Below are 288,358 nucleotides of genomic sequence, written 5' to 3'. Positions count from 1 at the left end.
TATGAAGAGTGAAAAAGAGGTATCAAGAAAACCTTTGCATTTCCAAAATGGGATCAAGATAAGGTTTTGAGGAGCAGTGGTTATTTGCACATCGCTGAATTCCGAGGTGCCCATACTAGCATGTGAATTGCAGGGCATTTCTCAAATAGACGTCTTTTTTACACACTCTCTTATATTTGGAAGGAAAAAATGTAGAGAAAGATAAGGGACAATAACACTTGTTTTGCTATTCTATGTTCCCCCAAGTCTCCCGATAAAAATGATACCTCACTTGTGTGGGTAGGCCTAGTGCCCGCGACAGGAAATGCCCCAAAACACAACATGGACACATCCTATTTTTTTTATAGAAAACACAGCTTTTTTTTTTCCAAAGTGCCTACCTGTAGATTTTGGCCTCTAGCTCAGCCGGCACATAGGGAAACCTACCAAACCTGTGCATTTCTGAAAACTAGAGACCTAGGGGAATCCAAGGATGGGTGACTTGCGGGGCTCGGACCAGGTTCTGTTACCCAGAATCCTTTGCAAACCTCAAAAAGTGGTTAAAAAAACAAGTTTTCCTCACATTTCGGTGACAGAAAGTTCTGGAATCTGAGAGGAGCCACAAATTTCCTTCCACCCGGCGTTCCCCCAAGTCTCCCAATAAAAATGATACCTCACTTGTGTGGGTAGGCCTAGCGCCCGCGACAGGAAATGCCCCAAAGCCTAACGTGGACACATCCAAATTTTTGGAAGAAAACAGAGGTGTTTTTTGCGAAGTGCCTACCTGTAGATTTTGGCCTCTAGCTCAGCCGGCACCTAGGGAAACCTACCAAACCTGTGCATTTCTGAAAACTAGAGACCTAGGGGAATCCAAGGAGGAGTGACTTGCGGGGCTCTGACCAGGTTCTGTTACCCAGAATCCTTTGCAAACCTCAAACTCTGTCTAAAAAAACACATGTTCCTCACATTTCTGTGGCAGAAAGTTCTGGAATCTGAGAGGAGCCACAAATTTCCTTCCACCCAGCGTTCCCCCAAGTCTCCCGATAAAAATGATACCTCACTTGTGTGGGTAGGCCTAGCGCCTGCGACAGGAAACGCCCCAAAGCGCAACGTGGACACATCCACATTTTTGGAAGAAAACAGAGGTTTTTTTGAGAAGTGCCTACCTGTAGATTTTGGCCTCTAGCTCAGCCGGCACCTAGGGAAACCTACCAAACCTGTGCATTTCTGAAAACTAGAGACCTAGGGGAATCCAAGGAGGGGTGATTTGCGGGGCTCGGACCAGGTTCTGTTACCCAGAATCCTTTGCAAACCTCAAAACTGGCTAAAAAAACAAGTTTTCCTCACATTTGGGTGACAGAAAGTTCTGGAATCTGAAAGGAGCCACAAATTTCCTTCCACCCGGCGTTCCCCAAAGTCTCCCGATAAAAATGATACCTCACTTGTGTGGGTAGGCCTAGCGCCCGCGACAGGAAACGCCCCAAAGCGCAACGTGGACACATCCAAATTTTTGGAAGAAAACAGAGGTGTTTTTTGCGAAGTGCCTACCTGTAGATTTTGGCCTCTAGCTCAGCCGGCACCTAGGGAAACCTACCAAACCTGTGCATTTCTGAAAACTAGAGACCTAGGGGAATCCAAGGAGGGGTGACTTGCGGGGCTCGGACCAGGTTCTGTTACCCAGAATCCTTTGCAAACCTCAAAAAGTGGCAAAAAAACAAGTTTTCCTCTCATTTCGGTGACAGAAAGTTCTGGAATCTGACAGGAGCCACAAATTTCCTTCCACCTGGCGTTCCCCCAAGTCTCCCGATAAAAATGATACCTCACTTGTGTGGGTAGGCCTAGCGCCCGCGACAGGAAATGCCCCAAAACACAACGTGGACACATCACATTTTTTCTTAGAAAACAGTGCCTACCTGTGGATTTTGGCCTCTAGCTCAGCCAGCACCTGGGGAAACCTAGCAAACCAGCACATTTTTGAAAACTAGAAACCCAGGGGAATCCAAGATGAGGTGACTTGTGGGGCTCGGACCAGGTTCTGTTACCCAGAATCCTTTGCAAAGCTCAAAATGTGGCTAAAATAACACGTTTTCCTCACATTTCGGTGACAGAAAGTTCTGGAATCTGAGAGGAGCCACAAATTTCCTTCCACCCAGCGTTCCCCCAAGTCTCCCGATAAATATGATACCTCACTTGTGTGGTTAGGCCTGGTGCCTGCGACAGGAATAGATCACACAACGGTCAATGTTGGTCCTTACGTGAGGCAGCTGTTGATCCTGGGGTGATCCATTCCTGACACAGGCACTAGGTGTAGGCACTCAAGTGGGGTAGTGTTTTTATCAGGACAGGTGAGGAGTCACTGGGTGGTAGGAATGTTGTGGATCCCAGCATATTCCTGTGGTTTGTGTGACAGAAATGCGAGAAAAATTTAGTTTTTTTTCAACATTTCAGCTTTGCAGGGTATTCTGGGTAAGAAAACTTTGGGGAATCCACACAAGTCACACCTCTGTGGACTCCCCCGAATGTCTAGTTTCCAGAAATGTTTGGGTTAGTGTGTTTCTCTATATGGCCGCCGAATCCAGGACCAAAAACACAGGTGCCTGCCTTACAAAACCAGTTTGTTTTGCCATAGACAATTTTGATGTCTCCACAATATGATTTGGGTGGTGGAATTTGGGGCTGAATGAAATTGGGGAGCTCCCAAGAGAGCACTCTCTCTCTGCTTGCCGCCGCATTCACCTGCTCTCTGGGTTGGCCTAACCCACTATTACCCAGTTGCACGAACAGCTTGCGAAGGGACAGCAGGACTGTCCTCATCACCTCCCTCATAATGTACTGGAAGAGGAGTTATCGAATGGGACTCCTCTGACTGAAAAATCACTCCCAGAGTCTGCGCCATTGTCCTATCCCTCAGATGCTGTCTAAGTATCTGATGTCTCAGTCTCTGATCCTATGTCAGAGCGGTCCTCTATAACCCGAGTGCAGGCAGCAGTCATCCATCAAGATGCCATCTCTGCTATTGGCTAAACTGTCGCTCTAAAACACTAGCCTACGTAGACAGTCACAAAATCGATGGTGTGTGTGAGATACGTGCAACAGTAGAGGCCACCTTACCTGCGCTTCTTCCCTCAATCAGCACGTACTTTCAAGACACTCAAAAAACACCTTGTCACATACCATTCGTCACAGTCTTTAGCACCTCCTGCGCCCAGTCCAACAATCATTATTGGTGCTCCCACTCCCTCCTCCTCGGATTCCCTCATTACCACCCAGCAAAAGTGCCCTTCATCTCTCCATAGACTTTACTAATGTACTCAGCTATTTACATAAAATACAGATTTGCTCTTTGCAGTAGGCATATAAACCTTCTGCGCTTCTTTATCGCACTAAAACTGCCACTAGACAAGTCGGACCATTTTCCCCCCAGGGAAACCACACACATATTGACAAAAGTGATATATATATGACAACCAACTACCTGAAACTCAACTCAAGCAAAACCGAAATAATCCTCTTTGGCCCACACAAAAACACCTGGGACCCCTCATGGTGGCCCACCACGCTAGGCCCTGCACCCACCCCCGCCAACCACGCACGCAACCTCAGCATCATCCTAGACTCCTCCCTCTCGATGACCCAACAAATCAACGCTCTTACCTCCTCATGCTTCAACACACTCCGTATACTGAAAAACATTCAAATGGATCCCCACAGAGACCAGAAAAACTGTCACTCACGCACTCATCAGCAGCAGGCTTGATTACGGAAACGTCCTCTACGCCGGCACCACTCTAAAACTCAAACGCAAACTACACGCATCCAGAATTCAGCAGCACGACTCATCCTCGACCTCCGCCGACACGAACACATCTCTCCACACCTCAAATCCCTCCACTGGCTCCCCATTGACAAAAGGATCACCTTCAAGATCCTCATCCTCGCACACAAATCACTCCACAATACAGGCCCTGCCTACCTCAATGAGAGTCACCTTCCACACCCCCACACGAAACGTCCGCTCAGCTGACCTCTCTCTCGCCTCTGTCCCCTGCATCAAACACACCACCACCGGGGGGCAGATCCTTCTCCTACCTTGCACCTAAAACCTGGAACGCCCTCACAACCCACCTTCGCAAGACCCAAAACCTACTTCTTTTCAGGAAGGGCCTCAAAACCTGGCTTTTCGAACAGTGAACCTCCCAGCCCCTTTCCCTCCCCCCGTCCCCCCCATCCCCCAGCGCCTTGAGACCCTCACAGGTGAGTAGCGCGCTTTATAAATCTCTTTGATATAGATCTACCTCTATATATATATATATATATCTATCTACATAGATATATCTATAGATATATCCATGTACCTAGATATATCTATCTACATAGATATATATAGATCTATATATATCTTTTTTTTTTAGTTGTTGTATGGTTTCCTTGGGGGGCAAAATGGCCCCCAGGGAAACCCTACAACATCTAAAAAAAAATATTGCCCCTGCCCACGGGCGACCCCCTGTCATTTCATTTTATTTATTTTTGGGGGCACCTACCTTTTTTTTTTTTTTTTAATTATGCCGGGGTGGGGGGGCGGCCCGTTTTCCGGGGGGGGCGCCCCCCCAAAGTGAAATCCCTGGTGTCTAGTGGTGTTTCCTGGCCCCCGATCGCAGCCAGGAAACTGTTTCAGAAGGCCTCGTAAGAAAGGGGAGTCTCCCCTTTCTTACGAAGCCTTCCTAAAAGTGTTTCCTGGCCCCCGATCACAGCTGTGCTGCGATCGGGGGCCAGGAAACACTTTCAGGAAGGCCTCGTAAGAAAGGGGAGACTCTCCCCTTTCTTACGAGGCCTTCCCGAACGTGGAAAAGGCCGTTTTCCCCATCAAAGCAGGAAGCGGCCGCAAGGCTGCTTCCTGCTTTAATGGGGAAAACACCTTTGAAACGTCTGCGCGCCTCGTGGCGCGCTGACGTCACAAAGGGGCGGGTGGGGGTCGGGGGGAGACACGGAAGCTTCCGTGTCTCCCGGGGGAAGTTTTAAAAAAAATAATAAATCCTCGGGTGCGACGCACCCGAGGATTTATTAATACCCTTCCTGGTGTCGACCACTGGTCGTGACCCGCACCAGGGAGGGTGTGTGGGCGTCGGACAGTGGCCGACACCCGCACCAAAGAGGTTAAATCCAATTTCACCAGTAAGCAGGATTTCTCACTACCATTCCAACCATATCAAACATGACAGTGTCACCCCTTTCAGGTCAGAAATTACCACTTAAAATTATATAAAGGACTTTCCAATACTGGCCTACAAGAGGAGCAAGCTTCACAGTAGTGAAAAACAACTTTAGGAGTTTTTCACTTCCAGGAAAGGTAACACTTAAGTACATGTCTTGCCTTTTACTTGCATAGAATTCTGCCCTACGGGGTACATAGGGGCTACATTAGGGGTTCCTTATATGTAATAAAAGGAGAGTTCAAAGCTTGATAATTAGTTAAGTCAAAGTGGCAGTGAACTGCACCCACAGGACTTGCAATGGCAGGCCTGAGACATGGTTAAGGGTCTACTTATGTGGGTGGAACAATCATTGCTGCAGACCCACTAGTAGCATTTAATTTACAGGCCCTAGGGCACATGTAGTGCACTTTACTACGGACTTGCAATTAAATTAAATATGCCAATTTGGTAGGAACCAATGTTACTGTGTTTATGGGGAGAGCACCAGCACTTAAGCACTGGTCAGCAGTGGTAAAGTGCGTAAAGACCTAAAACCAGAATAAATGACATCTGAAAAATGGGGGGAGAGAGCCAAAATGTTAGTGGAAAGACTGTCAAGTCTAACATTGTCCCTCTGTAGTCTTCTGTTGTGTGTAAGTATTGTCCAATGGACAGCCTTTCAGGAGTACTAAGTGACTGCCACATTTATCATTATGCGTATAGGCCTACAGGAACTATCTCCATTTCTGTGTGCTTGCGATTCCACAATCTTGGCTAAACTAGGAACTCAGAAAAAGTATTCAGGGACCCATTTTTGAAGATTTTAAAAATATATCTTATTTTTAAGTGTTTCTCAAGTGTACCAGTTTATTTCATACCCTTCTGCATTACTCTACAAGGGCGATTTTGAGCGTTTGTGTTCTGAGACTTTCAATCGCTTATGGGCCTCACACTATGGCGGTCATTCTGACCCTGGCGGTCAAAGACCGCCAGGGCGGAGGACCGCGGGAGCACCGCCGACAGGCCGGCGGTGCTCCAATGGGGATTCCGACCGCGGCGGTAAAGCCGCGGTCGGACCGGCAACACTGGCGGTCTCCCGCCAGTGTACCGCCGCCCCATTGAATCCTCCAAGGCGGCGCAGCTTGCTGCGCCGCCGAGGGGATTCCGACCCCCCCTACCGCAATCCAGATCCGGGGGGTCGCGGGGCCCCTGGGGGCCCCTGCAGTGCCCATGCCACTGGCATGGGCATTGCAGGGGCCCCCGTAAGAGGGCCCCTACAAGTATTTCACTGTCTGCTTGGCAGACAGTGAAATACGCGACGGGTGCCACTGCACCCGTCGCACAGCTTCCACTCCGCCGGCTCGATTCCGAGCCGGCTTCATCGTGGAAGCATCTTTCCCGCTGGGCTGGCGGGCGGCCTGAAGGCGGCCGACCGCCAGCCCAGCGGGAAAGTCAGAATTACCGCGGCGGTCTTTTGACCGCGCAGCGGTATTCTGGCGGCCCCCGACAGGCCGGCGGCGACCGCCGCCGGTCAAAGTCGGAATGAGGGCCTATGTGTGCTAGAAGATGAATATGATAGGATTAGTAAGGCAGGTTGTTCAAGGTTCATCCCGATAGCAAAGGGTTAGGTTGGGCCCAGTGTTTAAAATACCTTATTCAATAGTAAACCAGAGCAATTTCTCTTTGTGAGTTTTCATCATATAAGAGGAGGATCATACTTGTTAAAGTATCCCCAGCGCAACACGCCACCTTGCTGCACTGTGCTGCGTGATAGGGGAAGGGCAGGAATGCCCCTGCTCAAATACAATACTGAGAGGCCTCTCCGTACAAAGCCACAGAAATGCACCTGTTATAGTTAGAGCTATTTGAAGTGACTATAACTCGTGTCTTAAGGTAACTGCAACTTGCGCCTTCGCCATGGACTGCTAATTACCCCAGATATTACAGCGCTCATGACATCCTTTATAACAACATTGATAATATCACTGTAACATTTCTTGTAAAATTATTCTTGGGGCACGAGTTATAGTTACCTTAGGGCAGGAGTTATAGTTACTTGAAATAACTTTAACTATAACAGTTGAATTTGTATGGTTTTGTACATTTAAATGTGAGCCTAACTATAACATCCCTGTAAGCTTTGAACCTTTGTTTTTTTAGGTGAATTTCTGTGTTTTTTTTTTATTCTATCTGCTAACTATAACATCCCTGTGACCTTTGCTTTTTTCAGTGTATATATATATATCAAACCAAGGCCCTTTCAGGGTTAGAGTGACGCATAAATTATGCAAAAAAGAAAGGAGAACTCTGGGAAGTTCCCAATTTTAGTTGGAGAGCTGCTCTAGTAGGGAGCACCCTGCAACACCAGCAACACTCTAAATTTGCTCACCTCAAATGTCTGCTTATCTAGCAAAGTTTTTAAGCATAGGATTAGCACAGCTTTATTGTAGTGACAATATGTCAGAAAATATCTCAGAGGATATACTCCCTTAGGAGGTAAGTAAAATACACAAAATATACACACAAACCGAAATCAGGTAAGTAAACAGTTAGAAAAATAGTGCAAACACTGTAGAATACAATAGGATGTAATAGGCCTAGGGGCAACACAAACCATGTACTCTGAAAGTGGAATGCAAACCACAAAGGGACCCCAGGCCTATTGTAGTGTATAGAGGGTTGCTGGGAGTGTAAGAAAACACTAAAGGTGTCCAAGATACCCCACCCCAAGACCCTGAAAAGTAGGAGTATAGTGACCCTACTTCCCCAGAAACACACTAAAGTCGTGATAGGAGATTCTGCAAAGACAACAACTGACTGCAAGGAACTGAAGATGGATTCTGGAACCTGAGGACCTGTAAAGGAAGGGGACCAAGTCCAAGAGTCAAGAAAGGGTCCGGAGGGCAGGAGCCCACTAAATCCCGGATAAAGGCGCAAAAGGGCTGCCTCTGCGTGGAAGAAGCCAAAGAGTCACAAGATGTCCAATGGCGTGATGGGGGATGCAGAGTTGTTTACACGCAAAAAGACTGCAAACAAGCCTTGCTAGCTGCAAAGGTTGCGGTTGAACAAAAAGGGTGCTAGCCGGGCCCTGGAAGGACCAGGAGGTCGCCACTTGGATGAGGAGACAGAGGGGGCGCTCAGCAACACAGAGAGCCCACGCAGAAGCAGGCAGCACCCGCAGAAGCACTTGAACTGGGGTTCAAGAAATCTGAGCATGGCGGTCATCTCAGCACTACAAAGGAGGGTCTCACGAAGCTGGAGATCAACACAGCGAGTTGGGCAATGCAGGACGGAGTGCTGGGGACCTGGGCTGTGCTGTGCATGAAGGAATCCATGCAAGAGTGCACAGAAGCCCTAGCAGCTTCAGTTCATGCACTACACAGGATTACTGTCTGGCGTGGGGAGGCAAGGACTTACCTCCACCAAATTTGGACAGAAGGACCACTGGACTGTCAGGGTCACTTGGATCTAGCTCCTGTGTTCCAGGGACCACGCTCATCACGATGAGAGGGGGCCCAGAGGACCAGTGAAGCAGAAGTTTGGTGCCTGAGTTAGCAGGGGGAAGACTCGGTCAACCCACAGGAGATTTCTTCTTGGCTTCCTGTGCAGGGTGAAGGCAGACAGCACTCAGAGCATGCACTACCAGGGAACAGTTGAGAAAGCCGGCAGGATTAGACGCTACAATGTCGCTGGTAATCTTCTTGCTACTTTGTTGCAGTTTTGGAGGCGTCCTGGAACAGTCAGCAGTCGATCCTTGGCAGAAGTCGAAGAGGGAGATGCAGAGGAACTCTGGTGAATTCTTGCAGGTCGTTATCTGAAGAGAAGCCCACAGGAGAGACCCTAAATAGCCCTCAGAGGAGGATTGGCTACCTAGAGAGGTAGGCACCTATCAGGAGGGGTCTCTGACGTCACCTGCTGGCACTGGCCACTCAGAGGTCTCCATTGTGCCCTCACACCTCTGCATTCAAGATGCCAGAGGTCTGGGACACACTGGAGGAGCTCTGGGCACCACGCCTGGGGTGGGGATGGACAGGGGAGTGGGCACTCCCCTTTTCTTTGTCCAGTTTCGTGCCAGAGCAGGGGCTGGGTGAACCCTGAACTGGTGTAGACTGGCTTATGCAAGGAGGGCACCATCTGTGCCCTTCAAAGCATTTCCAGATGCTGGGGGAGGCTACTCCACCCCAGCCCTTCACACCTATTTCCAAAGGAAGAGGAAATTCTTTGTTCTGCCTTCCTGGGACTGGGCTGCCCAGACCCCAGGAGGGCAGAAGTCTGTCTGTGGGTTGGCAGCAGCGGTAGCTGCAGTGAAAACCCCAGATAGCTGGTTTGGCAGTACCCGGGGTCCATGCTGGAGCCTCGGGGATGCATGGGATTGGCACCCCAATACCAGATTTGGCATTGGGGGGGACAAATCTATGATCTTAGACATGTTACATGGCCATATTCAGAGTTACCACTGTGAAGCTACATATAGGTATTGACCTATATGTAGTGCACACGTGTAATGGTGTCCCTGCACTCACAAAGTCAGGGGAAATTGCCCTGAACTATGTGGGAGCACCTTGGCTAGTGCCAGGGTGCCCCCACACTTAGTAACTTTGCACCTAACCTTCACCAAGTGAAGGTTAGACATATATGTGACTTATAAGTTACTTAAGTGCAGTGTAAAATGACTGTGAAATAACGTGGATGTTATTTCACACAGGCTGCAGTGGCAGTCCTGTGTAAGAATTGTCTGAGCTCTCTATGGGTTGCAAAAGAAATGCTGCAGCCCATAGGGATCTCCTGGAGCCCCAATACCCTGGGTACCTAGGTACTATATACCAGGGAATTATAAGGGTGTACCAGTGTGCCAATTAGAATTGGTGAAAATGGTCACTAGCCTGTTAGTGACAATTTTAAAGGCAGAGAGAGCATAAGCACTGATGTTCTGGCTAGCAGAGCCTCAGTGATACAGTTAGGTACCACACACGGAACACACATTCAGGCCACAACTATGAGCAATGGGGTCCTGGCTAGCAGGATCCCAGTGAGACAGGCAAAAACAAACTGACACACAAGTAAAAATGGGGTAACATGCCAGGCAAGATGGTACTTTCCTACAGGACCACAGAATTATAACCAGACCAACAGTAAAGGATAGTGTTCTTGCTAATGTGGACTGGGCCAATTTTGCCCCCACATCTCTCTTGCTTGTCGGAGTCATTCATTCCACACGAAATGTATCTTAAAGAGATGCCACAAACACTAAACAGTTGGCATCATCCTCAACAGCTAACTGATCATGAAGTGACAGATAAACTCAGTAGCCTTCTCCTGCTTCCACTTCCTCTGCATGCTCTGCAGAATCTTCAGGTGGATCCCAGTCAAAACACCAGGAAGACCATCACCCAGGCTCTAGTCACCAGCCGCCTCGACTACTGCAATGCTCTCTCTGGCAGCATCTCCACTCAGCTCCTCAAAAGACTCCAAACCATACATAACGCTGCAGTCAGCCACATCCTGGATGTCCCCAAATGGACTCACATCACCACCCACTTCAGAAAGCTCCAGTGCCTCCCCATGCAGAAAAGATGCCAGTTCAAGATCCTCATGCATGCCTGCAAGGCCTTAGTATGATCAAGGAACAGCTTACAACAACCAACAACTGAACTTCCATCAACCCACCAGATATCTATGTTCCTCCTCACTAACCCTCGTATACACCCCCTGCAGCCATTGCAGCAGTGGTCCTTTGCTTCTAAGACCTGGAACAACCTTCCCTTCCACTTTCGAAGAGTACCCTTCCTTGCGGACTTCAGAAAGAAACTCAAGTCCTGGCTTTTCGACAGAGACACTGCACCCCTGTGCCCAGATATGCCCAGGATGACAGTGCTGAGCTCTACAAATACTGACTGATTGATAACACAACATAACATACAGGTTTTAGAAAAAATATATAACATTTACTATATTGTATTGCACTTCAAAAATTGTTCTTAAGACAACATTACATATTACTAACATCAAAAATGACACTCCTCAAGTTCATTATCACAAAAAATGAAAATGAAAAAAGCAATTTGATGATGATCAGTTTTAATTCCCTCAATGCGCTTTTTGTGACTGAAGGTGAATCTGCAAACAGTTGAAACTCAACAGACCATACTGCAGAGGAGACACTGAACTCCATATAAAATGGAGAAACTTGGGGCTGATTTAGATCTTGGCAGAAAAGTGATGGATTTCCCGTCTCCTGAAATATAAATCCCATTATATCCTATGGGATATATATTTGGGCGGATTGGATATCCGTCACCGTTGTGACGGTGTAACTCGTCCGCCACATTCTAAATCAGGCCATTGGTCTTCTTGAAGGTGGGAGGTGCCAAAACAAAAACCTGACTATATCCACATATTTATACAATATTCAGTTATTACACATGGGTGGTACTGATACTGGTGTCTCAGCTTGGGAAGACTTTGGTTGAAACTGAAAAGTGAGGGTGAACTTTTTGGAATATCATGGAAAAAACTCTTAGAGCTTTCTGACCTGTAAAACTGGGGCAAATCTAATAGCGACCTTCATTATAAAACTCCAAGATGTAATTATGAAAATGCCAATCCATGGTATGTCCCAGAGGACATGTGTCTCTCTTTATGAGTCTTTGTCACCTACATAAATGTTATATGTTGTTGGTTTACTTTAAAGTGACTGATAAAAAGCAAGTGCATCACCAGAATTTCCAACTTTTGGAGTCAATATGCTGACCTGTAATTTTAACTGCATATTAGTCTTTTGATTATTACGACCACATATAAAATGTAATAATTCCCTCTAAGGCAACTCCTTCGTGACACACATGGTTCATTTTCTGTATCAAGGAACGGTGCTTGCTTCATGTTGATGCTGTTATGTATGTGTTCTTGTTTATTATCCCTGTAATGAAGAATTACAATAAACTGTGGCTCCAGCCACAACAATATATGTGAAGGGATCCCCAACCCCACTCCTCCAACAGAGACCTTCCTGAGACAGAGCAGCAGGCATTGAGGGGCACAGCCATGCTGGCTGGGGTCCTCTCCTTACGGCAGTCAGTGATAGGTGGCGATAGCACACCCAGATGGAAAACACACCGCACCTACTGAAACAGCACTCACAGCCTTAGATGACGAATTGTACCAGCAAGAGCAAACAAGCACTGATAAAGCCAATAGGTCTTACTTTTTAAAGAGCACATGATTTTTAAAAACCTGTAACTGCCACTTTCTTAAGTATGCAATACCTTAGACTGTTTCTACAGGAAAGTCAGACACTTTTTTTTGCTGTTTCTGGCAGTAGTATCTTAAACTGTGGCTGGAGATCTCTTACAAGCAATATGTATTAGGCATTATCAGCACACTCTAAGAGCCGAATGTGCATAGGTTTGGATTTGCGATTTCCTAAATGTGTATTTTTACAATTTGCAGTTAGGAAATCAGAGCACCCATGTACTAATGTGTCTTTGACGCATTGCTAGACTCCCAGTGGATCGCAAATAGACATTCCTCATTAATAATCATGAGGTAGGTCTCGCGTTGCAACCCCTGGGGAATAGCAAAAATCACAGGAATGGTGCTGCTGTCTGTGACTGCTCTTTCAATAACACACGTTTTTTCTTTAAATGCAGCCCATTTTCCTTAAAGGGAAACTGCATGCATTTCGAAAATATAAATGAAAAGTTTTCTATTCATTAGGTTGAGCCTACTGCGCTTGCGCTGAGGTAATCTGTTGTATGTATTTTGTGGGTTAAGACTCCTCCTTTCTCTTTGGATTTGTCTATGCCGTTGTCTTGCAGAAATCCTGCCTTGCCAGTGGTTAATTGGGCTTCCTGGTCCTCCTCTTTTTGAAGTTGTTCACTCCCATGGAGTATTGCTGCAGGACCTGTAGTCTTCCACTTTCATTTCATTATACACTGTTAATGGACTTTTTTGGTACAGTTGAACAGTTTTGTACACATGGAACTATGTTTGTAGATGTACGATCATGTTTTGAATTGGTTTATGTGTGTGTGTTTGTTTTCATGGCTTCGCACTTGCTGTTATGTTTCAGTGGCTCCGCACGTGCCGTTATGTTTCAGTGGCTTCGCACGTGCCGTTATGTTTCAGTGGCTTCGCACGTGCCGTTATGTTTTCAGTGGCTTCGTACGTGCCGTTATGTTTCAGTGGCTTTGCACGTGCTGTTATGGTTACTTTGTTACAGTGTTTTCAAATGTGCGTCTTTTGAATTTTTGCTTTACTTACTGTGTATTTGATACACTGTTTACTGTTGTGTATGTTAGAACATTTGTTTTGTTTTTAATGTATTTGTTCTTGTGTTTTTATGTTTGTACTTGCTTTGAATGTGATCATGCTTTTAATTTCCTATTGGATATTCGGAACTCGGAAACCCTATAAGTTTACACGAAACCAATTTCTTTCCAGTTCCTTCCAGAAAAACTAACAAAATATCTTTGCTTTAAGGGCATTTCACATTTCAGAGCACAGGGTTTCTAGCGCTTGCATGTCCTTTTTAAAAAAAAAAAAGTTCAGGTGAGCTCAAGCATGTTGCCTCCGTCTTCTACACCTCCTCTCTGCCCAGGTAGGACGGCGTGACTCAATGTTGCCCGAAATAATTCTCCCGGGGTTTCTGATTGATGATAGATGCGTTTACTTTGGTGACAGAATCTTTATTGCTTGTTCTCCAATATGTGCGCAGCTGCCATTCAGGGGAAGGACTTGGGCATACCACTCAACATTGCAGCAGGCACAGGGGCTTCACGGCCCAGTGGCTTAAGGAACCCCCTGCCTAAAAACCGCTTGCGGGAGTCGCAGCCCTGCCACCCCAGCACCAGGCACAATAAGCATCACGGAGGAGAAGCCGTGCGGAGCCCCTGCCCTGAGTGCGCACCCTAGAAGATGTCCTCTGGCGCCCCCTCCGAGCAGAAGTGCGGAGGTCCATTCCTTTATAAAAAATAAAACACTGCCACGTCACTTTCCAAAGCCTCCATGTCTGCACTCTGCTCTGCCAATTAAACTTTGGCAAAGCCAATAAGTTTCACCTCTTTGCCAATGTTTTGTTCCCTCTTTTGACCTCCTCAATTCGTAGCAGAAGCTCGCAGGGTCGCCTACAAATTCCTTCAGTAAACCACTTGCAGGGATACAAATGTTGTCACAGTTGCTGCAAAAACCTGCTTCTAAAGGCATCACCATCTGCTCGTGCGAGAGGTGATTGCTGGCTGCACGATATGGAAGTGTGTGCTCCGGCTGAGGGCTGTGACATACATGTTTTTGTTCAGGTAGCAGCCCCCGCTGTCTCTTTTATTTCCCCTGTTTGTGAAATATACCAAACTCAACGTTCGGAAACTAAATGGCAGAGGTGACCGTCTCCACAGACCTGCCTTGTGCATGCACCTAAACACTTCACTAAGCAATCTGTCAACATGTCAGCAACACATGTTTTGTAAAAAGCTTCCAGTGAGAGTAATTACACGGGGAACTGTGGGGGCCTAGATCCACACCAAGAAGAGGAGAGAAACTTGGTGGGGAGATTTCCTTTCCCTTCATGCAAAAGTGAAGGAAGAATTTGATAAAAGACAAAATTGACTGTGTTTGAGCTTCGTTCATTTAATCCTTCTACCAGCACTCTGCAGTAAAGTATCTGTTACAGGGAGAGGGAAATGGCCTCTCAATTATTAAAAGATGCTTTGATATTCTCTTGGCCTTTACACACACATACAAATGTGACTGCTTATTATTGTTTGCATCTTCAAATAATAAAAAAAAACATTTTCTTCTTAAATGGTTTTATTCATTAAATAAATTACAATGCTCCTGCATGTTCAGCTGTCTTAATTTTAAGGAGGATTGACCATATCTTTCACCCCACATTCCAGTGTGTAGTTCGGCAACCGCTGCAGGTTTTCTTTCATCACCCTCAGTCTGTCAGGCTACAGAGAAGAATCCTTGTGTCCCAGAAGATACTGAATGCCTGACCATGTGCCTAGTTTTTTACGTAATGAGCAGGTGGTGCATACAAGAGAATGGTGAAGATACTATACGAGCTGACCTTTGTGGGATAAAGGTTCACATCCCAATGGGGCTGCCTTGGTCTTGTATCCTTCTAGTGTTGATTACAATTACAATAATATCCATAATTCAGGCTTGTTAATATATTTACTATGCTATTTCTGTTTGAACACTCTTGGTGTGTTTGAGTGACCCCTCTAGTTTGTTTCTGTTCTATAGGCGTCTAGTGTATTTCTTGAGAAAATTGTATATGCCATCCAGGAACTCAAATGGTGAAGTGGTGAAAGTGGTATTGTATTAGAATTAGCATGGCAGATTTAAATTAGAATGTTAAATACAAACATTTAACATTTTTCCTTCAGATAGAAAAAGAAGAAAAATAGAGAAACTTTAGTTATGTGTAAAGCCACTGGAATTATATAGCAGGAAAAGACAAAATTACAACGCAGGGTTAACCAATTTAAATAGCAAAAAAGCCCAGGTATAAATTTACAATGCCAATAGCTCTAACTCAAAAAAAAAATGTGAGACCCAGTGCATTGTAAATGCTTGTTAAGAGCAGGCATTGCTCCTAAAAAATGTTTTCACCAACATTCATAAAGGGGAAGAGATACCTTGCTATATACCACTGCGAGTCAGTATTAGGAAGGGATGCCCTAAACACACCCCTTCAGAATACTGAATTGCAAACCTAAATTGTCATTCAGTAATAGGTTAACAAATCGCAAATAGGGCTTGCTACAAACAGAAATGCTTTTTAGCGGTAGCAAACGGCCCGATCCTGCGAATTAGTTTGCAACCGCTCTAAAGTTTTGTACAAGTGGCCCTAAAGACCATAACAGACTGAAATCACTAACACCAGCATATTATAATATATTATTATATATATAAGACAACACGCACTGGATTGTATAATTAACATGAATCTTAATATCAATAGAATTTCAGCACTGCCCACTGCCTATTCAGTTGTGTACTACAGTGCTTAATTTGAGCCAGTGGTTGTTGGTGGGGCCGACTGCCACTTGTTTTTGGGGACTGGCACTTTTTTTTCAATATCAGACTTTGACATCGAGCAACAAAAAGAAAAACACAAGGGGAAAGAAGTAAGTGATAAAACAAGTAGAGAAAACAGTTTTAAAGGGAGAAAGAAGGGAAACTTAGAAAGGGATGAAAAGCACCCTGGAAGAGTGAGATGAAGGGACAGGGAGCGCCTGGCGGTTGATGAATGAGGCATGAGGTGTAATTGAGACAATGGTCTGCAAAGCCTTCTTAGGGATTCCGCATATCCGTGTAAAATTAAAAAATGTTAACCAATTAATAAAGTGTATATACAGAAAGAGGCAAAATGTATAATTGAAATTTTTAAAACGTTCTGTAAATATGAAGGAATTTGAAATTGAAGGTAAATTAGTGTTGTCAGATTGATTCATGGGAGCAGTGTAAGTGTATCAAACAGAACGTAATATGGATAAAGAGTAGCCATAATTGAATTTAGACACCCTCCAACCTTTCTAATAAAATTAACATTTGATATTTTTTAATTATTTGTTTGTGAATTAAATATAATATTTCATAATTTGGGTATTTGTTTGATGAATTCTCGTTTCTGTATTTTTGTGTGTATTGTTTTGCAGTTCAAATCATCGAAAATGGTTAGGCTGGGGTCCCCAGGATCCAGTAATGACTCATTAGGGGTCCCCGAATCCCAATACAGACGAATAGGGGGTCCCTGGGTTTCAATAATGTTTAAGTGAGGGTCCTTGGAAGTCAAAAGGTGAAGAACCACTGATCTAGACTATGCCTCCTTGGTATTCAGCACCATTGATATTTGATGGTGCTGGCCCAGTGCTTTGAACCAAAGCTCTGTTCCCCAGCACTTATTCTTTTGCAAATTAACCTCTGGAAGCACACCATTTAAAGGACTAATGGAAAGCCCTCAAAGGCGCTTATTCATACCCTTTCCCAGGAAAGTTGTCAAAGGCTCTTTGAGATTCAAACACATTCCCCTAGGATGAAGGTTTAATTGGGGCCACCAGTTCTCTGTCTTCCACAGACTTCTTCACAAGTATCTCCAGCTGTGAATTGAAAAGCTTGGAGCCTAAAAAGATAATGTGCATCAGAAAATTATTTTGCAAAGCATCCACCTTCCATGCTCACATCCACAGGTCTTGCCCCGCCTCCACCTTTGAAGCTGCTATTGCTACCGTTGATCTAAGTGGATCATAGGAAACATTTGAGAGATATTGAGTCTGCTGCTCTATCATGGAAGTAAACAAAAAGTGACGGTTGGAATGCTTGAATCCAGTTCACCCACTGGCATTTGCTTGGGCCACATCCCAAACCATCATTATTTTGCACACCACGGCACCTCAGTTTGGACTGCATGCCAAGCCGACACTACTACTAAATTGTGGGTTACAGTGCTAGGCTCAGACTGCTAATGATAAAATGCATGAGGCCGCTTGGTTAATCTCACTTAGTTTCAAAATGTCCATTGCTTATCATAAGGTTAGGCGCAGCCTTAATGACAATGTGCCACCTTCAGGGCTAAATATTAAGAGCTTTGCAAGCCCAACCCTTGCCCAAGCTCATTGCAGTGATCAATCAGTATACTTATACCAGAACAAAGGGGGTCATTTTGGGTTTGGAGGGCAGCCCAACATCCACCACTGGGGTAGAGGTCATAATATCTGTATGCCTTGACCTGACCACCACCTGCCATATTTATGCCTTTAGAGAAGTCACTTCCATGATGGCATCTCGGAAGGTGCTGAAAGTTTGTTTCGCAGTTGCCATATTTCACTTGGCTGCTAAGTAAATGTATTTGTTTTACAAATATGAGCTCCCAAAGTGTTTTATAAAACAAACAACCAATGGCCCTGGCACTCTGGAAGTTTTCTCTCAGGAAGTGGGAGGGGGCGTAGCTTTAATTTTCTGCTCAGGTCCTCCAGACATTCTCTGGAGGTGACAAACTGAGGTACTTACACTTACAGCCACAAGTCTGTCAGGGCATTGGTATAAAGGTTCTACTGGCGGACCCCAATGGCTTTACCAGCAGAAACACGACAAGACGCCCAACTCAACAGAGCAGGTGGACCATCAGTTTGATGGACAGACAGGGCACTCTGCCCCATTTGTCACAGAATACCTTGTCTGCCAAACTGTAGATGGGGTGCTACATCTTCCAATGAGAACCTTATTTTAGTAATAGGCTCTAAACCACAGGACTCTAATCACTCTGACGTTCCACAACAAATAATGTGCAAGAAAACTTAGGTATGGTGGAGATTCTGAAACACAGGCAACTAAGGGCCTTATTCAGAATTTGGCAGGACAGGCTGCTCTGTTGCAAACACAACAGAGTACCTTGTCCATGAAGCCTTCTGTCCGCTCTCCCTATTTAGAGACGGACTCACTGTAGGAGGCTGGCCTGGTTTGTAGTGGTACCTTGGGTACTTACACCTTACACCAGGTCCAGTTATCCCTTGTTAGTGAATGTAGTAGTGTTCTAGCAGCTTAGGCTGATAGAGGTAGCTATAGCAGAGCAGCTTAGGCTGAACTGGGAGACATGCAAAGCTCATGCAATACCACTCATAGTTACACAGTACATATACACAAGTAAAGACAATACTCAGTGTTACCAAAAATAAAGGTAGTTTATTTGGGTGACACAGTACCAAAAATATCTTAGAGGCAATATTCGTTCTGGAGGTAAGTATTATACACAATATATACACTAGACACCAACATAAGGCAAGTAATTAAACATAGGATAGTGCAAACAATAGGAAATGCAATAAAATGCAAGCAGAGAAAAAAGGTCTAGAAAGTGGAATGAGAATCACGAATTTCCCCCAGACAAGTGTAGTGTGTGCAGAATCAAAGGGAGAGTAAGAATACAGTAAAGGTAAGTAAATTACCCGACCCCAGAGCCCAGAAAAGCAGAAGTAAAGTACTGCAAGTTTCCTTAGGACACACAACACCACATGATTGGGATTATTGCAGTAAGCAACCAAGGCTGCAAACAACAACTGCTGGATTCCTGGACCTGAAGACCTGCAAAAAAAGGGGAACAAGTCCAGAAGTTGAAAGAAGTTCCAGGAAGGACAGGAGCCCCTGTCAACCCAGAAGAGAGTGCAAAAGAAAATTCCCCGGATGGACGAAGCCTGCAGAAATGCACCCTAGGAAGATGCCAGCGGGTTCCTGCATGATGTAATGGATGTCCCATGATGTGAAGATGGATGCAGACGTGATTTCGTGTTTGAGGTCTCAAACAAGCCTTGGTTATGACAAAGTTGCATTTTGCTTCAAAATGGAGCTGGCTGGACCCATGAGGGACCTGGGGGCCTCAACTCTGTGTGAGGAGGAAGAGGGGGCTCTCAGCACTTTAGAGAGCCCTCAGGGCGCCAGACAGCACCTACAGGAGTCCCAGGACATGGGGACAAAGGAGGTGCAGAACGCGGTTGATGCAGCACTGCAAAAAAGGGTCCCACGCCCCTGGAGGTCAACTCAGCAAGTTGAGCATCGCAGGATAGAGTGCTAGGGACCTGAGCCAGGCTGTGCACAAATGAATTTTGTAAATAGTGCACACAGGCCTCAGGAGGTGAAGAAGACGCAGTCCATAGGGGTACTGTCGCTCTAAGGGAAGGCAAAGTCTTACCTCCTCCAAATTGCGTCAGCAGGACCTCAGGACAGTCTGTGTCGATGGGGTCTACCCTCTGTGTTCCACGGAGCACGCTTGTCGCTGTGAGAGGAGTCCAAGAGAACCAGTCGTCGACTTCGAATGTGCCTGCATGAGCAGGGGAGTGACTCTGTCACTCCACAGGAGATTTCTTCAGTCCTTCTGGTGCAGGATGAAGACATGGAGTCCCCAGAGCATGCACACCCTGGAAACTGTTGCAGTTGCTGACTTGGAGCTAATCGAATCTGCATCAGGAACCCATGGGCCAAAGGACTGCTCTAAGATCCCACAAGGGATCCGAGAGACAATTCAAACCACAATCCCACAAGGTGATAAGATCCAAGATTCTTGGATCTTCTGCCAACAGCGCACCCCTGGGGTCTTGAAACAGACGCAGCTGAAGAGATGACCACCAGCACAAAACACCCCTGACTGTATGCCGAGCACAAGTAACAGAGACACGCTGTCTTCACCCAACACAGCGCTAGTCCACAGGTACACACTGCTGTTGGTGTTTTGAATCTTGCTCTGCAGAGGAATATTAACTCCTACCACGTATCAAGGAGTGAGACCCAAGAGTAAGTTTGAAGAGGTTTGTTGGAAATAGCCCTTTCTGAAGGGTTGTCCCCAAACATTTTGCCTTTCTCCTCCTATTTATCCGACCCTCATTTTGTTGGCTTTTGGACTCTGAGCACTTTACCAGTGCTAAAGTGCATGTGATCTCTCCCCTAAAACATGGTATTATTTGCTTTCACCTGTTTGGCATATTTAGTTTACCTGTAAGTCCCCATGTAAAGTGGCATACCATATCCCCAGGGCCTGTAAATTAAATTCTACTAGTGGCCTGCAGTGCAGATTGTGCCACCCACAGACGTAGCCTTCCAAAGCTGTCTCAGGCCTGTCACTGCAGTGCCTTCATGTTTAATTTACTGCCACTTTGACTTGGCAATTCACACTGCCTGCCAAGGCCTAAATTCCCTTTGAAGACACCTACATCACCCTAATGTAGGCCTTAGGTAGCACTATGGGCAGGGTGCTAGGTATGTAAAAGGTAGGACATGTACTTTTAGTAGTGACAAACAGCCTATTTCATTTTTCACTACTGTGAGGGCTGCTCCTCTCATGGGTTAGCATTGGGAAATCTCTTATAAAGGTCTAAGTGGTCATTCTGATCTGGATATTGTGTCGTATGTTTGAAATGGTAGTGAGAAATCCTTCTTATTGGTGTAGTTGGATTTTACACTACTATTTTAGAAATGTTACTTTTAGAAAGTGGACATTTCTCTGCGTTTATAACTCTAGTGTTTTTCATCCTGACTCCAATCCACATCAAGGGCAGAGTGACAGCTCCACTTTGTGCATGCTTTCCAGACAGCCACAACACAGGAGGGTTGGGTGTGACAAGAGAGGCATCTGCATACTGATAGTCTTCCTGGGATAGGAGAGTAGGAGGCGGGGAGCACTTACATGCCAATATGTTGTGTCCCTGCCTCACACAATGGGCTGATTTACCTTCTACTGATGTCTGGAGCCAGGCCTGGGTTAAACAGGGTTGTGTTACACTTGAAAAAGTCCCTTTGAAGTCACTGCCTGAACAAAAGTATTTTGGAGCATAAATACAGGGGCTCTGACCCATGATTCTCAGAGCACTTTTGGAATTGAGACTGATCCTTTGTCAGAAGGACTGCTGCCCTGCCCACAGGACTAATTTGGACTGCTCTTCTGCTGTTGCCCTGCTGCCTGCTGTCTGGCATAAAAGACTCAGTGAATTGCTTTTTGTTGCCCTGTTGCCAGCTGTTACTTGACTTTGTTCCCACCAGGCACTGCTGGACTGCTAGGACGAACCACCATTGGAGTTACTTGTCTTGTTGTGGTGCCCGGGTACTCACCAAGTGACTAGAAAGACTGCCACCTGCATTCACCTTATGTGTTGCTTTGCTGCCTGTCCTACTCTGTGTCCCAATGTTCTCCAAGGAGCCCTAGCACATGCTAGGTGCTGTTTTCTGCCTCTTGTCCATTCCCCATAGCGAGTGGTGGGCGCTTTATAGATTGTGGTGCATGGGAAGCACTGCTTTTGCTCTCTAGGGTACGAAGCTTGTGTAGAGCCTTCACTCAGCCCCAAAGCTGAAGGAGGGGCACTTGTGACGTGCACTACGAGCTTGCTAATACTCCAGCTTTTTCTGTCGTCTGTGATATTAGCCTCAGCTTAAAGCAGTGGATTTTACACCCAGTGAAGGTGACTGAAAAAAAGGCCTGCTCAGGCAGTCCCCGCCCTCCACAGGACACATTGCTTGGCAACCAAGGGGTGGTCCAGGCACGAGTGTCGTCAACAAGGCTTCGCCCGGGAGGCAGCGCCGTGAGGATTCCAACCAGTAAGGCCAAGATTGAAAAGAACAGGCCCATGGGATTACTGCAAGCATCCCTCGCAGGAGGTTGCCCGCAACCTGAATAGTTCTGGGCATCCCGCTTCCAAGGCCCGCAGAAGACAACCGCAAAAGTTCAGTCCGCAACCAACAAATACAAAGGGTGATTGGGGCTGGGAAGAAGCAATAGAGCCACCCCACAGCCCCCGCGGGTGACTTACAGAATCTTATGTAGGAGGGAGGGACCAAGGGAGGTCTCCCTCACACTTGCAGTGGGCTGTCACCAGTGGACCCAACACGAACTGAACTCTCCTGGACATCCCATAGCCGTCATTCTCTCACACTCGCACCATATTCCACATTGGGCTGTATCTTTTGAGCCTGTGTTCCCAGGGAAGTACCATAATGCCTTTGGTAATAGTGATGGTGCTCCAGCACCATACCTATTTTTTTAATGCAAGTGTGTTCCCTGAGCTTTAGGGAATGGCTGCATGACAACTAACAGTGCAGATCCACTACATCCGATGTTGTGGTGAGGGCATTTCAATTATTTTGACTTGTGGCGATTTCTCTGTTGTTACGGCTGCCCTTTTTGTTTGTCATATTACACGTAGGGCCTCATTTACAAGGAAATTTCAGAGCACTGAGCTCTGTCAAAATTGGCAGCGCATCCGTGTGTTCCCTAGCGCTGGAGCTAAAATTAGCTGCCTAGCACCAATGGAGTGGTGCAAGGATTCCTGCGTTGCAGGGATTGATTGTTTAAGTGCAGGAAGGTGTCCCTTCCTGCACTTAAACAATCAATAATGGTGATGTGTTACTTCTATATGTGCTGCACAATGCATTATATAATGATTGTTTATGTGCAGGAAGGGACACCTTACTGCACATAAACAAACATCAATGGTGTTTTGCTCTTTCTATGTGTGCTGCAGAATGCAGCACACATAGAAAAAGCAAAAACGAAGAGAAATAAAAGTAATTCTTCTTGCGTCACTCTAACGCCACCCCGGGGGTAGTGTAGGTTCTTGCCGCTACCTCAGGTTTACAATTTCTCATAAATTTGGGGCAGTGTCAAAGGCAATGGGTGTTGCTTGGAAACGCCCACAGCAACACCCATTGCACGCCCCTCTGCATCTAGGCCACATTTGGAAGGGAGCATTAAGCCATGCAAAGGAGATTAGTGCCACCTTGTAAACATGGAAAAGGGCACAGCACCACCGCAGCGTCGCTGAAAGTGATGCTCCGGTGGTGCTAGGGGCTTGTAAAGGAGCTCCTTAGGGTCTCATAGAGCCTAGATGAGTAAATAAGACCTCACTATTTACGCAGCATGCACAATTTGATGCCTTATGTATTTATGATAATGCTTAGTGGTACCAGTGTTTTACTATATCGTTTTATGTCCAAATGAATGTCACCTTCACCTTACCTTGACATGAATTATGCACAGTACTTGTGATTTGTGATATTGTAGTTTTTAGAATATAATGACAATATAAGAAACATATTGTTTGATACAAACCTGTGTGGAGTATCTTTTCTGGTGTGTTTATTATGTCACAAGTGTGAGTGTGTTGCACAAACGCTTTACACATTGCCTCTGGAAATAAGCCTGACTGCTCTGTGCCAAGCTAGCAGGCGGTGAGCACAGGTTATCTTTGGTGTGTAACTCACCCTGCCTAGAGGGTCCTCATTAATGAGGATAAGAACCAGGACATTGTTTTGTTTAGGAAGGTTGTTTGCGGCAAGGAAGGGGCAGATGATCAGGAGCATCAGGAGCAGGTAAAATCATCTTTTTTGTTTTCCTCCTGCGGTGCAAAATCAGCCTTTCTCTATAGGATACACTATGCCTGGCCATATGGTTCTGTCCTCCAGGCCCTACCTATTGTCACACCGTCCTTCAGTGCACCCAACCCACCACATCCCAGTTACCAGAGCCCAGGGCCCTCACCTACCTCACTCCATGCACCCACTGCCCCAATTAATCACTTCAATATTGGCCCCAGGGAAATAATCCATTTTCTAAGGGGTGTCTCTAAGGTAGGACTCATTGCGTCATGACTTCTCCGTTAATGTGATCTACAGTAGTATAACCAAATCTCAGTGGGCTCCTCTGCAAAGTGCTTCCAGCTTTGAAAGTAAAAGCAGATTTCTCTGAGGAATCCAGATCTTACTATTTGTCGGTTGGTGAGTGCAGAGAGGCTGTCCTCAGATAAAAGGAAAAAGAATACATGAACAGCAACTCCAAATAATTACAGAACTAAAGAAAATGACATTTTCAAACCAAATTAAATTAACACAAATTCATGACAGTAATAACACAATAATTCAGCAAATGTGTTGTGGACATCAGTAAACAGTGCCATCAAAATAGGATTTGTTTTCATTTAATGCCAGCTATGGTAGTGAAATACCTATCAGGGTCTTGGGGTGGGCTATTTTTCTAACCCTCACTGTTTTCTTACAGTCCCAGTGACCCTCTACAAGCTCACATGGGTTTGGGGTCCATTCGTGGTTCGCATTCCACTCTTGGAGTATATGGTTTGTGTTGCCCCTATACCTATGTGCTCCTATTGCAATCTACTGTAATTCTACATTGCTTGCATTACATCCTTTTGCTATTACTGCATATTTTTGGTATTGTGTACATATATCTTGTGTATATTTGGCATCCTCATACTGAGGGTACTCACTGAGATACTTCTGGCATATTGTCATAACTTTATTTTTAGTATATCTGTGTATTGTGTTTTCTTATGATATTGTGCATATGACACCAGTGGTATAGTGGGAGCTTTGCATGTCTCCTAGTTCAGCCTAAGCTGCTCTGCTATAGCTACCTTCTATCAGCCTAAGCTGCTAGAAACACCTCTTCTACATTAATAAGGGATAACTGGACCTGGTACCCACTACAAGCCAGGCCAGCCTCCTACACCCACTCACTCATTTGTTCCCATCTATCTACCCTCCCATTCATTCACTTAATTCACATTGCTCCACCCACTCATTGTTGTATTTTCAATTATTAAGATATGCTATTAAAAGCAGCAGGATGCATTTCTGTCAATTCATAGGGGGTCATTACGACCTTAGCGGTCTTGTAAAAATACCGCCGAGGCCGCGGGAGACAGAATACCGCCATTGCCGGCGGTATTCCTGGCTCCCTATTATTACATTTCCGCTGGGCCAGCGGACCATAACAGTGTTACCGTCTGCTGGCCCAGCGGAAATGTCACATCAACATTGCTGCCGGCTCGTAATAGAGCCGGCGGCAATGCTGGTGTGCAGCGGGTGCAGTAGCACCCGTCGCGCATTTCACTGCCCGAAATTCGGGCAGTGAAATGCGCGACGGGGCTATGCCTGGGGGCCCCTGCACTGCCCATGCCAAGTTCATGGGCAGTGCAGGGGCCCCCAGGGGCACCTCAAGTCCCCTTACCGCCAGCCTTTCAATGGCGGTGTGTACCGCCACGGACAGGCTGGCGGTCGGGGACTCATAATCCCCAGGGCAGCGGTGCTTGCACAGCTGCCCTGTGGATTATGACCGCCAGGCGGAATCCTGGCGGTATATTGGAGGGGCCGGCGGTATGGCCGTGGCAATTCCGCCACGGTCATAATTGCTGGCGGAACACCGCCAGCCTGTTGGCGGTGTTACCGCCATCTTACCGCCGGCCGCCAGGGTCGTAATGACCCCCATAGTGTTATAACAAGCTTTCATCTGCCCAGCTTATCCTTTCCACATTTGCTCACCCGCTTACTCAGTCACCTACTCACTTACGATCGTTCACCTCTCCACACACATTCAACAAATCATTCACTTCCACCCACCTTCCATCATTCATCTATCAATCAAATATTTTCTAAAATGCACTACTCACACGGTAGGGTCTCAAGGCGCTGGGAGGGGGGTGCCGGTTACTGCTCAAAAAGCCATGTTTTAAGGTGCTTTCTGAAGGTTAGGAGGTCCTGGGTCTTGCGTAGGTTGGTGGGGAGGGAGTTCCAGGTCTTGGTGGTGATGTGGGAGAAGGATCTGCCGCCGGAGGTGGTGCGTTGGATGCAGGGGACTGTAGCGAGGGCGAGGTCGGAGGAGTTGAGCTGTCGAGTTGGTATATGGAAGTTTACTTGTTCGTTGAGGTAGGCCGGTCCAGTGTCATGGAGCGCTTCGTGAGCGTGGACAAGGACTTTGAGGGTGATCCTTTTGTTGATAGGCAGACAGTGTAGGGACCTGAGGTGGGTGGATATGTGTTTGTGGCGACGGAGGTTGAGGATGAGACGTGCGGCTGCGTTCTGGATTCGCTGGAGTTTTCTTTGAAGCTTGGCTGTGGTCCCTGCGTAGAGGGCGTTGCCGTAGTCCAGTCTGCTGCTAAAGAGGGCATGGGTGACTGTTCTTCTTGTTTCTAAAGGAATCTATTTTAAAGTCTTGCGTAGCATGCAAAGGGTGTTGAAGCAGGAGGATGATATGGCGTTGATTTGCTAGGTTATGGAGAGAGATGAGTCCAGAACGATGCCAAGGTTGCGTGCGTGGGTGGTGGGTGTTGGGGGTGGTCCGAGGGTGGTGGGCCACCAGGAGTCGTTGCATGCTGTCTTGTTGGGGCCGAATATGATGATCTCTGTTTTGTTTGAGTTTAATTTGAAGTGGCTTGCAGTCATCCATTTGGCGATGTTGAGGAGTCCGGTGTGTAGGTTAATCTTGGCGGTGGCTGGGTTCCAAGTGAGGGAGATGATGAGCTGGGTGTCGTCAGCGTATGAAATGATGGTGATGCCGTGGGGGCGGAGGATGTTGGAGAGAGGAGCCATGTAGATGTTTAAGAGGGTGGGGCTGAGGGAGGATCCTTGGGGGACCCCACAGATGGTCTTGGTGGCTGTAGACCGGAAAGGAGGGAGGCAAACTCTTTGGGTTCTCTTGGAGAGGAAGGAGGTGAGCCAGTCCAGGGCCTTGTGGCGAATTGCGGTGTTAAAAAGGCGTGCACGGAGGTTTTAGTGGCATACAGTGCCGAAAGCTGCAGAGAGGTCTAGGAGGATGAGGGCGCGGATCTCGCCCTTGTCCACTCTTGTCCTGATGTCATCTGTGCAGGTGATGAGGGCGGTCTCAGTGCTGTGGTTCTTGCGGAATCCAGACTGGGAGGCGTTGGGTATGTTGTTTTCTTCTAAGAAGCAAGACAGTTGTGCATTTGCTATCTTCTCACGACCTTTGCAGGGAAGGGGAGAAGAGAAATGGGTCGGTAGTTTTCCGGGTCTGCTTTGGGTTTTTTGAGTAGAGCGTTGACTTTGGCGTGCTTCCAAACATCTGGGAAGGTTGTGGTGTTGAAGGAACTGTTGATGACGCACGGAGCTGGGGAGCGATGATTTGGGTCCTACCTACCCACCCATATTTATCCATCTGCATTAAACTTCCCGCTGTCATTTACCCAACTCATGTAACCAGTCATTGTATCAACTCACTGTTGGAAATAACCACCTTTTGCTTGGCATTTCCCAAAAATGTTGCCTTCACTACCCTAGTTTCCTGCTGAACCTGTATTTTGTAGGCGCTAGGGCTCTGCACAATTTCTTTCCTGCTAATGAGTGGTAAAATGCTTCTGCTCTCTCTTCTCAAACATGGTAAAATTGGCATAGACTTGATTTGTTTATTTGCATTGCTTATAAGTCCGTAGTATGCATTACTCTGTGTACCTGGGGCCTGTAAACAAAATGCTTCAGCACTCCTTGTGGCACTATAAACCATGTCTCAGTCCCACCACAGCGGGTTGCAGTGCAGTTTTAAAGTGCCATTTCATCCTGCCAAAATAAAAAATTTGCCAGGCCTAAACATTATTTTTTAATATTTATAAGTCACCCTTAAGGTAGGATCTATAGGCTCAGAGGGCAGGGTGGTTGGTATTTAAAATGTTGGATATGTAGAGCAAAGGTTTTACATGACCTGGAGGTGAAAACCCCCAATGTCGTTTCTCACTGTGGCAAGGCTAACCTCTCAGGAACTAACACCGGAGTACCGAATTACATTTAATAACTGACAATGACATTTTGAGGAGAGCTATAGAGGTGTTTCCTCCATTCATTTGAATAGTAATCTAATATCCTCCTTAGCCATGGAGTTGGAATTTAGGTTAGCATTCATAAAATGCCACTTTTAGAAAGTATGGCACTTTTCTTCCTAAACCAAATGTGCCTTTCTGGAAGTGTCATGGGTCTGTTAACAGCTCTCCCGTGGTGTGATGTGTATTTCTCCCAGTCAAAGTGTCAGGGAGACCAGATTCTTGGGGCCTGCGCACGTTCCCAACATGTCCACCACTAGACAGCTTCCAAAGCTCCGATAGAAATATCACAGAGCCTGGGAGAGTCCAAGTGGGGGAAAAGGGGATTAGGTAGGTGTGAGAAACTAGGGCTGATTGCAGAGACCCCATAACTTTTTGCCCCCATTTTCCACTTTATGCTGGTGTTTTCCTGACTCTGATGGTGCCCTGGGTACTGCTAACCGGTCCCAGGGCCTGTGCTCTGTGTAAAATGGATATGCAAATTAGGCTAATTATAATTGGCTAAGTTAACCTACCTATAAGTCCCTAGTATATGGTAGGGCATGTAGGTTTAGGGACCACAGCATAGGTGGTGCACACCTAGGTGCATTGCTGAGGTGCCCAGTGTCATTTTAAAAGCAAGCCTGCCTTGCTGGCTGCGTTTAAATTAAAGTTATATGCAAATTCGACTTTGGAATTAAAGGTACTTCCAAAGTCTTAAACTACCTTATTTTTACATATAAGTCACCCCTAAGGTGTGCCCTATGTGCCCCTAGGGCTGGGTGCCATGTAACTATAAGCAGGGACTTTATAAAAATAGATTTATAAGCCCTGGTGAGGTAAAAACAGCCAAATTCGTTTTTCCCTCATTGAAGTAAATGGCCTTCATAGGCTAGAATGGGCAGACTTTATTTTAAATTTTAAAGTCTCCTTAAATGTTACATACCAAGAATTTGGTATCAAATTGATTGTTATAATAAATCCCACAACTTCCAGTTGTTGGATTTAATATAACCAGTTCAGGTAAAAAGTTTAGACTTTACCTAAAAAGTTGCCAATTTCAGCTCTGCATTGTTTTTGCTGCTGTGCTCTGATTGGCCAGCCTGCAGCAGCTTCTGCCAGGCTACTTTAATGAGGTGTGAAGTGGCCTGACTTCACACAAAGGAATGTGCTTGGGGGAGAGAATCTCCCCTCAGCAGATGGTGAGGCAGGAAGGGGGAGGGCTGCCAAACTGGTCTTCAAAGGCAGAGAAGGACATTTGCAGCACCCAGCAACACCCCCACATCCTGCAACCCCAGACAGCTAGGTGCCCCCTTGATTAGATTAGGAGAGGGCAGGAGAGGGGTGTGTTTATGATTTTTAGCCACACCAGTGGGTGGGCTCAGCCAGATCTCTCCTCCAAAAATCAGATTCATCCATTTTGGATTTTTGGAGACTGTTGCCTTCTGGGATGGATTTTTGCCACACTTCCCAGGAAGTGGTCATCACAGGGGGACAACCCTGTCCCTGATTGGAGAACCAGGGCCCCCCTGCTTTTCACCCAGGAGCAAGGATAAAACTGGCAGACCTGCACCCACGCCTCAGATCCCCTCCAGAATTCAACAAGAAAGGAACTAAAGAAGAAGAAGGACTGCCCTGCTGGACCCCTGGCCTGCACCTGGACCCTGCACTCAGAAGGACTGCACCAGCTGCACACTTGGGCTTCACCACAAGAAGGACTTTGCCTGGCTTCAACTGGTTCAAGGAGGGACTCCCTGTTTGCTACAGGTGAAAAATTGCTAAACCAGAGTCCCCTGCACCAACTCCTGAAGAAAGCGACCAGCTGACCACTGTCCAGTGGCCAAAAAGGAGTTTGCGCCAGGTGCATTCTGGGAGTTGAAGTCCGTACTTCCCAAGGACCATCACAGAACTTCTGGCCCCTTGGGGTGAGCTGTGGACCCCAAAAGAACCTTGAAAGAACATCTGGGTGAAGCCCCAGAAGTTTGGAAAAGACTGGAGAATTTTTGAAAAAAAAGCTCCATAAAGTGACCGACCCGACGCGGAAATTCTAGCCGGCTTGCCTCAACCGCGACCCGGCCTGACTTCGTGGTTCGTCCCGGTAAAGAAAAACATCCAAAAAAGAGACTAAGTCCGAACGTAAAAAGTTGACCGGGACCTCCCAGCCATCGTATCCGAGAAGGGCTCCATGGACGTCGGATCAAGATCCAGGTTTACCCCGGTCGAAGGATTTTCATCTCGAAAAAACGACTAAGTCCGAAGGTAAAAATCACCACCGAGGAAACCGACTTCGCGTATCCGGACAAGGGCTCCAGGAGGTCGGATTCAACTGGCAGGTTCGTCCCGGTGAAGAAAAACGTCAAAATAAAGACTAAGTCAGAAGGTAACTGTTTAACCGAGGCCTCCCGCGACTTGTAGCCGAGCAGGGCTCCATCGCGGTCGGCCTGAAAGTTTGACTTTGCCCCGGTCCTGGTGCAACCAGATGACCCGATTGGCGCTTTTTGTTTCTAAGCGCTAGAAAATAATAATACTTTAAAAATTCATATCTCCGGTTCCCCTGAACCGATTTTAATCGTTTTTGTGTCATTTTAAAGATAAAAATATAAGCTATTTTTATAAATTGGTTTTGGATTTTTAAACTGTTTCCTGTGTTTTATTTAATTACTGTTTTGTGATATTTGAATGCTTTACACTTTGTCTCCGAAGTTAAGCCTTAACGCTCGATGCCAAGCTACCAAGGGTAGAGCTGGGATTAATTTACTGAGACCTAACTGTACTTATGTGGAGGTTTGTGGCTTGTTGCTAGGTGTAGGTACCTACCTGCCCTACCAATAACCCATTTTCCAACATAATTGGTGGCAGCGGTGGGATCCTGTACTTGTGTTCAATATCACGTTACAGTTTTAGGTAAAACAAATTAAAAATGCTTTAAATTGTCCTAGTGCAAAAATTGTTTTTAATTTTTAATTTGGATTAATTTCAATTATTGAATTTTTGTAATTTTTCTAAATTCTTGTTTCCAATTTTTGCAAAAAGTTTTTGTTGACACAAAACTAGGGAACCATGGAGCTTGATCTGGCTAGCCTACCCACACTGACAGTAGTCCAGCTTAGGGGGTTGTGTATTGAAAGAGGGTTGCCTGCAACCACTGATCTCAGGAAGCAAATCCTGATCACATCCCTGACAGCATGGGCTGAGGCCCAAGAGGTAGAGTCAGAAGAAGCTCCAGAGGAGGGAGAAAGAAGGGAGGATGCAAGCTCTAACCACTCAGGGGAGGGAAGGCATCTGAGCCCAAGTGAGGATGAGGAAGAGCGGTCCTCAGTAAATACAGTCACTAGGGGCAGATCCAAAGCTAGTGGTGGGAAGGGGGTCCTTTCAGGAGGAGAGAACCCATCCATCAGAGAAAGAGAGCTGGAGGCCCAGCTAGCATACATAGCTTTGGAAGCAGAGAAGCTGGCCCTAGAAAAGAAAAAGTGGGCATACCAAGAAAAAAGAGATGGAAGCAGCAATAAAGAAGCTGAGGTGTCCATGGGTGGGGGAGTTTGCCCCAGATTACCCAAAGGGGTGGTTCCTGCCTATGTAGAGGGGGATGACATAGATAAGTGGCTGGGGGCCTTTGAGAGGGCACTCCAAATGAGAAGGGTTAGGCCTCAATACTGGGGTTCCCTTTTGTGGGAGTTGGTCCCCAACTCAGGGAGGGATAGGCTTCTGACCTTAAGGGAGGAGGAGGCAGATTCATACCCTAGTATGAAAAGGTGCTTAGCCAAGAAGTTTGGTCTGACCCCAGAGCAATATAGAATGAAGTTCAGGGACACCCAGAAGGTCAGTACCCAGTCTTGGGTTGACTTTGTAGACACCTCACTAAAGGCACTAGAGGGCTGGATTATTGGCAACAAAGTAGATACTTATGAGGGGTTATACAATCTGATCATGAGAGCTCACATCTTGACCAATTGTATCCAAGAAAGGTTACGCCAGCATCTAGTGGACTCTAAGCAGACCAACCCTAGAGAGCTAGGGGAGGCAGCTGATGAGTGGTTGAGAACCAGGGTGGTTGTCAAGTCCCAGGGGGGAGACTCCAAGAAGGGGGGGTCAGGTCCCCAAAAACCTAAGGAGGGAGGTGGTAAGCCCACCACAGAGACTCCCTCTGTACCCCAGAACCCGAAGAAGGAGGAGAGTAAATCCCACTCCCACTCTGACAAGCAGAGACAGGGAGACCCAGGGTTAAAAAAACTCTTGGACAGTAGGGCTTGCTTTGACTGTCAGCAGACAGGTCACTTCAGAGGAGATGCAGCCTGTCCAAGGAAGGTGGTTAGCACTGGGCTGTCCAGTGTAGCCATAGAGGAGGATTCCTCAGATGATGAAGTCCTCCTAGCATTGTGCTGGGAGACAGGACCAGATGGTAAGCTGGTGATCCCTGAGGGTGGGAGTAGGCACTTCCACCACATTCAAGTGAATGGGATCCCTACCACTGGCCTGAGAGACACCTGTGCCAGTCACACTATAGTGAGTGACCGGTTAGTGACCCCAGACATGTATGTCCCAGGAAAGACAAAGAAAGTCAGGATAGCCACAGGGGAGGTCACCTCCAAACCTGTAGCCATAGTGCCCCTAGAAAGGGAGGGTATCCTTGACTGGATTAGGGTGGTAGTCAGTGCTGACCTCCCCCTAGATTGTATCCTGGGCAATGACCTCCCAGAGGTGAGTCTGGTCACAGATGGGGTGGTCGCCCAGGGCGCCCCCCCCAACCCAAAGTCCTGGGGAGTCAGTCCCTACAGTTAGGAGACAGGGGTCCCCAAGAAAAGGAAAGAAGAAAAGGAAGGGTAGGCCACTCTTAAAGAGAGTTCCAGGGAGCCAAGGGCCCTCTGCCCCAGTAAGGGGGGAGCCCAGAGTTGGCACTGGTGAGGCCTCACCTGACCCCAAGGAAGTCCTGAGTAGTCAGGCAGCTGTCCAGATGCAAGGTGTTGCCCCTGCACTGACAGAAGGGAGAGTGGAAGGAGGGTGTCTGCCACAGGAGGTGGTAGCCCCCCACTCTAGACAGCAAGAGGGGTGCCAGGACCCCAAAGATGCCCCTAAAGCAGCTCAGCCACCTGTCAGTGGAGAGCTTAGGGTGTGGTTCTGGGTACTGACAGCTGTCAGTAGCCTCTGCTGGGTGCTAGCCTTCCTGGCAGCACTGTACTTGGCCTGGGAGGCAGACCCCAAGGCCAATAGCAAAGTAGGCCCCCTGACCCTATTGGTCATGGTGGGGTTGCTCAAGTGTTGGGTGACTTCTTTGGGTAAGCTAGGTGTTGCCCTAGCAAAGTTAGGAGTAGGGGAGGTGGGCACCTCACTACCCAAGTTGGCAGAGAGAGAGGAGGAAGACCCCCCTAGAGGGAAGTTTCAGTTTGAGTTGGGTCCTTTTACTGTTGGGATGGCTTCACTACCCAGAGGGAGTGACCCTGACAGGAGGATATAAGGCAGAGTAGGCCCTGCAAAGGGACAGCCAGTTTTCTTCACTGTCTTCCTAGCCTAACAAGCCAGGAAGACTCTCCCAGGGTTGGGCTGAGTCTCCTGGGCGTGTGGGCTGGGGGGGGGTTGTGTGAGAAACTAGGGCTGATTGCAGAGACCCCATAACTTTTTGCCCCCATTTTCCACTTTATGCTGGTGTTTTCCTGACTCTGATGGTGCCCTGGGTACTGCTAACCGGTCCCAGGGCCTGTGCTCTGTGTAAAATGGATATGCAAATTAGGCTAATTATAATTGGCTAAGTTAACCTACCTATAAGTCCCTAGTATATGGTAGGGCATGTAGGTTTAGGGACCACAGCATAGGTGGTGCACACCTAGGTGCATTGCTGAGGTGCCCAGTGTCATTTTAAAAGCAAGCCTGCCTTGCTGGCTGCCTTTAAATTAAAGTTATATGCAAATTCGACTTTGGAATTAAAGGTACTTTGTGCCCCTAGGGCTGGGTGCCATGTAACTATAAGCAGGGACTTTATAAAAATAGATTTATAAGCCCTGGTGAGGTAAAAACAGCCAAATTCATTTTTCCCTCATTGAAGTAAATGGCCTTCATAGGCTAGAATGGGCAGACTTTATTTTAAATTTTAAAGTCTCCTTAAATGTTACATACCAAGAATTTGGTATCAAATTGATTGTTATAATAAATCCCACAACTTCCAGTTGTTGGATTTAATATAACCAGTTCAGGTAAAAAGTTTAGACTTTACCTAAAAAGTTGCCAATTTCAGCTCTGCATTGTTTTTGCTGCTGTGCTCTGATTGGCCAGCCTGCAGCAGCTTCTGCCAGGCTACTTTAATGAGGTGTGAAGTGGCCTGACTTCACACAAAGGAATGTGCTTGGGGGAGAGAATCTCCCCTCAGCAGATGGTGAGGCAGGAAGGGGGAGGGCTGCCAAACTGGTCTTCAAAGGCAGAGAAGGACATTTGCAGCACCCAGCAACACCCCCACATCCTGCAACCCCAGACAGCTAGGTGCCCCCTTGATTAGATTAGGAGAGGGCAGGAGAGGGGTGTGTTTATGATTTTTAGCCACACCAGTGGGTGGGCTCAGCCAGATCTCTCCTCCAAAAATCAGATTCATCCATTTTGGATTTTTGGAGACTGTTGCCTTCTGGGATGGATTTTTGCCACACTTCCCAGGAAGTGGTCATCACAGGGGGACGACCCTGTCCCTGATTGGAGAACCAGGGCCCCCCTGCTTTTCACCCAGGAGCAAGGATAAAACTGGCAGACCTGCACCCACGCCTCAGATCCCCTCCAGAATTCAACAAGAAAGGAACTAAAGAAGAAGAAGGACTGCCCTGCTGGACCCCTGGCCTGCACCTGGACCCTGCACTCAGAAGGACTGCACCAGCTGCACACTTGGGCTTCACCACAAGAAGGACTTTGCCTGGCTTCAACTGGTTCAAGGAGGGACTCCCTGTTTGCTACAGGTGAAAAATTGCTAAACCAGAGTCCCCTGCACCAACTCCTGAAGAAAGCGACCAGCTGACCACTGTCCAGTGGCCAAAAAGGAGTTTGCGCCAGGTGCATTCTGGGAGTTGAAGTCCGTACTTCCCAAGGACCATCACAGAACTTCTGGACCCTTGGGGTGAGCTGTGGACCCCAAAAGAACCTTGAAAGAACATCTGGGTGAAGCCCCAGAAGTTTGGAAAAGACTGGAGAATTTTTGAAAAAAAAGCTCCATAAAGTGACCGACCCGACGCTGAAATTCTAGCCGGCTTGCCTCAACCGCAACCCGGCCTGACTTCGTGGTTCGTCCCGGTAAAGAAAAACATCCAAAAAAGAGACTAAGTCCGAACGTAAAAAGTTGACCGGGACCTCCCAGCCATCGTATCCGAGAAGGGCTCCATGGACGTCGGATCAAGATCCAGGTTTACCCCGGTCGAAGGATTTTCATCTCGAAAAAACGACTAAGTCCGAAGGTAAAAATCACCACCGAGGAAACCGACTTCGCGTATCCGGACAAGGGCTCCAGGAGGTCGGATTCAACTGGCAGGTTCGTCCCGGTGAAGAAAAACTTCAAAAAAGAGACTAAGTCAGAAGGTAACTTTTTAACCGAGGCCTCCCGCGACTTGTAGCCGAGCAGGGCTCCATCGCGGTCGGCCTGAAAGTTTGACTTTGCCCCGGTCCTGGTGCAACCAGATGACCCGATTGGCGCTTTTTGTTTCTAAGCGCTAGAAAATAATAATACTTTAAAAATTCATATCTCCGGTTCCCCTGAACCGATTTTAATCGTTTTTGTGTCATTTTAAAGATAAAAATATAAGCTATTTTTATAAATTGGTTTTGGATTTTTAAACTGTTTCCTGTGTTTTATTTAATTACTGTTTTGTGATATTTGAATGCTTTACACTTTGTCTCCTAAGTTAAGCCTTAACGCTCGATGCCAAGCTACCAAGGGTAGAGCTGGGATTAATTTACTGAGACCTAACTGTACTTATGTGGAGGTTTGTGGCTTGTTGCTAGGTGTAGGTACCTACCTGCCCTACCAATAACCCATGGAGACCTGTAGGAAGCAAAAGGTTAAACAACACAATATCAAGATATAATCACATTGACTTTCAATAGACTTTGGTGGTCATTACAACCCTGGCGGTCGGTGTTAAAGCGGCGGTAAGACCGCCAACAGGCCGGCGGTAAAAAATTTGCAATTACGACCGTGGCGGAAACCGCCAACAAAGACAGCCACTTTAACACTACGACCGCCACGGCGATACAAACAAACAGCGCGGAGGTCACCGCCAACAGACAGGCAGTAGACAATGTACCGCCCACACTATTATGACAGGCCAATCCGCCACCTTTTCCAGGGCGGATTCACCGCGGATAAAAACACAGCGGAAACAGGAATCCTGAAGGGAAAACGCTCACCTCTACACACCCCACGAGAAACGAGGACGACATGGACCCGGAACTCCAAACCCTCCCAGCAATAGTCTTCCTACTCCTCTACCAGGAGCACGAACGCCGGCAGCGAAGACCAAAGTGAGTACTGCACCTACGACACAGGGGAGGCAAAAAACAGGGGGTCACACACGCAACACCCCCACCCCCACCCTCACCCACTACAACACACACACTAATGCATATCAATACATCACAGTTACACCCCCTAAACCCCCCGGAAGAATGCAAAGACAATAGAAAGTGTAACCATTGTAATATATTAAAAGCAAGTAGGCAGAAATATATATATATATATATACACCATGTACATAATATATACCAAGCATAGTAGTCCAGGTAGTGCACTAAGAAAGTCCGTGGAACACTGGGCCCACACGGTATGGGCGAGGCCCACACAAGATCCCCGACCATGACGGAGAGAACACTGCAGGGGCATCAGAGAGCAACTAACAGGTACCTCAGGGGGAGGGAAGGGGAGGCACCTCAGCTGCTTGAGTGCACAATGCCAAATCCACGAGGGGGCCAGATGCCCACTGTTCAATCCTGGGGAGTGCAAAGCCACAGTCTCTCAAGTCTCTACAGTGGCTGGGTTACCCACTGCCATATCCTGGGGAGTGCAAAGCCACAGTCTCTCAAGTCTCTACAGTGGGTGGGTTGCCCACTGCCATATCCTGGGGAGTGCAAAGCCACAGTCTCTCAAGTCTCCACAGTGGGTGGGTTGCCCACTGCTTTATCCTGGGGAGTGCAAAGCCACAGTCTCTCAAGTCTCTACAGTGGGTGGGTTGCCCACTGCCATATCCAGGGGAGTGCAAAGCCACAGTCTCTCAAGTCTCTACAGTGGGTGGGTTGCCTACTACTTTATCCTGGGGAGTGCAAAGCCACAGTCTCTCAAGTCTCTTCAGTGGGTGGGTTGCCCACTGCCATATCCTGGGGAGTGCAAAACCACAGTCTCTCAAGTCTCCACAGTGGGTGGGTTGCCCACTGCCATATCCTGAGGAGTGCAAAGCCACAGTCTCTCAAGTCTCTAAAGTGGGTGGGTTGCCCACTGCCATATCCTGGGGTGTGCAAAGCCACAGTCTCTCAAGTGGATGACAGTCTCCACTGGGTCTGGAGGGGGCATGGTTCCCAGAGTGCTTCATCCTGCCAAGGATTGGGCTAGTGGATGCTTTTCTCTACTGGTTCTGGAGGGGGCTTGTTGCCCATAGTGCTTCATCCTGCCAAGGATTGGGATAGTGGATGCTTTTCTCCACTGGTTCTGGAGGGGGCATGGTGCCCAGAGTGCTTCATCCTGCAAAGGATTGGGGTAGTGGATGCTTTTCTCCACTGGTTCTGGAGGGGGCTTGGTGACCAGAGTGCATCATTCACCCCGTGACGTCAGTGCCCTTGCCGCTCATGGGCCAGCGGTACTTGAAACGGCGGTGCCCTGTTCAGCGGTGCTTGAGACGGCAGTGCCCTGTGCAGCGGTGCTTGAGATGGCGGTGCCCTGTGCAGCGGTGCTTGAGATGGCGGTACCCTGTTCAGCGGTGCTTGAGATGGCGGTGCCCTGTTCAACGGTGCTTGCAATGACGGTGCCCTGTGCAGCGGTGCTTGAGATGGCGGTGCCCTGTGCAGCAGTGCCTGAGGTGGCGGTGCCCTGTTTAGCGGTGCTTGCGATGGCGGTGTTCTGTGCAGCGGTGCTTGAGATGGCGGTCTCCATTGCAGGGTCTCAGCTGCTGGCGGTCCTTCATGGCCCAGCGGGGCTTTTGCTGGCGGTCCTTCATGGCCCAGCAGGGCTTTTGCTGGTGGTCCTTCATGGCCCAGCAGGGCTTTTGCAGGCGGTCCTTCATGGCCCAGCTGGGCTTTTGCTGGTGGTCCTTCGAGGCCCAGCGGGCTTTTGCTGGTGATACTTCAAGGCCCAGCGGGGGCTACTGCTGGCGGTGGCCTCCTGGGCAGCTGGGCTGGTGCTGGCCTCCTGGGCAGCTGGGCTGGTGCTGACCTCCTGGGCAGCTGGGCTGGTGCTGGCAGGGGCCTCCTGGGCAGCTGGGCTGGTGCTGGCGGGGCTCCCTGGGCAGCTGGGATTGTGCTGGAGGTGGGCTCCTGGGCATCGGGGATGATGGCGGTCTTCTCCGCCATGCTGCTCTTCCCAGAATTGCCAGATTTCTTGTGGCCCTTCCCCGCCTTGGAAGGTGACACAGCTGACTCCACACTCCCACCGGGACCCCTAGGAGCGTTTTTGGTTGCTGGAGTCTTCCCCCTCTCCTGCCGGGAACTGGCCAACTTCTGATGCTTCACAGGTGGGGGACTGTCTGTGCTGTGGCTCCATGCCACACTGGCTGCCCTGGTGGCCGGTGCACTCCATATTCCGGTGACTACAGGCACCACTGGTCCAGGAGATGTTGTGGCTGAGGTGATAGTTTGGGACCTATGAGACGGACGGGGTGGGGGAGGTGTGGGAAAGAGGTCAAGGTTGGACAGGAAAAGATTTTGGACACTCTGGGACGGGTAGCTGGAGGGGGTTTGGGAGTTGAGGAAGAGGTGGTGGTTGTAGGAAGTGTACATTTGGTGACTTTGGGTGAAGGTGCATGAGCTGGAGGCTGTCGAGAGGTGGATGGCTGTTGGGTGGGTGTGTGCCTGCGTTTGTGTATTTTGGGATGGGGTGTCACAGACACACTGGGAGAGGACACAGGGAATGTGTGAATGGTAGTGGGGGTGGTGACTGCACGTGAGCGGGTTGGTGGTGGGTATGCTGGAGAGGGACATAATGGCTGTAGAGGTAGTGCATGCAGGTGTGAGTGTAGATGAGACTGGGAGGTAGGAGGGAGACGAGGAGGAGGGGGACACAGTGGAGGCAGTGGATGTTGGTGAGTCTGCATGTGTGTGATGTTTGCGTGAGTGCCTGTGGGACGTGTGGTGCTTCTGTTTGCCTGAGCTTCGCTTGTGTGTTGACGTGTGTGCATGTTGGTCTGTAGGTGTGCTTGGGATAGGCTGAGGTACAGGGGATTGGGTCAGGTGGAAGAAGTTGGAGGGGGGAGGCTAGAGACGGGGACAATGGCTGCCATCAGTGCTGAGGCCAGAGTGTGAAAAGCTCGCTGAAAGGCCGCCGGACCAGAATGAATGCGCTCCACGAATGCATTTGTTTGTTGCAACTGCCTTTCTACACCCTGGATGGCATTCAAAATGGTAGACTGCCCAACAGTGAGGGACCTGAGGAGGTCAATGGCCTCCTCACTGAGGGCTGCAGGGGTGACTGGGGCAGGGCCTGAGGTGCTTGGGGCGAAGGTGATGCCCACCCTCCTGGGTGAGTGGGCACGGGGCAAAGGCTGAGGGGCTGCTGGGAGGGCGGTGCTGGTAGGGGGGGTGGCGGCTGTACCTGTAGATGCGGGGGGCACAGATGTTGCTGCCACCACAAGGGAGATCCCATCAGAGGACGAGTTCGTGTCGCTGGTGTCAGCTCCTGTCCCCGCCGTGGAGCTCCCCTCGCCCTCCGTCCCACTGGTGAACTCTGAGTCCGTAGTCTCGCCCTCCAGGGCCATGTGGGATGCAGCTCCCTCGTGCTCTGACAAAAAGGGGGGGGGGCAGACAGAAGAAAGACATGTTGAGTGCATGCATTACCGCTACCGTTGGCGGACACAACAGACACAGAAGCCCCCTGCACTACGTCGCGCTCTTGGGCTCCACTGTTCAATTCCTGGGAAATGGCTTACAAGGCTATGGACGACATCTGCACACATAGATGACACAGGGGCATGACCAGGTGTACTTGGCACTCTACAGAGGTGGGCTGGGGTGCCACATGGCCTGCCTCACGGAGGGGCCTTGCCTACGGAACTCGCCCTGGCCTAGGGAAACCCACAGCCCACCTCCCCCACCCAGACACCTCCACTGTGCTCAAAGTCACCAGAATGAGAGTAAACTCACCCCCTTTAGGCTGCTGTGATGCCCTCAAGCGCCCATCCAACTCCGGGTAGGCCACCACCAGGATCCTGAACATCAGGGGGGTCATGGTGCGACGGGCACCCCTCCCACGTTGGGAGACCATCCCCAGCTGAGCCTCCGCCGTCTTCTTGCTCCAGCGGCGAATGTCCTCCCATCTTCTTTACGGCAGTGGGTGCTCCGTCTGTGGTAGACCCCCAGGGACCGGACGTCCTTGGCGATGGCACGCCAAATATCTTTTTTCTGGTGGGCGCTTACCTACATGAAATGTACAGGGGAAAAAGAGAAGTTATTACCAGCTGCACCGTCAAAGTGATTGGCCCCCATCCCTACCCTTGCCATGTGGCACATGCATTCACCGTCTTTCATGCATGCAGCACTCTCTCCCCTTCCTTCTTACATCCAGCCCTCTCCACACAGGCATAGACCAGACAACATGCTCCCTGTGTACTTACCTGTTTGTCTGGACGACCGTAGCGTTAGGTTGTCTTGGGGAGGACCCCATCCACGAGTTTCTCCAACTCCTCCGATGTGAAGGCAGGGGCCCTTTCCCCAGACACTCGAGCCATTGTCTCTTCCAAACCGAGGTCACAGCAGCACTTGCAGTGTAGGTCCTCTCCTGTTGAAGATCAGGTATCGAGTGATTGAACAGATAGAAAATGGCGGTCACGTCCGCGGCGGTGCGTACCGTCACCACCGGCGTACATCGTCATTGGCTCCTGGGACCCATAGGGTCCAATGCTAACCAATGCAGCATTGAGCTGCGGTCTTCGACCGCCTACCGCGACGGTGTAGAACGCCAGCGCAGTTACCTCACATTCCATTGTCCCACTTTACAGGTCAGGCAGCCGCCATTTCAGGGGCCCACATGGCTTCATTTCCAACTGCGTCACACATACCACCTTTTGTGTATGATTGGTGTTCTGGGTAAACTGTGGGTACGTACCTCTGAGCTGGTTGACTCTGTGCTCGCTGTTGTCCTTCATAGGCACCATCCGCTGGTACATGTGAGGAGATGGCGGCATCGTCCCGTGTACCGACCGTTGGTGGACCCGTCGACAATAGAGGAGCGACATGTGATTATAGCATACAGGCTTGACCGTGCCACAATCCAGGAACTGTGTACCCAGTTGGAGCCAGACCTGTTGTCAGCAATCCGCCATCCACAGGAATCCCCCCTCAAGTGCAGGTGCTGTCAGTGCTCCATTTCCTTGCAAGTGGGTCATTTCAAACAACAGTGGCCATAGCATCAGGGATGTCCCAGCCTATGTTTTCCAACATATTGTCCAGAGTGTTGTCTGCCTTTCTGAAACACATGCGGAGCTACATCGTTTTCCCTCAGGTGGAGGACTTGCCTACAGTGAAAGGTGATTTCTATGCCCTGGGACACATCCCCAAAATCATAGGTGCCATTGATGGAACCCATGTGGCTTTGTTCCTCCCCCCCCACAGGAGTGAACAGCTGTACAGAAACTGGAAGAGTTATCATTCTATGAATGTACAGATGGTGTGTTTGGCAGACCAGTACATCTCCCATGTGAATGCCAAGTTCCTTGGCTCAGTGCATGACGCCTACATCCTGCGTAATAGCAGCATCCCTTATGTGATAGGTCACCTCCAGAGGCACCGTGGGTGCCTATTTGGTGAGCACCTGGAGGCAAGTCAGAGGGAATGGTTGTCTGGGTCTGGGGATATCCCTCCAGGTTAGTGTGTGTCTAACAGTTGTCCCTCACCATTTGCAGGTGACTCTGGTTACCCCAACCTGTGTTGGGATGGGTGGTTTGTGATGTTGGGACATATGTGAGGAGTTTGGGGTGCTGGGGGTGAGGGTGAGGGTATGTGATAGCATGCAGGTAGGGTGGGAAATGTAATAATTAAGATTTGTCTTACCAGAGTCCATTCCTCCAGCTCTCCAATCTTTTCCAAACTTCTGGGGCTTCACCCAGATGTTCTTTTAAGGTTCTTTTGGGGTCCACAGCTCACCCCAAGGGTCCAGCAGTTCTGTGATGGTCCTTGGGAAGTGCGGACTTCAACTCCCAGAATACACCTGGCGCAAACTCCTTTTTGGCCACTGGACAGTGGTCAGCTGGTCACTTTTTCAGGAGTTGGTGCAGGGGACTCTGGATAGCAATTTTTCACCTGTAGCAAACAGGGAGTCCCTCCTTGAACCAGTGGAAGCCAGGCAAAGTCCTTCTTGTGGTGAAGCCCAAGTGTGCAGCTGGTGCAGTCTTTCTGAGTGCAGGGTCCAGGTGCAGGCCAGGGGTCCAGCAGGGCAGTCCTTCTTCTTCTTTAGTTCCTTTCTTGTTGAATTCTGGAGGGGATCTGAGGCATGGGTGCAGGTTTGCCAGTTTTATCCTTGCTCCTGGGTGAAAAGCAGGGGGGCCCTGGTTCTCCAATCAGGGACAGGGTCGTCCCCCTGTGATGACCACTTCCTGGGAAGTGTGGCAAAAATCCATCCCAGAAGGCAACAGTCTCTAAAAATCCAACATGGATGAATCTGATTTTTGGAGGTTACATCTGGCTGAGCCCACCCACTGGTGTGGCTAAAAATCATAAACACACCCCTCTCCTGCCCTCTCCTAATCTAATCAAGGGGGCACCTAATTGTCTGGGGTTGCAGGATGTGGGGGTGTTGCTGGGTGCTGCAAATGTCCTTCTCTGCCTTTGAAGACCAGTTTGGCAGCCCTCCCCCTTCCTGCCTCACCATCTGCTGAGGGGAGATTCTCTCCCCCAAGCACATTCCTATGTGTGAAGTCTGGCCACTTCACACCTCATCAAGGCAGCCTGGCAGAAGCTGCTGCAGGCTGGCCAATCAGAGCACAGCAGCAAAAACAATGCAGAGCTGAATTTGGCAACTTTTTAGGTAAAGTCTAAACTTTTTACCTGGACAAGTTATATTAAATCCAACAACTGGAAGTTGTGGGATTTATTACAACAATCAATTTGATACCAAATTCTTGGTATGTAACATTTAAGGAGACTTTAAAATTTAAAATAAAGTCTGCCCATTCTAGCCTATGAAGGCCATTTACTTCAATGAGGGAAAAACGAATTTGGCTGTTTTTACCTCACCAGGGCTTATAAATCTATTTTTATAAAGTCCCTGCTTATAGTTACATGGCACCCAGCCCTAGGGGCACATAGGGCACACCTTAGGGGTGACTTATATGTAAAAATAAGGTAGTTTAAGACTTTGGAAGTACCTTTAATTCCAAAGTCGAATTTGCATATAACTTTAATTTAAAAGCAGCCAGCAAGGCAGGCTTGCTTTTAAAATGACACTGGGCACCTCAGCAATGCACCTAGGTGTGCACCACCTATGCTGTGGTCCCTAAACCTACATGCCCTACCATATACTAGGGACTTAGAGGTAGGTTAACTTAGCCAATTATAATTAGCCTAATTTGCATATCCATTTTACACAGAGCACAGGCCCTGGGACTGATTAGCAGTACCCAGGGCACCATCAGAGTCAGGAAAACACCAGCATAAAGTGGAAAATGGGGGCAAAAAGTTATGGGGCCTCTGCAATCAGCCCTAGTTTCTCACACAACCCCCCCCCCCAGCCCACACGCCCAGGAGACTCAGCCCAACCCTGGGAGAGTCTTCCTGGCTTGTTAGGCGAGGAAGACAGTGATGAAAACTGTCTGTCCCTTTGCAGGGCCTACTCTGCCTTATATCCTCCTGTCAGGGTCACTCCCTCTGGGTAGTGAAGCCATCCCAACAGTAAAAGGACCCAACTCAAACTGAAACTTCCCTCTAGGGGGGTCTTCCTCCTCTCTCTCTGCCAACTTGGGTAGTGAGGTGCCCACCTCCCCTACTCCTAACTTTGCTAGGGCAACACCTAGCTTACCCAAAGAGGTCACCCAACACTTGAGCAACCCCACCATGACCAACAGGGTCAGGGGGCCTACTTTGCTATTGGCCTTGGGGTCTGCCTCCCAGGCCAAGTACAGTGCTGCCAGGAAGGCTAGCACCCAGCAGAGGCTACTGACAGCTGTCAGTACCCAGAACCACACCCTAAGCTCTCCACTGACAGGTGGCTGAGCTGCTTTAGGGGCTTCTTTGGGGTCCTGGCACCCCTCTTGCTGTCTAGAGTGGGGGGCTACCACCTCCTGTGGCAGACACCCTCCTTCCACTCTCCCTTCTGTCAGTGCAGGGGCAACACCTTGCATCTGGACAGCTGCTTGACTACTCAGGATTTCCTTGGGGTCAGGTGAGGCCTCACCAGTGCCAACTCTGGGCTCCCCACTTACTGGGGCAGAAGGCCCTTGGCTCCCTGGAACTCTCTTTAAGAGTGGCCTACCCTTTCTTTTCTTCTTTCCTTTTCTTGGGGACCCCTGTCTCCTAACTGTAGGGACTGACTCCCCAGGACTTTGGGTTGGGGGGGCGCCCTGGGCGACCACCCCATCTGTGACCAGACTCACCTCTGGGAGGTCATTGCCCAGGATACAATCTAGGGGAAGGTCAGCACTGACTACCACCCTAATCCAGTCAAGGATACCCTCCCTCTCTAGGGGCACTATGGCTACAGGTTTGGAGGTGACCTCCCCTGTGGCTATCCTGACTTTCTTTGTCTTTCCTGGGACATACATGTCTGGGGTCACTAACCGGTCACTCACTATAGTGTGACTGGCACAGGTGTCCCTCAGGCCAGTAGTAGGGATCCCATTCACTTGAATGTGGTTGAAGTGCCTACTCCCACCCTCAGGGATCACCAGCTTACCATCTGGTCCTGTCTCCCAGCACAATGCTAGGAGGACTTCATCATCTGAGGAATCCTCCACTATGGCTACACTGGACAGCCCAGTGCTAACCACCTTCCTTGGACAGGCTGCATCTCCTCTGAAGTGACCTGTCTGCTGACAGTCAAAGCAAGCCCTACTGTCCAAGAGTTTTTTTAACCCTGGGTCTCCCTGTCTCTGCTTGCCAGAGTGGGAGTGGGATTTACTCTCCTCCTTCTTAGGGTTCTGGGGTACAGAGGGAGTCTCTGTGGTGGGCTTACCACCTCCCTCCTTAGGTTTTTGGGGACCTGTCCCCCCCTTCTTGGAGTCTCCCCCCTGGGACTTGACAACCACCCTGGTTCTCAACCACTCATCAGCTGCCTCCCCTAGCTCTCTAGGGTTGGTCTGCTTAGAGTCCACTAGATGCTGGCGTAACCTTTCTTGGGTACAATTGGTCAAGATGTGCTCTCTCATGATCAGATTGTATAACCCCTCATAAGTATCTACTTTGTTACCAATAATCCAGCCCTCTAGTGCCTTTAGTGAAATGTCCACAAAGTCAACCCAAGACTGGGTACTGACCTTCTAGGTGTCCCTGAACTTCATTCTATATTGCTCTGGGGTAAGACCAAACTTCTTGGCTAAGCACCTCTTCATACTAGGGTATGAATCTGCCTCCTCCCCCCTTAAGGTCAGAAGCCTATCCCTCCCTGAGTTGGGGACCAACTCCCACAAAAGGGAACCCCAGTATTGAGGCCTAACCCTTCTCATTTGGAGTGCCCTCTCAAAGGCCCCCAGCCACTTAACTATGTCATCCCCCTCTACATAAGCAGGAACTACCCCCTTGGGTAATCTGGGGCAAACTCCCCCACCCATGGACACCTCAGCTTCTTTATCGCTGCTTCCATCTCTTTTCTCTTTGTATGCCCACTTTTTCTTTTCTAGGGCCAGCTTCTCTGCTTCCAAAGCTATGTATGCTAGCTGGGCCTCCAGCTCTCTTTCTCTGATGGATGGGTTCTCTCCTCCGGAAAGAACCCCCTTCCCACCACTAGCTTTGGGTCTGCCCCTAGTGACTGTATTTACTGAGGACCGTTCTTCCTCATCCTCACTTAGGCTCAGATGCCTTCCCTCCCCTGAGTGGTTAGAGCTTGCATCCTCCCTTCTTTCTCCCTCCTCTGGAGCTTCTTCTGACTCTACCTCTTGGGCCTCAGCCCATGCTGTCAGGGATGTGATCAGGATTTGCTTCCTGAGATCAGTGGTTGCAGGCAACCCTCTTTCAATACACAACCCCCTAAGCTGGACTACTGTCAGTGTGGGTAGGCTAGCCAGATCAAGCTCCATGGTTCCCTAGTTTTGTGTCAACAAAAACTTTTTGCAAAAATTGGAAACAAGAATTTAGAAAAATTACAAAAATTCAATAATTGAAATTAATCCAAATTAAAAATTAAAAACAATTTTTGCACTAGGACAATTTAAAGGATTTTTAATTTGTTTTACCCAAAACTGTAACGTGATATTGAACACAAGTACAGGATCCCGCCGCTGCCACCAATTATGTTGGAAAATGGGTTATTGGTAGGGCAGGTAGGTACCTACACCTAGCAACAAGCCACAAACCTCCACATAAGTACAGTTAGGTCTCAGTAAATTAATCCCAGCTCTACCCTTGGTAGCTTGGCATCGAGCGTCAAGGCTTAACTTAGGAGACAAAGTGTAAAGCATTCAAATATCACACAACAGTAATTAAATAAAACACAGGAAACAGTTTAAAAATCCAAAACCAATTTATAAAAATAGCTTATATTTTTATCTTTAAAATGACACAAAAACGATTAAAATCGGTTCAGGGGAACCGGAGATATGAATTTTTAAAGTATTATTATTTTCTAGCGCTTAGAAACAAAAAGCGACAATCGGGTCATCTGGTTGCACCAGGACCGGGGTAAAGTCAAACTTTCAGGCCGACCGCGATGGAGCCCTGCTCGGCTACAAGTCGCGGGAGGCCTCGGTTAAAAAGTTACCTTCTGACTTAGTCTCTTTTTTGATGTTTTTCTTCCCCGGGACGAACCTGCCAGTTGGATCCGACCTCCTGGAGCCCTTGTCCGGATACGCGAAGTCGGTTTCCTCGGTGGTGATTTTTACCTTCGGACTTAGTCGTTTTTTCGAGATGAAAATCCTTCGACCGGGGTAAACCTGGATCTTGATCCGACGTCCGTGGAGCCCTTCTCGGATACGATGGCTGGAAGGTCCCGGTCAACTTTTTACGTTCGGACTTAGTCTCTTTTTGGATGTTTTTCTTTACCAGGACGAACCACGAAGTCAGGCCGGGTCGCGGTTGAGGCAAGCCGGCTAGATTTTCCGCGTCGGGTCGGTCACTTTATGGAGCTTTTTTTCAAAAATTCTCCAATCTTTTCCAAACTTCTGGGGCTTCACCCAGATGTTCTTTTAAGGTTCTTTTGGGGTCCACAGCTCACCCCAAGGGTCCAGAAGTTCTGTGATGGTCCTTGGGAAGTGCGGACTTCAACTCCCAGAATACACCTGGCGCAAACTCCTTTTTGGCCACTGGACAGTGGTCAGCTGGTCACTTTTTCAGGAGTTGGCGCAGGGGACTCTGGATAGCAATTTTTCACCTGTAGCAAACAGGGAGTCCCTCCTTGAACCAGTGGAAGCCAGGCAAAGTCCTTCTTGTGGTGAAGCCCAAGTGTGCAGCTGGTGCAGTCTTTCTGAGTGCAGGGTCCAGGTGCAGGCCAGGGGTCCAGCAGGGCAGTCCTTCTTCTTCTTTAGTTCCTTTCTTGTTGAATTCTGGAGGGGATCTGAGGCGTGGGTGCAGGTTTGCCAGTTTTATCCTTGCTCCTGGGTGAAAAGCAGGGGGGCCCTGGTTCTCCAATCAGGGACAGGGTCGTCCCCCTGTGATGACCACTTCCTGGGAAGTGTGGCAAAAATCCATCCCAGAAGGCAACAGTCTCTAAAAATCCAACATGGATGAATCTGATTTTTGGAGGTTACATCTGGCTGAGCCCACCCACTGGTGTGGCTAAAAATCATAAACACACCCCTCTCCTAATCTAATCAAGGGGGCACCTAATTGTCTGGGGTTGCAGGATGTGGGGGTGTTGCTGGGTGCTGCAAATGTCCTTCTCTGCCTTTGAAGACCAGTTTGGCAGCCCTCCCCCTTCCTGCCTCACCATCTGCTGAGGGGAGATTCTCTCCCCCAAGCACATTCCTTTGTGTGAAGTCTGGCCACTTCACACCTCATCAAGGCAGCCTGGCAGAAGCTGCTGCAGGCTGGCCAATCAGAGCACAGCAGCAAAAACAATGCAGAGCTGAATTTGGCAACTTTTTAGGTAAAGTCTAAACTTTTTACCTGGACAAGTTATATTAAATCCAACAACTGGAAGTTGTGGGATTTATTACAACAATCAATTTGATACCAAATTCTTGGTATGTAACATTTAAGGAGACTTTAAAATTTAAAATAAAGTCTGCCCATTCTAGCCTATGAAGGCCATTTACTTCAATGAGGGAAAAACGAATTTGGCTGTTTTTACCTCACCAGGGCTTATAAATCTATTTTTATAAAGTCCCTGCTTATAGTTACATGGCACCCAGCCCTAGGGGCACATAGGGCACACCTTAGGGGTGACTTATATGTAAAAATAAGGTAGTTTAAGACTTTGGAAGTACCTTTAATTCCAAAGTCGAATTTGCATATAACTTTAATTTAAAAGCAGCCAGCAAGGCAGGCTTGCTTTTAAAATGACACTGGGCACCTCAGCAATGCACCTAGGTGTGCACCACCCATGCTGTGGTCCCTAAACCTACATGCCCTACCATATACTAGGGACTTAGAGGTAGGTTAACTTAGCCAATTATAATTAGCCTAATTTGCATATCCATTTTACACAGAGCACAGGCCCTGGGACTGGTTAGCAGTACCCAGGGCACCATCAGAGTCAGGAAAACACCAGCATAAAGTGGAAAATGGGGGCAAAAAGTTATGGGGCCTCTGCAATCAGCCCTAGTTTCTCACACAACCCCCCCCCCAGCCCACACGCCCAGGAGACTCAGCCCAACCCTGGGAGAGTCTTCCTGGCTTGTTAGGCGAGGAAGACAGTGATGAAAACTGGCTGTCCCTTTGCAGGGCCTACTCTGCCTTATATCCTCCTGTCAGGGTCACTCCCTCTGGGTAGTGAAGCCATCCCAACAGTAAAAGGACCCAACTCAAACTGAAACTTCCCTCTAGGGGGGTCTTCCTCCTCTCTCTCTGCCAACTTGGGTAGTGAGGTGCCCACCTCCCCTACTCCTAACTTTGCTAGGGCAACACCTAGCTTACCCAAAGAGGTCACCCAACACTTGAGCAACCCCACCATGACCAACAGGGTCAGGGGGCCTACTTTGCTATTGGCCTTGGGGTCTGCCTCCCAGGCCAAGTACAGTGCTGCCAGGAAGGCTAGCACCCAGCAGAGGCTACTGACAGCTGTCAGTACCCAGAACCACACCCTAAGCTCTCCACTGACAGGTGGCTGAGCTGCTTTAGGGGCTTCTTTGGGGTCCTGGCACCCCTCTTGCTGTCTAGAGTGGGGGGCTACCACCTCCTGTGGCAGACACCCTCCTTCCACTCTCCCTTCTGTCAGTGCAGGGGCAACACCTTGCATCTGGACAGCTGCTTGACTACTCAGGATTTCCTTGGGGTCAGGTGAGGCCTCACCAGTGCCAACTCTGGGCTCCCCACTTACTGGGGCAGAAGGCCCTTGGCTCCCTGGAACTCTCTTTAAGAGTGGCCTACCCTTTCTTTTCTTCTTTCCTTTTCTTGGGGACCCCTGTCTCCTAACTGTAGGGACTGACTCCCCAGGACTTTGGGTTGGGGGGGCGCCCTGGGCGACCACCCCATCTGTGACCAGACTCACCTCTGGGAGGTCATTGCCCAGGATACAATCTAGGGGAAGGTCAGCACTGACTACCACCCTAATCCAGTCAAGGATACCCTCCCTCTCTAGGGGCACTATGGCTACAGGTTTGGAGGTGACCTCCCCTGTGGCTATCCTGACTTTCTTTGTCTTTCCTGGGACATACATGTCTGGGGTCACTAACCGGTCACTCACTATAGTGTGACTGGCACAGGTGTCCCTCAGGCCAGTAGTAGGGATCCCATTCACTTGAATGTGGTTGAAGTGCCTACTCCCACCCTCAGGGATCACCAGCTTACCATCTGGTCCTGTCTCCCAGCACAATGCTAGGAGGACTTCATCATCTGAGGAATCCTCCTCTATGGCTACACTGGACAGCCCAGTGCTAACCACCTTCCTTGGACAGGCTGCATCTCCTCTGAAGTGACCTGTCTGCTGACAGTCAAAGCAAGCCCTACTGTCCAAGAGTTTTTTTAACCCTGGGTCTCCCTGTCTCTGCTTGTCAGAGTGGGAGTGGGATTTACTCTCCTCCTTCTTAGGGTTCTGGGGTACAGAGGGAGTCTCTGTGGTGGGCTTACCACCTCCCTCCTTAGGTTTTTGGGGACCTGTCCCCCCCTTCTTGGAGTCTCCCCCCTGGGACTTGACAACCACCCTGGTTCTCAACCACTCATCAGCTGCCTCCCCTAGCTCTCTAGGGTTGGTCTGCTTAGAGTCCACTAGATGCTGGCGTAACCTTTCTTGGGTACAATTGGTCAAGATGTGCTCTCTCATGATCAGATTGTATAACCCCTCATAAGTATCTACTTTGTTACCAATAATCCAGCCCTCTAGTGCCTTTAGTGAAATGTCCACAAAGTCAACCCAAGACTGGGTACTGACCTTCTGGGTGTCCCTGAACTTCATTCTATATTGCTCTGGGGTAAGACCAAACTTCTTGGCTAAGCACCTCTTCATACTAGGGTATGAATCTGCCTCCTCCCCCCTTAAGGTCAGAAGCCTATCCCTCCCTGAGTTGGGGACCAACTCCCACAAAAGGGAACCCCAGTATTGAGGCCTAACCCTTCTCATTTGGAGTGCCCTCTCAAAGGCCCCCAGCCACTTATCTATGTCATCCCCCTCTACATAAGCAGGAACTACCCCCTTGGGTAATCTGGGGCAAACTCCCCCACCCATGGACACCTCAGCTTCTTTATCGCTGCTTCCATCTCTTTTCTCTTTGTATGCCCACTTTTTCTTTTCTAGGGCCAGCTTCTCTGCTTCCAAAGCTATGTATGCTAGCTGGGCCTCCAGCTCTCTTTCTCTGATGGATGGGTTCTCTCCTCCGGAAAGAACCCCCTTCCCACCACTAGCTTTGGGTCTGCCCCTAGTGACTGTATTTACTGAGGACCGTTCTTCCTCATCCTCACTTAGGCTCAGATGCCTTCCCTCCCCTGAGTGGTTAGAGCTTGCATCCTCCCTTCTTTCTCCCTCCTCTGGAGCTTCTTCTGACTCTACCTCTTGGGCCTCAGCCCATGCTGTCAGGGATGTGATCAGGATTTGCTTCCTGAGATCAGTGGTTGCAGGCAACCCTCTTTCAATACACAACCCCCTAAGCTGGACTACTGTCAGTGTGGGTAGGCTAGCCAGATCAAGCTCCATGGTTCCCTAGTTTTGTGTCAACAAAAACTTTTTGCAAAAATTGGAAACAAGAATTTAGAAAAATTACAAAAATTCAATAATTGAAATTAATCCAAATGAAAAATTAAAAACAATTTTTGCACTAGGACAATTTAAAGGATTTTTAATTTGTTTTACCCAAAACTGTAACGTGATATTGAACACAAGTACAGGATCCCGCCGCTGCCACCAATTATGTTGGAAAATGGGTTATTGGTAGGGCAGGTAGGTACCTACACCTAGCAACAAGCCACAAACCTCCACATAAGTACAGTTAGGTCTCAGTAAATTAATCCCAGCTCTACCCTTGGTAGCTTGGCATCGAGCGTCAAGGCTTAACTTAGGAGACAAAGTGTAAAGCATTCAAATATCACACAACAGTAATTAAATAAAACACAGGAAACAGTTTAAAAATCCAAAACCAATTTATAAAAATAGCTTATATTTTTATCTTTAAAATGACACAAAAACGATTAAAATCGGTTCAGGGGAACCGGAGATATGAATTTTTAAAGTATTATTATTTTCTAGCGCTTAGAAACAAAAAGCGACAATCGGGTCATCTGGTTGCACCAGGACCGGGGTAAAGTCAAACTTTCAGGCCGACCGCGATGGAGCCCTGCTCGGCTACAAGTCGCGGGAGGCCTCGGTTAAACAGTTACCTTCTGACTTAGTCTCTTTTTTGATGTTTTTCTTCCCCGGGACGAACCTGCCAGTTGGATCCGACCTCCTGGAGCCCTTGTCCGGATACGCGAAGTCGGTTTCCTCGGTGGTGATTTTTACCTTCGGACTTAGTCGTTTTTTCGAGATGAAAATCCTTCGACCGGGGTAAACCTGGATCTTGATCCGACGTCCGTGGAGCCCTTCTCGGATACGATGGCTAGAAGGTCCCGGTCAACTTTTTACGTTCGGACTTAGTCTCTTTTTTGGATGTTTTTCTTTACCGGGACGAACCACGAAGTCAGGCCGGGTCGCGGTTGAGGCAAGCCGGATAGAATTTCCGCGTCGGGTCGGTCACTTTATGGAGCTTTTTTTTAAAAATTCTCCAATCTTTTCCAAACTTCTGGGGCTTCACCCAGATGTTCTTTTAAGGTTCTTTTGGGGTCCACAGCTCACCCCAAGGGTCCAGAAGTTCTGTGATGGTCCTTGGGAAGTGCGGACTTCAACTCCCAGAATACACCTGGCGCAAACTCCTTTTTGGCCACTGGACAGTGGTCAGCTGGTCACTTTTTCAGGAGTTGGTGCAGGGGACTCTGGATAGCAATTTTTCACCTGTAGCAAACAGGGAGTCCCTCCTTGAACCAGTGGAAGCCAGGCAAAGTCCTTCTTGTGGTGAAGCCCAAGTGTGCAGCTGGTGCAGTCTTTCTGAGTGCAGGGTCCAGGTGCAGGCCAGGGGTCCAGCAGGGCAGTCCTTCTTCTTCTTTAGTTCCTTTCTTGTTGAATTCTGGAGGGGATCTGAGGCGTGGGTGCAGGTTTGCCAGTTTTATCCTTGCTCCTGGGTGAAAAGCAGGGGGGCCCTGGTTCTCCAATCAGGGACAGGGTCGTCCCCCTGTGATGACCACTTCCTGGGAAGTGTGGCAAAAATCCATCCCAGAAGGCAACAGTCTCTAAAAATCCAACATGGATGAATCTGATTTTTGGAGGTTACATCTGGCTGAGCCCACCCACTGGTGTGGCTAAAAATCATAAACACACCCCTCTCCTGCCCTCTCCTAATCTAATCAAGGGGGCACCTAATTGTCTGGGGTTGCAGGATGTGGGGGTGTTGCTGGGTGCTGCAAATGTCCTTCTCTGCCTTTGAAGACCAGTTTGGCAGCCCTCCCCCTTCCTGCCTCACCATCTGCTGAGGGGAGATTCTCTCCCCCAAGCACATTCCTTTGTGTGAAGTCTGGCCACTTCACTCCTCATCAAGGCAGCCTGGCAGAAGCTGCTGCAGGCTGGCCAATCAGAGCACAGCAGCAAAAACAATGCAGAGACTGAATTTGGCAACTTTTTAGGTAAAGTCTAAACTTTTTACCTGGACAAGTTATATTAAATCCAACAACTGGAAGTTGTGGGATTTATTACAACAATCAATTTGATACCAAATTCTTGGTATGTAACATTTAAGGAGACTTTAAAATTTAAAATAAAGTCTGCCCATTCTAGCCTATGAAGGCCATTTACTTCAATGAGGGAAAAACGAATTTGGCTGTTTTTACCTCACCAGGGCTTATAAATCTATTTTTATAAAGTCCCTGCTTATAGTTACATGGCACCCAGCCCTAGGGGCACATAGGGCACACCTTAGGGGTGACTTATATGTAAAAATAAGGTAGTTTAAGACTTTGGAAGTACCTTTAATTCCAAAGTCGAATTTGCATATAACTTTAATTTAAAAGCAGCCAGCAAGGCAGGCTTGCTTTTAAAATGACACTGGGCACCTCAGCAATGCACCTAGGTGTGCACCACCTATGCTGTGGTCCCTAAACCTACATGCCCTACCATATACTAGGGACTTATAGGTAGGTTAACTTAGCCAATTATAATTAGCCTAATTTGCATATCCATTTTACACAGAGCACAGGCCCTGGGACTGGTTAGCAGTACCCAGGGCACCATCAGAGTCAGGAAAACACCAGCATAAAGTGGAAAATGGGGGCAAAAGGTTATGGGGCCTCTGCAATCAGCCCTAGTTTCTCACACCCTGCTTCTGTGGGTTTGAGTATTACTAGACCTGATAGCCCCAGGGTGGTCATACCCCTAACTTTTTGTGACTTCCCTCTGGGCAACAGGAACAGCACCAGTTTCATCACTGACATCAAGGACTTCTTCATCCCTCTCATCAACTATTCCAGCACTTTCATCCTCCCCGGAGACCTTAATTTCACCTGGAAGACCTGGCTACGAGCATTGTAATCTTTGCACTTATATATATATATATATATATATATAAATACATATATATATATATATATAGAGAGATTTTTTTTTTCCCAAGAGGTCCAATGGAGACGCGCTCTTTTCGTCGGTGCCGACGTCAGGGAAGGACCTATTCCTTAATCACCACAGAAACTTGACACACAGTCAACGACGCAGCACTCACAGGATTGTCAATTCTTCGTTTTAATGTGCAAAAATGATACCTCCAACAACCACCAACGCGTTTCAACCCACAAGGTCTTGATCCATATCTGCATATATACATTAAAACATATCAAGCAATAATTGCGTATGAGTTAGAAACCATTACATATCAAATTAAATATGCACATTCAAGTCAAAATCTCACCTCAATGAAATAGGTGACGCAGGACCGCCTGTCCAACAAGTGAATCAATTCTTTGTGTTGATTCCAAACAGTAATGCTGCGCGAAAGAATGTGTAGTCTTCCACGTTGCAGCTTGACATGTCTTGTCCAAGGCGATCCCTTGAAATAGAGCAACTGATGTGGAAAATGCTCTTGTGGAATGTGCCTTCGGACGGCTGGATAGTGGTTTTCCAGTCTTCGTATGGCAAAACTGAATGGTGGATGCAATCCAATGAGCTATTGTTGCTTTGGTAACTCCTGTATCCTGACAACCCTGGCCATAGGAGACTAATAGTTGGTCTGCCTTCCGGAGTTGTTTAGTACTCTGAAGGTAGAACTTCAAGCATCGTTTGATATCTAGTGTGTGGAGAGTCCTTTCCACCACAATTGATGGATTCGGAAAGAAGGTTCTTTATATCACTGGTTCATTCAGGTGAAAAGATGAAGGTACCTTAGGGATGTACCTTGGGTTTGTTCTAAGAAGAACAAAGTAGTCTGAGAAAATAAGGTAGGGTTCCTTAGTGGTAAAGGCCTGTATATCGCTGACTCCCCTCGTGGACATAAGAGCAAGGAGAGTTGCCACCTTCCATGTAAGATATTTCTAACCTGCTCTGTGAATAGGCTCGAACGGGGCTTTCATTATTTGTGAAAGGACAATGTTTAAATGCCATTGAGGGTAAGGTGGTTGCACAGGAAGGAAAGTGCGAAACAGACCCTTCATAAACTGTTTTATTAGCCTGGATGAACCAAGAGAGAGCGCATCCGCAGAGCGTCTGTAAGATGATATAGCAGCCAAATGGACCTTAATTGATGCATGTCCGAGCCCAGTTTTTGATAGAGCAAGAAGGTATGATATAATTTGCTCTGGCAAGACCTTTAATGGATGCAAATTGTTTTGATGGCACCAGATACAAAACCTCTTCCATTTGAGCCTGTAAGTCTTGTTTGTACTGGCAGCTCGTGCTCTGGGCAAAATTACTTTGCATTCTTCATCAATATTCATGCCCTGGAATTCATGGAATTCAGGAGCCAGGCATGCAATTGGAGAGATGCTGGATCTGGATGAAATATCTGACCTTGACTGTTCGTTAGAAGGTTGTGCTTGCTGGGAAGTTGTAAGGTATTTGCCACCGACAGGAGAAGGAGTTTTGTGTACCAATATTGTCTGGGCCACTTGGGTGCTATGAGTATGAGCTTGCAACCCTCTGATTTAATCTTCTTGAGAATCCTGGGGATTAATGGGAAGGGGGGAAAAGCGTATGCAAAGATCGCAGACCATTGCATCGAAAGAGCATTCCCCCACGACCCTGGATGTGGGTATCAACTGGCATAAAATTGGCATCCTTCTGATTGAAAGAAAGATGTTGTCCAGTTCCCTCTGATCAAGTTTCCATTCATGGCAGTTGTCATCCGTCCTGCTGAGAGAGTCCACTAGGGCATTGTTGATACCTGGAAGGTGTTCCACTCTCAGACAAATCTTGTGAAGAGTGAGCCATTCCCACAGAGATTGAGCTTCTCTTGAGAAGGAAAGAGATCTTGTTCCTCCATGCTTGTTGACGTAGAACATGCTTGTTCTGTTGTCTGTACAGACCAAAACTGAGGATCCTGAAATCTGCGGAAGGAAAGCTTAGAGTGTAAGAAATATCGCCTTTAACTCTAGCAGATTTATGTGCAGTCTCGTCTGCGAGCTTGGCCATTTTCCTTGAATGCACGTCTTGCAGATAACCTCCCCAGCCCTCCAATGAAGCGTCTGTTGTGATAATTAAATCTGTCATTGGGGTTAGAGAGGTCAATCCCTCAGAGAGATGGTCGGTCTGGGACCACCACTGCAGAGCCTCCACCATCCTTGGTGTAACATTGATTAAATCCTCGAAGGATCCTTGCGATTGGGTCCATTGCAGTTGCAGTTCCTCCTATAGTGGCCTAATTTTCAACCTTGTTAGGTGGACTAAGGTGATTGATGAGGAAATCATTCCTAGGATTGACTTGAACGTTCACACTGAAACTGACTTTGTTTTTGAGACCCTGATAGCCATGTTGGTCAGCTTCTGTTGCCGTGCCTTTGAAGGATAAGCCTTGCCTTTGACAATGTCGAGTTCGGCACCCAAAAAGACTATCTTGCGTGTCGGAAGAGTGAGCGATTTTTGGAAGTTTACTGTTAGAGCTAGGTTGTGAAATAGTGCTAGGCGGGCGTTGGTAGCTTTGGACGCAAACTGCGATGTAGGAGCCTTTATCAGCCAGTCATCCAGAGACTTGAAAACCCTTGGTTGTGAAAGAAAGCTGCTATGGGAGTGAGACATTTTGTGAAGATTCTTGGCGCTGACTTTAAACTGAATGGGAGAACTTTGAATTGATAATGGGCACCGGCCACAGTGAATCGGAGATATTTGTGATGCTTTGCGTGTATCGGAATGTGGAAATAGGCATCCTGGAGATCCAACGATGTCATGTAATCTCTAGTGCTGAGAAGGTGCAGGATATCCGACAGTGTGATCATACGAAAGGATTGTTTCCTTAGGAACTTGTTCAATTTTCTGAGGTCTAGGATTGGTCTCCATTCCCCAACTTCTTCCCTATTAGAAAGAACCGGGAATAGAATCTAAGTCCCCTCTGGTGCACAGGGACATCTTCTATCGGCCCCTTGGAGAACAGTAGGAAAACCTGTTGCTGAAGTAAGTGAAGATGAAGTGGGTGTGATTTTCCCAGTGGGTGGTGTGGTGGTTTTTGTACAAATTCCAGCATATGACCGTGAGCCACTATATCCAGCACCCATTTGTCCGATGTTATGTTTTTCCAATTCTGTAGATAGTTTGAGATGTTCGCTCCGACTTGATGGAATTGTGGAGAATATAGAAGCGTAGCCTGTGCCAGACAAGGATCATTGCTTGCGAGGTTGGTCCCGGGTTTGTGAGCTCTGTTTCCTTCTCCCACCTTGTCTGCTGTAGGAGGTCATGGATGTAGTCTCTAAGACTGTTGATAGGCCGGTCTTTGTTGTGGTTGTTGGTACTGCCTATGGTGGGAGCCACGAAACGTAGAGAAACCCCTACCACCGGCTCCCTGAAAGGGCTGCTTCTTGTACTGCAGGGTACCCAGAGAACGAGCAGTGTCTGTGTCAGTCTTGCTGGCCTGTAAGGCATCACCTATATGCTTGCTGAAGAGAGACTCTCCATCATAGGGCATGTCTAATGTCCTGGACTGGATCTCTGGCCTGAAAGAGGTTGCTTTCAACCATCCCTGACTGCGAAGTACAGCTGCTCCTGCAAGCTGCCGGAAGCCCGTGGAGGCTATATCTAATGAGCAGTCGATGGTCTCTTCTGAAGTACATTCTCCCTCCTGCAGTATTTTATGTGCCTCAGGTAGTTTGTTCTTAGGAATGAGCTCTATGAAGGCGTTCATGTCAGACCACATCTGGCGATCATAACGACCCAATATCGCCAGAGAGTTGGCTGCACAGACAGTTATAGCTGACATGGACGAGAATCTCTTGCCTTCGCTGTCCAGGCGTCTGACTTTCTTATCTGGTGGAGTAGATATGGGCATAGACGGATTCTTGGAAAGCCTTTGGGCAGCCTGGGAAATGACAGAATCTGGTTTTGGATGCCCTGTCAAACAAGCTGGAGAGTCCTGTGTAGCCTTGTACTTTTTATCCAGCTTCTGAGGAACTGGTGGAACTGTAGCTGGATTCTCCATAATTTTAATGCCTTCACTCCAAGTAAATTCTATGATTGGAATTGCCCTCTCTGACTTTCTTGCTTGTTCTTTAAAGTCATGGAGGAAGCATTCTGACCGTGAGACAGATGTTGACAAATGAAACCGTGTGGCCGCTCTGTCCATTAAATTATGAAAGCCTCTTATATTCTCCGATGGAGAATCTGATGGATGAGGAGGTAGTGGTGATGGTATAGGAGCTAAATATTCATCCCCTCCCTCATTAGGATGTTGGGGTGTTGAAATCTCTCCTTCTTCCCTTTCATCCTCTGAAGAGGAAACGTCCTCTCTGGGAGGGGCAGGCTATTTTAGATTGAGGTGTAAGCCTGGGAGTTGCTGGAGATGGAGGTATACTTCTTAGTGTAGCAGGAGAGGAAGGAAGAGGCGGCTGCATCTCAGCTGCGGTTGGAAAACTCCTCTTATAATAATGTAACATAGACTGTAAGTCTTGAATTAAAGAGGCAGGCATTTGCACAGTGTCTCTTGGCTCATAATAACGTCTTTGAGGAGTACAATAAGACTGATACCGTTGTTCGTACTCATCCTCATCATACTCCTCCTGCATGCCCACTAGTAGCATTTAATTTACAGTCCCCTGGTATATTGTATACCACTCTAAAAGTGACTTATAAGTAAATTAAATAGGCCAAACAGGTACAAGCCGATCTTACTATGTTTAAAGGTGAGAGCACAAACACCAGCACTGGTTTGCAGTGGTAAAGTGTGCAGAGTCCTAAGGCTAACAAACATGAATTTCAGCAAGAAGTGGAGGGTGAAGACAAACCATTTGGGGGTGACCTTGTAGAGAGGGCCAGGTCCAACAGTTACTTCTTCCATACTGAGTTGTTGTAAAAGATGACTGAATTTTGTCTCAATAATAATATCTTTAAATGGGGAAGAATCTTAAGGGAAAAAGAGCGCTCACAAAGTCTCCCTCCTTAGTAGTAAAATTTACCCATTAGAGGCACGGTGCTCCAGGTCCAGGAGGATCTGCCCTTTCCCCCAAAAGTGTGTCAACAAAGACACAGGCAAATCAATACAAAGACCAAGGCACACGTGAATCGCAAGTATCAACTCAGTACATATAAGTCAAATTACAAATCCCATGTATTAAAGTCATAACCGAATAAATCCCAAAGTATATACATCCAATTTGGAGAAGAAAACGAGAAACCAGGACAATAAACCGTGTGGGGAGAAAGACTGGATAAATATCAAAATGAAACCCAATCTAGGTGAAGGGAACCACGGACTGAACTAATGCAAGACCACCACAGAAAATTATCAAACACGACCCACAGAGCCCAATAATCATAATGTGCTAACTATAGAGATCTTAATACAGAAACAACATACCTCAAAGAATGTAGTGCATGACACCATGATATCGGAGGTCTCGTGCACAGAGGGACCATCTGATGTATTAAATAAAGACTGTGAAGAAATTATTATATATCAGTACCTAAAATGGAAAGGGAAAAACCGAAAATATACATAACACACCACGTGTGAACCACCACAATCAAGTCAAAGCACCTACCAGTGGATGGCTCTGAGTATATCACTCCATTCTAAGTAAAAGGTGTGTAGTGTACTACCTATAGTATAGTTGATAACAAAAGGTTGTTAAAAGATTAACTTATTGCCACCAAAGTACATAAAATAACCATATTTGCGCACTCAGCGCATCAGTATAAACCCCGCAGCTCACCTCTTTCCTTCAAAGTTATTGGAAACTTATTACGAAGCCTAATGACAGAAAGCTCCGATCGGCTTTTAATCAAACCGCCCACTTCCCCGCCGTCCTTAATAGACGGGAGAAAGAGCTAAAAAATTGCTGGATTACACACCCTGACGCGCATCCGGCCCTCCCGAGCGTCAACACACGTTCAGGGAAGTCGGGCGCCATCTTTGAATGTACAAAAATATAGGTCCGACATATCTCCGAGTACCAAAACCCTAATAAACAGAGAACCACCATCAAGAAAGAAGGAAGCCAAAATGGCAACGCTTCTAATCAAAATTATATTGTGCATCTATTACAATGTAATGTAATCGCCCCCTATTCGAGATCCCTTAGCCAAAGTAGTTAATAAACTCCACACCTCCCTTTGTCGTATAGAATCCGAATTTAAAGAAAAAAATATATAAAAAGAAAAAGAAAAAATAATTTTTTTTTTAAAATGTAAAAGATCAAAAAATTAAACCACCATGTAAATAAGCCCATATGCTATGTGAACCCCAATCCGCACCACAGCCGCCACAGTACCCCATAAAAATTAAAAAGTCTACCCCAGGTTAATGTCATGGTCCACAGCTTCAACTCCAAATTGCATGCTATATCCAAACAGCCAAAAAAAACGAAACAATATTGTGATACTATCACATATGATACAGGGTATAAAACACAAATAGAAAAAGTTAATTAAAGAAGGCTAGACTAGAATTTAGTCATCATAAACAGTACATATATTTGTTCCACAATAATGGTGGCATCTCTTTATCATCGAAAATTAATGAAATCCTCATGTAATACTATTACTGAAATATAGCTATAGTAATATTACAGAGAGAGAAAAAGAAAGAGAATTAGACCTTGGGTCCGAGGTCCCCAAGAGGGAGGATATTACCATTAGACATTGTACTCTAGAGGATATACCCAGGAAGATCCATAGGCTTTACCACTATCAAACGGTAACTAGGCAACGAAGTCAGTGAGGCATTAGAGTAACACACATCTGCAGTATTAATCCAAATAGTACTCCATTTTATAGTTGGTATTGAGACCCATGGATAGCTGGGACACAAAATATTTTTTAAGGTTCTCCCCTGCGATAATTAAAAGTGGGTGAAGACAATATAAGACCCTTTAAGGTCGTGTCTGCTTTTAATATGTGCCAGTGTTTGTTCATGCACCTACGAAGGGCCGCTGAGGCATCAGTGTAATCAACTATACATTTTAAATTAGAGTCAGTGGTTTTATTCCTGTGTTTCAAGGTGTCTTCCCTTGTTATGCGCATGATCCTGCTACGTGCTTTATCCAAAACACCAGAAGAATAGCCCCGTGCCTTGAATCTAGCTTCCATGTCCTCAATATTATTCCTGAAATCCACCTCTAAACTGCAATTCCTCCTGGCTCGAACCATTTCCACGTATGGAATTGAATCAATTTGATGTCTAGGATGTGAACTTCTCGCGTGCAAGATTGAGTTACAAGCTGTACTCTTTCTTTATAAGCGACTTTCAATTTTATCCCTGTGGATGAAAAGTTCTACATCCAAGAAGGTGATACTAGTCTCGCTAGATTCCCACATGAATTTGATGTTCAAATCATTGGAATTCAAATATTCAATGAATTCATTCAATTTAGTGATGTTTCCTGTCCAAATCATAATACAATCGTCGATGTATCGACCCCAAAAAAGTATATCCGAATTCCAAGGTTTCCCTTCATGACCCCAAATGACCTTTTGTTCTAAAAACCCCATAAAGAGGTTCGCATAAGCTGGTGAGAAGCGAGACCCCATGTTTAAGATCAAGATGATTAAGATACATTCAGTACTTTTTGAGTTATGACTTTTCAAAGTTTAATAAAGTTAGTCTTTCTGTGCGTAATTACGTACCATAGGAATCAATGGAAGGCAATCTAGAAAAATGCATATAAAATCACACAGTTGAGCTACCAGTCTCTTCTTTTGCAGGATGATAGATGAGGTTGGTGGGCACACAGTGCCACCTGGAGCAGGAGCAGTGCTGGAAAGTCTCTTGGCACAGGCATTGGGCCACTTGGAGAGGCCACCTGGAAAAGGAGCTGGTTTGCAGGTTTAAAGGTCGTGCCTTTAGGTCCCCTTGGGCTGTTTGGGTCGCAAGGGGTTGGGGACCTGTGGAACATAGCTAGTTCCTCGTTAGAGGGCGCAGGGCGGCTGGGCGCAGGGCGGCTGGATGCAGGGCGAGTTGGAGGTCCAGGAGCTGTGCGCAATGAAGTCCTTTGGAGCTGAAGGTGTGTCTCTTTGAGGGCAGCTTACAGGACAACAGAGGCACTCTGGTCAGAGGTCCGGGGTGTTCCTGAAGTCCCTCAACTGGTGGTTCCTCCTGATCCTTTTTCAGCTCAGAGGGAGCTGCTTTTCTGGTTGTCTGACTTCAGCTGACCCGTACCCAGGGTATTGGTGTAACACAACCACTGGAGGGTGCAGTGCCACCAAACGTGACACACTTGTAGGTCTCATCTGGGCTGTTGTTGGTGTGTCATCGGGTCCAGCTGCAACTGCCAGTTGCGGAGATATCGGCCAGTCGGTGATGTGATCCTCACTGGCTTGTTGGTTCTTGCTTGCTTGGTTGTTGAGTGGTGCCTCAACTCAGAAGGGAGATCTGAGGCAATGTGTGAATCCTGGAGGTCCCATCGGTTTCTTGGGGTCAGTCCAGTGTCCAGATCCTCCACAGCAGCGATTTTTGGGTCCTGGGTTCAGCAGGAAGAGTTTGACGCATTTTCATGAGAAGTAGGTCCACAGTTCTCTTGCTTTGGATCTTCTTTGGTGCTGGTCTTCTTTGTCCTTTCAAATCTGATTTCTTGGTTTAGGGGAGCCCACTAAATACTGAATTTAGTGGGCGTTTTAGGGGGAACCTGGTAGTGTCCAATGGGACACTTACACTTGGGTTGCCACACAGACTACAGTGAGCACTTCCTGTGGGAAAGGTCCCTACCCTAACCCTCATTGGCTCTTTTCCTCCCATCCAACATGGAGGAAAATGAAATGGAGGGTCCACTTTGCCTGCAACCTCCTAAGGGTGGTGCATGCTCAGTGAGACCCCTCCTCCAACCCTTTGTGTGGTTTCCCACCTTTGCTCCCTCCAAAAATGGGGGTTTGCAATGGGGGAGTCCATCTGCTTCTAGCAGCAGGCCCGGGGGTTGAGTTTCAAGGACAGTAGCCCTATGAAGCTCACTGCCAGAGCAGTGCACATTCCTGAGGGAGGGGTTGTTTGCACGTCCACCCAGGAAGGGCATTGTTTTACAAACCAGAGAGACAGGGCTCTCCACCAAGGTTTGTGTATTGGCTGTCTGGATGTCAAATGCTGGATGGAACAAGTCAGTAACCATGCAGGTATAGTTAGCTTTTGCAGGGGGCACCACTAAGGTGACCCATGGGTATATTTTATAATAAATCCAGTACTGGTACCAGTTTGGATATATCATTCTGAGTTGTTCGATAACAAACAACCTGGGGTTCAGATTAGCCATTATGTAGCTGGGAAACTCGTGTTGACCAGTGCCACATTAAAATAGGTGCTCTTTTCACTCACTATGTCCCAGGTTTGACTGGGACACAGTGGGGGCATATTGCTCATGCAGCTTTGCCCTCACATATAATATGATGCACCCTGCCTTAGGGCTGTAAGGCCTGCTAGAGGGGTGTCTTACCCATAGTAAATGCAGTGTATGGTGGACAGAGCACAGAGGTAGTGTGCCAAGTCACGTTTTTGTGTTAGGTTTCCATCAGAACACTCAGCCTGCTATGGCAGTGCTGGTGGCATCTGGATGCATGGCCGTAGAGGGTGGCACAACCATGCCCTGGGTACCTAAGAACCTTTTACTAGGGACTTATAGTGGTAGCTAAAGGTGTATCCAATTACCTTTACAATGTTTTAAGGAAAGAACACGCACTGGGAACCTGGTTAGCAGGATCCCAGTGCACTGCAGTCCAAGTTGCATCCAGAAACCAGTCAAAAAGTGGGGGGCGGGTACTGCAACAAGGTGCCAGTTTCTCACAATAACCATAAACAAGAACCATCTTCAAGATATATGAAAGTACATTTGTCTTTATAGCAACAAATAATCATTGCTTGGAATCCATATTTGATCACAATTCCAATATCATTAGATGCATCATATATAAAAACATATGTGTACAAACCTAACTAAGCAGACCACTCATTCATACTCTAAATTATTAGAAACCGTGGAAGAGAGAGTTCAGCTAAATGTGGATCATTCCCTTCATTTCAAGTTTCACATTACACTCTTCACCTGTAGTCACATTAGTCTTCATGTATTATCAACTACAAATCTATAGTTTGGCCATGTAATTTCAAGCCATCATCAGGACAATTAACATTTTGTTTTTCTATATACAATCGCAATCATCAAACGTCCATATATTTTCAACATATACAAAAAGTAATTCCACAAATATCTTTCATGAAAATCATGGTGACTGCATTACAGTTTTACACATTCTGATATGACAACTTCTTATATGTTGAGTTTTTTAGATGTATTTTTCTTACATTAAAGAACATCAGGCTCCTATACAAGTTTCTATAATAAATATGTATGATGCCCATGCTCCATTTTTACATAAAGGACTGCTTTCTCAGACAACCTCTTATGTAAATGTAACATCTCCATCCTGCTTGGGAAATCCAATATAAAATACTACCCGTAATTACTCATTTCATGTCTGGGCCCTAAATTGGTTTTACACAACAGAACATACAGGATGCCCATGTTTCATTCATCAACATCAGGCTCATTTTCAGCCAAGCTCATATTGCAATTATGTTAGAAAAACTGAATGTAAATCATTTCATGGACTACCTCTGTTGACAACTAAAGTGATACATATATTAGAGGCCATATTAACTTAATTCATTCATTATTTCTCATAGACTGTTTACCAAGGGGTCTATATCTTACTTTACTTACTATTAATATATACCACCCTCCTTGCTCACCTGGTTTTATTTCAAGACATTGTATGTTACTAATTATAGAGGCCGCTTCTAAGGTGGTATTAGAAAGAAGAATTAGAAGAAATGGAAACAAAAATCTTAAGTAATGATGCACTGGAGAACGTGAAGAAAAAATAATTGTGAAGAGATTAATAAGGAGATTAAAATGTACCCATAAAAAGATCACTGAGAGAAAAAAGAGATTTTACACACTAGGACATGATTTGGATTTATCCATTCCTTTCACAAAACCACTATCTAGAAATAAAAAGTGAGTCGAATACAACACCACAACAATAAACATAGGCGCAACAGGAAAGTTTAGACTTTTTCTGAAAGTTCACACAGTTTAAAAGACAATATGAGTGATGGATCCAGTACCTCATCTCAATTAGGAAAAGACACACATTTAGACTGATGATGTTCAGAGGTCAAAATAGTGATTCTTTTTCCAAAGGGACATTGGAGGCTCAGGAATGAGAGGAATGATTGGGGGATGTTGAGGAGAGTGGGAGAGGTAGGAAAATAGCCCCACAGTGACCTCTGAGGGACTCAGAAGCCCTTGTAGACAAACCAGACATACTGTAAACATAAATAACAAGAGATCACCACCTGATTGGCTATGGGCCTCTTTGAGAGCTGCCACTGAGTTTTTATTGTGAAGGGGGCAGCACATGAGGGATCACATATGTATAGGGCAAATCTGTCCCTTGACAACTGATGTTTTGGGTCAACACTTGCAGAAGAAAGAGAAGGTAGAGCAAAGATGCAGCTGGGGGCCTTCTTGGAATGAGGGGCCCTGGAGGTAATGATGAGGTGGGTCTGGGTGCAGGTTATGGCATAACCTGGCCTTTAAACACCATTGAGAAATCTTCTTCTTTACCCCATTGTCTTCCTCCTTCAGGCTGGTGGCATCTACTTCTTCCTCTTCCACAGTGGGCCTGGTAGCCTCCACACAGATTCTTTTTGTGGTTGAATGAGTTTGTCTCTGAGAGGGTGCACTCTCCTGTCAGAAGGTAGAAAGTTGTTGTGTCTGTCTTGCAGTGGAGGATCTTGTAGTTTACTAAGTAAACCTTCCATTTGTCACATTGGTTGTTGTCCATTCATTTTTACAAACTCTCAACCATGAATTAAAAAACCAGGCCTTTTATGTACTACATTGTCCTTGGAATTGAGATGTGTACTAAGGCTTGGATCATAGCTGTAATTTTACTCAGGAGAAGTCCGCCTCACATGCTACCTACCATAGAAATGATTTCGTAGCTTGAATCACATCATCAGTTTTTTAATAACAATATACAGTGTTAAAAACAATATCAGACCCTCAAAAAATGTTTGAAAATATTATTTGCTTTTGAAAAACAATTGCACGTGTGATAGCGTGTTAACATCACACAATGTCATTTGTGCATACAAATGTTGGCAAAACAGAAATTAAACATTCATCAGCGTTAACAATATGTACCCAATATATTAAGGTCACAATATTTTTTCATTGTGCAAACATATTACTTTTTAAACATGAATGATTTTAAAACAAATAACATGCAAGGAAATGATAATTCAATCTATTCATTTACAGGTCTGCATATGATACAGACAACATGCACTTCATAAGAAAACAATGTAATGTAGAGATGACTGGACAACACTTTCAAAACACATATGTGCTTTAAAAAATATATATATGTACTTTCAAAACATATATGTACCTATCAACTCTCTGGAGCTCAAAACCCTCCAACTTCATTCCCTACAAGGACTGGACTTTATGGTGGAACATAGACCTGGGTCAGATCACACCAGTGCTGATGGTCTATCCAGGTGCTTCTGCCTTAGTGATGAGAACTCCCAGGAGATTGGGTGGTTCTCCCCACTTTCAGATGGGGGGGGCATGTGTTAGACCTGTCAGCTTTTGGGTGGTCTCCCCCAAACTTTTTGCTTGCCTGCCTCTATGTTGTCTGGATTTGTGTTCTGTTGGCCTTAGGACTCTGTGCACTTTACCACTGCTAAACAGTATTAAAGTGCTTGTGCTCACTCCCTAAACGTGGTTTGATTGGCATATACCTGACTGATGTATTTAATTTATATGCCAGTCCCTTGCAGAGTAGTTTACTATATACCCAGGGCATGTAAATGAAATACTACCAGTGGGCATACTGCACTTATTGTGCCACCTACATAAGTAGCACTTTAAAACAAGTCCCAGGCATCCAATTGCAGCCTGAAGGCAGTGCCCACTGCCATGTCGACTTGGCCTTTAAAACCCCATGACAAGCCATTTTATTACATATAAGTCACCCCTAAGGTAGGCCCCAGGTAGTCCATTATACATTGTAGATATGGGTCTGCACTGTGCATGGGCAGCACACAAGGCTTGTAAATATGCCCCTTTGTGTTTATCATATGGTCTTACTCCGTGGTACAGAAATTGACACAGCTACTGCATTTTGAGGATGGCCAACCTTCACAAAACACACAAGTGATATCCTTGGCTCAGAGCTTCAATGAACATGTCTTATTTTATGGCATGTTAGATAATGGTTTTCTTGAAAACAGGACGTAAAGCCCTCACCCACCCCAGACCTTCATATTTGACATTATTGGAATCAAGGTCATCCCATCTCAGACATCCCACCTTTAATGTGTGGCAGGATTTGTTTTACTTATCTTTGAAATTGCACGCTGATTTGAGTTGAGAACTCATTTGCATGTGATTGCGCACACATTACGTTGCACACAATAGCCACTTCAGTGGAGTGGACAAGGTTGGCTCCTATTACTCATACTAACCAAACAAATACTTGAGGGTGTTTCCATCACCATTATCCCTGTGTTTACACACCTTATCAGGCAGGCAGGGAGGAGGCTGATGGCCAGGTGGCTGTGAGGCGTGTTCTGTAAGACTGCCCCTTCAAAGCTGCACAGTCACCACCGGCTTGGGCAAGAAAGGAACCATGCAACGACTGCTGATCTGGATGCTTCTAGCCATCTCCGACTCTTGGGTGCAGTGAGTTTTTTCTCTAATCCTATCAAAACAACAATTCCTTGCATGTCCCACTGTTCCCATTAGCTCTTCTCTGTTATTTCTTCGATGTTAGACTTCTGCACAGAAACTGACCATGCGCTTAACTGCACCAATCTAATGTAACTGAACTAAGTCTCTAGCATCGCAGTCTACATTGCATGCTGCAACAAATAATCTTATGCATTTGTCTCCACACTCTACTAAGCATCCTGCTGCTCCTTCTGCTACTCGTTCTGTAATGTATCAAGGTATGCATTGTGCTTCCTGTCCCAATAAGCATTGGACTACATCTGTAGTAACACACTCTACAATGCATGCCGCAACAAATCATCTTATGCATTCACCTCCACACTCTACTAAGCATCCTGCTGCTCCTTCTGCTACTCATCCTGATATGTATCATGTTATGCATTGTGCTTCACGCTCTACTGAGCATTGGACTACATCTGTAGAAACACACTCTACAATGCATGCCACATCAAATCATCTTATGCATTCCCCTCCACACTCTACTAAGCATCCTGCTGCTCCTTCTGCTACTCGTTCTGTAATGTATCATGGTATGCATTGTGCTTCATGTTCTACTGAGCATTGGGCCACATCTGTAGTAACACACTCTACAATGCATGCTTCAACAAATCATCTTATGCATTCACCTCCACACTCTACTAAGCATCCTGCTGCTCCTTCTGCTACTTATCCTATGCATCATTTTATGCATTGTGCTTCCTGTCCAACTGAGCATTTGACTACATCTGTAGGTACACACTCTACAATGCATGCCGCAACAAATCATCTTCTGAATTCACCTCCACAATCTACTAAGCATCCTGCTGCTCCTTCTGCTACTCATCCTGATATGTTTCATGTTATGCATTGTGCTTCACGCTCTACTGAGCATTGGACTACATCTGTAGTAACACACTCTACAATTTATGCTGCAATAAATCATCTTATGCATTCACATCCCCACTCTACTAAGCATCCTGCTGCTCCTTCTGCTACTCATCCTGATATGTTTCATAATATGCACTGTGCTTCACGCTCTTCTGAGCATTGGACTATATCTGTAGTAACACACGCTACAATGCATGCCGCAACAAATTAACTTATGCATTCACCTCCACATTCTACTAAGCATCCTGCTGCTCCTTCTGCTACTCATCCTGATATGTATCATGCTATGCATTGTGCTTCACGTTCTACTGAGCATTGGACTACATCTGTAGTAACACACTCTACAATGCATGCCACTTCAAATCATCTTATGCATTCACCTCTGCACTCTACTAAGCATCCTGCTGCTCCTTCTGCTACTCGTTCTGTAATGTATCATGCTATGCATTGTGCTTCACGTTGTACTGAGCATTGGACTACATCTGTAGTAACACACACTACAGTGCATGCCGCAACAAATCATCTTATGCATTCACCTCCGCACTCTACTAAGTATCCTGCTGCTCCTTCTGCTACTCATCCTGATATGTATCATGCTATGCATTGTGCTTCACGCTCTACCGAGCATTGGACTACATCTGTAGTAACACACTCTACAATGCATGCCACATCAAATCATCTTATGCATTCACCTCCACACTCTACTAAGCATCGTGCTGCTCCTTCTGCTACTCGTTCTGTAATGTATCATGGTATGCATTGTGCTTCATGTTCTACTGAGCATTGGGCCACATCTGTAGTAACACACTCTACAATGCATGCTTCAACAAATCATCTTATGCATTCACCTCCACACTCTACTCAGCATCCTGCTGCTCCTTCTGCTACTTATCCTATGCATCATTTTATGCATTGTGCTTCCTGTCCAACTGAGCATTGGACTACATCTGTAGGTACACACTCTACAATGCATGCCGCAACAAATCATCTTCTGAATTCACCTCCACAATCTACTAAGCATCCTGCTGCTCCTTCTGCTACTCATCCTGATATGTTTTATGTTATGCATTGTGCTTCACGCTCTACTGAGCATTGGACTACATATGTAGTAACACACTCTAAAATATATGCTGCAATAAATCATCTTATGCATTCACATCCCCACTCTACTAAGCATCCTGCTGCTCCTTCTGCTACTCATCCTGATATGTTTCATAATATGCATTGTGCTTCACGCTCTTCTGAGCATTGGACTATATCTGTAGTAACACACGCTACAATGCATGCCGCAACAAATTAACTTATGCATTCACCTCCACATTCTACTAAGCATCCTGCTGCTCCTTCTGCTACTCATCCTGATATGTATCATGCTATGCATTGTGCTTCACGTTCTACTGAGCATTGGACTACATCTGTAGTAACACACTCTACAATGCATGCCACTTCAAATCATCTTATGCATTCACCTCTGCACTCTACTAAGCATCCTGCTGCTCCTTCTGCTACTCGTTCTGTAATGTATCATGCTATGCATTGTGCTTCACGTTGTACTGAGCATTGGACTACATCTGTAGTAACACACACTACAGTGCATGCCGCAACAAATCATCTTATGCATTCACCTCCGCACTCTACTAAGTATCCTGCTGCTCCTTCTGCTACTCATCCTGATATGTATCATGCTATGCATTGTGCTTCACGCTCTACTGAGCATTGGACTACATCTGTAGTAACACACTCTACAATGCATGCCGCAACAAATCATCTTATGCATTCACCTCCACACTCTACTAAGCATCCTGCTGCTCCTTCTGCTACTCGTTCTGTAATGTATCATGTTATGTATTGTGCTTCACGTTCTACTGAGCATTGGACTACATCTGTAGTAACACACTCTACAATGCATGCCACATCAAATCATCTTATGCATTCACCTCCACACTCTACTAAGCATACTGCTGCTCCTTCTGCTACTTATCCTATGTATCATGTTATGCATCGTGCTTCCTGTCCAACTGAGCATTGGACTACATCTGTAGTAACACACTCTACCATGCATGCCGCAACAAATTATTTTATGCATTCACCTCCACATTCTACTAAGCATCCTGCTGCTCCTTCTGCTACTCATCCTGATATGTGTCATACTATGCATTGTGCTTCATGTTCTACTGAGCATTGGACTACATCTGTAGTAACACACTCTACAATGCATGCCACTTCAAATCATCTTATGCATTCACCTCATCACTCTACTAAGCATCCTGCTGCTCCTTCTGCTACTCGTTCTGTAATATATCATGTTATGCATTGTGCTTCACATTCTACTGAGCATTGGACTACATCTGTAGTAACACACTCTACAATGCATGCCGCAACAAATCATCTTATGCATTCACCTGCACACTCTACTAAGAATCCTGCTGCTCCTTCTGCTACTCATCCTGATATGTATCATGTTATGCATTGTGCTTCACGCTCTACTGACCATTGGACTACATCTGTAGTAACACACTCTACAATGCATGCCACATCAAATCATCTTATGCATTCACCTCCACACTCTACTAAGCATCCTGCTGCTCCTTCTGCTACTCGTTCTGTAATGTATCATGGTATGCATTGTGCTTCATGTTCTACTGAGCATTGGGCTACATCTGTAGTAACACACTCTACAATGCATGCTTCAACAAATCATCATATGCATTCACCTCCACACTCTACTAAGCATCCTGCTGCTCCTTCTGCTACTTATCCTATGCATCATTTTATGCATTCTGCTTCCTGTCCAACTGAGCATTGGACTACATTTGTAGGTACACACTCTACAATGCATGCCACAACAAATCATCTTATGCATTCACCTCCGCACTCTACTAAGCATCCTGCTGCTCCTTCTGCTACTCATCCTGATATGTTTCATGTTATGCATTGTGCTTCATGCTCTACTGAGCATTGGACTACATCTGTAGTAACACACTCTACAATTTATGCTGCAATAAATCAGCTTATGCATTCTTCTCCTCACTCTACTAAGCATCCTGCTGCTCCTTCTGCTACTCATCCTGATATGTTTCATATTATGCATTGTGCTTCACGCTCTACTGAGCATTGGACTACATCTGTAGTAACACACTCTACAGTGCATGCCACAACAAATCATCTTATGCATTCACCTCCGCACTCTACTAAGCATCCTGCTGCTCCTTCTGCTACTCATCCTGATATGTATCATGCTATGCATTGTGCTTCACGTTCTACTGAGCATTGGACTACATCTGTAGTAACACACTCTACAATGCATGCCACTTCAAATCATCTTATGCATTCACATCCGCACTCTACTAAGCATCCTGCTGCTCCTTCTGCTACTCGTTCTGTAATGTATCATGTTATGCATTGTGCTTCATGTTCTACTGAGCATTGGACTACATCTGTAGTAACACACTCTACAGTGCATGCCGCAACAAATCATCTTATGCATTCACCTCCGCACTCTACTAAGCATCCTGCTGCTCCTTCTGCTACTCATCCTGATATGTATCATGCTATGCATTGTGCTTCACGCTCTACTGAGCATTGGACTACATCTGTAGTAACACACTCTACAATGCATGCCGCAACAAATCATCTTATGCATTCACCACCACACTCTACTAAGCATCCTGCTGCTCCTTCTGCTACTCGTTCTGTGATGTATCATGTTATGTATTGTGCTTCACGTTCTACTGAGCATTGGACTACATCTGTAGTAACACACTCTACAATGCATGCCACATCAAATCATCTTATGCATTCACCATCACACTCTACTAAGCATCCTGCTGCTCCTTCTGCTACCTATTCTGTAATGTATCATGTTATGCATTGTGCTTCACGTTCAACTGAGCATTGGACTACATCTATAGTAACACACTCTACAATGCATGCCGCATCAAATCATCTTATGTATTCACCTCCACACTCTCCTAAGCATCATGCTGCTCCTTCTGCTACTCATCCTGATATGTATTATGTTATGCATTGTGCTTCACGTTCTACTGAGCACTGGACTACATCTGCAGTAACACACTCTACAATGCATGCCACATCAAATCATCTTATGCATTCACCTCCGCACTCTAACTAGCATCCTGCTGCTTCTTCTGCTACTCGTTCTGTAATGTATCATGTTATGCATTGTGATTCATGTTCTACTGAGCATTGGACTACATCTATAGTAACGCACTCTACAATGCATGCCACATCAAATCATCTTATGCATTCACCTCCGCACTCTACTAAGCATCATGCTGCTCCTTCTTCTACTCGTTCTGTAATGCATCATGTTATGAATTGTGCTTCACATTCTACTGTGCATTGGACTACATCTGTAGTAACACACTCTACAATGCATGCCGCAACAAATCATCTTATGCATTCACCTCCACACTCTACTAAGCTTCCTGCTGCTCCTTCTGCTACTCATCCTGGTATGTTTCATGTTATGTATTGTGCTTCACGTTCTACTGAGCATTGGACTACATCTGTAGTAACACACTCTACAATGCATGCCACATTAAATCATATTATGCATTCACCTCCACACTCTACTAAGCATCCTGCTGCTCTGTCTGCTACTCATCCTGATAAGTATCATGCTATGCATTGTGCTTCATGTTCTACTGAGCATTGGACAATATCTGTAGTAACACAATCTACAATGCATGCTGCAACAAATCATCTTATGCATTGACCTCCACACTCTACTAAGCATCCTACTGCTCCTTCTGCTACTCATCCTGATAAGTATCATGCTATGCATTGTGCTTCCTGTTCAACTGAGCATTGGACAATATCTGTAGTAACACACTCTACAATGCATGCTGCAACAAATCATCGTATCCATTCACCTCCACACTCTACTAAGCATCCTGCTGCTCCTTCTGCTACTCATCCTGATATGTTTCATGTTATGCATTGTGCTGCACAATGCATGCCGCAACAAATCATCTTATGCATTCACCTGCACACTCTACTAAGCATCCTGCTGCTCCTTCTGCTGCTCATCCTGATATGTATCATGCTATGCATTGTACTTCACGTTTTACTGAGCATTGGACTACATCTGTAGTAACACACTCTAAAATGCCTGCCACAACCAATCAATCAATAAATCACTGCATTTGTAAAGCGCGCTACATACCCGCGAGGGTCTCAAGGTGCTGGGGCGGGGGGGGTGCTACTGGTCGAAGAGCCAGGTCTTGAGGAGCCTTCTGAAGGCCAGCAGGTCCTGGGTCTGTCGTAGGATGGTGGGGAGAGTGTTCCAGGTCTTGGCAGCTAGGTAGGAGAAGGATCTGCCGCCGGCGATGGTTTTTCGGATGCGGGAGACTGTGGCGAGGGCGAAGTTGGCTGAGCGGAGGCTTCGGGTGGGGGTGTAGAAGCTGAGTCGGTTGTTGAGGTAGGTGGGTCCAGTGTTGTGCAGTGCTTTGTGTGCGTGGATCAGGAGCTTGAAGGTGATCCTTTTGTTGACGGGGAGCCAGTGCAGGCCTCTCAGGTGGAGTGTGATGTGGCTGCGGCGGGGGACATCGAGGATGAGTCGGGCCGAGGCCTTCTGGATGCGTTGGAGTCGTCTCAGAAGCTTGTTTGTAATTCCTGAGTAGAGGGCGTTCCCGTAGTCGAGTCTGTTGGTGATGAGGGCCAGGGTAACGGTTTTTCTCGTGTCGAGGGTGATCCTTTTGAAGATCCTGCTGAGCATACGGAGGGTGTTGAAGCAGGATGCAGAGACGGCATTGACTTGCCTGGTCATGGAGAGAGTGGAGTCGAGGATGACCCCCAGGTTGCGTGCATGGTCCGTGGGTTCCGAGGCTGTGCCTAGTGACGTGGACCACCAAGAGTCGTCCCAGGCTGATGGGGTGGGTCCGAGAATGAGGACCTCCGTCTTGTCTGAGTTCAGCTTCAGTCTGCTGTCCTTCATCCAGTCGGCTACGGCCTTCATTCCTCGGTGGAGGTTAGCTTTGGCTGTGTGGGGATCTGCGGTGAGGGATATGATCAGCTGGGTGTCGTCGGCGTAGGAGATGATGTTGAGGTTGTGTTGTCGTGCGACGTGGGCCATGTAGATATTGAACAGTGTCGGGCTGAGGGAGGATCCCTGTGGGACGCCGCAGATGATCTCGGTGGTTTTGGAGCGGAAGGGTGGGAGGCGGACGCTCTGGGTTCTGCCGGAGAGGAAGGATGTGGTCCAGGCCAGGGCCTTCTCTTGGATACCGGCATCATGGAGGCGTGCTGATAGGGTGCGGTGGCAGACCGTGTCAAAGGCTGCTGATAGGTCCAGGAGGATGAGGGCGGCTGTTTCTCCTTTGTCCATCAGGATCCGGATGTCGTCAGTGGCGGCGATGAGGGCGGTCTCGATGCTGTGGTTACTGCGAAAACCTGATTGGGAAGGGTCCAGGATGTTGTTGACTTCGAGGTAGCGGGTCAGCTGTTTGTTGACAATCTTCTCAGTCACTTTTGCCGGGAAAGGGAGCAGGGAGATGGGTTGGAAGTTCTTGAGGTCCTTGGGATCCGCCTTGGGTTTCTTCAGAAGGGCGTTGATCTCGGCGTGATTCCAGCTTTCTGGGAAGGTTGCTGTCTCGAAGGAACAGTTGATTGTTTTCCGGAGGTGGGGCGCGATGGCTGCGCTGGCTTTGTTGAAGACGTGGTGAGGGCAGGGGTCTGATGGGGATCCGGAGTGGATGGAGTTCATGGTTTTGATGGTGTCTTCGTCGCTGACGCTGGACCAGACGGTCAGGCGACTGGTGCGAATGGTAGTCGCAGGGGTGGTGGACTCGGTGGTGGGGGCGAGGGGATCGGGCTTGAAGCTGTCGTGGATGTCGGTGATCTTGCGGTGGAAGAAGGTGGCCAGGGAGTCGCACAGGTCTTGAGATGGCGGGATGTCGTTGGTGATGGAGCTGGGGATGGAGAGTTCTTTCACAATGCTGAAGAGCTCTTTGGTGTTGTGTGCGTTGTTGTCTAGGCGGTCCTTGAAGGCGGTCTTCTTGGCGGTCCTGATGAGCTGGTGATGTCTGCGGGTGGCGCTCTTGAGGGCTGTGTGGTTTTCTGGTGTTCGGTCGTGGAGCCATTTCTTCTCCAGCTTCCAACAGGTGTGCTTAGAGATCCGGAGGTCCTCTGTGAACCAGGCGGCTTTCTTGTTGGTGTGGTTGGTTGTAAAGGTCTTGAGAGGGGCGAGGGTGTTGGCACAGTCGTTGATCCACTGTGTGAGGTTGGTCGCGGCGGTGTCTGGGTCGGTGGGGTTAGTGGGTGGTCTCAGGGCGAGGGCGGTAGTCAGTTGGTCCTCAGTGACCTTGCCTCAGCAGCGGCGTGGTAGCTGTTGGGTGTGGTGGTGTGTGGTGGGTTTTCTGAAGGTGAAGTGTACGCATCTGTGGTCGGTTCACTGTGGTTCGGTGGTATGGTTGAAGGAGACGTGGGGGCTTGCGGAGAAGATGGGGTCGAGCGTGTGTCCAGCGGCGTGAGTGGGTGTCGTTACGAGCTGTTTGAGTCCGAGGTTGGCCATGTTGTTGATCAGGGCGGTGGAGATGGCGTCGTTGTTGTTCTCGAGGTGGAAGTTCAGGTCCCCGAGGAGGATGTAGTTTGTGGAAGCGAGGGCGTGGGTGCTGTTGAGGTCGGCGATGGAGTCACTGAACGGTGGGCGGGGTCCGGGAGGTCTGTAGATGAAAGTTCCTCTGAGGGTGGTGTTGGGGTCGGTGTGGATCTGGAAGTGCATGTGCTCGGCGGTGGTGAGGGTGTCATCGGTGTTCGTTGAGATTTTGATGGAGTTTTTGTGGATGATGGCGATTCCTCCTCCCACTCCTTTGGCGCGGTCTCTGCGGGAGATCTTGTAGCCCTGTGGGATGGCTATGGCGATGTCTGGTGCTGAGGTGCCGTTCAGCCAGGTCTCCGTCAGGAAGGCGACATCGGGGCGGTGGAGTCTAGGAGGTCCCAAAGTTCGATGGCGTGCTTGCGAGCGGAGCGGGTGTTGAGGAGGATGCAGTGGAGGTGGTTGGGTTCTCTGGCTGGTGGTGTGGAGGGTTGGATGCTGGTGAATCTGCAGTTCCGGCAGGTGAAAAGCCCCTGGGTGCGTTTCGGGGTGGCCCGGTAGCAGGGGTGGTCTCGTCTGGTGATGAGTGCGTGGAGGGTGCTTGCGTTGTAGTGCAGTCTGGCGTTGCGGGAGGTGTGGGATCCAGGGGTTATGGTGCTGGGTGCGGTCCAGGCGCGGACGGGCGCAGACGGGCTTGCCTTAGGCGCGCCCGCTTCGCAGCCTCCATATGAGGGCAGAGGGAGGGAGGAGCAGCTGGGAGGTGGGAGCGGGGCGACCAATGGGAGTGAAGGGGGCGGGGCAGCAGGGGCTCAGCAGCAAGGGAAAAACCCGGGGGAAAACCCAAGGAAAAAACGGCAGGAAAAGACAGCGGGAGAGGGACAACAGAGCACAGGGGTACAGAAAGCAAAACACAGGGGCACAGAATGAAAAAACGAAGTGGCACAGAAGCCAAGCGCAGGGGTACAGAAAAAAGGGAGCGAGTAGTCAGGCGGCAAAAGCGGCAACGGAGGTTCAACCCACAGGAGGCTGCGTGGCAGATGGGGGGAGCGACCTGCCTGGTGACAGGGTCAAAGGTCGCTCTCTACCACCGCTTCACGGCCTCCATATAAGGGCAGAGGGAGGGAGGAGCAGCTGGGAGGTGGGAGCGGGGCGGCCAATGGGACTGAAGGGGGCGGGGCAGCAGGGGCTCAGCAGCAAGGGAAAAACCCGGGGTAAAACCCGGGGAAAAAACGGCGGGAAAAGACGGCGGGAGAGGGACAACAGAGCACAGGGGTACAGAAAGCAAAACACATGGGCACAGAATGAAAAAATTAAGTGGCACAGAAGCCAAGCGCAGGGGTACAGAAAAAAGGGAGCGAGTAGTCAGGCGGCAAAAGCCGCAACGGAGGTTCAACCCACAGGGGGCTGCGTGGCAGATGGGGGAACGACCTGCCTGGTGACAGAGTCAAAGGTCGCTCTCTACCACGGCTTTGCGGCCTCCATATGAGGGCAGAGGGAGGGAGGAGCAGCTGGGAGGTGGTAGCGGGGCGGCCAATGGGAGTGAAGGGGGCGGGGCAGCAGGGGCTCAGCAGCAAGGGAAAAACCCGGGGAAAAACCCGGGGGAAAACCCGGGGGAAAAGACGGCGGGAGAGGGACAACAGAGCACAGGGGTACAGAAAGGAAAACACAGGGGCACAGAATGAAAAAACAAAGTGGCACAGAAACCAAGCGCAGGGGTATAGAAAAAAAGGAGCGAGTAGTCAGGCGGCAAAAGTGGCAACTGAGGTTCAACCCTCAGGGGGCTGCGTGGCAGATGGGGGAGCGACCTGCCTGGTGACAGGGTCATCTTATGCATTTGTCTCCACACTCTACTAAGCATCCTGCTGCTTCTTCTGCTACTTGTTCTGTAATGTATCCAGTTATGCATTGTGCTTCACATTCTACTGAGCACTGGACTACATCTGTCTTAAAACACTCTACAATGCATGCCGCAACAAATCATCTTATGCATTCACCTCCACACTCTACTAAACATTCTGCTGCTCCTTCTGCTACTTATCCTATTTATCATGTTGTGCATTGTGCTTCATGTTCTACGGAGCATTGGACTATGCCAGCAGTAGCACATTCTATGCTATATATTCTGTTGTTCCTATTGCACATTCTGCAATGTATTCTGCAGCATCATGTTATGCATTCTTCTTCACATCTACTGTGCAGTGGAGTATGCGTGCAGCAAAACAGTCTACAGTCGTTCTGCTGTGCCATCTATATCATACCTCTTTGTCATGTATTTCATACCACTGCTTCAGGTGTTTTATATTTCTGATTCACATATATCATTCACCTGTATCATGTATAGCATGTCTCTGTCATGCATATCATATCTGTGTCATGTATGTTATTTATCTATGTCATGTATGTCATACCTCTATGGCATGTTTGTCATACCCATTTTTTATGTATATGATACCTGTGTGTCATGTGGATCATCCCACTGTGTCAAGTATATCATCAGGCCTCTGCTTCAGGCATGTCATCCCTCAGCATCATGTATATAATTCATATGATTCATGTATATCATATCGGTGTGCCATGTATGGCATCACTGTGTCATGTATATCAGCCCTCTATATCATGTATGTCATACTTCTGTATCATAGATATCATGCATCTGTGTCATGCACAACATGCCTCTGTGTCAGGTATATAATTCCTCAGTATCATGTATATCATACCTCTGCTTCAAGTATATCATACCCCTGCTTCATGTATATCTTTCATCTGTGTAATGTATATCCTGCCCCTGTGTCATGCAAATCATATATCTTTGTCATATATGTGATACCTCTTCTTTATGTAAGTCATGTATATCAGCCCTCTGCTTCATGTATAACATCCCTCTGTGTCATGCACATCATGCCTCTGTGTCATGTATATCACGCTCACCATCATGTATTTCATACCACTATTTCATGTATACCATGCCTCTGTGTCATGCATATCATACCTGTGTCATGTATTGCATACCTCTATGTCATGTGTGTCCTATCTCCATGACATGTATGCCATACCTTGGTTTCATGTATATCATACCAATGTATGATGTGTATCATGACTCAGTGTTTTGTATATATTCTGTTTTTTGTAATTTTCCTAAAATGGTGGTGTTGAATTCAAAACCATAAACGTGTGAGTTTGTTTGTCTTGAAGATTTTATTGCAGAGGGTTTACAAGTGGCAGCATGGGTCTCACAGCGGGGTTTTCACAGCGTGGTCCTCACAGAGTGGTACTGACAGCATGGTTCTCACAGAGTGGTTCTCGCAGCATGGTCCAGACAGCATGGTTCTCACAGTGTGGTTCTCACAGAGTGGTTCTCACAGCGTGGTTCTCAGAGTGTGGTTCTCAGAAAGTGGTTTTAACACGGAGGTTCTCACAGTGTGATTCTCACAGCGTGGTTCTCACAGAGTGGTTCTCACAGAGTAATCCTCACAGAGTGGTCCTGACATCATGGTTCTCATAGAGTGGTTCTCACAGTGTGGTTCTCACAGCGTGGTTCTCACTGTATGGTTCTCACAGAGAGGTTCTCGCAGCATGGTTCTCACACAGTGGTTGTCACAGCGTGGTTTTCACAGTGTGGTTCTGACAGCAGGGTTCTCACTGCGTGGTTCTCACGGCATGGCTCTCAAAGTGTGGTTCTCATAATGAGGTTCTAACAGAGTTTTTCTCACAGTGTGGTTCTAGAAGTGTGGTTCTCACAGTGTGGTTGTCACTGCGTGGTTCTCACAGTGTGGTTCTCACAGTGTGGTTGCCACTGCATAGTTCTCACAGTGCGGTTCACACTGCTTGGTTCTCACAGAATGGTTCTCGCTGCGTGTTTCTCATAGTGTGGTTCTCACTACATGGTTCTCACAGTGTACGTCTCACAGCTGATCCTCACATCGAGGTTCTCACAGCATAGTTCTCACAACATGGTTCTCGCAGTGTGGTTCTCACAGCATGGTTATCATAGTGAGATTCTTACAGTGTGGTGCTCACAGGAAGGTTCTCCGAGCATGGTTCTCACAGCGTGCTTCTAATAAAAACTCAATCCTGTTCTGTGAGGAAAGGATCAGGGTTTGTCCTAGATGTTCCTTCTGATCTTCACACCTTCACAGTCCTGTTCCCACTGGTATGTGTCCTTAAATGTGGCAGGGTCCAGTACTACCTGACCCTACTTTCTTGGCCTGTGTCCAACATGCTAATTTTTTTTTTATTTTGCTTCATTCTTGTTGTCAAAAACATCTCTCACCTGTGCCCCCATGGGATCGACTACCATACATTATCATTGGTTCGAGTTGCTTCCCTCTCCCCCTGCCAAACCATCACATGGAGCTGCCTGCCAGGACCAATTGCATGCAGAATCAACCAGAAGTTCTATATGGCAGCCTGGTCCCAGTCCTGCCAACCCAGACATCCTCTCAGGTTCTCTTTGTCCATCCAGTGACACCTCTCAGATAAGGTGGATATTAGATCTCTTGGTGGCTTTCTTCCCTATCTCTTTATGCTTATCATCTCTTGACGAGCTGCCTTTCAGCATCATAACAGATATGCAACTGGCCATCACACACAGTCCTCCCTCTCCATAGCACATCTAGCAGACCGACTGGTTTGGCAGCTCCCACCTTTCCCTTTAGGGTGGAAGAGTTGCTTCATCGCTCCTCCTTGGTTGTGTTGCTGCAGTAAACCATGTTGATCTCTCTGGTTAGTGCTGTTTAACGCTGACAATATTGCATCTTTTGGCAATGTGTTGTCTTGGATTGGGGATTCTCCTATTGTGTATGGGTCTTGTTTTTCTTTTGCACCAATGGGTGATACCACACTCCTATTGAGTCCACACCAAAGGGAAACTTTGCACATAACTATGTCTTTTAATTTAAATATTTTGTTTATTTTTGTGTTTTTGTAGTTAAAGATTTCACCATAGTTTATGTTGCATGAAGGTTTATTTTGCTCCTAAATGTGATTTAGCACATAAATGTGGGTATGAACCTAAATGTGATTTGTGAACCTAAAAGTGGTTACACACTCATCTGGATGTTACACATTAATTCATACAGCTTCTAAAAGTCTTATGCGGTCATACCCTACGCAAACATTGGTAAGCTTGATACTTCTGAAAATGTAGTCACTGAAAGCAAACACGCAATTTCTCTCCTACACAGTTATCTCTTTTACACGCACATACACACAAAATATTGTCAAATACACAAGGTTCTTACACACAAAAACACACACAAATGTTGCAATGGTGGCAATACTGGTATAAGTAGTGTTAGTGGGGGTTGTGGTAGTCGCGATGGTGATAATAGTAGTGGTGAAGCAAGGGTACAGGTGATAGAGATGATAGTAGTGTTGGTGGTGACAATGCTGTCAATAGCAGTGGTGGAGGTGGTAGTGCTTGTGATAGTCGTTTTATGACACTAGTGATAATGGTAATGAGGGTGCTGTGACATTGGTGATCGTGACAAGGATTGTGGTGGTGTTGGGGTCGTAATGGTGAAGGTGGTAATGGTTGAGGTACCTTTAGTGTTGGTAAAAGAGTAGGTGGTGGTGATGGTTTTGGCAGCAGTAGTTAAAGTGGTGATGGTGCTGACATTGACAGTGATCATGTTAGTGACAGTGGTGGTTGTGGTAGTGATGGTGGTTGTGATGCATTTGCTCATGCCTTACTTTGCATGCAATAGACCACTGAAGCCTAACCTTTTGGATGAGCCAATGCTTGTTCTACTATTTCAATCTGGGCATGGACCTCACATGAGCTTCCTTCCGACTCTTGATTACCCTCCTTCTCACTTCTATCAGTGATTGGCATGCTCAGCCATTTATTGTCAAAAGCCATCGGCCTATCTATGTGAAGTACTTAGGGCCAGATGTAGGTAGGCTTTTGCGCCTCGCAAACGGCGAAAAACGCAGTTTGCGAGGCGCAAAAGCCCTCACGCGATGCAGAAACACATTTTGCGAGTCGGAACTGACTCGCAAAATGTGTTTCCGACTCGCAAATAGGAAGGGGTGTTCCCTTCCTATTTGCGATTCGCACCACGATGTAAGATGATTTGTGACCGCGAAAGTGGCCGTAAATCAACTCGCAGTTACCATCCACTTGAAGTGGATGGTAACACATTCGCAAACGGGAAGGGGTCCCCATGGGACCCCTTCCCCTTTGTGAATGCTCACAAAAAAATTTTTTCAGAGCAGGCAGTGGTCCTATGGACCACTGAAAAAAAACGAAACAAAAGGTTTCGGTATTTTTTTCTATTTGCAGCTCGTTTTCCTTTAAGGAAAACGGGCTGCAAAGAGAAAAAAAAACTGCTATATTGAAAAGCAGTCACGGACATGGTGGTCTACTGTCTCCAGCAGGCCACCATCCCCGTGAGTGCCTAGACTCGCTATGGGGTCGCAAACTGCAAACAACCTCATAAATATTTATGAGGTGGGTCTTTGCAACCCCATAGCGAGTCGCAGAAGGTGTCTGAGACACCTTTCTGCATCGCGAATTGCGAGTTGCAATTTGCGAGTCGCTTTGACTCGCAAAATGCAAGTCGCAATTTGTGTTCTACCTACATCTGGCCCATAATTCCTAGCCTCTATCTGGTAATCATTACATTATTGATCTGTTTGTTATGTGTCTTTGTTGATGTCTCAAGATTTTTCTCTACAACTCTTTCCAATTTAAACTTCCACTGTAGGATCCCCCTGAAGAAAGGTACTTCCTTGAGAGACAAACTGAGAGCAGAAGGCAAACTACAAGACTTCCTGGACAGGTACAGAGTGGATTCAGCCACTAAACACTCCCCGGAATTGGCTGCTCAAGTGGTTAGTGAACCGCTGACAAACTACTTTGATGTGAGTGACTAATAACCTCTCATAATAGTGTTAAAAGAAAATACAACTACGAGGAGTAGTTTATACAAAGATGATATCAGTGAGAAGTTAAAATAACACCTGAAGTTGACACAGGGAATTTACAAAAAGAAAGGTTACAAGTAGTGGCCACAAATTGTGCACCCACAACTGTCTCTGATTTTGCAATGCAACCTACATACCAATATGTACTAATAGGTTGAGTCACCAAATCTTCAGTCACAGGATTAAGGGCCAGATGTAGCATTGTTCCAAATTGCGAGTTGCAATTTGCGAGTCCCAGCGACTCGCAAATTGCAACTCGCAATTTGGAATGCAGAAAGGTGTCTCAGACACCTTCTGCGAGTCGCTATGTGGTCGCAACGACCCACCTCATTAATATTAATGAGGTGGGTCGCAATTTGCGACCCCATAGCGATTTAGGGCACTCACGGGGATGGTGGCCTGCTGGGAACAGCAGACCTCCATGTCCGTGACTGCTTTTAAATAAAGCAGTTTTTTTTTTTCAAAGTGCAACCCGTTTTCCTTAAAGTCCATTGGACCACTGCCTGCTCTGAAAAATTATTTTCAATGCAGACACAAAGGGGAAGGGGTCCCGTGGGGACCCCTTCCCGTTTGCGACTGGGTTACTATCCACTTCAAGTGGATGGTAACTGCGAGTCCAAAATAGAATTACATCGCATTGCGAGTCGCAAATAGGAAGGGTTCACCCCTTCCTATTTGCGAGTCGGAAATGCATTTTGCGAGTCGGTTCCGACTCGCAAAATGCATTTCTACATTGCAAAGTGGCTTTAGCGACTCGCAAACGCCGATTTTCGCCGTTTGCGAGTCGCTAAACCTTTGCTAGATCTGGCCCTAAGCTATTTTCAACTCTCTGCACCTGGCTACAAGAACAGAGATGGTGAACTGCACAGAATAGCAGATATCTATGCTTGCATTTGTATTCTCAAACTGGAAACATATTTCTTATTACAGCAATCTGTGTTCCTTAGGGGAACACATGCTATTTTTTCCCCTGTACCACTACTTACTTCCTCAAATGTGCTGACACTATTCACAAAAGTAATATTGTCTCAAGAGGACACCTTCTCATTTACAAAGCAGACAATGCCACAGCTCTGAGATTGGTAATCCATCATTGGCAATTGTGGTCACCAAACTTTCATACGTTCCTCTTTGCCATAGAGCTATGAGAGATATCAAAGCAGTGCGTACAGTGATCTATTAGAACTTTAGAAACATTGGAGCGGTGTAAATATTGGTCTATGGGAGATACAGCTGTGAGAGAATTGGATGCAGTTTGAATGGTGATCTATGAGAAGTACTGCTGACAGGCACAGTGATCTGTGGAAGGCAGTGGCGGCTGGTGACATGTGACAGTGTTGGGGTGTAAGAGTTTGGGATGAGTGACCTGTGCCTAGTGAGTGTAGCGAGCAAGCCAGACAGTTATAAGAGTTGTTTGGGGGGTCTCCCCCCATGAAAATTTAAAAAAAGAGCGTGCAAATGGTGCATTTTCCAACAAATTTGAGAAAGCAAGAAGGTTAATAAGGCAATTGTGAAAGTGTAGTTATAACATCAATACTGAGATTTCATATGATAATGATGTAGGAAGCTGATTATTTAGTATAACCACAGAAATTCATTACAAACTTTGACATAACAATGTTGAGCTCCTCACAGCTTTCCTTATTTACTAATATAACTTTACAAATGTAATCTCCTGAGGAAATACAAGTACAAGAATGAAATTGCGAAGGCTAAGGGGGAACACTGTGCCAACGCTATTTTGGCCGCTTCCAATAGCGTTAAAAAAGTGTTCAACATCATGCGCACATTGTCTAACCCAGAATGCCTGAATCAAGCAGCTACATCTTCTCAGTCTTTCTGTGATGCTCTTGCATGTTTTTCAAGGAAAAATGTTAAAAAATCTTGGAAGGCATTAACACAACTTCTATCAGACACAGTGGGCCTCATTACAACTGCCTCCCGGCAAGGTTTAACCGCCGTGCGGCCGCCAATGCGTCCCACTCCAGCCGGCCCCATTTTTACCTCCCCGCTGGGCCGGCAGGGATGTCGGCCGCAACATGGGAGCTGGCTCCTAATGGAGCCGGCGGTGTTGCGGGCGTGCGACGGGTGCAGCTGCATCCGTCGCGCTTTTCACTGACTGCTGTGCAGACAGTGAAAAGCAGTGGGCTCCTGCACTGCCGATGCCAAGTGGATGGGCAGTCCAGGAGCCCCCAGGGGCCCCGCGACTCCCCTTCCTGCCAGCCTTTCCATGGCGGTCTCTACCACCATGGACAGGCTGGCGGGAAGGGGACTCGTAATCCCCTGGGCAGCGCTGCAAGCAGCGTAGCCCTGGCGGATTAAAACCGCCGGGACTACCATGGCGGTAAACCGCCGGTCCCAGCAGTGCGACCGCGGTCGTAATCCACAAGATTATAGTGCCAGCCTGTTGGCGGTACAATCGCCAAAACAGGCCTGGCGGTCAAAGACCCAATGAGGCCCAGAATCCCCCTGGCATGCACTCAGACTACCCTTGGCAAAGAAAACATGAAGCTTTTGTGTAAAATAGAACTTTTTCATCCTCTAACGGAGGAATGTTTTCAAGCCTTGGGTATGGCCACTTCTTCTGGCTCGCCTTTAGATCCCCTGCTTCACAAGGTCTGCAAAGAACAGACGGTGGACCTATTCCCATTGCTTTGGAAATTTGTTTGCCAATCCCACCAGTGGGTATTGTTCCTCCCACCTGCAAAAATGCTATAGTCACTTCAATTCCGAAAAAGCCATTGCTGGATCCTGCAATTTTAAGTAATTACAGACCTATATCTTTTCTGCCATATCCTGTAAAAGTCCTGGAATGATATGTTTATAAGACATTGTCTTAGTAACTGGAAGAAAATGAGCTTATTGAAAGGAGCAATGTGACTTCCGACGAGGCTATGGGACTGAATCAACTCCACTGCCAGCCATGGATGAACTTAGAATGCAGGTAGATACTAGTCAATCTGTGGTACTGATTTTATTGGACTTTTCTGCCACATTCCATAGGGTTAGCCTAATATGCTCCTGTCCCTGGCTGGCCTCAATCGGAGTCTGTGGTACAGTAGTGAACTGGATTCGCTCTTGCCTGTCAGACAGATGGCAGGGTGCGGCCGATCCCCCTTTTCGCTCCGAGTTCAGGATTATTAAACAGGGCGTTCCACAAGGCTTGTCAATCAGTCTGACACCTTTCAATATCTATGAGTATTCTGACTTCACTCATCAAATCCCATAATGTTAGCTTATTAGTTATGCCCATGACACCCAACTTATTCTGTCATTGGAAGGCAACTAGAAGATGACAGTCAACGCTTTTCACGACTGCCTGACCAATATCATTGGATGGCTAAATTCTAACCCCTTGAAGTTTAAAGGGGACAAGACAGAGCTTCTACGCTGTCCAGCAAACAAGTTCCTGGGCTTGCTTCCCCCTAACTTCTGGCCAGTGCCAAGTGATGGGATTATTCTACCATCAGAGGTGTCAGAAACCAGGGGGTTACTTTTGATAAGAAATTAAGGGGCAGATTTAAGAAAAGTGGCGCTGCACCTAGTGCAGCACCACTTTCTTTGCACCCCTTAACGCCCCACCCCCCCACTGGCGCCACTGCAGACTTCCATTATGGTAGACCAGATCAATAGACCTGCACCCAATCCCTGCCCATGCACTTCCCCATTCTGGCCAGGGTGCTAATGGTAAGCAGCACTTTCAGCAACCTCGCCTCCAGTGTGCTAATGGTAAGCAGCACTTTCAGCAACCTCGCCTCCAGGCACTTTCAGCAACCTTGCCTCCAGGGTGCTAATGGTAAGCAGCACTTTCAGAAACCTCGCCTCCAGGGTGCTAAGGGTAAGCAGCACTTTCAGAAACCTCGCCTCCAGGGTGCTAAGGGTAAGCAGCACTTTCAGCAACCTCTCCTCCAGGCACTTTCAGCAACCTCACCTCCAGGGTGCTAATGGTAAGCAGCTTTTTCAGCAACCTCGCCTCCAGGGTGCTAAGGGTAAGCAGCACTTTCAGCAACCTCGCCTCCAGGGTGCTAATGATAAGCGGCACTTTCAGCAACCTCGCTTTCAGGGTGCTAATGGTAAGTGGCACTTTCAGCAACCTCGCCTCCAGGGTGCTAAGGGTAAGCAGCACTCTCAGCAACCTCGTCTCCAGGGTGCTAATGGTAAGCGGCAACTTCAGCAACCTCGCTTCCCGGGTGCTAATGGTAAGCGCCACTTTCAGCAACCTCGCTTTCAGGGTGCTAATGGTAAGTGGCACTTTCAGCAACCTCACCTCCAGGGTGCTAAGGGTAAGCAGCACTTTCAGCAACCTCGCCTCCAGGGTGCTAAGGGTAAGCAGCACTTTCAGCAACCTCACCTCAGCCCCAGAATAGAAGCTCCTCTCCTCTGCATTTAAAGAAGAGGGATTCACATTTTCACTGCACATTTATTCTCATCCTCCCTGTGTGGTTGGTGCCAGCTACACTGCACAGCACTAGCAGACCTAAAAACTGAATTTTAATGTAATTGTTGTAGCTAGCACTGTACAGGAATGAACAACAGTGATTGTGCCATGCGTTACTACAATATATTTAAAGTCTTGGCCTAAGGCGTCAGATATTGCACAATCTATTATTCAACAGACAGCGACACACAACTCAATCACTGTTGTAAATTCTTGTGCTACAAAAATAATGTTGTATTTATGGATGGTCTGTAACTGTTTCCAAGTAACAATCCGTTTCTGCATCTTTAACACACCTGCTACCTCCCTGCAGTGACCTGTGGACAAGAGCACAGAGCATCAAGGCAAGTAAGTGGGCCTCCTGGGATTACTTTCCTTTCTCAAATATTACATCACACGTTGTGCCATCCATGGAATCTATAATCAGGCCCTGTGTGGTTTGTACATTTTGCCCGCACGCTCGCTTGAGCACATGCTTACGTAATCTTCTGTTATTAAAAAAACATAAAAGGGAGTTGGAAACAGCCCCTTATTTACCTGAACTCCCCATTAGCTTGCTCCAACATCACTCTGATTTTCGTGCTTCGGATTGGCCATGACGTCGTCTTCCCATCACTTCCAGTTGTCATCTTTGACTTCTTCGCAGTGTGCCGTTGAGTTGCCTGTGGACCTAGTACTCCTTCTGGTCGCTTCCAACTGGACACTGGCCAGTGTCCTTCCTGTTAGCTGCAACGCTGAAGGTACTTCTTTCTTCTTCCTGCATGTAGTTTTCTTTCTTCACTGACATCTTCTTGCTACGCTGCCATCTTTTCTGTCCTCTTTCTTCGTTGCTGTCTTCTTTTTTAGGTCGAGCATTCGAGACCTCTTGTATATACTTTAGTATATACTTCTATACTTCTTTGTGGGGTCTCTGCTTTTTCACTGGTTTGTTTCAGTGACCTTAAAAAATCCTTGCTTGCTAGTGGTCAATCCTTGCTCTTTGTCCCACCTTTTCCACAGTTGTACACTCCCCTGGAGCATGACCCCAGTACTTGTACCCTTCCACTTGTGCCTATGTAGCATGTGCTTAGGGATTACTTTTTTCTTAGGCTAATAGCATTTGACCAGAGCGCTGGATGTTTTAGTGCCTCCAGTCTGTTTCTGTTAACAGGGCTCTAGTCTATCACTTATTTTCATCTGCATTCATGTGTGACTTTGTTTATTCCATTCCTTACTGTCCCTCACGCATTTTCTGTTCTTGCATTGCAAATGCTTGTTTTTGTAAGCATTTAGAACTTTTCGTGCACTGCACTCACCACAATTCTTCTGATGTTTAATGGTCCTATTTGCATTATTACACTTGCATAGCTGAAGGGCTTGCTCCTTCTTTGCCCTTTTTGCTGACTTATGGAGGTATTTTACAGCCTGTGTCTGATAGTGTATTTTAGGGTGAAGCTTTTAAACGTCACATACGGTGCGTTATATCTACTGCTTTCCGCTCACTGCAGTTAGCACACTGGCTTGTTTGGATTGAAGTTATTTTTTGTGCTTTAGGACTACACAGTACATGTGGTGGCATTTGTTTAGTTTCGGTGCATGTCATGCTCCAGCTGCTTGTGTTTTCTGTAATTTTGGGGATTTAAGTTACTTTTGGTGCTTTACGACTACACCGCGCACCGCTCCTATGTGGTGGCATTTGTTCAGCTTCTGCATGTTACCATGCTCGTGTCTTGTTTCATTAATCTCCCCGTGCCATCCCTGTCCCCCAACCGTTGCTGCTTGTTAGTTCCAGAGTCCGGCTGTTGTCCCCAGTTACAGACTTCTGTCACTGGCCTCTGACATACAGCACATGGCTAACCCGTGTGTCTCCACTGCTCGCTGTTTATTAGCTACAAGTTTTTCGGTAAACAAGGCTGTGAACTGTGTATTGTCTTGGTACATTTGCTGTTCATTTAATGATATGAGTTAAACTTGCATAACGGGGTGTATCACCGCTTTTTATGTGTACATTCAGGCCCGTCTGCTTGTCTGTAATTGTTGTTGAATGGCGCTTGCAAAATAAATCACTCTTAAACTAAATGGCGATCGGTCGGTTTATGGTTGTGTAGGTTGTTGTTTTTGTTTAATGTAACGCAGTTTGGGTAATGTTTGTATGTTTGGGCACATAAAATCCTAATCTACGGACTTCTCTGCACATATGCTCAGTTCCGAGGCTATTATGTATAAATTAGATACTTTGAACCCACTGCTTTTTTTTGCTGTTCTCTATTGTTTAGAACACGTATTATTAAGATAGAGCAGCTTTCATTTTATGTACATTTCGGCCTTTCAGCTTTTTATAAACTTTTGTGTCTTTAATGCTTTCGCTCACAAACACTTTTTGGAAATAAAGGACAATCTGACTCGTCGTAAAGCATCGTTATATTTGGTTTCTGAACTTGTTCTCTTTGCTCTCTTTACTGTGTTACTGTTCAGAAATGCGTAAAACTTGAAAAATAAAGGTAAAATGGCTTCTGTTTCCGAGTCCATTCTATTCTAGCTGCAAAGTAATCACGTTTTGCTAGCCGCTCCAGACTCTGACGCAGTGCTTAATTTGTAAATAAAAACGTGCCGGTGCCCAAAGCCCTCCTCTTAAACATGCGGCTGCTGCAATTAAATGTACGAGCACGGAATACTGAGGTGGCGTAACCCTGAAGCCATCTCGGGCCTCTTTAATCCATATAAAGCCACTCTCTGCCCCTACAGCTCACTCTTACAGCTTTCTACTTTCTCCCTTTGTGACACTTTTTCATTTTTCCCTTCATCTGTCTTTCCCATATGTGTCTTTTGCTCGCAGCAAATGCTTGAGGCAGAAGTCTAAGCCACGGGTCTCAAAAATAAGTGCTGGTGCTCAGAACCGGAAACAACTAGCACAAATTAAGCACTGCTCAGACGCTATTTTGGTGTCGTGGGAGTGGGGGCTGCTTCAAAGGTGAAAAGAGTATTTTTATCAAGTCTTTGGCATGCTTTGTTGCAGTCTAATTGTCAGGCCCTCACACCTTTCTTGTTCTGAAAGCGAGAAGGGCACAATAATTCGTTTGGAGTGGCCGGAGAAGAAGATACTTGTTTTTAGAAAGGTGATCCCAACGGTACATGAAAGAGAAAATTAGCATAGCATAGCTGTAAAGATCTATATCGCTGGTCCGACTTGCAAATATGTTTTGTTTTTAAACATTGCATGGATTGCCTTAAATTACCAGATGTGAAGTCTGTCACAAAAAAAGTTGGTCTTCTGCTAATAATTTTTGGCCTATTTCAAACCCCAAGTGTGTAGGGCAGAGATAGTTCTTCAAAATGAGTTTTGACCACAGTAAATTACCAATTTAAGAGTTATATTTCCTTCTAAAAAATAAAACTACTTGAAAAAACACAGATTGAGACATTAAAGATGGTATGCAAAGTTGCAAAATGTTTTGTGGTAAAATAAAGAAAGTATTTTGGGGTATTGTGCAGAGTTTCTACTAAAGTGTAGTTTCTTAATGTTACATCAAACTGAGAGAAGCCATGTTTACAGATTGCGTGTGCACCACTGCCTTTTACAGGCGCCACCTTTGGAAGCTACTGATGCCCTTTTGGAGACAAATGACGGTAGCCTTAGAACAGGCTGAATATTTCATAATTATCGTTAGATCACAAAGCTTCAAGCACACACACATAAAAAACATTGTCCAGCACAACTACCGCTGTCACACAAAATGTGACAGGTTGCCCCATTTTCTAATGTTTGTAAACTCGTATCGGTGTGCTGCACGGCTAAACACTCATAAGGTTCCAATGGTGAGACCTATTGGCTATGCCAATGCTTGTTCTTCTTGCATGTCATCTTCTTACTTCACTAGCATCTTTTTTCTTCGATGTCTTCTGTCTGCGTTGCTGCCCGTCTTCTTTTTAGGGTCGACCCTGCGTCACATGCGCTTGTGCATGCGTTTCGCTAGCGAGGCGCTTTAGGAATTAAAAAGTGCTCGGAGCCCCATCTACGTCATGTCAGTGTCTTTCATTGGTCCTTGGGCTTGCCTGTTAGAATCTGCTTTATTTCATTAGTGGAAGGCACGCATACGTCATGCCTTTTCCGGTGGCTAGCCCTCCTCGAGCGCATCGACCAAGTACAGAAAACATACGAGGCTCGCTGTTTTGTGTCCGGTTCGGGACTAATTTTTATCCTTTGTTCACAGCGTGATCTCGCTGGGCAGAAGTCGAGAGCTTTGCAAAATATCGCCCCTGTTACACAGTTAATTGCACTTTTTCCGGTTACGTACATAATTGCACTTTTGCTGATAGGTTTCATTACGAGTGAACTGTAGCAGCGCTGTTTTTTTCTTTCAGCGTATATATAGATCTAGATGTCTGTAGAGACTCAGCGCCAGGCATGATTATCACGCTTAGGGCCAGATGTAGCAAGTCGGCAATTTGCGACTTGCAAATTGCGAGTCCCTGTGACTCGCAATTTGCAAGTCGCAAATTGCTATGCAGTACGGTGTCTCAGACACCGACTGCGACTCGCAATGGGGTCGCAATGACCCACCTCATGAATATTCATGAGGTGGGTCGCAAATTGCGGCCCCATAGCGAGGATGGGCACTCGCAAACATGGAGGCCTGCTGACGTCAGCAGACCTCCATGTTAGCGACCTGCTTTTCAATAAAGCATTTTTTTTTTTTTTAAGTGTAGCCCGTTTTCCTAACAGGAAAACGAGCTGCACTTCAAAAAAACCGAAACCTTTAGTTTCGTTTTTTTTTCAGGGCAGGCAGTGGTCCCTTGGACCACTCCCTGCCCTGAAAAAATATTTTGGGGTCCAATCACAAACTGGAAGGGGTCCCATGGGGACCCCTTCCAATTTGCGATTGGGTTACCATCCACTTGAAGTGGATGGTAACTGCGATGCCATTTGCGACCGCATATGCGGTCGCAAATGGTATTGCATCCCAATGCGACTCGCAAATAGGAAGGGAACACCCCTTCCTATTTGCGAGTCTGAAATGCATTTTGCGAGTCGGTAACGACTCGCAAAATGCATTTCTGCATTGGGATACGCGTTTAGCGAGTCGCAAACGGCAAATTTTGCCGTTTGCGACTCGCTAAACGTTTGCTACATCTGGCCCTTAGTGCCCTACATCGGGACAGGCATTACCATGGTTTATGTGGCAAGAAAAGTCTGGTTAGGAGTTTACAACGCTATTAGCTCTAACATGAGCAAACGCAAGACCCTCTGCATTGCAAATGCTTGTTTTCTTTCTGCATGCCGTCTTCTGTCTTCAGTGTCTCTTTCTTCTTTACCCATGCCTGCTGCTGTCTTCACTGCCGTCTTCTGTCTTCGCTCCCATCGTCTTCGCTCCCGGCTTGTTTTCTGTTCCGCGTGCCGTCTTCTGGCCAGTAGGTATAGCCGTTGCCTTTTTTCTGTGAAACTAGCTTGCAAATATTGGAAAAATTTTATAATAATTAATGTTTTAACAAAATATAAATCAAACATTATTATAACACTTTTCACATATTTTTAAGCCAATTAGATTAAAAAAAGACAAAGTCGAAAAATATTGACTTTGCCAGTGCTTGTTTAGTGTCTGTCCTGACAAATGACTTGAATGTCACTGCCTGCGCTTGGAAGTGCCTGCTTTAGCAAAGCGGAGTGGTAGGCTGCGCGCCACGCAGGCCGCTTGTGAGGCCACAAAGAGAGCCCAGCGGGCTGGGGCCGGGGCTGAGGAGGGCTGTGCACAACCCACCCATCAGCAAACCGCTCCTCCATGCCCACGGCCCTCTCTCCGCCCAGCACTTGTGTCATGGACAGCTCATGCCAGGGGTCGCGGAAGTGACATCACACGCCCTTTCAGCTTCAGTTTTACTCACACACATGCTTACACATACACACATTCACTTACATTCACTATCTCGCGCACACACAATCCTCACAAGCACGAACTCGGCTGAGAAGGCCACATTCCGGCTGATTGTACTCCACCATCTATTACACTGATGGTGAATAATTCACCATTATTCACCATTACTGTAATAAAAAAACAAGAGTGAAAACAAAGACAGTGGACCCCACCAGCTGCCCCTGTGTTCCTGGCACTGAGCTTGCCACCTCGGAGGCCAGGGGTCGCAGAGAGAGTGCCAGGCGTCGCAAGGGGCAAGCTGTTGGGGGTGGGGGAGGGTTCGCAGCTAAATGACGTCATGGTGGTCAGGTGTAATGCGCACGTGTCATCAAGTCTGGAGGGCTGAATGTGAAATAGTAAAAACACAGCATTTTCTGCTGAAACAGGATTATATTATCGCAGCCCTCAGTTCCCAGAGGGAAACACCCGCAGCATCATTCCTGCACTCCTTCAGCAGAGACTAAACGAAGACAGCTGCTGCCACGCGCGACCAGCCTCAGGACTAAGCGCTAGAATCCTAGCCATGCAGCGCTGTGAGGCGCACAGTACTTCACGGAGAGCCTCCTCGGGCACTGAGATGAATGAATGTGCCTCTGTGCGAGGGGAGATGCTCCTTGCATCACTGACTGCCCCAAGCCGCCGCCTGTGCGCCCTGCGGTCCTACCCCTTGGGCTGGTTTATCATTCGTGCCCCAAGTGAAGGCAGATGCAAGCAACAGCCTCCCGACACTGACGTGTGCAGCTCACATATGTACTGCGCGCCTCGAAGCCATCTGAGCGGAGCAGCGCGCAGTCAGGGTTATTTAACTCCATTACAGATCGGTCAATGACGACCCTGCTAACGCGCGCATGTGACGCCCTCATGTGACCCCGGGGCAGCTAGGTTTTGTTTCCAGGACGAGGGTTGTAGGATAATAACCCGGACAGGGGGCTGTGTTTGTTACCTACCAGTCAGAAGCACATATAAAACAAGCTTTGCAATGCAATAGGTCTCGCATTTGATTGAGTTAGAGCTATTGGCGTTGTAAATGTATAAGCGGACTTTTCTTGCCCAATTAATTGGTCTACGATGCTGCCTAGTTTGGTCCTCTCTGCCACATAATTTTTTAATTTTTTTATGTGTGCTTTTTGACACTTCCAAATACAAAAAAGCAACTGCACCCATATACAGTAACAGAATCATGCGGCTCCATTACCTATACAAATATCCCCAAAAGGGGGTCTCCACAGTGCTGTAATGTTAATTATCCCAGACCTATTTCGTCACATATCCGACCATTCCTGCCCACACAAGTATGGGCTCACATTCCCTCCGGCTCGCGAGTTTCTTTTCTTATAAATATCGCAGTGCGTCGCAGGCCGATTAGTTGGGGGGAGCAGCTCACTATAGGTATCTGCTTGTGTGTTACAATACGCCATATCTCTATGCCACTTTTCCACAGTTGGCACCAGACCCGATCCCAGCGCATGGCTATACGACGTTTGCTAGTAGCAACCCAATAGCCACCAACCATCTACTCGATTTTGGTAAGTCTCTATCCCAGCCTAGTAGCGCCAATATCGGTTCACGACTGAGTTGATGTCCACCTATTCCCTCCAGTTCCTCAAACACTAACCCCCAGAAGCGCTGTACCCCAGCACAGGCCAGGACATGTGAAAAAAGCCTGCTTGGTCCTCCCCACATCTGGGACAATTGGCATTTGTGCGCAATCCATATCTGTACTAAAAGTGTATCAAACGATGCCGGCCATTCAAAGAGATCGTACGGGTCAGAGAATAGCAGTGGCGCCACTGGCCGTCTGTTAGCTGCAACCCCAAATCCCCGTGCCACTAAAGCCTAGCTTTCGTCAGCTCATGTATACGTGTCTTCTGTAGGTGTGCGTATAGACAGGACACCAATCGCCTGGGCTGGTCATCCATAACTTCCATGGACAGGGCCTGCATATCTGGGGGCTCCCGCATATCCTCTCCCAAAAGCGCTGCCATAGCGTGCCTTACTCTGTAAAACTGGTACCAGAGAAATGTAGTCAGCCCATCAGCCCGCTCCTCTATCAATTCCCATGTTTTCATAACACCCTCCTCAAAAAATTCCCCCAAGGTGGTGATATTCATAGTACACATAGCCTGTATCAAACTTTTGTCATGCCATAACTCAAACCACGTACACCACTCCAAGGGCACATGCGGAGAGTACATCAGGGCCAGTCCTTGTCTACATAGCAGTCCGTGCCAGGCCACGTGATGAAGTTCAGAGATGCAAACTCTCCATAGCGCTCGTTTGGAACATGCAACATTTTACTCTGTAACGGAACTGGGGATGCCAGCTCACGCTTTATTTTTAGGAAAGGGGTGTCATAGGACCCGGGGATCCATATAATAGATTGCTCCAGTAGACCTTCCGACTAGAGAATGTCCCATACCTCGCGATTTCCTGGATAACTGGTGCGACATTGCGCTACGGGTTTTTGATACATAAAAATGTGTCATCCGTGTAAGCCGAGAGCACAGAAGTGTAATTCTGAAAGCAGAGGCCACGATTCCCATGGTACTCTCACAACGCACACACCAAAGGTTCTGCCACAAGTGCATACAAAAGAGGCAACAACGAGCACCCATGCCTGGTGCCTCTAGTGATTCACAAAGCGTCAGTCACCATTCCGTTAACTCAGAGCCTGGCTGATGGTTCCCCATACAGTGATAACACCAAACGCAGAAAAATATCTCCCACTCCCAATCACTGTAGTACTGCCTTCATAAAGCACCACTCCACTAAGTCAAAAGCCTTTTCTGTGTCCAAAAAAACCCACCACCACCCTCAGCTCTGGGTTTATGTTTTGTATTGTTCCAAATAGTGTGCAGAGGTTCATAGTAAGGCTGCGGCCCGGAACAAACCCTGATTGCTCTGTTCGGACAAGCCTCTGCATCAGTTTAGCCAAGCAATCCGCCAGATTCTTAGCATAGATTTTAACATCTACATTTAGCAATGACAACGGTTGGTAGGACGAGCACTGTGTTGTGGGCTTACCCGGTTTAAGCAGCGTGATCAGCATGGCTTCACGTATCAATGGGGGCATAAGCCCTTCCCCTACCATCTCCTCATAGACCTCCCTCAGGTGTGGGAACAATAGGCCTTTGAAGGCCTTAGAGAATCGCACAGTGAGCCCATCAGGGCCTGGGGCCTTGCCCTCTGCCAGGCCCCCTAGCGCCCTGCCCCTCTCCTCAAGGGTCAGAGGAGCTTTAAGAGATTTCCTATCCGTGTCCATCCACCGCGGCATATCGATGTGTGGGTAGAGGGACTCGTCGTAGTCGCAGAACCTGCCTGCTATAAGTTTTGGCTCCTGAATCTCACTGCCATCATCAGCCTGTACTGCTATAATCATGCTTTTTCCTCTATTGGGACGGATCAAATTTACCTACACTGACCCCGGCCTCTCACCCTTCCCATACGCACGAGCTATGGCATATTTCCCCAGATGTTGAATCTCCGTGAGAGCTGTGTCCTGAAACTCAATCAATTTAGCGTGCGTTACCCAGGGTCCGACTTTCAGTCTTATGTATGTGCTCCTGCTCTAGTTGTGCGAGTTCCTTTTCCAGTGAGCATAATCATCCCCTCAACCTCAGAGCCCCAGCATGCTTGGCAATGGTGACACCTCTGATATACACCTTAAATGTCTCCCACACCGTACACACACTGGTCATCGAACCCTTATTGATCTGAAAGAAGTCCCTAATTGCAGTGGCTAACTCATCCCGAAAGACAGTCTAGTAGCGAATAGGGGGGGGGAACCTCCACAAGAACGGGGGAACTAGTTGTGTGCCTAAAGTCATCGTCAATGGGAGTCGAGAATGGTCAGAGTACATCCTTGGCCAAGGAGCCTCTGGCTGCAAACTGCCCAGCAGGCTCAGAGAGACCAGCCACAAATCAATACCTGTATACAAGTTGTGTGCAGCTGAATAGTGTGCGTACCCCCCGTCCGGGTGTCTATCCCTCCATATATCCACCAACCCCAGCTCGGCTGCCAGCTCTGCTACTGCTCTAACTGCGGCCGCCGGCTTACAGTACCCTCCTCCCGATCTATTAAGTGTAGGATTCAATGTGCAGTTAAAGTCTCCCCCCCAAATCTGCGGTAGTTCCCCCCCAGGAACCTGCCCTGGCAGCTAAATCGTAATAGAATTGAGGGTTATCGAAATTTGGGCCATAAATGCCAACTAGCAGAAACGGAGCAGCACTCCCACTACACTGCACCACAATATACCTACCTCCCGGATCCACCTCAATCTCCCAGAGGCTGATGCCAGAGGACCGCGAAGCCCACACCAACACTCCCCGCAAGTGAGAGGTGAAACCCGCCACCGAAAACTCCCCCTGTAATCTTCTAGGGGTGAGCATGGGGCTACCCTGTGACAAGTGCGTCTCCTTCAGAAGAGCGATATCCACCTTGAGTCTGTGCAAATAGGCCACAACCTTACGCACCTTCAGAGCATCGTTGAAACCTCTCACATTCCACATGACCAGTCGGAACCTGCTAAAGCCCCCGCATTGGTCTGGATATGAATTGTTGTGTGTCATTAACAACGGCATACATACAACTCCATGTCTGCCTCTCCTTATCAATGAGTCTGCAGTTGCTTTGCTTAATACATACAGCACAAAACAAACAGCTAAAGCCCGAACCCCCCCCAAACGCCTTCCCCACCCACAGTAGGCAGTGCCCCAATGTGCTTAGCTGACATCTATCTTCCCACCCACCTACCCACCCTTACTTAAGTAGAACAACCCCTTCTTCCGTCTACAGGTGTTACACACGCTCAGGTGGATGTTGCCCAGCCACTCCATACCTCTCCTGTATGCCAGACACCCATAATATTGTGACAAACAAAACAATTGTGTATTAGAATAACACATTCCTAAAAAAAACCTACTACTTTTGTGTGCAGCTAAATATCCAACACCACTGTCATTTACTAGCAGTGTACCAATCCCCTGGCCCACCATCATCATTCAATCAATCACGGAGAGCTTAGTAGCATAGTCTCTGTTACAGTCACACTATAAGTGTCCCTCTCAGGCCATTAAATGAATATGTGTGATTCAAAATTGACGGCTTAGGAATCAGTGTCCTCCCGTCTGCGGTCTCCTCCATCTGCCTCTCTGCGTTTCAGAAACTGAGCAAGTTTTTTGTGATCCGTGAAGAATAACGGCTTCCCATCCACCTCCACCCGTAGTTTAGCTCGGTAGAGCATGCAGTATTCCAAGAGTAGTTCTCTTAGCTGTCTTTTCCCAGCGATGAACTGCTGTCTCGCCTCCTGCACCTGCATTGTGAAGTCCGGATAAAGCGAGATCACCATGCCCTCATGCTGTAAAGTGTTTAGTTCCCTGGCCCGGACAAGGCTGTGTCGCGGTCCCTGTAGTTTAACAGCCTAGCTATGATGTGGCTCAGAGGGGCACCCAGAGGTGGACGGGTCACCAAGGAACGATGTGCCCCATCCACCACAAAGAGCTTGTCCCAAAAGCTGCACCAGCAAGCATTCAATGGAGCCTTCCATGTTTTCTATCGCAGTGGACTCCGCGACACCCACTAGGCGTCAGTTGTTCCTGCAGGATCTAGCTTCAAAATCATCCACTTTAGTTTGTAAGGGCACCAACTCTTTACTCAGCTCAGCATGACCATCAGACAACACTGCCTGGCCATCCTGCACTTTAGACACTTGCCTCCCCGACTGGTCAAGCCACTCCGTATGTTTATCCAAACACTCAGTCATTCTGTCCATGCGACAGGAGAGGGAATCTATTTTACCATCGATCTGGGTCAAGCTATGCTGCATTGCCACCAAGATTTGTCGCAAGTCTAGTTCCTCTCCTGAGGACACGCCAATTCCCCCCGTCAAGCCATGCTTCACACAATCACCCGCTGGGCCACTCAACTTACGCTGGTCAAACTGCAGCTTGGCCTGGTTCTTGTCCGCCTTGCCCATTGTGCGCACTCTGGTGGACATGCAGTACACTCTTAACTGTGGTGAGGAAGCCGCGAGACACCCTCCCCGTGGCTACACCCGACAGGCTTCGTGATCCGGCACCAACTTTGCCCACTGTGGGGCGACCTCACCCGCTCTCACCAGCCGCCCCACCTCTCAGCTCCACTGCTCTCCTCCAACCAGGATTCTTTATTTGGTCATCACTAGCCCTCCAGCGGGCCGCCAGATACTTCACCGCCCGCCCGGGGGTACAATAAATGTCTATGCGCCTCGGACTCTTCAGGCATCCATCGCCCAGCTCCAGGTCCCCAGCTCTGATGAGTTGAGTTGCAGGGGGCCAGAGCGTGACCCCGCTCACTTGGGCAACACAGCTTCCACCCCCCCCGGGCTAGTGGCCCATACCTCCTCACGCCGCTCCCAGCTCAGCCCCGGCCAGGCTTCACCCCAACAGGCCTCTCGACCGCAGGCCTCATCGCCTCAGCGCCGCGTCTCCACAGCAGCGCGCCGCGCCCAGGCTTCCAATGCATGCACTTCTCACCACCGCCGCCTCAGGTCAACTCCAGACACCGTCTACCTGCCACTGCTAGCACCAGGGCCACAGCGGTCTCCTCACGCCACCAAGACCTCTGCACGCCTCAGCCACACACCATGGATCCACTGGGGCCACCTGGTGGAGGGGCCGCTTAGCCAGGCCTCAGCCCGGCACACCTACATCGAGGCTGCCCCAGGGTGTGGCCCACCTCATCCCGGGCAGAGAGCCCTGCAGCGTCCGCCGACGCGAACTCCCACCACCGCAGCACAATTGCGGGCAGCAGCGTTTCTCTCATCTAATTCTAGTCTTTTCAGTGCAGTTAGTTCAGTGACAGTAACAGGAGCAAAAGTAGAAGCATCAATTCTCTCATCCTCACCCTTACCATGCATTCCAAGCACTATTGCCATTATTATTAGTACACATGCAATTACTAAGCCTATACATACGTATTTACAATATTTCTTTCTACTGTTTTGTGTAGCGTACCCAGTCATGATCTGTATAGAATCAGAGAGCTAGAAGCACCTGTAAAAGAAACTATTTAGCAATCAGTTACAAAGCTGAACGAGCGCAATGTTCACACAGTCTTCTTCAAAAGGCCAGTCACTTATCGGTTAGCAGCATTTGTCTCAATTCGGCAATAACTCAGTCTTTTATCAGTTCAACAAGTGTCTCATCCGGTTTAGCAATGTCTCAGCTGGTTGTTTCGTATCATGTTAGGTTGTAGCAAGCAATGTCATTTATCACCCTTTCAATCGACAGAGTCCATGAAACTTTTCTTTTCTATTGGTATCTCTTCTTCTTCGTTCTCGAGGCTAAGAGATACAAATTCGTCAGTCCAATCGTCATGAACTACATATGCCCATTCTGGACCGGAATATCTTCTGTTCGGTATCCTTTTTCTTTTCAATTTTGCCTCACTAGTACTCTCCTCTTTGGCCAAGTCTTTTCCTTCACTTGAGGATGGTACCACGACAGTCACTTCCTTTCTTTTCTCTTTCACTTTTGGCCTTTCTCCGTCGTTCAAACTTTCTTTAGTCCTTTCTTTTATGGGTGATATACTTAGTCTTCTCTTTGCACCGTGTCCATTTGATGGACCTGCAATCTTTTCTGTGGAAGCTTGAACTGTTTCGTTCTGTTCTGCCTTGTCCCCTCCTTCTGGGGAATCAATCACGTTCTCCTTTTCTTTTTCTCTATCGTCTGCTTCTGGGAAAGCCCTCCTCTGATCAGGCTCTCCTGCTTTTTCACCTTTTTCGAGCCCTTCGTCACCGTTACTTTCTTCGGGCTCTTTATCACTTTCAGCTGCTTCAGGTTCCTTGTCACCTTCAGCTGCTTCAGGCTCTTTGCTACCCTCAGCTGCTTCAGGCTCTTTGTCACCTTCAGCTGCTTCGTCGCTGTCTGAACTTTCTCCTTGGTCTTCCCCAAATGAGTTGGTCTCTTCGTCCTCAGAGAATATCTCTCTATCTTCCGTTCCTGCCTGTTCGCTTTCAGTTCGGTTTTGCTCTGTCTCAGCACTCAGCACTGTTTTATCAGGCACTGGCAGCTTTAGCGCTTCAACTTCCTCATCTGTGGGACACAACACTTTCTTTGTGTGACTGGCGTGAATCCAGTTGGGAACCCCCGCACACTTCACAGCGGTAGTTGTCGTCAGGATCACTTGGAAAGGGCCTTTCCAACGGGGTTCCAGACACGACTTTCTCACGTGCTTCTTTACCACGACCCAGTCACCTGCTTTCAGTGCGTGTCCTGGACCTTGGATCGGTGGCAAGGTGGTCGCTTCCACCTGGTGAGAGAAAGAGCGAACCACGTCAGCCAGACCCTCACAGTAGTCTAACACCATATCATCTGTAATATTCAAAAGCGCGTTTGAGGGAACTGCAGGAAGTCTCATAGCCCTGCCCATGAGAATTTCGTGCGGAGACAATCCAGTCTTTCTATCAGGGGTGTTTCTCATTGACATTAGCACCAAGGGCAATGCGTCAGGCCATTTCAAATTTGTCGATGCACATATTTTCGCCATTCTTGATTTCAATGTACCATTCATTTGTTCCACCAGTCCTGAGGCTTCAGGGCGATAGCTACAATGCAATTTTTGCTCAATGTTCAGTGCTGCACAAAGTAACTTTATCACCTCGTTATTGAAGTGACTTCCCCTATCTGATTCTAAAGAGATCGGGAATCCGAAACGTGGTATTAATTCCCTCAACAATAGTTTTGCAACTGTAAGGCTGTCATTTCTACGTGTGGGGTATGCCTCAACCCAGTGACTAAAAATGCACACAATCACCAACACATACTTCAGACCTCCATGAACAAGCATCTCAATGAAGTCCATCTGCATTCGACTAAATGGGCCACTGGCTCTTCCAATGTGGCTCGCATTCACAACTGTTCCCTTTCCTGGGTTCATCTGCTGGCAAGTGACACATCGATGGCAAACTGCTTCTGCAGCTTGACGAAACCTGGGGTTAAACCAATCAGTTTTGAACAATCTTATCATGGCATCTCTCCCTAGGTGAGCTTGCCCATGATAGAACCGCGCAAGCTGTGATAAGAGACTATTTGGCAAAACAAATTTTCCCTCATTTGAAACCCATAATTCGTCTGGTCTCTTTATACATTGTGATTTAATCCAGGAATCTCTTTCATCCTCCCCGACGTTATTCTGTAATGCTTTTAATTCGTCTATTGTATCTACGACCTTCAAGGCAAATGCTTCAGCTGGTTCAAGCTCTGGTTCATTTATCGAATTCCATTCATCTCTGAGCAATATACAGTTCAAGGCACAAAATCTTGCAACTTGATCCGCATATGCATTTCCCAGAGAAACATAGTCTTGTCCTTTCGTATGAGCACTACACTTTACCACTGCAACTTCGGCTGGCATTTGAATGGCGTGTAACAATTCCCTTATCCTTTCCCCATTTTTCACTGGGGATCCTGAAGAAGTCAGAAAACCTCTCTGTGACCATAGTTGTCCAAAATCATGCACAATCCCAAACCCGTACTGACTATCAGTGTAAATGGTGACTTTCATCAATGCAGACAGTTGACATGCTCTTGTAAGGGCTACAAGTTCTGCTACTTGTGCAGAATAGACTCCTTGAAGCCACCCCGCTTCCAACACACCTGTTACAGTACATACCGCATATCCTGCTTTCAAAATTCCCATCCCATCTCTTAGACATGAACCATCAACGAAAACAATTTGGTCATTTTCATCAAGCTTAGTATCCTTAATGTCAGGTCGAGGTTTTGTGCAAAATTCAGTCACCTGAAGGCAGTCATGCTCGACGTCCTCAGCGTTCTCAATTTCAACAATTTTTCCAGGGAGCAAGGTTGCTGGATTCAACGTAGTGCACCTTTTCAGCTGCACATTCGGTGAGCCCAGAATTATCGTTTCATACCTTGTGAGTCTTGCTCCAGTCATGTGTTGCGTTCGGGAGCGGGTCAAAAGTATCTCAACTGAGTGAGGGACCATGACTGTTACTGGGTGTCCCATCACTATTCCTTCACTCTGAGTGAGGCTGATACCAACTGCTGCTACGGCGCGCAAACACCCTGGAAGTGCTGCTGCGACCGGATCCAAAGTAGCTGAAAAATACGCTACTGGTCTATTTATGCCACCATGGGCTTGAGTCAAGACAGACAAAGAACATGCATCACGTTCATGACAAAACAATGTGAAGGGCTTTGTGTAATCAGGCATATCTAAAGCTGGAGCCCTGCACATGCATTCTTTCAATTCAACAAAAGCATCCATCTCATCTCCTTTCAGCTCAATCTGATCCAAGGCATCCTTCTGGGTCAACTTCAGTAAAGGCTTTGCTAGAGTTGAGAAGTTGGGAATCCACTGGCGACAGTAGCCCACCATCCCCAAAAACTTCCTCACCTCCCTCCTTGTCTTTGGTGGACTCATCTGAAGTACACTCGTTATTCTTTCCTTCATTATTCTCTGCGACCCTTTCTCTATCTGGTGACCCAAGTATTTCACTTTCTTCTGACAGAACTGCAATTTGGAAGGAGACACCTTATGTCCATTCCTTCCCAAATGGTTCAACAGAGCAATGGTATCGGCTGTGCAGCCACTTTCTGTCTTTGATGCAATCAGTAAGTCATCAATGTACTGTACTAGAGTTGACTCGAATGGCAATTCTAATGCTTCCAAGTCTTTCTTTAGAATCTGATTGAATATTGACGGTGACTCAGAAAACCCTTGAGGAATTCGACACCAACTGTACACTCTGTCTAAGAATTTGAAACAAAAGAGAAATTGGCTGTCCTCATGAAGAGGCACCGAGAAGAACGCCTGTGACAAATCGATGACTGAGAACCACTCGGCATCGCAAGGAACTTGAAACATTATCACAGCTGGATTTGGTACGACAGGGCAACACTTGACTATGATGTCATTTATTTTCCTCAAGTCCTGCACGAGTCGGACCTTTCCACTCGGCTTTATTAGTCCCATGATTGGTGAATTACATGGACTGCTTAACACTTCTTTCAGCACTCCCTGCTTTACAAACTCGTCAATAAGTTGGGCAACTTTCATGAGGGTGTCTTGTGCCATGTGGTATTGTGGGGTCTGGGGAAAGGTTGCATTGGGCTTTACAGTCACTCTCACTGGTTCCACTCCTTTCATCAATCCCACCTCTCTCCCTGTCATATCCCACACTTCCTTTCCGACTGTTTCCCGTAATTCAGCTGGAATATCTTCTTCAGTTATCATCGGGAACAGACAAATCAGAGGATAATCTTCATCTACAGTTTCCATCTCATCCCCCTCTACACTGTCCTCTTCTTCCCCATCACTGCTCGTCTGAATTTTTATTCCCTCGTTCGAACACATAATCGAACAACCCAATTTGCACAATAGGTCTCTCCCTAGCAGTGCTATCGGGCTTGAGTCACATACCACAAATTGGTGTAACCCTTGATAGTTACCAATGCTGACTGGTACCAGATCTGTAATTGGGTTTGTCAGGTGCCTGTTTGCTACTCCCACCACTTGAACTGTCCTCCCTGAGAGTGGCAAATTTGGTACTTCAATGCTCTTAACAGTTGAACGTGTTGCTCCTGTGTCAACCAAGAATGAGACACGATGACCCATTACTCTTCCCTCCACGTACGGACCCTTTTGGTCAACTTCCAAGGATGCTGCAAGCACACAATCTCCTTCCTCTCCTGAACTTTCACTCTCCCATACATTGTTTATTCCACTCTCACTGTGTAATGGGAACTGTTGTACAGTGCCATTTGTACTCATTACCTGACCCGAGACCTGTGGAGGAACCATCACTTGCTGCTGACTCATTGGTGCCAAAGGTATTTGCATTTGCTGAATAGGTACCATGGGAAACTGCTGTTGCATTGGCTGCATTTGCGTCACCTGCATACGAGGCATCTGCACCTGCTGCGGCTGCATAGGTTGTAATCCCTGCAACTGATTTATGGTCTGAAAATTTGGATTTGGACCTCTCATTTTCGGTCCCCTCATTGTCTGTAATGCATTGACATCATTGTTTTGCTGACCAACACCTGCACCTGCACCTTCCTGCACCACCATCGGGCACTCGCGTTTCCAATGTCCGACAATTCCGCACACGTGACACGGCATCACCTTCTTCATTGCCTGTACGCCATTCACAACAGTGTTCAAATCCGGACCATTATTCACAAAACCTCCTCTGCCTCTGCCTCTCGCCTGTGGCTGAAACGCCATGTTTCCCTGCAACTGCGGCTGCGGTTGCGGTACCTGTTGTTGGAACCCCTGCAACCCTTGCAGACCTTGCAGACCTGTCTGAGCTGCCTTAAGCTGCATCATCATCACCTTCTCTTTCAACCTTTTCTGTTTCACCTCAATTTCGTCGCTACAGTATTTCGCATAATTCAATACTTCATCAATAGGTTTCGACTGCCAACAAATCAAATGCGACTTTATCATCTGACTTATCTCTGGTCTCAGCCCTTCCACAAATCTAAACACAAAATGAAGCATGTCCTTCGCCTCTATTGTTTCCGTGCCACTGTAGTTCTTGAACGCCTTCAGCAACCTCTCATAGTAACTATGAATTGACTCTTTAGCCTCTTGGGCAGTTCGATCGATCTTCTGCCAATCCACATTCTTCGCGGCAACCTTCGTCTTCAAATGCTCAATCAACTTATAGTACACGCTCATCACCATAGGTGATGGTGCACCCGTCTCCCTGTCTCTCTCTGGTTCACTTGTCGGCCAACCTACAGCTCTTTTGCAATCCTCCCACAAGTCTGCTGGAACCACAATCTCAAAGAGAGTGTTCAGGTCTTCCCAGAGACATTTTGCAAGCTTCACAAACCTGTCAGTCTGTTGATACCATTCAATCGGTTTCTCTCTCAGTTTGGGAAAGTCGTCCGTAAAAGACTGAATGTCGCTTCTATGCCATGGTACATGTATTAATTTTGCCCCTGCTGTCTCCCTCATTGGTAACATGGTTACTGCCTCGCTACTCTGTGGTCTTTTCTCATTGTGCTCTGTAGCACTGTCCCTCCTCTTTTCCTTTCTCTTTACCCACCTGCTTTCCCACTTGTCTAAACACCTCCACACTTGTGCACTCTGCAGCAATTCTCTAAGGTGCGCCTTCATGCCTGCTGACCTCATGTGTTCAAAATCTGTGGTCCCAAAATCCAACCTGTAGCTTCTGCTCAAGTGTTTTGTCTTGTCTATGTCAACCCCGTTTTTGTCAGCTATTTCCTGCAAGCTTTTATGTACCTTGTTCACTTCCTTTGTAATCCTGGGACATAGATACCTCAGCTCTTCTTCCGAGTAGGACTCTAACCTATTCACACCCATAGTCCCTTCCACCAATTCTTGTGCTTCCATGTTCAACCTCATCCTATTCATATAATCTTCTCCCTTCCCACTGGCTGAGCTTTGTGTGGAATGCAGACTGTTGAACCACTGTGTCAGTTGTTGCGCATTCAACCCCATCAGTGTAGCATTCACATCGACTGCCATTGATGGTTGCGGCAACTTTTCAGTGTTCGATGTTAGAGGTATTATCAGTGGGGGACTCGACCTCACCAGTTTTGACTGAGCACATATGGGACTAAACTCCATCAAGGATCCAGATCCAGTTGGCTGAGCCGCTATCGGAGTTATCCCTGGAGTGTTTTCTATGCACCTCCTTTCTGTCCCACTCTGCAGCATTGATCCTTGACTGCTCATACCCAAGTTAGGCTGACTGTACAAAGGTACCGGTGGACCTACAGTAATGGGTAACGATATCGCATCTGGGTTCTGTCCATTTCCCATGTTCTGAGACATGTTCATTCCCACACTATGGGTCATCATTGCCGGCATGCCCATCTGACTCCCCGTCATCTGAGCATGTGCTGTCCCCCCCTGCATCTGCTTTTGAGGCATCAAAAACTGGGTTGATTCAGCTTGTACCATGGTTGGGTTGTGACCATTCTGTCCTCCCATTGCGGCTGGATCTAGAATCATTCCCGTACTATTGTCGCTGCTGTAATATCTTGGGATCTGCGGCTGATAATTTTCTGCTGGTTTCAACATGGGCACATCTGAATATATTCTCCTAACCTGCGGTATCTGCGGGGTGAACAGTAAACTCGGGTCCTTAGATCCCGATGATGCTCCTGAACTCTGGGTTTCACTGTTCTGTACCGGTGCCGGAGGGGCAGAACTGGTACTTGGACCTTGTCCACTCTCCGCATAAGGTGGTGGACGGTCGTTCAGCAATTGCATTATTAACTCCTCATCCTCTAACTCCTCTTCTCTTCTCAACTTTTCCTCGTCCTCTCTATCCTTTGAACACCTCCTGTTTGTCTTACAGGTAGCCTTCTTACCTGTCTCCTCTTCTTCCTTAGTAATTGCGGGAAACAATTTTATCCCCTGCAATACATCTGACCTTCTGTGCATTATCCCACCTAGCGTCCGCTAGTGTCTTTTCTACCTTCCTTATCCTAGTCTCAAACTTATTTTGCTGCTGCTGTCTAGCCATTAGTTCCCAAATTGCTAGAGCCTCAAACTGTGCTGGCCTTGGAGGTACCTTCATGTCGTACATCGCGAACCTCAAATTCTCTAGGATCCTTATATTGAATGTCCCATGTATCGGGAACGCTACGCTCCCATGCTTCTCTGTCAGTTTGTGCCATTGCTTTAGCCAAAGACACGGAGCTACCCCCTTTTCCTCCATTACAATGTAAGCTGGTGTGCCCTCGGGCGGCGTTTCCTCTCCTACGCTCGCTTTAATGTATGTCTCCCCCTTCATCGCACTCCTAAATGCTTTAAAAAATTTCATTTTCTCATCTTTTATTTCACAAAGTTTGTAATCAATAAGTGACTTTTATTCCCGGAATACTCTTCGCTTGCCTTTCCCCTTCCAATCGAGCCCCACGGACTGCGTCCAATCCGTGCGCGACCCTTCTCTACAACCAACCTATCCCAGCGCGGCTCCTAGTGACGTCACACTCACACACTGCGGCTGACAAAGCCTCGCAGCTAGTCCTCCTTCACTCAGCTCCTCTCGTAACAACTTCTTGCATGTATCGCGAGCTACCAAAAATATAAAACAGATCTGTCGGTTTACTACAGGAAGGGTAACACAACCGCTTCAGGACCTTAGGGATTTTTCACTAGCCTCGGCAGTTATTCCATCTTTCTCGGTCCCCACTTTCGCAAGCAAATCTGACCCGCAGACCTACTCTCAACTTGTCAATGATCTATTCTAGTGCACTTAGAATTTTGTCAAAGCCCGAAGTCGAAGTTTCTTTCACTCCCTTAACACACGCACCGACTCGTTGACCACGCCCGATCAACCTACTAAACCGACCAGACCACAACATAAAACAACATACTCCGGAGTCTCTTGACCTCGCAGGGCCCGTCTCAACAACAACAACCACGTGGACCTTTTTATGCACGAAGCGCCACATGCACATGAAGTTCGACGACTTCCCTACTCTCACACTCGGAGTCGCACCTCCGCTATTTCTATGAAGTTCAACGACTTCCCTACTTCTATACTCGGAGTCGCACCTCCGCTATCCTCTAAAAAGAAAAAAATTCCTCGCAACCTTCTCACACAATCCGGGCCAATAAGCTGTGCAAGCGCAAAACCCTAACTTCATTCATACCATCACTAGTACCGCCAACGCCGATTCCACACCTCCATTCTCTTCATTCGCAAGCTCCGAGATCCCGGGAAAGTCGCGGTGGACTTAGCCCATCATCATTCTGTCAATCTGTTTTATTCAAGAAAATCTAATTCAACTTCTCGAATGGGGTCTCAAAAGGCGTAACCGTTAATTCAACACCATGTACTTTAAGAGTACGGGGTCCCAAAAGACGTAACCGTCCTCTGCTACCATCTACTGATAGAGCGGTCCCTACTAATAATTTACCTGTATTTAGGACGCTCTTTAGGCCGATGAATCTTTTGGCTAAGTGGGACTCTCCTTACTCTATATTGGTCGATTTAATCAAATCAATAATCAATTACGAACATAAGCAATGCCCTGATCAACATAACATTTAACAATTAATCCAGAATACATTTCGGCGAACCCTGACCTTTCAGTCAGGAATAACCACACCAGTTTATTCAAAGTTAGTGAATTTATTTCCCTATATTAACAAAGCTAGCACAATATAGATGTGTCTCAACACCAAATGATAAACATAAATGAACATTAATAGCTGTCCATAGCAGCGAAACAGGTGTAATCTATGTAGCATTTGAATAACAAGGCATTCGATAATAGCAATGCAAATCACTAATACGATAATCTGTAATGAACTAATTGCATACATTTAGTCAGCATAACAAGATCTCCAATTTCATCGTGCGACAAAAGGAATCCTCATCTAACCTCGAATTAGCATCAGCATGTGGGACTTCATGCAAAAACAATTTAGCAACATCAATTTAGAAAACTCCTAACTAGGGCTCTTATCAAATATCAGCAGTTGGTTACCTAAAAGAAAGACAATGCAATTGTACAATTTCCTTTCATATTTACCAATTACGATCAGCATACAAGGAAGTCTTCGTCTCACAGGTACCGTTTCTCGATCAACATGGGACGGGGCAAAGGGGCAAGGTGGACGGGGCAATTGCCTCACGGCGGCAAGGTAAAAGTACTACTTCATGCAAGGGACAAATCGAAGTTAAAGTCTCTAGGGTAAGAATCATTTAAGTCTCTTTCTCTCGATTAGAGAAAGCATCAAAGTCTCTCAAAATGGCGTCGCAGCAAGGTGGACCATAATAGCTGCAATGTCCAAATGTTCGTAATCGCTGGCAAATGGCTCCTTTCTTCTCGTGCACCTGGTTTAAATAGACAACAGTTCAAATCCAGTAGGGTCTTCCATTGGAGGGTTCATAGGTTAGCTTCAAATTATCCAATCAAAAACAACAGTTCTCAAGCTTTTACTTAAGCATACATTATCCTTGGAGACGAGTACGCAAGTTGCAACATTTTATACCAATTAACTCACTTTCAGAGCTTCCATTGTCCGCACCTGCAGATTGACCTTGGAGTAAAGAGAAAATATGCCAGGCTGGCACGAAACCTTAAGATAAGCATGTGAACGATCTCAGTGGAAAAGTACAGCTTCAAGCAAAAATACACGTTTAATAGCACATTGGAAAAATACGAGCATCTAAACCGTGAGACCAGGCAACTAGGCCGAAGCCTGCACTAAAGTAATGCTAAGCTAAGACATTTTCAAACAAGCAAATCATAGCACACGTTTACGATTATGTCGGATTAGTGCAATTCTAATACATCACGTTATATAAAGCACGCTTATAAATGTTGGCAAACTACTCTGAGGGCACATTTTGTCCCCGTACAATCTTTATTAGTTCGGTTAAAGTCACACATGATTATTGCAGCACTACGTTTAAGCGCTAATAAATGTAAAACCTTCTTTTCAGCTTCATCACAGTTCACACAGAGATCTATGGGAGGTGCTGCTGATAGATATAGCAGAGCAATTTGTGCAGTTATCTATGGGAAATACTGCTGATAGAGGCATTGGGGCTGTTTATACGGTGACATACGGGAGGAGCTGCTCTTAGTAGCTCTAAGAACAGGTTAAACTACTTGTTCCGTGAATGCTGCTGGTCTGAGGAATATTAACTCTCACTCTCACAGAGTCTACCTTCAGCTCTCCTTGTTGAATGAACTTTGCAGACAATCAGTGCCTTTATCATTACAAATGCTGTATTCTCCTTCGAGCAGACTAATTATCAGTGGTTCATTGTGCTCCCTCCTACCACTGGCCTTACCTCCCCTACCCGGAATAACGTCATCAGATGTATAGGAAGGTCACCCCGTCCACCTGCGGGCCCCGCATACACCTGAGGGAGGAGGGGGGCTGCAGTTTGGGCTGATGGTCGCTGATGTATGGTTTATTGTTTACACACATGTCACCGCCATTGCATGCAGGGTGTCTCTTCCTAACTGCAGTGTGCTGATACTTTTGTAAACAATATATAGGGCACAAAATCAATGTAGGACGATATCTCGGTACTTCACAGAACGCTTAACCTGCAAACATAGAAATCAAAAGCATCTTTTGCAAAAATATGAACGACCACATTCACAACTTGCATAAGTAAATGTCTCCCTACCTGAATGTGACTGAGTGTTGCCCAAATAAATACAGACTGAATTCTTCCGATGGAGATCTTTCAAGGTATAATTTTACGCAGCCCGTATTTGGGAAGCAATGTTTTTTCAAAATATATATTGCAGCCTGTGTTTTACCACTGAACTGCACTGATGCATCGTATATCTGTGGAAACAGCTGTTTGTCTGCTTTTCACTAGGTATCCGTGAATTAGGGCCCATATTTATAGTATCGTTGCGCAGTTTTGCGTCGAAAAGTATAAATATGGGTCTTGGTTTTGTAAGGCCATGTCTATCTGTGCTGCTGCCATTCAGGTCCCAAGGAAATACTCAGTTTCCCATCTAACTTAACTGGCCATATTGTCAGTATTTAATGTATTTCAGCCTGTAATGAAGTGAAATATTTGTCATGCAACGTCACTCACTTAGCAGCTCTTTGATACTGTGTACGACTTTAAACCGAACACTCAGTCATGGTCAGTGCATAAAAAACACTGGTGTTGGTGCCTGTGTTGGAATAAGTCCGTTATATGTCCTGTAGTAGGTTATACGAACAGCAATCACACGAGGCGAAACACTGTTGACTTTGACTTCAATGCACGTGTGATGTATGTCTTGAAGCAGGATACGGTAGTTCAGTGGTTACTAGGATGGTGCAGGGACTCCCTTTGATTCTATACTTCAGGACAGACATCCCTCCTCCACACAATGGGTGATGTATGTCTTGAAGCAGGATACGGTAGCTCAGTGGTTACTAGGATGGTGCAGGGACTCCCTTTGATTCTATACTTCAGGACAGACATCCCTCCTCCACACAATGGGTGATGTATGTCTCGAAGCAGAGTAGGGTAGCTCAGTGGACATGCCACGGTTACTAGGATGGTGCAGCAAGCAACCATGAGAACATCCAAGGAACACTCACCCAAGCACTGATTATCCAAGGTGGACATAAATGATGCGATAATGAACAATTATCAATGAAAAATCACTCTTTGTTCCAGTAATTTTCAAACTACCTACAACCAGGTAATTTTGAGCTGTTGTTTCAAAGCCTCATCACTTAAACAAGAGTTAGAGTCGAGAGTTTTGAGGTTTAATGTAACATCTGTGTCTCCCTTTACTTCTGATTTCCAATAGGTTTCTTATTTTGGAGTGATCTCCATTGGGACCCCTGCCCAGGAGTTCACTGTGGTCTTTGACACTGGCTCGTCTAATCTCTGGGTCCCATCGACCTCCTGCAAAAGCACCTCCTGCTGTAAGTATTTGTATTTTTGTGAAAGACTCACAGAATTGTGCATGCGCAGAACTCGCTGGACCAAAGTCTTGAAAAATAGAGATGAGCAAAATGATCCTCGGATAATCCTTTAAATTGCATAAACTGAAGTCAAGACATAGGGCTTGATTTACATCTTGGTGGTATGCATACTCAGTCGTATGGGTGACAGAGTATCTATGCACTATAAAAGTCCTTCTGACAAGTGTATATGCAAGCGGACCATAGCTTTAATGAAGGCAGAGACTTCTCCATACCTACAGTGATTAAGCCCCTCCGACAGCCCTGCCGAGTAAGGGTGTCAGAGGCAGACCTCTGATTCCACCTACATAATTTGGATGAGCAGAATTAGAGGTCAGTTTTCACTGCCCGTCACTGCCAGGAAAACCACAGCATTAAGGGGAAATGATAACTCCTAAATGCTCCCCTCACTTTGGAAGAAGCCTTTCATAGTATTCTCTTTTTTGTTTTTTAAAAGAAAATCAACTTAGAGATTTTCTTTTTGAAAATAATAAAACTGTTTGGTGGAGGGCTCTACCAAACAGAGAAATTCACTGACGGGAACCACCAGGAGGATGGTTCTTACTAATGCTTTGAAAATAATTGCCACCTTGGCGATCATTTATAAATATGGCCGGCAGTCTCTCCACCAGATGGATGGAATAGTACAATGAACAATGGGCCGACCCCCAGTATAAAAATCAGGCGCACACCCTGATAGAGGTATCTGGGACGCAGGAAACAATAAAAAATCAACAAGCTCAAAAGATAAAAAGGCCTGATTTAGGAAAACTGCATTGAGCACCACTATTGCCACCATGTGTGCGCCATACTTAAGATACTGTGCACCATGGCAGTAGTTAGGAGAACTAGCGTCAACATTTTTGATGCTAGTTCGGACCTTTGGAGGATTAGCGTAAAACAAATTGAGGCTAATCCTGCAAAGCCCTTTGAGGCCCATTGAAACCAATGGTGTGCCTCCTTTTAACGCCTGCTCTGAGCAGCTGTTAAAAGTATTAAAAAAATGATGCAAAGAAATCTTTTAAATTTCTTTGCACCATTTTCTTGGCCCCCCAAAATGGGAATGCCCTCTTAGCCTACATTATGCTTGGCACAGACATAATGTGGCGCAAAGGGTTAAAAAGTGGTGCCCTGCATGCATTGTGCCACTTTGTAAATATAGCACTGCGTTTTTGGCCTTCTAATGCCACATTAGCATAAAAATAATTTGACACTAATGCGGTGCAAGGTGCTCCTAGGGACTCCTAAATTTGCTCCAAAGAGTTTAAGGTCCAGACAAAAGGGTCTTGCAAACGTATGATCCTACTATATCACTATATGTTACCTCCAACCTGCCCTAACCTGGATGTTTTCAAAGTTCCTGATACAAAGCGAATGTACTCCCACTCCACATCCAAGCCTCAACAACTCTTCTTCTTGAATTTCACAAGAAGCTGAAGAGCTGGCTTTCAATTAACCAACCTACAAGAAGGCTGGGCTAGGCACGCACACCTGCTCAGTGCCTAGATACTATTGTGGGTGATTGTGTGCTTTACAAATACACGTTGCATAACATAACTTGTGCTGAGCCTGACCACTACCACTTAGCTTGCAAGGGTGTTAACAATACTGCTGGTTTGAAGGTTTTATTCCTCCAGTGTCTGTTCTCCATTACATCTTTACTGGTTCATTCTTATTATATTTAGTGTTATTATAGTCTGTCCTCGTCTGAATGTCAGCTTCTCCTCAGAAAGCCCCCCCCCCTATCCGCATCAACTCTGCCTCCCTCGTATGCCACAAATTCTGGTAAACATTTTATTCTTTGCACCACAAGGCCACAGGGCGTTCTTCACTACCAACACTTTCTTGCTTGTATCCTACAAGTTGTGCATGTGACCTTATTATGCTGGCTATTTCCTTGTCTGATTATTTTTGAATGAGTCACACAATTGTTCACATGTAGAATACACTACATCAATCTCTTGAAAAGCAGGGATATCACCTTAGTTTTGCCTACATTGTTACCACTAATAGTGCATTATGAGTCATACCCTCTTCGCTCCTGTTTACCTTCTACACCTCATGCCTACTAAATTCTACACCTCATCGAGCACACCCTTGTCAATCCTACTGCATCAAAATGATTGCACTCGTCACAACGCCCCTTAAGAAACTCTTGTTGCTCCTGTCATCACCATCTTGTTTGTAAACCAAATCTAGGTTGGTTCTTCGTGGTGGTGACCAGGGAGACCTTGCTTCTATACATTTTTCTGAATGGCCACTGCATGCCCAGAAGAAGGGGAAGTAGGATGACAATTAACTTCAAATAACCCACTTCCCCCACTCTCCACTACTCTAAACACTAATGACCAAAGTAAAGGTCCTAGTTTCCATAGGTGAAGCATTTTTTGTTTTGCTAATAACTTTGGATCAGTTTGACAAATCATCACAACATTTTCAAAACTAATTTGCCACTCACTTCAGCTTCTGTCTTCAAAGTTTCAGGGTAGTTTGTCAAGCGGGGGCCGAGAAAAAGTGGGGGTCTCAAGATGCAACAGTCGCCAGTAGGTAGTTATATTTAGGATCTAGTTTGCATAGGCAAAGCGTTTTTTGTTTTGCTAATAACTTTGGTGCAGTTTGTTGAATATTCACAAAAGTGATGTGTGTGTAGTAGTTGATAAGGTTAAAGTGAGCTCTTTGCCGTACGCCACTCATCTGTCTCCTTTTCTTATTTATAAAAAAAAAAAAAATAGTATTTTTTGAAGTATATCGAAGTTTACTTTTCTGGAAGGTGTCATCAGTGATGTCAGTTGAGATCAAATCAGTGATGTCATCAGTGATTTTACTGACCTTGTCATGAGTGATGTAATATGTGAGGTCATAAGCAGTGCATTTTGGCTTGTAAGTCATAGTTCGTTCAGGTGACAACAACTGCTGAACTTCTATGGTTTTGTGTGTTGAAAATCTGAACCTACCTATAACGTCTCTGTAACCTTTGCTTTAATCAGTGAAGATATAAGTTTTTTTTATTCTAATTCCTAACTATAACATCCTTGTAACTTTTGCTTTTTTTTTGTGAATTTCAAAGTTTTTTTTAACATTAAGTGATATTAAATTACCTTACATTAATCCAAACCTCACTGCGTAGGCCCTGTGACCAACACCCCGTAGGCACCCAACCCCCAGCCATGCAAGGACAAAGGCTGTCTGTGGTGGGAGGTGGCCTCAGGGCCTGGCCACAGCGAGCAATCCCCCGTAGGCGTTCAACCCCACTGCAAGCACTGCCAAAGGCTGTGCGCAGTGGGGGTAGGCCGTAGGGGTTTTTCAACATGGAAATCCAGAGAAAACACCTTTGCTTTGCCTTGGATAAGTTCAATAAGTTGGGATGTTTTGCCCTATACAGAACGGGAGCTTCAACTGGGGCATCTGATTTATTTACATTTGTAAGTGCTTCCCCTTGAGGTTTAATTTCTGTGAAATGAGCACCGGTGTCAGAATGGATCCTTACCTGCTTATTTATCCAAGAAGAGTCCACAGTTTTATGCAAAATATCTACCCAACTGGAGCACATTTTACTAGCTAATTAGTAACTGCTACCTCGTTGGGCAATTGTATTGTGCAAATTCTGCTCTACCACTATATAATGGACCCCAAGGTGATGCATCCAGTGACCATGTCCGGCCTAATTTTGGGAATATGACTGTTCCTCAAGTGTCTTCCTACTGAAATTTGTGCTTATATGAATCCTTCTATAGAGAAGACAGCAATTCTAGAAAGAGTTAAACCTCCACCAAACAAAGTTACTTTCTCTTAATATGAAGTACTGCTTTGTTTGGTGGAGATGTGCTCATAATCCTCAGTATCACAAACACTCGAAGGACATTTTAGTAAGCTGTCCATCAAGCTGGAAAAACAAAGGATGACAAATGCATATCACTAACATGTACGGGGCGGGGGAAAACAGATGGAGCATCAAGGTCATTTGCGCATTTGCATACTTAAGTAATTAAAAGGATGACACAACATTGTGACAGTCACGATAGAATAGATTGTGCTCCAATACAGCAAGGATGCAGTCACCTCCATCAAGTATTCCAGATCAGTTTTTAACGTGGAATTGCAGAGATAACACAGTTGCTTTGCCTTGGATAAGTTCAAGAATTTGGAAGGATTTGCCTTTTATAGAAGCGAGCCTCAACTGGGGCACCTGCTATGTTTATATGTGTAAGTGCTTCCCATTGAGGTTTAATTTCTGTGAAATGGGCATTGGTGCTGAATGGGTCCTCCCCTGCTTATTTTTCTAAGAACTGAACAATGTGGACTCTTCTAGACTGCGGGGGGAGCCTCAAGTCCCATTTCTCCCACGTGCAGGAAGCAGCAAAAAATGATGGCACAATTGTTCAATCTGCTTTCCTGCCCACTCCACAAAGGGCAGGGAAAAAAATTAAAAGACAATTCCCAGAGATTGGGAGCAGTTTTCCTGCTCGTTCTGGCAGAGAGAGGATTTACAGTTTGCTCTCGCTCGGCAGGAGCTGTCATAGCAACACTACCTACAATGTCCCGAGGGTGGGCACCTCGGGATATCGGGAGCCAGCCCTGGGGAATGGTGATCCCCTGGGCCATTAGTGGCTCCGGGGGGGGGGGGCCACGATTATCCTCCATGATTTTGCAGCAAACATCTAACAAAAATGCTTTTTGACTCAGGCGGGGTACCTGGGGAAGTCCAGCACGAGGCCTAGGGAGTCCAGGTATTCCTACCCTGCCCCCTTTTCTTTATTTGTAATTTTTCTTGTGATTCAGCTGAGTCCAAGTCCCAAAATGGCTGCCAACACTTACTGGTTGAAGTGTTGGAAGCCAATCAGGTATCAGTATGGGACTGTCAGATCCACAGAAGATCCTTGTCCCTGGATGGAGACTGCAGATTCCATTTATCAAATTAACCACTTCTGAATCATCTTAACCTTCCTTTAAATATTAGAAAGTCATTTCTACGAAGGCCTTGCGGCCTATGAGGCAGGGATGCCGGTTTGCATGAGTCCAAGTGCCACCTGGCAGCTGAACACCACCTTCATTGAGGTGTGAACCTGCTCCCAAACCTGAGACTAAGGCCCTGGGTGTGGGGAGGTGTTCTGTTCTTCTGAAAGGATGACCGTTTGGGCTGTGAATTTAATTAATTTCAAGGTGTTATCCTAACTTATCACAGACCCCAACAGCGAAGCCATTTACTGTCAAGTGACCCAAGACACTGGAAGAAGGCAAAACTGTGACTTAAAATCCAACCTTGCCATGAAAGATACTTTTTGAATTACAATTCATTTGAGTGTAAATCCCATTTCTTTACTTGCTCATGGGGAGAGATATACCTTGCAACTGGGACAGCCATATTTAGGAGTTTTTCACATTATACTTTTCAAATACAGTGCACCCTGCCCTATTATACTTTAGGGGATACTTTAGGGGTTACTCATAAGTATTTTAAAGGAATGTTTAGGCCTCACAAAATATTGATTTTCCCTACGTAAAAATGGCAGTTTAAAACTTCACTGCAGGCCTGCAGTGGCAGGTTTGAGGCATGTTTTAAAAGGAAAGGCCACTATAGTGGTTTGCACAATGTGTGCTGCTGGCCCATTAGTAGAATTTAATATACTGACCCTGGGTACAGGTTGTACCATTCTACTAGGTACTTACAAGTAAATTAAATGTGCCAAATAGGTGTAGTCCAATTTTACCACCTTTGAAGGAGAGAACAAAAGCACTTTAGCATTGGTTAGCAGTGGTAAAGAGAGACCTAAAGTGAAAACAAAAAGGAGGGAAGGCAAAACGTTCGAGGAGGAAATGCCGCACCAAGGATGTAAGGTCTAACAATAATCAATTACATATTTAATTAACAATAAAAAAGGATAAACATTAAAATACACATAATTATGATTTAATTATCTTCCCACTATAATTCCTACACACCTGTCAACAGGCTACTACAATATAGATTACCAATTACATTTAAAATTACAAACTATATTTAACAAATAATAATAACAAGTTTACTAACAATCCTAGCACCTAAAGTTGATACACCACCTCATATATATCATTATTAAAAGCTATATTTATTACAGCTACATTGAAGTAAACAGGATGAAATGCAATTAAATACAATTAAATTCTTAAAAACAATTTTATATACCAAAAACTCAATATTGTAACCTTCGATAATTTGTTCCAAGGTGTTTTGGTCATTCTCTCTGTGCAGAGCCGTCTGTGCAGAGCACACTCTTCTGCTCATTTATTTGTAAAACATTGTTAAACATTTGTAGTTTTTGGCATATTGTAGATGTAGTCCAAAAATTATTGCATGTGGGATCATATTAAAATTTTACATCAGTAGCATTCAGAGAAGTTGACAGCGGCATCCACCGCAGGTGTAGATTGAGAGTATTAGGAATACTTGCTTTGTTGCTGCTTCTTCTGTAGCTATAAGAGAGACTATAATTTGTTTCCTCTATTCCAAAGGGTGCTCTTTCAATACCACTGGCTGTATGGCAGCAAGAACTTTCTCGATGGGAGTGAAACTCTCCTCAGAAGATGGTAACAGATGTCACCTGTAAGCTATGGGACTTGTCTGTCTTTCATTGTACACTATGTAGGTATAGCCGTATGTACTAGGAATAACCCAAATTACTGTATTTGTTTATTATCTTGAGTGTAAAAGGGCCAGATTTACAAAAAGCTTGCATTGCTCTTGCATGACACAAGTCACTGTAAGGCAACACAAGTCCTTCAGGGGGATTTACTAAGCAACTCAAAGGCACCTTACTTGGCTGTGCATAGTTTAGTATATTCTAAGTAATACAAGGAAGTGCATATCGCTATGTTGAATTACTTTGCAGCAGGAAGGCATTCCATTGGTGGAGTATGGATTGAACTGTTTCCGTGAACCCAGGACCACAAGAAGTGACTCCAAGGACTAGCTGGATGACCTTGTGTGAGCAACAAGCTCCTGGGCCTTTAAACCCTGCATCTTGCATCTGCTGGAGTGAGTCCTAGTCCACTAAATGGTGCCCCGCAGGTCCTGAACCATTGAAGGTGTTGTTGGGGGTTCGTCTCCAAAATCCTGGTACTTAGAAAAGTTATCACAAAAAATGCTCTGAGAAGCGACACAAGACCAAGACCTACTGGCCAGCTGAGCGACACCCAAGTTGCATCGTTGGACGGCCTGACTTTATGGTAGCTCGTGCTATTTTCTTCTCTACAGCAGAAAATACTGTTCATCAGGACATCTCAGCAAAGGTATCTGGCCTTGTGGAACCCTCACTGGCTACAGCCTCCAGCTTCACCCTGCTGGAGATTTTGGACTTCCAAAAAAGCCACTAAGTACAAATGCAAAAATCTTCATCGCAACTTGGTCTAGCAGCTCCTTTATGACAATGCCTCCTCCTCTGACACCACTGGCTGCCTTGCCCACTGAACACTTGCCTTCTCAGGAGCTTTTCCTCAAAATTTCTTTTTTAACTCTGAAGGTAATACAAAGACCAGACTAGATCCACCTCCATGCCTGACCCCGCTTCATTGTGGTCAGCCTTACCTTTGGACTTTGCCCCATTCCTTCATGACCAGATACTCACTGTTGGTGCTAATTTACTCTAAAATAAGAATTCACAGCTCCGATCCTACTGATTGGTTTTAATTTGTTTTGCTGTATTTTATTTGGTAAAATGTTCTCTATTTGTCCATATTGGCGTGGAATTTTTCATTGTTATGTTTTCACTTTATTACTGTTTGTGTGCTGCATAAATACTTCACTCAGCACTTCTAAGTGAAGCCTGACTGCTTTTGTGCTAAGCTACCAAAGGTTTAAGCACAAGTTAATTTAGTGACTATAGAGGTTTACCCTGACAAAGGATTGTAGTTGTTACCTGAGTGAGGCTTCTGCCCCCTCAAACAATAACACAATTTCTTACGCATTTACGCATCTTCTGCTAGCATGATGTCATAAGCATTTGATAAATGAGGCAAAAATATAACTTCCATACTGTGCAGAATGTCCCCCTCAGTCTGTATTTTTCCATTATGAATCCTGACTGAAGGGTTCACTTGCCCGTCTGGTGTCTCAAACAGTTTATGTTCTTAAATTGTAGTCTCTACTGGATGCTCCTTGAATATATAGCAAACCTTTGTCACTTGTGCTGCTCTGTCCAGAAATGCCATTATCCATGTCTTGTTTCACGTAAGTATCCGTAGTTTTCAGGGCATTGTTATTTTGGTAGACCAGCTAATTTATTTATCTTAAGTCAGAACCTTTCTCTTCTCTTCTTTCTTTATCCTAAGTTCAGCTTCACTTTTCTGTTTGATATACTTGTCTTTTCCATGATATTTGCCCATAATTAAGACTTCGGCTGACGGAATAGGCTGTCCGCCAGAGTCCTGCAGTCGTGTTACCGCCAGAGCGGTCTGCTTCCCGCAGCCCCTATTAAGAGTTTCCCACTGGGTCAGCGGGTGGAAACCAAGTTTCTGCCGGCTGGCCCAATGGGAAACCGCCCACAGCATTGACACTGGCTCATAATAGAGCTGGCGGCAATTTTTGCGGTGCACAGGGTGCACCATCACCTGTTGCGCTTGTCACTGTCTGCAAAGCAGACAGTGGAAAACGTGACGGAACTGGCCATGGGAGCCCCTGCACTACCCATGCCAAGTGCATGGGCAGTGCAGGGGCCTCCTATGGGGATCCCCTGCACCCCGTCTCTGCCAGCCTTTACATGGTGGGGCTTCCGCCATGTAATCCTCGCGGAGAAGGGACTCGTAATCTGCAGGGTAGTGCTGCTTGCAGCGCTGCCCTGATGGATTAGGACCTCCAGCTCTGCCAGCCCCTCCACTGGAGGAGAAGTGTCGGTGTTGGCGGTCCGACCGTGGTGCAACTGCCACAGTCTTAATGGCAGCCGTCCCTCCGCCAGGGTCGTAGAGGGGCTAGGTCCATCCATTTCTTTCAATACTGTACTGTCTCCAGAGTCCTGATTTTGTCATGGTCTATTAGACCTGCAAGCCTTAGGGTGTGATTCCCCCAACATTTAGCCTTCCTCCTCCATTTTTTGGATTTCTTTTTTTGCTGGTATTAGGACTCTGCACACCAGCAGTGGTATGACCAAACTTGAGGGGGCCCCCTGCACAGTATATTGATGGCCCCCCTCAGGACTCACGCAAGAGCTCTCAGACAGAGTATGGTGCTGAGGGGGCCCCTTTGTTACACTACTGCTAACCAGTGCTAAAGTGCATGTCCTCACTCCTTAAAACAGGATAATATTAGCTTATCCCCAGTTGGCATACTTAGGGGCCCATGTAGAAAAAACTGGTGCAATGTGATTGTTGCTCCAGTTTTCTTGGGCAAGGTGTCCACAACAGCATCTGAAATTCTGACGCTGTTGTTGCGCTAAACGTTAACATTGCTGGACTAGTGACAAAAATTTTGAAGCTAGTCCAGCAATGTTAAGGAGACCCTATAGACAACAGCACAGCATCTCCTTTATAACCTGCCCTGAGAAGGTGTTGAAAAAAATGACGCTATTCTGGCGCAGCATGGTGCAGTGAAATTTACAAGATTTCACTGTGCCATTTCTGTGCGGCTTTTAATGGGAGAATGCCTACCTTATATATATTATACCTTGGCGCAGGTATAATGTAGCACAAGGCTTTACAAACTGGCACAAAATGGTGATATTGTGCCAGTTTGTAAATGTGGCGTGAGGTGGGGGACTGTTTAGCGCTGCCTTAATGTAAACAAAATGATGCTAAGACAACGCAAAATCCTTGTAAATGAGGCCCTTAATTTACCTAGAAGTCTCTAGTAAAGTGGTACTCCTTGTAAACAGAGCCTCAAATAAAATGCTACTAGTGGGCCTGCAGCACTCATTGTACCACCTACTTAAGTAGCCCTTCAAACATGTTTCAGGCCTGCCGTTGCAGAGCATGTGAGTCCATTTTTAAACTGCCACTTCAACCTGGCACCATAAGCCTTGGGCCAAGGCCAAACATTCCTTTCCAATACATGTAAGTCACACCTGGGGTAGGCCCTGGACAGCCCAAAGGGCAGAGTGAAATGTATTTAAAAAGTAAAGTATGTACTTTTAAGTTTTACATGTCATATTAGTAAAAAACTTTTAAATTCATTTTTCACTACTGCAAGGCCTATTTCTCCATAGGATAATATTAGAGTTGCCTTATTAAATTTTATGTGTAATTTCCAAATGTTTAGTGACTCTGGAATCACAATTTTATATTCTCACAATTTTATATTCTCATTTATGGTGAAGTTGGATTTTAAAGTACAATTCTGAAGCTACCACTTTTTTACCCTATGTTCTATTTTCTTGCATTATCCATTTAATTCTTGTAGCCTGTTTCTGGCCATGTGTTTGGGTTTAGCTGACAATTGAGGTTTGTGCATTCCTCCTAGACAGCCACACACAATAGGAAGCTTAGATAGGCCTGGGTAGGCCATCACTGGAACTTTGGGAGGGAGGAACGAGGCACAGCCCCACTTGAACCCTAATAGGTTGTGGCCTCCTTCCACACTAAGGGCTGCATTCCTCTTGCAGTTAGTCTGGGGCTGGGACAGGAAAGGCAGGATGACTGGTGACGTCAAAGGGAAACCTCTAGAAGTTTCTCTCCACATTCAAAGTCACAACTGGGTATAAATACGGGACCTCAGATATGAGCTCTTAAGTAAACTTCTGGACGTTTGGATACTCTGCCAGGAATAAGGACAGCTGTGCTGCTACAAGGACTGCAACTCCACTGGACTACTGTTCTAAGAGAACTGCTTCCTTGCCCGTGATGACCTGCTGCCTGCTACCCCCCTGTCTGGGAAAGAAGAACTGGACCTGCAATTTCATCTTGAACCTAGAACCCCAGAGTGACTCCAAGGGTTAGTCGACTGGCCTCCTAAACTGAGCCTCAGGGACTTTAAAGGCTCCCCAACCAGTTCCTAGACTCATCTGCATTGAGTCACTGACCTCCAAATTGTGTCCCTCAGGTCCTGAACACTTGATGTGGCTTAGCACTCCTAAAATCAAGCCTATGGGCTCTTTGCAAACAGGTCTATTTGCACCAAGACTGCATCCTCTTGGTCCGAAATGCCACGCAAGCGTCCAACAGACCGTGTCTTTGCACAGCAGCATCGACAACCCACAGGGTACCACCAACACAAAGCACCAGCTCACCAGTTGAAAATCCCTGGCCTGCTCTTAATGCCATGCCGACAACTGCCTGCAATTCTCTCACTGCTCCCTGCAATCCTCTGCAACGCAAACAGGACTCTTGGCCAAAAACATGAGTACGTAACATTTTATGCAGGACTAATCTGGCACTGTATCGGCCTGAACTTTTGACTTTGACCTCGTCCAGTGTGACCAGATAGCAATAATTGGGGCTTTATGCTTTAAGGTACTATTTTACAGTTAATTCTTTAAACATTCATAACTATTGTTCTACTGATTGGATTTGTGAAATTTTGGTCTTGTATTGGTTATTAAATTTTGCTCAGGTTTGTATATGAACCTTTTTGTGTGGTGGTTTCAGATGTTTAGTGTTTGAAGTGTTGCACAAATACTTTAAACATTACCTCTAAGCACAAGTTAATTTGGGGTTTGACTGTGCCTTACACTGCTGTGGAATTGTTAATGCTTTCTCAGTTGCTTCTTATCAAACCCATCCGTGTTCAAAGATGCAAGCCCCTCTTGATGCGTAAGAAGCTATTTGGCAGCACGCATTTAGTAAGTGATGGCAAGCCTGTTGTAGCCTGTGAGAAATCTGATGGGGGTATAGTATCAAGGGAAGGAATGTTCTGTTCACTGCTGGATGCTCTGTCTGGATGCTTCAAATGCCCTCAGTTTGACAATAATAGCTTTTCATCATAACACAAAATACAACAGTCTGTGGGCAACCTTCACTTTCAAACGCTGAGTTGGACTTTCTGGGAGCTAGCAGAACAACCAGTGCATGTTCTTGTAAATAAGTAGTGAAATTTAAATGTGTTTGTGCCTTGCATGAATTTCTGAGGTTTAAATTGGCAAACCACTCAATCAATAAATCATGGATTTGTACAGTGCGACTACTCACCTGTGAGGTTCTCAAGGTACTGGGGGTTGGGGTGGGGGAGAAGCTGAGGATCAGTCGAAGAGCCAAGTCTTGAGGTCCTTTCTGAATTGTGAAAAGGCAGGGGACTGTCTGAGGTGGATGGGAAGGGTGTTCCAAGTTTTGGCGGTGATGTGGGAGAAGGATCTTCCTCCGGCTGTGGTCTTCCGGATGTACATTGGCGAGGGCCTGGTTGGTGGAGCAGAGCTGTCTGGCGGGAGTGTAGAAGGAGAGTCTGTGGTTGAGGTAGGCTGGTCTGATGTCGTGTAGGGCCTTGTAGGTGTGTGTCAGGAGTTTGAAGGTGATTCTCTTGTCGATAGGCGGCCAGTGCAGGTCTTTCAGAAGGACCGAGGTGTGGCTGTGACGTGGGACGTTGGTGATAAGTCAGGCGAAGGGGTTCTGGATGCTTTGAAGCCTTTTCCGGGTCTTGGCGGTGGTTCCGGCATAGAGTGCGTTGCCGTAGTCGAGGCAGTTGCTGACGAGGGCCTGGGTGACTGTCCTTCTGGTTTCGGTTGGGATCCACTTGTAGATCTTCCGAAGCATGTGCAGGGTGTGGAAGCATCCTGATGAGACAGTGCTCACCTGTCGGTCAATGGAGAGCGATGAGTCTAGGGTGATGCCGAGGATGGTGCGTAGTCAGTGGGGGTGCTTCCGAGGGCGGAGGGTGTGGAGCTGAGGATGAGGACCTCTATCTTGTTTGAGTTCTGCTTGAGGCAACTGTCTTTCATCCAGGAGGCGACTGCCTTCATTCCTTTGTTGAATTTGTTCTTGGTGGTGGTTGGGTTGTTGGTGAGGGAGACGATTAGTTGGGTGTCGTCGGTGTAGGAGACGATGTTGAGTGATTGGCTTCCGATGATGGCGGACAGTGGGGTCATGTAGAGGTTGAAGGGGGTGGGACTCAGCAAGGATCCTTGGGGGACGCCGCAGCTGAGCTTGGTGGCTTCTGAGAGAAAGGGGGGGAGTCGAACCTTCTGTGTTCTGCCCAATGAGGAATGAGGAGTGCCATTCCAATGCTGAGTCTCTTATGCCGACGTCGTGGAGTCGGGCACGTAGTGTGTTGTGGGAGACCATGTTGAAGGCGGCAGAGAGGTCTAGGAGGATGAGAGTGACAGTCTTGCCTCGGTCAAGGAGGGTGCGGATGTCATCTTTGGCGGCAACGAGGGCGGTCTCGGTGCTATGGTTGCTCCTGAATCCTGTTTGTGAGGAGTCCAGGATGTTGTTGGCTTCCAGGACGGCGGTGAGTTGTTTGTTGACTGCCTTCTCTATGACTTTAGCCGGAAAGGGGAGTAGAGAGATGGGCCAGTAGTTCTTGAGGTCAGCCGGGTCAGTGGAGGATTTCTTCAGTAGAGGGTTGATCTCGCCGTGTTTCTAACTCTCTGGGAAGGTAGCGGTTTCGAAGGAGTGGTTGATGGTGTGTCACAGTCTGGGTGCGAGGGTGTTGCTGGCTTTGTTGAAGATGTGGTGGGGCAGGGGTCAGTGGATGCTCCTTAGTGAATGGTTGCCATGATGTTGCGGGTCTCATAGTCGGTGATGTTGTTCCAGCAAAGGAGGGTGGGGGTTGGGGTGACGCTTCGGTCAGCATACTGGTGGTGGGAGTTGTTGGGGGGGTCCTGGGTGGTGAAGCTGTCATAGATGTCTGTGATCTTGCGGTGGAAATAGCTGACAAGGTTGTCGCAGTGTTCTTGTGATGGGGGGATGTCGGTGGAGTCAGAGCTGGGATTGGTGAACTTTCTGATGGTGAAAAGTGTTTTGCTGTTGTGGGCGTTGTTGCTGATGTGTTGTTGCAGGGAAAGTTTGTTGGTGGCCCTGATGAGCTGGTGGTGATGTTTGACTGCGGCAAACAAGCAGTGTTGTATCTTAACCTGCTTAATGCACCATTCTTTCAAAAGTGTACTGCCATTTAAAGAAGGTAAATGGAAGTGCTTTAGATATAGGCAAGGCCACTGTAATTATGTGGCAGGAAAACACAAAATTATGAGGCAAGGTTGGCCAATTTATGTGGCAAGAAAAGTCCAGTTATTTTTTGTTCAGTTACTTGTTTTCCTCGCCAGAACCATTAATCCAGTTTTATGATTTGAGATGCAGTTCAATAGCCTGTGAAACTCAGAACTATTGAGAAGGCTGTCTCAAAACTACATCCCTAAATACAGAGAAGGTGTAGTTCCATGATCATTTTATAGTAATTTTTTTAACACTTCTGTTAGCACAGCTAATGAAGGTGTGCCATGCATAGTAGTATGAATACTGTTCCCCAAGTATTGCACTCTTTTACTGGTAGTCCGATCCCAATGCATAGACACATAGTTAAAATTCTATGGGTGTGCTCGGTTGTCGTATGAGGACAGATAGCTTCCAACTTATTAGTTTTGCGCATAATCCAGAAGGGAAATTTTTCTCACTTTGTGGGTGCTTTGCCCATTATAACATTAATAGTCTGTAAACGAATAGCCTACACGGCAGCTTGGACATGTGTGTGATCAGGAGCAACTGCTCCTGTAAAAGTTGTTTGTAAAACTCACTGTGGAAACCACATATAGACAGACACTACCTGAGTTAGTAACTATCTCTCTTCTGCAACTGCTGGATTTGCTGTATCAGGATATGGTCTATAACCATCCAATACCCAGCAGGTGACTGTCATTACTTAAGTACAGATACTGATGTTCTGCACTACGTGGGCCAATTGACCACCAAACCATCCTTAGTTTTCTTGATATCTTAACAGGACTTCTAAGTCACAATAGAGTTCATAATTAGATGGTAGTGCAACAGCTCTCTATGCATGAAACTTTTCAATTATTAGATCATTAGCACAATACTCCACCCAAGAATAAAATATTTCAACAAGGTATGTAGCATGTGCATTTACAAAAAATGTTATCAGCACTCTGAGTTAAGAGCAAACCTAGTAAGAAAATATTGTATGACTAGTTCCCTGAAACTTATCTCTTTTGGAACTGGAACTTGTGCAATTTTCAACAAACATTCGATAAACATGAAATGCAAATAACAGAAATCAAAATGGGGTAATAACCTTTTGTAAGTCAAGAGTCTGGCAAGTTGAAAGAGGTACATATCCAATATTAGAACAAACTTCTCTGCTAACTGTAATATTTGGTTTCTTCAGTGTACCATCCAAAATCACACATGGAGCTGGAAACTTCATAACCCTGGACAGGCATCAAATGATACATTTTCTAGGTTATTGAAGAAACAACAGTTTGGTTTTCTAGACCCCCAGGCACTAAGGACTCAGGGCCTGAGTTAGATGTTGGTGAAATTGATCGCGTCATTGCTTTTCTGTTGGATTTCCAGCAGCCTCCTTGGCAGTCCGCCGGCTGTATTTAGATGTTGGCGGTCCCATTGATGATAGACTGCCCGAGACCCACCGACTCCGTCAGAAATCTAAACCTGCGTCAACCATGCCATTGGCTGCCAGCAGGACTCCAGCCACTCTTCTCGCCAAGCAAATTACGATGGGCCTTCTTGCCATGACAAGTGTGACGATGTTACCTCCATACCTCAGCTGATGGATTGGAAGGGAAATCCTACCTTTTTTCCTGATTCTGTTTCTGACTGGAACCCGACCAGAAAAGACATGTTGTTGCTGCTGCCACTGGATCACAAAGGAAACCCACCCACATTCTAACCAGACTCGAAGATCAGCATAACATATTACTTCTGAACGTTGTGTGGTCACATAACATTAGCTCAGAACCAGTGCAGTAATATACATGTCATAAAATAATTATTAAAACAACTTGTGACATGTATATGTCGACAAACCATTGTGACACACCTGTATATATGTATCGATGACATACACTATTTTTATTTTGGTGTAAGTATTCATTAGTTGCACCAAAATAAACAGTACATCATAATTGTAAAATATGTGAGTACTTTGCAATGGGAATTTTCAAGTTTAATATAGTGCTTCCTGTTGTGAATGTGAGTCAGTACATGTGTGTCACTGGAACAACAATTCTTTTTCAATGACACAATTGAATTGTAAAGCAGTGCACAATGTTGAACAAACTGTGTGAAAGTTGGTCTCAAGTCATCAGACGTACCCCTACTCTCATGAATATTATTTCAGAAATGTAACCCAAATGTGACAATGAAAAATGTTTGGAAGGTACAATTTCCTGCCATTGTGCCCTGTACATTGGCTGTGCGACAGACCCCCTCCATCTGCAATCCACCACCAGAACAATGCCTGAAGAGCTGTAATATCTAAATATGGTCGGCGGGAGTCCGCCAGCCTGGCGGCTCGGAAGAGCAATCCATTGAGGTGGCAAAGCTGCTGTACATGTAAATAGGGTGGTTGGAACTCTGTCCACTTGACGGAGTACTTGGGTCTGCTGCTGCGGTGGGATGACAGTAATACTGTCAAGATCTAAAACAGGCCCTCAGTCAATGTGCCACCCATAGACAGAAAACCAGTGGGACTGCAACCACCCCACATTCCACCTAGCAGTATTTAAGTGAGATGTGTTTTACGTAATGATCAATCCCATGAGACACTACAATGATAGTTGCTTGGACCCCTAACCATCTTTGATTAGAAAAGAGCACATTCAAAAGTCACTAGGAAACAAAGAGATACATTTTAAAGATTAATTTATAAAATCAAAATCCTATTGTGAATTGTTACCACAATAAAGACAAACACAATGGTAACTGTAACTTTTATTAAAATCATAAACAAGAGGAAAAACACATACATATTTGCTGTACGTTTTCATAGCGATCTTACTCTCATTTCTTTATTTATATTCATTGACCCTAGCCTTAGCATAGAAGAACAACGGAAAGGGAATTTTGAGGTTTATAGATGGTTCACGCCTGCATAGATGAGCCTCCCCGTAGCCTTCGATTAAAGTGCGTGATGTGATGCTACACGGGTGTCTCATTGCACCTGGCATGAAGGTTCCTCTCTAACCCTTCCCATCCTCTGATCATGGTTTATAACATTGTTTAATCACTGTTGAACCTTTCAGGATAAACAATTAGCAGAAAGTAGTTTAATGCCCTTTGATGTCTTTTCATTCTGTAACACTGTCCTCCTTGCCCAAGTAACAATAACACGTAGTTATCAACCTCCTAGAAACCTTATTCAAAATTCAGTAGCAACATTTTAAATCATTATCACTTTGCAAAGAACCGAAATCTGCATTTACATTAGTTCAGAAATTTCAGGAATGTATCTGTAAGTTATCCCAGTATTCAAACTGGTCCCGATTGTACATTTTTAAACAACATGAGGCAGTCAACACATGTTTAGTCTGATCAGGACTTTTTCAAGCCTCAGTACGAATTTCAAAACTCTGAAAATTGCCGCACGAATACTTTGGATAACAACAAATATAATACTGAAAATTCTGAACTATTTCTGGGATGACTCTGTGTGCAATCAAATGGACTACATCATTAAGTGTGCTTCAATATTATTATTTTTGTTCTGCTGGATTGTGAACTATCTGGTCTATGATCTATTTGCACCCTATTTGTTGTAGGGCTCAACATACCATGTAAACACTGTTGCACTAGTACTGATTACCAGTTGTAATTTGCTACTAGACACTAATGCTGTGTTGCTCAATGTGTGATTATTCATTCACTGGCTACCAAATGGTTTCTATGTTTGGATCATTCTATATTACTTACCTGCATTCACATTTGACTAATTTACATGTGTAATTCAAAAAAGCAAGAAGAGAAATGGCATAACAATCTTGACAGGTTTGGGGTGCCTAATGAGGAATGGTTTCTTCTTTCAGAAGGGAAGAAGAAATATTGTCCAGAGACAATGATAAATTGTTCCATTGCAATTTTCCTATTGTGTGTTGTTTATGAATTGTGTGTGTTTTCTTGCATACTACTTATTTGTATTGGAGAGCAGAGTTGGTTTCCTGTGACAGTGTGACTTGTTGAATCTCGGGGTAAAGCTTTACCATTCTTTTCTAAATTGTATTTCAGTCTTCAGCATGTCGGCATAGCGAAGGTTGGCATAGAGCTTTCTCCTTCTTTTCTAAGTTGCTTTCTAGTCTTCAGTAGGACACTCACAGGAATTCACTTTAATTAATTTAGAGCTCACAGAGAAAGCCAATAAAGAATTACTAGGAAATAAATGGGCAGATGGTATATGAAATATCCTCAATAAGAAATTATATCACACACAGTGTGTGTTATCTTTGATTTCTCATTACGAAACTCTTTTGAGGATATGGCATAGGTCTTTTGCTGTTGAGGTTGAATTTACAGTAACCGGGAATAAAGAAGTTTTGTAATGTGATTGACTCATCCAAGCTTTGGCTTAACACCCACGAAACATTGTTTCTTTCCACAGCAAAGCATTCAAGGTTTATTCCCACAAAATCTTTCACGTACAAACCCGCCAATAAGAGTATTTCAATCACTTATGGCACTGGGAGCCTCACTGGGATTCTTGGGTATGACACCGTTCAGGTAAGAGCTGTGGAAATGATCTGACATACACATGTGAGTGTGAAAGAGACAAAGACAAAATAAGGCATTTAGGGCCTTAGATATTGGCAGATGGGTTACTCTGCCAAAACGGTGACAGATATCCCGTCCGCAGAAATCTGAGGCCCATAGGAAATAATGACACACTCTTAGAGTATCCATTAGTTTAAGTAGCTACTGAAGCCATTGAACACTTTAAATGATGCCTTAATGGATAAAGCTACTTTGGCAAGCTCGGGACCAATAGTTAAAATGAAAAGGAACCTGCTCATCATATAAACGCGAACAGGGAAGTCTAATATCCACAAGAGTGAGTTGCTTGCAATGAACATCTGTATTATGCTTGCGTAATTTCCAATCAAAGGTAAGCAAAAGAGTTTCCACAAACCTATCAGAATTACAAAACTGCTAACAATCAACTTACTTCCTTCTCCTAAGCAAATCTGTTCTCTTTGTTAGAGTGAGGTAATTTGATACAACATGTTTATGCTTCTAATCAAGGACACATTCCTAAAAACCACCTGTTCCATTTCCATGCAGCATTTTCAGCAGCCTAGTCTCTCTTTCCTGTGGACATATATGGTAAATCTTTATGCAGGTTTGAAGAGTGTAAGTACATTGCCTTGCTTCAGAGATTCACTTAACATGTTCAAAGTAGAACATCCGGTGCATGGTCAATAACACGTTGTCATGGTCACTCATGGTTGACAACACATACACCATGGGCTACTCCCACGACATAAAGATAGGGATCTTCAGTGTAATTGGGAAGTGCTGTACTAAGGCTAGAATCAATGGCCATGAGTGGGGCAAAATTGACAAGGGTCTGGGAGAACTTTGCCACCAATCTTATAAACAAAGACTCCTCAGGAAATACAAGAAAGGGAGTACAATTGAAATATCACAAACGTTCACACTTACCGCAGCCAGTACGTAGAAGGAAAGCAGTTGTAGGTAAACTACTAAGGCAACTGCGTAAATTCCCAGACAATGGATCATTATTCGCCACCTTTCAAGAGCAAAGGAAACTGCTTAAAAGGGAACTATGGACCTTTAAAAAGCATAAGCAGGAGACGCTTTGGGCCAAGGTACACTTTGCGTCCAAAACATCTGACTCCAAAAGATTCTGGAAAATCATTAATACAAAGGCAGCTAATAATGCAAACATAACAGAGGAAGCATGGGTGTGCCACTTAAAGTCTCATCTAAAAGAATTGCCCACCAAAGAAGGACTGTGAACCCAGGGGTTCACAAAAAATCAGGAACCCAATGTTTCGGAAAGTTGGAGGATCACGCATCAGAAATAATAAAAATCATTGCGAAGTCGCGAAATGACTGTGCCCCTGGCCCAAACGGTTTACCGCAGGCACTGTTTAAACAGGAAACAGAAAGATGGGCCAATTTCCTGACTGCAGTGTTCAATTGTGTGCTCACAACAGGAATTGTTCCGGCAACCTGGAGAGGCTTAATAATCCACCCCATATACAAGGGAGGGAATGCGGCTTCCCCAAGCAATTACTGATTAATCACTCTTTTTGTGTGCTAGAAACTCTTAGAAACTTGGATTGCAGATAAAAACATTCTGCCTTTAAATCAAAGCGGCTTCACCAAGCATCAAGGAACGCTAACAAAACTTATGGCGCTGGGACTGATCACCAACAGAGCAAAAGCAACCTGGACTCCCACCCATTTGTGCTTTGTTGACTTTAAAGCTGCCTTTGATTGTGTCCCACGTGGCAAACTGTGGGCCAAACTACAGCTTTGGGGGTTACCAGCTACTGTTTTAAATGCCATCAAAATGATTTACTCTGATACATGGGTGAAGGTTAAACTGGGGTTAAACAACAGTCGGTGTTAAACAAGGCTGCGTATTGGCCTCAGCACTCTTTAACTTGTACATAGCAGATCTTTCCGCCAAGTTAAACAATCAATCATCCCATTCCAACTATCTAATATTTTATATGCAGATGACCCATTACTAATTAGCAACACCAGAATAGGCATGCAAAAACTGCTAAACAAATTAGAAGAGTATGCAAGAACAAACTAATTAGAAATCAACCATAACAAATCTAAAATGATTACTCTAAATCGCAGACCCACTAGCCAGCGTAAATGGTACCTGAATGGAAAGACCTTAGAGGAAGTAAGCTCATACAGATACCTAGGAGTCGTGGTCGATGCCAGATGTAACTATGGGCCACAAAAAGAAGCAATAAAAAACAAGGCGCAGGCACTTGCTCACGCTTTTGGCAAGCTCTCAAATTCAACCTGTGGCCATGCTCTGAACCCATTGACAGCCATAATGAGAGCAAAATTACTGCCAACCCTCACCTACGGGCCGAAATAATGAGGGGGAAGGAGGTAGCTCTCCTGGATAAGTTTCTGATAAAGAAATATAAGCGTGTCTTTTGGTTACCAGGGCATGCCTCCCCAGTCCAGGTGAGACTGGAATTCAGGTTGGTTAAGCAGTCGCTGGCCCGTCCTGTAGCATAAATCAAATGCAGTTCCAAACTGAGCCGCGCACCAAAAGGGTCATTAGCTAATCTAGTCTGGCAGGAAATTATTTTAGAAAGAGGGAATAGCAATTACAAAAGGTATCTGGAAAAGAGTATAAGTCTTTTAAACTGAGGTGATGTATGGGACCAGTCGCTTTCCACCCGGCTTTTAACAAAGCAGTAAATAAATCAAGTAAATTACACAGCTCGCTAGAAGACAGGGAGGTTCTGGCTAAAAATGGCTAGTTCACTCGTGTAAAACCTTCAAAGAATCACCACTTACGGATGCCCCCTACTCGCAGAACATCCAGCAATGCTTTCTAAGGCTCAGGCTGGGTGAAGTTCCAACGCTAGACCTCATGCCAAAATGGAAGAAGGGGCCGTGAGCAGTTATCCATGAGTGCCGCCTATGTCATCTTGCAGAAGAAAACTTGGTGCATGTGGTCTGCATTTGCCCAGCTTTGGCTGTTGAAAGAAGATGTTTACTGAAAAAATAACTAAATGGCTTAGGGATCAGATCCTGTAGACAAGCACTAACTGAAGCATTCAATTAAGTAGCGGCAAATCAAATCTGTAGAATGTATTAAACTAGTTTTTTTAAATAATTTTTATTGTAATATAAATGTCTTAGTGCACCAATATTGTTCTGTTAAATTTTATGTTGAAGGAATATTTTTAGGGTTTTAATTAACTAATAAAATAAACATTCATCATCTGTTGGTCAGCATCCTTCATCATGAAACCAGAGCCGATGGATACTTGGAACAGGTCTCAGACATGCAATTTGGTCGCTGTGTAGAGCCTCCCTCTTGTGAAAATGCCTGGCGTCAGGGTCACTTTGGCCTTTGGGTTGGTTTTTCGATGACATTAACCTATCACTCTTTAGACTCCTCTATTTGTTTATCGTAGGTAAATAGCTTTTTTTTATAAAAAGACTCCTTCTTCACTCACTCATTGCAAGTGGGAAATGTATCTGTGGGAATTAGCCTACAAAAAGCAATGTCAATTGTAGTGCAATACGTTGAGTACCATTTCATACCTCCCTAGGCACACACCATCTACTCCTTGCCGTCTTTATGCCATATGACTGGCAAGACTCAATGTTTTTGGATCATTATCTAAAAAAAGTCAATGCCCAGAAGGAGTTACATGCGGACTCCTTTTACCTTAATGGTATTAATTGTAGACAAAATATTGGAAAAAATATTGTGATTCAAAAATATGGTTTCCAGTATATCTAAAACTACTGTCAACAGAATATCAAAGGTAGTAATGTCGTGTTAAGTGTTGTTTTAATAGCACTGTAAAAAAATATAGCTGTAGAAAATATTGTTGCATTTAATATTGATAGTGTTAATTAGTATATCATTTATTGCAGTGTGGTTGTTGTATATGTGGATTATTTTTATAAATTTGTGTTACATTTTTAGTAATGAAATTGTTAAAATGTTTATTTTTAGTTGTGTTAATGTATAAAAAAAATGCTTAATATAATTTTTAGTAGTGGCCTATTGGGTTTTTAGGTTAATATTTTGAGAGGATAGCAAATTATTTATTTATATTTTGTACATTTATTATGTTATATTGATATTTTTAATAAATGTTAATTTCATATTAAGTATATATACACCAATATATATTAATGGTATTAAATAATAAAACAAGTAGTGTAACATTTTATGCAGAAAAATCTAACTTTACTACTAGTAAAGTTAGACTTTTGGTCTAAGTTAGACTTTTGGTCTAAACTGAGACCAAAAGTTTAACTCTACTACTAGTAAAGTTATAATTGAGGTCTAAACTTAGACTTCAGGACTACACTTCAACTTTTGGTTTAAGTTTACCTTTGTGAATCATGCCCATAGTTGTATTTTGGTAGTATTGTTGGTTATTAGAACTTAGTTTGTTGTATGTTTCTTACCAAAATTATTATGAATAACTTTTTTGTATAATAAAGATGTCACACATTTTTTCTAATTTATATTTTCAAAGTTTATTTATTGCATACGTTTATGATTTTAACCCCTTAGCTGCATCTGTTAGCCAATGTCAGGCACACTTACAGCCTCCCTTGTGCATCTGTCAACCACTGGTTGACGGGGGGCTGAAAAGGACTGGAATATTCCTTTATTTTACAAAATGCTGGAGAGTAGCAGAATCGCTTCTGCGTCTCTACCTGACTCCCACATATCTGTGACATCAGCTCGCCGCAAGGCGCACTGACATCACAATTTTACCAGCCAGAGCTGGAGGAAGGAGCTGGTAAGCACTCTCTCCACTCTGGTGGGAAATAAATGCCCCAAAAAGGACTCTGAATGTTTCCGGGAGTTCTCATTTGAAAGAGAAGAGCCGCCTTTTTCAAACAAGACTTTTCTGTAGCGGTTTTCTGACTGTGAATCGCAGCCATGCAAAACATTTAGACAGTTTACGCAAAACTGTACTCTTGTTAGATAAACAAGCAGGTGAGCTTCGATTCTTGCCATGATGCTCATTTCACAGAAATCAAACCTCAACAGGAAGTACTTACAACTATAAACGTAGCAGGTGCCCCAGTTGAAGCTCCACTTCTGGAAAGGACAAGTGATCCTAACTCCTGGGCATGGTGAAGGCAAAGCACATGTGTTTACTCAGCGATTCCATATTGAAAAAGATCTGAAATCCTTTGTGAAGATGAATGCACTTTGATCTATTGGAGCACAATCTGTAGGTGACTGTGACGAGTGGGTTCTTTCTTGTCCTCTCCTGGTGAGAGCAGACCCCATGGTTCTCCCTTTAAATTGCTATGAGTATGCATATGTGCAAATCACCTGGAAACTCCACCCACTGGGCCCTACCATTTCTACCATAGTAGTATGCAAAGGTCTTCCTTCCATTTGCCAGGATGATAGACAGCTTACCCAAGGGCCTCCCAGTGCGTTTCCAGCCTCATTCTTGATGCAGAGGAATATGAGGATATTCACACCAAACAAAGAAACACTTACTTCATATAGCTAAGAGGAAGGACCCCGATTCGGAGGAGATTTACGTTTTTGTAGCTTTGTTGATCTCTCTTTGGGAGGATTAATGTTATCACAGAATTCTTGGGGAAAACGCACAAGGAACAATCATTGCCAAATGCACACAAAGTCACTGGAAAACATTTCCTCATGGTCCATTACGCAGTTGTAGTGTATAAAACACACTGGACATTTACCCAATGAGGTAGCACTTGCTAAATAACCAGTAGAAAGTTCTTCAGTTGGGTAGATATTTTGTGCAAAACTACGGACTCTTGTTGGATAAAAGGGCAGGTGCGGTTCCTTTTTGGCCATGCCACTCATTCACCTACTGACACTACTGACACAGACACTCACCCACTCACAGATGCACTCAGAAACTCATTCAGACACTCCTGCACCCACACTCAGACCCACTCAGAGACTCATATACTCAATCACAGACCCACTGAGACACTCACACACCCACTCATAGATCCACTTAGACACTGACACACCCACTCACGGACCCTCTCAGGTATTCATGTACATATTCACTGACCCACTCAGACACTCATACACCTAATCACAGACTCACTCAAACAATCACGTACCTCCTGACAGACCCACTCATTCAGTCATGCATCTACTTGCAGACCTGCTCAAAGGGTCAGGCATCCACTCAGGGACCCATGCCCCACTCACAGACCCACAAAGAGTCCCATGCACCTATGGACACACCCACTGAGGTATTCATGCACACACTCACAGACCCACTCAAAGACTTATGCATGCAGTGTTGGCTGGTAATAGAGGGTCTGGCTGTAACCTATGTGTTTTTCAATTAATTTCTATGCTTTTTTTAACATAATGTTAATTACTATACGTTAATCCAACCACCGTGGCAAGGGGTTTGGTAGTTATAGTCAGTTTTCCAATGAGGCCATCCACTGCCACACACGGTCGACGACCATGCACAGCGGTGGTTGGAATAATGTATAGTAATTAAAATTACTTTACATTAAAAAACATAGAAATTAATTGAAAAAACAAAGGTTACAGGAACGTTATAGTTAGGAAATAGAATTAAATTAACTGTAGAAATTCACTTAAAAAAACAAACGTTACAGTTACATTATAGCTAGGTTCTGAATTTACTTGCACACAACCATGGGATTTAATCAGTTAGAGTTATTCCAAGTAACTATAACTTGGGCTCTATGGTAACTATACATATATCTTTAATTTTTTTGGTTGTTGGTTCCTGGGAGATACTGCTTGTCCATCTTGTAACCTGCAATATATACATTACTTCTATTGATGTAACATTTGGTGGTGGTAGTGCTGTCTTACATGAACTACAACATCACCTATTGTAGTTTCCCTCTAATAGCATGCATTACATGATCTTTAGTACATTACCAGCTTATAGTTACTGATGATGCACTTTCTTTGCTGTAGGTGCAGTCTATGTAGTTTAAGAACTTCTTTCTTTTCTGTAGAGTGATTTACTTTACAGTTTCTACCATTGTATCTGAAAGTTGTGTGATAGTATAGATGTATAATATTTTTATGTTTTGTATGTTTTTATTTACATGTGAAAATATGCAACTGCCTCTATTTTATATAATTGCATGTATGTTCTGTTTAGATATTTCATGGTTTTGCAGCTTTTCCGTTAAGGGTGTTCTAATGTGGAGCAGGCGCTTTCGTTCCTGTTGGTTAAAAAAAATAGTTTCATTTTAAATGTTAATTTGTTGGTAGTTTCTAGAGTTGGAGGTCATTAGGTTTATTTTTGATCAATATTTGCTTGATGTTAGACTTTTCATCCTTGGCGTGGTGTCCCTTAACGTTTTGCCTGTTTCCCAGGTTGTTGATGTGTACTGGATTCTGATTTTGCTGTTTTTGTTACTCTGGGCACTTTACCACTGCGAACCAGTGCTAATGTGCAAGTGCTCCTTTACAAAATGTGTATGTAATTGGCTTATCCATGATTGGCATATTTGATTTATTAGTAAGTCCCTAATACAGTGCACTAGAGGTGCCCAGGGCCTGTAAATCAAATGCTACTAGTGGGCCTGCAGCACTTGTTGTGCCACCCACATAAGTATCTCTGTAATCATGTCTCAGACCTGCCACTGCAGTGTCTGTGTGTGCAGTTTTAACTGTAAATTCGACTTGGCAAGTATGCCCACTTGCCAGGCCTAAACCTTACCTTTTCTTACATGTCAGACACCCCTAAGGTAGGCCCTAGGTAGCCCCAAGGTCAGGGTGCAGTGTATGGTTAAGGTAGGACATATAGTAATGTCTTTTATATGTCCTGACAGTGAAATATTGCTAAATTTGTTTTTCACTGTTGCAGGGCCTGCCCCTCTCTTAGGTTAGCATGGGGGCTCCCTTTAAATATGATTAAAGTGTAGATTCCCTTTGGGAGCAGATGGACATGTGGAGTTTGGGGTCTCTGAGCTCACAATTTAAAAATACATCTTTTAGTAAAGTTGATTTTGAGATTGTGTGTTTGAAAATACCACTTTTAGAAAGAGAGCATTTTCTTGCCTATACCATTTCTGTGGCTCTGCCTGTTTGTGGATTCCCTGTCTGGGTCATTTTGACAATTGGGCTGGTTGCACCTGTCACTAGACAGTAACACAAAGGGAGCTGGGGTGTAGTCTGCATTTCCTGATGAGCCATCTGTGCTAGGAGGGAGGAGAGAAGTGGTCACTTACACCTGAAAGGGCTGTGCCTGTCCTCACACAATGCAGTCTCCAACCCCCTGGTGAGTGTCTGGGGCCTGGCCTGGGCAAGGTAGGATTTCACATTCAAGAGAGACTTTGATTTGAAGTAGGCCTACTTCAAAGGAGAAATTGGGTATAAGAAGGGCACCCAAAACCACAGACTTTAGAACACTTCTTGAAACCAAGAGGAACCTCTGCCTGGAGAAGAGCTGAAGAGCTGAGGAAGAAGAGCTGCCCTGCCTGTGACTATGCTTTGTGGAAGTATCCTGCAGTTGCTGCTTCTGCCTGTGCTAGAGGACAAAGACTGGACTTTGTGTTGCCTTCCTTCTTGTGAAGATCTCCCAGGGCTTGAGTTAGAGCTTGCCTCCTGTTATTTGAAGTCTCATGGACAGCAAAGACTTCTCTCTGCCAGTACCTGGAGTCTCTAGAGAGACTCCTACTCTGCCAAGTGGTGACCATCCAGTTCCTGGGACCCTGAAAGGAGAAGCTGGCAGCCAAAGAATAAAAAATCCACGCACAGAACGATGTGCGGGGAAAAGATCGACGCAACTCCGATATGCAGGTGAAAAATCAACACGCCGTCGGCTTCGTGGCTGAAAATCGACGCTCGCCTGCAACATGACTGAAGAATCAACGCACGGAGCTGGATAAACGACGTGCAGCATCGCTGATGGATGCTGGAAGATCGCAACCCACGCTGCGTGGTTTTTGGATCATTGTGCTGCAGGATTTCCAAAGCAATTACTGCTGGGCGTGTAAAAACAATGCAAGGCCTGCCTAGACCTGAGAGTGCTGACCGGATCGACGCATCGCTCTCCTGCGGAGAGAAGAAACAAAGTGCCGGACCTGATGAAAGGAGAAACAACGCAAGGTCTCGCTCATGAGTGAAATCGACACATCGCAAGCCCTCTTTGACGCACACTCGCCCGTGCAGGGTTATTTGTGACGCACCCAAGGTACATTTTCACGCTAACAGTGTTAGTGTGTGTTTAAAACTACATGAAGACTCTTTTTGCTTTTTAATTGATAACTTGACTTGTGTATTGTGGATTTTTGTTGGTTTAGTCTTGTTTTGTTAGATAAATATTCTCTATTTTTCTAAACCAGTGTTGTATCATTTTGTAGTGTTTTCATTAAGTTACTGTGTGTGTTGGTACAAATAATTTACACCTAGCAGGGTGATTATCTTTTACCCTGACTAGAGTGAGGGTCCTTGCTTGGACAGTGGGTAACCTGACTGCCAACCTAAGACCCCATTTCTAACACTTGAGTTTATAGCTTTTTAATAATTTTGCTATACTTATTTTCTTATATCGTTTTGTTGGTTTGTTATAGTTGTTATTTTCTGGCAGTTGATCGTTATCAAGTAATATTTTTTTTTATTTTAGGAAGTCTATATAAAGAGAAAGAAGTTGGAGAATGTTTTAATTTGTCTAAATGTAAGTTTGACTTTCTTGGGTAGGCAGTTCTTTTGATGTACATATTTCTTCTTTAATGGTCTGTTGAGAGAATCTGGCAGAGTTTCCTTGACTTTCAACATTTTTCATTTTCAAAGTACTTAGTTGTTTAAATTAGTGTACCTTTTATATTGCTGATTTAGAGCCTGATTAGGAGTTTGGTGGTCCAACCTCCAGCCCGCCAAGGCGGCGGTCCCTATAAGGACCGCCGAGTCAACAGAATCCTGCCGGCTGTACTACAATGTTACCGCTTGGACAGCGGCGGTGTTTCTAACGGAGCTGAACCAGCAGGGAGTGTGGTAGCAATATAAGGTATATCTTTATATTTGTGTTGAAGCAGGTGTGTACATTTTATCCAGTATGTACACATATGCATGATACATGTGTAAAATTACATTGATGGAGTCTGGGCCATATATGCCCAGTAAAGTCAATGGCAGTACAATGAGAGAGGTACTTACCTTTATTATTTTTGTTTCCTGAGGTGAGGTGGCTGCTGTGAAGAGGGTCCTGTACAAAGGAGTCCACATCATGGACTGAAGGGAAAAGAAGGATATGGGGAGCTAGCACCCCATTTCACTCAATTCCACCACCTTGAAGCAGGTGGTCTCCCCGCCACAGTCTGCTTGATGGTGAAGCACATCCCAATGTGCAAGGCGGTGTCCGGCTGCCATCAAGGCCGTCGGCACATGGCTGACAGTGTCGGTGTGACCCTGGCGGGCTCGAGTTCAGCTGACCCCCAAAATCTCATAATTCGGCAGTCAGACCGCCTACATGGACTGCCAAACCCATAAATTATTTGTTTTATTTTATTGGCTAGAATAGTTTATAGTTATATTTTATTGGTTGGTTTATTTTTATTTTTATTTTTTTATCAGTTGAGTCCTTCTAAGGTAAATGCTAACTTAAGTTTTATTTTTGATGTATGATATAGTTTGATAGTTTTGAAAATAACTGTATTTATATGTAGTTATTTAAAGCTAGGTTGGTGTTTAAATGTTTGCAGGTAATGCTAATTTGTTTTTGGGAGTTGTATTGTTATTATTTTAGCTATGTAATTTATGGTAGTGAATGGTACTTATTTTGTTGATGTGATATAGTTGTATTTAATTTAAATATGTGCATAATTATATATATTTTTTTTAAAGTAATTGTTTTATGTAAAAAGTGTTTTTATATATTCAATAATGATTATTTAATTATTTTGGTGATAAATAATTGTGTGAATCAATATTTCTTACATAATATAAGTTTATTTAGAGATAACACATTTTTTGGGTTTTCTATATGGGTAAAAATCTATATTTTTAATAATGATATTTGTGTTCTCAATATTTATCGTTCTACTAGTTAAGTATAGGAAGTTGATAGTTTTGTTACAGATATTTACTTCCCTATATTTTTGTGTTTCGATATTGTATGCATCATTATTATGTCTGTGGTCCACTTCAACATGGATTTTAAATTGGTGTTAGTCAATTGAGAGCCCGTTTAGCCTTTGGACTTTTGAAGATATTTCTAGGCAAACTAGCTGCAGTGATCACATTTATAACCATGGCACTGTTTGGTATGTGGAGACCTGCTGGTTTCTGTAAGACTTCTAATGGAGTTTCCAGCAAGCAGACCACAGAATGTGTCTGGACAGGTTTCTAACAACAGATCAAGTGGAACTTTCTATATGGCATCAATGACGGAAACAGTCTCCTGTTACAGTCACTTGTTACCCTGCCCATATATTGTATAGTTGAATGTGCCCAGTGTGCTGCCGCTGCTTAACCTCCCTGTCCTACAGTTTTGCTTCTCGTCAAACACAAATATTCCAGTATACCTCATTTAATGTCATAATAGATAGACAACACCAAAGACTTAGGCCCACATTTAAACTTTTTCACGCAAAACTGCGTTAACGCAGTTTTGTGTGAAAAAGTTGAACGGCGGCTAGCGCCATTCCAGAGTACCAGCCGGGTGTCATATTTAAGGAATAGCACAAGCCGGCGCTAAGTGTGGGCTAACATCAAGGAAAATTATGTTAGCCAGGTGAGGGTGGCGGTATGGGGAAGGGGTTTTTACACTGAAAAATGACGTTAGGCTGGTTAGAGTAAAAAAAAAATTACTCTAACCAGCCTAGCGTCATTTCTCAACGCAAAACCTACCATACCACACGACTCCTGTCTTAGAAAAACAGGAGTCATTCCCACCACCCCAATGGCTAGCACAGGAGACAAGGTTCCCCTGAGCATGGCCATTGCACCCAGTGACATGTAGGGGGGACATTTCAGGGCCCCAATAGTACTTTTAAAAATTAAACCAAATACTTACCTCTACTTACCTATACTTACCTGGATGGGGGTGTCCCTTTGGCCTGGGGAGGGCACCTGTGGGCTCCATGGAAATAGGCCCACAGGTCCCCTAATGCCTGTCCTGACCCAGGTGTTAAATAATGGTGCTAAACAAGCTTCGTGCCATTATTTAGGCCCGCCTCCCTCCCATGCACCATTTTTGCACAGGAGGATAAATAATGCGCTAGGGCCTTAGAGTATCTTTTTGCCTGGGAACGCCCACCTTGCCTCTTATTGACACAAGGTAGTTTCCCGCTAGCAAAAAAGGACTTTAACTCCAATATTTTGATGTTAGACTAGTCTAACATCAAATTATAAATATGGAGTTAGGTTTGTGCTGAATTAGCGTAAAAAACATTACACTAATTCAGCATAAACAGAGTATACTTCTGGGCCTCAGTGACTTGTATTGCAGCATACAGATCCCTTGCTGAAATGCAGATGAGCTTGCATTATGGTACACTGTGAGACTTTGATGGCTTTTGTCAGCTGAAAGACTGCACTTTTCTGTTGCCTTTCTGTTGGTTGGCTACCCTGATTGTGTGTTAAATGGAATCACTGTCATTCATGGGTAATTTGATGCTGCTGCAGTCAAAGCTATCGAACATGAGGATGTGCCTCATAAATTGCTTCATTAAAGGCTGCACGCTGAGTTAGTTAAAAGGTTCTGGCTAATCTACCACCCATGTGTATTACAAACTGTGTAAGTAGGTTGACACTGGCTTTGGGTCATTGTCATTTCACTGAGCTAATGTAGTCACAGATTATGGCTGCTCTTGGTCTAACGTGTCCAAATAAGTATTTCTGACTCATGAAGCAGAATGTTCATATGTGTGATGAGCTATGATTCTTCGGCTTCCTGGAATGGGCTGGGTCTGTTGTTCAGCTGTGAAATGTTCTAGTAAACTGTCTCCTTGCTTTTCCAGTAGCTAACGCTAATGATCCAGGGAGTTGGTGCTAGCTCCCTTTGATGGGGCTTCATCACAGAGCACAGAAGACCATCCAGACCCCTAAGAAGTCTTGAAAAGGCTAAGCTGTGCAAGGCCTCAATTTGTTACTTCAAAGGACGATGGAGTTGCTGCCAATGTTGGTGGCATTGGTACAGTCGCTTCCTAGCCTAAAACTGTTTTATATGATTCACTGAGGTTTACTTAAAGTAACCTAGTTTCTATCCTCATTATTATAAAAGGTAATTAGCTCTTTTAGGTTCTCAATATGATGATCGCTTACTCTGCCTAGTTATGAACCTGTTCCTAGAGTCATAGTCAATACATTCTTGGTTTGCTACAACATAAAAACTCCTGTCCGGTGCTTGTTAGCCTTTGTTGCACCTAGGCTGGTATAGAAAATAATACCGTAAGACCTGGAGCCTGGAGATGGACTGGCCTTTCTACTGTTTGCTATGGTACTCTTGAGGTTGATGTGGGCAGTATAGCCCACATGCTGCTCTTCACCTTTCACCTCGCTATCCCACCCATTCACAAGAGCTAACACCCAGAGAGATTCAGGGCCAAAATCTTGCACGACAAGAGAGTTCTGTACTCAGTATGAGGAACAGCTATTTTCTCCAGTGGGAGTCATAGTCATTCAAAGGAGCCTGCGTACCACATGAAAGCCTGTCGAAGTTGAAGTTATCCATGTGTGTGAAATATACATGAAATAGGTTACTCCTTTATAGTGCTATCTTAAAACATGGTATGTGACCATCACAGAGTGATCTAAAAGTGAATTGAATGTCTTTAACTAGCTTGAATATGATCTATATATTTTACCAAATTTGCTTCAATCTTGAGAAAAATAGATTTAAAATCTTCTACGTCATCCCTCTTGCCCTAACCCTATCTTGTGTAAACACAACTTCTCGAAGTGTGGCTGACCATTGTCCTTCTACTTCTAGGTGGGGAACATTACTATTTTGTCCCAGGCCTTTGGTCTCACAGAGATTGAAAGTGAGTTCTTCTCCTACGTGCCTTTCGATGGGATCTTGGGCCTGGCATACCCTGGCATTTCAGTTGATGCTGCCACCCCAGTCTTTGATAACATGTGGAGTCAGAATTTGCTGAAGCAAGATCTGTTTTCTGTTTTTCTGAACTCGTAAGTAACTGCAAGGACCACTTTTTATTTCAGTACTGTCATAAAGTCACTGCAAATTCTTTCCAACCAATGAAAAATTCACTGGATGCCGCATATCTTAAAAAGTATTTCTATTCAAAATTGCAAAATTCGAAATGTTGTAAATAATACCATTTAATTATATCATATAGTGAGTGACTTTATGCACTTTTATATACACTCAAGAGATTTAAGGTGAAATTGTCTCACGGTGACAGGTTTGAGCAGAATCTTGTGATGGAGATGATCTCCATCAACCAGTAACCTTCTCAGTATCTCAAGTGACTTTTGAGTACAACCTATTCCCACTCATTTGATTTTCACTTGTGATACCCAAAACAGCATTTTGCATAATTTCTCTGACATTCAAGCATAATTGCAGGTAAACAAATCACATGAGTTCTCAAACCCATCCTTCTAAGATCTTTGGGTATAAGTTGAGTTTGAGTATGAGACACCTCGCTGCCTGGTTGGTACCTCTACACTTACAGATGGCATAAGATGGTGTGAGAGGTAATCCTGAGATGAAAAGTGGAGTGGGTGTCACAGTTCTCACCTGATTCACCTCTGAAGGAGTATCATGGAAAACAAAATGTAAATGCCCCTACTCTCTTAAGTTACCTGAGTCATCTGCAGTTCTCTCAGAGTACACATATGAACTAAAGGAACCCCAGGTGGGAAAAGGGAAGGGGAAAAGAGAATCATGTGCTGGCACGATATAAGATTCCTACGTGCTTCTGATTGTGGCTCATACAGGACACTTTGGTGACTACCACTTTGGAAACTTTAACATATACGTCAAAGAAGGTAAACTTCCTAACAGCAATCTGATTAAACATTCAAATGCAAATGTATAGCAAGTGAGCCATATCTGAATACCTGCCACAATATCTCATCTAGCTCACCATCGATTTCTCTGACATCTTATGTATTTCTATTATAAAACAGAAAAGAATAAATGTGTGAGAAATTGGATTGTTGGTTGATTGGGGCGTTAGCCCTGCTCAAGCGACAGCCACAATCCCTGGCAGGGTGAACACAAAAGTCACTAAATTAAGTTGTTTTTAACCCTCTCCTAGATTGGCATAAAAGCAGTCTGACTTAACTTACAGGCAATGTGTAAAGTATTTATGCAGCCCACTTACAGTACTAAAGTGAAAACACAGAAAAAGAAAAGTCCGACACCAATTTAGAAAAATAGAGTACATTTTAATAAATTATTTGAGACCAAAATGAAAAAAATTCAATCAGTAGAACTAGAGTTATACATTTTAAAGTTTAGGGTAAAAACTAGTGCCTAAAAGTTTAAAGCCCCTATCGCGGACATCTAGATGTGCAAGACCAGGTCAAAATAGAAAAATATTGCCAACGTGATGGAGCGGAGGCGGACACAAGAAGTGGATTTGGTCTGGGTGGTGCTCACCTTCGCACCTGGGAGAAATTTTATTGAAAGTTCACCCAGAAGGTAAACGTTCAGTACAGCAAGGCTGCAGGCTGTGCCTGAGGAGGAGGCTTCGTTAGCGGAGAGCCCCTGGACAATTTGCAATTAATATTTCTATGTTCAGACTTAGGGCCTGGTTTAGAGTGTTCTGTCCAGCAAATGGTTGGTTGACTATGGACCTGGTATATACAATGTCAGAGAGAGGTGGTCGTCAAGGGGGAAGTGTAACCCTTAACATCCATAGCACTATCTTATATGTGGAGCAAGTGCTCTGCAAGGAAATTGTATAAAACATTAAATGGTTTATTAAGGTTGAAACTAAATTATAATGACATAAATTGTAAAAGGTGCTCCAGTGAGTTTTCGGCACAGTGCAAAGTGACAAAGTGAAGAAAGTGTGCAAATACAATATACATGTGACTGGAAGGAATTATAGTGCTGTCCTGGGATATCTATCTTTTGGGATATCCCCATCTACATTTGAACAAGTAGAAAACCAGTCCACAATTTAGTGTTTTGTGGTTTCAACCGTATTGTAGGATTATTCGATGCACGGACATCATCTGGACGAAGGTAATCTAAGTGGAGACACCCTGGAAAGGTGCAGTTTCGTCACCCTCCGTGGTCTACGAGAGATCCGGGGGAACAGATGTTCCAGCTGTTACCATAAGCGAGCATGAAATGAAAGTAGATATCAGGGAATCCAGTAGACAGACGCTCCACTTGATTGCCCGAGCGCGGCAAAGTTCACGCTACGAGGACCAAATAAGAAAGGGAATGATTGGCAACTTGCCTCAGAGCTAATTTAGGTCTGTGTAACCCACAGTTATGTTGTAGCCTGTTTCCAGCTTTTTCTAGAGTTCAAGGAACATAAATATTTCATCCAATCAGAAAAACATTTAAACAGAGTTAAATGGTTTCACCTTCTGGAAGCAAAAAAAATACATTGGGAACAGCATCAGGCTTTTGTAACCTGTCTGTTTGGGATGTTGTTCAGTGTCTCTGTTGAAGATGACTCATTTCCACAGAGCTCTGCAGACACTGGGTGATGTTTCCATCTCTGACCTTGCTTATTCAGCAGAATGGAGAGCAAATTATGGTTTGAAACTGAATTACTATTTTCAACCCTGCCCTGTCCCACAACCTTTATGCTGGTGTGTAGGTGTTACATGCTGTAAGGCCTCCTCTTTATCCTGCTTAACATTATTTTGCCATCCATGCCTAATTCTTCCTGTGACACAATGTTTTACAAAAAACTCATGTCTGTTATCTTCTAGAAGGTATAGGGGCACATTTACGAGAAGGTGGCGCATCATAGATGATGCGTCACTTTTCTTGCGCCCCCCTACCAGCACCTAACAACACCACGTTTGCGCTGTACATTTACAATACGGTGCACCATGGCGGTTGTTAGCAAAATGGCGTCAATATTTTGATGCTATTGTGGCTCTTTGCTACACCAGCATCAAAAATGTTGACGCTAGTGCAGCAACGCACCGGGAGGCCCATTGAATATAATGGGTGTGTCATTTTAATGCCTGCTCTGAGCAGGTGTTAAAAATGACTGAAAAAATGGTGCACTAAAATGTTATAATTTTCACTGCGCCATTTTTTCTGGCCTCTCTGTGCAGGAACGCCCCTGATGCAGGTATAATGTGGTGCAAGGAGTCGCAGAGTGGTGCAATGCAAGCACTGCACCACTTTATAAATTTGGCATTGCAAAAAAGTCACCTTAGCACTGCCTTGCAGAACAAAACTGGCGCTATGGCAACGCCAAGGTGGTACAAGGGGCTTGTAAATATGCCCCATAGTGTGTAAAAGGGCAGAGGTGGTGTTAATGTGCCTAGGATGGTGACAATGGGAGAGCGAGATTCACACAGCTCTTCTCTTCCACCCAGTGGTAGGGATTATAGAAACCTGGATACCTACAGCAGTTCAGCAAGTAGCTGCTCATTCATGTGATGATATCAGGTAAATATGTTTTTAATACTGAAACACATGAAACGCGATCCCCCGTAATAAAGGTACCCACAGACTTCAGTGTGGCAGATCACTGTAAACCGAGGGCCATTAGAGGGCAGGTGCGAGGGAAGCCAAAATGCAGACAAGCTGCAAGCTGAGGAAACTCAGTGTCATGAGCTGCAATGTAATGAGGAGTGACGCAGAAGAGGACTGACCTCAAGGAACCACAAAGGAAGACAATGAAAAAGGAGTGTGATGAATGCCCTGGAAGAAACAGCACAACATGGACAAGCCACGCTCTGCCATTGCTGGAGCTTTACAACTTATCTGCGTACGCTCATCACGAAGAGCCATCTCATGGCCTGGATGAAGAACCAAATACCTTGGCTGATCCAAATCCCCAGTCCCCACAGTCTGGTCTTCCATTTAGTGTCCTGCAAAGACAGGCCTGAGGCTAGTGAGCAAGTGCTTCTTCACTGTGGAACATTACTCAAGAGGGATCACAGTCTGAGTTTTCCCCCTACAGCAGTGCATGGCGTTTCCCGCCTCCCTGCTCTGGTCCCAGGTGTTTGGGGCACAATGGGCTACTGTGAAGTCCTTTGTGAGTGTGCTGGGCCAGTCATGACATTATCCCAAATTCAGTGCAAATATTATTGCATCATGGCAAACATAATTTATTTTTGTCGGGAATAGTGATTTCGTTATGTACCCTAACTGAAGTTAATTAAATCAAGAATTGGCAAAGCAAACAGGTCTGGCTTTTTAAATTGAATGTGCTTCTTTACAGCTTGATAGATTTCTACATGTAGTTTTATAAACTGGCGAGTTAATGGAAGATTGAGTGGAATGGTGGATTAATTGATGAATGATTCAATTAGTGCATTGTTTAACAAAATGGTGATTGAAAGAATGCATGGTTGCATGAATAAATGGGCCACTTACAATTGTAATGTATCAATTCGTGTAATTCACTTAATCCTTACTCTACTCAAGGGTCCCTGAAGCAACCTTACTATTAAAGTATGTTGTGGCTTATAGTATGCAAATATGTGATGATTTTTTTTTTTAATGAAAATATACTTAACTCCCAAACAGAAAACTTCAGGGCAGGGTTGGGGATGTTTACAATGAACCCCATCCTCATCCCTCATGCCAAAAGATAAGAGTGGATAAGGGATAATTCACAACTATTGAGTTCAATATCAATATCAATATGAAACTCAGGATTATGGTTGAAGCTCCACATATAGGACAAATTAGCCCCTTGAGAAAGGATGCTAGAAGTACTCTAACTGCCTTGTCTTCTCTCCTTCCTCCTTGCTCCCACCACACCTAAAAGGTGCAGAAGGGTTGTGGTAACGCAGGAGTGAAGCATCATCTGGTGATTAAAAGGCAGCGGCTTTACAGCAGACCGGTCACTCTCTCACTGAATTTTAATTCCTTTTTTGGTGAAAAGAAAGGGTATTTTTTGTCCGTGTCCAGTCCTAATTGTCTGCTCCTCATCCAGTGTTGATTGTTTGAAATAGTTTCCCAAGAATCCGGGTTGTGAGTCTTAAGAGATGTTGATGTGTAGACGTGTGTAGTTTGTGTGTGGTACGCGGGTGAATGCCACAGCATGGTGGACAGGCACTGATGCTTCTCTTAGGTTTCAAGTACATGAGAGTTAGAGTTTTTAAGTCGCCCACATCATTTGTGGAGAACTGGCAGCAGGTTTGAGACAAACACCATTCTTGAGGTTCTACCAAGTTGTTTGGGCTCCAACAGTATAACAGACTGCAAAGTGATCAGCTTTAGTTTAAATTTATTGCTATGTGGTGATCAAGTGGAATGTACTTGTTCATATTGTGCACTGAATGCTCCATTGTTATATTTCTTGAAAAGGTGAGCCATTAAGCATGCAAAGGTATGTAGGTCTTGGAGATCTGGGATTGGCTGTTGTATATTTTAAGTTGTGCATAGGCTGGGTTACTGTGAGTTCAGCTCTCAAGGAATCCTCACCTCTGGCTCTTGGCATCCACTCACTCATGTTTTCTTATCTCCACAGCAGCTCAGAGGCTGGGAGTGTGCTCACCTTCGGAGGATATGACTCAAGAAATCTTACCTGGGTACCTGTTAGCGATCAGTACTATTGGCAAATAAACCTGGACAGGTACTGTTGCATCCATTTTGTTACAAATACATTTACAAGACCAATAGGTCCAAATGGTGCAGCTCTATCTTAGCAAATCATTTTTCTGTGTTGAGCAGGAATATCGATTTAATGCATCTTTGTCTAAGGCAGTGTGTGTGGAGCCGGGTACTGAATCTGCTAGGATTCTGATATTCATTAGATAAAGAGGGGAGAACACTTGTGATTAATGTGATGTCTATGCATTTAGTTAGAGCATTCAGAGTGTGCTGTGCCTAAGCTACTGGTTACTTCATAATGAAATATTTATCAAACGATTAGCCCAATGAAAGTTGCCGATTAGATTTTCTTTAAAAGGCCTCACTGTGGGGGCGTAGCCAAGATGGCGACCAGAGTGGACATGGAATGAAAGAGCTCCATGACTTGAGCCCACCCAGCACCATCCTGCAAACTTCTTACCCGCGGCACGAGTGATCCTGTTCTATGGATTGCACAGAAGCGTCACCACTGATACCGACTTGGACCTGCTCCTCTTTATCATTGTGTCCCAGGCCTAGAGGGGAAGGCGGCCTTCACTGGCCCTGAACATTGTCCTGCAGTACTGCCCACCACCCGCTGGCTGCATCTGCAGCATGGCTCCCTGAGCTCCCTGGAGCTGCGCTGGCGATCAACCTTAGAGCCGCTGGAAGCCCTGTTTCACCCCTCGGACTGCTCAATGGCTGTGGGGCTAGTAGGCACAGCTTGGTGGACGTGCATAGCAGGGCTCTCCTGTGATTAATGTCAACAGTGCCTTGCGCCCAATAGTGACTCTCGGGCGGTGGTGGAGTCGGCTGCCAAACGTATGTGTTGTTTTATAGAGGATTTTGATTATCCATTATGAAGGGCTTCTAAGAGAAGCAAAATTATTCTTAATTTTAACATGTTTGCACAAACTTGAGAAATTAGGGGGTAGCATAATGTACAAGGCAAGACATAGAGGTAACGGTCATGCCGTTGAGCACATCAAGGCCAACTTTTTGGAAAATGAGACCAACCACCATCCCTCCTCCATGTTGCCAACAGAACTCAGTCAACCCTCAGTTATCCTTGTTTCAAGCATGAATGTTGGCAGTGGTTATTGGCTCCACTGTGTCACATGTAAGGCAGATTGCAAAATATCAAAGGAGCATTCTGTGTCATATCCTCCCTCTGCTGCATCTTTGCATGCCAATGTTTCCCCAAAGATATACAGGCTATAGCTGCCTAGACTATGGCAATGGCCATTAACCTGGGGTTTCACACTATCCACTATACTGGCTCCAGGAGACACAGAACAAAGCACTCAGACAAGTTGTAAATGTTTCAATCACATGAGCTAAGATGCGAAAGACGATGTGCACACACCTCAAAGATCCCTGCTCAAATGGGTGCTGTACAGACAGTATACAACCATATATAGTGATGCACCAATGAACTATAAGAATATAAATGTCTAATCAAACAGGGGTGGCCTGGTCTAAAATACAAAGGATCATGCGTTTGCACTAAAGCTGGAACCCTGTATACATATGAAAAACATATGCATGAGGAAACATACATTGACGAAAATCGTTTTGTGGCACATTTGCTGTGCTTAATTTAAATGCCCTGAAGAAGTTTAGAGGGGTAAACGAAACGCATTGACTTTGTCTTTGGGTGTAACATTTGGAGTTTTGAAACCATGTGTCCTTCTTTGAAAAGAAGTAAAAGAAGATATGGAACTTTGGATACTTTGATTGGACTCTTATAGTCTTATTGTTGTTTTGTGCATCACTATACATGACTGTATTCGGACAAGTCGTAAATATATATATTCGTAACCACATATCACTGCCCCGCGGATCCTTACAGTGGTTCCCTGTAGTGATATGTTCTCTGGAAGTACCCTCCCCGAGTCACAGGGGTTGGATTTTGAACCCACTGGTGCAAGGACGTAGCCAGTGTGTCAATATGAATTAGAAATCCAATTGAACTGCAACCATCTACAACCTACTGAGCATTACTGTGTAGGAAGTGTTTCCTGGTAATGATCAGTCGCACCAGATGAGTTCACTACACAGTGGGGCTACAAACCCTCTTTAATTGATGAACATCACACTTAAAGGTAGCACTAACAAACAGGACATGTATGTTAGAATTTCTTTTTTCAAAATCCTAACCTAGTGCATGAAATGTGAATGATAACCACATTGAATATGAAAAGCAAAGCAGCAAAACATGTCATGGACAATGAACACAGCACAAGAAAAACTCTAATGCTGTCATCCTAACACCCTCATGCAGTTCTAGAGGCTAGGGTGACCTTAGCTAAAGCAGTAAATAGCAAGCCTTGTACTCTAGTTTGTAAGATGGTCTGCAGAGGATGCCTGTATTTATTGTTATGGAATAGCAAGTTTGCTGTTTCCTTTCCTTTCCTTTCGCAGCATGTGAGAGGCTGGAACATAACAGCGACCCGATGAAGGCCACTTCCCCCGGCTGTTCCCTCTACCTAGGACATATGATGCAAACCGTCAGTAAAATTGCCTCTATAGCCCGGGATTTTTAAAAAGATCTGCTTGCAAGAACTATCTTATCTTGGTTATTATTGAAAAAAATTACTGTAGGATTTCCACCGGCAGTCGGTGTAATAGTGGCGGGAGTACTGCCAACAGGCTGGCGGTGCATAGCGCCACTATTAAGACATTGGCGGTTTGGCCAAAGCCAAACCGCCAATTTAACACACCGACCGACACAGCGGTAATGACCACCGGGCTGGAGACAACAGTCTCCAGCCCGGCGGGCGTCACTAGGCTGCCCATGGAATTATGACCCCGTCCACCACTATTGTTTCTGTGGTTTCTGTATCATCAAGAAAACCATGGCGGTAGGCTCTATCAGTGCCAGGGAATTGCTTCCCTGGCACTGATAGGGGTCTCCTCACCCCCCTCCCCAGAGTCCTACCTCACCCTCCCCCTTCTCTCCCGACCCCCGACATACACACACATTCACACACATACATACACACCCATACACAAATGCATACCCACATTCACCCACGCATGCATACATTCGTACACATTTACAGCAACACTCACTAACATACATCCAGGCACACATGCAATCACACGACACAACATGCACGTACACTCACACCCATTCATGCACACACGCATTACACATGCATGCATGCATTCAAACACAGTCACACACACACCCACACATGCACACCCCACACCCTCCTCCCCTGTCAGAGAGCCCAACTTACCTGCTTGCAGGGGGTCCTCTGGCAGGAGACGGGACGTGGCACTGCTGCCAGCAGCAGCGTCGGCCAGCAGAACACCAACAGGCCGTATCATGGCTCATGATATGGTCGGCGCCGTTCTGTTGCCGTGGCACTGCTGCTGGCAGCAGCACCACCTTACCGCTGTCCGCCGCCATGACCGGAGCCGGAATTCCGCCAGCCTTCTGGCATTTGCCGCCAATGTTATAATGGGGGCCTAAGTCAGCAAAACACAAATCAAAATGACAAGAAACGCATCAACTCAATTATCATTTGACTGTATATATTTAAAACTATAAACAATCCCAACAGCAGCTACAGTCGGCAAACATTTCTTCACCTGTCTGAAACTTCACACTTTCTATGAAAGAAGTAGAAAAGTCTGAAAAAGGCAAATAATACAAACAGTAAATTCTAAGAAGGCAAAGTAATGGACACAGAAATGTTTGAACTGGAACTGTCACAGTATTCACAAGGGTACCTGAAGGCTAAAGCTGTGTGTATTGCATGCAAAACCATGCACAGTTCCGGACCACTCTTCGTTTAATGTAAACCCAGCATCTTGTGTAAAATTAGCTCTTCTGTTTCAAACAGGCCCCACTGCTGGCAGGAAGTCTTTCTCATTCTAGATTGCCATGCTGTGGAATGCGAGTCCTGTTAGAATAAGAATTATCAACAACCACCTTGAATTTTTTAAAAACTTAAAACCAGGCAGTTTCAGGGTCAGGTTTCCACCATGCGGTTGCATTCACCCGCGTACCACAAACAAACTACAGGCATCAATGCAGTCTTCTGCAGCCCCTGTGGCTTAGGGGTCCCAAACCCTTCATGGCCCACCAGTTCCTTGAAAGGGGGTCCCATCATCTCAAGACCTATTCTAATATGTGAGATATAGGAGATCTGGGGTCCCTAATCACATTCTGCTCTTTGCAGTCTGTTATATTATTGGAGCCCAAACAACTTGGTAGAAATTCCAGAGAGGTGTGTGTCTCCAAACCACTGCCAGTTCTCCACAAATGATCTGTATAACTTGAAAAGTCTACCATATGCCTAAACATTTACTTTTAGAAGAGCTTCTGGAAAGACCCACATCGACAAAGATATTTTTGGAACAATATTTGTCCAGTGGCAGTACTTCTGTTTTGTCTACATTGAGTTTGTATCCCGATGAGGCAGATTTAACTCATGAAAAAAAGCAGGAAGGGATTGATCTGAATGTGACATAAATAAGAGAATATCACTGACATATGCTGTACATTTAATGTATTTTTAATTTTAAATCCTGTAAAATCTTTGGAAGTCCTTAGCTGATAAAGAAAAGATTCCAGGGCTAGAACAAATAATAAGGGAAATAAGGGGAATCCCTGAAGAGATCCTCTGTTAAGAGGAAAGTAGGGGGAACAAACACCATTTGCAATAACCGAGGAATGTGGTGTGGAATATAGCAAGGATGTGAGTTGAATAAAATTAGGACCAAGACCATGCCACTGCAGAGCCCTCATTAATAAACTCAAATTGACTCTATAGAAAGCCTTCTTAGTATCTAAAGATAATGCTGCTGAGGGGTCCTTCATCTTGTGAGCTTTATTGATGATATTTAGGACGGTACGAGAATTATCTGCCACGTTTCTGTGAGGAATGTAGAAGTTTGATGAACATCCATGAGGTCAGGCATTACAGGGATTAAGCGAAGGACCAAAGCTTTGGAAATATTTTACAACCAGTATTGATTAAGGAGAGGGGTCTACAGTTTTTGCATTGGGTCAGGTTGCAATCTTTCATAGGGATTAAGCAGATAATGGCTTCCGCAAAGGAGCCAGAAGCAGAGTTTGAATCAGTGAAGTGAGTAATTCATTTAGAACATTTGGGAAAGAGGACTTTGGCAAAATGGAGATAAAATTCAGGTGTAAAGCCATCAGGACAGGGACTTTTCCTTTAGGAAAAGACTGTACGCTTGTGTAGAGTTCTTCCATTTGAAACAGTTGTTCTAAAGCTGAGAAGTCAATCAGTGGTGAAGCTCTAGGTTTAAGATTGCATAGCTGTCTTTTCCTTTCTACATTTTAAGTAGCAGGCTAGGAGGGAATCAGCTTTATTATTTCCACCATAATATTTGTTGTTTAATTTAAGGAGTGTACCACAGGCTTGTATAGTTATATACTTGTTGAATTCAATCTTAGCTGTAACTAAGGGCCTAAATATGAGTTTGCCAGTCTTGAGACCGCCAAACTTGTGGCAGTCAGACCGCGGCACTCGTGGTGGTCTGACCGCCAGTTTATGATCCTGATGGTCAGATCGCCAGGAGACCTCTGCCACCGCCAGGATCAGGGATCCTGATGAGTTGGTGGCAGTTAAAGTCGTAGTCAGTCATGGCAGTGCTGAGTGTGGCACCGCCATGCTGATCATGACTTCCCTTTCCACCAGCCTTTTCATGGCGGTGACTCAGCTGTTAAAAGGCTGGTGGAAGGGCAGAGCAGGAGGCCACAGGGGGGCCCCTGCACTGCACGCAACCATGTATTTGGCAGTGCAGCGGCTGCCCTGCTAGCACCCTCGGAATGTGCACTGTCTGCTACAGCCGACATTGTGCATTCTGAGGATGCTAGGGTCACCCTCTGTGCGACTGCCTTGGCCTCAGCCAAGGCAAATGCTGCTGCACTGTTTCCACCTGGCTGACCGGTGGAAAAGTTGTAATACAATGTTTCAGCCAGTTAGCCCGGTGAAAACATCGTAATATGACGGCGGAGGCCACCGGCAGACCCTAGGGCTTCAAGATCAGATTGTTATTTTTACTTGTATAATAGTTATGTTTGAGGGCCCTAATGCGTGCCAGAATAGAAGCACATTTTTGTTGGGCAGATTTGTTTTTGGAATGTACAAAACCTATAATAAATATTTGAGGAAAACATATTAGCATTAATTAAAGATTAATAATGCTCTCATACTTGAGAGAAGACAATGTGCTACTAAATAGGAGCATCTAAATGAACAAAAGCATCTCATTGTGGAGAGATTCACCTCAGGCACGCTTTGTAAAGAGAAAATATGGAGGACGCAGTTATGCTCATCGTGTCGGTGTGAAGTCAATCTGACATCTAGGAGCTCTGAAGGGCTGATGAAACAGCAATCTGATATGCACTGTTTCCCACTGACACGCCAAAGCCCCACAGAGCTCTACGGAGCAGCGGCCACCTTGCGCTATGCAGTCATGCCCCCTCTGAAATTCTAAATCTTGTTCCAACATGTTTCACTTGAGAGGTCTCTTTAGTCATCCAAAGTACAAAGCAGTTTCAAGAGGTACAGTGGGTACAGTGGGTTTGAGTTGAACAGCTTTGTAGGTGGCACCAGGGGTGGCTCCTCCGCTAAGGTGGAGGAGCATCCACCCCTGCTTTCAGCAGAAGGGGAAGGTAAAATAAAATGATAATAACAAAGAGTTATTATCATTTTGTTTTTAGGTGAGCCAGGTTAGGGCGTGGCTGGAGGGAGCTAGAGGGAGAAGTGGTAGGTACACCTTAAGTGCGCATGTGTGTTTGGCCGGCCGACAAACATGCGCACTTTGCATTTCTCCACCAGGCTGTATTGAACAGCTGGGAAGAGAAAGTGCACAGGGTGCCACTCCCTGAGCTCCGAAGCAGGTCGGTCACATTAATCATGGCGCTTCTGTCATGCTGGTGACAACAGCGTCATGATTGGAGGGAAGTCTGGGAGCCTGTGTGCCTAAGGGAAGAGGATGGAGGAGACAAACCAATCTCTGTAGGAAAGAGGTAAGTGGTTTTCTTTTTCTTTGTTTTTTTTATTCCCCTCCCCCTGTTCAGTGGCAGCTTCAACTGGACAGCACAGCACAATCTGAATTAGATTCCTGCTGTTATTGGTAACACGTTTGGGGTTGATGTGGTTGAATTTTCCTGTGACCTAGGGTTGAGTCATGATGGATTTTACTAGTGCAGATCCGAGTACCTGTTTTATCAGTCTGAAGTTCATAAAGTGAATTCATTTACCATGATATGTCTCTGACCTAGTGTTCTATTTTCAGACGGTACAGATCCTAAACAGGAAGGTTGGTGTCTTTCTGTTTCTGAGCTGTGATGTCTGAAAATAAAGTACAAGCTCAGAGAGAAATGTGGAGTTTAACGATGGATGAGGGGGAGGATTGGCTATTATTTATAAACAATCACTCTCTTACACCATTAATGATTTGAGTTTTAAAGGCTGTGAGGCTGCTTTTTTTCCCTGGCGCTCTCTAGCAGTTGCACACTAGCAGTACTACTTATCTATCGACCGCCCAGCCCGCCCGCTCCCTTTCTGACTGATCTGGCTAACATCACGACCCAGCTGGTTCTGAAATACTCTACCTTCTTCATTTTGGGGGACCTTAACCTACATTTTGAGGCTCCCTCCTACCATTATGTAACAACCCTAATTGATGATATAGCTGTGTGCCAGATGAAGCAACTGGTACTGTCTCTATCACTTAGACTGGGCCACATTCTTGACCCGATTTTGTCCAACTCTTCTAATACTACTGTTTCTGCTCCTGTCCTTGTGCTCTGGTCAGATCCCTATGTTATACCTTTTCATGTTAGGGGACCTCATAATGACAATCTAACTATTTATGGACGATAACACCTGACATGGAAATGGACGAAAGTTATTGCTGAACTCTTCACCTTGGTATTAGAAAAATCTGTCCCTCCTTCTAGATCAGCAGTGCACTAAATGACATAGCTCCCATGCAGAGACAATATCTTGCCCACTCCTCACCTTTGTCTAAGTGGTTCTGTGATGAGCTTAGAGTCCTAAAAAAAAGGGAAAAAAACCTAGAGCTACAATGGCGCAGAATCTACTACGCCTCTGAAAGAGATATTTACAGACAGGACCAAAAAGCTTACCATAATCAAATTAGGACCTGCTGTAGAAATTCTATTGGCAGAAAATTTACTCTGCACACAACTCAGCACAAGAGATTTTCTCCATTGTTAGGTCCCTAACATCCCTGGATTGCATGGCCGCTATATTGATAGCTTCAGTATAAAGATGTTAGGAAATTGCTCAATCGTTTTGCAGCTAAGATAGATAAGATCTATTCAACTCTCCCACAACAGTTCAGAGAGTCTACCTGCCAGAAATCATGCTTCATCCTCCGGGGATCAGAGGTGTGACCAGTTTACACTTAACGTCTGTGACGGAATTTTTAGCAGGTGAGTGCCAAAATTAAATCTAGGTCACCTTTGGACCCAGCACCTACTAGGATATTAGAGCAAGGATTGGGGTTATTGCCCCTGTCCTTCTGGAGTTTGTGAACTTGTCTTTTAAGCTTGGCCAAGCCCTCTATGATTGGAAGCATGCCTTTGTCATCCCCCTTGTAAAAAAGCCAGCACTAGACCCTAATAAATCAGAATCTGACACCTATTTCACTTCTGCCCTTCGCCGCTAAGGTAGCGGAGAAGTGTGCTAATAAGCAGTTGATGTGGTTCTTCAAGGCTAAAGAGGTACTGCACAGAAGTCAGTTGGGTTTCCGCCCTTGCCACAGTACTGAATCTGCACTGCTGCTTTCTTCTGAGCAACGCTGGTGTATCACTGATGAAGGAGACACCACTGTGCACACAATGTTGCAAATCAAATCAAATCAGAGTTTATAGAGCTCAACTACTCACCCATAAAGGGTCTCAAGGTGCTAAAGGGGTTTATTCTCTGATCTTCAGTTGAAGAGGCAGGTTTTGAGGTCCTTACACAATTGAGGTAGCGCTAGTGACTGCCTGAGGTGCAAGGGCAGGGTGTTCCAGCTCTTTGCCGCAAGGTAGGCAAAGGATCTTCCACCCGCCGTGGTCGTCCGTATGCGGGGTGGGTGGCTAGTGGTTGTTGAGTGGAGCGGAGAGGTCTGGTGGAGGAGTGGAAGGTGATGTGGTGGCTGAGGTAGGCTGGTGCTAGGTCGTGGAGGGCCTTGTATGCATGGACGAGGAGTTTGAAATTAACTCTTTTCTCGATGTGCTGTAGTTTCTTCAGGTTTTTCTGGGTGGTGCCGGTGTAGAGGGTGATGCCATAGTCGAGTCTGATGGTAACCAAGGCCTGGGTTACTGTTTTGCAGCAGTCCCTCGGGATCCACTTGTAGATCTTCTGGAGTAGGTGGAGTGTGTGAAAGCAGGAGGATGCAACAGAGTTGACTTGACGGGTCATGGTGAGTGATGAGTCCAGTGTGTTATATCTCACTGCAGCATTTGACACTATGCCTCATGGCAATTTTCTGGAACAACTATGGCCAGTGGGCATCAGTGGAGTTTCATTGAACTGAATTGCTTCAAACCTCTCCAGTCGCACTTTTGGTGTGATGCAGCAACCCCACACCTTGAATACCTTTACGCCAAAATAAGGGTTACTCCAGGGTATATAACTTTATTGCATGATTACTTAAAATCGTTCCAAAAAATACACAGAAGTAAAACAAGGAAAAATCAGAAGAAATGTAAATGTGAAATATGCAACCCACAGAGCATTCATCCTGACAAATCATATCATGCCTATGTGTAGAACAGAATGACATGCATACGTTCAGTACAAATCATCTACAGACAATAAATAAGATAGTGTTAACAGATGTACTACTATCAGGAGATAAGATTGCGATATTGGTGAAAAGATGCTACATTTTATAATAACAGATCAATATCTGCCATATGTATTAAAAGTTCAAAACAACATTCCAAATCACCAACTTCTTAAAATTTCAACAAGCTATCTTATTATGACATTAACAAGAAATACTTAAAAAAGATGCAGTGGAATACCTAAAAGTGCATATCGTCCTCTTACAGGGAGATAATCTAGAGGGTGCACTACTATTGAGCGCTATCATTTATTTGAGGTATTGCATAGCATGGAGAACATCTGTCAAGGTCAAAGCCGGCGGAACCTTTAAAGTTAAAACCTTTGCATATATTTTCACAGCTTTAAGATCAAAGAGCACAATTTAAAAAAATACAAAAATAGTAGTATCACAGTGTTGTGCAAACATATGTGAAGTGCAATTTATAGCAAATAATCTAATTTAGATTAAAAATTGTGGGTGAATGTGGAGCATTCATTCAGTTTTGCTTGCAGCTGAGAGATAAACTTCCCAAATTTGGTCATTTCAACTGGCTCCTTCAGGGAAAACACCAGTGATCTGGCCTCATTACAGGTTCTTATACCAGGACGAAGGAAAAGTGGTCTTAATAAAGTGCGCTGTGCATTCATCAGTGCAGCATAATAAATGGTTAAATATCTCTGTTTTGTATCCACAGAGCCTACAACTTTTATTTTTTATTTTGGAGAGAGTGCCATTTTGGGCTCAGCTCCTTTATCTTCAGGCCAAACAACCTTGCGACTTCAATCTGTGTCACACAGGCTTTCTTGAGGTGCCATGTGCTGTGAATTGTTCATATAAAATACCGCAACCACTTCTTGCGCAGGGATGTTACTCAGTTTTTTCAGGTCACTTGCACAGGAAAGCATTTTTATCTGCCTTTTCAGCATAGACTGGATGGAAATACGTGACTGCACCAGTTTGATCAGTCCTGCTTGATCAATTGGAAGGTCAATTAATGCTGTGGTTAGGTATTGTGACCAGCGATTCACTTTTGTTTCAAAGATAGGGTAAAGAGAGTTGATTTCAGAGTGTTAGGTGAGGCCATAATTATCCTGTGGTAATATTTCAGGAAGGTGCCCAAATGGGCCCAGTTCTGGCCTTCCAGGCCACATTCTAGCCTCCTCAGATGGCTCCTTATGTATTGTGGCAACTTGAACACTCTTATATGATTTAACTTGGAGCATTCTGCCAGTGTGGTGAATTGGCCTGGACAGGCTTTGCGGCCATAGTTTAGAGCTGTAAGAAGAGAGGCTTTGACGACCTGAAGAATTAGTCTGGAAGAGGGACTTTCTATGAGATAGTTTAGCTGTAACATCTGGTTATTATGAATTCTGCCTTTACCTTCAGTTGATGTGGATGGACTTTGGACTTTCCCTTTGCCAATAACCACACTCCCAGATACTTATACACGTCTGTGCCACTAAGGGTGAGTGTCCCCATTTTCCAGCTGAATGCTGATGTTAAAGTCACCCTCCAAAGATTATTACTTTAGTCTTGGAAACATTTGCCTTCATTTTATTTGCTGTGTTGTAACCATGCAGGGCAGTTGATACTTTTTGTAACCCAATTTTTTAATGGTACAGCAGCACAATATTGTCTGCATATTGTAAGGGGTGATTTTAATATTCCCAATTTTTGGTGGGATCAAGTTTTCATGTTTCAGCCCCTGGGACATATCTGCTTTATAAAGGTTAAATAACAGGGGTGCTAACAGACATCCTTGCTTTAACCCGTTGTTGGTGGGGATCCCCTTACTGAAGGCAGAGCTCGACAGCTTAACCCTTACCCAAGTGGATCTTGTAAAGTAAAATTATTGCCCTTAATAACTTGCTTGGGATTCCCCAGCTTTGGAGTTTACTCCATAACAAGTTCCTGTCCACCGCAATAAAGGCTGCAGAATAATCCACAAAGCAAGCAAAGAGTGGAGGGGACTTCTTAGCCGCATGTATCAGAAAAGAGAGGTGCCACGATGTTATCAGTGGTCGCAGATTTCATCCTGAAACCAGTTTGACAGAGGGGGGCTATCCCTGTGGCCTCCGCCCAGCTTTGTCATTCTTTAAGAAGAACTGAGGCGAAGCCATATGCTTCGATACCCAATAGGGAAATAAGTTAGTAACAAGCTGGATCTTGCGTGTCCCCTTTTTTATAAATTGGGTGTAATGTGGAGCCTCTCCAATTAGGTGATACTTCCTGAGATTCTAGGCAGGAGCAATAAAGGGCAGAGAGAATTGGCCACCAAAGCTCCATATATTCCCTGAAGATTTGTGTTGGAATGCCATTGGGGCGGGGGCACTGGACGACTTCATGCTGTGCAAAATGATGACAATTTTGCCCAGAGAGGGGGCAAGTCCTGGATCCCGGTGAGTGTCATACGTGCCAGCTTTGCCCCTTGGTTGTTCTAGAGGGAGTAGGTCGGCTGCATATATTTTTTTACATGTTTTATCCAGGAGTCTTCATTTATCACATTGGTTTGTAAGTCTCTCTGGCCCAACTTGTTTTTAATGTACCTCCATAGGTCAATATGTTTATATTTTCTTATCAGGGAGTAAATATGGACAGACTCCCTTTCCGTGTGTTTACGTTTTAAGGACGAACTGCTTGTGCTCCATTTTTCTTGAAGAGTTCCTAGTTTTGCCATATAATGTTCTCTGCTTACTTTGTATTATAGGATGATGAGGAAGGGCTTTTACGTGGCTTCGCTGAGGGGTGGTGAAGGATCCTGCTCGTTGTAAAAGATTCTTGGTGATGTCTGGCCAAATGATTTGAAGGGTTTCTCCCGTCATTGACAGCAGAATGGAGCCATTTGAGTTTTTACAAGAATTGCATACCTTGGATACAATCGGTCGCCATTTTATTGGCTTGATTGTCTGCAGATCTTCATCCCCCTCGAGGCTCCTATTAACTTTTGGCTTTCCAAATGACTTGGTTTCACTTCAAGATTTACTATAAGTGGGAGATGATCACTGGCGTTTATTTGTAGGATTTCAAAGGATACCAGTCAGTTAATTAGGTCCTCTAAGGAAAGATGTAGTCCAGGGTATTCTTACCCTGAAAAGTGTTTGGAAACGTCTGTGCAGGGAAACTTATTTCTTGAATGCTGGATAGAAAAAAGGCCATGTTTGCTGAGCAGATATTGAAGTTGTTGGGCCTCCAAGCATATCGGCTGATGAATGTCTGCCCTTGTTCCTATGAATCTGAGGTTGACGTCCTCGCATATTATGGTATTGTAGCCAGAATGGTCACAGAGTACGTCGTCCAGGGTTTCTACTAATTGTGACATCTTTTCTGCCCCAATTTTGCCAAAAGAATTGAAGTAGAGATTAACTGCAAGGGATTTTAGCGTATGGCCTTTTGAGGTTGAGGTTTCCAACCTTATTACTTGCAGCATTGGCTCTTGGGTAGACACCTTGCAGGCTTTAAAATCTAGGTTGACATTTAAATGTATCGAAAGGCCACCAGAAGGCCGCCTGAAGATGTTTCTTTTCTTGAAAATTGTTGTATTTCATTGAATCCGGGAATTACCAGAGGGGAAGTTAACCAAGTTTCTTGAAGGAATAGTAAATCAGCATTCCTCAGGAGCTGTTGAGCTGCATCATGTTTCAGAAGTCTCTTCATGCCTGCCACATTCCAAGAGACAACTGACAGATGGCGTTCCGACATCCATGCCTGGTTATTGTTGCTAGGAATATCGATGAGAGGTAGCGGGCTCTAGTTTGTACCGATTTCATTTCCAGGGTCAAGAGACACTTTTCTGATGCAATTCGTTGGGGTTGAGTAAGTACAAGATATGGAGAGATTATTGTTCAACCAACTTCTGGTGAGGTGACCTACACCTTTTAAAATACTATGAGTGCTAGATTTTTGGTGTAGGATTTCACTTGATTTTTTTTAGCGGAATAGGATATTTAGGCTGGCCGATCATTTCTGCCATTATAGCCCATTCCTCGAGAGTCCACGTGTTCACCAATATCCGTTCGGCCAGTGCCGAGGTGCTTAAGGTCAATATATTTGATTCATGGTGATTAGTGTATTCAGGTAGAGCCTTAAATGCTACTCTCAAGATGTCGTCTGAATTTATGTTGATCGCCTCTGGTAGTGCCTTAAATAACCGTAGCAGGTTTGAACGATTCAAAATGTCATGGTTGCCTTTTGTGCAGTATTGAGGAATAAGGATGAACTTGGCAGAGGGTGTGCTGTTCTTCGGAGCATTTGTTCCTTCCTGGTTATTTTCTTCTGTGACATTTGGGGGCATATTTATACTCCGTTTGCGCCGAAATTGCGTCGTTTTTTTTTAACGCAATTTCGACGCAAAACTAACTCCATATTTATACTTTGGCGTTAGACGCGTCTAGCGCCAAAGTTCATGGAGTTAGCGTCATTTTTTTGCGTGAACACCTTCCTTGCGTTAATGATATGCAAGGTAGGCGTTCCCGTCTTAAAAAATGACTGCGATGCATATGCGTCGTATTTATACTCCCGGGCAAAAATGACGCCCGGGAGTGGGCGGGTCTAAAAAACCCGCATTTGCGCTGGATTTTAGCGCCTGGGTCAGGGCAGGCGTTAAGGGACCTGTGGTCTCAGAATGAGCCCAGAGGTGCCCTCCCAAGCCCCCAGGGACACCCCCTGCCACCCTTGCCCACCCCAGGAGGACACCCAAGGATGGAGGGACCCACCCCAGGGACATTAAGGTAAGTCCAGGTAAGTATTTTTTTTAATTATTTTTTGTGGCATAGGGGGGCCTGATTTGTGCCCCCCTACATGCCACTATGCCCAATGACCATGCCCAGGGGACAGAGGTCCCCTGGGCATGGCCATTGGGCAAGGGGGCATGACTCCTGTCTTTGCTAAGACAGGAGTCATTTCAATGGGGGATGGGCATCGTAAAAAAATGGCGCAAATCGGGTTGTGGCGAATTTTTTGCCTCAGCCTGACTTGCACCATTTCTGGATGCCCATACGCCATTTTCCCCCTACGCCAGCGCTGCCTGGTGTACGTCGTTTTTTTTAACGCACACCAGACAGCGCCGGCGGCTAACGCCGGCTAACGTCATTCAATAAATACGGCGCCCGCATGGCGCTTCAGAATGGCGTTAGCCGGCGCTAATCTTTTTGACGCAAAACTGCGTTGGCGCAGTTTTGCGTCAAAAAGTATAAATATGGGCCTTGATTTTCCGAGTTTACGTCTAGCTGTGGCGTCGGATCGTAACGCGACAGATAATGGGTCAGCTAACCTTTGCGCTTCGGGTCGCTGGTACTGACCGGAACAGAGGTTACGGGTTCGGGATCCAGTGTAGTTTTTGTTAAGGTTAAGTGGCCGGACGGCTCACTGGGCTTTGTGCATGTCCTGCTCTTATTATGTGCACGAACTTAGGCCAGTAATTGATTGCTTAGAGAACTCTGTGTAGGCTGATTGTCTGAGAATTGCGGAGATTTCTGATTTTTGTCAGTCTTCCTGCACTTAAAAACGTGCTATGTGCTTATTTCATCAGGAGGTGCCACGGTTAGTTCAATGCTTTGCTGTGCCTATAATTTATCCTTTTTTGCCTTGTTCTTTGCTTTCTTTAACCCCTTTGTGGCTCTCTTTCATAGTGCCTTTGGCCAGTATGAATCTCTGTTGTTCGCTAAGTCATTAGAAGTGTCTGTAGATCTCTGCGTCATCGTTTCCTATTGGGGTGTAGTAGAAGATTGTTGTGGAGTTGTCCTGGCCTCTAATTGCACATTCTCCCAACACATGAGAAGTTCAGCGAGTTATCCGACTAAGGGATTGGGGCCGGGATTGGGATTTAATGCGATCACTGTAGTCTGATTTACTCATTTGGTTTGCACTGGGTCAGACACTAGTGGCCTGGCAGAGCCTGAGCTTTCCAGGGCTATTTTCCATTCTGTGATCATGGTAGTCAACACCTTCAGCAAAGAAGACAGTTTGTTCACAGTTGGCGTGCAGACACACGCAGGTGTAAAGATGCTGGATGCTTTAGTGCTGATGCCTAGTCCTCTTTGTTTCAGGGCTCTTAACTTAACTTCTAGTTTATTATTGGATTTGGCTAGTGCATGTATGAGGTCCAATTGCATCTCTACCTCATCCGACTGCCAAGTGAGGGCATTTATTGTGGCTATCAGGATTGCATTAATCAATGCCAGTAGATCACTCTGGTCTGCATCCATTTCAATTAGCAGAGAAAATGACCTTTTCTGAGTGCTCAGTAAGTCCATCTGGCTAAGATTGTAAGGCGTGTAGTGCTGGGCTTCAAAAGAGTCACTATACTTTCTTTCGCTACTGACCACCTGTCTCCCTTCCGCAGCAGCACAGGGGGTCATGCGTGAGAGCCAGCAGACCTAATGGTTCCACGCTGAGATGAAAAAATACTCTTTCCAATGGCAGACTGCTTTTCTGTGGACTGGGTGCTGTGTGAGTTGCAGCTGCGTGGACCCTGTACTGCTGTTTATATAAAGCCTGCGGGAAGGCTGAGGGGTTTCAGAGACTAGTGAAGATGACGTTTCCACTACCATATTCAATCCGTTCATCATAAGCCATGTGATTTGGAACTGCTGATGTTGTGTTATCTATGATACTGTTTGGTGATATTTCTATAATTGTGTTATAGACCGACCCATTATGTACCAGGTTCAAGAAGCATGCTGTGCATTGCTTAGCAAATTTCTTGGTGCATAAGTTGACCCCGGAGGTGGAAAGGGGTGGGGGGGGCAGCAGAAAGTCTCTCCTAAAAGTGCTGCCAGTGATTTTGATGCTTTCTTAAAGAAGTCTAGAACCGATCTTTGTGCTGTTCTTTTAGCCGGCCTGCCCTGTTTTGTTGTTACTTTAACACTGTTCCTGTTTGGGTGGCTATCAATTGATAGATCAACTCTTTGTGCCGAACTAGAGAGTGTCTCTTTGGCAGAGCCTTTAAGCCGCTCATTGTAATGCAGTCTGAAGGTGTTAGACGGCCGCAAGGGCCGGGGCATCCAGGACTGTAGAGAGGCTGAGCGTGAACCCCCCGAGGCTGCCTCCATGACTTTTCCTTAGGACCTTTTGATAATGTTCTCAATAGCCCTAAATTCGAGGCCCATCTGGCCATGAGACGCCTTGCCACTAGTTTAAATGCGAATGCAGGCTTGGTCTTTTTGATGGTGCTGAGCTCTGTCTTGTGCTGTTCTTGGTGACCTTACATAATTTAGACATTGCTGGTGTCAGGCCTGAAGTTTGGAGGCAAGTGTCCATTGACAGGGATGCGTTTGAGGACGAGAAAGACAGAAGAGGCGATGTTGACGGTATTGCAGGCTGTATTGCAGGCATCCATGTCAGAGTCTGCGTCGCTAAAGTAAGTGAAGATAAACAAGGTGGGTGGAATGGGCAGAGTAGAGTAGGCGACAGCAGTTTGCAGGTGAAGTTAAATTTATATCTTCAAAAATAACGTGCCGATTGCAGAGCAAGCAGGGCCTGAGCAAGCTGGGCGGAGGAGGGCTAAATGTTCAGGGGCTCGGAGCGGGCCTCGCCAGACCTTTGCAACCCACACCCATCACTAGCCGGGCTGCTTCTGCAAGATTCTGGGGCACACTCTTGGTGGCAGCTGACTGCAGCCTCTGCGCTCTGCCCTTCCCAGTCCTCCCTTGACCTTCCCCCAATGATCTCAATTAATATTGGTATGCAGTCAGCCTGACTCCGCCTCTCAGCTCTGCTCTCTTTGAGGAAACTGAGGTGGAGGTAGAGGGGTGGAGGTAGGAGAGGGGAGGGCAATGGCCATGCAGCGAGTGGCACCACTCTCCCTCTCCCAATCTTTGAGTCTGTAGTCTGGTCTGTAGTGCGGGTCTGATTGCTCCAGTCCCCCACCCCTATCCGCGAGCTATTAACGATCTGTTCACAGTGCCCCGGGGACCCTCCGAGCTCCGCACACGTTGTGCCGCTGTGACTATTACCCCTTCTTGCATCTCACGTCACCGAACAGCCAGTAGATTTCTTTCCGTCATCTCCTTCAAACTCGCCAACAAGTGTCAGAGTACTTCTGTCTCTTGCATCAGTCCTCTGCTGTCCTCCAGGGCTCTGTTCTGAGTCCTACACTGTTTAATGTTTATATACACCCCTTAGCCACGGTGATTGAGTGTTGGGGCGTTAACGTAGTGTCTTATGCGGACGAAACCCAACTGATTATCCATCTCTCCCAGATCGAGGATTCTTCTGCTAGAAACTTTAAGTCATGTTTGACCAGCCTTGTTGGCTGAATGGAACAAAGCTGTCTCAAACTGAATGTTGGTAAAACTGAAGTGATTGTTGTTGGGAAACAGCCCTCGATCTGGTTCTCGGCCTGGTGGCTGGATAGTATGGGGTCTGTACCAACACCTAAACCAGAAGTAAAGAATCTTGGAATTTGGTTTGATTCTCAGCTGAGTTTTGACAAGCAAATATCAGTGTTGGCCGGTACCTGTTTCAATATCCTAAAACTGGTATGAAAAATCCTGCACCTCTTATCCAGCGAGACCAGGAAAACAGTTGTTCAGGCCCTCATCACATCAAACCTGGACTACTGTAATGCTCTGTACCTTGGGGCCACCAGGAGCAGACTTATTAAACTACAGAGAGTACAGAATGCTGCGGCCTGCCTGATAAGGATCACTCTTGGAGCCTTAGATTGTCTACTATGGTCCTAGCATCCATCCCAAGCATTAATAAAGCATGTCTGGGTGCTTGCTTCTTCAGATATCCTGCCCCCAAATTGTGGAACACCATGCCACATGATTTGAGGGTGATCAGGCAAGAATCAGGCTTTCGAAAAAAGTGAAAACCTAACTGTTCCTAGAAGCATTAGACTATCAGTTTCCTTTCTTCTTCTCTTCCTCTGTTTTAGCTGAAATAGACTCTAGCATGGGAGCACTCCCTTGGAGTAACCAGGTGCTTTACAAATCCGCTTCATTCATTCATCTAAATTTGATTCCGATAGTACGTACCCAGTGCCACTGCAATTACATCATTCTGCAGCCATTGCTTTTTTTCACACAATTATGGATTTGCTGCGTTTACCACATAATGGGGGTTATTCTAACTTTGGAGGAGGTGTTAATCCGTCCCAAAAGTGACGGATTTACCACCAGCCGTATTACGAGTCCATTATATCCTATGGAACTCGTAATACGGCTGGTGGTATATCCGTCACTTTACCGTCACTTTTGGGACGGATTAACACTCCTCCAAAGTTAGAATAACCCCCAATATATTTTCTGCTGCATTATTTTAACTTGTTAATTTACCTTAAAAACATGTTCTAAAAATAAAAGGACAGCAATTACATTTATGTTCTGCCCGACCGCAGCACCAAAACAGCTGCTACACCCTGGCCTGTCTGCCAATACCTGGCTGTGTACCAAAATGAGGGGTGGGTGGAGCACCCATTTGATTATCTGATGATATTTGCGAATCAGGAACTTTCAATAAACTGTCAAGTAACATTAGTATGGACCTGTTTATTCACCTACTATCTAAACTAATCAGGAAATCGATTAAAAATAGTATTTGGTTAGGCACACTTTTCCGAGCCCATCATTAATGGGGCAAATATGATTAGAATATACAGATCGGTTTACCTCACCATAAACAGTATATGGATATATTGTTTCTAGCTCAAATGGATGAAAAGTTACTAAAAGTGTGACTACCTGGCTTCTTGTGCTGTTGATGGTCCTTTGCAAAGGTTAACTGGTCATCTTTTGGTTGCTTGTTTCTACATTGGTAGTTAAATTCAACCTAATTAGGTTGTTTGTGAAAATTGAAATATAATGAAGTAATAGTATCAAACAATTTGCTGCATTATGCCATATAGTTGCCTTATTTTGCTGCACAATTTAGTCAACCCAGCCCCATAACTTGGTGCTCCCCTGCCACATAATTCCAGTGGCGTTGTATGTAGCTATCCTGCAAAGTAGTGGAGAAATCCCTCACACCTAGAGAGCGGGGAGAGAGAATAGATTATAGGTATTAGACAGAATGTGGTGCATATTTATGTATATGTAAGACTATGTATATCTATACTTGAGTTGAGTTAGCCATCCCTCGCTAAGCTTGTACATTTATGATGACATTGAGTACATTTTCCAACTCTTTCTTTTTTCTCAGCATCACAGTGAACGGGATTGTGGTTGCCTGCCGCGGGGGGTGTCAGGCCATTGTGGACACTGGGACATCTCTGATAGCCGGTCCCCCTTCAGATATTCTAAACATTCTATATTATATTGGAGCCTCACTGAACTCGGACAGGGAGGTATGCAGCACCCCATCATACTACTCACAGAGTTGTTGTAATTTATTATTTCTTTTATCATTCTAGAGATGCTAAATTTCTGCTGCGTGTGCATCTTCAGAGATCTCCTTGTGGTTTTGTTTTGCTAGGACCTCTGTCAGGATCTTCTTCTTGGACAACTCATGCTGTTTTCTTCCTGCTCTACACTTTTGCTCATCTCTGATTGCATTTCTAACCATAACAATACATAATTAACTATTATTTTAAAGAAGCACTCAAGGGATCCTAGTCTACATAATACTGTACAATAGACCGGCACAAGCCACAAAGTAAAGTCATAATTGTAGGAAATACGGGGGAATTGGTCACCTACTTCTACTCTTACTCAGGAAGTAAGATCAGCAGGTCTGCTCTCTAAAGGGCTGCTGTGTTCCCACTTCTTTCTCCTTGCTTTCTCCCCTGTTTTAACTACTTTCTCTCTGCTTCTTCTTCTTCTGCCATTTTTTGTGCCTTCTCCTTCCTTTTCCCTCATTCTCACTGCTTTCGCCTTGCTTTTCTCCCTGTTCTTTAATTGTCGTCTCCTTGTTTTTCCCTTGTTTTCCATGTGCCACCTTCTTACCCCATTTTTGTGTGCCTTCTCCTTGCTTTCCTTTTTTGTGGGCCTTTTTTGCCTTTACCTTGTTTTCACTGTTTTCTCTTTGCTTTTTCCTTGCTACTCCAACCTCCTTCCTAGCGCACCCAACACCTCCCACCGTCCCTCCCCCCCTGACCTACTTAATGGAATCCGCAGCAGGTCCCCATGGAGCGGGTCCTAAGTCCAGCTTTCCCCCTGCATCGCTCTTGCTTCAGCTTTGAGATCTGCCGTGCTTTATGAATGATTGATTGATTGATTGACTGATTGATTGATTGAACTGGCAAAAACCAAACCGACCCATTTCGCAACCTCAAAGATATAAAGAAAGACGCCATAGCTGTAAATGCGCCTCCTAACTCCAGCCTAGAAGTACAGTGGTACCTTTAATTCATGCCCTCCTAAAAGGATTTGTGCTTAGAAATCTTTGTTTTCCAGATATACCACTGTTGCTTTTAGGAGGGCCATTGTTATAAAGAGAGAGCAACTAGAACGTTTTACTCCATAGATCATTGTTGGTACACTACAAAAAAATAAGAAGGGAGATAAGTGCTGGGTTTTATTTCACAACACCTGACTCCCTCAGGAGCTCACCCAGGTAAGCTATTCTAGTGGAGCAGATGGGTAAGGCTGTCCCTTGATCTGTTCCCTAGAAGAGCTGAGATCTATGAAACAGGGTCAGTCTCCGGTTGGTGAAAGGTGCAGGGCCTGTGCATAGTGCCCTACTGTTTGCCCCCTTTTTGCTGACCACCCAGCTTTCACACATGTCACTCTACCAAAATGAGACTTCGTGTTAGTGTGACCATCCTGCAGCGAAGATGAACTTAAAAACTGCATTCATGTAGTCTTAATTCTAGATGCACTGTTACTCATCCATATTTAAAAAGTACTATGTCTGCAGTATTTATCCTGCAAGCCCAACCACACCTGGAGGGATCGGAGGAGTTATTATGCGTATTTACTGGACACGCTCATGTTATCTGTACTACCTGCAAATGTCAAGTATTCGGGCAATGCACTTATTCTTCACATTTAAATAGCAGTGAACACATAGTTCACCTGTTAGTGCCAAAACTCCTACCATCCACTATCACTGCATTTATTGTTTTAATGTTATTTTAATGGCTTTCTATAGGGTGCATGTGTCCCTGGTGCATTAGGACTCTTTCGATTAAAGGCCAGCATTTTCACACTTCCACAGTAATCATTGTATCACACATGAGGGTAGTGCTACAAGCGGTGGAACATGTTAAGTCATCAACTGCACATGGTGGAATGGCCACTACATTTGGTTCTGGGTCGACTGGCACCGAGATAACCCCACGAACCCCAGGCATTAATGACCACTTGACATCCAAGGCCTTTGGCACAATAGTGGCCTGCATTGATTATTTACATTTTCTGCCCCAGAGTGCCCTTCAAATAGTACTTGATTTGTGGAAGAATGAGTGCTGGTGCCTAATCCTCTCCTCAACCGAGTGTGGACGGCGCTACTAAACGTCAGTGCGCTGAAAACAAAAGCTGCATAGTCAGGAAATCACCTCATAACTCTTTAATGTACCACCAGACCCTTCTGCCCATCTATCTCACTCTTGCAGGCTCCTGCTTTTCTCCTTTTCGATGGTTTTAAATTTCTCTTCCTCATTCTTTCCCCTTTGTGTGTTTTTCTCTCTTTTGCTTTTGGTAAATGTCTGATGTAGACTAATATGTGCTGTTCCCCAAACATAAGTGTTGGTAGACTCCACTGGCAACCACCGGCTCAAATTAAGCATGATTTCCAATTGTCAAACCATGGCTACCTAACATAAAATTTCTTGGCAATTCTCACAGGGGCATATTTACGAGAGGGTTGTGCCATGTTTGCGCTACACAATGTGTTACATGTGTGGTGCAAACCTCTAAGTCATATTTTTGAAGGTACACAAAGTCACTTTACATGGCTTTGAATGGCTCCATGAATATGGAGTGAGGCAATGTAGGTGTTTCAACGCAACTTCCTTGGATTTTGACCCATCCCCATATTAACAAGAACTTGTAAACCTGGAAAATCTTACACCTCCCCAGGGGAGGTGCAACAAGGAGAAATATCTTTATTTCTTTTTCTATGTGTGCTGCATTCTGCAGGAGGAAAGGACAGGAACATGCCGTATTGAATAAATATGCTGCATTCCTCCTCTTTCCCTGTGACGCAGGACAGAGCAACTAGGCGACTTGCTGCGCTGCCATGCACTACCAGGGTGGTAAATATGCACCATAGAGTTTTCTGCCATTTTTGCGTCTGGGCCATCTGTCCTCAAGGGTACTCTACTGAGCCTCAGAAGTTTTGAAATTTAAATACTATGTGGACTCAAGGAAGGTGGAAATTGGCTTTCTCACTCATAAACCTCTACAAACATCTACGTTTTGGTAGAACAAAGAAACACCCAATTTCATCACATTTCTCATGGTGGAAGGCTGGAGATTTTGAGCATGTGGTTGGCCATCCCCAGGTACCTTACAACCAAGGTCTTTCTAAACAAAGCGAGGGGCTCAAAGGAGTAGAGCGAGGTGTGGTAAGCAGGCATCCCACCAGTTTTTCTTACCAAATATACCCTACTAATGGCTTAAAGAAATTAGTTTCCTCACATTGATGTGATGGCAAACTCCGGAATGTCCAGCCACAGGCAAATGATCTACTGCCCTTCATTCCTACACTTCTCCTAATACAAATAGCACCCCAAATGCGTAGATAGGACTATCACATTGGAGATCAGATTCAAAATCGTGACTGTTTGAGGTAACAAATACTCTATTTTTCAGGGGTGCCAAGTGCCCATTGTAGCACCCTTCCCAGTTCGACAGCATGCAAAGAACACAGCACACATGGAGCTCCTAATTAGACAACTTTATTCCTCCGCAGACAATCCCACAGTAAAATCACTGATTTTGTCATAACCATTAATAACCACACCTTAACACCTCCCAACAGATTACTCAATCTTTCTCTTGGATCCACCCAGAACCACACTTGTTCTAGCGCACATAGGGCCAGATTTACAAGAAACTGGCACAACAATTCTGCTGTGCCAGTTTGCTTGCAATTCTTCTGTCCCACCTAACAACACCAAGTGTGCACCATATTTATAATATAGTACACCATGGGGATCGTTAGACCAATAGCGTCAGTATTTTTTACACTATTATGGCACTTTGCTCCACTAGCGTCAAAAATGTTGACACTAGTGGAGCAGAGTGACAGGTGGCCTATAGGTTAATATGGGTGCGTCATTTTAACGCCTGCTCTGAGCAGGCATTAAAAATGACGCCAAGAATGGTGCAATAAAATATTGCAGATTTCACTACACTATTTTATGCGGGCCTCCTAACCCCAGAACTCACCCCCTTGTATACATTATGCCTGATACAGGCAGAATGTGTTGCAAGGGGTCCCAAAGTGGCGCAATGCTATTATTGCGCCACTTTGTAAATATAGTGCAGTGAAAATTGCCTCCTTGAGCCACATTAGCATAAAAAAAAATGCCTGTGTGGAGCAAGGAGGCGCTAGGGCCTTGTAAACCTGACCCGTAGTCTCACAACACAACACCATCCCCCTTCTTAAATAAAACGTACAAAACAATAGTTATATCAGATAACTTCGATGAGTTGTAGGGGCGCTTGCACTAGTTAGCCAGATCGAGTAGTATGAGGTGGTTGAGATACACTCTGACTGGGCATCAATGTTGTAGTTTCTGATATCTGATATGGACTGTCATGTGAAATCACCTCATCGAAGATTGCAGGAGCTGATGAATGTTGACATTGGTGCTTGAAATACGACGAGTCTCATGTGGTGGGTTTTCCTGGACGATGAGTCATCACCATGTGTCTTTTATATGTAACTAGCCTCAAAGTTTCCACATCAAACGGACTGTTTTTTGCTTTTGTTTCTGCTTGACCACAACCAGTTACCTTCATCGAAGACTCTTTCCTGAGCTTGTTGATGCCGATCAGCATGTATTTTCATCTTCCGGTTTTGAGAAGTGTCCAGGGCCTGAACATTATTGGCATCCAAGGATCAATCGACTGTCAACACGATTCAAATAGCTCTCTCAAACAGTAAGGTGGCAGGACTCCCACCAGTTATAGAGTGAGGACTTGAGCAATAACCACAGAGGTCTTGGCACAGGGTTTCTTTCAGTTCAATGCCCTCCATCAATGCTCACCAAATTTCTTTCATGAGGATGCCCATGAATCATTCAACAATGCCATTGGAGTGAGGCCACCGAGGTGTGCTCTTTTGATGCTTAACATTCAGTTTGACTAGAAATTCCCTGAACTCTCGACTGTTGAACGGCGGGCCATTGTCAGATTTGAAAACGGTGGGTTGTGGGACACTGGCTCTCTACATAGTGCACGAAAATGATGAACATAGTGCAGAGAGTCCAGTGGATCCCCAAAGGTTTGCAGAGGCAGAAATAGATAGGTCTAGTGCCCTTTTTGAGGTAGTGTGGATGGGCAGCTAGGTTTGTCATGTTAAGCGTTTGTTGTACTCACAGAGTGAACAAGCGAGACACACACTCAAAGAATAAATCCAAGACCAATTTAGAAAAATAACAGTTGCTTTTGTATATGCTTTGAACCAAAGAACTTTGCTATAAAGTAAGTAGTTATTAAATTAAAAATACTTTACTGTTTCAAAAATTGGTACAGTGCACTTTTCAGAGTCTTCAATGTTAGCCTGTAGCAGGAAAACAAGAATGCAGTTTCTCGGGTAAGTACATAATTTACAACCCCAGTCTTCAGGGTTTCAGGTTAGCACAGAGCAAGGTTCCGGTTGGTACAAAGCGTGCACCCACAACAGTATGGGGGCGGCTGGGTGCCCAGGTCAAAGTCGGAGTGTGTGCCCAATGTTAGTCAATGGAGACTGGGGGGCTGAAGACACGCTGCTCCCAGGTAAGTGCAGGCGGTGCCAGAGGTTGGTCTCCAGGGGTTGTGGCAAGCACCGGGGGGGGGGCACAAAGCAACACCAAACTTACACCGTCAGCGGCACAGGGAGAGCTGGGTGCAGTGTGCCAACACAGTGTTGGGCAACCAATGCTATCCAGTGGAGACGGGGGTATCTGTAGCAGCGCTGCTTACAGGTTAGTAGAGCTGGGTCAAAGGTGGATCTCCTGGGGTTGAAGCAAGAACAAGGTGGACTGCAAGGCAGCATCAAACTTACACCCTCAGCGACAAAGAGGCAGCCGGATGCAGAGTGCTAACACAGCCTCGTGCTCCCAATGTTAGTCAATGCAGGAGATCATTTTCAGAAACGGACTGCAGGCTCTGGCCAGGGGGTGGGAGAGGTCAACCCACAGATGCCCAGGTAATTTAAGGTGCCAGGAGTTGTAGGAACACCTACGGTCTAGCTCCCCAAAGCCCACGGGTTCCGGGTGCAGAGGTGTCTTTTAGTGTTAGACATCAGCTTACCTGGCAGGTCGCAGTCAGGGTGAGCCCTCAGATTTAGGCTACAGGCATTGCTGTGGAGTCAGGCAGGGATTGGGGAACCTTCACTGGACTGGTGGGCCACTTAAACTCAGGCCGTGGGCATCTGGTGCAGAGGTGTTCCAGGTGGCGGTTTCGGGATTTTGCGGTTCCTCAGACAGACTTCTTTCTTCTTTAGAGATGTTTCTTTTGGACAAGTCTGCTGTCCACAGGGGTTCTTGTTCTTTATTGAAGGCAGGCAGCCCTCCCAAGTCTCTGGAGGTCACTGGGCTGCGGGACAGTCGATTTCTGGGGGTAGGTTTCTTTGAAGGCTGCAGACAGGCCAGTAGGGCTAGAGCCAAGTCAGTTGGTGTCTTCAGTCTTTTCTGCTCGGAGACTTCTGTTTTGCCTGGCTGTTTTTAGGTCAACAGGAATCTGAGTTCTAGAGTTGAGGGGTGCCACCTAAATACTGAATTTAGGTGCATTGCAGGGAGTGCCAGCTGGTAGCCAATGGGCTACCCACCTTTACGGTGACTACACCCTTCTTGTGGCCACTTCCTTTGGGAAGTGGGCATAGCCCTAACCGTTTGGCCTAATTCCTCACAAAATGGAGGAAAAGTAGTGTCCACTTCAGCTCGTCCACCTTAGAAGTGGGACTGGCATGAAGTGGTCACTCCTCCTAATTTAACTATTTTTCCTGTCTGTGCTGCCAACAAAAGTGGGGTCAGGACGGGGGGGTTGGTCATCTCCACCGTCTGGAGAGACCTGGGATGCATTACAAAGGCAGCAAGGCCTTTGAAGCTCCCTGCCTGGGAATGTCCATCCTGCCTTGGAGAAGAGGTAACACCTGGGTCTAGTGCAGACTTTTGTCTTTGGGCCTCAAGAGCACTGGATCTCACTGTGGGGGTCTAGAAACGTGTCTGTGGTGATTGAACTGACCAGGACCAGTTAGTCAGCATAGCAGTAGCTGGTATGTTTTATGGGGGCGCTGCTAAGATGCCCTCTGGATGCATTTTTAAACAGATCGATCACTGGGGTCAGTGAGGGTTTATTATTCTAAGATGTATGATACCAAACATCCCAGGATTTAAATAATCCATCCAATAGCTGGGGAAGTCGTAATGACTACTATCTAGCAGATGCATTTAAAATGACTTCCCTGTACACTTACTATGCCTGAAAGTCAACAGCAGAGGCATATCTGCTCATGCAAATCAGCTTACCGAGCAGGTCGCAGTAAGGGTGAGCCCTCAGATTTATGCAACAGGCCCTGACATGTAATATAATGCACACTGCCTTGGGGTTGTAAGACCTGCTAGAGGGATGACTTACATATATTGCATGGAGTGTGTAGGGGACAGGGCACCCAGGCTGTGTGCCATGTTGTGTTTTCAGTTTGGGGAGCAGCTTGTCACACAGACAGCAATTAACTCAACAAATCAGGGATTTATAAAGTGTAGCAATTTACCAATGAGTGAAAAAGAGGGAAAAACAAGAAAAAAGCACACAAAAACATAGGAAAAAGCAAGGAGAAAGCAGTAAAAACAACGGAAAAGCAAGGAGAAGGCACACAAAAATGGGGGAAGAAGCAAGGAGAAGGCATCAAAAAACGGAAAAAAATCAAGGAAAAAGCAGTGAAAACAAGGGACAAGCAACAAAAGGCACTTGAAAAACAAGGGAAAAAGCTAGGAAAAAGCAGTGACAATGAGCAAAAAGCAAGGAGAAGCCACTTATAAAACAGGGGAAAGAGCAAGGAGAAGGCAGGAGCAAGAGCGGTTTAGCAGCATGGAGAGAGCTGGGTCTAGACCTGCTCAATGGGGTCACGTGCTGTCTCCAATAAGTAGGTCCTGGGAGAAGTGCTGGGAGTTGGTGGGTGAAGCTCGGTGGGAGGAGGAAATAACAAACAGCATGTGGGAGCGGCAATGAGGAAAAAAGAAAGTCGAAAGCAGTGAAAACGTGGGAAAAGCAAGGAAAAACCACAAAAAGACAAATGGAAAAGCAAGCAGATACTTGTGAAAAGGAGGGAAGGACAAGGAGAAAGCACATAAAAAAACGTGAGAAAAAGGAAGGAGAATGCCATGGAAAAGAGGGAAAATCAAAGCAAAAGCTCACATAACGGTGAGAAAAACCAAGGGGAAAGCAGTGAAAATGAGGTAAAAGCAAAAGGAAGGCACTCAAAAACAGTGAAAAAGCAGGGAGAAAGCAGTGAGAACGAGGGAAAGAAAGAAGGTGGCACACAAAAAACGGGGGAAAGCAGTGAGAATCAGCGAAAAGAAAGTTGAAGGCACTCACGAAACAGGGGGAAAAGCAAGGAGCAGGCAGGAATAAAAGCAATGCAGAAGCACGGGGAGAGCTGGGACCTGCTCCAGCTACAGCAGCCAGCCTTGCCCTGAGATTCTAAGGTCTGTAAAAGGGACTACATGGAAGGGCGAGGTGGCAAAACTATCCACCAAAACATTTACCTCAGCAGCAACAAAATCCTGATTTATCCTGATCAGAGCGGTTGGGGCCAAACTGAAAACTTCGGTGGGAGCGCAATAGTGATGTATCTAACTTTGAGGGACCCTTGGCAGCTCCTACTGCATGTCTTGCCATATTGGAGTACTTAGAGAACCTAAAATATGGAAGTTTCAAGCTAAAACTATTCCAGAGGCAACCAACAAGGCTTTTCTGACCCCTGCTTCGGCATTGCCTTCCTGAAATTATGTCTAGGTCCCAATGAACCACAAACTGTGATCTTCATTTGTTGCTTTGTATTTTCTTTGTTTTTGTGACTTAAAAAATGTTTAAATCATTATTTCAAATTCCCCTTACCTGATCTTTCTAGTTTTTGTATAATTCTGCTCAGTAAATTCTTGATGATTTTTTTTAAGTTGGGTTAGGTAATTTTATGTGTTGAGTTCCTAAGTTTAAAGGTGTTTGGTAATACTTAAACATAATAATTTCTCTGGGAAATTGCGTACTGTTCAGTGCCTTGAGACCCTCATGGGTGAGTAGTGCGCTTTACAAATTCCCTGACTGATTGATTGATTGATACTGTTTGTGCCTTTGCTACCAGCAGTTGAGTAGAGGTTCTCTTAAAACTGTGTTGTACTCTAGTTTGGTTGTGCTACCACCTCACCAATGAATATTCTACTGCTTGACCTCATTCATAATCATATCAGTCTTGGGTCTGCCGAATATGAGCCGCACCTCAGTGATGTGCCCCAGCAAGCCAGCCCATGGTGGTGGTTCATGAACCTATCTACACCAAATATGATCTCAGATTAATAATCTTAGTTCGGGCTGCTACTTTGCCACTTTTTATGATATGGATGTCTCTTGAAAGGTGCTGTGTAATTACTAGTGGCAAAAATTAATTGAGTGAAATGCAAATGTTACAGATGAAATGTATGAATTAATCTCAGGTACTGGTAATTACAGTGCATTTTTTTTGCACACTGGTCCACGCCAGACAAGATCCACCCTCATGTACGTCCCTTCTTAAAGGAAAATAAGCAGCCCCAGGCTTGTGGTGGCCTCTTTGATCCTTTTCAATGAAGTGTAAATTGGGTGCAACAGCACGGTAAGCACAAGACGCATGTATGGGCATATCCTTGCACTTAGGGTATTGTTTTTAGGAAAACTAAAAAAAGAGATAAATTTAAACATTCCTCCATAATATTGTGTTCTTCTTTTTAACGGATCCCAATCAGAAAGGGCAGATCCAGGGGAAGGGTCACTGTGACTAACTGTGTGTTATGACACTGCTGAGACCCAACGATGCAGAAACATTTCTAGGGTTGCTATTGCACCTGTGTAGAAGGGATGTTGGCTTATCAGTGTGTGTTCAAGGCTCTTATTATGGTGGATCCAAGCCTGATTTGCATGTGTTTGGTCTCTATGTAGTGACACAGTAATTATCAAAAGTTGAGTTGTGTTAAAAGGACCCCTTTCATCGCATTTACATTTTTCTCAAACATGTCTGAGGCTGTCATTAACCTCCTCTTGTCTGACCCTTTTAGTACTCTGTTAACTGCAAGCTGATGAGCCTTCTGCCAGAAATTGTCTTCATCATTAATGGGGTCCAGTACCCTCTGTCTGAACGTGCCTATATGGACCAGGTAAAGACGGTGGGTTAAGGGTGAATACAAAACAAATTTATTATGAATATCATAATGTGGAGAACCATGAAAAGTACTTGTAGGGTTGATGAAGTGTTCAGTGGAGTTTTATCATAGTGTTGGATGAGTTTCCATCAATGATATGTGGCCGGTGTTACTGCACCTGGATGTTCCACGTGTGGTAAAACTGCATCCAACTTTACAAGCAAGGAATACATTCCAGCAACAATCAGCCCAATGGAACTGCTTTGGGAATTGGCAGCAGCACAGCTAAGCCCTGTTCCCTGGCCTTTTGCCAACCCACTTCTAAGGGTGTAACGCTCACCCCGCCAGGCTCACATCCTCCACTTCCCCTGTCACCCTCCCACCACCTCGCCTTACCCAACACCACCACCCGACACGCATTTACTATATGCTCAGATAATTGATAATTCCTTGTCCAATTCAACATGGTATAACTGAGTCTGTAGTTATTCCCCAATCCATGGGGATCCATGTATGATAGGCAGATATATGTGTGGATGTGCCGGCCACCCTGCATCCTTACACATATGTCTGCCTGGCTCACAATTAGGCCAGAGGGGTCAGTATTCTTCAAGCACCTTGGGTGATAGTCACAAAGGCAAGACACACTTGTGAATACTTTATAAAGTTAATTTTATTCTTACACTTTTTAGTAACTTTTCTACTTCTGGCTGTTTACAAAATCTGAAAGTAAAGTTACTCAAAAGTGTCATTTTAATCATCCCTATTACCTAAAAAAGAGAGTGGAGCCAAATTTGTAAGTTACTCTGACAAAAAAAGAATCAGTAGTACATCCAGCACCACACATGGCCAACCCCTGGTACTGCAGCCCCTGCCTTTGAAAACAAGCATTGGCAACTCTATGAGGTTTGCAGTTGGCCGCTAGCCTTTTGACTTTGACAATTCTTGTTTTGAACTGTCATTGTTTTTGCAAAACATTATTGTTGGGGAAGCTGCCAGGCCCTCTTTGATGTAAACAACAGTGAGTAAGGAAAAAAAAGCTTTGGTCCAAAAAGCAATACATCACCATTAGTAGACCATGACACTAAAGGGAGCGACTTTGTGTGTGGATTTCCTGCACGATATAACTCACCGTGAAGAAAGACGATGGCTTAAATTAGGTCACAATGGGGAATTTGGATACTGATTAGATTAATAAAAGGGGTCTTACTGACATCTACACTGACAAGAAGCCATGGAGTTTTCCCTCCCAAACAGGGCCACAAAGAAGCAGAGTTCACGGTGGGGCAATAGACGACGGTAGCGTGTGAAGCACACGCCTATGAAATGTCATACCAGGACTATTTGGCTGTAGGGAGATGCTCGGCTTTGGTGGTTTTGGTGAAAGAAGCAATAGCCTTGTGCAACGCAGCAGCCAAGAGGAACTCAACACATTGTTTCAGAGGCTCTAACAAGATGTGTAGAGGCAGCCATAGTGCAGAGGCTTATTGGAACCCCAGCCACAACTGGGCCCAAGGGTGCAGACTAGTCATCTGTGGACTTTTTCTCATCACCATGATCCTGCACCTTTGAAACAATAGAGAAATCATCATGAAGCCCCAGAAGGTGCAGAAGTTAAAACCTCTTTTACTAGCACAAATGCATTTTCAGGCTCTTTACAGCACTGCAGGGGTTCAGGGTTATCTTATCTGACATCATTGTGCGAGGACTTTGCTATAGCGGCATAATCGTGGGACAATTATTGACAGGACCTAGCCATACCCAAAAAAGTATGGCCCATATTAAAAAGAAAATGACGGAGCGTGACGCTGCTCCAAAATTGGCAGCTCTGCGCTCTGTCATTTTCACAACGCAGGGATGCACTGTATTTAATTGAATACGGCGCACCGCTATATTGTCCCCTGTGCTGGAGCTGAATTAAGCTGCCTGAGCCAACGCAGGCATCATTGCACCATTGTGCAAGGCTGTCTGCGTTGAGGGGTTTGATCATTTATGTGCGGGAAGGTGTCCCTTCCTGCACATAAACAATCACTAATGGCGATTTGGCATAGCGTAATTTTGAAATGATTGTTTATGTGCAGGAAGGGACACCTTCCCGCACATAAACAATCATGTCTGGCATTTTGCTCTTCCTATGCGTTCACAGCAACACCCATTGCACGCCCCTCCCATGCAAGGGCTGCATGTGAATTGGCTGTATTTCCAAGGTGGGGGTAAGCCACAAAAAGTGGCTTAATGCCACCTTGTAAATATGGCGCAGGGCAGCGCCACCGGAGCATCACTAAGTGCTAGGGACTCTAAAATATGCCCCGTTGTACCTGGGAAGCAGTTAGTGTAACTTACACATGGCTCCAGAGCAGATAGGTGACAGATGCTGTTCACCTGTGGAAATTGAGGGGCATATTAACAAGAAAGTGGCGTATCAGCTCTAATACGCTACTTTTCTCACGTCGCCCTGCGCCCCACTAACTTTACCATGGTAGTGCTATATTTACTATAGAGCACACCATGGCGCATGTTAGCACAATAGCATTATTGTGGCTCTTTGCTTGACTAGCACCATTATTTATGGCCCATAGGTTATTATGGGACTGTCATGGAAAAATGTTGCAGTGAAATCTTGTAAATTTCACTGTGCCATTTTTTCAGGCCTCCCTGCCTGGGTACCTCCCCTTTGCATACACTATACCTGGCGCAGGTATAATGAAGCACACTTGTACATATGGTGCACAGTGTAGGACTCCTTAATGCTCCCTTTGCACAAAATAAATGACGCTAGCCGGCGCAAGGAGGCACAAGGGGCTTGTAATATGCCCCTAAAGGTCTAAGTTTAATCTCGTTGGGGAAGACAAATCTGCAATTTGACTTTTGAAGCCTTGTGCTCCTTTTTAGCCAATTCACTGAGAAGGTAAGTTGAGTCAACCTTGCAGTGATCTAAAATGACAGATGGTCATCAAGCCATAAGTTGTAAATAGGTAAACTCAGAGGTTGTTAGGGCAGCCCAGGTAGTGGCAGTGTCAATGAGGAAGTGGTTGTGTTTACCTTTAATAAGGCAAACTACATAGAGCCTTTCTGGACTGCTTGGATTAGGGTATTTATGGTGCAGTCAGAACCTCTCAAGATATCCAAAAATGCACAATACGAAGTTTGAGCAGCCTGCTAACATTTGTGTTGGTCAGCAAGACCCAGCACACTTGATACTATAATTGGACAGTCCCTGTTCCCATGCCCCAAGCAAAATATCATCCAGCTCCCAAGGCCTCTCCTCTGCCCCTTCCATCACCGCTTCCCACTCTATCACCACCCTGACCTCCCTTCCCTTCCCCCTTCGAGAGGCTCTCCTCCCTCTTCTTTTCCTCTTTAGGCATGTATTGACATTTCTCCATCACTTACGGTTTACATCTTCTTCTTTCCTGAGAAGTCATGTAAGGGTTTGCAATGGCTAACAACTCTGGTAATTTTTTAGTTTGTCATCCCATACATGCCATCAGTTGGCTTCTCACATCTGGTTACAATCCCTGTACAAAAGCAGCACCTTCAGCTTCACGAGCCATCTTTGTCGGATGGGCTGTGCCTGAAAACCTCTCGAACACATCCTAAACTTGCTCATATGATCTATAGGCAAATTGTCCTTATTCTCCTTCCAATCTGAGATCTTACTCCAATTTGTTTCCACCAGACACTCATTAGCTACCACATTCCACAATGCGTCAGTGGCAGCATGCGGCGCCCCAGTCATTTGTGGAGTCCAGTTTTGGCCATGTTGATTTTTCCACCTAATGGTCCCGTATCTCACTAAGTATCTCCAACTGCAGTAGTTGATTCACATGTGTCCAGTTTGGTCTGTACACTTTGAACATACTTTGTAATCCTTACTGGAATTGTGTTGGGTTTTCCCTACTGTTGAGGAACAGCCTCTTAACACTCATTAAATCAGAGGAGGTGCACAGAACATGAACCATGATTGTACCCACAACTTCAAGCTAGTCCCTAAAATGGAAGGAACATGTCATGAACAGATGAGGAGGGGTCCTCGTCATCCTTATCACTGGAATGGGAATGGGGCGGGGGAATTGTCTCCTACCCAATGGGTTTGCTGTCTGTTTCAAGCCTTCTCTGGTAATTGTGGTGGTGGTTTTTCAAATGTTCCTCAGCTCTGCAGGAACAGATTGTGCTTGTACTCTGGGTCGATCCACAGGATTGGAAAAGTAATCTTGTCTTTTCAGTCGCTCCCTCTACCAGTTGCATCAAAGTGCTCGCTATCACGTTACTTCCTTGGACTCCACTCACCAGCGACCCTGCAGGTGGTGCTCCATTTCCAGGTTCATCTGCAGCTGCACCCCCTTTCTCGTCAGTGAGCATGGGGGTACCCATCTAGCAAACCCTCATCCTTGGGGACTTCACTGTTCTTCTCCTCCTCTTGTAGCTCAGTGATCAGCAAATAGATTCCCTAGCTCGGTCTCTAGGGTGACTTATCTGGCGCCCCGGCTTCTCCTGGGTATTTTCCATACCACGGACCCAGGATTTGGTTTTCCATTTTTGGCTATTCCATGGCATTTTGAAAATTGGGGCCACTGTTGGGGAACAATCTTGTTTTTAGGATCCTCGCCTTTCTCATCCTCATTACTGGGTCCAACCCAGCCCTTGAAATACTTGTGCATGACTTTACCAGACAGACATGCAGGAAGCAGTGACAAGGGTCTGCTTTCTCCATTCCTCATACCATGAAGGAGAGGGGAGAGGAAAAAGGAAACAGGTTAGGGGCTTCCCTCAGTTAATGTTGTATCTGATCCTGCACCCAAGGATCGCCTTGTGTGGCAGTTGAAGGGCCTGGGGTGCATGGATCAGAGGGTCTCCTTCTCCTGCCCAGACAACACATTCTGTGCACTTTTAACAGGTGTCTGACAGACACAGAACAATACAGGGCATGCAAGAAATGCGTGGTAAGTAGAGGTGCTTATGCTGTCTGGCCTAACCACCAGGTGAAAAACGTGGGATAGCCTACAAAGCCTAAAGTGTTTAATACAAAAATAACTAATATGGTAGCACAATAATGCACCAGATATTCCAACCTATATCAATTATACATGAGCTAGTTATCCTCAATAAAAGTGATTGTGAGCTGTAACACGTGACTGAGGATAGAGTTAAAAGATACTAGCTATTGAGCAGGTGACAGGACCTCCGCACCAGAAAGAATGTGAGAAGAGCCTGAAAAACTGAGACTGATGCAGACAAGTGCTGACTCCAATCATATCTGGAATTCTCCCTTGGTATTTCCAATACTCAGAAGGCAGCTGCGCTTGCTATTCATTGCAGAAAATGTGCAATTGTACAATACAAAATAAACTGACTGCGGTACATTAAAAAACTGTGCAGCTTTGCAATATAATAGAATGTCAATGTTCTGCAGGCTGGCATAAAAGAACAGCAATTCACTAATAAAACGTAATGGTACATACAAAGGTGGACATAAGCATTAGCATTCACACTGCATTCAATGGCAGATACACAGCACTGGCTGCAACAACAAGGGCGAACAACTTAAGACTGTCACTGAAGAAGTGTTATCATGCACTGCATTTACCATAATGCATTGAGGCGAGCTGAGTGGTGGGATGTGAGGCAGTTTTCCCCTAACCTCTCTTCATATTGTGTTCCATACTGGGTGTTGACAGCACCACACCAAAACAGCAAGTCCTTCTTTGTCTGCTCCCACCCTACTCTGTTTCTTCTTCTTTCTATTGTGAGGTAGTTGAGGAATCAATAGCTCCAAAGAGATTTTGAAAAAAAACTATGGTAAGGAAGTGGCACAGTACGGCTCTGCGCTACAATTGACAGCACCACACTGTGTCACTTCAGAAACGCAGGGATGCGCCATATTTCCGAAAATATGGTGCAACCCTGTTTTTCCCCTAGCACTGGCACTAAATTTAGCTGCGTAGTACCAACGCAAGTACCTTTGCACCATAGTGCAATGGTGTCTGTGTTGCAGGGAATGATTGTTTACAGCCATATACTAAGAACGTGGAATGCGAATGTTGGTTACCCACCTAGGCAAGTGTAGCGTGTAGAGGGGCGCTGTGAGCTTTAGAAAACACCAAAGGCAGGTAATAGAACCCACCCCAGGGTCCCGGAAAGCAGGAGTAAATCACAGTAACTTTCCTAGAACACACAAGAACACGAGAAAGAAGATAATGCAAAAACCAGAAAAGACTGCAAGACACCAACAGTGGATTCCTGGACCGGAAGACCTGTGGAAGAAGGGGACAAAGTGCAAGAAGCACAGAAGATGCCAGGTAGAACAGGAGCCCCTGCTAACCCAGATGAAAGTGCAAAAGAAGAACCACCAGTGAAGAACAACAGTCAGTACTGCACCCAAGAAGATGGATGCGGGTTCCTGGTTGTTGCAGATGATGTCAAATGCCGGATGGATGATTGCAGTCTGGTTTGCATCACTGGATTCCACCAACAAGCATTGGCACATGCAAAGTTTGCGGTTAGCAGAAAATGGCACTGCCCGGGACCAAGAGGGACAAGGTAGACTCTAATCAGGAGGGGGAGCCAGAGGGGGCTCTCAGCAACTCAGAGAGCCCACAGAAAAACAGGAAGCATGCACAGGAGTCCCATAGCATGGGGACAAAGAAGGTGCAAAAGGAGGCTCACGCAGCACTACAACAAAGGATCCCACGCCACCGGAGAACCACTCAGGAAGATGCCCGTCGCAGGATAGAGTGCTGGGGGCAGGAGCTGCACGGTGCACAAGAACTTTGTGTAAGGATGCCAACAAGCCTTAGCAGTTGCGAAACACGCAGTGCATGGTGGTACAGTCTTGCTTGGGGAGGCAAGCTCTTACCTCCACCAAAGTTGGACTGTAAGACGTCAGGATCCTCTGGACCACTTCAGTCCACCACCTGTGATTCAGGATCCACACAACTCATCAGGAGAGGGGAACTACACAGCGGGTCATCATTGCAGAGAGGTGCCTGCTGAAGCAGGGGAGTGATTCCTTCACTCCAAGGGAGATCCCTTTGTTCTTCTGATGCAAGGTGATGACAGGCTGCCCTCTGAGGATTCAACCCTAGGAAATAGTTGCAGTTGCTGGCAGGAGCTGAAGATACAATGTTGCAGAAATTGTCTTTGCTTCTTTGTTGCAGTTTGTAGAGTTCCTGGAGGGTCCAGGTGCTGTTTTTTCATCGAGAAAGTGAAGTAAAGGATGCAGAGGATTCCTGCTGGAATCTTTCAATCTGAATCTGAAGAGCCACCCTAGAGAGAGACCCTAAATAGCCCTGAAAGGGGAATTGGTCAGCTAAAGAGATCAGCACCTATCAGGGGAGGGCTTTGGCATCACCTGCTGGCACTGGCCACTCAGATACTCCCAGAGTTCCCTGCCAACGTGGAATCCAAGATGGCAAAACCCAGGGACCCTCTGGAGGAGCTCTGAGCACCACCGCTTGGGTGGTGATGGACAGGGGAGTGGTCACTCCCCTTTCCTTTGTCCAGTTTCGCACCAGAGCAGGGACTGGGGGTCCCTGAACCGGTGTAGACTGGATTATGCAAGGGGGACACTTCCAAAGCATATACAGTGGCTTGGTGAGGCTACCCCTCCCAAGGCTGTAACACCAATCTCCAAAGGGAGAGGGTGTAACACCCCTCTCCCAAAGGAAATCCTTTGTTCTGCCCTCCTGGTATTGAGCTGCTCAAGCAACAGGAGCGCCGAAACCTGTCTGTGAGGTGGCAGTACCTGGGGCTGCCTGGAAAACCTCAGAAGGCTGTAATGGCAGTACTGGGGGTCCTCTAAGGAGCCCCCAGAGTACATGGAATCATACAACCAATGCTTGCAAAAGCATCAGGATCTGATTCCAACATGTTTGATGCCAATTATGCCTATGTTCAGAGTTACTTTATGTAGCTGGACATAGGTAGTGACCTTTGTCCAGTACCCTTGTAAAATGGTGTTCCCGCACTTACAAAGTCCAGAAATGGTTCTGGAGGTTGTGGGGGCACCTCTGCTAATGCAGGGATGCCCTCACACACAGGTACTCTACACCCTGCCCTCAGGGTTGAGGGGCCTGCTATAGGGGTGCCTTATAAGTGACTTGATGCAGTTTAAATGGCAGTGAAAGGGTGCATGTTCCTTTTCACACAGTCTGCAATGGCAGGCCTGCAGAAGCGTTTGCATTGGCTCCCTATGGGTGGCAAAAGAAATGGTGCAGCCCATAGGGATCCCCTGGAACCACAATGCACTGGGTACCTAGGTACCATATACTATGGACTCATAAGGGAGAACCAGTATGCCAATTTTGGGTGAAATACTGGGTTACCAGTATGTAACAACAAAATGTAGAGGATAGAGGGCATAATCACTGGGGTCCTGATTAGCAAGATCCCAGTGAACACAGTCAAGCACACTGACATCAGGCAGGAAATGGGGGTAACCATGGCAAAAAGAGGGTACTTTCCTACAAGCTGGGAGACTGATACTTCTCAGTCCCACACCAGAAAATCTGGCTTGCAGATGATTGAGACAAATTACTCTTTGCCTTCGACATAGCTGCTAGAAGTCAGGAAACGTTGCCCACTTTTGTCAACCCTGAACATTAAAGTGGGGGCTTATGAAAAACGTTACACACTTCCATGCTGTAACCTGTAATATAGTTGATTAAGATTGTTGTAGTACATAAATATAAGAAAACACCTTATGTCAATACACATTTAGAGTTTAATTATATTTATTTTGTTTCCTTTCAGACCTTCTGCACCAGTAACTTTCAGTCAACTTCCTTTGGAGCTTGGATCCTTGGAGATGTGTTTATCAGAGAATATTATGCTGTTTTTGACAGAGCAAACAACCAGTTGGGTTTTGCCTCCATTTCTGGAAATGTTTTAGCATCTAATCCCAACACGTCTCCACCTTTACCAAAGAAGACTCATTGGTTACTGTCTCTCCTCCTCCCATTTGCCTTGCTTACAAGCTCCACCTTATAGATACAAAGGGCCATATTTGTGGCCTGGTTTGCTTAGCTCTTGCACCACGGAACATTGTAAAAGAGTGATGCAAACCTTAAGTGAAATTTATGAAGCCACGCAAGCCCACCCTGCATGGCCCTGTGTGGCTTCATAAATCTTGAGTAATGTCATAGTGCAAATCGCTGTGTTACATTACTCTGCGCCAGAGAGACGTTTCCATGGGTCATGCTTGGGTGTTCCCACGCAATATCCATGCATTTTGACGCATTCCCAGATTTAGAAGACCTTGTAAACTGTCACACCTCCATTGCCATCTCATCATACCTTCTCAATTCACAGCACTTTGGAAATACTGCAACTGTTAATTTGCATAGCATCTTCCAGTTATGTCCATAACGTTGTCACCAAATCCAACCAAATGAGTCTCATAAAATGGCAACACCCTTCCTTTGTGATCTGTGTGTTTCACTCTTATGTACACAATCCCACACACGCCACCATAGCATTATAAATATATTTATAAATGATCAAATATATTGATGTTAAACGTCACATGTCTGTTTTGATGTCCTGTCATCACACATTTGTATTAGATATGGCTTGAGAGCACTGCTGTAGGCAAAACCTATTGTGAGATAGGATTTTGAGTCCCACAGAGTTTCTCTTACATTATGTTGTTGGCTGTTTGGTGTATCACTCCACCTTCGAAAGAGTTCTTGCTTTGCAACCCATAACACACTATTTTCCATCTCAAAAGCAAGACACATTGTTTTTTTTACCTCATAGATGTATACATGTAGCAATGTGTAGTTCTGTTTTTGACTTTAACACCTTTTAAAAAAAATATATATGTATTTTTCTTAGGTTTTAAAATAAAAGGTAGACCTACATGCTTTGCCATTGTTTGTTTAGAGTGAAGTTGTCGCAAAGTGCTCAGAGACCATTTGATATATTGAGATCTGATATAAAATGAAACCGCCCCTGTGGCTATGCTATGTAGTTGCCTCATACCTTTGAGGCCTGTGCAAAAGAATAAGAAAGAGACTATCAGACGTCCCTTGAATGGCTCTATCAATCTATTACTACCTCACCCACTTCTCTTTTGCACACCGCGGAACGCGTGCTGCAGGATCTTATTGCCCCTACTATGAAAACACTGAAACGCGATGAACGTGAGAAATGATCTCATATTTAATGACATTTCAAAATACGACTCTTTTTTAAGTATGAGGAAGGTTTTTCATGTGCTGGAGAGTAAAGTGAAATAAGGAACTATTTGATTAATGTGGGCGGTAATGGGGCTAAAAGAAAATATAGTTCAATGGAAACTTATAAAATATGAGTTTTCTATAATGTTTATTTCTCTATTTAAAAAAAAAATGGTTTGTTGTTTTTAATTTTTTTATGGCCTAAGATGGCATAAAAACAAACAAACAGACTGACAAAAAAAGTCTATTATTGCATTAGAAATAATTGATCTGCCCACAGAGAACTAAAACTATTGTTGACCTAAAGATGATAGTAAAATAAATTAGCAGTCTAGAGAGGTGGTTCCCAACATTTTGAGTTCTGCGGACCCCAACTTTATCATTACTGGAACCCGGGGAACTCCATTGAATCATTATTGGAATCTGGGGACCCCCCACTGAGTCATTCCTGAAAGCTGGGGACCTAACCTGTTAATATTATTTAATTTTCTAAGCAGTAGTGGACCCCTGAGGAGGCTTTGTGGACCCCCACAGGTTGGGAACCACTGATCTAGAGAGAATTACTTCAGTAAGTTAGTCAGTCAGTAAGAAGTGAGAGTCCTACACTCTTTGAGACTGGATTAGGTATTCTATAAAGAAAAAATGCCCTTAATATAAAATGAAATACTAAATACCCTTGTACACAGTTGGACTATCACATTGAAGAGTTTAAAAGCCGTAAAATTCTTCTCTAGTCTTATTGTTTTTTTAATGGCCTTGCGTGGCTTTCACAGTGTTTGTTTCATCAGATTCAAGAAGTGAACACACCTTTTGGTTAGGTGCGGCTCCTCTGCTATGGCGGAGGAGCGTCAACCCCTCCCCCAGCAGAAGCAAACCTTTACAAATAAAATAATAATAAACAATGTTTATTATTGTTTTATTTTTAAAGGGGCGGGCCATGGGCGTAATGAGCACTGAGGGGAGGAAACAGAGCACTCCCCTCAGTGCACATGTATGTTTGGCCAGCTGTCTCGGGCCGGCCAAACACACATGCAGACTGAGCTCTCTCCAGCCTGGCACTGTGTTGCTGGGTTGGAGAGAGGAGGCACTGGCTCCCAGTCTGCCTTGGAGCTCCCAGCCAAGGCGCTCCAGCCAATCATAACGCTGCTCTTAGCAGCGTCATGATTAGCTGCAGGTTAGGCTGGGACCCTGTAGTTGGAGTGCACCGGAGAGTGGTGGTGCGATAAAGGTACGTTTAAAAACAAAAAAATATATTTTTGTTTTATTGCCCTGCTGCTTTGCCCAGCCTCCAGCAGCGATTGCTACTAATTTAGCAGGAGCTTTCCCAAAGTAGAAAACATTGTTCAAGGTTAAGGGGCATTGGTCCTGTAAAATAGCAAATATTGTTGACAACTGAGGGGGCGGGTATCACAAAAGTGACGAAATCCAGTGCAGCATGTTTACTTGGAGTTTACTTCCCAGCACAAAATGGGTTTTTATTGGGAGTTGTCTGAAAGTAATGCAAAGCAGCATGTCCACTGCTGTGCACTACTTTGGTCAAAGGGGCATTCCATGGGTGGAACATGGGCATTTTCATGCGCCCACATGTGGTTTTTGGAACCAACAGTACACAGGGTTTGGCACCAAAAAATAACATCTCTTTGAGACAGGTGTAAAAAGGAGAAATGCTTTTATTTCCACTAACAGTTTTGACTGTACAGCGCACCCAAAGTGGGAAAGGTTGTAGAATATGTGTAGACATAGGCCCTCATTCTGACCCTGGCGGTCTTTGACCGCCAGGGCGGAGGACCGCGGGAGCACCGCCGACAAGCCGGCGGTGCTTCAATGGGGATTCCGACCGCGGCGGTAAAGCCGCGGTCGGACCGGCACCACTGGCGGGGTCCCGCCAGTGTACCGCGGCCCCATTGAATCCTCCGCGGCGGCGCAGCTTGCTGCACCGCCGCGGGGATTCTGACCCCCCCTACCGCCATCCAGATCCCGGCGGTCGGACCGCCGAGATCCGGATGGCGGTAGGGGGGGTCGCGGGGCCCCTGGGGGCCCCTGCAGTGCCCATGCCACTGGCATGGGCATTGCAGGGGCCCCCGTAAGAGGGCCCCTACATGTATTTCACTGTCTGCTGCGCAGACAGTGAAATACGCGACGGGTGCAACTGCACCCGTCGCACAGCTTCCACTCCGCCGGCTCGATTCCGAGCCGGCTTCATCGTGGAAGCCTCTTTCCCGCTGGGCTGGCTGGCGGTCTGAAGGAGACCGCCCGCCAGCCCAGCGGGAAAGTCAGAATTACCGCCGCGGTCTTTCGACCGCGGAACGGTAACCTGACGGCGGGACTTTGGCGGGCGGCCTCCGCCGCCCGCCAAGGTCAGAATGAGGGCCATAGTATTTTGTACTGGACGGATGGCCTTCCTGTTCAAAAGATATACTAGAGATGATGCAAATACCTTTGCGTTGTGGTGCACCACATTATGGTTATGATTATGGTGCACCACACACCCTAGACTGTCTGACTGCGCGTCCGTGCGGGAGAGCAGTACAGCACCGCATCTACTCAGATATGGCGCTGTCCCGCTCTTTCTCTTTCACACAGTAAAGCAACTTTGATTGATGCTCTGCGCTGCGTTGAATGACACCTCAGTAAATCTGCGCCCTTGTGCCTCTGAGACTGTTGTCCAGCCTGTTGCTTAGTGACTAAACAACACTTTTGGAAAACAATAGCTGAGAACTAGAACCCTAACCATGGAGGCTCTTAAGAACCCTGTAAAGACAGCCTCCAGAAACATGCAGCGCAGGAAGTAAAATTACAAGCACAATGAAATGTTAAAACACCGAAAAGCTTTGACTATTCCCTGGAGACACACCTTCATTCTAGGTATAGTGGCAGATCTCTTCAACTGAAACAAATCATATTTCTCGAGAACCAATTTTTAAATCATTTCTTAAAACTTGCAGGCCACATTTATGGCCAAGTGACCACAGTAATTCACCTCGTTGCGCTGCACTGAGCCAAAGGGAAAGGGCAGGAATGCGCCACATTTATCTCAATACAGAATATTTCTGTCCTTGCCCCAGTGCTAGCGTGCAATTGGCTGCCTAGCGCCAGAACAGGCACCCTTGCACCATGGTGGAAGGATGCCTCCATTGCACATAGGATTGTATTGTATGAAGGGGTACCTTCCTGCACAAAATCTATCCAGAGGCTTTTTCCTCTTTCTGTGTGTGCTGCACTCATTGACATAAATGAGGAGAAATAAAGATACGTCTCACCTGGAGAGGCGTAGGTTTTACACACATTCCCAGGCTTACCATTTCTGGAAAATCTGGGAATGCGTCAAAATCCTTGGACGCAACACTGATGGAAATGCCTCCCTGGTGCAGAGTAATGCACAAGGCGACATACTACTCTGAAAAAATTGAAGCAGCAGCTAATTCACCCAAGGAGGTATTCAACGCCTTAAAAGATCTTATTCATCCTACTGAGGAGTCAGAAATTAGGGACTTCCCACAGCAACATGTAGAGGATCTGGCAAGCTTCTTTTTAAGTAAAATTCAGAACATCTATGAAGCTTTCCCCAACCCCCCAATCAAAGATCAGGGGACGATGAACCAGGAGGCTAGAGAGGAAATCTTCCTAACAAACTTTACTCCCATTAGTTTGGATAAAGTTATTAAACTATTGAACTCAACGAAATCAGGCTCCCCGCTGGATCCTGCCCCCCCCAGGTGCTATCCATGGGAACATCAGTATTAGGCCCAATAATTACTAAACTTATTAACACTTCATTAGTTTCTGGCATGGTACCAGACTCCTGGAAACAGGCTATTGTTAAGCCTCTCCTAAAAAAAAACAATCTGGATTCCAGGCTACTGAGTAATTATAGACCAATCTCTAATGGCTAAACTTACGGAGAAGCATGTACACTCTCAGTTGTCTACGCTTCTGGAAGAAAGAAAGCTTCAACATCCTACCCAGATGGGTTTTAGGCCTAAGCATGGGACAGAAACCGCATTGATTGCCATTACAGAAGAAGCAAAAAAGAGGATGGACAAAGGAATTGAAACCGCAATCCTCCTCTTGGTCTTGAGTGCGGCATTCGACACAGTTGATCTAAATATCCTCAAAGACAGATTGCGGGGATGTGGAATCGCCGGAGTCGCACTAGAATGGATTCTTTCATTTTTACATGTGGGGTCCTTTCAGGTACTGGATAGATCATATACCTCTAGGCGCACTTTCAGTAGTTGTGGTGTCCCTCAGGGGTTGGCTTTGAGTCCGCTACTTTTTAACGTCTACATGCGGCCTCTAGCAGGGATCGTGGAGCCATTTGGACTGAACCTGGTATCTTATGCAGACGATACTCAACTGGTCGTCTCCTTCTCCAATATTAACCCAGATATGGGCACGGCACTAGGGCCCTGCCTGAAAGCAGTTGCTGGCTGGATGTCGGGAAGCAAACTGAAGCTCAACGACGAAAAAAACGAGGTTTTGTTCTTTGGGAAAAAAGTGCCCTTAGTTAATTCTAGCCTATTAAGAGGAGTCCCCACCCTTCCCCCCCCCTAAATGTCTCATTAAAAGCCTGGGCGTATGGTTGGACCCCCTACTTTCAATGGCCCAACATGCCAATAGAATAGCAGGAACTTCATTTGCCCTGCTCAGGACTTTGAGGAAGGTGTTAACTATATTACCGTTTTTGGCCAGAATACTGATTATTATGGTAATGCCCTGTTTATAGGATCACCCAGATATGTGATTCAAAGATTACAAAGGGTACAAAATGCAGCTGCACGTCTGCTTTTAAATACCCCTAAGCAACACTCTATACGGGCAGGAATCGCGTCCCTACATTGGCTCCCTGTAGAGGAAAGGATTCAGTTCAAGGCCCTATGCCACATTCACAGAGCCATATTTGATAATGGTCCTGAAATGCTTAAAACGCTGGCACAGGTCAACATTCCAGCCAGGCCACTCAGATCCTCCTCAGCTAACTTGATCATAGTGCCAACGGTGAAGAAAGCAAGATGGGGAGGAAGATCATTGGCATATCAAGGTGCCTTGCCCTGGAATAACCTTCCTATCAATATAAGATCAAATTCACAAGAGACTTCTTTTAGGAAGGATCTGAAGAGTTGGCTATTTAAAACCTAAACTTTTTCACGAACATAAACAGTACATTTCTGCTGTGGCAGTATAAGCGCTACAAGGCCTCCGGGCAGTTAGGCGCTATATAAACAATTATAACATAACATAACGTAACATAATGCAACACAGTGATTTGCACTGCGTTGCATTACTCGAGATTTACTTGAGATTTATGAAATTATTCAGTTCAGGCAAGGTGGCCTTGTGTGGATTCATAAATCATTGTTTAGTTGTGTTGTTCTTTCACTATATTGCATGGTGCAAGAGTGACGCAAAGGGGCTCGAAATATGACCGTTTTTTAAAATCTCTATTTACATGGATTCATGGCATACCATTACATATCTGTCACCTAGTTTGTGCTTCATTTGCAAAGAAAGATTTGCAAAGAAAATAGGTGCAGAGAACCAAGATTTCTCTTACTAGGCCCTCCCCTACTGCTCACCTCTACCACAGGCAATGCTGCTACCCACATTGGCAATCTTATGAGCTGGTTTGCACTTAAATAGTTACTTACTGTCATGGTCCACGTTACGGAAGAGTGATGGGCGGGATATCTGAAAATCTGTTTTGTGTCAATAGTTCATAGCATCTCACATTCTGTACCAGTCAGTACTGTGGAACAACTGAGTAGTTCTACCACTGAAGCCCTAAAATTATTCAATTCATTCATGTTGAACAAAGTTGGGATCACACACATCTGCAAGTGATTAAATAAAGGTAACGTAATAAACATGCATGGTGTTCACTCATTTTACATGTGACTTCAGAGATGCACAGAGCCAGCATCTTAGAAGATGAACAATCTGCAATGAAGGTGGATTTTTGGTCCTGTGATACCTCAAATCAGGAAGTCAAAATCCTTTTGCTTTTCATCTCTGCTTTTAGATTATTGCAGGTGCATGGTAAAATCTCACTGTAAGCAGGGCATTCCACATGGGGCCCTGTCGGTACACATCTAAGCAAGCTGAGCTCTGGGTCTTAAGAACCTCAAGTGTGCTTGGCCATCGGATTTCAGCCATGTGCAGCAGGGATTGACTCAGTACCTGCTCTCAGGCCAGCCTGCAGCCAACCCGCTGCAAGCAGCCCACCTCAGTGAAAGAGTGTGTGAAGATGAGTAAGAAGGATGAAAGGGATTAGAAGTGGGGGATTAGGGCAGGGCTTGGAGTGCAACTAGCAACTAAGGCCATGTGCAGTCATGATTGGAACCCATCATGTGTGCTCTGATCAGGCCATGTGCTCAACTCACCACAGATAGCCAACCTCAACTGCATACAGCCTTCAGCCATGCACAGCGATGGTTCACCTCTGGCCTGTTACCTGGTAGCCATTTTTGTGTACTGTTCAACGGATCCCAAAATGGATTCACGGATCCTACAAATGTTTTCCTTATATGTTATTGTTATTTGAAGGAGACTTTGAGGGTGTCTCCCACTACTGCTTAGGGGTCAGAAAATATCCATCCTGCCCTCTTGCATGGCCTTTACACCTTTTCCTTAGGACATGGGGACCATATCCCACATCCTGAAAAGACTGCTGCAAAAGAAATGTTTCTACTCTGCTTTAGCAACACAGATTTGAAAAGTACGATGGGAGAAAAAGCTCCCTTGTCCCAGGCTTTGCCCAAAAGTGGGTCACATGCTCACTGTGCCATTGGATTCAAGCTCACCTAGCTGATGGTGGGTGATACCCCGAAACCGGTACCAGGATGCTTGTTTCCGGTCCAGGGAGGACCTGGCTTGGCAGTTCAGGCTGGACTGGTCCCATGGGGAGCAGGGTCAAGACTGATTTGCATATGGCTGGGTTCAAACTGGGGTGGCTTGGTGGTCAAAAAAATGATGGATTAACTCCTGATGTTTTTGACTGGGTGAATATTTGCATTGTTCAGCATCTGTTGTTTTTGCTGTAGTTACTTTAGGGCATAAGCTTTAGTTACTTGAAGTAACTGTACCTTGTAAATGTCAGTGGTTTTGTTAGTTTAAAACGCTTATTTTAAATGTGCATTTTCACCTAATTTTAACATTCATTTAACCTTTGTTTTTTTCATTCAATTTCTAAGTTTTTTTTTATGTAAAGCAAGATGATATTACCGTACCTAACTATTAAGTCACTTTCACTTTAGTTTTTTCAGTGAGTTTCTGAGGTGTTGTTTAACATAATGTAACAATATAAATGCTGTCATTATAAGTATGGGGGACCTCCTGGCTTAGTCAAACGGTGAGAATTCCATAATAGAAAAGAAAGGTGGATTTGGCTTTATGAGGGGTTCAGAGCATCAACATATATAAAGCAGACTGATGTGCTTTGTCGATAAAGCCCCACAATAATTTGTCATTAATTACAATCCTTTGTATTTCCAAGTACATGGCAATGATTAATAATAATTACTTTCACAAAAGCATGTTTTGTTTAAAATTACCCTAAATATGTCTTGAGTCTTTTTCCACATTCTTCAGGCCACAAAACTGCAGCCATACAATCAACCACAAGGTGTTCCCACACTCCACCTCAAGAGCACACTGCCCCAGCTCAAAGTTTGTTAGAAAATGAGTTAGATGTCCTGGGATCATGTTTTCAATGACCCAAGGGACTTTTTGCTGTCTTTTTAAAAGTTTATAGGGGGGGGCAGCTATACTCTCTACAACCTCCCAACATTAGAACAAATGCTCGGTGGTCCTCCCTACCACTTAAAGGGGCACTAACAGGGTCAAGAAATGTAAAACCACAGGCCCTTGCAGGGAATTATGGGGCACTCCCAGTCCAGAGCAGGGAACATGAATTGAGTGTCTACTCTTCTCGTTTCATATTCATGCATACATGTTTTTTTGGATTTTGTTTTCTGTTGGGTGCCCTGAGACCACTCTATAGGGAATCTTTGGGGCAGCGGGGGAGGCCCAAAGCCCCTGCAGCTCCGTCGGTTCCCCTGCCAGCACCCATTCGGAGTGCAGCACGAGTTGGCTTTTTCTTAAATGGTTGACCCGGTCCCTCCCAGGGAATCCACAAACTTTACCTGCCTTTGGACAGGCTTAAGGCCCCTGTGGCATCCCCTGCTCACCATCCAGTGCCCATCCTGGGTTCCGGTCAGAGCCAGTTTGACTAGTTTGCTCCTGCCTAGCTAGGATCCGCTTTTGTTATGCTCCCACCAGGCAATAGCAATCTAGTGTTTGCTCCCACTTGGGTTGAAGTAGCTTTTCCTTCTGCTGCTGCAGGGCAGGACCAATCTGCAATGTCCCACAGAGACATTCCCCGGATCATTGTAATACATTGGGTGGCTGAGCGAGGGGGCTGTGCGCTCCCTCCCCATAAAAAAATGTATCCCTTTGATTTCAGTCCCTAATGCCTTCAAAAGACTAGAGTAGGGGGAATCACATCCCTGCCATTGGGATGGGGTCACTGGGGCCATGAAATGGTGAGGGTGGGGGGCTGAAACACCCCCTTCTAAATCTCAAGAGTGGGACTGCACCTCCCTCCCTATTTAAAAGATATCCCCCACAAGGGATGGGGTCCCTGAGGCCTTCAAAATGCTTGGGAAGTGGGGCCTTCCCAAATTGTAAACAATAAGGTGACTCCTGGACTCTGGCCAACCCCGGGAGGATGGTGCTTTTATTTAAAAAAGGCAGAAGCCCACCTTTAAAAAAAAATGTTATTACACATCCCCAGATCCACTTAAAGCATTGGTCACCTGGGACCACAGTCATTCAATCAACAACCAGTTTTGGGCTTCACAGCCCTCTCAGGCCTTATGTGTAATGTATAGACACTTGGAACATGGTATTTCGGCAATTAAAGTTGACTCTTCATTTCATTTTAATTTCAAGCTTTATTTCGGCAACAGATGCCATAATAGCATTCCATAAACAGATATAGAACCACAACATATAAAATACAATAAAATCCTCAGGATGAAATTCCACATAATCAGGGCCCTAGAAATATAATCACACAGTAGGTAAACTATCAGCATATATGTACAACTTAATTGTTTGTAAACGTTTATGGACCTATACCATATAATAGCTAAACAAAATAATATTTTAAGTCAATGAAATAAGACAATAAACTTTACCAGATGGATTTAAGCTCATAATGACTTTACATTAACCTGCCCTAGATAAAAACATGATGCCTATCATAATACAAATGTATAAACATAAAAGGGAGGCTCAGGATAAAAACCGTAGAATTTTGTTAAAACAATCTATTTAGTTTGGTTGAAGAAATGTAATTGTCGTTTAGGGTCTTACTCTGATGCGCCACATTGCTGCTGGAAACTTTGCCACTGCACACACCACAGGCCTATAGATACTAGTTCTGCAGATCCTAAGGGCCAGGTGGCAATCCCTAATATTGCAGAGAGGTTTTATCCAATGGGCCCTTTGTTTTTTGTATGCAGGGCTGTGGAATAGAAAAGGCTAATTGATTCCCTGATGTTACACCCCATAAGACAAAAATCTATACCGTTAACAGTTTTCTTCCACCTAGAAGTAAGATCATGTACTGGTAAGGATCCTATTCTGAATCTAATGTGAAGTGTGCATGCCACAGGATGTAAGATAATATCTAAAAAATGCTCAAACTCGTAATGACGGAACAGCTGCTAATGTTGACATTTGCACCCTCTCCCAGCATGCATCCTTCAGGTTCTGCGAGGCATTTTTTGGAAGATGCAAAGGATCCGACCAATAGGAACCCAACCCGAGTTTAAGAAGACCACTTTTAACATAAAAGCACCATGGGATTTTCCCCACCTGGGAGCCCCTCAAAAGCACTCGTAACCAAGTCCTATAGGGATCTAAAGCTGCTGTGGACCAGATCCAAATCCAGTATTGCAACGGTCTCAAAGCAGCAATATCTGTGATCGAAAACAGATTCAAATCCATTCGAATAGGCAATGTAGGAGAACTCGAGGGGACCTTTAGGAGGGCCTTAATAAAGGATGTCTCTGCTCTTTCGCAATCATGCAGTTTGCCGTGGCCCCACATCTCAGCACTGTACAAGGCACTTGCTCTAGCTTGCACTGTATAAATGTCTACCGCTGGTGTAATGGGAAAGGTAGGTGTTCTAGCAGCAAATCTCAGGATGTCCCCGCCTTTTGTTTAAGGCACATAGTGCATTTTATCAGATGTGCTGGCCATGTATGGGAGCTTTCTAATCTAGCTCCCAGGTATTCAAAATTAGTTACACATTCAAGGGCCTTGCCATCAGGCGCTACCCTTTTTTTACTCTAGCTTTTAGGTCTCCAAATACCATACATTTGGTTTTGGAGCTGTTTATTTGGAGGCCATGGTCTCTACAGAACCCTTAAAATGTCTCCAGAAGCGTGGATAAACCAGAGGCAGTTTGAGATAAAAGCAGGTTGTCATCAGCGAACGATAGACACAGGGGGTTATTCCAACTTTGGAGGAATGTGACGGATTTGCCACCAGCCGTATTACGAGTTCCATAGGATATAATGGACTCGTAATACGGCTGGTGGTATATCCGTCACTTTACCGTCACTTTTGGGACGGATTACCACTTCCTCCAAAGTTGGAATAACCCCCACAGTGTCTTAATCCCATCAAATTTAGGTGCATAGTTTAGACTGTCAAATAGATACGAAATGCAAGCGTTTATGAAAAGTATAAAAAGAGTGGGAGCCAAGACACAGCCCTGTTTAACACCTTTCTGTATGGGGAACTCATCAGATAATTCTCCATACTTCCCCCACCTTACTCTAGCAAATCTCTCAGAGTACAGTTCCCTAATCAAGTTTAACAGTGGGCCGGGGACACCGATTTGGCCAGGATCTCCCATAGCTTGAGCCGGGGGACCAGAGGCGGATCTAAGATCTACAAAGGCAACAAACAGCCTACCGCCGTCCAGGTCTATTGTTTTCCACTTAATTGTGAGGAAGCGGAAGGCCTGGTCCACCGTGGCCTTCTTCTGACTGCAAGTGACTTAGGGCCCTGTTTTCATCTATCCAGGCTCCAAGCCTGCCCAAAACCTGGAAAGAAAAAATCTTCTGAAGGTTATTCAAGAGACTAATCGGTCTGTAGTTTTCCCGGCTCCGATTTATCCCCTTTCTTATGAATAGGGACAATTATTGCTCCCTTCCAAGAACGGGGAATAGTATTGCTCTCCAAAATGGTGTTTGAGATTCGGTTGATGAAAAGACCCATAGTTTCAAGTCAGTTTTATACAGGTCAGTATAATGTGTAATGTATGGACACTTGGAACATGGTGCTTCTGCAATTAAAGTTGACTCTTAAATTATGTGTACTCTATCAGCTTTCCTCCATCTGAATCCCCTTGTATATAAGGTAAGTACCACATAGAGGGCCAGATTTACAAGCTCCTAGCGCCACCTTGCGCCAAATTAGCATAATTTTTTTTAACGTTAATGGGCCTCAATGAGGCAAAAATCACGGCGCCACTTTGCGACCCCTTGCACCACATTATGCCTGCGCCAGGCATAATGTATGCACGGGTGTGTTCCGGCATTAGGAGGCCCTGAAAATGGCACAATGAAATCCACAAGATTTAATTGAACCATTTTTGGCACAATTTTTAATGCCTGTTAAAAGCCTCCTCGCACTTTGCTGCACTAATGTCAAAATTTTTCAAAATTTGTGACGCTAGTGCAGGAAAGCACCTCAATAGCGTAAAAAATGTTGACTATATTGGCCTAACGTGTGTCATGGTGTGCCGTATTGTTAATATGTCGCTCCCATGGTGCCGTTGGGTGGTGATGGGGGGGGGGCGCATGAAATCTGGTGCTCAGTTCTTGTAAATCTGGGCCCTGGTATCTGAATGGCAGCGATTTTATATTTAGCTACCATGTCCTAACAAAATCCAGTGCTTTTCACTTTTTGTAGGTTGAGGTTTTCAACCCCCCAGCACTGCACCACCCGCTTCCCTCAGACTGTGCCTGGATTGTCGTTCATCTATCTCTTCTGAGTGACAGTCAGTCACGCGACTAGTGTTTGTGGTACTTCCAGATGTGCTCTGAGGTAGCAGCGCAAACAATTAGGGGCATATTTAAGAACCCCTAGCACCTCTTTGTGCCCCACTAATGTCATTTTCTTACACTATTGTGGCCCAACAAGGCCAAAATCAATGTGCCAAATTTACAAAGTGGCACAGTGCATGCATTGCACCCCTTTGTAACCCTTTGCGCTACATTATGCTTGCGCCAGGCATAATGTATGCAAATTGGGCATTCCATCATTAGGGGGGCTGAAAAAATGGCGCATAGAATTATAAGAGATTTCCTTGGTCATTTCTTTTGGAACTTTGAACACCTGCTCAGAGCAGGTGTTAAAAGGGGGCACACCATTGTTTACATTGGGCCCCTATGTACTGTTCAGGGTTAGTGCCAAAAAGATTAGTTATTATAGCACTTGGTGCTAGGTAATTTTACAGAGCTTGAAATAAAGAATGTTCTGATAAATCGGGGCACATTGTTAACTCAACTGCTGGAGGCACAGTTCCTTGTGTGACCTTAAACCTGTATCGTATATGTCAACATGTTATACATCATTCTGAAATGGCTCACTGCCAGTCTTTCTCTTATGTGATTTCTTACAGCTAGCAGCGGTGAAGCCATAGTGTTGCGGCTGGGGTAGTACACATAAGTGCATTTTAGAAATTGGATTTCTGGTTGGCAGAGGTATGAACCCTGTCCAAGCAGCGACCGCAGTCCTAGTCAGGGTAAGTCAAATACACAACATAAATTAACAAGTGCTCCTCCTCTGGTAGCTAGGTGCAGAGCAGTCAGACTTAACTTAAGAGACAATGGGGGTCATTCTGACCCCGGCGGTCATGGACCGCCGGGGCCAGGGTTGGCGGGAGCACCGCCAACAGGCTGGCGGTGCCCCGCAGGGCATTCTGACCGCGGCGGTTTGGCCGCGGTCAGATGCGGAAAACCGGCGGTCTCCCGCCGGTTTTCCGCTGCCCTTTAGAATCCTCTGCGCCGCCATGGGGATTCTGACAGCCCATACCGCCATCCTGTTCCTGGCGGTTCTCCCGCCAGGAACAGGATGGCGGTATGGGTTGTCGTGGGGCCCCTGGGGGCCCCTGCAGTGCCCATGCCAATGGCATGGGCACTGCAGGGGCCCCCGTAAGAGGGCCCCACTTTGTATTTCAGTGTCTGCTCTGCAGACACTGAAATACGCGACGGGTGCCACTGCACCCGTCGCACCTTCCCACTCCGCCGGCTCAATTCTGAGCCGGCGTCCTCGTGGAAAGGCTCTTTTGCACTGGGCTGGTGGGCGGCCTTTTGGCGGCCGCCCGCCAGCCCAGTGCAAAAGCCAGAATACCCTCAGCGGTCTCTCGACCGCGGAGCGGTATTTTGGAGGGGGGAACTCTGGCGGGCGGCCTCCGCCGCCCGCCAGGGTGAGAATCACCCCCAATATGTAAAGTCCAAGACAAGTCTAGTTGAACTTTTACCTTCTCAAGTATTGAGCCAAGAGTCCAGTTAGAGGGAAGAAGTCCGCTGAGAGCAAGGAGAGCATGGCTGGCAGTGCTCCACAGGGACGGAGAGTCAGTTGGACGTCGTGGATCTGTGGGCTGGAGCCTCAGGGTTGCGAGTGGTAATGCTTGCTGTGCAGAGAGACAAACTTGCGGTGGCTTGTGCTGAATGTTCAGGCGAGTGGCACGGATCCGGTGTGAGTAGTCCTGTCAGCGGTCGTGAAGAGCCCAAAAGCTTGATTGCAGAAGCCAAAAACCTTTTTTAAGGACCCAGTACTGGAGATGCAATTCTTGGGGTCCAGGAACTGGTTAAATATGGGTCCAGGTGCTATAAAAGATGAGTTGGATGTATTTTGTGTCCCAGAGACTTCAGAAACAGGAGGCAAGCCAGAAAGTCCTTGGAGTCATTCGGGTTCAAGTGTGATGAGTGCAGTCCTTCCTCAGCAGTGCAGAGGGTGGCTGGGCAGCACAACAGAAAATCAATTCTTCCAGATTAGCAGTCCAGGTTGACATTCTTTGTAGCAGCACAACAGTTCTTCTTCCTGATAGAGTTCTTTACAAGTCCAGCAGAATACTGAGTTGGTAGGGCAGGAGGTCCAGTACTTATACTCAGTTGTTCCTCTGAAGTGGGGGTGACTTCAAAGAAGGGTCTTTGTAGTGCACAGAGGTCCTTTCATTCTGCCCTGGCTTCACACTCATTACAGGGAGGTATGCAGCCTTTTGTGTTTTAGCAGGACATTGTCCAGTCAGGTGTAAGTGTCGGCTCTTCCCTCCCATCTGCCCAGGATGGCTCAGGATGTTGATGGCCCATCACTCACACCTAAGCACCCTTTGCATGTGCCTGTCTACAGGGAATGCCCAAAGTCCAGCTGTTGCCCAGCCCAGAAGTGTATTAGAGACAAGCGGCAGGCACACAGGGCTAAGAGCAGGAAAATGCCAACTTTCTAAAAGTGCCATTTTCAGAATTATTATTATTACAATGAAGGATTTCTTATTACAATTCCATAGGTAATTAACGTGACTTATCTACTCCCTAATTAGAAAGCTTATTAAATGTAATAGGGCATCACTAATTTTAATATATGAGAAGGGTAGGCCACTCAGTAGTGAAAATTAATTTTTGAGTTTTTCACTACCAGGACAGTTAAAGCTGCAAAAGTATACATTCTGCCTTTTAATTAAATGCCATACTGCCCTACAGGCAACCTAGGGCCTACCTTAGTGGTGACTATATATAATAAAAGGGGGGTTTAAGGGTTGGCAAGAGGTATTAAATGCCGGCAGTGTAAGTGCACATACAGGCTCTGCAGTGGCAGTCCTGAGATGTTTAAGGGCTAATTGAGTGAGTGGCACAAGCAGAGCTGCATTCCCACTGGTAGCAATTAATGTACATGCCCTGGGCACACATAGTGAACTTTACTAGGGACCTATGAGAAAATTAAATATGCCAATTGTGGATGTACCACTCAAACCATGTTTAGGGAAGTGAGAACATGCACTTTTTTCCACTGGTCAGCAGTGATAAAGAGTTCAGAATCCCAAGGCCAACAAAATAAATCAGCAAAAATGTGAGGTAAACAGGCAAAAGGTTTTGGGGAAGACCACCCTAAGCATGTCAGATCTAACAGTGCACATAACACACTCACATTCATTGTGCAGTATTGTAATTCTTGATGAGATTCAATAAAGTTGCTTCCCCACCGCAAAGATTGTTTGTTTCTTGTTGCCCAGCAGGTAGATGTACATGTCTTCAATTTCACTCACCCCCATTTACAGCTCATGATATGGACGTGGGAGCAGCTCCAAATGCAACAGTGTGGGAGGCTGGCCTGGCTTGTAGTGGGTACCAAGGGGTATTTACACTCTGTACCAGGTCCAGTTATTCCTTATTAGTGTAGAAGAGGTGTTTCTAGCAGCTTAGGCTGATAGAAGGTAGCTATAGCAGAGCAGTTTAGGCTGAACTAGGAGACATGCAAAGCTCCTACTATACCACTTGTATCATATGCACAATATCATAAGAAAACACAATACACAGGTATACTAAAAATAAAGGTACTTTATTTTTATGACAATATGCCAAAAGTATCTCAGTGAGTACCCTCAGTACGAGGATGCCAAATATACACAAGATATATGTACACAATACCAAAATTATGCAGTAATAGCAAAAGGAAGTAATGCCAGCAGTGTAAAGTTACAATAGATTGCAATAGGAGCACATAGGTATAGGGGCAACACAAACCATATACTCCAAAAGTGGAATGCGAACCACGAATGGATCCCAAACCTATGTGAGCTTGTACAGGGTCGCTGGGACTGTAAGAAAACAGTGAGGGTTAGAAAAATTGCCCACCCCAAGACCCTGAAAGGTAGGTGTAAAGTGCACCTATATTCCCCAGAGAGCACAGTAGTCGTGATAGGGGGTTTCTGCAAGGAAGACCAACACCAGCAAAGCAACAACAGTGGATTTCCAGACCTGAGTATCTGTGAAACAAGGGGACCAAGTCCAAGAGTCGCAACAATGTTGAGAGTGGGCAGATGGCCAGGAAATGCCAGCTGAGGGTGCAAAGAAGCTGCCACCAGATGGAAGAAGCTTTGGTTTCTGCAAGAACGAAGAGGACTAGGAACTTCCCCTTTGGAGGATGGATGTCCCACGTTGTGAAGAAGCTTGCAGAGGTGTTCCCACACAGAAAGACTGCAAACAAGCCTTGCTAGCTGCAAGGGTTGAGGCTAGGGTTTTTGGATGCTGCTGTGGCCCAGGAGGGACCAGGATGTCACCACTTGGATGAGGGACAGAGGGGGCACCCAGCAAGTCAGGGAGCCCTCACAGAAGTAGGCAGCACCCGCAGAAGTACCGGATCAGGCACTTAGAAGAGGAGTGAACCGGAGTCCACCCGAAGTCAGAAAAGGGAATCCCACGACGCCGGAGGACAACTCAGAAGGTTGTGCACTGGAGGTTAGAGTGTCGGGGACCCAGGCTTGGCTGTGCATGAAGGAAATCCTGGAACAGTGCACAGGAGCCGGAGCAGCTGCAAATCATACATTACCCAGCAATGCAGTCTAGCGTGGGGAGGCAAGGACTTACCTCCACCAAACTTGGACTGAAGAGTCACTGGACTGTGGGAGTCACTTGGACAGAGTTGCTGAGTTTCAGGGACCACGCTCGTTGTGCTGAGGGGGGACCCAGAGGACCGGTGATGCAGTCTTTTGTTGCCTGCGGTTGCAGGGGGAAGATTCCGTCGACCCACAGGAGATTTCTTCAGAGCTCCTAGTGCAAGAAGGAGGCAGGCTACCCCCAGAGCATGCACCACCAGGAAACAGTCGAGAAAGCCGTCAGGATGAAGCGATACAAGGTTGCAGTAGTCGTCTTTGCTACTTTGTTGCGGTTTTGCAGGCATCCTGAGCAGTCAGCAGTCGATCCTTTGACAGAAGGTGAAGAGGGAAATGCAGAGGAACTCTGGTGAGCTCTTGCATTCGGTATCTGAAGAATTCCCCAAAGCAGAGACCCTAAATAGCCAGAAAAGGAGGTTTGGCTACCTAGGAGGGAGGAAAGGCTAGTAAGAAAGGTAAGAGCCTATCAGAAGGAGTCTCTGTCGTCACCTGCTGCCCTGGTCACTCAGAGCAGTCCAGTGTGCCAGCAACACCTTTGAATCCAAGATGGCAGAGGTCTGGGGCACACTGGCGTAGCTCTGGGCACCTCCCCTGGGAGGTGCAGGTCAGGGGAGTGGTCACTCCCCTTCCCTTTGTCCAGTTTTGCGCCAGAGCAGGGCTGGGGGATCCCTGAACCGGTGTAGACTGGCTTATGCAGAGATGGGCAGCATCTGTGCCCATCAAAGCATTTCCAGAGGCTGGGGGAGGCTACTCCTCCCCAGCCATCGCACCTTTTCCAAAGGGAGAGGGTGTAACACCCTCTCTCCGAGGAAGTCCTTTGGTCTGCCTTCCTGGGCCAGGGCTGCCTGGACCCCAGGGGGGCAGAAACCTGTCTGAGGGGTTGGCAGCAGCGGCAGCTGCAGAGAAAACCTCGGAAAGGCAGTTTGGCAGTACCCAGGTTCTGTGCTAGAGACCCAGGGGACCATGGAATTGTCCCCCCAATGCCAGAATGGCATTGGGGTGACAATCCCATGATCTTAGACATGTTACATGGCCATGTTCGGAATTACCATTGTGACGCTACACATAGGTGGTGCCCTAAGTGTAGGGCACGCGTGTAATGGTGTCCCGCACTCACAAAGTCCGGGGAAATTGCTCTGAACAATGTGGGGGCACCTTGGCTAGTGCCAGGGTGTCCACACACTAAGTAACTTGGCACCCAACCTTCACCAGGTGAAGGTTAGACATATAGGTGACTTATAAGTTACTTATGTGCAGTGTAAAATGGCTGTGAAATAATGTGGGCATTATTTCACTCAGGCTGCAGTGGAAGGCGTGTGTAAGAATTTGTCTGAGCTCTCTATGGGTGGCAAAAGAAATGCTGCAGGCCATAGGGATCTCGTGGTACCCCAATACCCTGGGTACCTCAGTACCATATACTAGGGGATTACATGGGTGTCCCAGTGTGCCAATGTGAATTGGTGAAATTGGTCTCTAGCCTGTTAGTGACAATTTGGAAAGCAGAGAGAGCATAACCACCGAGGTTCTGGTTAGCAGAGCCTGAGTGAGACAGTTAGGCATCACACAGGGAACACATACATGTAGGCCACAAACTTATGAGCACTGGGGTCCTGGCTAGCAGGATCCCAGTGAGAACACCCTGACATATACTCACAAACAGGCCAAAAGTGGGGGTAACAAGGCTAGAAAGAGGCTACTTTCTCACAAACAGCCTCAAGGTCATTCACTCACATTCAGCCACATATGCACTCATCTGCTTGTGCACACGCAAACACCTGTCCCATCCATATGTAAACATATGTGCACACACCACAAGCATACAGCATATACAAAGTGACATTTAATCTATCCATCACAAACAAACTGACCAGCACCCATTCTTGCAAATAAACCACTCGGCCTCAACCCCACCTGTTGTAATTGATACCACCATCCACTTCTAAAATACTTCAATACACATATTCACCCCCAACATGACACACATTTGTAAGCACACATTTACTCTTTGGGCACCATGGATTGAAATAACATGCTCATAGGCAACAATCCCTTTTGCTTCATGCATTTACCAGTACACATAACTATACTAAAAGGCGCCCATCAAATTGGCAAGGCTGTTTCATTGTTGTTAAAGATTGTGCTGTACCTGCTATTTGAGAAATGAGACTTCATTGATACCTGCTGAGATGTACCTGTTCTGTGACAGTAGTGAGCTTGTACTACTGCTGTCGTGCTAGGGAGGGAAGGATCTACTATTGTTTCCATGTACCAGTTGTTCTGTGAAGAATAATCTTGCACTGCTGAAGCTCAGCTGTACCTGTTGTGTAAGGGATGCAGCAATGTGGGTTAGTGAAGATGGGAAGCTTCTCAACTGGTGAACATGGTGTATCTGTTCCGTGAGAGCGGGAAACTTATCTGCTAATGCCTGACTGTGCTTGTTCTGTGAGTGTGCTCTGCTGACGGTATGCAATACCTATTTTGGGATGGATGCTTGGGCTCTCATGTTTTAGAAGCATTAATAACACTGTTATTAACATCGGACTGTGGGTTCAAATTATTGTGACTATTCAGCGGATGTCCACATCTTCCTGGAAGACCTACAGGAAGGATTGGCACTCTACTTAGAGAAGAATACTTTAAATTTTTGTGTATGCTGAGGTTATGGAAGAGACGGTACATAGATAGCAGAAAACACTGTATTATTTTTCTTTAACATATAAATTCTGACTTTGGGCCTGATTTTGAACTCAGCGAACGGGTTACCCTGTCACAATGGAGACAGATATCTTGTCTGCCGTAATCTAAATCGCATTATGTCCAATGGGATTTAGATTTTGGCAGAGGAGATATCTGTCACCGTTGTGATGGAGTTACCTGTCCATCGAGTTCTAAATCAGGCCATATATGTTTGTTAAAAGTATTTAAGAATAATCCCGACAGCTCTAAAATACTTTTGATATATTTTCTTTTTGAATTTGCCGCTTTATTATGTTATTTCAAAGGAGAAAATTACTAAATTGTAGTAATGTTCTTGAAGTTGGTAAAACATGAAAATACTGGCCATACCAATGATTACAGTGTCAGTCCTTTTAAACTAGCTTGGATAGGTGTTATACCTTCACCACAGCATTGCATACCATTTTAGATCTCTCATTTGTAGTGTAATTAAGATAGCTTTACAAGATAGGATACAGATGTCCTTTTGTGAGCTTTGGCCACATTTGCTCCCTTTCTTTTGCGTCTACCTAAAAGCACTTGATCATCTGCTATGCAGGGGGTGGTGGTGGTGTTGGTTGGATTAGACTCAGGGCCATATTTATACTTTTTGACGCACAACTGCGCCAACGCAGTTGTGCGTCAACATTTTTATCGCCAGCTAACGCCATTCCAACGCGTCATGCTGGCGCCTTATTTATGGAATGACGTTAGCCGGCGCTGCGGACTGGTACGCGTCAAACAAAATTACTCACACCAGGCAACGCCGGCATATGAGAAAATGGGGGTTGTGCGTCAAAAAATGGTGCAAGTCAGGTCTGAGGCAAAAACCAGGCCTCACACCGGACTTGCGCCATTCTTTTTGACGCCCAAACTCCATTGACATGACTCTTGTCATAGCAAAGACAGTAGTCATGACCCCTTGCCCAATGGCCATGCCCATGGGTCTTATTTCCCCTGGGCATGGTCATTGGGCATAGTGGCATGTAGGGGGGCCCAAATCAGGCCCCCCTATGCCACTTTAAAAAAACTGAAAAAATATACTTACCAGAACTTACCTTTCCTTCCCTGGGATGGGTCCCTCCATCCTTGGGTGTCCTCCTGGGGTGGGCAAGGGTGGCAGGGGGTGTCCCTGGGGGCATGGGTGGGCACGTCTGGGCTCCTTCTGAGCCCACAGGTCCCTTAACGCCTGCCCTGACCCAGGCGTTAAAAAACGGCGCCCAGCAGGCTGGGCGCCGTTTTTTAAGGCCCGCCCCCTCCTGTGCGTCAAAATGACACCATAGTATAAATAAGGCGCACAAGCCTTAAAGTCATTTTTTAGAAGGGAACGCCTACCTTGCATATAATTAACGCAAGGCAGGTTCCCCCTTCCAAAAAATTGCGCACATGGTGGGATTTTGACGTCTGCGGGGTCGGGTGTCAAAGTATAAATATGGGGCAGGGTTTGCGCCGAATGTGCGTCAAAATTTTTGATGCACATTCGGCGCAAGCAGAGTATAAATATGCCCCTCAGTGTCTCCCATTCTCTTCCTGCCTCAGTCTGGTTCCATTTACTCTTTCTACTTTTTTTCCCCCCCAAGTCATCGTATTGTAATGTTCTGTCACGGTCCAGTGGGTGAGGAGAAAACTCCTGGAGCAATCAGTCAGCTACAAGTGATCTAAACGGATCAATGTTTGCTAGATCCTTAGTGCATCCAGCTCAAGTGACACTTATACATCACCCTATAATGATAACATACACATTGGACAGAATTTCTTTCACCATCATATGTTTAATATATCTTGAGGTCATACTGTTTTCTATTAGTCTTTCCGCTATTCCTGCATTCCACTTTTTGTAGAACTTGCATGTTCCAACAGACAGTATTGACAAAACAAATCTATGTTGAGTTCCCAAATTAAAGTGCTGCTATTCTATAAAAGCTTTGTTAATTGCTAGAAGCTCTTTCTGTAGAACAGAAAGAGTTTGTTCCTTTGATCAGAACTTTTGAGTATAAAAGCAAATGTACAAAACCTTCCTCATTTTCTTGTAGTAGGACAGTCCATCAGCTTTATTAGAAGTATATGTTTCCAACATAAATGATTTGGAAACAAATAGGATGTTTTAAGATAGGAGCCTTTGTCAACTTGTTTGTCAGTAATACTATTGATTGAGAAGCTTTAGCAATCCATTCAACATGTTTACTGTTCTTTAGCAAGTATGTAATTGTAGCAACTAATGCAGAGTTATTTCAAATGAATTTTCTATAATAATTTGTTTAATTTAAAAAGTATTGAGTTTTCAATATTTTTAATGAAATTGTCCAATCGAAGATTGTCTTGACTCTGCAATGTTTTGTGGCTATTTTATTTATTGATCTATTAATAAATGGAATGTTGCAGATGTGTTACGTAGGAAGTTACTTGATATTCAAAGTGACCAAATGGTTCTATTATGCTAATTTCCTCTCATCACTGTATTCATAATAAGTGTTAGGTCCCAAATCAGACCTAATTCTGAAAAGATGATGGCGTTCTTTAGTAACTTGATTTAGTTCTCCAAAGACCTAGGCAGACCTTAGCTGTATCTTTTTCAGATCCCAAAAAGAATGATGTTCCAGGTCAAGATTTGCAGAGGGATAGGAACATTCTTTAGATTTGTATGCTTAAAGTGCTTCCCTTTCTGGTAAAAAAGCAAGAGAAATATCCTTCCACAGGGAAGAACCGCATTAGAATATAAGTTAATGTGACAATTATACAGCCTCTGAGGTGGTAATTCAAAAAATGTTTTCTTAAAACCTCTACAAATTCCAGGTAGACTTACTGAAAAAAACAATGATTGAACAACTGCTGCAGATATTAAATGGTTAGATCTCAATTCCTGATTATTATTAGCTAAATAATTGTTAATTTAGGTTCACCAAGTCATGCTATACTCAGAACCAAACAATAGTGTTTTACAGAACAATTTATATAAGGATTAGGTGTTGACAACCAAGTTATTTCTTGTATGCTAGGATAGAGTAGAGTTGCAATTCAGTCAACGGTTATAAGTTCACAATGTCTAGCTATAACTAATTGAAGTGGTGAGGTTTGTTCTATAACTAATGCCAAGGAGACCAAAGTTCCATCACCAGCTTCAGGAGTCTGTGGAATTTCTTACTAATGGGAACCTGATGTTTATAGGCCCATTTGTTTTGCATGTAAGTATTTGATACTCCATCCTCAATTAAAGCCAGAATTTACAGGTCTGGTAATGTAAAAATAAAGTGCCATGAAGAAGGAGGAATCTAAATGAAGACAATAAGAGTCCAGTAGGCAGGGATTCAATCTTGTCACGTCTTTATCCAGTCTTGCCCAGCCAATTCGATCTGACAAATGTACCCACTTGCCAAGCCCAAACCTTCCCTTTTGGTACATGTAAGGCACCCCTAAGGTAGGCCTAGGTAGCCTCATGGACAGGGTGCAGTATAATTAAAATGTAGGAGATGTACTAGAGTGTTTTACATGTCCTGATAATAAAATACTGCCAAATTTGGATGTAACTATTGCAAGGCCTATCTATCCCATAGGTTAACACGGGGATTGCATTTAAATTACTATTGAGTGTAATTTCCCATTGGAGCAGATAGAGATACAGAGTTCAGGGTCTCTGAAATCACAATTTAAAAATACATCTTTTGGTAGATTTGTGTTAGATTGTCTGTTTGAAAATGACACTTTTAGAAAGTGTGTATTTCCTTGCTTAACCATTCTGTGCCTCTGTCTGCCTATGGAATCCACGTCTGGGTCAGACTGACAGTTGGGCTGTTTGTGAATCTCCACTAGACAGTGACACAAAGGGAGCTGAGGTGTAGCCTGCCTATCCTGATGAGTCTCCTGGGCTAGAGGGGGAGGGAGGAACTGACACCTGCAACTGAAAGGGCTGTGTCTGGTGCCACACAAAGCAGTCTATTGCCCCCTGGAGTGTGTATGGAGCCAGGCCTGGGTAAGGCCTTCTTGGGAACAACAAATACTTTCCTTTAAAGTTTGCCTAGCTCAAAGGCCAGAACTGGTATAAGTAATGGACCCAAACCCCCAGATTTTTAGAACACTTGTGGATCAAGTGGAACCTCTGCCAAGGAGAAGAGCTGAAGAGCTGGAGGAGGAGTACTGCCCCTTTTCTGTGTGTGCTTTGCTGGGTTAGGCTGAAGTTGCTGTTTCTGCCTTAAAGAGAGGACAAAGACTGGACTTTGCTGTGTATATTGCTTGTGAAGTTTCTCCAAGTGCTTGAAGTAGAGCTTACCTCCTGTTGGAAGTCTCAGGGATATCAAAGACTTCAGATTCATCTGCCTACAGCACTGAGAACTGTATGTTTTATGCTGCAACAGAAGAAAAAACACCACGATGCCGTCAACGACACTGCTTCCCTGCACCTTGACCTGACAACACCCCACGGAGCCGTGCCCTATTTTGCACTGCAACCCTGGTCTCACCGACGTACCACATGACTCCGACATCGAGCCACTGCTTTCACCATAACCTGTGAGCCCCGCACTCCACATTGCCTTGCTCACACCGCAGCCTTGATATCCCAGACGACGATGCTCTATGCTGATACCAGCGGCGCTGCCTGCACTGTGGCCTGAGGACACTGCTCATGAGGTACAGGAAGCATCGTCCCGTCCCACACCGCAGCCCCGGTTCACCAACATCAGCTCCATCGACTCCAGCAATGTCAACAGACGCCCCTGTCTTCACAGCGACCCGTAGGCGCCACACTGTGCCCGCCCTGCATCGTACCGCCACCTTGGGGCTACCGACGACAACGCTTCAGTGACAACGACGGTGCTGCCTGCACCATGACCTGAAGATACCGCACATTGCCCCGCTTCACACCACAGCCCTGGTCTCACGGACACCGCAGGACGTTGTCACAGAGCCACTGCCTGCACTGTGACCTGTGGGCACTGCACGTCGCATCATCTCACTTTGCACCGCAGCCCTCACACCATCAACGCCAGTGCTCCTGACTTTGTCATCAGCCCAGAGATCGTTCTGCAACTCTTGTGACTTCAAGGACCTGGCGACCCCTGCACCAACCTCCGGAACCGACACCTGCCGACGCCTGCTGACGCAAGTGACGCTGCACTCGGTTTCGCATCGTGAGGATCATGATGCCCTACATTTCCAAGGCACTGTTTGCTGGTCTTCCCAATGCTGTAGCTTGCTTGCGACCCCGCAGCCAGCCTGAACTGTTGGATTTGTTGTTCACTATACCGTGGTAGCCCCAGACAGAGCTATCGACTTCAAGGAACTGTATTTCTAAGTTAATTCTTGCAAAATTCATATTTTATTACTATTTGTTGGATTTGTCTCATTTTGGTCTTGTTTTACACAGATAAATGTTGGCTATTTTTCTAAAACTGGTGTGGTGTCCTTTGAAGTGTTTTCACTGTATTACTGTGTGTTATGTGCAATGCTTTACGCATTGCTTCTGAGATAAGCAACTTCTGAGACTGCCAACTAGAGACCCCATTTCTAACAACAATGTAAAACCCTTACAACATAAAATTTTGGTTGGGGAGCAAACAAATCAAATAAATCACAACCCAGGGATCTAGTGACAGTGATGGCTTTGTAGAGGAAATAAGGAAGAGAAATAGAGATATTTCTGCTTCTCACGTCCCACTTGGGAACCTGTAGCATTTTGACACATACCCATGTTTACTAATCTTTGTTAATCTGGAAGTGCTCCAAAATCCATGGATGAATGCACTGGAGTGCTCATGCTCCAGCCATGGAACGCCTCCCCGCTTGAAATGCAACGTTAAGCAGTGCAAGCAGACACCATACTTTACCATTCTGTGCAAAGCTTTGCATGGCTTCGTAAATATTACTGAAGCCTTTGCGTTGTCCTTGCATCGCCTTTCTTGACGCAAGGACACCAGAAAGGCTTCATAACTATGGACATTTCCGTGCTACATTCCCTGAGTGGAAGCAACCTGTGTTACATGTGTAATTAATACTTGGGTTTATGGTTCAAATCACCTGTTCCTACCTTTCACACAAGCACAGTACAATAGATTATGCAATGTATGCACAGATGTTTGTGTATAGGGCAGCTGATAAATAATGTGGCGAGATTACAAGAATACATATCAAGTGCATGTCAGTTCTGGGTTATCAAATAGTTCTAAAACTAGCATCTTCTGAAGGATCTCACACATGCCAGATTCCAATGGAAATGTTGTGGTGCTCGTCTTTATTTTTTGTACAATAACCAACTATGCTTTACTGTGACATTTACATAGCTAGCAAGATAAACAACAATAGGGAAATATATAGAGCTGAGCTAAAACCAGTTCTCCCTTTTGACGACGTGGAGTGGTTTGGGGCAGTTGTTGAGAAGTCTTTCTGGGAAGTAGTTGAGGTTTTTTTCAAGGACGTGGTTGACTGTTCTTTTGAGGAAGTAGATGCGAAGTGTTTTTCGGAAGTTGTTGAGAGTGGTTTCAGAGAAGTGGCTGAGAATTGTTTTTGGGATGTTGTTTCAAAGGTTTTTGTGGAATTTGTTGGGAAGGTTTTTGAGGAAGGTGTTGAAAAGTTTACTGAAGAGTTTGTTGAGTTATTCTTCAGGGAAGGAGTTGAAATGGGCGCAAAGCCAACCTGGTTGTTTGCTCGGTCAAAAACAGTGAAGTATTCTCTGATGAAGACATCCCCCAAGACCCAGAATCCAGGCGATGGTCCTTGGAAGTTACTGTTACATGAGCTCTGTATAGAAGAAAAATTAAAAACTCAAATTTAGAAAGATTAAACTCATATTTGTTCTTTCCAAAGTATATTTCATTAAGTCAATATTCTTCCAAATCGGGAATTTACATGCTAGTTGGGCTCTAAATTAAAACTGGGAAAATCGCAATCCAATATTTTGTCTACACCGATTCTGTTTTATTTTACTCAGTAAACTCTTTTAAGTGTTATGTGAAATGAATTAGGATTTTCTTTATTTTTAGCCCACCATCTTCTTTATTTTCTTTGATTAAAATAAGAAATGCTTATAAAGTCGGCAATGATTTGATAGTGAAATGCCAAGGTAAGATCCTGTTTTATAACATTAAACCTGTGCCTCCACCAGCTAGTGCCCAAGCAGATGCAAGGTGTCTAGGTTTTACACACCTGGGAACGTCATTTTTAATGAAGGTCAGGCGACGCGCACTGCGGAGCCATATCTACTAAGCAACGTAAACCTAACCTGTGTGGCTTTTTATGGCCTTGTAGATATGAAATGAGACAACGCAGCACAAGTTGTTGCGTTGCGTCACACTGCATCGGGGAGGTGTGTGATAGGCATTATGGTAGATGTTCCCATGTAACATTCATGACATTTGAAACATTCCCAGAATTACAACATTCTGTAAACCTGGGAATGAGTCAAAAGCCTACACCTCCTCAGGGGAGGTGTAAGGGAAGCGCAACGAGGAGAAATAACATAATTACTGCATTCTTCAGCACACATAGAAAGAGGAAAACGCCTCAGTTGTTTTTTTCAGGAAGATGTCGATTCCTGCAGAAAAACAATTGTGCCAACAATGCAGACACCCTTGCACCACGGTGCAAGGGGGCCTGCATTGGCACTAGGCACCAATTTGTGTGCTGATGCAGGCAGAAGGAACAGGAATGCGCCGTATTTCATTAATACGGGGCATTCCAGCCCTTTCCTTTTACCGCTGGGCAGTGAAGCAAAGTGACTTGCTGCGCTGCCCTTTGGCAAAAGCTTGTAAATGAGCCATCTGTTTTAAAAAGCAGCTTGTAATTTCAACAGAACGTTTGTTCCACCACTGGGCCTCAGCCAACATGGAGTTAGTGCCACCAAGTGTCCATCAAGGGTCCATGGAACTTCTACTGATTGCAGTGGGCTCTTACCTGATCAATGTAGGCTTTAGGCGAGAGCGGGTACTGCTTTCCATTTATGGTGAATATGATATCTGGTAGGGTGTCCATTGTGCTGCAGTTCACAGCATACTAAAAAAAAGGAAAAGATCATGAGAGCTTAGGTCCAAGACTTCCAGATTAAATACATCTATTTGATTAAATTCTGTGGCAGGACCAGAGGCTTCGGATTATGCTTCTCTTTCTTAACTGATCGAATTTACAGCAGCCAATTAAAACACTTAGGGCTTTATTTATTATGAAATGGTGCAGCACGGTGCAGCAAGTAACATTGTATTGTAAATACAGTGCTCCCATGTCGGCCTTTGGGGCCCCATGAGAGCTGATATTTCACTTTCTTGCAAATAAACCCCTATGTTTAATTGATGAGTTAATCGCTGTGCTAATTTGAAGCTTTAAATATTGACTGGTGAAACATGGCACTCACCTCTCCAGAATTTTGCGTTGCTCCAATGGCATTCTGGATGTTTAAAATGTCTGTAAGAGGCCCCATAAGGAGGGATGTTCCAGTGTCCACAATGGCCTGGCAGCTCCCATTGCAGGCGATGGTCTTTCCGTTCATAGTGACACTGAAGGGAAGAGAAAATGGAAATTAAAGGAAAATTGATCAAGTGATCCCCTCTGCCTCTGAAGCTCATTGGACAGGAGAGACCCCTCGTTTGTCGTAGATTTGTAAGAGAACAGTGATATATTCATAGTTAGCTCAACAACAGTTCCTGCTGTTGAGATTGGTGTGGTGGGATACAGAATCCCTGCAAGCCTGGCTCTGCCTTTCATTATTTTGAAGTCGATTTAAGAAGTATGGTTGACTTCAAAACACCTCAAAACAGCAAAACCTGTAGTAGCAGAAAGTTTTTTATCTCAAAAGATGGGAGAGGGTTTCTTATTCTCATAGATTAGTTACCATTCTTCCACGTTAAATGACACTCAGATAATGGGCCCCATCAGAGTAACCAAAAAGGTGTCCCTAAAAGATGATCTATGCTAAATAGAAGAGAAGGCAAAATATGACAAAGTGCCGCTGAAGTAGTTCCATGACACTCAAACCACCATGTACCCTGAGAATGTGGTATCAAACATCCAATTACAATACACTAAGGAGAATATTTATAAGAATCTGACGCATCTACATCGAAGCATTGGATTTCTCGCACCTGCCGCAAATGCCCTAACAAAGCCATGGATATACTGTATTTACAACACAGAGCTCCATGGTGCAAGGTTTCACAAATGCATCAGAAATTCTGACCCATTTGTTGGCGCTAAAATGACACATTGCTGGAGTTGCATTGTAAAACTGACAACGATTTTGATGCAGTCAAGTTGTACAGTGACGCAATGAAAAGTTGTACATTTCACTGCATCAGTTCTATGTGGCTTTTTATTTGGGAATGCCTACCCTGCATACATTATACCTGGCACCTGTATAATGTGACGCAGGCTTCTACAAACTGACGCGTAAGGCTCAATGCGTCAGTTTGTAAATATGGAGCAGTGTGGAGCATGGATTGTGCTGCCGCTGTGTCAACAAAATGATGCAGCAATGGCGCAAGCTCCTTTTAAATATGTCCCTATGTGTACTGATCATCATACACAGCCCATGACTGCAAGGTGACACTCCTGAAGACACTCTGACCCTTCACCGTGAACATGGGGTCCCTGTCTTTGAGCCCTTCTTCCTCCAGCACCACAGCTGCCCCTGCGTCCCCGCCCCCACAAAGCACCTTCCCGCCCTCCCGCCTCCCAGCTGACAGAACCTCCCACCTCCCTCCCCTTCTTAATGGTGGATGCAGCGCTGTGAGAGGGTGACTCTTCTTACCTTTGGCCAGCGCATGTTGCCCTCCCCAGCTCCTCCTGCTGCTGCCGCTACTGCTGCTCCTCTGCCTCCAGGATCGAACTGAGAGCCTTTTTACTCCTTTCCTCCCCACCTTTCTCCTCCCACTCGTCCTCTCTCTCCAGCTCCACTGCTGCCCCTGCGGCCCGCCCCGTTCCCTCCTTCGAAGCCCTTTTCCTGCTCTCCCATCTCCCAGCTGACCAAAGCCCACCTCCCTCCCCTTCTTAATTTCGGCTGCAGCGCAGCCGCATAGCAGACGCTCGCAGCGAGCATGCTGCTGGCACGCTGAAGGCGTGATATAGACAAGCCCGTCTGCATCCGTCCATGCCTCGACTGCACCCAGGGCCAGAAACCATGGATCTTCGACAATCCATCCCCAGGCCACCCTCCATTATGACACCCAGACCTTCCACTGCCTCAAAACATCAAACGTCTCAGCGACTGCCAGAACTGCAACTTCAGCTTCAGCCACAACAATGAGAAGAAACGCAACACATCCGGAAACACTGACGCCCACCACAACCTCATCAACTGCCTCCTTCTGAATATACGATCCCTCCATAAGCACACCACAGAACTCTGGGACTATGATCGACTCTGCCCGACCAGACATTGCTTTCCTTACAGAGACCTGGACCAACCCCACCTCTGGACCAGACAGCGCCATTGCTATGCCGGAAAGCTACAGCATCCTAAGGAAAGACCAGCCCTCCCGTCCGGTAAGAGGACTTGCCATCGTACACAAGTCCTTACTACACATCACAGCCAACACGGAGGAGCACACTGCACCACAATGGAACACCTTCACTCCCTGAACCACGCCAATCACAACTCCTCCATCCGTGGTACCCTGGTCTACAGTCTACCCGGTCCCCGCCCAGCATTCATCGATGCCATTGTAGACATCGCCACCCCCCAGGCCCTGGCATCCTCAGACGACCTCCTCTTCAGCGACCTGAATTTCCACCTCGAGGACCGCAGTGACCAAAACACCACCTCCCTACTCGACAACCTCGCCACCCTCTCCCTCAGACAACTGATAACCGCACCCACGCATGCTGCAGAACACACATTGGACCCCAAATGTACCTCAAGCAACTGTACTAAAATCAAGACCATCTCCACCCCAGACTGGACAGACCACCACTGCCTATACTTCATCATCACCTTCAACACACCCCAAGGAAATGGACTGAAATCACTGCCGAGCAACTCACCACAACACTTGCCAAATCAGCCCCTCCTCCCTCCTATGATGCCAATACCTCAGCACGCATCCTCATCTCCTGGATCACCCAATGCGACAATGCCCTAGCCCCCCTCCGTTCAACATCGGCCAAGCGCATCCCAAAGAAAGTCAGCTTGTTCACCACCGAACTCCTAGAATCCAAGTGCACCTGCAGGCACCTAAAGAAGAAATGGAGAAACAGCCAAACCAGCAAAGGCCTCGCCTCCTTCAGAGCCACCACCACCATCCACCACCAACCCATACAGAAAGTGGAAAAACCCCACTGCAGAAACGCATCAACTCCTTCATGCACAATACAAAGGAACTCTTCATGGTTATCAACAAATTCACTAATACCCCTCCGAAGCCACCTGCATCCCCCGTCGAAGATCTCTGCGATAGACTAGCCAGCTTCTTCCACTTCAAGATCAAGGACAGTTATGGCAATTTCCTCCCGGAGAACCAGTCCAACATCAGAACCGACGACCGACCCACCCCCCTCAGAAACCACCCAAAACATCCACAGCAGGTCCACTCTCACCACTGTGGAAACAGAAAGTATCATGAACAGCACTCCCTCTGGAGCTCCCACAGACCCCTGCCTCCACAACATCTACCTCAGAGCCAGCACATCTATCGCCCCTGAGCTTCATAAGACAATGAACTGCTCCATCAACACAGCAACCTTTCCTGAAGACTGAAAATGCACCAAGGTACGCAGTCTCCTGAAGAAACCCACGGCTGACCCACCAGAAGTAAAGAATTTCCGGCCCATCTCGCTGTTACCCTAGCCGGATAAAGTACTCGAAAAGGCCATCAATTCACAACTACGGCAATTCATCAAGGACAACAACTCACTGGACACCTCTCAGTCTAGGTTCCACAGCAACCACAACACAGAGACAGCTCTTCTTGCAGCCACTGATGACATCCGCATACTCCTAGACCACGGCCATACCACAACACTCATACTCCTCGACCTCTCAGCAGCCTTCGACACGGTCTCCCACATCACCTAATGCACCAGACTCCATGATGCAGGAATCTGCAGAAAAGCCCTGCAATGGATCCACTCCTTCATCTCCGGAAGAACACAGAGAGTCAGGCTCCCACCCTACACATCCAAACCTACAGAAGTCAGCTGTGTAGTTCCTCAGGGATCCTCCCTGAGCCCAACACTCTTAAACATATACGTGGCCCCACTTGCAGCTATCGTCAGAGGTTACGGAATGAACATCGTGTCATATGCCAATGACACACATTTCATCATATCCCTCACTGAAAACCCGGACGAGTCCAAAAGGAACTTCCACCCAGGAATGGAAGCCGTCACCACCTGGATGAGAGAGAGCTACCTCAAGCTCAATTCAGATAAGACTGAACTCATCATCTTCAGAAACTCTGCTTCAGCATGGGATGACTCCTGGTGGCCCACATCTCTCAGCACCCTGCCTTCTTCAACACACCCTGCCCGCAACCTAGGAATCATCCTTGACTCCTCCCTATCAGTGACCCGACAGGTAAACATGGTCACCTCCTCCTGCTGGAACACCCTACGCTGACACCGAAAGATTTTCAAATGGATCCCAGTAGACTGCTGCAGGACAGTCACCTAAGCCTTAGTCACAAGCAAGCTCGACTAAAGCATCGCACTCTACTTCGGTACCACAACAGAAAACATCAGAAACCTGCAACTCATCCAAAACACCGCCACCAGACTAGTCCTGAAGCTCCCCCATCAGGAACGTTATCTCCCAGCACCTGAGGACCCTCAACTGGCTCCTGGTGGAGAAACAAATCATCTTCAAGCTACTCATCCACACCTACAAAGCCATTTACAACATCGGACCGGCCTACCTAAATCCCTACATCTCTTTCCACAACCCCGCCAGACCCCTCCGCTCAGCCCAGGAGGCACTGGCCACCATCCCACGCATACAGAAAACCACCGCCGGAGAAAGGTCCTTCACCTACCTCACAGCAAAGAGCTGGAACAACCTAGCCATGCACCTCAGACAGAGCCCATTGCTCACCACCTTTAGGAAGAAACTCAAAACGTGGCTCTTCGGATGAGGCTCTGTCTGTTACCCTGCCCACCCCACCACCCTCACATGTGAGTAGTTGGGCTCTACAAAAACTGATTGATTGATTGATTGTCATGTAGAGCACTACTAGTGACACAAGAGAGAAGACAAATAGGAAGATGCACACGTTCATCCAAGGTGGGTGGCACATCGTCAAATAGGAGACACAGGGAAAAGGCAGGTGGCAAGATGAACAAGTTCACCAAAGTTAGGTGTCACATTCTTTTAAACAAGACTTGTGGGATGCATATTGAGAATTCCCAGTCAAAGGTGAACACATTTTCAGAATCACAGTGGCTCTCATAAATCAACAAAGTAAGTAGGGCCTAAAACTTAACTCATCTCCCTGTTCATGTCTAGGGGTGGAGGTGAAGAGAGGGGAGGGGGCGTCAGATCATCTGAACACCTGATACAAATCCCTTCTCAAGCCATCAGGCTAGACACATTAGTAAACATTGTTTAAGGGAAATCGACACACCAGAGGGTTTCGCTGTTGCACAATGCGCTGTATTGGTGCTTGGATGATGATCTTGGATAGTGACATGTGAGAGGGGCAGGTGTGAGATAACATGAGACAGTCAGGCTCACATATGAAGGAACAACAGATATGTGATACCAGGAGGCAGTCAGGCTCACATATGAGATACAGGTATGTGACATTATGAGGCAGTCTAGCTAACATGTAAGATGTGTGTGGTAGCATGAGGCAGTCTGGCTCACATATGAGGCACGGTGTGTGATAACATGAGGCAGTCTGGTTAACATGTGAGACAGATACTCTGTTAACATGTTAGAGAGACAGCTATGTGATAACATGAGGCAGTAAGACTCATGTGAGAGAAGCCAGTGCATGATATCATGAGATAGCCTCACTCTCATAAGGAGAAGGCAGGTGAGTGATAATGTGAGGCGATTTGGCCTACAGGTGAAGAAGAGTGATCTGCAACATTGCACTCATGAGTCACATTGATTGGCACTTGGGGAAAAGTTTACTACCATACTATGAAGTGCAATGGCCCACATGAGATGGAGTGTGACGTTCATTGTAATGTGTCCGGCTGGCTCATACGTGCTGGAGAGGGATCTGAAGTGATATGTAGCAGTTTGGTCCACCTGTGAAGGAGTGTCACCTTTAGAATTATGTGGCAGACTGGCTCACAGCGAGGGAGAATGGCAAGCGGTAATGTGGCAGTCTGGCCTACACAAGATGCAGAGTGGCCTCATTTATTCACACTTACTCACATTCACTCTTCTATACACTTATTTATACTTTCTCACTAACGTGCAGTCTTTCACTCTTTGTTTCTGACTCAGTATCAGGTATTCTCACTCACTCTGACTCACTAATTCTCACTCATAGTTGTATTCTCACTGCCACTCATACACACACTCTCATGCTCTTTCACACTCCTTTATATTCATTCTTTCTTACTCGCTCTCTCTCACTTGCAATCACGATTACTCTCACTCACTAATTTTCACTCACTCTGATTCACTCACTGTCACTCACTCCCTTTGTCACTCACTCTCCCTCACGTGCTTTCAATTACACTCCCACTGCCGACTCACTTGCTTTCAATTTTTTCCCTGCGCCCTAATACAGCCCAGTGATCAAGGATTCCTAGGAGACCTAGGTAAGGAGCCCCAGACTTTTCTGGGCAATCTTATTATTTGTTTAAAAGTGAATTCTACTGCTACCTGTGCCCGTTTACTGTAGACTCTCTGTGTTTCAGGCAGCTTGGAACTTTAAAAGTGCAGTTTTTTTAGCCATGACTGAAATGTCCCTCCTAGTTTGTGGCAAACGACTACATAAAGCCCCCCTCCCTACTTTGTAAAGTAAAAAAAAGTTACATACACCTCAGTGTCTAACCAGTGTGTGTTTAGGAGACTGCTTAATCTGTTTCTGTGATTTAAATTGTTTTTAGGAATTGTCTGCATCACCTGTTTTGCTGTGAAAAGCCACATTTCTGAGTGCACAACAAGCAGTACTTCAGTGTTTTTTACAATCTCTCCCTTACCTGGAAAGTAGCTAGCTTGACAGTGTGGATTCAGCCTCTCTGAATCCAAGGAGATTCTGAATAGAGCAGCAGCTTCGTCGTCCCTTCCCACAGGGGCTGGAGCTTCAGTTAACTTGGCCCATATATAGGTTTCCATTGGTTGTTGCAGATGGTGTTGCGATAGGTTGTTGGGGTTGGTCTTTCTATTGGCTTAGGGATTAGGGTTGGGTTTGTGATTGGTACTAAGGTTGAGATTCCTATTGGCTCTTGGTTTTTAGGGTTGGGTTTGTTATTGGTACTAGGGTTGAGATTCCTATAGGCTCCTGGTTTTTAGGGTTGGGTTTGTGATTGGTAGTAGGGTTGAGATTCCAATTGGCGCTTGGTTTTAGGGTTGGGGTTGGAGTTGTGATTGGTAGTAGGGTTGAGATTCCTGTTGGTTCCTGCTTTTGGGGTTGGGGTTGTAATTGGTTGTCAGGATTAGGGGTATGATGGGTGATTAGGGTTGGGTCTCCCATTGATTGTGAGATTTACGGTTACAAATTTGATTGGTTAGGGTTAGGTCTAGGTTCCTATTGGCCAGTAGGGCTATTTTAGGCTAGGGCTCAGGGTGTCTCAGCCCGAGCGGCGTGGCTAATGGTGGAGAGGACAAGAACAGTGTAGGAAAGTACCATCTTCCTTGGCATGTTACCCCCATTTTTACTTGTATGTCAGTATGTTTTTGCCTGTCTCACTGGGATCCTGCTGGTCAGGGCCCCAGTGCTCATAGTTTATGGCCTAATGTGTATGCCTGTGTAGTGTCTAACTGTGTCAGAGAGGCTCTGCTAACCAGAACCTCAGTGCTTATGGTCTCTCTGCTTTTAAATTTGTCGCTGTTGGCCAGTGACTTCATTTACCAATTTCAATTGGTATACTGGACCCTCCTTATAAGTCCCTAGTAAATGGTACCTAGGGACCCAGGGCATTGGGGTTCCAGGAGATCCATATGGGCTGCAGCATTTCTTTTGCCACCCATAGGAAGCTAACACAAACCCTTGCACAGGCCTGCCATTACAGCCTGCATGAAATAACGCACATGTTATTTCACAGCCATTTTCACTGCACTTAAGTAACTTATAAGTCACCAATATGTCTAACCTTCACTTGCTGAAGGTTAGGTGCAAAGTTACTAAGTGTGAGGACACCCTTGCACTAGCAAAGGTGCCTCCACATAGTTCAGGGCCATTTACCCGGACTTTGTGAGTGCGAGGACACCATTACACGTGTGCACTACATATAGGTCAATACCTATATGTAGCTTCACAATGGTAACTACGAATATGGCCATGTAACATGTCTAACATCATGGAATTGTCCCCCATTCCAAATCTGGTATTGGGGAGCCAATTCCATGTATCTTGGGGGATCCACCATGGACCCCCAGTACAGCCAAACTAGCTCTCTCAATCAATCAATCAATCAAAGAAATTTGTAGAGCGCTCTACTCACCCGCGAGGGTCTCAAGGCGCTGGGGGGGGAACTGGAGGGGGTGGGGCAGGGAGGGTCACTGGTCGAACAGCCATGTCTTGAGGTTCCTTCTGAAGACCAGTAGGTCTTTGGTTTTGCAAAGGTCGGTGGGGAGGGAGTTCCAGGTTTTGGGGGCGAGGTAGGAGAAAGACCTGCCTCCTGTGGTGGCTCGCTGGATGCGGGGGACTGTGGCTAGGGCGAGGTCGGCTGATCGGAGGTTGCGTGTGGGAGTGTAGAAGTTTACTCTTTCATTGAGGTAGGTTGGGCCGGTGTTGTGGAGGGATTTGTGTGCGTGGATGAGGATCTTGAATGTTATTCTCTTGTCTATGGGGAGCCAGTGAAGGGATTTGAGGTGTGGTGAGATTTGTTCGTGGCGGGGGAGGCCAAGGACGAGGCGCGCAGCTGTGTTCTGGATTCTTTGGAGTTTGCGTTTGAGTTTGAGTGTGGTGCTGGCGTAGAGGGTATTGCCGTAGTCCAGTCTGCTGCTGATGAGTGCGTGGGTAACTGTCTTTCTGGTTTCTGGGGGAATCCATTTGAAGGATTTTTTTAGAGTGCGGAGTGTGTGGAAGCAGGAGGAGGTTAGAGCATTGATTTACTGTGTCATGGAGAGGGCGGAGTCGAGGATGATGCCGAGGTTGCGTGCGTGGGTTGCGGGGTGGGTGCGGGGCCTAGGGCGGTGGGCCACAAGGAGTCGTCGCATGTGGTTTTGTTGGGGCCGAACATGATGATTTCGGTTTTGTTTGAGATGAGCTTGAGGTGGTTGATGGTCATCCAGTTGGCGGTGTCTAGGAGAGCGGCGTGTAAGTTGGTTTTGGCGGTGGTGGGGTTGCGGGAGAGGGAGAGGATGAGTTGGGTGCCATCTGCATAGGAGAGGATAGTGATTCCGTGTGCTCGGAGAATGTTGGCTAGGGGGATCATGTAAATGTTGAAGAGTGTGGGGCTAAGGGAGGACTCTTGGGGGACTCTGCAGGTGATCTTGGTAGTGTTGGAGTGGAAGGGCGGAAGGCGGACTCTCTGGGGTCGGTCGGTGAGGAAGGAGGTGAGCCAGTCTAGGGCTTTGTGGCGGATTCCTATGTTGTGGAGGAATGTGCGGAGTGTGTGGTGGTAGACGGTGTCAAAAGCTGCGGAGAGGTCTAGGAGGATGAGTGCGATGGTCTCGCCTTTGGCGACTTTGGCCCTGATGTCGTCAGTGCATGCAATGAGGGCGGTTTCTGTGCTGTGGTTCTTCCGGAACCCAGATTGAGAGGGGTCAAGGGTGTTGGTTGCTTCGAGGAAGTGGGATAGGCGGGTGTTGACTAATTTCTCTGGAACCTTGGTGGGGAAAGGGAGGAGGGAGATGGGGTGGTAGTTGGAGAGGATCTCCGGGTCGGCTTGGTGTATTTTTTATGAGAGTGGTCATTTCCGGGTGCTTCCAGGGGTCTGGGTAGGTGACGGAGTCGAAAGAGGAGTTGATTATGTTGTAGAGTATGGGGGCGATGATAGGGTTAGCTTTGTTGTAGATGCGGTGTGGACAGGGGACGGAGGGGGAACCGGAGTGGATGAAGTTTGTGTTTTTTTCGGTTTCTTCGTGTGTGGTAGGAGTCCATGTGGATAGTGTGGTGGGGTGTCTTGAGTGGGGTTTGAGTTGGGTGAGTGAGGGGTATGTGTGGTGGGTGTGTGTGATATGAAGCTGTTGTGGATGTCCAGGATTTTGTGGAGGAAGTGGTTGGAAAGGGCGTCACATAGGTCCTGTGTGTGTGTGTGGGGTCTATGTTGCTGGCTTTGGGTTTGGCAAGTTCATTGATGATGGTGAAGAGTTCTTTGCTGTTTTGAGAGTTGTTGTCAAGGCGTGTCCTGTAGTGATCTCTTTTGGCAGTGCGTATGAGTTGGTGATGGGTGCGAATGGTGGTTTTGAGGGTGGAGAAGTTGGTTGAGGAGGGTTGTAGTCTCCATATTTTCTCAGCTTGGCGGCATTTGCGCTTGGAGTTTAGGGGTGAACCATGGGGCGTTCTTGATGTTGTGGGTGGTGATGTGTTTTCTGAGGGGGCTAGTGTGTCTGCACAGGTAGTGATCCATTTGGAGAGGTTGTGTGCTCCTGCGTTGGGGTCGTTGGTTTGGGGGGGGGGTGGTTATGGGCCAGTTGGAAGTTTAGTCTTTCTGTGGGGATCATGTCCCACATGCGGTAGGGTGTGGTGTGTTGATGGTAGAGTGTGAGGGGTTTGGTGAAGGAGAAGTGGACGCAGTGGTGGTCAGTCCAGAGGGGTTCGGTGGTGTGGGTGTAGGCTATGTGTTGGCTTGAAGGTGAAGATTGCATCCAGCGTGTGTCCTGCTGAGTGGGTGGGTGCGGTGACCAGTTGTTTGAGTCCGAGGTTGTTGAGGTTGTCTATGAGGGAGGTAGTGTTGTGGTCTTGTGGGTTTTCTAAGTGAAAGTTGAAATCACCGAGGATGATGTAGTCTGTGGAGGTGAGGGCGTACGGGCTGATGCTGTCGGTGATGGTGTCGCAGAAGGCGGGGCGTGGTCCGGGTGGTCTCTAGATTAGTGTCCCTCTGAGGGTGAAGTTGTTGTTGATGTGGATGAGGAAGTGCATCTGTTCAGTGTTGCCGATAGTGTTTTGGGAGCTGGTGGTGTCTCTGTGTAGGATTGTGATGCCACCGCCTGGCCTGTTGAGGCGGTCTTTGTGTTGGAGTTTGTGTCCTTTGGGGGTGGCTATGGCTATGTCGGGTTCTGAGGAGGGGTTGGTCCAGGTTTCCGTGAGGAAGGCGATGTCAGGTGAGTGTGAAGTGATGTGGTCCTAGAGTTCTGTGGTGTGTTTGTGAAGGGAGCGGATGTTGAGGAACAGGCAGTTCAGGTGGCAGGAGCAGGCAGCTACAGCTGCTGCCACCTCACAGACAGGGTTCTGCCCTCCTGGGGTCTGGGCAGCCCAGTCCCAGGAAGGCAACAAAGCATTTTCTCTGAGAGCCGGGTGTTACATCCTCTTACTTTGGAAATAGGTGTTACAGGCTGGGGAGGGATAGCCTCCCCCAGCCTCTGGAAATGCTTTGAAGGGCACAGATGGTGCCCTCCTTGCATAAACCAGTCTACACCGGTTCAGGGACCCCTTCTCCCCCGCTCTGGCATGAAACTAGACAAAGGGGACCACTCCCCTGTCCATCACCACACCAGAGGTGGTGTCCAGAGCTCCTCCAGTGTGTCTCAGACTTCAGCCATCTTGCTTTGCATGGTGTGGGGGCACTCTAGAGGCCTCTGAGTGGCCAGTGTCAGCAGGTGATGTCAGAGACCCCTCCTGATAGGTCCTTAGTTGATAAGCTAGCCAATCCCCCTCTCAGAGCTATTTAGGGTCTCTCCTGTGGGTTCTTTTCAGATTCTGCTTGCAAGTTTCCTTCAGGAATCCTCTGCAACAACTTCAGACTCTTCTGACCTCCGATCATCCGCAGCCTGCTCCAAGAAACGCTGTAACTGCAACAAAGTGTCTACAAGAGACACTTTTCTTCAGCAACCTCAGCTCCAAGTCAGCAACTGCAACAGTTTCCACAGTGTGCACGCTCTGGGGACTGCCTGTCTTCATCCTGCACTAGGAGGACCGAAGACATCTCCTGTGTAGTGACGGAGTCACTCCCCTGCTCCAAGCAGGCACCTTCCAAGATGACGACCGGTACCCTAGGACTCCTCTCACAGCGAGGAGTGTGCTCCTAAGGACACAGAGGGTGGACATCATCTACATAAATTGTCCTGAGGTCCTGCTGACGCAATTTGGAGGAGGTAAGACCTTGCCTTCCCTGAGAGCGACGGTACCCCTGTGTACTGCATCCTCTTCACCTCCTGAGGCCTCTGTACACTCTTTGCAAAATTCTTTGCTGCCCAGCCTGGCCCAGGTCTCCAGCACTCCATCCTGTGATTCTCAACTCGCTGAGTTGTTCTCCGGCGGCGTGGGACCTTCCTTTGTTGTGCTGCATCAACTGCATTTTGCACCTCCTTTGTCCCTGTGTCCCGGGACCCCTGGGGGTGATGACTGGCATCCTCAGGGCTCTCTAAAGTGCTAAGAGCCCCCTCTTCCTTCTCAGACAGAGTTGAAACCCCCAGGTCCCTCCTGGGTCCATCCAGCGCCGTTTTGACGCAAAGTGTACTTTTGTTGTAGCCAACAATCTTCACGCCGTGGGACATCTTTTACATCATGCAGGAACCCACTGGCATCTTCCTAGGGTGCATTTCTGCAGTCTTCGACTAACTGTGGACTCTTATTTTGCACCCTCTTCTGGGTTGGCAGGGGCTCCTGTCCTTCCTGGAACTTCTCTCAACTTCTGGGCTTGGTCCCCTTCCTTTGCAGGTCTTCTGGTCCAGGAATCCAGCAGTTGTTCTTTGCAGACTTGGTTGGCTGCTGCAAAATCCCAATCACGAGGTGTACTGTGTCCTAAGGAAACTTGCTTTACTTTACTCCTGCTTTCCTGGGCTCTGAGGTGGGGTAATTTATTTACCTTTGCTTTATTCTTACCCTCCCAGTGATTCTGCACACACTACACTTGTCTAGGGGGGAATTCGTGATTCACATTCCACTTTCTTAGTATGGTTTGTGTTGCCCTTAGACCTATTTTCTCCCATTACAATCTATAGCATTTCCTATTGTTTCCATTGTTCTATGACTATTTACTTGTCTAATTGTGGGCTCTAGTGAATATATTGTGTATAATACTTACCTCCAAAAGGAGTATTGTCTCTAAGATATTTTTGGTACTGTGTCACCCAAATAAACACCTTTTATTTTTGGTAACACTGAGTATTGTCTTTACTTGTCTATAAGTTTGTGTAACTATAAGTGGTATTGCAGGAGCTTTGCATGTCTCCTAGTTCAGCCTATACTGCTCTGCTACTGCTACCTCTATCAGCCTAAGCTGCTAGAAGGCTACTACATTTCACTAATAAGGGATAACTAGATGTGGTTCCTACTATAAACCAGGCCAGCCTCCTACAGGCAGTTGCCTGTTTGGGCCTGTTCGGGACTGGTAGGGCCTAGGGCTAAAATGCTGCCCAATTTGCCATTTAACAAAAAGGACCTTACTCCTCACACATCCATCAACATGCAAACACATTATCTGCAAAGACATCCAGCTCCTGCATCACAAACTGATCTCATACAGATTGCAATGTCTCATCAACCAACACAAACCTCCATATACCACACCTATGCACATATCCACCACAACTACAACAGTAAAACACCTTCATGCTCACAGCAAACACAACTCAGTCCATTCCCACTAACACAACCTGCCATCGCCCACAGAACACAAAACCACTTTATACATTACTTTCAGCCTTCCCAATACACACTCCCTGTGTATACAAACCAACAGCACTATCCCCTCTTTGTTCCTGCTAGATCCCCTTTTATCATGACAATACCTAAACCCAGCCTTCCAACACACCATCTACAAACACCCTTCCCCTCTCTTCACCAATTACACAGAATCATACAATCCTCACACTCCACTCCACCACACATATTTCCTCTTCCAGTCATCACAACTAACACAAGCTACCCTGACACACATCCATCCCCTCTTACACACTTCATACACTCATCACCAAAACACATCAACACCCACTGTAGTACTCTAAAACCACTCACCAGCACTAACTCCCATACAAATCCTTCACAGAAAACCACTACATCAATATCCCCTCTCACTATTCCACAAAAATAATACAGACCACACACATCAGCACATCAAAATAACACAACCTTTCTTTATACTTTTCATCACACCCATTCCCACCCTCATGACTACACAAAAAATAGAAATATTGACCTATCTTTACCCCTACTTTCTCATTCTTCACAAACATCTACCACAGGAACCCCAACACAGAAACATTCATTCACCTGCCTCCCATCCATTGCACAATTTAGAGCCTTACAGTATGATCCACATGCTCCTCCACAATCTGTAACCCATACTCCTTCCAAAATAAACAGACGCAAACAATATAAACAACATGCCACTCTTAACAACTTCGCATCCCCCGTCTATTACATAATAAGGCTAACCTACAAAAAAAATATACTCATGCCTCTCTCAGCCACCAAGTCCACCACCGACACACATAGACCTAACAACATGCCTCCTGAGCATGCTAGAAGAGGAACACTATACTGACAAACAGGACTATTGTGACAGTCACACAGTTATCACAACTAACAACACACCTGCTACACGCTCAAAATATACTGCTCACCCTTCTCCTAAACAAAACAACACCACCGCTAACACACTTTTTCTAAACTGCCAGCTTATAAATGCTCTATTACTCTAAAAAAAGAAGCACCACATCCATGACCTGCTCACAGACACACAACCTGACTTATTATTCATAACAGAATCATGGTTGGGAGATGATATGGCCCCAGTGTTGCATGAAGCTGCTCCTAAGGGGCTATCAAACCATCACACAAAACCGAATAGGCAAGAGAGGAGGTGGACTAGCAATAATATTCAAACAAACAATAAATCTCAGTAAAACAGACAACATTTCCATAGAAGGTTGTGAATCCCTCCTCACCAGATGCCACCTTACTCCAATTTCCTCCTGTAAATTTCTCCTTCTTCACTGATCTCCACCTAACAACTCAACATTCCCAGATGCTTTTATAGATACAGTCTCAAACCTTAGTACATTATACTCAAACCTATGCATTCTTGGGGACCTAAATATTTGGCTTGACAAACCCAATATGCCCCATCCAAAAGCTATCACCACTGACCTAGTCGCATTGAACCTACTTCAGATTGTGCACATTTCCACACGTATCACTGGACACATCCTAGATGTCATTTTTGCTAAGCCTGAACTAGTTACCGTTCATAACATCACGCCAATCACTTGCTCAGACCACCATTTGATAACTTTCCAACATAAAACACCAGAAATCAACACACCCCACAACTACCTACATACATGCACCTATCGACCATGGAGCAAACTCAATTTTGATGAGTTAGAAACGCAACTAACAGCCAACACAGATCTAGATACAATTAATTCTGTTCCAAAACGTTATGAGTGGCTACAGGAAGCTTTTGATATCCTAATACCAATCAGAAAAACTAAACAGGACAAAAGAAAACCAACACCTTGGAGAAACACAGAACTTAAAAAGATAAAGCAACAAATCAGGAGGTTGCAGCGGACCTGGCTCAAAACAAACAACTGCAGCTACACAAACTTAACAGAATATACAAATCATCAATCAAAAAAGCTAAATCAAGCTACTACTCAGACAGAATACAAAATGCTAAATCTGCAACCAAAGAATTTAATAAAATTCTCAAAGAATTTCAAAAACCTGACTGCATGGAAGGAAGTCATCCCACTACTCAAGATTTCATAAACAAACTGGTGTGGAAACTGGCTCAGGAATACATTTTATTATCCCCCCAGGGGATACTCAATGATGTACAGGCCTGAAAAACATATGCAGAAGGTTGGATGACCTTTAGTACATTAACCCTGACAGGCAGCTTGTAAACCAAGGATTGCTTAAAAGAGAAAGCTCATGCGACATGCATTGCTTCATTCGCCCAGCAACAGACAGACATCTCGATGTCCACATAGGTCTGAGGAGAGGTTATGAGGAAGCTGGATTGGTGACGCCTTGGAAAGTCCCAACCGTCTGAGAAATGTGAAGGTCACGCTTGTGGTCATCTCGTATCACGCTGCCACCATGAAATGTTATTCTAGTGTGATTGGATAGATGCCTAGTAAATGTGTAATACCATGCATCTCCTGATCAACATCACACCATGTACTTGATGAAAAAATTATCTTTCAGTTGTTCTGATTGGATGATGTATTTTCACCCTTTTGTGGTTTTCATGCATAAAAGATTGTATTGGAGTTCCGCAATTCAGACTGCTTGGCCTTGGCCTTTCAAGCCACAGTCTCCGTGCACGTATTATTAAATATTTCTGCTTGTACCTTAAGGCTGGCTGGTCTCTGGTTTGTTCCTGATGGCAGATAGTAAAGGAGGCTTCAACACTGGCAACTCATAACACAACCAAGACAGACACATTGGACTCCTATTTAAAGCAGAAGAAAACCATCAGCACCAACCCCTTTCCTAAAATCCCCTCTAAGAATAAACTAACCCAGCCTCTACAGTACTTCAAACAAACATCACAAGGTGAATTTATGAATTTGGTCAAAGCAAGCAGGCCTTCCGGTTGCCGTTCTGACCCTTGTCCACACACATCTTCAAGAACATTCTTTTATCTACTTCTGCTGCCACACCTGTAAGAAGAATCATCAACAACTCTTTAACTGCAGGAACTTTTCCTGAAGACCTGAGAAGGCATACATACGTCCGTTATTAAAGAAAACAAAACGAGACCCGCAGGACCCCAACAACTACAGATCAATCACAAATGGACCTTTCCTGGCAAACTGATAGAAGGATCAGCATTCGCCCAGATGTCACAATTCATTGAAGACAATTCCTTACTTTCAGATTACGAAACTGGATTCCACCCAGGAAGAGGCACTGAATTGGCACTCACAGCAATCTGGGATGAACTTAAAAACACAGTCGACTGCAATGGAGTTGCTGCACTACTTCTCTTGGACCTCTCGGCTGCCTGTGATACAGTTGACCATGACACCCTAATTCAAAGATTCCATGAAACCGGCATAGAAGGGCCTGCTCTCAACTTGATTACATCCTACCTTCAAAACAGAACTAATATTATCCATTCGTCCCCCTTCTCATCCAAACTCTATCTCCCAAAAGCAGGTGTCCCCTAAGGATCCATCATCTCACCTTTGCTTTTCAACATCTACATGATATCATTACCAGAACTGATCAATTATTTTCAACTCATGTGCTACAACTATGCAGAAGACACACACATACACAAATACTGCTTAAATCAGAATGCCCCAATTACATTGAAAACTCACAAATCTTCAGTTGCCTCAGAGCTGTTGATCAGTGGATGACTTGGAGCCATCTCAAAATTAATGCCTCCAAAATGGAAATACTCATATGTGGTCACTGGAAAAGTTTGACCCACTGTGCGCCTGGCCTGATGATCTCGGACCACCTCCTCAATTATCCAAGGAAGTTAAAAACCTTGGACTTACAATGGACTCCTTCTTAACGATGAATGCCCCAGTGGACAAATTAGCATGAACAAGCTTCATCACCTTGAAGATTCTGCGATGCATCTTCCCCCACCTCGGATTTCCACACAAGGTGCAGGTTACCATCTCTCTTGTACTATCCAAACTGGATTAGTCCAATGGCCTCTACCGTGAATCATCTCTATCTATTATGAAAGAATTACAACATATTCAAAACTCCACTGCCAGGCTACTATTACATGTAAAGCCACAAGCCCACATCTCCCCTGCCTTGAGAGCACTACACTGGTTACCTGTTGCCAAAAGATCCACCTTCAAGCTGCTTTGTATCACCCACAAAGCTATCCATGGAACAGGACGACTTTTTATCAAAAACAAAATAACCATATACATTCAACAAAGAAACCTCCGCTCAAGATTGGCACCCCGCCTTAGAACACCACCATACAAGGAAAAGACTATAGGTGGTACATCCTTCTCTGTTCAAGCAGCCAAACTATGGAATTCTTTACCCCCAAATATAAGAATCACGGATAACTATCTTGTCTTCAGAAGACTACTTAAGAGTTGGCTCTTTCCTTCATAACCACCATACTCTAACAGCAATGGACTGTGTATGCCTGTGTTGATAAATATTTTTAATCTGAATATGTGTATATTCTAGATATGTATAGTTCTTTAGGAAATATGTATCACTACTATGTCATAACAATATATTACACACATACTCTTTAAAACTATTTAACAGTTGTATATTTACTCATGGTTAAATATGCATATGTATGTGAATATATATATATATATATATATATATATATATATATATATATATATATATATATATATTTATATACATGTGTGTTTATATGTCTATGTATAAATAAAAAATAATTAAATACAATCTATAAATAAAACTCAAATAATAAATAAGTAAATTAAAGTTAAAAAAAGAAAAAGAAATAAATAATAATAATAATGAAAAAATAAATTAAAGAAAAGAAAATAATGATTAAAACAAGTGTATATATATATATATATATATATATATATAAATACAATTATAAATAAATAAACATAATATAAATGTACTCTCTTGTAAGCTTTACTGTGTCTACCCATCACCATATGTCATGTCTCTATCAATCTGTCCTCCATCCCCACTCTGACTCACCCCAAACCCATTCTACTACTTTAATCTCCAAAATAACCCTGCCTCAGCTCTTCCCTCCTCTTCCACATCAAGTTTGCCCAAACCTCACTTTACTACCATGATTTCTCAAACATCCCTTATACATTCTCCCTCATTTATCTCACCTTGAGTCATCCAGAACCCCTCCTGCATACCATGATCTCCCTAACCCTTACCACAGACTCCTCCCTCCTCCATCTCTCCTTTACTCATCCCAAGCCTCATCCTATTACTATAAACTTCCAATTAACACTTCTGGATTCTTACCTCCTCTATCCCACCATTTCTCTAGTCAATCAAATTAATAAACTCACATATCCTCTTCTCAAACTAACTCATAAAAATACTAATCCCTATACTAATCCACCACTAATTCCTCTTGGGTTCTGGAGTACCGTGCTACTCGCTGAATAGCGTTTTGACGCCTCGACAGGGATAGTAAACGCTAAATAAATACTATTACAATACAAATACACTCCCTCTGACACATGGCCAAGTTCTTACGCATGCAAACACACACAGTGTCCATTTAAAAACAGTTTTACTTACCTCAGCTGTCTGTGCATGTTCCATTCCAGCTGCATGTGCTCCCTTGTCTTTTGTGAGAGAGGCACATAACTTACTTAGGAAATGGTATGAGTAATGCGTTCATGGCTACTTTGTCCAGTATTGCTTCAGTGTGTTACAAAAAGGAAGGCACTGAAGCATAGCAGAACTCTAATGCCAGAGTTGGGAGTTTGACACCCTTAACAATCTGTCTGATGGCTGGTCGGGGGACCCTATGCGCGTATGAAAGTCATCAGACAGATATTCCTGCCTCATTCAGGTTGCTTGACCCTTGCACACAGTGAACCTTTCCAGAAGCTTCTCCCACCTTCCAGAAGAAGGACACCAGGGTATAAAAACTGAAACTTCAGACTCACTCTTCAGTTCACTGCTGCACCTGTGGAAGGACTCTCAGAGGATGGCCTGCTGCTGTTACCTGCTGTGAACTCTGCTACACAGCTGCTTTAATTGGAAGAACTGCTTTGCTGCGTTGAGCCTGCCTTAAACCCTCAGAGGCCAGTCCTGCTGCTGAGCACCGTACATATTGAACTACATCCAGGTCTACCAGACGCAGCTCCAAGTACTAGTTTGCTGGCCTCCTGTTCAGCGCCATTGGGACATAAAAGGTGCCCAACATCTTGTACCCCCACCTGGACCCAGTCTGAGTGAGTCCTGAATCCCCAAGAGATGTTCAGCCAGTCCTGGACCCTTGGTTGTGGTACGAAAGGTGCCCAGATGGCCAAATAAAAAATCTGAGACCAGGACCAACCTGATTGCCTATCTGAGATGCATTGCCAGTCGAACTGACTTTGCGGCTTCTCCTGCTATGTTCTTCTCCACAGCAACAAATTATTTTCAGTGGCACTTCACCAAAGTTGCATCTGTCCTCATAGAGCTGTCTTTGACTATAACCCTCTGCCACGTCCCGCTGAAGATTTTCAATTTCCATTTCAATGACTAAGAGGTTCATTACAAGTTTGTGGTCCCAACGCGGGACCACCAAGCTCGCGGGGAGCAAGCCACCACCATTTTACAAGGTTTCCTCCAGCGTGACCTGACTGACCAATGGAAACCTTGAAAAAGAGCTTTCCCACCTCTCTGACCTGCAGGAACCATACTACAAGATAGCACTTGGCTCATTTAATGGAGCCGAGTGCTATCTCGTAGCATAGAGGTATTTGTCCAGCACCCTTGGAATGTGCACTGTCTGCAAAGCAGGCAGTGCACATTTTGAAGGTGCTGGTCAGCGGGCCCCTGCACTAATTCTCCACCAGCCTTTTCATGGTCGTGATACGGCTGACGGAGAACAAGGTTGTAATCAGCAGAGTTCAGCGCCACCCTGGCTGATTACAACCAAGACCTCCATCACCCCGTTGGGATCTAGGACCCTGGCAGAGACAGCAGTCGGATAACAGTCCAACCGCCAAGCTCGTAATGTGGCAGTCAGACCACCGCCTTGTAATGAGGCCCTAACTCTGAATGTAGGTATTTACACTGTGGCTGCAACCCAAGGCTATCTGATGACGGTCCCTTCTCGGTCACCTCCTGCAGCCTTGCCCCACTGAACTTTAAACTCAGATGCTTTTTCTCAGAATTTCTTCCAAGTCCAAAGGTAAGCATTGTCCGGGCCCAATACATGTTTTTTATCCCAACCACGCTCCATGGCGGTTGCCCATAATTTTCAACTTTGACCTGGTCTCACGCAACTTGATGTCTGCAGTTGGCTCTTTGATCCTTTAGACACTAGAGCCCTGATTTATACTTTTTTAGTGCCGCATTTGCATCATTATTTGATGGAAAAACGGCACAAACGTACAAAATGTTGTACGTTTGCGTCACTTTTGTGTAAAAAAATTACACAAATGCAGAGCAAAAAAAGTATAAATCAGGCCCTAGGTTTTATCAAAAACATTAAAATTCCATATCTCTGGTTCTACGGTTTGGAGTTTTGGCACTGGGTGTCAACTCATTTATTAGAATTTACTTCATTTTCGTAACATGATTTGTGACTTTTCTTGTGTTTTTACTTTATTACTGTTTGTGTGCTGCATAAATACTTTACACATTGCATCTAAGTTAAGTCTGACTGCTTTATGCTCCAAACTACCGAAGGGTAAGCATAGGTAAATTCAGTGACTTTTTGTGGTTCACCATGCAAGGGTTTGAGGATGCTGATGGACAAGTATCACGCCCCAGCTAACTCCCACAATTCTCACAGTGACCTTTCTACAGCCCAGAGAAGTACCACAGTAGATGCATGTGCTCAAACACCACTGTAAAGTCCACCAGTCTGTCACAGGGGAGGAAGGACCAGGTGTGGGTAGTCTCATAAAGCACACACGCTGAATTTCTTAAAGGAGACGGACACGCTGACATGATGCCAGCTGCAGAAGCTTCAGCTTGACTGACTTGCTTAATTCATGTTAGCCCTTTCAGGGATGGAGAAAAGGCTGCCAAATGGTTAGACTGACCGTATTTTTCGCATCTCTGTTTCTAACGCAAGATACGTGACAGGTATGGTACTTCAGTCAGTTGTGAGTGTTAATACAAGATGGAGCACCAGCCAGCATAGATCAAGAGACCTACAGGAGACCTACATGTAAACACTGGACCCTTAAAGAGACAGGGGTCACAAGCACAAGCAATAGCATGAAAAGTGGCACATTGAAAAGGAGGCCACAGGAGACCACTGTCTATCCCTCCTGATGTATTCATGTGGCACATTCTGCATGAAGGTTGTCAAAATAATCAGCTTATACTGTGCAATTTCTTACCGCCTGCCCTGCGCCTGATTCAGTGCTTTACAAATGAAGGAGCAGCCACAAGGCATTCTGGCACTATCTTTGGAGGTGTAAGGTAGGAAGACCATCCTTTTCCTGATGTGGTGTGCACCTCATAATGGTGACTTGTGAATCAATACTTCCCACTCATAAGGTCAGCGTCATCACAAAGCACTTCTGTTTGTTGAGGTAAAATAACTTGAAACTCATTCTTTGATTATAAATATATTCTAAATAGATACATTCTTAATTTATTAACATTTTCATAAATTCTTAATAAATAATACATTATTATTTAATTCTTTATGTCTGTACATGCAGAATTTCAGGTCAGGTTGTCATAGTCTGACTATTGCTCTAAGCAAGACTGCTGGTTGAAGCATGACAGCACTTATGCTTGTAGGCGACTATGCCAATCCTACAACAAATCTCAACTGTCGTCCCAACCCTCCCGGCTCACAAGCAGCACCTCACTAAAAATCCAAACAGTAAAATGTGATTTGTGGCAGCCTTTACGCATGGACTCATGAGTGTGACATCTCAGGGAGTGTTTGTCAGGGAGTCCAGATCCTCGGGTTTGCGCACGTTCCCAACATGTCCACCACCAGACAGCTCCTAGACTCTGATAGAATAATCACAGAGACTGAGAGAGTCCAAGCGGGGGAATAGGGATTAGGATGGGAACAGCTGGGAAGGAGACCTGTAGAAAACAAAAGGCTAAACACACACAATATCAAGATTATATCACATTAATCTTTACTAGACTATGATTCTAAGCATTGTCATGCTGTAACCATGGACAACTTAAGCATGGACAAAGGGCCAGATGCAGGAAACGTTTAGCGAGTCGCAAACGGCAAAAAGTGCTGTTTGCGACTCGCTAAACGCATTTCCCTATGCAGAAATGCATATTGCGAGTCGGGACCGACTCGCAATATGCATTTCAGAATCGCAAATAGGAAGGGGTGTTCCCTTCCTATTTGCGATTCGGAGTGGAATGCAATACCATTTGCGACCGCATATGCGGTCACAAAGGGTATCGCAGTTACCATCCACTTCAAGTGGATGGTAACCCACTCGCAAATTGGAAGGGGTCCCCATGGGACCTCTTCCACTTTGTGAATGGAGCAAAAATTATTTTTTCAGGGCAGGTGGTGGTCCACTAGCTGCCCTGAAAAAATACCGAAACTAAAGGTTTCGTTTTTTTTAAAAAGTGCAGCTCGTTTTCCTTTAAGGAAAACGGGCTACACTTTAAAAAAAAAAACTGCTTTATTGATAAAGCAGTCACGAACATGGAGGTCTGCTGACGACAGCAGGCCTCCATGTTTGCGAGTGCCTAGACTCGCTATGGGGCCGCAATTTGCGACCCACCTCATTAATATTAATGAGGTGGGTCATTGCGACCCCATAGCGAGTCGCAGACGGTGTCTGAGACACCGTTCTGCATTGGAAATTGCGACTTGCAATTTGTGAGTCGCTCCGACTCGCAAATTGCAAGTTGCAATTTCCAAATTTGATACATCTGGCCCTAAATAACTAGGCCTCAAAACGTCTGGTTACCTGGGAAGGAATCAAGAATGATTAATACAACTTCTCAAATGAATCGCTTGATGAAAAATTACTCATTGACTAGAAACATAAGAACCCTCTAGAATTGTGTTTTCAAAATCAAACATGGTCTTTTTGCATAAGGACAAGAAAATAATCTGAACGTTTTGCTGGAACACAATAGGAGTTGTATTAAGGGACTTAGGGCCAGATGTAGAAAGTGTTTTGCGCCTCGCAAACAGCGAAAAACGCCGTTCGCGAGGCGCAAAAGCCTCTCCGGTATGCAGAAATGCATTTTGCGAGTCGGATCCGACTCACAAAATGCATTTCCGACTCGCAAATAGGAAGGGGTGTTCCCTTCCTATCTGCGACTCGCAATGCTAAAGCGCAGTCACCATCCACTTGAAGTGGAAGGTAACCCAGTCGCAAACGGGAAGGGGTCCCCATGGGACCACTACCTGCCCTGAAAAATACCGAAACAAAAGGTTTTTTTATTTTTTCTAAGTGCAGCTCGTTTTCCTTTAAGGAAAACGGGCTGCAGGTAGAAAAAAAAAAAAATGCTTTATTAAAAAGCAGTCACGGACTTGTTGGTCTGCTGTCTCCAGCAGGCCACCATCCCCGTGAGTGCCCATACTCGCAATGGGGTCGCAAACTGCGACCCACCTCATTAATATTAATGAGGTGGATCTTTGTGACCCCATTGCGAGTTGCAGAAGGTGTCTGAGACACCTTTCTGCATACCAAATTGCGAGTTGCAATTTGTGAGTCGCACAGACTCGCAAATTGCAAGTCTCAATTTGGTTGTTTGTTACATCTGGCCCTAAGGGTCCGTGCGACTCGCAAATTGCAACTCGCAATTTGGTATGCAGAAAGGTGTCTCAGTTTGCGACCCCATCGCGAGTATGGGCACTCACGGGGATGGTGGCCTGCTGGAGACAGCAGACCACCATGTCCGTGACTGCTTTTTAATAAAGCAGTTTTTTTTTCTACCTGCAGCCCGTTTTCCTTAAAGGAAAACGAGCCGCACTTAGAAAAAAACCAAAATCTTTTGTTTCGGTATTTTTCAGGGCAGGTAGTGGTCCCCTTCCCGTTTGCGACTGGGTTACCATCCATTTCAAGTGGATGGTAACTGCGCTTTCATTTGCGACCGCTTTCGCGGTCGCAAAGGAAAATGAATAGCATTGCGAGTCGCAAATAGGAAGGGAACACCCCTTCCTATTTGCGAGTCGAAAATGCATTTTGCGTGTCGGATCCGACTCGCAAAATGCATTTCTGCATACCGGAGAGGCTTTTGCGCCTCGCAAACTGCATTTTTCGCTGTTTGCGAGGCGCAAAACCCTTTCTACATCTGGCCCTTATTGTGCACATATAATGTAACATCTAGAATTTTAACTCTTAGTTTTAAATGCAGAAACATGAATTGCGCACATTGCTGATTTCAACAAGAATTATGCAAATGCCATGAAATGATCGCGCACACTGCAAGCGATCTGAAACATTAAGTTTTTTAATTGCGTGAATGAATCGGACGTCTTGCCGACTCGAATGCCACCTTGTACATGCCAAGAAATGGTTGCGCACAATGAGTATCAAGTATTAAACACAAGGAATGAATTGCGCATCTTGCCGATTTGAATGCCACCATGTAAATGTCATGAAACGGTTGCGCACAATGAGTATCAAGAGTTAAACACAAGGAAAGAATCGCGCGTTTTGCCGATTCAAATGCCACCATGTAAATGCCATGAAATGGTTGCGCAAAATGAGTATCAAGAGTTAAACACAAGGAATGAATCACGCGTCTTGCCGATTCGGATTCCACCATGTAACTGCCAACAGATGGTAGCGCACAATGAATATCAAGAGTTAAACACGAGAAATGAATTGCGCGTCTTGCCGATTCGAATTCCATCATGTAACTGCTAAGAAATGGTAGCGCACAATGAATATCAAGAGTTAAACACGAGAAATGAACTGCGCGTCTTGCCGATTCGAATGCCACCATGTAACTGCCAAGAAGTGGTAGCGCACAATGAATTTCAAGAGTTAAACACAAGAAATGAATCGCCCGTCTTGCTGATTCGAATGCCACCGTGTAAATGTCAGAAAAAAACAAGAGTACATTCACATGCGCAAGGTAAATTCTCTCAACATGAAAAGTAGGCCCAAGAACTCGAATGCCTTCGAAAACGGGATCGGGGCCCAGACCAACCTCTGTCTTACCGCCCTGATCAAGGATCACCAATACAAAGAAGGGCAAGGCCTGGAAGATCAAATTAGGCCTCCGGAACAGGAGCTCAGGAAGTTGCTGCTGCTCTGCACCGGGACCTCTGAATAGTGAGCACGTGGAGCTGGGCTGGCTCCCTTATATAGAGTCTTGGCCCAGCCCACAAACCACACCCAGTCATGCTGCAGAGAAAGCTTCTAGAAGGCCCTGGAAAGGGACCACACCCTGACACACTCTGAAAGCCTGCAGCAATACATTGCAAATGAACAGTATTTATAAGCACCTTGAATATAAGTCTTCAGGATTAAACTCTGCAATGCAGAAGGTTTAACAACAGCATATCAGCATAATGCATGAATTAACTGATCTCATAAGTGCTGGTTTTTTGCATTCCAGTCGCCCTTAGAGCACGCACTGCCCTGGTGTTGACAGTGTTGTGGTTAAACGGAGACTACCTCTTTCTCATATAATCAGCATGTCTCAAACAATACACAGGCAAAGAAGAGATGCAGTGAAGTTGTCAAATGTTTTTATTAACAAGACTGCAATCTTCAATAAATTGCATTGGCTGCAATAATTAGGATAATGGATAATGCAAATAACAGAATGGTAAGAACGAGAGTCATGGATACAAAGACACCCACCATCTTGCAATTACATAAAATGTAGCACAGATGTGAATTATGCCCTACTACCCTAGCATGATGAACCTAATCTCTAAAAGAGAGATAGGTGTGTTAAACCTAATCTTCCAGTACCAAGTCCATGAGAAGAGCCCCCCAACCTTTGTTACCTTGGAATGAGGTCTCTAGATCAGACTCCATATGGGGCGGCAATTACATAAACAATTCCTTGAGAGCACAGAATGGGAAAGTACCTTCATGTATATACCCTACGTCTTATCTATCTTCTAACGCTGATAGTGACGCCTTAGCAGAGTGGCACTGATAGCAGGAAACTAAAATATTGGCCCAACTAGAAACAATGCAGCCATCTTGAAAGATATAATTACATAATTGTACTAAAACAGAGCAAGCTAAGTAGGGTAAAGGTCACTGGGTGACGGGGACACGAGTCTACAAGCCAGATGGCTAAGCTAACTCCTGTATCCCATCAAAATGAGCTATGATTCACTACAAGGTCATCAAAAGCCAGTTCCCTTTGTCCAGTGTCTAAAAATGTTGTATAAAACAATGAAAGGCGCAGGTACCTGTCCATGGTGATCTGCCAGTATCCTTCCTGAGAGACTGGCACCCAGCTCAGTGACCCGCTGAAGTAGGAGGAGTTGTATCCGCCCAGGATCAGAACACTGCCATTGGCTTCATTACTGCGGAAACAAGAGTCACAAGTAAAACTGAGTCTACATTGTCTACAATGAACAGGCCACATGCCCATGGTAAGACAACAGGTCAAAGGTGCACATGGAAGGGACAGGCTTTTTTAAGATCAGATTCCTTTGAGTTTTCGAATCCCCTCCTGTGTTTTATTGTCTCATCTATGTGCTTACAAATACAATCTGCATAGACCTACCACAAACTATTTATCAATATGTTGGAATCCTATGACATAAATAGATGTAATTAAAGTATGGGGAATTTTAAACATTTTGAAATACTCTCCAATCAAACAATATACTCTCCAATCAAACAAAGTACTCTCCAATCAAATGAAATACTCTCCAATCTAACAATATATTTTCCAATGAAACAAGTTAATTCACCTTGGTTCCTTCATGAAAAGGTTTGTATTGATCTGTCAAGCAGGGGCCAGAAAAGGAGGGGTTTCCCAAAATATGTGATTTACCATGTTAATTGCCTTAGGAAACTTTAATGTCCTATGCAGGAAAAATGGCTGAACAGAATTAGTCAGAATTTGGTAAACCATTATGACTTTACTCAGAAACAGTGCTTTTTGTGATTTTATGTAAATCTATTTGGCCATTTTAAAGAAATTAGCGTTCAAAAAGAGGCTTAAATTGGGCATGGAGATATTAAAAAGTTGGCTACATCTGGACTGTTGGTCCCTAGAAAATGGTCTGATTGGCTCATTTAAAAGGGACTAGTCAATCCTAATTGGCTAGCCACAACATGAACAAAATTCATTTGCAAATGTGCACTCATACCTAAATCACAGCTGCTCTGCCATCATGATTCCGATTGGACTTTACATACAGAGTTTTCCATGTGTTCTTGCTCACACCTTGAAATTACATTGTATGTTAGCATCTTCTGGGAAATTTGTGCAAAGGCTTTTAGGCAATAGGACCATAACTGATGTATAATCACATTGTTAGATGAAGCACAGTGGCAGCTTTTAAGACAAATACTCCTTCCTAAATCTTTCACTTATTAAACTGCATTACATGGCTTAATCATAATGCCCTTTCTGTGAAATGAGGACCCACTTTGATGTTTTTGATAAGGTTTATGCAAGATACATGCATGCGAGCGGTCTCTGTGGTGGCAAATGCTGCTGACTTATGGTTCATTATGATTCATTTTTTGAAATATCAGACTTTTTTCTTTAGAAGTCTTATATTCACTGTTCTAAAGTGAGTAACATGGAGTCTCATTTCCTAAAGCCTTTAAGAATACATTCAGCTATTAGTGAAAGCCATGGCCTGTATGTGTTAGAAAGACAGGGCTTCTAGGAACTCAGGGAACTGATCAATAGGCATCTGCCCTTGTTACCTACTCAGAAGAAGTACAATCACAATGCAGGAGGAAGGGTTGCTGCTGAATTCAGACATTCATACAGATGTGAGTTTGGATCTATGAACAGTAAACCCTAGGGGAACATAACTATCTTTACATAAGCTTACATGATGTTGTATTTTGGGACGATTGCTCTTCAATCTTAATGTTCTTTGAGACCTGGTAGTGAGAGATTGTTTCCTGCAGTGATATTGCATTCAAGTTACCCTTTCTTAAGGTGTGAAAGAACTAGCCAGCCTTGATAGTATTTGATCATCCCTATCTTCAGCACTCTCTCCTGGCACATTTGACAGTGCCAGGAGATTATACAGTATTTTGAAACTTAAGTGAGTAAGCACTTTACATGCATTCTTAGACAAGACTTTAAAGTGAGGGGAAAAGTTTACTATGCAACACAGTCGATATGAACACCTGGACCCTGTCATATATATTCTACTTCCAAAGGAAAGTCAAACTATTTTCTGGCGTTTAAGATTTGAACAGTTATTATGAAGCCACTTTTAAGTCAACAAGACTTGAACAAAACATGCTTCATATAAGTTTTCATACTAAAGGGGTAATTGAAACCTTCATATTGAATAGGATGCAGTACACCTATGGGACATTGTGTTACTGCTGTACTATACCTCTCAGTTAAGAAAACAAAAATGAAAGTCTATGAAAATGTGTGGGCTCCTCCTTGTCATTTAACTACATTATGTATGTTTGTTATTGTCCTGAAAGATATATTGGCTGAGGAAAACATCTAGTGCCCTGGATTCTTCCAAACTCATTGAAATCAGCACTCGTAACTATTGCTTATTTACCTATTTATGTTTATTACCATATTTATATTTGGTAAACATATAGGGCTTCATTACGACTTTGGCTGTCTTTTCGGAAGACCACCGCGGTGATGGCCACCCAAAGACTGCCATGTTGGGGATCATTCAACTGCCGAATTACGACTCACACCGTGAAGACTGTAAAAAAAACAGCCACAAATCCGACACCGCCAAGAAACAGGAGGGCGGGAAAGAGGCGGTTCCACCACAGTACCGCCAGCCCAACATATTTTTACCCATCAGATTACGAGCCACAAATCACCACAGTAGTTCTTTCACGGCAGAAAACTATTGGCAGCGCAAAATCAGAACCCTCTACTGTCAGAACACAACACCACATTGGACAGTTTGGATGTCCCACACCTGACACACGTACACACACCAGACACACCTACTCACTGCACTATATAACACCCACCACACAACCCACAATCCTTTGCCACAAAATCGATTTTCTCATATACCGAGAGCAGGCAAATACGCTTACATAGCACCATTACACCATAAGCACATATACACATCTCATTCAGCACACACCACACAACTGCATTACCAACACAAAACACATAATGAGCACACACACACACACCACAAGCATCCATCACTCACAACACACCACCCACACCCCATCAATCACCCTACACTGCACCTTTACACACACCACCCCCACCACCCTCAATACAACCATTACCATGTTCCCACAAAATGCACGCATAGTTAACAGACGAGAAGTTGAGGGTCATGGTGGATGAAATTGTTTGGATCACAGGTCCAGCAAACCTTAATAGCATAAAAAATGAGTTGTTACAGAGAATAGTCGACAGGGTCAACTCAGTAGGCAACCATCCATGCACAAGGGAGGACATCAGGAAGAGGTGGAATGACCTTAGGGAGAAGATGTGTTCCATGGCATCACAAAATCAGATCGCCGTGCACAAGACTGGCGGTCCCCACCTCCTCCCTCACAGTTCACATCTTGGGAGGAGAAGGTCTTGGACATACTGCATCCAGCGGGCCTGGCTGAAATACCTGGGCGACTGGACTCTTCTAAGTCCCCACAACTTCCAAGTCACACAATTGTTGTGTCCTGCATGCTTTCTCACCACCCAAATACTCCCCAATTCACTGTATGTCACACTACACCTCCCACCTATTCACCTAATAGCCCTCTCTTTCATGCAACACCTCCACCCAGCCCAACTGCCCACACAGCCCTTGGCAAAGGCACAAATAGCATTGGCTACTATCACTACGACTCCCACAATGCACTATCCCATCTACGTGAAGACCTGGAATGTGCACATCACATCACATCACTTGCATGTATGGCTTTTGTACTAGCTGTACCAACTAGATGGAATGACTGAGGACCTCTACATGGCAATGACAGCAACGCAATGGCACAACACGATGCCAAAATAGGCTAAAAACAGATACAACACTGTGACTAATCCAACTGGCCACTAATCAGGATCCACAACTTAACAATTTGACTCAACATGGTATGGAATATACTATGGCAGACTCCATGCACATGCACAACATGCACATATGGAACAATTAACCTTGCATACTCACATACCCTCCACCCACTTGGACACCATGCTGCATTGTCCAGCCATTTCCTCTCACAACTAGCAAGCACGAATAGTCACTAGCTAACAGTGCAGAACAGTCATGTGAACTCTCAGTCAGTACCAGAACCCGTCCACAGAGCCAAAGTTACTAAACCTGAATGACACCAACCTAAATGGAGTATGGTACACACATCACAGACCAGTATCTACCACTAATGGTATGCTGTGCAGCATCTGTCATTGTCATTGCTGGGAATCAGGACAAGCATTGTATGCATACGATAAAGAGATAACCAAGCACACATTAAGTATTTAACTCTGTCTCACACTCAATCCACAGGTACCCCTGCCAGTGCCACCATAGAGAGGATACCAGAGACTGCCAGCTGTCCTCAGGATGAAGGCCCCAGTAAGGACTACACGCCTGGATGTCTGGACACTGACGACCTACCTGGCCCATCTGGGGTAACTGGTCAGTCTATGACTCCCTGTCTCACCCTGCCCACATCAATCCCCCCCAACCCTGTGGCTTCTACATCAAAGCCAACCCTTAGTCCCCAAACCTGTGTCACAAGGACTGTTCAAACTATTGTGTGTCCCACAGTACAGGGACCTGAATCGAACCATCACACCCCAGACAATGAAGATCCTGCAAACAATGGGAGTGGGCACAGGCACAATGGGGCAGGTGGCATGGGAAGGAAGCTGTGGCCCCGAGGATGGGGGCCCAAGGGACTATACTGACCAGGAAACCATCTCCCAAGTCCAGTAAGGATCCCAAAGTTCCCAGGACAGGATGGGCCAGATGATCGCCATGCTGGGGGAAAACCAAAGGCTGCAGAGGGAATACCATAAGGAGGTCATGCAGCAGTGGCAGGTACACAATACCACCATGGCCTCCATTGCAGGGGTGCTGAGGAACATCAACACCACCCTGCATGCTTCCTCCAACCACCAGCAGGCCCCTTCCCCTAGCAATCTAACATCTGAGCCATCAACATCAGCGGTAACTAGTGGAATAGAGGCCCTGCCAAAGGAACCACAGCCCTCAGACACTCCTCCCTCTGTAGCTGAGGACCCACCCCTGCAATGTAGACGTCCATACAGACATCCGGCTGGAGCAGATGCTAAAACTCAACACACAGACATCCGGCTGGAGCAGATGCTAAAACTCAACACACTGCCAGGAAGTGAACCGCACCTGATTTGTCTCCTTGTGTGCCACTGAGACACTCTGTTGACTTTTCAATGACATAACTCCATCTTCCCATTGGCACATGAACAACCAACAGCTGTACCACTTACTCTGATGATTCCATCTGCCATGACCTCACTCATCACCTCTTGGACAATGCATATACCATCATTTTTTTTGTCTCAGTTTCATTATATGCGCAATAAACATCATGGAACACAGCTACTACATATGTGTCTTCATTAAATCATCAACAAATGTTCTGATTGCTAAATGTGATCTGGTTATGCCCCCTACATCCAACAGGCAGTGGAATGGACACAGAGGGAGGCATCCTTAGCGGGAGACACAGTATGACAGATGTCCCAGTACAGACATCAGAGAGTCCAAAATCCAGGCCCTCACAAGAGTATAGTCAGTATTCCAACCTGCAAAAAGACAATGACAGAGAGTACCATCAGGATGGAAGGCATGGAGCCACACAAGGCACACATGCAGCTCATAGATGTCATGCCCAGTGCAGAATACCTCTTAAGCAGAGGCCCCCCAGATATTACCTATATGTCACAGATTATTCTTCACCACTCGCTTTAGCTGCCATCTTTAATGTGCAAGCCTCAATTCCGTAACCATTTACCAATGGCTGATGACTATAAATGCCTCAAGCCATAGGTAGCAGAGGCACATATTTAAATACCACAGTCAATAGGTGGAATGACATGAGGACAGGAGAAAACAGCAAACATAGCCCAATACTCGTCTGTACATTGGGGGTGTGAATCTAGGAAACTTCAGTGAGTACACTTTTGAGATTTGAAACACTTTTACTGTGCACCTTACATTCAATCAGTTAGCTCCTCCAACAGAGGCATAGGGATAGGACCACATTACATCCACACTGATGACTGAACTCAGGAGGACTATTGTCAGGAAATCATGTGGATATACAATACTTACAAACCCACTCTCAGCATACCTGTATGTCACTGGAAGTACTGATTGATGAGCTCAGTTCTAGAGTCAGCTGCAGCTTCCTCCTCTGGCTCCTCATCACTTGCCATGTAAGAACTACCAGCCACTGCTCCAGCTGCCTCACCCACATCAGCTAGCAATGGTATCTGATGTCTCAGGCCTAGATTGTGGAGCATGCAGCAGGCACTATTAGCTGGCATACCTCTTGGGATAAGTAGAGGAGGGCACCTCCAGATAGGTACATACACCTGAATCTTGCTTTTAGGAGGCCAAATGTCCTTTTGATTACACGCCTCGTCCTCCTGTGAGTATGCAAGGTCCTCCTGTAGACCTCACTGAAACAGATTTCCTCATCCGTGGCAGGGTCCCTCACTGGTGTCAACAGCTGGGGAAGGTTAGGATAGCCAGAGTCACCTGTATTAAAAAATGTAGGACCAGTGAAATTACATGTACAGTGGCAGGGAAGAATGTGATGACAGGTGCCATGCCAGCAAAACACCTTCATATGCATACATACCAAGGAGCCAGGCTCTCTCTGTGTGTAGTCGTGCCATCATGTGTAGGACATTGCTGTTCCTCAAAATGTAAGATCCTGGAAACTTGGCTGTGACTTTTGAGATATACTGGTCTTCCAGATACACCACCTGAACATTTATGGAGTGGTAGTTCTTCCTGTCCCTATACACCTGTCCATTGACACTGGTAGGGACCAGGGCTGTATGGTGCCATCAATGGCCCTTATCACATGAGGGATGTGTCCCGTATCATAAAAGTCTGCCTTCACATCGGCCAAATCTGCACATTGGGGGAAACTGATTTAGCTGTCCAAGTGTTTTAACAAAGCACACAGTACATCCTTCAACAGAAGACTGAACATGGGCTGAGACATCCCTTCCATCAAGCCCACTGTATTCTGAAAGGAGCCGGTGGAAAGAAAGTGTAGCACTGGCAGGACTTGTACTGTGGGAGGGATACAATAGGGATTTCGTATGGCTGGTAAGAGATCAGGCACTAACTGTGTACATAGATCCATGATGGTCTGACGATTCAGACGATAGGTCTAGATGACATGCCTATCCTCCAAGGTTGCAAAGTCAACTAGTGGACGCTACACTGGTGGTTTTGTCAATCTCCTCATGGCAGGATATCTAGGTATAAAGGAGAGAATGTACATTGTGAAAAGCATTTGACACATGTCAGCAGAACATGTCAAAATAGCACACACCTAATACTGAAAGACATGCATAGCACTGCTTACATATACTATTACGGCCATGCTGAAGCGCTTTGTGCATGATCCTTGCAGCACATTGCTGTACATGTAAGTCATATAGGACACATATCATGTGTAATGTACCATATGTGGCAGATTGACCTGTCCTGCAATGATCAAATGAATAGTTATGGGATATACCAATATAGTGCCACCACCTATGTGCCTCTAAACATGCCCACCATCAGATATGCTGCCACGTCACGTCACTGTGTCATGCATGTCACATTTCCTTGCACTACCATGATGGCACAACATAGGCTTACTCTGCAATTTAAGCAAATATGTGTATGGTGCACTTATTTTGGCACATCAGTACATTATGGTGGTCCTTATGACATTGGTGGTCTTTTCCGAAGACCACTGTGGTAACAACAATCTGCCCGCCACATTATGACACACAAACACAAAACCACCAGAAACCAGCCACAACAACAATTCTGCCAGACCCAATGGAGGTGAAAAACAGTCAGACCCACCCCATCCTCCCCGCTACGCCAGCAATAAACCGAATTATGGACCACGAATCACCACAGCGGGCACTCAACGGCAGTCAGCCATTGGTGGTGCACACCGCTGCGGTCAAATTGGGCACTTAACACCAACAGAAGCCAACACTGGCCAGACTGAAAAACCCACACCTGACACATATACACACCATACACACCCATCAACAGCACTATAAAACACATACCCACACAACCCACAATCCTTTGCAAACACGAAAATACTGCTACACCTTATCAGCAAAAGATAATACAAGAACTGCGCACACAAACCACAGCCACCTATTCAGCTTTCACGCATCACACACCATACCCCAACACCTATAATACTCTGCACAACACACACACTACATCCACCACACAATATGCATGTCCCCACAGAAGAATCCATGTTTGACAGATTAGGAGTTGCGGGTGATGGTGGAGGAAATCATCATGGTAGAGACACATCTGTTCGACACACAGGTCCAGCAGATATCCATTGCCAAGAAGATGGAGCTATGGTGGAGGATCGTGGACAGGGTGAACTCCCTGGGAACATATCCACGCACAAGCAATGACATTCACAAGGGGTGGAATTACCTACGGGGGAAGGTGCGTGCAGTAGCCTCCAGGTACCACGTTGCCATAATGAAGACTGGTGGTGGACCCCTACCTCCTCCCCCACAGTTGACAGTATGGGAGGAGAAAGTCTTGGCAATCCTGCATTTTGAGGGCCTCACTGGAGTCACTGGATGGCTGGACACTGGTAAGTCACCATTACTACCCTACCACCACTGACACTTGCATGGCATGTCACCCCCTCACCATTACTACCTTCACCCCACTCCACCCCATACAGTGAACGATCCCCATAACCACCCTCAATTGTGTACCCCTGCATGCCCTAACCACTGCAAGCAGACCCCTCCCAGCTCTGCATTCACACACAACAGTAATGCATGGGCAGCATGTACTACTACGAATTACACAATCCACCAGCATACACTAACCAAAGGTGGGAGGACAACACCCAACCCATAAGGATAGCCTGACGTGCAGAATATGTGACAGACAATAACTGTAACAAATCTTTCACATGTTCACAGGTACCCCAGCCAATGTGAGTGGCGAGCATGTGCCACGGCAACCCAGTTCCCCACCAGAATATGCCCTTAGTGATGACAGCAACTCTGGATGTCCTGATCTGGATGATCTCCCTGGCCTGGTCATCACATTAGTACAGAGTTGTAACCACACCAACATCTGCAAAAAGGGAAAGTGACAGTCAATTGAGAAGCAAAGGTAGTGCTTGGCACAACACAGCAGCCACACAGCACTTAAATGTAATGGAGGTATGAATAGTAGTCCAGTCTTACCTGAGTGTCAGTAATACTGTATCATATGTGTCCTGTTGTCTACATCCTCCTCCTCCTCACTGTCTTCAGTGTCCTCTGCTGCCACATGTGCATTGTCTCCCCCCCTCCTCCTGCAGGTAGGGCACATGGCATCTGAGCGCCAAATTATGTAGCATGCAGCAAGCCACCACTATTTGGCAGACCTTCTTAAGGGCGTGGAATAGAGATTGAGCAGTTACATGGAGGCACTGGAACCTGGTTTTCAGTAGCCCAGATGTATGTTCAATAACCCTCCTGGTATGCCCAAGTGCTTCATTGTCCTGAATTTCGGTCCCTGTCCTCGGATTTCTCCCTGGTATCAACAGCCAGGACAGGTTTGGGTAGCCTGAGTTACCTGGAAGTAGTGAGGGATTGTATTGTGATTATTTGGTGTGATAGATACAAAATACATGTACAAGTAAACAACAGAATTTCATCCAGTGATAAATTCATTTGAAATTGTAAACTCCTTAAAAAGAACCACATACAACTTGAAACAGAAGTTGATATTTTGCTTAAGAGATTGTTCCCTAACACATCCTTTCATACACGTAACTGGTTTGCATGGTGCAGGCATGTGGCACTTTGAAAACCTAAACCCAGAGGTAACTAAGGAACCAACATGGGATGCAGCATGATCTGCACAAGAAGACAGTCTCTGACAGCTGGTGTCAGGCTGTGAAATATCTGGCGTCGGGCGCCTCAGCACCTTACCATTCCTACCCTCTCACATGTGATGCCGGACAGAGGAGTAGGAAGACAGAAAAGACAATAATGTGTTCAGAAATCCAAGACATTTATGTCTAATCAGGAGGAAGAAAAATTGAAGTGGAACATATTAAAGAATAATTTTTAAGAACAAGAATTCTGTGCCACTGATGTATCTGACTTACGAGCTCAGGAATACTGAGAAGAGGTTCTCCTGCACTAGCTTCTGTTTCCACATGTTGTCAAAGACTGGGATTATTCCATCTGAGGATATATTGGGATATCCCAGCCCCAGGATCCCATCAAATAGTGTATAATAAAAGTTGTCATCTTCATTTTCAGCCAGACCAAAAACTTGGTTTGTGTCCATGATGTTTCCAACCTAAAATCAAGAAGATATTGAATTGTAACCCTATGCATGGTTGACTGGAGCATAAGTATGGGCCACTTATTGTTAACAGTTTGAATTCAATGGATGCTGATTTGAGATCACTATGTTTGACATTTAATCCAGACACCGTAGTTCATGTATAAACTCTAGCACATTTGACTGAGACAAAATCCCACAAGCAATATAATGGTCCTCTGTACAAGCCACAAGCCATGTTTTGTTCACATTTAGCATTTTAACATTTTACAATCAATTTGTTTACGCAGAGTAGGAAGATATCCAACAAGAAAGCAAAAAATAATGCTATATAATGTATGCAAATGTATGATTTTTGCTTCAAACAATGTAGTTAAAAACTGTTCTATGATCAATTTTACTCAATGATTCCTCTTGGAGGGCGGATTGCTCTGACATACCTCATTTTTTAAGGGTGCATACCTTTTCTACTGAATGTCAGTTTCAACTGGCTTTCTTAGGAATAAATGCATCTGGCAGGACAATTATTGACATTGCCCTTACCTGGACAGTGTCACTCCCCACGACCCCAGTCAAGTAGCCAGAGCCATAACCAATTGAAAGACTTTCATTGATGGATTTGAACGTTGGGGACTGTGAGGAGTTGAACGTCTTGTGATTTTCTGTTCAAAGAAAAGGTTCTCTCATTAGTATTTATGTAAAATGTTATCACGAAAATGCAGTTTATTGGATTACATTTAGGTAACAATTTATTCAGCATACAGAGCATTGAGTCTGAGCAAACCTAGCAATTGTAAACGACAATGACAATGCAAATAAAACCTGAAGTTAAAAACATAAGATAGAAGAACATGGATTTGCACATCGGTATGTATTCAGTGAAGGATTTTATCCCTGGAGCATGCCCACTGATTGTGGTAGTGCCCTCATCTACTCATTTTCCTTATCAATGTTGATGTCCTTATCAGCAGAGTTCTTTCTTTTATTCACCAACCTTCAAAGGCCAAAGAAGACACCTTGTCATTAGGCTTTTATGAAGGGCCCATACAAGAGCATAAAACAACCACTGCTCTGAAATTTGTACAAATAAGCAGTCCTCCTGTGGGAATAACGTCAAAAAGAGAATGGAGCCGTAGATGAAAACAACATTATTTACAAAATGTATTAAATACACCACACTGATATATGATTACAATTACATAGTATCATATCCAGTCTGAGTAATGTATATGCATACTGTCCAGAACTACTCCAAAGGAAAATATAACATGCTACAATGCAAAAACGTAATATATGACTACATACCTATATGGTTCTTTCGCATATACACTTTTACCCAGCAGATAACACAATCATTCACCATATATACACCACACATCACACACATCATAAAATACAACTAATCATAATCTTACCTTTGGAGTACTATATTTGTCTCCAGTCTATCTATGAATAATTGGATAATATAGATGCATTTACCTAACCCAACTTAGTTTGCTTATTAATTTTTCATAATATTATTTCCACCAGGATACATTAATTCATTGCACGACCATAACATTCTGATCCAATAGTCCGTGAGGTTCATTTCGTATTCTTGGATCTTTAGTCAAGTCAAATTTTCCAACGCTGATGCGTGTGTCGGTGGTACCCACACTCCTGTGGGAGCCACTTTCCTCAGGGTGTAAACATTACGGACATTAAAAATGAGCAGTGCGAGACCCCGGCAAAGTTCTAAAGTTAAAACATAAACTAAGAATAAGGCCTCCAAAATCCTACCAATGCACTGTAAATAGGTAATGAACATACGTAAAAATGCTGAAGAGGCATAGAGATCCACCTTGCACCATGTGATAAGAACAACCCAGTGACCAGTGATATCTCACTGACCAATTGTTCACCAAAGCTATACCTTCACCAGTGCTCAGTGAACAAGTATCCTGATGTGCCAACATAACATTGCCATGCATGCACATGCCACTCATAGACTCAAGTAAATAACTTACCACAACATAGGAAGAAAGAACACTCAAGAACAGCTCACAACTAATGAAAAAATAACAGTCAGACTAATAAAGGAAACAGACAGAATCACATTAGAGGTAAAGAATTAAAAATGCCTAATCAAACATAAGAAATACAAATCAGAATGACACTCACTTACACCACACAAAAAGGCACCAGGCGGGGAATGGATTCTAAAAATTCAAAGTTCAAAATAATTGATGCCCACGAAAACCAAAAAACAAGCAGATTCCAGATCCAATACAAGGCTTGTTCTCATATAGGATGGCGATACAACAAAATGAAATATAATTAAGAAATGAGCAAGAAAATGTCAAATTGTCTCACTAATTACTAAGGGGGTCATTCTGACCTCGGCGGTAAAAAGCGCTTACCGCCGGTCAGAAGACCACCATAACACCGCCGCGGGTGCGGGAAACCGCCACGGTCATTCTGACCCGCAACAGCCAAACCGCCAAAAACCCGACATCCACAAAAGTCCGCCACACCAACGGCCAGCGAAAAACTGGCGATGACCAAACCTCCACCGTCACGCCAACAGAAATACACCCATTCCATTCCGACCCACGAATCCACGCGGCGGTCTTTCAACCGCGGTATTCCATTCGCGGTCAAAATACACACACAGCTCCAAAACACTGCCACATTGGACATTTTGAAATACACACACCTGATACACATACAAACACCACTCCCACACACCCAACACAATATAAAACACACACCCACATCACCCACAAACCCCTACGAACACCATTTATTGACGAAGGCCAGAGAGATACACCACCAGCTAGTACAGAGCATTCACAGGCACATAACACCATCACTCACACAACATCCACGCACAAAACACCACACACCACCACACTCACCACACTCAGCACCACAAACGCCACCCCACACCTCATCCACACCACCCCATGGCACCCCAAAGACACCCCAGGTTTACAGACGCTGAACTCAGGGTCATGGTGGAGGAAATAGTTCGGGTAGAGCCCCAGCTCTTCGGGACACAGGTGCAGCACACCACCATTGCCAGGAAGATGGAGCTATGGCAAAGAATAGTGGACAGGGTCAACGCTGTGGGTCAGCATCCACGAAATCGGGACGACATCAGGAAGCGGTGGAACGACCTACGGGGGAAGGTGCGTTCCATGGTATCCAGACACAACATCGCGGTGCAGAAGACTGGCGGCGGACCCCCACCTCAACCCCCAGAATTTACAACATGGGAGGAACAGGTCTTGGCGATCCTGCATCCTGAGGGCCTCGCAGGAGTAGGCGGAGGAATGGACTCTGGTAAGTCAAATCTCAACTACTTCATCCCCCCCCACCCACCGGCATGCCAAATCATACCCCCGCCCTTCCCCCCACCCCCATCACACATCCTCCTTGCTAATGTCTCACCATCACAACCCACCCATCCCAACACCAAGCCCTGCATGCGACCACAAACCATGGACACCCATCACCTAAGTATGCCCACTGCACATACCCACCCCCCCAAACCACCCTCACAACAGCCCCCACAAGGGAATGCCAGCACTGGGGTACACGGGCACCCACCCATTGCACGCTATGGCACACACAGAAGCAATAACCATACTCTCATACCCCTGCAGGACCCGAACGCCACGACACCGCCCAGGAGGGTCCAGAAATGTCCATTCCACCCCCAGAAGAGGCCCACAGTGATGACAGCAGCTCTGTCTCCCTGGACCCAGATGACCAGCCCGGCCCATCGGGGACCTCGGGACAGTCGGTTTCCCTCAGACAGCCACAGGCCACAGCAGACCTACCCCCCTCTGGGAACACCAGCACAGCACCCACCCAGGGGGCCCATGCCTCTGTCTCCAGGACACGTCAATCAGCGGTTTGTCCACCACTACAGGGCACCCAGGTTAACCCACCACCCCAACAACAACAGGAACCTGGGGGCAGTGGCAGTGGGCACATGGTCCAGGGTACAGAGGACCAGGGAATCAGGGGAACTGGGAGGGCTGCTGTGCGACAGGGGGGGACAGGCCCAGGGAACCCACTCTCCACGAGGCCCTCTCCTCCATCATGGGAGCATACCACCGCTCCCAGGAGACGATGGCGACGGTCCTGGCCAGGTTCCAGGAGATCCAGGTACTGAGGAGGAACAGTTTATGGGGTTCAGGGAAGAACTCAGAAGCATCAGTTCCGCAATGGGCACCATCGTTGTGGCTCTCAATCAGATTGTCAGCACATTGCGGGACCATGTGGCACCACAAAGGGCCCCTGTCACTAGCATGGACCAAGAACAGGCTACCACCTCCGCCGGTGCTAGTGGACAGGAGGCCCCGACACAAGAACAACAGGCCACCAGAACCCCACCCCCTGCAGAAGGAGAACCACCCCGCAAGTGGGGCCTGAGATCTAGGAAGAAGACAGAGTAGGATGCCAAGACCCCCGCCAGGAAAGGATACCCCCTGATTGTCATCCCACTGTCCCACATTGACACCCTGTCCAACCTTAAACTGCCCCTGCTCCACCTTCCACAGGCATATGGACAATGCACCTGTGAGATTGAAAATCTGGACTCTGCCATGGACATTCCTCCACCATCACCCATCACCGATTTGCAACCATTTCCCTAAATTTTACACTTTAATAAACACACTTATTGCACAAAAATAATCTGGAGTCTGCCTGTATTTTTGAACAAATGTATTACACAGAACCGTGCCAAAATGTCCAGTTACATTGTGATGACAACATGCCACTGTCACACAGCTGTAGTCCATGGGGAAACAAAGCAGAGGTCACGGAGTGGGGCCCACATCTCTGAAATCGGAAGGGAAAGTCACAACTCAGTCAACATACACTGGGGGGAAACTCAGACAGTAGAGAGGCAGGAGACTTTAATTAAATGTAAAATGCCGGTGTTGACTCTTACCTGTATGTCATTGAAAATACTGCTGTATTACTGTGTCCTTGTTGTCTGTGTCGTCCTCTTCGTCTTCCTCCTCTTCACTCTCTGCAGGCTCCACAGCTGCCACAACACCACCATCTGGACCATCCTCCTGCAGGAAAGGCACCTGGCGTCGCAAAGCAAGATTGTGAAGCATACAGCAGGCCACGATGATATGGCACACCTTCTTTGGTGAGTACATTAGGGATCCACCTGTCATATGGAGGCACCTAAACCTGGCCTTCAGGAGGCCGAACGTCCGCTCGATCACCCTCCTAGTCCGCCCATGGGCCTCATTGTACCGTTCCTCTGCCCTGCTCCTGGGATTCCTCACTGGGGTCAGTAGCCAGGTCAGGTTGGGGTAACCAGAGTCACCAATTAGCCACACACGGTGTCTCTGAAGTAGTTCCATCACATAAGGGATGCTGCTATTTGGCATGATGTAGGCGTCATGCACTGACCCAGGGAACTTGGCATTTACATGGGAGATGTACTGGTCAGCCAAACAGACCACCTGGACATTCATGGAATTATAACTTTTTCTGTTCCTGTACACCTGTTCACTCGTTCTGGGGGGGACCAAAGCAACATGTGTCCCATCAATTGCACCAATGATGTTGGGAATATGTCCAAGCGCATAGAAATCACCCTTCACTGTAGCCAAATCGCCCACCTCAGGGAAAACAATGTAGCTCTGCATGTATTTCAGCAGGGCAGACAACACTCTGGACAACACCTTGGAAAACATGGTCTGAGACATCCCTGATGAAATGGCCACTGTTGTTTGAAATGACCCACTTGCCAAAAATTGGAGTACTGACAGCACCTGCACTAGAGGGGGGATCCATGTGGGTTGGCCGATGGGTGACATCAGGTCTGGCTCCAGCTGGGCACACAGTTCCTGTATAGTGGCTCGGTCAAGCCTGTATGTCAGTATGACATGTCTTTCTTCCATTGTCGACAGGTCCACCAGCGGTCTGTACACTGGAAGATTCCTCCATCTCCTCGCAAGTCCCAGCGGACGGTGCCTAGGAAGGACAACATGGAGCACTGAGTCAATCAACCCACAGGTACGTTCCCACAGCTTGCACAGTACACGATTCTCAATGCATTGAATGGCTTGTATGAGTGTTGATGCAAGGCCTAGGTATGTGTGACGCAGTAGAAATTAAGATATGGGGGCCCTTGAAATGGCGGCTGCCTGACCTGTGAAGTGCGACAGTGGGAAGTGAGGTCAATGCGCTGGTGTGGCACACCTTGGCGGTAGGCGGTCCAAGACCGCGGCGCATAGCCACATTGGTTAACATTGAACCCTATGGGTTTCAGGAGCCAATGAGGATGTGCGCCAGCGGTCGCAGTACGCACCGCGCGGGCGTGACCGCCATTTTCTATCTGCTTAATCACTCGATACCTGATCATCCACAGGAGAGGACCTATACTGCAAGTGCTGCTGTGACCTCGGTCTGGAAGAGACAATGGCTGCTGCGACTGGGGAAAGGGCCCCTGCCTTCACTTCTGAAGAATTGGAGAAACTAGTGGATGGGCTCCTCCCCTAGTATGCGCTACTCTACGGTCCTCCAGACCAACAGGTAAGTACACTGGGACCATGCTTTGTGGCCAATGCCTGGGATGAGTGGGGTGAATGAAAGATGGTGGGGAGGGGAGCGAATGAGGCATGCATCAAACGAAAGATGAGAGCATGTGCCACATGGCAAGGGTGGGGATGGGGGGCCACTCACATCGAGCATGCAGAAGGTGATGTTATTTTTTTTTTCTCCCCCTGCACATGTCACATAGGTCAGCGCCCATCAGAAAATCGACATTTGTCGTGCCATCGCCAAGGATGTCCGGACCCTGGGGGTCCACAACAGACGGGGCACCCACTGCCGGAAGAGGTGGGAGGACATCCGCCGCGGGAGCAGGAAGACCGCGGAGGCTCTGCTGGGGATGGCCTCCCAACGTAGGAGGGGAGCCAGTCGTACTTTGACCCCCCTGATGTCCCGGATCCTGGCGGTGGCCTACCCCGATTTGGATGGGCGCGTGAGGACATCACAGCAGACACAAGGGGGTGAGTACAAGCACATTCTGCTGATTTTGCGCACATTGGAGGTATCTGGGTGGGGGAGGAGGGCTGTGGGTATCCCTAGGCCAGGGCGTTTTCTGTAGGCTAGGCCCCTCCGTTAGGCATGGCCCTGTACCCCCGCCCCCCACCTCTGTAGGTTGCCTAGTACAGCTAACCATGGGCCTGTGTCACCTATGTGTGGAGTAGTCGTCCATAGGCTTGTAGGCCATGTCCCACGGATTGAGTAGTGTACCCCAATTGCGCGGCGTAGTTCAGGGGGCTTCTGTGTCTGTCCTCTCCGCCAATGGTGTCGCCAATGCATGCACTCAACATGTCTTTGTTTCTCCACCCCCCCCCCTTTTTTTGTGGTCTTCCTGTTCATGTGTGCATTAGCATCATCAGGCGGAGGAGAAGTGGCATCGGAGCACGAGGGAGCTGCATCTCACATGGCCATGGAGGGCCATGCAACTGACTCTGATTTCACCAGTGAGACGGAGGGCGAGGGGAGCTCCACAGCGGGGACACGTGGTGACACCAGCGACACAGACACGTCCTCGGGAGGGAGCTCCCTTGTGGTGGCGGCAACATCCGTGCCCACCGCAACAACACCCACCCAGTGCGCCAGCTCCGCCATCCCAGCAGCCCCTCAGCCTTCGCCCCGTGCCCGCTCACCCAGGAAGGTGGGCATCTCCTTCGCCCCAGGCACCTCACGCCCTGCCCCAGTTACCCCTGCTGCCCTCAGTGAGGAGGTCATTGACCTCCTCAGGACCATCATTGTTGGGCAGTCTACCCTTTTGAATGCCATCCAGGGTGTAGAAAGGGAGGTGCAGCGGAGTAATGCATACCTGGAGGGCATTCATTCGGGTCAGGCTGCCCATCAGCGATCGTTCAACGCTCTGGCCTCAGCACTGACGGCATCCATTGTCCCGGTCTCCTGCCTCCCTCCTCCAACTTCCTCAACCCAGTCCCACTCCCCTGTACCTCTGCCTATCCCAGACACACCATCAGACCCGCCTGCACACACCTCAACACCCAAGAGAAGCTCATCCAGACATAAGCACCACACATCACACAAGCATTCACCCAAGCAACATCCACATGCAGACATGCCAACAGCCACTGCCTCCTCTGTGTCCCCCTCCTCCTCGTCTCCCTCCTCCCTCCCTGTGACGTCTCCACTCACACTTGCATGCACAACATCTTCAGCCACTGCGTCCATCACCAGCACACCCACCAGAACACTCCGCCCACGTGCAGTCACCACCCCCACTACCATTTACACGTCCCCTGTGTCCTCTCCCAGTGTGTCTGTCACCCCCTCTTCCAAACCACACAAACGCAGGCAGCCACCCACCCAACAGCCATCCACCTCACGACAGCCTCCAGCACAAGCACCTGCACCCAAAGACACCAGACTTCACTCTCCTAGAACCACATCCTCTTCCTCCACTCCCATACCCACTACAACTACCCATCCCTGTCTTACTAAATTGATTTTCCTTTCCAACCTTGACCTCTTTCCATCAACTGACCCACCCCCTCCATCTCATAAGGCTCCGATCAGCACCTCAGCCACCACAAAACCTGGACCTACAAAGACCATAGTCCAAGGATTTTGGAGTCCACCACCTTCAAGCCCAGCTACTTCGGCTGGGAGTAAAGAGTCGGCCAGCCCACCCCCTGCAAAGAAAGCAAAGAAAGGCAGTGCCCGGCACGAGAGGCCAAAGAAAGCAGGCTCCACAGGCACTACCCTGGCACTGTCAGGCAGTGGGGTGCCACCTGGCACACCGGCAAAGGGAGGTAAGGGCCACAGACGAGCAGGGAAGGGTGGCAAGGGCAGCACGCCCGACAAGTCCGGCCCCAGCCAAGCTGCCCAGGAGGGCCCGCCGGCCCCAGCCAAGATGCCCAGGAGGGCCCCGCCGGCCCCAGCCAAGATGCCCAGGAGGACCCGCCGGCCCCAGCCAAGCTGCCCAGGAGGGCCCCGCCGGCCCCAGCCAAGATGCCCAGGAGGGCCCCGCCGGCCCCAGCCATGATGCTCAGGAGGGCCCCGCCGGCCCCAGCCAAGATGCCCAGGAGGGCCCCGCCGGCCCCAGCCAAGATGCCCAGGAGGGCCCCGCCGGCCCCAGCCAAGATGCCCAGGAGGGCCCCGCCGGCCCCAGCCATGATGCCCAGGAGGGCCCCGCCGGCCCCAGCCAAGATGCCCAGGAGGGCCCCGCCGGCCCCAGCCAAGATGCCCAGGAGGGCCCCGCCGGCCCCAGCCAAGATGCCCAGGAGGGCCCCGCCGGCCCCAGCCAAGATGCCCAGGAGGGCCCCGCCGGCCCCAGCCAAGCTGCCCAGGAGGGCCCCGCCAGCCCCAGCCAAGCTGCCCAGGAGGGCCCCGCCAGCCACAGCCCAGCTGGGCAATGAAGGAGCGCCAGCCACAGCCCAGCTAGGCAATGAAGGAGCGCCAACTCAAGCAACGCTGAACATGGCAAGGACTGCCAAGGCAAGCATCGCTGAACAGGGCCCTTCAAGTCAAGAACCGCTGAACAGGGCACCGCCATCTCAAGAACCGCTGAACAGGGCCCTTCAAGTCAAGCACCGCTGAACAGGGCACCGCCATCTCAAGAACTGCTGAACAGGGCCCTTCAAGTCAAGCACCGCTGAACAGGGCACCGCTGAACAGGGCACCGCCATCTCAAGAACCGCTGAACAGGGCCCTTCAAGTCAAGAACTGCTGAACAGGGCCCTTCAAGTCAAGAACCGCTGAACAGGGCCTTTCAAGTCAAGAACCGCTGAACAGGGCACTGCCGTCTCAAGCACCGCTCCGCTGGGCCCTTCAACTCAAGCACCGCTCCGCTGGGCCCTTCATCTCAAGCACCGCTGAACAGGGCCCTTCAAGTCAAGAACCGCTGAACAGGGCACCGCCATCTCAAGAACCACTGAACAGGGCCCTTCAAGTCAAGCACCGCTGAACAGGGCACCGCCATCTCAAGAACCGCTGAACAGGGCCCTTCAAGTCAAGCACCGCTGAACAGGGCACCGCCATCTCAAGAACCGCTGAACAGGGCCCTTCAAGTCAAGAACCGCTGAACAGGGCCCTTCAAGTCAAGAACCACTGAACAGGGCCTTCAAGTCAAGAACCGCTGAACAGGGCACCGCCGTCTCAAGCACCGCTCCGCTGGGCCCTTCAACTCAAGCACCGCTCCGCTGGACCCTTCATCTCAAGCACCGCTGAACAGGGCCCTTCAAGTCAAGAACCGCTGAACAGGGCACCGCCATCTCAAGAACCGCTGAACAGGGCCCTTCAAGTCAAGCACCGCTGAACAGTGCACCGCCATCTCAAGAACCGCTGAACAGGGCCCTTCAAGTCAAGAACCGCTGAACAGGGCCCTTCAAGTCAAGAACCGCTGAACAGGGCACCGCCGTCTCAAGCACCGCTCCGCTGGGCCCTTCAACTCAAGCACCGCTCCGCTGGGCCCTTCAACTCAAGCACCGCTCCGCTGGGCCCTTCATCTCAAGCACCGCTGAACAGGGCCCTTCAAGTCAAGAACCGCTGAACAGGGCACCGCCATCTCAAGAACCGCTGAACAGGGCCCTTCAAGTCAAGCACCGCTGAACAGGGCACCGCCATCTCAAGAACCGCTGAACAGGGCCCTTCAAGTCAAGCACCGCTGAACAGGGCACCGCCATCTCAAGAACCGCTGAACAGGGCCCTTCAAGTCAAGCACCGCTGAACAGGGCACCGCCATCTCAAGAACCGCTGAACAGGGCCCTTCAAGTCAAGAACCGCTGAACAGGGCCCTTCAAGTCAAGAACCGCTGAAAGGGCACCGCCGTCTAAAGCACCTCTCCGCTGGGCCCTTCAACTCAAGCACTGCTCCGCTGGGCCCTTCATCTCAAGCACCGCTGAACAGGGCCCTTCAAGTCAAGAACCGCTGAACAGGGCACCGCCATCTCAAGAACCGCTGAACAGGGCCCTTCAAGTCAAGCACCGCTGAACAGGGCACCGCCATCTCAAGAACCGCTGAACAGGGCCCTTCAAGTCAAGCACCGCTGAACAGGGCACCGCCATCTCAAGAACCGCTGAACAGGGCCCTTCAAGTCAAGAACCGCTGAACAGGGCACCGCCGTCTCAAGCACCGCTCCGCTGGGCCCTTCAACTCAAGCACCGCTCCGCTGGGCCCTTCATCTCAAGCACCGCTGAACAGGGCCCTTCAAGTCAAGCACCGCTGAACATGGCACCGCCATCTCAAGAACCGCTGAACAGGGCCCCTTCAAGTCAAGCACCGCTGAAAAGGGCACCGCCATCTCAAGAACCGCTGAACAGGGCACTTCAAGTCAAGAACCGCTGAACAGGGCCCTTGAAGTCAAGAACCGCTGAACAGGGCACCGCCGTCTCAAGCACCGCTCTGCTGGGCCCTTCAACTCAAGCACCGCTCCGCTGGGCCCTTCATCTCAAGCACCGCTGAACAGGGCCCTTCAAGTCAAGAACCGCTGAACAGGGCACCGCCATCTCAAGAACCGCTGAACAGGGCCCTTCAAGTCAAGCACCGCTGAACAGGGCACCGCCATCTCAAGAATGCTGAACAGGGCCCTTCAACTCAAGCACCGCTGAACAGGGCACCGCCATCTCAAGAACCGCTGAACAGGGCCCTTCAAGTCAAGCACCGCTGAACAGGGCACCGCCATCTCAAGAACCGCTGAACAGGGCCCTTCAAGTCAAGAACCGCTGAACAGGGCCCTTCAAGTCAAGAACCGCTGAACAGGGCCCTTCAAGTCAAGAACCGCTGAACAGGGCACCGCCGTCTCAAGCACCGCTCCGCTGGGCCCTTCAACTCAAGCACCGCTCCGCTGGGCCCTTCATCTCAAGCACCGCTGAACAGGGCCCTTCAAGTCAAGAACCGCTGAACAGAGCACCGCCATCTCAAGAACCGCTGAACAGTGCCCTTCAAGTCAAGCACCGCTGAACAGGGCACCGCCATCTCAAGAACCGCTGAACAGGGCCCTTCAAGTCAAGAACCGCTGAACAGGGCCCTTCAAGTCAAAAACCGCTGAACAGGGCACCGCCGTCTCAAGCACCGCTCCGCTGGGCCCTTCAACTCAAGCACCGCTCCGCTGGGCCCTTCAACTCAAGCACCGCTGAACGGGGCCCTTCATCTCAAGCACCGCTCTGCTGGGCCCTTCAACTCAAGCACTGCTGAACTGGGCCCTTCATCTCAAGCACCGCTCCGCTGGACCCTTCATCTCAAGCACCGCTGAACAGGGCCCTTCAAGTCAAGAACCGCTGAACAGGGCACCGCCATCTCAAGAACCGCTGAACAGGGCCCTTCAAGTCAAGCACCGCTGAACAGGGCACCGCCATCTCAAGAACCGCTGAACAGGGCCCTTCAAGTCAAGAACCGCTGAACAGGGCCCTTCAAGTCAAGAACCGCTGAACAGGGCACCGCCGTCTCAAGCACCGCTCCTCTGGGCCCTTCAACTCAAGCACCGCTACGCTGGGCCCTTCATCTCAAGCACCGCTGAACAGGGCCCTTCAAGTCAAGAACCGCTGAACAGGGCACCGCCATCTCAAGAACCGCTGAACAGGGCCCTTCAAGTCAAGCACCGCTGAACAGGGCACCGCCATCTCAAGAACGGCTGAACAGGGCCCTTCAAGTCAAGCACTGCTGAACAGGGCACCGCCATCTCAAGAACCGCTGAACAGGGCCCTTCAAGTCAAGCACCGCTGAACAGGGCACCGCCATCTCAAGAACCGCTGAACAGGGCCCTTCAAGTCAAGAACCGCTGAACAGGGCCCTTCAAGTCAAGAACCGCTGAACAGGGCCCTTTAAGTCAAGAACCGCTGAACAGGGCACCACCGTCTCAAGCACCGCTCCGCTGGGCCCTTCAACTCAAGCACTGCTCCGCTGGGCCCTTCATCTCAAGCACCGCTGAACAGGGCCCTTCAAGTCAAGAACCGCTGAACAGGGCACCGCCATCTCAAGAACCGCTGAACAGGGCCCTTCAAGTCAAGCACCGCTGAACAGGGCACCGCCATCTCAAGAACCGCTGAACAGGGCCCTTCAAGTCAAGCACCGCTGAACAGGGCACCGCCATCTCAAGAACCGCTGAACAGGGCCCTTCAAGTCAAGAACCGCTGAACAGGGCCCTTCAAGTCAAGAACCGCTGAACAGGGCACCGCCGTCTGAAGCACCGCTCCGCTGGGCCCTTCAACTCAAGCACTGCTGAACGGGGCCCTTCATCTCAAGCACCGCTCCGCTGGGCCCTTCAACTCAAGCACTGCTGAACTGGGCCCTTCATCTCAAGCACCGCTCCGCTGGACCCTTCATCTCAAGCACCGCTGAACAGGGCCATTCAAGTCAAGAACCGCTGAACAGGGCACCGCCATCTCAAGAACCGCTGAACAGGGCCCTTCAAGTCAAGCACCGCTGAACAGGGCACCGCCATCTCAAGAACCGCTGAACAGGGCCCTTCAAGTCAAGAACCGCTGAACAGGGCCCTTCAAGTCAAGAACCGCTGAACAGGGCCCTTCAAGTCAAGAACCGCTGAACAGGGCACCGCCGTCTCAAGCACCGCTCCGCTGGGCCCTTCAACTCAAGCACCGCTCCGCTGGGCCCTTCATCTCAAGCACCGCTGAACAGGGCCCTTCAAGTCAAGAACCGCTGAACAGGGCACCGCCATCTCAAGAACCGCTGAACAGGGCCCTTCAAGTCAAGCACCGCTGAACAGGGCACCGCCATCTCAAGAACCGCTGAACAGGGCCCTTCAAGTCAAGCACCGCTGAACAGGGCACCGCCATCTCAAGAACCGCTGAACAGGGCCCTTCAAGTCAAGAACCGCTGAACAGGGCACCGCCGTCTCAAGCACCGCTCCGCTGGGCACTTCAACTCAAGCACCGCTCCGCTGGGCCCTTCATCTCAAGCACCGCTGAACAGGGCCCTTCAAGTCAAGCACCGCTGAACAGGGCACCGCCATCTCAAGAACCGCTGAACAGGGCCCTTCAAGTCAAGCACCGCTGAACAGGGCACCGCCATCTCAAGAACCGCTGAACAGGGCCCTTCAAGTCAAGAACCGCTGAACAGGGCCCTTCAAGTCAAGAACCGCTGAACAGGGCCCTTCAAGTCAAGAACCGCTGAACAGGGCACCGCCGTCTCAAGCACCGCTCCGCTGGGCCCTTCAACTCAAGCACCGCTCCGCTGGGCCCTTCATCTCAAGCACCGCTGAACAGGGCCCTTCAAGTCAAGAACCGCTGAACAGGGCCCTTCAAGTCAAGAACCGCTGAACAGGGCACCGCCATCTCAAGAACCGCTGAACAGGGCCCTTCAAGTCAAGCACCGCTGAACAGGGCACCGCCATCTCAAGAATGCTGAACAGGGCCCTTCAAGTCAAGCACCGCTGAACAGGGCACCGCCATCTCAAGAACCGCTGAACAGGGCCCTTCAAGTCAAGCACCGCTGAACAGGGCACCGCCATCTCAAGAACCGCTGAACAGGGCCCTTCAAGTCAAGAACCGCTGAACAGGGCCCTTCAAGTCAAGAACCGCTGAACAGGGCACAGCCGTCTCAAGCACCGCTCCGCTGGGCCCTTCAACTCAAGCACCGCTCCGCTGGGCCCTTCATCTCAAGCACCGCTGAACAGGGCCCTTTAAGTCAAGAACCGCTGAACAGAGCACCGCCATCTCAAGAACCGCTGAACAGGGCCCTTCAAGTCAAGCACCGCTGAACAGGGCACCGCCATCTCAAGAACCGCTGAACAGGGCCCTTCAAGTCAAGAACCGCTGAACAGGGCCCTTCAAGTCAAAAACCGCTGAACAGGGCACCGCCGTCTCAAGCACCGCTCCGCTGGGCCCTTCAACTCAAGCACCGCTCCGCTGGGCCCTTCAACTCAAGCACCGCTGAACGGGGCCCTTCATCTCAAGCACCGCTCCGCTGGGCCCTTCAACTCAAGCACTGCTGAACTGGGCCCTTCATCTCAAGCACCGCTCCGCTGGGCCCTACATCTCAAGCACCGCTCCGCTGGACCCTTCATCTCAAGCACCGCTGAACAGGGCCCTTCAAGTCAAGAACCGCTGAACAGGGCACCGCCATCTCAAGAACCGCTGAACAGGGCCCTTCAAGTCAAGCACCTCTGAACAGGGCACCGCCATCTCAAGAACCGCTGAACAGGGCCCTTCAAGTCAAGCACCGCTGAACAGGGCCCTTCAAGTCAAGAACCGCTGAACAGGGCCCTTCAAGTCAAGAACCGCTGAACAGGGCACCGCCGTCTCAAGCACCGCTCCTCTGGGCCCTTCAACTCAAGCACCGCTCCGCTGGGCCCTTCATCTCAAGCACCGCTGAACAGGGCCCTTCAAGTCAAGAACCGCTCAACAGGGCACCGCCATCTCAAGAACCGCTGAACAGGGCCCTTCAAGTCAAGCACCGCTGAACAGGGCACCGCCATCTCAAGAACCACTGAACAGGGCCCTTCAAGTCAAGCACTGCTGAACAGGGCACCGCCATCTCAAGAACCGCTGAACAGGGCCCTTCAAGTCAAGCACCGCTGAACAGGGCACCGCCATCTCAAGAACCGCTGAACAGGGCCCTTCAAGTCAAGAACCGCTGAACAGGGCACCGCCGTCTCAAGCACCGCTCCTCTGGGCCCTTCAACTCAAGCACCGCTCCGCTGGGCCCTTCATCTCAAGCACCGCTGAACAGGGCCCTTCAAGTCAAGAACCGCTCAACAGGGCACCGCCATCTCAAGAACCGCTCAACAGGGCCCTTCAGGTCAAGCACCGCTGAACAGGGCACCGCCATCTCAAGAACCGCTGAACAGGGCCCTTCAAGTCAAGAACCGCTGAACAGGGCCCTTCAAGTCAAGAACCGCTGAACAGGGCCCTCCAAGTCAAGAACCGATGAACAGGGCCCTTCAAGTCAAGAACCGCTGAACAGGGCACCGCCGTCTCAAGCACCGCTCCGCTGGGCCCTTCAACTCAAGCACTGCTCCGCTGGGCCCTTCATCTCAAGCACCGCTGAACAGGGCCCTTCAAGTCAAGAACCGCTGAACAGGGCACCGCCATCTCAAGAACCGCTGAACAGGGCCCTTCAAGTCAAGCACCGCTGAACAGGGCACCGCCATCTCAAGAACCGCTGAACAGGGCCCTTCAAGTCAAGCACCGCTGAACAGGGCACCGCCATCTCAAGAACCGCTGAACAGGGCCCTTCAAGTCAAGAACCGCTGAACAGGGCACCGCCGTCTCAAGCACCGCTCCGCTGGGCCCTTCAACTCAAGCACCGCTCCGCTGGGCCCTTCATCTCAAGCACCGCTGAACAGGGCCCTTCAAGTCAAGCACCGCTGAACAGGGCACCGCCATCTCAAGAACCGCTGAACAGGGCCCTTCATGTCAAGCACCGCTGAACAGGGCACTGCCATCTCAAGAACCGCTGAACAGGGCCCTTCAAGTCAAGAACCGCTGAACAGGGCCCTTCAAGTCAAGAACCGCTGAACAGGGCCCTTCAAGTCAAGAACCGCTGAACAGGGCACCGCCGTCTCAAGCACCGCTCCGCTGGGCCCTTCACCTCAAGCACCGCTCCGTTGGGCCCTTCATCTCAAGCACCGCTGAACAGGGCCCTTCAAGTCAAGAACCGCTGAACAGGGCACCGCCGTCTCAAGCACCGCTCCGCTGGGCCCTTCAACTCAAGCACTGCTCCGCTGGGCCCTTCATCTCAAGCACCGCTGAACAGGGCCCTTCAAGTCAAGAACCGCTGAACAGGGCACCGCCATCTCAAGAACCGCTGAACAGGGCCCTTCAAGTCAAGCACCGCTGAACAGGGCACCGCCATCTCAAGAACCGCTGAACAGGGCCCTTCAAGTCAAGAACCGCTGAACAGGGCCCTTCAAGTCAAGAACCGCTGAACAGGGCCCTTCAAGTCAAGAACCGCTGAACAGGGCACCGCCGTCTCAAGCACCGCTCCGCTGGGCCCTTCAACTCAAGCACCGCTCCGCTGGGCCCTTCATCTCAAGCACCGCTGAACAGGGCCCTTCAAGTCAAGAACCGCTGAACAGGGCACCGCCATCTCAAGAACCGCTGATCAGGGCCCTTCAAGTCAAGCACCGCTGAACAGGGCACCGCCATCTCAAGAACCGCTGAACAGGGCCCTTCAAGTCAAGAACCGCTGAACAGGGCCCTTCAAGTCAAGAACCGCTGAACAGGGCACCGCCGTCTCAAGCACCGCTCCGCTGGGCCCTTCAACTCAAGCACCGCTGAACGGGGCCCTTCATCTCAAGCACCGCTCCGCTGGGCCCTTGAACTCAAGCACTGCTGAACTGGGCCCTTCATCTCAAGCACCGCTCCGCTGGGCCCTTCATCTCAAGCACCGCTGAACTGGGCCCTTCATCTCAAGCACCGCTCCGCTGGGCACCGCCGTCTCAAGCACCGCTCCGCTGGGCCCTTCAACTCAAGCACCGCTCCGCTGGGCCCTTCATCTCAAGCACCGCTGAACTGGGCCCTTCATCTCAAGAACCGCTCCGGTGGGCACCGCCGTCTCAAGCACCGCTCCGCTGGGCCCGTCAACTCAAGCACCGTTCCGCTGGGCACTGCCGTCTCAAGCACCGCTGGCCCATTGGCAGAAGGGGCAGGCCCGCATCTGTGTCGGGCAGGGCTGCACGAAGCACTCTGGGCACCATGCCTCCTCCAGAACCAGTCGAGTCTGTAATCCACTTGTGAGACTGTGGCTTTGCACTCCCCAGGATGGCACAGTGGGCAATCCACCCACTGTAGAGACTTGTGAGACTGTGGCTTTGCACTCCCCAGGATTGAACAGTGGGCAACCCACCCACTGTAGAGACTTGTGAGACTGTGGGTTTGCACTCCCCAGGATTGAACAATGGGCAATCCACCCACTTAGAGACTTGTGAGACTGTGGCTTTGCACTCCCCAGGACTGAACAGTGGCCATGGAGGCCCCTCGTGGATCTGGCGTCGTGGACTCATCTGGCTGAGGTGCCCCCCCTTCCCTTCCCCCTGAGGTGCCTGTAGTTTTGCTATCTGATGCCCCTGCAGTGTTCTCTCCATTGGAGCCGGGTATCGTGTGTGGGCTTTGCCCATGTGTTTAGGCCCATTGGCCCACGAACAATGGCTGATACCCAATTTGGACTGGACAATTTGCATATGTATATATAGTTAGAGATGTTTGATATATTTTTTTACTAAGCCGTACAATATACTTCAAATTTCAGGATCATTTATTTGTGTCTTTGCATTCTTCCGGGGGGTTTGGGGGTGTCACTCTGAGTTGTTGCTCTGCATTGATGTGTATGTAGTTGTGGGTGAGGGTGAGGGTAGGTGTGTCGCGTATGTGTGTCCCCGTAATTTTTTGCCTCCCTTCTCCCCTGTGTCGTAGGTGCAGTACTCACCGTTGTCTTCTGCGGCGGCGTTCGTGCTCCTGGTAGAGGAGCAGGAAGACAATAGCTGGTAGGATGTGTAGTTCGGGTTCCATGCTGTCCAGATTCCTCGTGGAGTGTGTAGAGGTGAGCGTTTTCCGTTCGTAATATCTGTTTCCGCCGTGTTTTTATCGGCGGGGCTACCGCCCCGGAAAAGGTGGCGGATTGGTGGGTTGTGATAGGGTGGGCGGTACATTGTCTCCCGCCTGTCTGTTGGCGGTGACCGCCGCGCTGTTTGTTTGTCCCGCCGTGGCGGTCAGAGTGTTAAAGTGGCGGTCTCTGTTGGCGGTTCCCGCCAGGGTCAGAATTCCATTTTTTTTACTGCCTGCCTGTTGGCGGGTTGGCCGCTGCTTTAACACCGACCGCCAGGGTTGGAATGACCCCCTAAGGGTGGGGGAAGAATTCAGCTCTGCCAGTGAAGTTCGCAGATTTTTCCCAAAAAACTCCACAAAGTGACGTGGAGTGGAGTTTCTTCTGTTTCTCGTGCTAGCCAACATTAAGTTGGTGAGTGCCAGTGAGGGAATTCGCTAAGTTGGTGAGTGTGAACGAGATTTCAGATTGCAAGCAGATGCAGTAGGCCACGACTGCTTGCGATGAGACAGCTACAGTTTGCGTTGAGGAAGCTGCTGCTCGAGTAGAAAATCTACTTGAGTGGCAGAAAGAAGTTAGAGCCCCCTGGCGCTCCGCGTGATGCCGTTTGCCCTGATTTTACAGGACAGGAGAAATTCCCATGCTGAAAATTAGTGCAAACAGCAGAGTTTTTTCTGCACTTCGCAGAGTTCCGCGTAGCAGAACTCTGCAAACTCTGCCCAGGCCGACTAGTTAAATAATGGGAAAACTACCCTGTATAAGGGCAATATAAATTTAAAAAGTCTGCTGTTTGAAATAATTAAGCTAGAACATACAGAGTGTATTATTGGGGGCGGGGAAAGACACATGGGCCCAAACCAATGTAGGACACGCTCCTCTGAAACTCCGAAGCAAATATAGAGGGCACAGTGGTCCCAAAAAGTTATGTGGGAAGGCAGCAAGAGGAACTCGCAGACCCTGAATGATTGCGCTTTGGGGTATGCGCTGGGATCCAACTTTACCCGCTCTAAGGACTCTACCTCCAAAGTTAGCATGATGTAAAGCAGATGCATACTACTTAGAAAAACCCACCTTTTGCTTGATGCACATCTCCACACTATTTACAAGGGCTCAAGTGGTACTGAGACAGGCCATGGTCTACGCTGGAGCCCACAAGAGAGAGACAGAAAATCAGATCATATTTCACAAACCTCAAAGAACTTAATTTGCTTCCAATGGTACATAGTATAAACTTCAAAGCACAGAAGGGTGAAAGTCCCAAATATTTAGAAGCATGTTTTCCTTCATAGATACAGAGACTCAGAGATCCTGAGTAAAAGCATGGTTAATTAGATTGTACAAGCTAGCTCGTTCCCATCCTGTCTTGACCAACTGCTCAAGGACAGGGTTATAGATATTACAAAGTGACCTCAGACAAAGTCTATACCCGAGTAATGCTGAGATGACTATAGATACACAATAGGTATTGTTTATCCTCTATTAAGGAAGGGAAGAAAGTTGCTCAAGAACTTCTCTTTAACAATGACTTCAACCACAACAAAGCACTTTACAAAATATGTAAACAAATAAGTAAAAGGCTACAGAAGAAACACAGCCAACTGTCTGCAGTGGCAACCCTGAAGGCCAGAAGCACAGAGTCCTATTCAATGGTAATGTTCACTGAAACAATGAGAGAAACATCATGTTGTAGTAATATGAATGCACTGATGCAGGCCAGGCTGAACTAGAATGAACTGGAAGTCATTTTCAGAGCTAGAGAGTCAGGATGAAAGAGCCATCATTAGTTTTCGGTGTGAGGACATTAAGTAAAATTCATTAAGTATTGAAGTATTTGTTTAGTAGGTCGTATTATTGAATATATCGTAAAGTGGTCTGCACGGTTGTAAGTAAGCAGAAATACTCGCATTTGTGGGTTGGTCGAGCTGTACACAGGGTAGCATTTCCCTGAGAACATTCGTGCAGTGGGAGAGGTGCAGGGAAAATACGATCACAATGCTGACTCAGATACATATTTTGTAGGGTCAATAAACCAGTAACAAAATTAAATACAAAATCAGCTGCTTATCAGCAGCAGGTCTTGGTGTTGATTCTGACTGCAGCCTCCAAAGCCTGCCTGTTCTAGTACTCCCTTCCCTTCCTAGTGCCACACTATTAATCCCAAGCTGGAGGAACATGAGGCCATGGTCTCCTGTCAAAGAACGACATTCTGGTCAACTTGCTTCCTGTCAGGAGGATGACTTTCAGCCAGTCTTTTAAGCAAATGTGCTTCTCTTCAAGATGCTGTGATATCTTAGAACGTTAGTGCACTGATAGTCCAATATTACTGTCCACTGGCAGAAAATCCAAAAAAAGGCTTAATTGGCGTACATGTAAACCCATCTTCATCCGGAAGGAATTGATTTTAGTCCTATCAATACACCAATGAATGGATCGGTGAAGGGGTGAGAGATAGGAGATAGTAGTAATACATTCATGAACGAGGTGAATGATAGTGCGAGGGAGTGAGTGCTAAGGGACAATGTTAAGATACTCATGAAGGAAGAGAGCACTGCTGAGAGGGAGTGAGTGCAAAGGAAGGTGGTAAGACATTCATGCAGAGAGTGAGTGATTGTGAGAGGGAGTGAGTGCTAGGTGAAGGTGGTAACACATTCATGAAGGAAGTGAGTTATAGTGAGAGGGAGTGAGTGCTAGGTAGGTGAAGGTGGTAAGACATTCATGCAGAGAGTGAGTGATGGTGAAAAGGAGTGAGTGCTAGGTGAAGGTGGTAAGACATTTATGAAAAGAATCATTGATAATGAGGAAGTGTGACAGATGAGGGATGGTGGTAAGACATTCAGAAAGGGAGTGAGAGAGTGACAGGGCATGATTGTATGCCATTCACAAAGGGAGAGAGAGAAGAGAGTGATGGGGCATGGTAGTAAGAAATTTATGAAGGGAGTGACTGATGGTGAAAGGGAGTATATAATTGGGGATGGTGGTAAGACATTTATGAAGGTAGTGTGTAATAGTGATACTGAATAACTGAAAGAGGGATTAAGCTAAGAGAAAGCAATGGAATTAGGTGGAGGCATGCAGTGATTTGGGTAGTAAGAGATGGACCAGTGAGGGATTGTGGAAATGAGTCTTTGATGGAATGAAGGAGGACGTAATAGCAATAGGGTTTAGTAGAAGTGTGGGTGTGAGCTTGTGTATCTAATCCAGGGCAGAGAGGGAGTGATGAATGGAGTGAAGCACAGGGAGATTAAGGGAGAGATTAATTTACATCAGTAGTGTCAGATAAGGAACTGACCAGAAGAAGGAGCTTGGGAGGGGGAACGCTAGAGGGAGTAATTGAGTAAAATAAGTAAAGGGTGATGCAGGGAATGAGGTAATAGATATTGGGATGGTCATAGACTGACGGAGAGTGATAGAATGTATACTCAGTGAGGAATAGGAATGGGGTGTAGAGGCAGGGAACAAAGGGTGATGGATCTGCAGGTGCAACACACTGTTCTAGGTAGGAATCACAACTGCAACATCTCTGGAATAGAGCACCAGTTCTTAACCTGCTGCCCACGGAACCCTGGGGGCCTGAAGCATCTATTCACAGAGTCCACGGACTCATATGACCTCTAATCATTATTTGGTCAATAAACAAGCATATTTTAGGTTTAATTTACAATGGATAACAGTTTTATTGAGTAAAAGTAATAAACACTTGAAGCATAGGTGATTGTCCCCAGGAGGTATTTGATATGTACACTCAATTAAGATATACATAAAAAATCTTCAGATTTAAAGATTACTTTTAGTCCAAAGCTGAATGTTAGTTCAGGATGATGCATGTGTGAATGCAGCAAACAGACAGAAGGTGAAGGAAGAGATGCTTCCCTTTGTTTCACCACTGGCAACCGCCCAGCTTAGCATTCCAACCCATCAATCTTTTGTCCACTATGCCACCTCAGATTAGGACCCAGCCACATGTGAATCAGCCTTGGTCCTCCCCCAGTATGAACAGACCAGGCCAAGTCGCCACGCCAACTTCTTTCTAAACCGGAGCACAAGGATTCAACCTGATTGGGATTCTTGAGTTGAGTGCAGCTTGGTTCCAGTGGCCCAATGAACACGGAACACACATCTGGACACACCCTTGGCCACTTCAAGTGTTGCATCAATCACACAGCAGTCGTCAGTTATTGTTCTACTTACTGAGATTCATAATAGCAAAGAGAGATCTCACTAAAAGGTGGGGAATACAGAGACACGAAGTACAGATGTGGATAAAGGGCATGATGGAATGCATGGGAAGGGTAGTATACCAGGAGAGAGGACGTCTGAACACATTTGTTCACATTTGGGGTGGCTGGGGAGTGCACTAAGGGCTGGACCGGTGAATTTCACATGAAAAGGGAGAAGGTAAACAACAAGATACACATTAGGAACAGTCTGTTGGAGGGAGGGAGAAGAGCCCAGAGACAATGGGAGGAGACTAAAGGAAAATACAGATATTACACTCTATGAAGCTAACCCCTAGGGGCCCATCGAATAACTGTAAGGACTTAATAAATATAATATAATATTGTTCGGATATATAGTCAGTGTAACTTGTGAGCTGCTGTACTGCATTGAAAAATGAATAAAAAGAGTAATACAAAATGAGTGTATAATTTTCAAATCCCTCTGTTTGATGCTTGTTAGACCCATCAGCCTTAAGGGAGGTCTTCATACAAACCTTTTGCATTCCTTCTCCAATTTTGCGGATCTCATTTTTGCTGGCCTTAGGACTCTAGATAACCAGTGCTAAAGTGCATGTCCTCACTCTTAAAACACAATGCCGTTGATTTATCCCATATTTGGACATTTAACGTATTTATAGATCCCTAGTAAAGTGGTTCAACATGTACCCAGGGCTAGTAAAGTAAATACTACAAATGAGGCCTGGGATGGCTATGCCCAGACAGTGGTCCCATGCTCTCTACACCACTGGATTGAAGCTAGCCTGGTTATTAAGGGGTGATACCCTGAAACCGGTCCCAGGGTGCTTCTTTCCAGCCCAGGGAGGACCTGGCCTGGCAGTTCGGGCTGGGCTGTTCCCATGGGGTGCAGTGTCAAGACTGATTTGCATATGGCTGGGTCCAAACTGGGGTGGTGTGATGGGCACAAAACAGTGGATTAAACCCACATCTCTGTGACTGGGGGTGAATTTTTGCATTGTGCAGCATTCTATCCATCATCTGTTCTTTTGACAAATGTGGACTGCAGCACTTATTGCTCCAACTACTTAAGTAGCACTGTAAACCTGTTGCAGGCCTGGTATTGCAGCCTGTGTGTGCAGTTTTAAATTCCATTTGACCTAGCAAAATAAACCTTTTGTCAGGCCCAAACATTCCTTTTTAGTATATATAGGTCACCCGTAGTGTAGACCCTGGACAGCCATTGGGCAGTGTGCAATGTATTTAAAATGTTGGTCATGTACTTTTAAGCTTTACATGTCCCAGTAGTGAAAACCTCTTCAATTTGTTTTTTCACTACTGCATGACCTACCTCTCCCACAATATAACATTGGAGTTGCCTTATTACATTTAATAAGCAGTAACTTACAAATGGAAATAGGTTACCAGTTAATGTTTGGTGTCTTTGGAATTGTAATGGAAAATCATCTATTACAGACAGTAAAGTTGGATTTTACTTATAGTTTTGAAAATGACACCTTTACAAAGTTGGTTAGTTTCCTGCTCTAGCCTTTTAGTGCCTGTAGCCTCACTTCATGACTGGGTGTAGCTGACAGTTGGGCTTTGCGTATTCCTTCTAGACAAACACAGACAATAGAGAGCTTAGGTGTGCCTTGATGGGTGATCACTGGCCTATGGAAGGGTGGAGCTGACCATTGCTCTACTAATACTTGCGTAGGCTGTGCATTTCCTCCACAAAACAGGCTGCCTACTCCCTGTAGTCAGTCAGGAGCCAGGACAGGGATGGATGGATGCCTGTGGACTTCAAATGGAAACCTCTAGTGGCTTCTTACACTTCAAGAGGAAGAACTGAGTATAAATATTGAACCTCCAACACCACCTCCTCAGTACACTTCTGGACCAGTGGATACTCTGACAGTAAAAGGACTGTTCTGCTGCTGAGTGGACTGCCACTTTGCTGGACTGTTCCTCTGAAGGTCTGCTGCCATGCTGTGCTGACCTACTGCCCTCTAGCCTGGGTAAGAAGGACTGGAGCTGCATCTTTTGAACCCAGGGCCCCAAAGTGACTCCAAGGGCAGGTTGACTAGGCTTCTGATTAGAGCCTAAGGGACAGAAGGCTTCAACAATCCTAAACCCAGCCATCCGTGAGTTCTTCTCTGCCAAGTGGTGCCAACCCACTCCTGGATCCTTGAAACTGAGCCTGAAGGTGTACTGCCAGCTCATCAGTAGACCAAGCAGCACTGATGCATCTACTCTGCTGTGTGACGCAGTCCTAAGCAGAACTAACATATCACCTCTGCTATGAGAATTGTCCCAATGCAAGGACTCTGCATCGATCCCGAAGCTCGCATTGGAACCACCTCCTGTGTGAGATTTTTCCAAAGAAGGTCCTTCTTTGCAAAATTCTTGTAGGCGTCTGCCGAAAATCAGTGTCTCACAGCCTCAAAGCTCTTCGGAACAGATGAATCACCTCAACTGAGCGAGGTATCCTTGATGTCGGAGTTTGCATCACAAGTCCTCATTGATGAATTCCTCTACGGCGATGCAGGACATCACATCCTCGTCACTCCTCCGAACCAGTGCATTGCCTTGGCTGTGCGACGCATCCTCTGAGCGGAACCTCACAATGCTCCGCAACCAGGATTTAAGGTGCTCTTGTTTAGCTGGCCTGATTGGGTCCCTGTAGTCAGACCACACTTGTGACTTTGTCTGGGTCTGGCTTGACCAGATATCCACAGTTGGCACTTTGTGTTTTTTTTGTGCTGTTGTCACTGAAATCTTTAAACCTACATATCTCTGGTTCTACTGACTGATTTTTTTCATTTTGGTCTTGTTTTATTTATTAAAAACTACTCTATTTTAAATTTCTCTATTCGCTGCCTAAGGTAACTATAACCCATGCCCTCGCCATGCACTGCTTATTACTCCAAATATTACAGCTCTCATGTCAACTTTTATAACTGGTTTTGTGTGAGTAAATTCAAAAGAGTAAATTCAAAAGCTAACTATAACGTCCCTGTAACCTTTGTTTTTTTAAGTGAATATATATATATGCACTTCAAATTCAAATGCAAAACACTTATTTTGTATAACAAAAAAAAAGTATAGGTAAAAATTCTGTCTCCAGACCTGTTCTAAAAGAGGCTCAACTGCATGGTAGGAAAACCTTCAGCACTTAAAGGTTTAATATTTTCCATTGTAGTAATTGCATTACTCCCACATCCATTTCTGATTGAATAAAATATTAATAACGATTATTCAATTCCACATTACAATAAAATGTAAAACTGGTGGGCACTTTGAGGAACAAATAAACCAATATTAATTTAGGATAGATAATGGAATACGTTGTTTATTCCCCAAGCACTTACCACAAGCATAACTGGTGCAGGAGGCAGAAGGAACCCAGAGATTTGATGAACCTGTGTCAAAAAGCACTGTGAACTCCTGACCTGGGGTTCCAATATAAATGGTGCCAAAATATGAATTCTGTAAGATGAAGATGGAAGAACCGAAAATAAGTTTGAGTTAGATTTGAAATATCATGATGAACAGCACCAACATATTCTTCCCTCTGCCCACGAACACTGACAGGCAAGATTAAATTAAAAATAAATTAAAGTTTCCTTGAGAGTGGAGCTCGCTTCAGACACTGTTTAGAGGGCGTTGTTAGATACCCTTTACAAAATAATTGGTATTTGTTAGTTTGAACTATCCAAGCTGAAGCTGTATTCTCTGGGTGTCAGTGGCTTGTGATAGACCAGGGAGCTTTGGCTGCAGGGGGTCAATACCCGCTTAGCAGAAGGAATGACTGCTGTGTGAGGAGCTGATATTATGAAAATATGTAGATTTTGTAAAGGTGGAGTTATTCAAGAACAGAATAGTGCTGCTACAGAGCCCCTATTTACAAGAAGGCAGTAATGGAAAATGCATCAAACATCTGCAGTATCATAATTGCGCAGTGGAATAACACCTGTTTAGAGGTGTGACCACCAACACATATTCTTCTGAGCTATCTCAAAATCTCACAGTCTCCATCCACAGGCCCTGGAATAACCACTGAATACAGCGGGAGGAAATTTGAAATATCTAAACGAGAAAAAACACCACAACATTCATCCATGAGCTGCTGATGTAATCTGCTGATATGTCAGGAAAGGCAGGATGTTCAGAAATAGCTCCACCCCCACTACACATATGTGGGATTTGGGGGGGGCACCTTCAGTGTTCCAAATGGCTAAAGGTGCATTCACAGGGCCAGATTCACGTAAGTCACACTTCTTTCAGTAATTAACATTTTTGATTAAATTTACTACTTTTGCTATTCATAAAATCCCAAAGTAAGTTATAACTAAAACAAAAGAAGTAGCATATTTAGCACCACACATGGCTTAACAATCACTATATGAAATAAAAATAAAATATTTAAAATAATTAAACATATCACCATTTATATATTTTTAAAACTATACTTATGCTTCATACATATTTATTGTGTAACTATAAAATATTTGAATACCATGTTTTGAATTTAAAAGTGAATGCACAAATGATATTTATTAAAATGTAACTAATTAAGGTAATTCATTCTATACATCACTTTCAATAATTATTAATACATAATAGAATATATTTTTCTATATGTAAGCGTTTTTTTACTTAACTTTAAAAAAAATAAGTTTGATTTAATATATTGCCATTAATGTGAGATTTAAGAAAATAGCACTGCAGTATTTTTATTGTGTTCTGCATTTGAAAATAATTTATAAATAAAAATACATAATATAAAACTATTTCAATTTGTATTGTCAAGTTAAATTAACTTTTTTTTATTTTTTCCTATACTTCACCATGCGGAGACCTCCATGCCTACTGTGCAGTCTCCCTTTGGTAAAGTATAGGAAACGTTTTAAAAAGTTTAATCATTTAACTTGAACATACATATTAAAAATATGTCTTTAGATTATTGCGTGTGACATTGCCTGATGCACTGAAGTGGTCACTGCTAGTAATCATGCATGGACAGTAATGGAGTCTCATCTAAATTGGTCAGTGTTGTTACACTTCTAATTTGTATTACAAGTGCATAATGATTTTTATTGAACCTAAGGAACTCTTAACAAAAACATATTGGAGATCCCTTACCTATATACGCCATAGAGTTACTGTGTGTGCATGTGTCAGTCCATAGATTGGAGCAGCACTGTATTACAACTATTTAACATGGGCACATGCCCAGACATCCACCACTGGATAATCCATTACTAACAGAAGCTTTGGGTTTTCTCACAGATGTTTTGCAAAAAGCTTTGGTTATAATCAATAACTTGCTCTGAAACATAAACTCAATATTGACCTAGTTTAACATGAAGTACTTCTTGCACCCCAAACTGGTTCATAAATAGTTCACCATATGACTTTCAGCATGCCCAACCTTGCTTGCTCCCAACTCTAAGATGTTTATGACTATCAGCGCATTACAAATAACTTTCCTTTTTAAAATGGTGTAACAGTTTATGGAGTAATGTGAACAGCGACATCATGGATAATGCAATTTGAATGTCATCAGGGATGTCCTGAATTGTGTAATTTAACATGCCATGAGTGATGTAATATGTGAGGTCAAAGGCAGTGCATTACAGAGGCGCAAGTCATAGTTTACTGAACTATAACTGGCAAATTTCAGTGGTATTCACTTTATCTCATTTGAAGATCTAACTATAATGTGACTTTAATCTTTTCTTTCAGTGGCTTTTTATATTTTATTGACCATATTCAAAGTTGAGCATGCATCCAACCCCCAAGGTAACCTGCGTTTCCTGTAATGGTTGCCACAGCAAACCCTCCAAGTTGTGGCCAGCCAATCAGGATCCACCCACCCACTGTCAATGGGCCAATCAGAGCATAACTGGAAAGCAGCAGTAGAGATATATCTAACTTTTTACCAGTGTTAATCACTTCATGCCAACTCGAGGAACTATTCAAAAGCTAGTTTCTTGCAAACAGTTGAAACGATTTACATCAAATCAAAGAAAGCCTGCTTTCTTTGGGAATAAATGAAACCCATTTGAGTAGTCATATGTGGAGCTTGACTTACTCCATTGCTGGACTGGACTATGTTCACATGGGTTTTAACACCTATTGGGGTGTGGTTACATTAGAAGTTTAGTTTGAAATAGCAGTTCGGTCACTCTTTTGTGGGTGTGTGTTTGTTTTAGCTTGTCCCTCCATAAACCTCTCTTTAAATTTACAGAAACCCCTCCCATTTACTAGGAGAAATTTCACATTTTTCCACCACTCACACAGTTCCTCACACATTTACTACCGAAGCATGCAGTAATGTTGGCAGGAACTTTAGTACCTTGCGGAGATCCTCAGATGAAAAAATATAGTTCTCCATCCATACGTGTGAATATAATTTTGTAGCACTTGACTAGTGCTGCTGTGGTAACACTTGCTATGTGCTACAAAATGTAGGTTGTTAATAAACCCATTATGTCACCCTCTGTATCTGTTCCTCTCTGATGACCTTCACCCCCTGCATTTTAACCCTTTCTCTTGCTTTACCAGCATTCTTTGTCATTTCAGGCTCTTCCCACCACCTTGTGGTGACTGTGCCGCTCAAATATTTTCCTTCTACCTCCCTTAGCAAACATGTGAAACCTGTGTTTCTTTTTATTCATTGTCCAGTTGTTCTGGTTTCTGATTTTCTTCCCCTTCCTTCACACAGCAGCAGTTTGAGCACTGCAGTGTTTACTTTCTATCCTTTGGCAAGCTTCTTAAAATTAGGTGATTTGATGTAACTTTTTTAAGCAAGTGCAAAACTCACATAAAACAGTTTTGCAAGATACCAGCAGGAGCCTTGCTTGAGGAGAAAAGTTCTTGCAACAAATACTGGCAAACAATATTTTTCTATGAACACTTAATTTTGTGAAATTGTCTTGGAATTACACGAGTCTTTGTGTGAATATCACACATCTCAGCAGTAGAAAGGGCTGCGGCCTCTGTATGATACTTGACAGTTGGAATCTTACAGCTATCATGGCTCTGTGAGAAACCAATTGATGGCTTTCTACTTATATTGTTTGAATTCCTAATTGAACATCCATGGCAACAAGAGTCTAGAATATGCTGTCTAAATTGGCAGCCAAAATCTGCTGAGTTCAAGTAATTGACTGCAGGTACATATTAGGGCCTGAGATAGAGTTTGGCGATGGGCTACTCTGCTCTAAGTGTGACTGATATCCCATCTGCCGTATTACGATTCCCATAGGTTATAATAGGATAGTAATACTGCTACCGGGATAGCCGTCACGATTGTGATCGAGTAACTCCATCCATCAAACTCTAAATCTTGCCTTTGGTCTGCTCATCCAGGATCTGGGCTGACATCCCTTTATCCGCCAAGAGATCACTAACTCTGATCTACTTTAGAAAAGAGTTAGAGATGGACCTCTTTACAGAAATACTACTTCATGACATAGTAAAAGTTTTCTCTGCTCACATTACCACCCTCCCCATCTACTTTTTAGTTGACTAAAGCTTTACGTTTGACTCAGTACTGTGCGCCACTAACTTTCAGCTAAGTCTGCACTATCCAAATACCACAAAAACACACAAATACACACATGAACATACAAGTGGCACACTTACATCCAGGTAGTTAATCATTGGTTCACTGGTTACTTGTGCAGCAAAATCTGGAAAGTATTTTCCAGCTGGATTTGTCTTGTGATTCTCCAGGAAGTCTTTCAGCTTTCCTTGTTCTCGAAGGATCTGCCTGAGTGATTTTTCTTTCCTTAGTGGAACCCTAAATATCATTAAGTTAAGAATAAAAGAAGCACATTATTGTATTATTTTGACAAATCGACACCAACAAGCTCAGGTACATGAATTTAAACTAGAACAATGGGCCTGATTTAGAGCTGTGACTGATATCGCATTTTCCAAACTACAAATGGCTTAAAATGTAATGCACTGTGATGGAGTACCCAATCTTCCAGATTCTAAATGAGGACCACATTCTGTACGCGGTCTATTTGAATGATACACCCTGTCTTATGTATCTTTTGGTTTTCCCTGGTGGGTATGCTTGCAGGGTAGGTCTATGATGTCTATTGTATCCTGATGACACTCAGATATTTTTAAGCTTGGGGTCTGCAGATAAAAATGTTATAGTTCTGTGCACAGTAGTAGTGAAAAATTGAACAGCAACAATCATCTGTGTCATAATGCTGGGAAGAATGAAGCGCTGGGATCCTCTTTCACACCCTCAATGAAACCATTAATTAAATGGACTCAGCAATTAGGGATTCCCTCTAAGTCTGTCTGAGACGTCTGAAACTGAGGTA

The 288,358-nt window shown here is 46.0% G+C and overlaps 2 protein-coding genes across 2 annotated transcripts; one reads left to right on the top strand and one right to left on the bottom strand.

Annotated features, from left to right (window-relative positions):
* Nucleotides 1-62,796: 62,796 nt before the first annotated feature.
* Nucleotides 62,797-191,259, top strand: LOC138249014 (pepsin A-like). Its single transcript, XM_069203071.1, has 10 exons — nucleotides 62,797-62,854; nucleotides 80,256-80,331; nucleotides 83,771-83,927; nucleotides 113,598-113,715; nucleotides 132,209-132,327; nucleotides 146,247-146,443; nucleotides 151,909-152,013; nucleotides 171,987-172,131; nucleotides 182,188-182,286; nucleotides 191,023-191,259. Exons 1-10 carry the CDS (start codon nucleotides 62,797-62,799, stop codon nucleotides 191,257-191,259), a joined length of 1,311 nt encoding a protein of 436 aa, XP_069059172.1.
* Nucleotides 191,260-218,121: 26,862 nt separating this feature from the next.
* LOC138249013 (pepsin A-like) lies at nucleotides 218,122-287,828 on the bottom strand. Its single transcript, XM_069203070.1, has 8 exons — nucleotides 287,661-287,828; nucleotides 283,379-283,496; nucleotides 257,869-257,987; nucleotides 257,144-257,340; nucleotides 247,024-247,140; nucleotides 220,193-220,334; nucleotides 219,739-219,837; nucleotides 218,122-218,586 (listed from the first exon to the last, which is right to left on the bottom strand). Exons 1-8 carry the CDS (start codon nucleotides 287,826-287,828, stop codon nucleotides 218,122-218,124), a joined length of 1,425 nt encoding a protein of 474 aa, XP_069059171.1.
* Nucleotides 287,829-288,358: the final 530 nt, after the last annotated feature.

This window comes from Pleurodeles waltl, chromosome 8 (genome assembly GCF_031143425.1).
Source record: "Pleurodeles waltl isolate 20211129_DDA chromosome 8, aPleWal1.hap1.20221129, whole genome shotgun sequence".
Lineage (NCBI taxonomy): Eukaryota > Metazoa > Chordata > Amphibia > Caudata > Salamandridae > Pleurodeles > Pleurodeles waltl.
The sequence above is the reverse complement of the archived record's forward strand: the minus strand, read 5'-3'. Positions and strand labels throughout refer to the sequence as shown.

What these genes read in the sequence shown, in the direction of transcription:
- LOC138249013 (XM_069203070.1), bottom strand. Translation starts at nt 287,828, where the DNA reads ATGATATTTAGGGTTCCACTAAGGAAAGAAAAATCACTCAGGCAGATC. An exon ending in CAATGATTAACTACCTGGAT is followed by an intron (nt 283,497 to 287,660) that starts GTAAGTGTGCCA and finishes TTCATCTTACAG; the next exon opens with AATTCATATTTTGGCACCAT. An exon ending in CTGCACCAGTTATGCTTGTG is followed by an intron (nt 257,988 to 283,378) that starts GTAAGTGCTTGG and finishes TTCTTTGAACAG; the next exon opens with AAAATCACAAGACGTTCAAC.
- LOC138249014 (XM_069203071.1), top strand. Translation starts at nt 62,797, where the DNA reads ATGCAGGGCGAGTTGGAGGTCCAGGAGCTGTGCGCAATGAAGTCCTTT. An exon ending in CGCTGACAAACTACTTTGAT is followed by an intron (nt 83,928 to 113,597) that starts GTGAGTGACTAA and finishes GATTTCCAATAG; the next exon opens with GTTTCTTATTTTGGAGTGAT. An exon ending in TTTTCTGTTTTTCTGAACTC is followed by an intron (nt 146,444 to 151,908) that starts GTAAGTAACTGC and finishes TTATCTCCACAG; the next exon opens with CAGCTCAGAGGCTGGGAGTG.